This window comes from Pleurodeles waltl, chromosome 4_1, assembly GCF_031143425.1.
Source record: "Pleurodeles waltl isolate 20211129_DDA chromosome 4_1, aPleWal1.hap1.20221129, whole genome shotgun sequence".
NCBI lineage: Eukaryota > Metazoa > Chordata > Amphibia > Caudata > Salamandridae > Pleurodeles > Pleurodeles waltl.
Genome location: NC_090442.1, coordinates 1,005,027,397 through 1,005,282,587, shown reverse-complemented (window position 1 = coordinate 1,005,282,587; position 255,191 = coordinate 1,005,027,397). Strand labels below are relative to the sequence as shown.

Sequence of the window (255,191 nt, the reverse complement as noted above, 5' to 3'; positions counted from 1 at the left end):
ATGGCGTTAGCCGGCGCTAAACTTTTTGACGCTAAACTGCGTTAGCGCAGTTTAGCGTCAAAAAGTATAAATACGGGCCTATGTGTTGTGGTACAATACGCCCACACCATATCAGAGATGACTTCCTTGACATCATAATGGTTAACTATGGCAAGTTGAATGGTCCCCTTAAGTAGCCTAACAGCTCTCTCGGCCATACTATTCACCCTAGAGTTATATAACTAAGTGCCTGGAGAAGCGTTACCATTTCATGTGATGCAAGCTGTGTGCCGTTATCCGTGATGAGCACCACTGGTGCCCCTTCTTTTTTGAAAATGTTTTTCAAAGTTGCAATCGTGCTTCTTGTAGTGATGTCTCTCAAAAACTCCACTATCAACCAGTTGGAGTGCACATCCACCACCACCATAGCAAATTTCATATGAGATGGTAATTCATTTAAAGGTCCAACAAAATCCAGACAAACCGTGTGCCAAGGCTTACCCGGATCCTCTAAATGTCCACCCGCACTCTTTTCAAGAACTAACCTCTTCTCGCTCACTTTACACAATGCACAATTCTGTACCCACTCTCTGATTTGATTGTTCATCCCCGGCCACCAGAAATTTTCCTTCACTCTTCTGGTAGTTAGACCCTGACCCAAAATGACCCTCGTGAGCCAGCTGGAAAATCCGAAATCTCAAATCTGCTGGGGATACAAAGCAATCACCCCTCATAATTACGCCATCATTGCAAATGGACAATTCATCAAGCACCTTTAGATATGGTCTCACTGGTAATGGAAGTGTACTCTCCCTCACCTTTCCATACTGTATCAGTCTAACAAGATCTCTCATGAAACATCCCTGTCCATTGCGTCTCTCCATTGTGGCAACGAAAAGGAACCAGTCCCACTATCTACTGCATCACTAACAGTAGCAACAGCACCCTCCTTGTCAGCATCACTCACCCCAAGACTGTCAACTTCTTGCCAACTTATTGACAACTGTAGGAAGTTGGCTCTGTATGCACTATTTCAAAGTAAGGAATAGTATGCACAGAGTCCAAGGGTTCCCCTTAGAGGTAAGATAGTGGCAAAAAGAGATAATACTAATGCTCTATTTTGTGGTAGTGTGGTCGAGCAGTAGGCTTATCAAAGGAGTAGTGTTAAGCATTTGTTGTACACACACAAGCAATAAATGAGGAACACACACTCAAAGACAATTCCAGGCCAATAGGTTTTTGTATAGAAAAATATATTTTCTTAGTTTATTTTAAGAACCACAGGTTCAAATTTTACATGTAATACTTCAAATGAAAGGTATTGCAGGTAAGTACTTTAGGAACTTTGAATAATCACAATAGCATATATACTTTTCAAATAAATCACATATAGCTATTTTAAAACTAGACACAGTGCAATTTTCAACAGTTCCTGGGGGAGGTAAGTATTTGTTAGTTTTTGTAGGTAAGTAAACCACCTACGGGGTTCAAGTTTGGGTGCAAGGTAGCCCACCGTTGGGGGTTCAGAGCAACCCCAAAGTTACCACACCAGCAGCTCAGGGCTGGTCAGGTGCAGAGTTCAAAGTGGTGCCCAAAACGTATAGGCTTCAATGGAGAAGGGGGTGCCCCGGTTCCAGTCTGCCAGCAGGTAAGTACCCACGTCTTCGGAGGGCAGACCAGGGGGGTTTTGTAGGGCACCAGGGGGGACACAAGTTAGCACAGAAAGTACACCCTCAGCAGCACGGGCGGCCGGGTGCAGTGTGCAAACACAAATCGGGTTTCCAATGGAAATTAATGGGAGACCAAGGGGTCTCTTCAGCGATGCAGGCAAGGGGGGGGGCTCCTCTCGGTAGCCACCACCTGGGCAAGGGAGAGGGCCTCCTGGGGGTCACTCCTGCACTGGAGTTCCGATCCTTAAGGTCCTGGGGGCTGTGGGTGCAGAGTCTTTTCCAGGCGTCGGGATTTTAGAGTCAGTCACGTGTATCTGTGTCATGTCTGCCGCAGTCCGTTCTCCGGATACAGCCGGGGTGAAGCAGGGCTTATATAAACAGGCATAGACAGACGGGAAGTTGCCTGGCATTTTAATTGTGCCCTGTCTGCAACTCCGTACTGTCGGTTTCACTTTCCTTGCTTCTGGGTTCCCTGGGTGCTGCTTCAACGCTTCCCAGTGGCTTCTTGGCTGGTCCCTCTCATGCTGTGAAATCTTTCGTCCGCTTCCTCGGAACCCTCTCTCGGTTTCTTCCGCTGTTCAATCCTGTATGTCCTGAAAAGCAAAGGAAGGAAACTGTTATGTCATCAACACACTCTAGATCAGTGGTTCCCAACCTGTGGTCCGGGGACCCCTGGGGGTCCGCGAAGCCTTCTCAGGGGGTCCGCGAGAGCCTAGAAAATTAAAAAATATTAACAAATATTGACAAATTAGGTCCCCAGCTTCCAGTTTTGACTCAGGCGGGGGTCCCCGGATTCCCATGATGATTCAGTGGGGGGTCCCTGGGTTCCATTAATGTTAAAGTGGGGGTCCACAGAAATCAAAAGGTTGGGAACCACTGCTCTAGATACCAAGCTGGGGTTAACGCGCTCTCTGTGCTCACATATTTAAAGAGTGATAACAGAACTATACTTATCTGAACTTGGATCTTGTCTGTGTATTCTGTATTATTAACTCTAGTCTCTGATGACATACCTAAAAGGACAAAGATACTATGAATATGATGGTTTCCATGGACTGGAAAAGTTACACATTATTTTCATATCTGTGCACTTTTTAAGGCTCTTTATTTTTTGCTTTTTGATGCATGCCTAGAAATGAAATCCATGTAGGAATGTATTTTCTCTCCCTCCTTTTAATTTCTTTCTTTTTCAAAATTTCTAGTCCGTTTTTATGAGCCTTCCTAAATTAGGAACAGTAATATCTGAGGTATTATTTACTAGAGGAAGTACATGTTCTAAATCCTCCTGTTGCTCCTTACCATATATACATGTACCTCTCTCTCTTTTTCCCTTAGATACACACAAACTATCTTTTAGCTGCCATTCATTTTTTACACTGATAAAACAGAAGAGGGTAATTGTTCAGGTATTTAGTTACTCATAGACTTGTATATGTAGATTAACACACCAAAAAGGCGACGTCGCTGACTCCCGCTTTGTCTTTTCTATAAGGAGTCTTGAATAGCCCGAGGGAGACACTAGCACTACAGCACAGTCTCTGTAAGTCACTAGTTTCTTTTCTTTGATTCCTGTCTTCCTGTCCTCCTTGATTAGCTTTGACTATTGTTTGGCTACCTTGGTCGAGGGTGAAGTTGGGAGCCATCATTGTGCCCTCCTCTTGCTCCTGCAGACAACAAGGTGAGATTCTGACAATTGGTTGTTGACTGAAGTTATCTGCCCCTGTGTGTGGGCCTAAAGACATCTGAATCCAGGATGTCATTATGTATACCAGGGATTTGGATTATTGTTATATTCAAGGGAATTAAATTGACCTTACCCCTCATGCACTTGTTTGTTGGAGTAACGTGAACATTCTTGGAATCCTCAGCCGAGAGAGCCTTTGGCACATGTACTCTGTCATTATTGTGGAGCATATAGCCCATAATCACATGACAATACAACCATGTATCAGATAGAGACTTATAGCTGCAAATTCCTTACCTTTCAATTCTCCCCAAGCATCAGACTGGATCCGGGAAGGTTTTTGTGAGCAGTAGCCGCATTGTTAGGTGGTGTTTATTGGCTCTGTGTCCGTTGGCGTCCACGCCGGCTATGGCTTTGTGGATCCTAGATAGGCGCCAGCCAGGCATGCTGACGTTTGTTCTTTTTTTTCCCTCTCCAGCTAAGTGCTGAGCTGCAGAGAGTTTCTGCTCAGTCAGTTTTTGACTGACTTTTCTTTTTTTTTTTACTTTTTGTTAAGTATTTTTCGAGTTTTACTCCAGTGTGTCAAGAGATGTCTTCTAGGAAGACAAGATTCAAGCCATGCGGGTTCTGTCATCAAGCAGTGTCTGTGACAGATCTGCTCCTTGTGTGTTCTTGGTGTCTATAGTGCGATTATAACCCAAAGTCGTGCTCCGAGTGCCGGGCCATGCATCCGAAGGCTTTTAAGGAGCAGTCCCTGAAGCTGATGGTGGCCTGGCGCTCAACACCACGTAAGTCAAGATTGCGGTAGAGAGGAAGGTCCCAGGTTCGATCGCGGAGTCCAAATTCATCGTTGTACCACTTCAAGTTTTTTGAGACGATCGAGTAAGTCGAGGCACAAGAAAAAATCCAATAAATTGAAGAGCTCTTCGACTTCTAATCCATCAGCCGATGAGACTAAGGAGCGTCAACGCTCTGGGCCTCGTTCTGTGGAACCTGTACCTGGGCTGACTCTGCGCCTTCCTGAATTTCCAAGAGCCAGAGTGACCCCTACCCAACTCCAAGGGCTCTATGAGTCCATGTACCTCATTTCTGGGCGGCCCGACCCCACTGGAGTGCCTTCAGGTCCCGCAGAGTCAGGGGTCCTCCTCAGGTTCCATGTCAGCAGCTTTGGTGCTGAGGGGCTCCCAGAGATCCAGTCCTAGATCCAGACCGGCGCCGGTCATGTCACGTCAACCTTCCCCGATGCTGGTCCCGACACCGACTCTTCTGGCACCGTCCACACCCATGAGTAGCACCATCCCCATCATAATAACCAACTCAGACACAGAGCCAGATGGGAGTCATACAACACTGACTCTGGCAGGAACTTTGCTTCCTTGATTGAATCCTGACCCCTTTTCCTATGGGCTAGCCTTCAGGGATGAAGGGGAGGGGTCGCTGTACCTTTTAGAATACCAGCCCTATGAAGAAATGAACTGACGTGGAGGCTTGGATAAGGCCAGCGGACTGGATACTTCTCCAGATGCTTGCATGCTTTCTCCCTCTTCCGTGACTACGTAGGTGGGAGCTTCTTGGACTATGGTGGTGAGGAGGGCAGCTGAGGTCCTGGATCTTCATCTGCCATCGGTGGCCATCAAGACAAATCTCTTGACAGAAGGGCTGCAACGGGGAGCCTCCACCTCAGAACCCCTGTTCCCATTCAGTGAGGCCCTCACTGACATCCTATTGGATACCTGGTCCTAACACACAACAGGGACTCTTGTGAGCAGGGCGATTCCCAGCTGCCTTCGCCCTGCACCTGGGAACACTGGTGTAACAATAACCATGCAGCACCCGCTGTGTGGGGGGGGGACAGAGGTGCAAGCTCCAGAGGGCCTCCTCAGACCAGTACACCATGCACAGGTGGCGGGCCACTGGTGTGAGAGCTCCTGACTAGTCATAGGGGGGTTCTTCATGTACCTTGTAGGGGGGCCCCCCTCACGTTTCCTTATACCCATGTTTTTTAACCCAACACCACACCCCTGAGAGCTTGGTGGTCCAAGCCTTTACCTCCCCGGACCCATTCCCTTCCGCTTCCCTGGATGATGAATCCAAAAGGTTGGACTGACTTGAAAAGAAGATATTTTCTTTCACCAGCATTGCAATGTGGTCCATAAAACACCGCATTCCATATGATTGCGTAAGTGCTGGCACAGGTCCCGGAGGAGACCCAGGCTGTCCTTTCTGAGGCTGTTGCCGATGGGAAAGACGTGACAAAGTTCACAATTTGTTGTTGACTGGACACAACCGAATGGTTAGGCAGAACGGTTTCTTCGACAATGGCCCTGAGGTGCCACGTCTAGCTAAGGACATCTGGCTTTTTGGGGGATCAGCTTCTTTGATGGACATGCCCGTTGATGGTACCCTCTCTTCGGAGACCAGGCAGACTCTGCACTCAAGTGCTTCAAGGATTCTTGGGCTATGGTCAGGTCGTTGGCCCTTGCGGTGGCCCCTCATCCCCCAGTCTGCCTTTCACCCCTTTTGTGGCTATGGAAGGGGTCTCCAACCATGTTCATTCCCAGTCAGCCGCCTTGCCATGCATGCTGCCCATCCTATCGCATGACCATTGGCGTGGGACCCACAGACATTGTGGGTCAGGTGGCCTGCAGTTTGGTCAGTCCACTGACCCCCCTCCTCTGCAGTAGTCTCTAAACCATTCTAGTCTGATTACCCCCCCCCAACCCATGGGCCAGTTGAAAGTAGGATTCACCATCACCTGATCTGCTGGCAATCCATTGCATCAGACAGGTGATTTTGCAGATAGTCCCCTTCCAGACTACCCCTCCATCCATGCCATCATCCTACGATGGCTGTCTTGGACAAGGGAGCAATAGAGAGGGTTCTTGTGCCATAAGTAGGCTGTGATTGCTATTCCCGCTACTTTCTGGTTCCCAAAAAGGACAAGGGTCTTCGCCATATCGTAGACCTTCAGTTCCTCAATCTCTTCCACATGAAGAAGTTCAAGATGCTCACTTTGGCTCAGGTTCTATCTGCCCTACACCCTGAATGGTAGGGCTGCAATGCAGGATGATTATTTTCATATCCCCGCCCTGCCTGCCCACAGATGTTACCTGCGTAGTCCACAAGCACTTTCAGTTCACTATGCTCCCCTTTGGCCTTACCATCACCCCTCGGCTGTTCATCATCATCAAAATAAGCATTATTATATTTTTATATAAAAATCATAAAAGCATAGGTATATAATGCAATATCATATACATTAAAATCAGATGCCAATAAATATATTAATTGGGTGTTCACCAAGGTGATGGTAGTGGTTGCAGCTTATCTGTGGCAATTAGGGGTTTCAGTGTTCCCCTATCTCGACAATTGGCTGTTGAAGGCGAGCTCACCATAGGCTGTCGTCTCCCACCTCCAGACTACCGTGGACCTCATGCATTCACTAGGGTTATCTATAAACGTGCTGAAGTCCCACCTGACTCCTCTCAGATGCTCTCTTTCATCGGAGCTGTTCAGGATACAGTGCAGTTTCAGGCCTATCCTCCTGAGAGGTGAGTCCAGGATATTCAGGCTATGATACCGATGTTTCAGCCTCTTTCTATTATTTCAGAGAGAATGACAATGAGGCTGCTGGGCCTCATGGTTTTCTGCATCTTACTGGTGACACATACCACTTGGCATCTGAGGGCTCTGCAGTGGGACCTGAAGTTATAGTTGGCACAGCTTCCGGGGAATCTCTCCGAGAAGGTCTAGATCTGAGAGCAAACTGTGAAAGATCTGCAGTGTTAGTTAAAAAACTCCCATTAGATCAGAGGCAAATCCTCTCCCTTCCTCAAACAGATCTGACAGTAGTGACAGATGCATCACTTCTGGGATGATGCAACCATTTGGGAGAGGTGGAGGTCAGAGGTATTTGGTCTCTGGGGAAACAGGCCTCCACATCAACCTATTGGAGTTCCATGCAATCCAGTTGACATTGAAAGCCTTGCTTCTTTGTATCAAGGAAAAGGTGCAGGTGTAGACAGACAACACCATTGCCATGTGGTACTGCAACAAGTAGAGCGAGGTGGAGTCGTGGACTCTTTGTCAAGAGGCTTTGAGCATCTGGAACAGCAGGGCATATCCCTAGTTGTTCAACATCTGGCAGGCTCTCTGAATGCCAGAGTGGACAAACTCAGTTGAAAATGCCTAGCAGATCACAAATGGTGTCTCTATTCAGAGATGGTGCAAGATCTTGTTCTGCCTTCCTACTTATCTCGTATCAGAGCTTACAGAACCTCTCTGAAATGCACGTCTGAGTTCAAAGAAGACCTTTATTGTTGTTAATTCTTCCCCACCCACAAGTTCTTGAGAGACGAACTAATAGATTTCAAGCACACGTTCAAAAGAGTAAAAGTAGTCGCAGCAATGAAACCAAAATAGATCACAGTACTTCTCAGTTGCAATGTACACAGCAGATTATATATCTTTATATGATTACATTAGCAAAGTATACAAATTAAATTCATCACCGTTTGAGCAAGGCGGCAGGGCCTAACTCAGCTTCATCTTTCTGGGGTCTGCAAGTTGAATGCTCCGGTCAACTGCGAGAAACAGATTATCTACCCAAACTGGAGACTGGCAACTGGCGCCTAGTTCCAGCCTGAAGTCAAGCAGATTGGAATCTAACTCACTGTAGCCCCGAGTCATCCTTACAAAAGCGTGCCCCCTCCTCTCAGGCTCGGGAAAACTACGCAAGCCTTTGGAGACTGGCCAGATCTCCTAGACTTCTCCTCTTCCCAAGCCTGAGCAGAAAGGAAAACACCAAATGTACTCTCTCTTATCAAGTCTAGTCTGGTGTGAAGAAAACAGGTTGGTTCATCTTGTGGAAAAACATAGCTTGGAAAAATACAGCTTGGATTCTCAACTGCAATGTCTAACTCCACGTTAAAGGCAATAGGCAGCTAACCTAAATATCAAATGTAATGTCTAATATCATGTCAAAGCCGATAGGCAGCTAACCTAAATATAAAATGTAATGTTTAATATCATGTCAAAGCCAATAGGCAGCTGAGCTGAATACAAAATGTAATGTCTAATATCATGTCAAAGCCAATAGGCAACTGAACTGACTACAGAATGTAATGTCTAATATCATGTCAAAGCCAATAGGCAGCTAAACTGAATACAGCATGTCAAAGCCAAAAGGCAGAATACAGAATGTAATGGCTAATGCAATGTCAAAGCCAATAGGCGGAATGGCTAATGCCATGTCAAAGCCAATAGGCAGCTAAACTGAATACAGAAAGTAATGGCTAATGCCATGTCAAAGCCAATAGGCGGCTAGGCTGAACAAAACATACAATGTGCTACTAGTGAGCACTGAGCAACTAATATGCGCAGTGGTGAAACACAAAGTCATTGGTCAAACACAATTAATAGCATCACAGATCTCTTTCAGCAGAGGGGGGAGCCTCGGTTAGATCTGTTTGCTTTCGCAGAGAATGCACAATGTTAGCAGTTTTGTGCGTTGTAGTTTCCAAGGTGGCAATCGCTGGGAGATGCTTTCCATCTTGATTGGAGTTTAGGCCTCCTGCAAAACTTTCCACCCATACTACTCCTGCCCTGTGTTCTCAATAAGATCAAGAACAACCGGACCCAAGTAATCCTTGTGGTACCAGACTGGGCACAGAAAGTCTGGTATCCTGAGGTGCTGAGCATGTCCATCGATCCTCCGATCAGACTGCTCCTTTGGGAGGATCTTCTGTCACAACAAAAGGGAAGGGTTCTGTACCCTAAACTGTCCACTCTCTGCCTTCTTGTGTGGAGCTTGTGCAGCGTCAGTTGACAGCTTTTGGCCTTCCTCTTGAAGTCTGTAGTGTAATCTTGGCAGCCAGGTGTCCCTCTACCAAAACGTTATTCGCCTGTCACTGGAAAAGATTTCTGGCATGGTGCACAGTCAAAGCTGTTGACCCCCTTTCTTTCCCTTTCTCTGAGGTCGTGTTGTTCATCCTTTCCCTTGCCCAGCAGGGCTCTGCTCTGGGCACTTTTAAGGGATATTTCCCTGCTGTTTCTGCTTTTTTTTCAGTTGCCTTATCAACCTTCCTTCTTTAAGTCTCCTATTGTACATAGGTTCCTTAAAGGTTTAACACATATTTTTCCTCCATCCCCATTCATTATCCCCAATGGGATCTGAATTTGGTTCTGACCTTTCGAGCCTCTCCACAAGTGTCCTGTCTGCTTCTCACTTTGAAAACAGCCTTTCCTGTGGCACTTACATCTCCAGCAGTGTGAGTGAGCTGAAGGCATTGCCATCTAAGCCACTCTCCCTTTCTATCTATCCTGACAAAGTGATGATTCGCACTAAGACCTATTTCCTTCCAAAAGCGGTCACACCTTTTCATGTAGGCCAGTCCATCAACTTGCCTACTTTCTATGCACCCAGACATCTTTCTAAGGAAGGGTAGAGACTCCACCGCCTGGACCCAAAAAGTGCATTGGCATTCTACATTGATTGAACAAAAGAGTACCTTAACCAACTCTTTGTAGGGTATGTGGATGCGAAGAAATATCGGGCAGTGCAGAAGCCGGCCATCTCCAAATTGGTTGTACTCTGCATTAGGATCTGCTACGCTCTGGCCAAAAAGCAACAATCTCAGGGGTTTGCGTGCTCATTCTACCCGAGCTAAAGATGCGACCACTGAATTATCACAAGGAATTCCAGTCCTTGCCATCTGTCAGATGGAAATGTTGGCATCTCTGCACATGTTTACCAAACATTAATGCCTGGGCAGTCAGGTCTATAGGGACAGGCACTATGCCCGTTGAGTCCTGAAGCAGTTTCTTGTTTGAACTTGGTTTTCAGACTCACCTCCAGGTATGGTATTGGGCATTTATTCAAAGGCAAGGAATCTGCAGTGTTGATCAGATGGACTAGTAATTTACCTTCGGTAACGCCTTACCTGGTAGAGACTATAAGACTGATTTGCATATGGCTGGGTCCAAACTGGGGTGGCATGGTGAGCAAAACGAGGATGGATTAAACCCAGATCTTTGCGGCTGGGGTTGAGTGTTTGCATTGTTCAGCATTTCGTCCATCATTTGTTCTTTTTGCTTTTGACACCATAAGTGCGCCGGGTATGCCCAGACATGGGTCCCGGGCTCACTATGCCACTGGAATCAAGCTAGCCTGGCTGATGAAGAGTGATACCCTGTAACCGGTCCTAAGATGCTTGTTTCCAGCCCAGGGAGGACCTTGCTTGGCAGTTTGGGCTGGACTGTTCCCATGAGGAACAGGGTCAAGACTGATTTGCATATGGCTGGGTCCAAACTGGGGTGGCATGGTGAGCAAAAAAACTATGGATGTTTGCATTGTTCAGCATTCCGTACATCATTTGTTCTTTTTATTGATTTTGGCACAGCACCGCGCTGCGCCAGTTTCTTGTAAATCTTACCCTTCCTCTTTCTTTGCAGAACTAAACACAGTTGAAATACTGCATCCATATCACTAGACCAAACCAGAACAAGAACTTCAGCCCCACGGAACCTTCAGGCAATCTCAGGATACATCCCATGGAGCTGGAAAGAAGTGGTCAGCGGGAATGTCCCTGAAGAACTGGATCTCAAACCAAGATGAAGAGCAGCATTATCATTTGTCATCTTGTCCTAGGAACAATAAACAAATACGAGCCATAAACCCTGTCTCAAGTTATAAAAATAATAATCAGTGAAGCAAAACTGGGAGGGAGCAATATGAAAAAACATAATTTCATATATATATATATATATATATATATAAATACACACACACACACACACATATATATATATACACACATCACAATAGCAATATAATGTAAAAAATGGGTAGGATGCCTCCGTGTCCTTAAAAGAATTGAAAATTCTTCATGCAAATGCTTGAAAATTTTACATTCCATATGAGGACCTGAGGCTCCAATTATGCTTGTTTAATTATAGGATTGTAATAAAAAATTTAAAAGTAGACACTGATGACCAATCAGCGACTTTCGAAATATCCTCTAGACGTGACCCTAGAGAAAAAGACTTTGATGACATAGTACCTCTAGTAGAATGAGCTCCAAATTTGGAAATGTCTATGCCCACTTCCGATGAAAAACATCTTGCCCATCTTGCTCACGTAGCAGAGGAAATAGGACGGTATGGCTTTTGCTGCACAATCAACAATTGTCCTTGCATGTTTACTCAAAATTCAGCTGTACTTACCTCATAAGCCTCAAGCATTGAACTGCACAAAGTTTGGGATTATCCGGATAAGATGGATAAGAAATTAACCTGGTGTTACACTTTGTTCTTTGGGATACCACAAAAGAAACCCCTTCCAGAGTAAACCAGCGCCCTGCCAGATCCAGTGCCCTCACATCTGAAATTATTTTACATGAAATAAGGTATAACAAAGTAGTCAACTTGGCAGACGCTGTTTCCTAGATAGATAGTTATTACTTGGCCAAGGGTCCACAAATCTAAGGACCACATTAACATCTCACAGATCAGAATATTTGGGAAAAGGGATTCTAATCAGCTTACACACAATGGGTAATTGTACCACTGGTCTCCTGTCTATATGGGAATGACCTGTGGAAATGGCAGAGTGGAAATTACTAATTGATCTGTAAACCATCCCTGCTGCCGCCAAGGAGGAAAGAAAATTCAGGATCATGGTGCAATCTGTGTTAAAGGGATCTACACCCCATGTACTGCACCAAGCACACCAACGTCTCCAGGCTGTAGAATACCTTTTGTGCATGCCTGAGGCCCAAGCTTGAGTAATGTAGTACTGAGCCTTTCTCAAAAGGCCCGAAAGGCTCCATCATTCCCTGAAAGATGCCAGGCTACTAGTGACAACTGAGGAGATTGGATTAATGGATGTGGAAGATGCAAGGGGTCCAGAAGGAGGTTCCAAAGCCAAGGTAGCAAAACCGGAGGCGCACAAGCTAGTTTGAGAACACATGGGGAACTATGCTTGGGACCTCCACCGAGAGGTTACTAATATAATCTCTGCAGTCTCAGTTGAGGCCGCACTCTGGGTATCATCATAAATGGAGGGAATGCATAGAAGTAGAAAGGATTCCAGTGCTGCAGAAATGCATCTATCACTTTCGCCCCAGGATCTAGGCACCAGCTGAAGTACGCTGGAAGTTGGGAATTCAGGCGCACTGCAAACAGATCTATGTCGCAGGGGCCCCATCAGTGCATTAAGTAGCAAAACATCTTCGGATGAAGCCTCCAATCGCTGGCATCCCTGAGGTGGCAAGAGGGCCAGTCTGTTAATACCTTGGGTTGACCCAGCAGGTGTTCCGCCGTCACTGAAATTTGGTTCTGAAGGCAGAAATGCCAAAAATCCTTGGCTATTTCTGACAGAAGTTTGGACCGAATACCCCCGAGTTTGTTCACATGGTAAACTGCTGAGACATTGCCCATGCAGAGTAGAATACAACAATTTGCTTTCCCTGCCATGAAACTCTGGATTGCAAAAGAACCTGCTAGATGTTCCAACCAATTGATATGTAGAGCCAATTCTGTTGCCAGCCACGCACGGACACTTGGCCACAATGAGCTCCCCAGCCCCAACGGCTGGCATCCGACTCTATAATCATTTACGGCGTCGAGCCAAAAATGGCTTTGCTGTTCCATGCCTCCATGTAGCACAACCACCACAAAATCTCCATCCTCGTGTCCTCCGAAAGAATGATCTGCTATGAGTAACACAGGCCCTTATTTAGGTGTTGGATTTTTAAAAGTAGAAGGGCCCTGTGATGGAGAGGGCCTAGAAATATTGCCTGCAGAGAGGACGCTTGGAGACCCACTAACTGGGCTACGGACCTCAAGGATGTAGTCTTCCTGGACAATACTAATCTCAATTCCCTCTTGATATTCTTTATTTTCTGAGAGGGGAGAATCAGTTGAGTTGTCTGAGAGACCACCTGGAAACCCAGATATTCTATGCACTGTGTCAGAGTCAGAATGGATTTCTGTACATTGATCACGAACCCCAGACCTTGCAGATGAGAAACTGTCCACTCCAGATGCTCAATGTATCTCTGAGGGCATTGGGACATAATGATTATCATCTAAATAAATGATGAGGTGAACAACTTAAGCGCTCAGAAATTCCATGACCGGTTTAATGATCTTCGTGAAGCACCAAGGTGCTGATGACTGACCGAATGGAAGGACTTTGAACTCGTAGTATTTTCCTGTCCACAGAAATTGAAGGAATTGTTATTGATGAGAGAAAATGGGGATGGTTAATTCGGCATCCTTCATGTCTAATCGAACCACACAATCCCCTTCTTGGAGGATGTCCCTCAACAAGTGAATCCCCTCCATCTTGAAATTACTTTAAAGGATCCACTGGCTGAAGTCTTGAAGACTGAGAACTAATGTTAAGCCACCTCCTTTCTTTTCGACAAGGAAAATGGAACTTGTAAAACCTCGGGATGATGCTTGGGTTCCTCTATTGCGTCTTTCAACAAAAGTGTTTAGAGTCTATAAAAGTCTTATCTAGTCTGGAAAAACACATCAGATGCAGTGTATTTGATGAAATAGGAGTTTCATAAAACTCCAGTCTGAAACACTGGATGGTTTCAAGAACCCAGGGTCCGGTGAAATCCTTTGCCAATTGTGTACAAACAGCTGGGTTTGTCTCCCCAAAGATAACTCTGAACATGGAATAACTCTCACCTGAAGTATTAGAGTCTTGGAAGGACCTCAAAGAGCCCCTAAACCTTCCTTTCCAGAATTCTCCTCTAGTTGCACGAGATCTGGTGTGGTAGAATGTGACAGCTTGGTCTTGGTAGCCACCTTTGCCTCTTTGAAAATTGTCTCTTGAGGAGCCTTGATATTAACATCGGCTGAACGCTTGTCCCTTGAAGCGCCTGGCCCTTCTAAAAAGTGGCCTGAGAACTTTTTGAATTGAACCTTGGGCCTTATCCAAGTTAGGATAAGTTGAGACAAGTTTGGACAATTCCTTCAGGAATGGAGTCCCAAATAAGAGGCCTTGAGCCACCGGGCCTGACTTTGAAGAGGCTAGGTCTGCAAGTTTGGGGTCTAATTTCATTAGAATGGATCAGCGGAGTTCATTGAATATTGGGCAATTGGTATTACTCAATTGGCCTATGGCTCGTTGGGCCCAACCAGCTAGGATATCAGCATCTATGGGTGTGTTAGACTCCTTGAAGTGGAAAGCCATCTCCAAAATCTTTGTCAGTGGACCCGTCATGTCTAAAAGTTTATCTTGTCCTGATTTCCGTACCCTATCTATGCCCTTCTTCTGACCCTTTGTATATTTCTTGAGGTACGTCACCATGGTGGGGTCCACCTCAGGGGCATCCGGTACCTTGTCAGGCAACTCGGGTCTAGGGCACTCAGACTGCAGGCGAGCTTGAACCTCTTTGTCAAAATCCTGTCGTAGGTGAGTTTTGACATAATCTACCACCTCCAGAGGAGGAATTCATGCGGTCGGTCCGGGGTGCATAATGTCACCCGGTTCAAAAGTCAGGACCATAGGCTGCTTGCTAGTGGTTGTGTGGTGAGATTTGGCTTTGCATTTGCGTGGACCTTGGATATCTTCTTTAGATGAACTCCAAGAGACTACAGAATCTGAGTCATCAGAGATGGTGTCAGCACGGGAGCCAGAAGGGATATACTGTAGGTATGTTCACTAGCCAGGGAAGCGGGCAGACATTCAAACGCCTCCGAATGTGGCTTCTTAATCTGTGAGCACTTAGGTTTGTCATCTTCATTAATCATGCCTGACAGGGGGTAGCCAGCTCTGTTGTGGGGCTAAACCATAGAGATGCTTTTTCAGAGGAGTAATTGCTTTAACCAGTGCCTCATTTACTGTTTGGCATACCCTTGCATCCAGGGTGTAAACCAAATTCTGTTAAAAAAACCTGGACTGATCACCATCATAACTGACTTAACCTTCTTGGTTTCCATCAAACATTATGCAGACTTCAAAGTATATAATTTAAGTAAATAGTACCAGTCACCACCTATAAAAGAGTATAATAGCCCCAAGAGAGGTATCAAGGGGGAGCAGGAGGTCTAAGATACAATGGATCACACCCCAGCACAGGTCAATTAAAAAAAATTCCGAAAGTGGAGGGAGGACCTGTGAAAGATATCTCTGTGCAAAGCCTCTGGAAGTTTTTACTACTCAGAGAAACTCAGTCAAACCAGGGCATCAACAGGAGCAAAGCGGTCGAAGAATGGTTAATTTTCACCCTCAGCTCGCTTCTCCGAAACGGACCCGTGCGGAGATGTACGTCACGTCGCGCATGCCCGTCGCGTCTTTCTGGTTAGAAATAGGGAGAGGACTGTGCAGTTGAAGGCCACAGAGTCCTCACTCCCAAAACTCCTCCTCCACACACCACCTCTTTTGGAGGAGGGAAAACCGCTCCAATGATAATAATTGCTAATTGTCCTACAAGTAAAAATAAAATTTAAATACAAACTACATAGATGAAACAACCTCGTTGGATCAGCCGCAAGCTGTAATAAGCGTAGTTGTCCGACGCTAGCGCAGAAATACACACATGCAGAATCGCAATAATATATATTACAACTGTAGCCTTAATGCAGATATATGATACAACAAAAAGGGGACTTAACTGGCTGCGGAGCAGCAAAGAAAGAGGAAGTGTTTTGTTGTTAACAGGTTTGAGACATTCTCTATGGTTGGTCATGTGACTATAATGGTTCTACTGGGAAATGTAGTGTTTAAATACGTTCACTTTATTGCCTGCTGAGAAAATAAAGCCTAAAAGAGAAGCATAATCGGAGCTCCGGTCCTGACATAGACTAGTTAGTGCATGAGGGAGGATCTGTAACCATGACACTGACTCGAAACTCCATCCTAACATTCCACACTTTTTACCCACTGCCCCTTAAGCGTGGATGTTAACACAGTGGAACAGTGCATACTGCTAGATAGCTAGTGGGAGAGGCATGCGGAAAAGAGGCATCACTTTGGGATGTCAGCTAAAATGTGGAGACAGACATACATACACTGACAATTACTATACTTAAATAGCTTACGAGGCTACCACACTTGCTGTTTTGCAAATAAAAAATAATAGGTGACCTTTGAAAGATAACAGGATGGGTTAGCTCTGTATCTGTAGCTTCTGGTTATGTGAGCAGCAAGTGCTTAGCTCGCTGAGCTAACACCAGCTTAGTTCATCACCTTCTGAAGGGTAAGAAGCGGTGTGAGTGAGCCAGCAATGATTCAAACTTTCGACCTGCATCTGGCGGATCTCTGCAGCAGGCGCTTCAACCTACCCCAGCTGCCTCAGACACTGAAAACATGCCTTGTGACCATTATGCAAGGGCACATTTCTTCCAGGCACAGGGCGGCTCCTTGTACGAGACCAGAGTCTTGGGACATCAGCTTTCAGGAAACCATGGAAAGAAGTGGCTTAAAAAAAAACAGGTTGATCAGAATTTCTCCAAGTTCTCCAAAACCACAGACTTATGGTTGCCTATATATACACCAGCACCAGACGATAAATAAGGAAGTTGACAAATAAATCAGAGGTGCACTCTTTATTACCACTTCTGGGAACATAATTACAGACTTTTAACTTATTTGTAGGTTTGGTTTGTTGCTTACAGCACCCACGGGCACCTTACTGAAAGTTCTGAGAGCTATAGACATAGAAAATCATTATACGCTTGCGTAATGCTTACTTCCACCTTTTATGAAAAAGTCATATATGCAAGGCATTAGTGTAGGAACAAAGAACAGAATGGTGATCTTACCAGTTCGGCGAAACCCCTTCGGAGTAGTCTTTGTACAATAAATTAATTTTACATTTTTTAAAAAATCATTAGACAAAAATAAAACATAGAAAAAAAATTAAACCAATAAAATTCAATGAATAAACTAAAGTATATGAACATGTTATACTTCCTTAAAAAAAAATAGAAAAAACCCTTTGAAATTCACTAAAAAAAATCAAAGGTAACTTGAACGTAATAATTAGGACAACTACATTTAAAAAAGGTTTCAGGGGCGTTATAGTTAGGAAATAGAATTTAAAACAACTTAGAAAGGGGTGTGGCCAACTGACAAAGAAGATGGCCGCTTCTTAGAGTGGCTCCTCTCTCCCAGCCACTGAATCCCCCAACATCCGTCTAATGATCCGGCACTTTCAGCCCCAGCTCACTGGGGGAGATGCCAAGCACTGCGGGGATACCGCTGCCCTAATTAGAGTGCTCCAACTACACAGACAACAGCGGCAGGACAGAAGGGCCCGGGGCTGCGTGGAGTGCCTTGGCTGGTGTGTGAAGGAAGTGGAGGGAGACCCGGGTGTAACAAGCTCGAGTGTGACGGCCGAGACTGCCGCGGGCCGTCCAGTATCGGCGTCCCCCTCTGAAGTGAGACCAGCACAAGAATAGCTAGGATTTGCGAAGCCAGCACAAGTGTGTTACTGTAAGCGGCAGGCTGGTGAAAACTGCAGAGTGAGGCTGCCATGCTCGCTGCCCTGGACGACACACAGATGCTAACGGCCAGAACTTCATGAGGCAAGAGGGGGGGGAAACAGCGAGGTAGGCCTGCTACAGAAGAGCCCACTGGTGACTGCAGCTGAAAGAGAGCATCCCTGGGCACAGGATAGGCCCAGCATCTGTGCTTGTGGTGAAGGCTGCGCCCGGTGTAGACTTGTGTCCTGGAGTGCCGCGCTGATCAGAGTGGTGCTGGTGACCTACTTGGGTGGTGGGCCTTGTGAACAGCAGGTCGAGCTTCTGTAACAGCGCAAGGGCCTCAAATCGTGAGACTAATAAGCACAGTGACCTGCCTTAACTAGAGACCCATCACATTAATTAAGACATAATTCCGGAGACGACAACAGCTTTATAAATGTAAGCTTTTGGCCCCTTCACAACAACTGAAAGCTGCTGCCATTGGAAGAGGGATCAACGAGTTGGCTCACCAGCCCCTTTGAAGCGAGCAGGCTTCAGATAGGAAGAAGATGACCCTGGAGTCATGGTGGGCACACTTTTAAGGATAGACACCCCACCGGAGCTCCCTGCCCCAAAAAAGCACCACAACAGCTCCACTTGGTGACACCGGCCGGAATGTACTGCTAGGTCACGGTAGTCACCCTAACCTCCTGATCCACTTAGTGAAAATACAGCCTGGTGGCTCCACCAGCGTGCACAATCTGCTATTGGCTAAAGAACAGCGGTCGAAGCCCCATTGGCAGAAGGGGACCACAGGCGTCCAGTCTATGCTAACAGTACCAACTGGTCACCTACACATCTTTTCTCATATGTGGAAACACAAGTGGTCCTTGAGGGGGAATCCCGACAGGCCACATGGTGAACTAGACGGACCCTTGGCAGGTGGCGGTGATTACTCTTCTGGGAGGCCCCACCTCCTCGCACACCATCTAAGGGGAAGATGACCTACAACACGCCATCATGACTAGTGGACGGGGACTCAAACTGATGCAGCAGACCAAACTAGACAAGTTTGTTTCCCTCACGGAAAACAGGGCAAGCTTAATACAGTGGATCCGAGAGATGACAACACCCTGGCATTGCAGGAAGATGAAGCACCCACTGTTAAGGACATAATGGCAGCAATCCAGGGAGTCCGTAAAGTCCTAGAACTCAAGACAGATATCGTTTCCAATGAACTCACCCTTGTGCTGGCCGATCTAGGCAACATTAATGTGCGTGTGAAAGAAATTGAGGAGTCATTGGCCTCTGGAAGCTGAAACTGCCCTCCTGAAAAAGCATGTCAAGAAAATGAGTGCCACTACAGATGCACTAAGAACAAAACTGGAAGACTTCGAGGGGTGCTCATGGTGCAATAATATTCACTAGGCCAGAGTTCCTGAACGGCCAGAGGGCCCCACGTTCGATCTTTTTGTGGTATATGTTATCCTTTAAATTACAGATACCGTGATGCCATCCTTCAGGCAGCACGCCGGGCCTCGTCGAGTCAAATTGACAACACAACCATTACATTCTTCCTGGACTACACCCTCAGGGTCCAGCGCCTCCGCTGAAGCTTTGCGGAGGTGAAACGAGTCCTCAGAGAGTGGGAGCGGAAGTTCTCAATGCAGTACCCAGAAAATTTGAGAGTGGTGACAGAAGGGAAGACATGGTACTTCAACACCTCTGAAGCAGCATGGAACTGGCTAGAAGGATGATGGACAAGGCGACCACAGCACAAGTGGAATCGCCATTGCCCACGCGATGCACCTAGCCTATCTGGCAAGCGGAGCAACAAGGAGTCCGACAGAACAAGCAATGGATGGGCATTGCCACAGCGACCGAAACTTGCATCCACAACAGTGCAAGACCACAACCAAGATTGGTTTGAGGGTGAGACTTTAGCCACCTGCGATCAGAATGCTACCTCTCCACCAGTGATGGCAGACTGGCACTACACTATGTTTAGGGAGCAGTCTCTGTGCTCCGAACGACTATCCCATGGCCGACGGCACAGTCATTTGACTATAATGGACAGCTGGTAACTCTCTTTTCCCTTTTTTGGGTGGGGGAGCTGGTTGGGGGGACAGTATTAACAGACCACTGACCATTCTTCACAGTTGGGGTAGGTGGTGGTTCTAGACCGGTTCTGCAGGGAGGAAGGGAGGGGCGAGTTTTGAGGGAGTCTGTTTGTTATTGTTGGCTCTGGGCTGCGGTGTGTGTAAATTCCAGTGCACACCCATCACACCACAAAAGGGATATGCTGAGTCCCTCCCTCCCCCCCACCAAGGTCCTGAGAAGTGGTCTGCTAGACCTCAGGCAGCCTATCCGGTACTCCAGCAATCACCAGGACAAACATAGATAGGATCACTCGGCCTAGAACATTTCTGTCTTGGAACGTCAACGACTTAGGCGATAAAATCAAACGAAGAGTTTTGCTCCAATATCTCAAAGGGCAGGCACCCGACATCGCGCTGCTACAACAGACTCATTTAAAAGGAAATACCTGCAAGACACTTGATAGACGGGGTTATAAACTAGTGGCCCATGCAGGATACATGACAGGTTCCAGGGGCGTAGGAATTCCCCTAAGAAATCACTGTCTTTCGCAACCTAACAGGTCTGGCCTGTTGCGCACAGTTAATTTGTGGCCCTAACTGGGACCTGGGAGGGGCAAACTATCAATATTTGTTCCACCATGCCTACATAACACCACCTTTGCTGGCCTAGGGGCACAGCTCCTTAGTTTGCCAGAATGGAAATTGATCAAAGGGGAGACTTTAACTTGGCTCTTTGTGGCACTTCTGATCGGTGCCCTCCCAGACTGACAACTACACCTATACGCCCATTGGCAGACTTCCTTGGGGCAATGGAATTAAGGGAGGTATTGCAGGCACACCACCCTCATGAGCAACAGTTTACCATCCACTCTGGAGCGCATGGTAGTTTGATTCATATTTATTACATTCTCACACTGGCGGGACATGTCCATGTTTTTACAGAGGTGCACCATCTGGCATGTAACACAACAGATCACTCCCCTGTAGCGGTGAAAATGGACACCAGTAGGGAGTCTCTACAACAACCCACCCCACTTGATCCCTGGTACCCCAAACAGCTCAAGATTAAGAAAGAGCTTCAAAAGGCCATAAAGCACTACTCCTTAGAAAAGTCAGTCGATTCCGCTCAGACTCTGTGGGAGATCTATAAGGCAGTCATTAGAGTCACGCTATAGCCTTAATAGTGGGGTACAAGAAAGAGAAACTAGCATGTCTATAAACACTGGGAAAAGAACTTCAAGTTCTTGAGATGGCTCTGATACAAGGGGCAAGTGCTGATCTTATACATTGGCTCCAACTTAAGCAACGCAAATATAATAATGTGGCATGGCTAAATTACAGAGAAATGCAACACCGCCTATGAGTTCGGGGACAAGGCCAGTAAATTGCTGGTCTAGCTAGACAAAAGAGACCAATCCAGTATTTGGAAGCTGGAGGTGCTGGTGCCGATAGGTGACTTGGTGCATGAGTGTCGACATATTGGTGATGCATTTGCAGCTTATTACGCTAAGCTCTATACCTCTGCTGTGACAACTATTTTGGAGGAAGCGGGAGAATTCCTGGCTGACATACACATACCATCATTATTGCTAGGAGACAGGGCGCTCTTCGAAGAGGAAATCACAGAGCTTGAAACAGCGACTGCAATACAGGACATACCTTCAGGCAAGGCAGCAGGCCCAAATGGGCTCTCACCGAATTTTATAAACCCATGGGCCAAAAACTATCTCCACACCTTCTGAAGATGTCCTTAGAAAGCAGATGACCAGAGATCTTGCCCGAGGACCAGAGCCTAACAACGATCGTAGTCCAGGAAATCATGTTGAGGCTAAGATACTCGCTAAAGTCCTGGCCACCTGCCTCTTGAAAGTTATCTCAACCCTGGTCCAAAGAGACCAATCGAGCTTCATGCCCGCTGCAGTAACACTTTAAATCTGAGACGGCTGCACAATGTACTGAGTACATTGAAAATCTGCCCGTATGGCCTTTGATCCTACTAAGTAGTCCTATATTTTTTAAGTTTTCCTTGAACTGGGCTTCGGCCAGGGGTTTATTAAAAGGGTATGGCTGCTAAACACTGAAACCCTGTCAGCGTGAGGGTGAATGTTGGCTCGTCACATATCTTCTGCCTCCAACGTGGCATGAGGCAGGGTTGCCCTGTCTCCTCTAATATTTGCTCTAATGCTGGAACCCCTGGCGGCCTGGATAAGACAGGACTCCTTGGTCCAGGGACTCTGCTAGATTGAGCAATGGGAGCATAAAATCTCCCTTTATACAGGTTTTATTTGACTATTCAAATCTAAATGGTGCACCACACTCAACAATATTAAGAAGTCCAATTCCTAAAGGTAAGTCCATTTATATCTTCTCTTTATTCTTCGTTTCTTAAAAAATAGAAGACATTCATAAAGAAAACAGCCAATGTGTTTCGTCCTTAGGGCAGGACTTCTTCAGGACTGTAATACAATAAATATAATACCCTTATAGTTAGGACCAACATAAATATCTTACATATATACATCACAACAAAACATTCAAATATTAACATAACGTACAAACAAGGGATACATACACTATAAACAAACAATATAAAAACAAAATACATAATTTACTGAATATTCCATATACTAGTGCAACAAAGATAGAAGCACAATTATAACAAAACAAAAAAGCCACTGTAAACATAACAATAAAAGAATAACATTGAACTTGTGAAGAACACATCTAAAAGGTATATTTTAAAAACTATTATTATGCACCAAACTAACTTCCAATTTTAATGAGGGTGTTGATATTGAATGCATTTGAAACTGTTTTGATTTTATCTATTAATATCCCTGCCTTTACTAATTTGTTCCTACATACTTACCAATAGCTGTTTTTTAATATATTCCTTTATTTACAAAAAGTGTAAATTTCCAAAAAACTGGACAGGATAAGAACAGGTATATAGTAACTAATAACTGTGAACTGATGTGATATTTTTGGGAATATAATTATTTATTTGTGATTACACTCAGAAGAGAATTCATTTAATTTTATCTAACTTCCAACCCTTATCCACACAACAGGACGAGAAACAGAATTCCATTAATGATAATCCTCATTCATTTAAACTATACTTCATGATCTTACTGTCACACTGCATGGATGGCTTCTCATACCTAGTAATTCAAATCAATTCCAAACCGTCATGTTCAAGGAGTTAATTGCATTGTGGACGAAGTGTTAGCTACACTCAAAATCAGCACCTAGTATAGGATAAAAACACCCTATCACACCAGCGAACAGCTAACAATAACAACAAATCCCGCCTCATGTCGGCAGGAGGCAAATATTCACGGTTTATCGGAAGCGCAATCACTATATTTTGAAAACCGATCTTTAAATATAATCATGCTCGTTAATTTCAACAACAGTGCCAACTGGTTATTCTATCAACATTCAGCTGGTCACATCCTCCAAATTTAATGCCATAAACACAATGCCATAAACATCATACAAAGTGGTGCCAAAGCGGGTATACAATATAACAAATGTAATGCTACATTTCCTAACCACATAAATACACTTCCACATTAATTGTCTTACAGTTTATTTGGAACATGATCACCATATTTTGAAAAGCGATCTTTGAACAAAATCATGCTAGTTAATTAAAACAAAAGCACAATTTGGTTATTATATCAACATTCAACTGGTCATATCCTCCACATTCAATGCCATAGATACAATTCCATAGAGACTAAATATCATCCAAAGTGGTGCTGAAGCGGGTATACAATGCCTGGTTTTAGGAATTACTCACCGCATAGGAACCAGATTGCGTTACTGGCCCTTTCTTCATCCTGAAAAGTTATGCTGAGAACATGAATTTATGATGAACATTCAGGGTGTGGGAAGAAGGGGTTTGTATAATTATTATTATTATTAAGTTTTGAATGGGGACGTACCCGTGTTCCTTTTTCCCTATAAGCTCTTTTTTGGAAAGAAACAAATTCTGTTTGCCCCATATCCAGAAGACTGGATGGTGGGTTGGTACTGAAGGACGCCTATTTCGACATCCACGTCCTGCAATCCCACAGATGCTACCTGCGGTTTCCGGTAGACTGCAAGCACTCTCAGTTCTCATGGTCCCCTTCGGCCTTACCCATGCACCTCGGCTGTTCACGAAAGTGATGTTTGTAGTCACTGCCCATCTGCTAAGGTTGGGCATACCAGTCTTCCCATACCTCGACGACTTGTTACTGATGGCGGGTTCACATCACACACTGCGAAACCACCTCCAGATGACAGTCAACCCCCGTTGGCAATGCTGGGATTTTCCATCAATGTGCCAAAGTCACATCTGACTCCTTCACAATAGCTCTCCTTCATTGGAGCCAACCTGGGCACAGTGCTCTTCTGAGCCTTTCCCCTGCCTCAATGTATCCTTGGCATTTGGGTTATGATCCTGATGTTTTGACCCTGACCTGGGTCTCAGTAGGATCAGCTCTGAGGTTTCTTGGCCTCCTGGGTTCCTGCATCCTGCTTCTGGACCATGCCAGGTGGCACATGCAAGCTCTGTAGTGTAATCTGAAGTCTCAGTGGCGCTCAGCACCAAGGGAACCTTGAGGATTCCACCCAGGAGTCAGATGAATTCGCAAAAGGTCTGCAATGGTGGCAGGCATCTGTAATTGGACCAGTGGCAGACCCTCTCCTTGTCCCACTTAGAGCTGTCGGTAGTGATGGATGCATTGTTGTTGGTTTGGCGAGGTCATCTGGGAGAGGAGGAGTTCAGAAATCTCTGGTCTCTGGTGGAAGCCTGCCTCCATATCAACTTGCTGGGGCTGCAGGCTATGCGCTTGGCATGGAACGCACTCATCCCATCCATCAAGAGGAAACTGATGCAGGTTCTCACAGACAACAATACTGTCATGTGATACTGCAGCAAACACGGTGAAGTGGAGTTGTGGCTGCTGTGCAGGATCTAAGCCTTTGGAAGTGGCTGAACTGTCAGGGCATCTCCCAGTCACACAGCACCTGGCAGGATCTTTCAAATTCAGGGCAGACAAACTTAGCCAATCTTGCCTAGCAGGTCATGAATGGCAGCTGCACTCAGAGGTGGCATAGGGTATCTTTCACCAATAGGGAGTACCCTAGCTCAATCTTTTCTCCACACTGAGAGTGTGCAGGGTCCAAGCTTCTGCATTTTGGAGTTCCTAGGGGGGCTCTCACATGGAGAAGCATTTGACTTAGACTCCTGTATGCCCTCCCTCCTCTAACTCTCCGGCACAGAGTTCTGAAGAAGATTGGGAAAGATTGGGCCCAAGTCATATTAGTGGCCCCGGATTGTGGAAGGAGAGTGTGGTACCGGAACTTCTAGTCATGAGCATCTGTCCTCTGACCTGCCCGTCCCTTAAGGAGGATCCCGTCTGACAGCAGCAGGGTAGAGTTCTGCACTAAAAGCTGCACAAACTCCACCCCAATGCGTAGAAATTGAGTGGCGACAAATAATTGCATTTGACCTTTCTCCCAAAGTAGTGGGTGTCATCTTGGCATCCAGGTATCCTTCCACTAAAACAGTTTATACAAGACGGTGGGAGAAATGTTGTTCTCTGGTATTTCTCCGGAAGTATCTACCCTCTACTGGCACAGTTATCTGACATAGTGTTGATTTTTCGTTTTGCAAACCAGCAAGGCCTTGCTGTGGCAACTGTTAAAGGTTATTTGTTGGCCACTCTGCCTTTTTATGTCTGCCTAGTCAGCCATCATTTTTGTTTAAATTACCTGTTGTGATGTGTTTCTTAAAAGGGCTGATTCATATGTTTCTGCCAACATCATTTTTATTGCCACAATGTTACTTTAATTTGGTTCTTACATTCCTCATTTGTGCCCCACTTGAACCAATGCACAACTGTTCCCTACGACTACTGACACTGAAAACAAAGTTTCTGATTGTAATCACCTCTGCCCGTTGCATAAGCGACTTGTAGGCTTTGTCGTTCCAGCAACTGTACATTAATTTATTTCCCAAGACAAATTGGTCCTTCAGACAAAAGCTGTTTTTCTCCCTACAGTTGTCAGGCCCGTCATCTTAACCTAAATAGGGCCCTCAGATTCTACATCAATCATACCAAAAGACATTGGGTGAGCGCTCAGCTCTTTGTGGTTTTCTCTTGGGCAAAAAAGGGGAAAGAACTATCGTAAGATAAATTTTCTTATGCATCAAGACCTGTTTTAGGTTGGCCAAGAAACATTCTTCTTAGGGTTTACGTGCTTGTTGCAAAGCAAAGGCTGCTACCATGGTGCTAGTCAACAGCAAGGCGGCTATGTGGGCGTCACTTCACACATCCACAAAGCACTTCTGTCTGGATAGCCAGTTCCAATGGGAAGCGCATTTCTCCCTGTCTGTTCTGGAAGATTTCCTGGCCTGAGTCATTACACAGACCCACCACCTGGGGTGGTTCGCCTTTGGCATTTATATAAATGGTATAGGTGAGGACTGTGCGGTTAGATATATCTATCAGAAGAAATAGTTACTTACCCTTGGTAACCCTCTTTCTAGTAGATATTCTATCTAGCCACAGGTTCTTTGCCAACAGACTCTCCTCCCCGTTCTGTGGAATGGACTGCACCAGTCCATATTAATAGTATCCCAATCTAGAGATCTGGCAACTGGCATAATCTAATTTCCAAAGGCTTTGCATCCAACGGTACAGACGCTGATTAGAAAGAAACTGAAGTCAGCACACTGAGGTGGTGATTATGTTTGGGTCCAGTCACATCTGGCGCAAAATGGACCTCTTCGGGTGCCGAACGATGCCACATGCTGACCCACATGGGTCTGATCAAGAAAAAAACCTCCTGATCCAGTCTGGCACCAGGGGGTATTCATTAGGTGAGGAGTTTGCAGCTAGATAGAGTATCCACCAGAAAGAGCGTTGCTGAAGGTAAGTAACTTTTTCTTCTTTACCTGATGTGCGCTGGACTGTGCTAGAGATGAGGCCTTAATGACAGCCTTATACAAAGTTGTCTTATGGCATGCTTCATCAATGGCCTGTTCATGCAGAATGATGGTACATCTGAATAGGATCGACCAGTAGTATGGGAGCTTTTGAAATGGCAGGGCTGGGAGAGGATCTAGGGTTTACCATGCATAGGACATTTTAATGAGGGTCACCATGAATAGGTGAAAAACGTCTAAGCACTGTAGTAGTTTGGTTTCAGAGGCTGGACTAAATGGCCTCTGAGTCACAGTCATGGAATACATGTTATGATCCTTGTTGTGTTGCTAATGCATCCAGGAGGCCTTTGTCGGGACCATAGGTCATTGTCATACAAGATACGGCTAGTGAATCACCTTGACTATGAGTCCCCATAGATCTGCAACATGTGGAATATTCTAGGGATAGAAAGCCCAGGTCATTGCAAAAATAAGAGAAGGTCATCCGAATACATACCAATCCTGTTTCTATGGCCCCCAGGCCATCGAAATCCCCACAGACCTACATCACAGGTTTGTTTTTCATTGCTTCTCTTGCCTCATGAATTCGCACTCTTCCTGCCTAATCAGACCACTTGCAAGGTGCCCATAAAATACATGGGCCCGATTGTGAACTGAATGAAGTGGAATTCCATTCTGAACAACTATAAGAAACCCAGTGTTCTTGCAACTGGATTTACTGGGTGCGGGAACAACAAACTCAATTTTACAGGCTGGGAAATCAATGCATGAAAAGGCTGCAATGTAGCCCGGACCTTCCCCTTCTCAAACCTCAGACAACGCCCAAAAGGAGTATTACATGCTCTATGTGCCATCCTCCATTCTCCACTCCTTTCTTCAATCTCCTCATCACCTGTCTTACAACAGCCCCCTGCACATTTCTACTACCTGCTCAGAGCAGGTGGCAAATGTTTGGAGTTAAACCTCATGGAAAAGGGAATACCGTGCAGAATACAAGATGTTAAATCTGGATCTGCGCAGTAATTCCCTTTTCTTCATTGTTCAGTACTGGTGGGTTGTTACTGCACAGCAGTGATATTACTGATGCAGAAATAGCGCCCTGCATGGTTACACACAGACCACTCCATAGATGGCAGATATTGAACTGTGCAGCCATGTCTATGCTTGTGCATCTTCCCTACACCCATGGGTAATTTTAGCTACCTGCCTGGTTATGACAGTTTCAGCAGTATCCATATACTTAAACACTTCAAACATAGGTCAGACTGCAATTCTACACTTCTCCCAATCAATCAATTAGAATTGATTGCTTAAGAAATCTATCACTCATTTTCTCTCCAAACTCATGCAGAGGCTTAGCAACAAACTTATTAAGTGCATAACTGTGGTCCGCATATAAAACGTATAAGGGCATAACTCTGGTCCCAATGCAGTACAGCAAGAAGCTCCACAAATAACATGCACTGTTCCCTCTACAGAACTCCACAGTGGTGTGCTAGTCCTCCACAAAGGCGCTTTTGCACCTGATTGAGAGTATGAAGCACTGTGTAAATACATCTACCATAGAATACAACATACTTGAACCCCACAGCACTGTGAGAGAATACTTATGCAAATAGAGAGCTAAGCAAATCTCGGTTGACATAACCCATCTCTCCCTCCTATAACTATACAGACTTTAATTAGATCCTAATTTACAATTTTGTCCTAATTTCCGATCCATGCACAAAAGGATGGTTGCACACAGATCTGAATTCTCAGTTGTGCATTAATTACCACATTCTGCAATTTTCTCATGACAGATTCAATCAAATAAGGCCTGAGGAAATCTATGATGATAAAATGCTGCAACATAAATGCAAATATGCAGTGATCAGTGTGATAAACAACAATTCCAACAGTTAGGCTTCATTCTGAGGTGGGGAGCTCAGGAAACAATATTTATGTTACCATTCAATACCCCATACCAGAGTAGCATCAAGTACGTTAACAACTAATTATCACCTGATTACTACATAACTGGGAACCACGGTCTTGCTCTTCAAATCTGTGTTTGTGGCTCTACCATATTTATACCCAAAATGGTACATAGCCTACCATATATTAGTCTCGGTTTGGGGTCACCAAGCTAATTTTTATACCTGCTGTAACTTCATAACCTCTAATAACCAAGATGATGTATGCCCGTTCTGCACCAAGATGCCTGAGGGAGTCTGTTGCCCTTTACAACTTATCTCAGCTCCTATCTTGCATGAATACGTTTTCAAATGGTTTCTGCCCTCATGCAGTAAATGTAGGTCCATTGGTAATTCCAAAGGAATCATGCAGAAATTATGTGTTGTGACTCTTGTCTTTAGATGATGAAGCATTGTCGCCTGAGAGATAGCTCAGGTGCCTGATGCCTGACCTATGACTGAGAAATAGGTCACTGTGTGAAGCCAGGCATCTAGTTTGTCTAACCAGAGACATACCTCAGCTGCCTAAAACAACCGCCTCTTGGTTCAATTTCACACAATGCACTGTAAGACATGTAGAATTTGTTTTAACTTAAAGCTTTATCCTAAGCCTTGTGTGTTTTTTCTTTGGTGGTGTTGATGCAGAAGCAGTACACCTGCACCCCTCTTGGGTGGCTCTAGCATTGCTGTATCCTACCTACTTACAGTAGTGATGCTTGGCAGCAAAATGGTAAAGAAACCTTATTCTGTTTTTAAACTAACCATGGGCCTGTGAACAGCAGCATAAATCAGGTAGAGGGAATAATAGGTCAGAAATTCAAAAACACTGCACAACGAAAACATTACTTTGTGTGCTACTTACTCCAGTGCTACAATGACAAACTGGTAACCGTGCTGTCTGCCTGGTGTCTCTCTTGTGCCCCATTCAAGGTTGTCCCTTGCTCTACCCAGGGCAGGCTAATTGTTATAATTAGTGCATACATTTAGGAACAACCATTATGGAGAACATAGTATTTTTTCACAAAGGAATTTTGTAGCAATTTGTGACAAATGTTGCATTTCATAATACACATTAGCTTTCATGATTTAAAAACAACATTGATATTTTAGGGGATTTTACATTTTATTAACTGGAAGGCATCAGAATAGAAAGCATTATTTTTTATTATAACATGCTATTAAGAGGCACTGTTTCTGTTGGCGTGATCTCTTTGCAGGATATTGCCCATCAACCACACAGTCTATGTGTTCTGGAGGTTGAAAGAATACTCATATCCTTTGCATACTATAACTATTCGTGGCAACGTTAATTCAAGGCCATGTTTTTTAGGCATGGTGACTTCCTGAATGGATGCTTGGATGCTGCTCTGCTACAATGCACGCAGAGCAAGGAGGTGGGGAGTGTCCCAGGTGTCGGATCCAGGCCCTGGCAGTGCATCGACATGGTGAGCTGGGTGGAGAAGCCCCTCTTCCTCGCTGTCGGCCCCTTTCTCCTGCCGCTTTCACTTGATTGGCCACCGTGTTCACCTGGCCGAGTTCACGGGCACAGGGTTAGTCGCTTCCCACCACCCCTTGCCTGGAGTTTAGGAGTGGCGCAGAGACTGAAGGAGTGGGTGTGCGTTTGGAAAGAGTGGCCAACCTAGCACTGGTCGGCAAAACTACTATGAGGACAGCTGCGAAACAGCCACGGTGGGCTAGGAGGTCAAGAGAGGGAGTCGAGAGGGGGCTTTACTGGTGCTAGGCACGGGTGGGACATCCCTCCAGAGGAAGCGGCCGGCAGTAGGTCGGTGCAACTCGCTTGGTTGCTGGTAGCCCCGCCATACAACCAGTTACCTCCTCCCTCCCCTGAAGTGGTGCAAAAGTGCTGTCCATGCTAGAACAAGCCCAAAGCTCTATCTTCTCCTGGGATCCAGTTGAACGAACTGTCTATTGCCATCCAGCTGATTCAGAGAAAATCTCTCCTGGCCTGACAGGCGGCTCAAAGCAAGCTACCAGTCATTTAGTCATTAGGAGGTCTCTCGGCTGCTTGACCGCGCGCCCAGCTTAATTAAAGTTTTATTAAAGCATATTCAAAAGGGGATGGTATACAAACAGCGATCCTGTCATTGAAGATGCACACAAGAAGCTCACTGCTCCTAAAAGCACAGCCAACCAGAGTCAATGCACTGCCCAGTTAATTAAAACAGAGGGCATTGCCCTCTCACAAGTTCCACAGCTGTTCATTGTTGGCAAGATCGCCCTCCAAATTGTCTAATATAACCAATTCGACCATGGATAATCAAGTATCCCCCTGCCAGGGAATAATACAATTTTACAAAGCAAAGACAAAGGTTCAATCATCTAAAACTGGGGAATCCTCTTTGGCCTATCAAACTCAGAGGTTAAAACTCAACAAAGCGTGCATAAACAGAAAAATAATACTGCTCCAAATGACCAGTATCGCTTGGAGGAGAACAAGTCATCTGGAGGTAACAATAACAAACGACCTGAGGGCTATCAGATGGACCAACAACCACAAGGTGAGGCTCCAAGAGTTGACATCATCAGAAATTAACTTAGAAGGATGAGCAAGAAGCACCATGACACAGACCCTTTGTGGGACAGCAAGTAAAACTACCATGACCCCTAGTGCAAGCAATTAAAATAGTGCCCATTAAAACGTTTAAGAGCACACAAAAACCCACAAAGGGGGGGAGAGAGGAGTCTCCCGACAAACCAGTTGAAAGCATAACGCTCCATAATGTCAAGAGTGATAAAGTGAGGACTGACTGGGGTGATGATATCATTAGCTCTTTTAGCATCAACAACTGTGAGTCATCTCAATCAGTTAATCAATCAGGGATTTGTAAAGAACTGCTACTCACCTGTGAGGGTCTCAAATCGCTGTGGGAGGTGGGGTGCTGAGCATCAGTCGAAAATCCAGGTATTGAGGTCCTTCCTGAACTGTGACAGGGTGAGGGATTGCTTGAGGTGAATGGGGAGGGTGTTCCAGGTCTTGGCAGCAATGTGGGAGAAGGATCTTCATCCGGCTGTGGTTTTACAGATGCGGGGGACGTTGGTGAGGGCCTGGTTGGTGGAGCGGAGTAGTCTGGCAGGAGTATAGAAGGAGAGTCTGTGGTTGAGGTAGGGTGGTCCGATGTCATGTAGGGCCTTTTAGGCGTGAGTCAGGAGCTAAAAGGTGATTCTCTTGTTGCTAGGCAGCTAGTGTAGGTCTCTTAGAAGGGCAGAGGTGTGGCTGTGTCGTGGGGCATTCTTGATGAGATGGGCAGAGGCGTTCTGGATGAGTTGTAGTCTTTTCTAGGTCTTGGCAGTGGTTCCGGCATAGAGTGCATTGCTGACAAGGGCCTGGGTGACTGTCCTTCTGGCTTCAGTGGGGATCCACTTGTAGATTTTTCGAAGCATGAACAGGGTGTGGAAGCAACCCGATGAGACTGTGCTCACCTGTCGGTCCATTGAGAGCGATGACTCTAAGATGATGCCGAGGTTGAGGGTGTGGTGAGTGGGGGTGTTTCCAAGGGCGGTGGGCCACCAGGACTCCTTCCAGATGGAGGGTGTGGAGCAGAGGATGAGGACTTCTGTCTTGTCCGAGTTCAGTTTGAGGCAACTATCTTTCATCCAGGCGTCGACTGCTTTCATTCCTTTGTGGAAATTGTTCTTGGTGGTGGTCGGGTTGTTGGTGAGGGAGACTATCAGTTGGGTGTTGTCGACGTAGGAGACGAAGTTGAGTGCGTGGCTTCTGAAAATGGTGGCCAGTGGGGTCATGTAGAGGTTGAAGAGGGTGGGACTCAGCAAGGATCGTTGGGGGGTGCTGCAGATGATCTTGTTGGCTTCCAAGAGAAAGAGGGGGAGTCGGACCTTCTGTGTTCTGCTGGTGAGAAACAAGGAGGGCCATTGCAGCGGTGAGTCTCGGATGCCGGTGTCATGGAGAGTGGTGCATAGCGTGTCATATGAGACTGTGTTGAAGGTGGCAGAAAGGTCCAGGAGGATGAGGGTGACGGTCTCACCTCGGTCGAGGGGGGTGCAGATGTCATCTATGGCGGCTAGGAGGGCAGTTGCTTCTGAATCCTGACTGAGAGGGGTCCAGGATGTTGCTTGCTTCCAGGAAGGCGGTGAGTTGGTTGTTGACTGCCTTTTTAATGACATTGGCCAGAAAGGGGAGCAGGGAGATAGGCTGGTAGTTCTTGAGGTCTGTCGGGTCGGCGGTGGGTTTCTTCAGTAGATGTTTGATCTCAGTGTGTTTCCAACTCTCTAGAAAGGTAGCGGTTTCGAAGGAGCAGTTGATGGTATGCTGGAGTTTGGGTGCAATGATGTTGATGGCTTTGTTGAAGATGTGGTGAGGGCAATGGTCGGTAGGTGCTCGTGAGTGGATGGTTGCCATGATGTTGCAGGTCTCGTTGTCGGTGATGTTGTTCCAGCGGAGGAGGGTGGGGGGCCGTGGTGACGCTTCGGTCGACGGACTGGTGGTGAGAGTCACAGGGGGCCCTGGGTGGTGAAGCTGTCGTAAATGTCTGCGATCTTGCGATGGAAGTAGTTGGCGAGGCTTTCGCAGAGATCTTGCGACGGGGGATGTCGGTGGAGTTGGAGTTGGGGTTGGTGAACTCTTTGATGACGGTGAAAAGTTCCTTGCTGTTGTGTGCGTTTTTATTGATGCATTGTTGCAGGGCGAGGTTTTTGTGGTCCTAATGAGCTGGTGGTGATGTGGCGTTTTATTTAAGGTTTTGTGATTTGCGGGGGTCTTGTCAGTGCACCATTTCCTCTCTAGACGTCTGCAGACCTGCTTCGATTCTTTGAGTGCGGGGTGAACCAGTTTGCTTTCTTGGCTGTGCTTCTGCAGTGGGGTGTCTTGAGGGGGGCGAGGGTGTTGGCGCAGTTGGTGATCCATTCGTGGAGGTTGTGTGCGGCAGTGTTGACGCCGTCGTCGGCTTGGGGGAGTGTTGCGTTGAGGCTGGCGGTCAGCTGGGCTTCAGTGACCTTGTTCCAATTTCCGCTGGGAAGTTGGGGAGCGTGGTGTTGACCGATGGGTTTGTTGAAGGTAAAGTGAATGCAGTGGTGGTCGGTCCATTGGAGTTCGCGGTGTGGCTGACGGAGACGTGGTTGCTGGCGGAGAAAATGGGGTCCAGTGTGTGACTGGCTGAGTGAATGGGTGCTGTGACAAGTTGCTTGAGTCCGAGGTTGGCGAGGTTTTCGATCAGGGTGGTGGAGTTGTTGTCTTTTGGGTTTTCCAGGTGGAAGTTGAGGTCCCCCAGTATGATATAGTCCTTGGATGTAAGAGCGTGGGTTGAGGCTAAGTCAGCGATGGTGTTGCAGAATGGGGAGCGGGGGCCTGGCGGCCTGTAGATGAGGGTGCCCTGCAGAGTGGTATTAGGGATGGTTTCAATCTGGAAGTGGAGGAGTTCCATGTTGGTTGTGGAGTCTTCAGTGCTGGTGGATAGGCGAAGGGACTCTTTGTGGACGATGGCGATGCCTCCCCCGGGGCGGTTCGTGCAGTCGTTGCGGATGATCTTGTAGCCGTCTGGGATGGCGATGGCAATGTCTGGAGCCGAGGAGGGGTTAAGCCATGTTTCTGTGCGCAAGGTGACGTCCAGGGATGTGGTGTTGATGAGGTTCCAGAGTTCAATGGCGTGCCTGTGGATGGAGCGAGTGTTGATTAGGATACATCTGAGGCTGTGTTCTGCTTTGTGGGTCCTCGGGGTGGGCTTGAGTGAAGGGGGCTGGTGAATTTCCAGTGGCGACAGGTGAAGGGTCCCTTGGTGTTACTTGGAGATGCCTGCTTAGAGTTGTTGTCGTGTCCTGGGTTGAGTGCGATGAGTGCTGCTGGCGTGTAGCGGTGGTGGGTGAGAGGTCCAGGGGTCCTGGCGCTGGTCGCAGTCGGGTCATCTCTGGTCCTTAACAAGAGTAGGATGCACATATGCCTCCCAGCAGCATGAATGCCTATGAAGATCCCCAGGGAAAGTTGGAAGAACATTACATTGGGGATGAAGAGATCCTAAGTGCAATAGACCTGTTTGATCCCCCAAAGCAAGATCAAATGCTGACATATCCAACTGGAGGGCTACATGAGCCCCTAGTTGAAGGTGGGCTCCAGGGTAATAGTTATCCCAAGGCTCCTGCAGGGAAGATGTCTAAAAGCTCTTTGCCAATCAAAACACTAGCAATTCCTTACCAGAGAAAGAAAGGCATCCATGATTCCCAAACCTATAAGGGAATGGATGCAGTGACAAATGTGTAGAGGTGGTGGGCCGCAATAGACTTTATGCTAGCAGCTATGGGTTGAGCACCCATAATGCATATGGACAAGTTATAAATACCAATACTTATCTTACAATCACGGGAAAGTATATTAGATACATCGATACTTGATTAGACAATTTAAAACCTCTGATCATGAAAGCCCAACAATCCGCAGACAAACCAGCAGAACCATGTTTCTGCTCACTTTTATTAGAGATGTCAGCCCTGCCAGGGATAATGTCAAAATTGGTCAGAGGGCATAAATATAAAGACTATAATTCCAGGCCAGGAGCCAATGGAGAGGAATTGGTTAGCAATGGAAGGGAGAATAAGTAGCTGACTATTAAACGTCTCCTGGTTCCCGCCCCAATGGCTCAATCGGTGACAGAATCAGCATCAAGCACTTCTGGTCATCCACACAAAGAGGGTAGTGTCAATCAAGCAGTTGACGGCCTGCTAAGTCCGCATAGAGTGGAGTTACCAAGCATCCTTGGTCATCCACACAAGGAGGGTGAGGTAAACTGGGCTGTCGACAGCCCGTAAATGTCAAAATAGTGTAGAGTCACCAACAAATTTTCTCAAGGAAAAATAAAAACCGCCTACGGAAATTAAACCAAAAAATAAATCACCAGACAAACATGCCTCAAAAAGTATATTCTATATTTGAGGATCGTCTGTCCGGGTGTAAGAGCATTAGTTAAAACCAGAGAAAAGAAAACGCATTGATAAACTGCAACATCAAACCCAGTGAGCCACAGCTTCCATAAAAGAATCATAGTTCTGACCCTTGTAATGGAACTAATATCCACACAGTGAATACAGGGCTGACAAGGGTGGCAAAATCCCATCAAGGGAGTGCTCCTAAACAGAGGATGACTGCGGCTTTGCAGACAGTGGAAACTAATGCCGGTCTGCGGACGTATATTCCCGGAGTGGTGGATAATCTTACAAGTATTGCAATGGCTAACTATATAAATGGGGCGGGCTGGGCCTACTCCCCTTCCCTCCTTCCTAGTTATAAGCCGCAAATAAAGGATACTGAATTCCCTCCATTCGTCATAAATCTTCATACTAGTACCAACAACCCTAAGCCTAGGAATAACTGTGACTAGTCGGAGAGATCATACTCTGTGGCACTGTTTGGAAATGTCCACCAGCTTTCATGCCAGATTGCAGGTCTAGAGGGAAACCTCGGCCGCCAGTATCTCAGAAGGAGTCCGGTGTAGGAAGGAATAGTTGGATGTAGCCCCCGTGTAATACACACTGACAAATGAGGTTCAGGCAGTAGAAAACTATGAGGTGTCTGTAATAATTCATCCAGAAAGTACCTCTTGAGGGCAAGAAGATATTCTGAATAGACACAATATACTTAAACCTCTAAAGCAGTGTTTCCCAACTTTTTGACTCTTGAGGACCCCCAATGAATCATTACTGGAAACCCAGCAATTTGTACGATTTAAATTTCAAACATTAAAATTATAATTTGCAAAAAATATAACAAGTACACACCAAACAAATACTCAAATTACTAAAGATAAAAATTCAAAATTCAAAACATTTTATTGGGAAGGGTGGCGCTGCATCTCGGCGACTACCTTTTCATTGTTTGGTTTTATTTAGGAAATGTGAATCCTCAGGTCAGATTCTACACTTCCGGAGCGATGTCTGTTTTGATATTTTTTAGGTATGTAAGATCTGAGAAAGCGTTTTCACATAAATGAGTGATGGGGAAAGGAAGTAAACCATAGGGGCCCTCTCATCTCTCCCTAGCCTCTCCGTCACGTGTACTTCATTTGTTTCAAAGCACCTCTCATACCACTGTAGGGTGTCAGGGCACTTTACAGGTGACTACAAGGGGTAGGATTCACATGTCATCCACACTGGTAGGCATTTTCTAAGAGTGCTTGGTCTCGAGAAGCACAAATTTAGGATTCAGAACACAGCACAGTGATTAGCGAGGACGTTAGTAATAAGAGTGTATTTCTACAGACGCAAACCTTTTTTAGCAGCATAAGGAAAATGAAAGACTAGGGAAAAACAACTTTCTAATTTGTGCCATGCGGTTTGCATGTAGATCTTTAACGGCAGTTCATAGCTCACTGTGCTAGATTATTATTATGAACTGCACAGTAATAAAAGAATCCCTGTGACAAAAGCAGTAACCAGCTGTGCCATGCTCATAAAATACTGTCCTTTGCATGATACACGTTCTTTGTAGCAGGCATATTAACAATTTGCGCTACCTTTGAGTCAAAACTGCCACTGCCCAAAACTCTCATTCCTCTCCAGCAGGTACATTAATCAATAGAGGTCTCTTGACACTTTTATTTTTGTTGTACACGAGCTTTGCAGTGCTTTTAAAACTGCTGAACAAAGGAAGTAATAAATATAAAATCAGGACGCACGTGTTTGTCGGATGCCCCACTGGAGAAGTGTTTTTCTCCCAGCCCAGGCCTGCGGACCCCCTGGGAATGTGTCACGGACCCCTGGGGGTCTGCGGACCATAGGTTGGGAACCACTGCTCTAAAGGCTCTCTCAGGCCTGGACATGCACAAGTTTAAAGATCTTGAATACACTACCTTTATACCGGGCACAAAGGAGCAACCAAGAGAGGCCACCAAAGTGAAGTCCCGTGAAGAGGAGATAGCAAGACGTGTGGAGGGCCAGTCCAAAACACTGACCCAATGGGGGATTGTTATTAGTAAATTGATGTAACTGAAATATCCATGGGTCCTGGCCAAAGTCTCCCATCGGCACCAGAAGCCAGAATCTGTCCTGCATTGTTCAAAAGGTCCGGTAAATGCACAGACAGGAATCGAGCCGATCCAGATTAAGAAGGACCTTGCTGACAATAAAAGCGTGTGCTGGTTGACACTCAGCACGAATTGAATGACGACAAACCATCACTGGTAACACAATATCGCTGGTTCTAATAACAACAGCCCTTCAACTCATCAACTTATGTTGCAATTGTGCTCCTGGAATGTTCAAGGCTTAAACAATCTCATTGCAAATGCTGATATAATAGAGGAAATCAGTAAAAATATGACACAGTATTCTTGGCTGCAAAGTTATGGCTGGACTACTTTGAATTCGTCACTTCTGCTGAACCATCCACCAAAGGGGGTCACTCCTTTGGAGGTGTTTCAGTTCTTATACATACATTTCTGGAGCTCGAAGTAAAAGAACTGACAAGTGGCCTTGGTGCGTACAACTTTGTCAAATTAGTTGCAGCTAATAAAACCCAGCATAGAAAAGTAATCCACATTGTCAGGGAAATATTCACATAAACACAAAACAGCCAAAGAAAAGACTATTGTCGTGTTAATTCCTAAAAGTTATTAAAACTTTAAGGCAATAACATCAAGAAGCCATGTGGATGTTAGCAGGGGGTTTCAATATGCACCTACTAGAAACAGAAGACCCTTTAACATTGCAGCAGGAGGAAGGAATTGCATGGAACATCCCAGAGATTTCCCTAGGAAATGCTAAAAATGACAAGGCAGATAAAATAATTGCCACCACTCTTAATCAGCTGGGTTATAGAACTCTAAATGGCAGATGTACTGCGGACCAACCTCCAGCTTGCATGTACATCGCAAAATCTAGCCCCCTCGTGATTGACTACATCTGGGTCTATACTCAGAACTACCTCCAGGTGAGCAACTTTCAAGTACGACCCAGTTTGATTAGTGACCATGCAATGTTAATCTGTTCTCTTTCCACAACTGCTAGCAGGTTGCCACAAGTTAAAACAATCGGTGACCAGGAGAGTGTATGTGGCCTGCGTAGAATAAAATGGTCTCATGCCCTCCACACTAAGAAAAGAGGAATTGAAGAAATCCATATCAACAGAGGCAAGTCAGCAGCTATCAACATCCTTGCACTGATCAACTCTCAAAGAACAACTTCTTAAACTGTTTGCTCAAAAGCCCTGTGACATAAAAAATGTGCAACTTGTTAATTCACTCCCTGAATTCTGAGCTCTTAAGCAAAAACTGAATCATCCTTTGAGAAAGGCCCGCACCAATACTATCCATCCTTCAATAGAAGAGGAGACACAGAAGGCAAGAAAGACCTACAGAGCCAAGCTATGAGAAATCGCCAGACAGAAAGAAGACAATCAGTGGATTAAACTCTACGAAGCCTTGAAAACAAAATATTCTAACAAATTTTGGTTCAGAAACGGTCAAATGGAATCAGTCAAAACGTGACCCCCTACATTTCGGCAACTAAGTGGGCAGAAGACATACCCAGCCTGCATAATTCATCAGCTGAGGGGCCAGGCACGGTCCCTCTGACTGACTTTCAAATGGGACAGCATTGGTAAAATCTTGTGGAATGGGATGAAAACATTTTTACAATAGATAAAATCAAGACAATAATCGCTTCTTTTTATGTGACAGGTGCACTGGGGCCGAATGATCTCCTCACCAGCATATTCAAATCTACAATAGCAGAATGGGCCTCTTAACTAATCGACCTGTTTAAGAACTGTATCGAGACAGTTTAAGTGCCAGACAGGAGGCGAGGTTCCATATTAACTTCTAAACACAAAAAAGGTCAAAACAACCGGCTACTTTAGGCTGATTGCTCTTGTTGATGTTGACGGCAAATGCTTCGCCAAAGCCCTGAATGAACACCTAGATGAATGGGCCTCTTCGAAACCACTAACTCCCATCACTCACGATCATAGCACTGAGGACAGTCTGGTTATTCTTGCCTCCCTGACTGAAGCCACAAAGATCTAAAATGCCCCTCCCCTCCATGCAGCATTTAAAGACTATACTACTACATTTGATAAAGTGCATTGAGGTAGATTTTGGCTGAATCTACAGATCTGGGGCATTCCTGCAAATTTCTTGGCAGCTATAATGAGGCTTTATGTAAAGACCTGCGTGAGAGTTACAATTTCTGCCAATAAAGTTGCATGACAAAAGATCTGGACCAATCAGGGTCTAAAACATTTTAGCCCTCCTCATATTTAACCTCTATGTGGCAGATAAAAACTCTGCATTAACCAATGTGAGAGCATTCCCACCCAAGCTCACGGGGACCCATATTCAATGCCTACAGTATTCAGTTGATATGATTATTTTCGACCACAAGGCGGTGTGCCTACAACAATCTCTGGTTGCCATCTCACTGTATGGCAAGGAAAATAGGTTATTGATTAATCTGAAAAAAACAAAAATCATGGTGTGTGAAACTAGAGTTATTAACAGAGCCAAATTTGTTATGGATCATGTAAAATTAAAGCAAGTCTCAGGTATGAAGTATCTGGGTATTCACTTCAATCAGTGTGGCTCGCATCAAGCTCAGATTTCAGCTCTGAAAGTAATCTCCACCTCTACGATCATCAGCTTTCAAAAATTGTTACAAAAATTGAAAGGCCCAGATCTCACTGGCATTCGTAGAGTCATTGATGCCACGTTTATGCCAACCTTAGCCTATGTATCGCTGACATTCAAGGACCGCCTAGCGATGTGACTGGATAAAGCTCAGACCTGATGTTATACAGGGAGTGCAGAATTATTAGGCAAGTTGTATTTTTGAGGATTAATTTTATTATTGAATAACAACCATGTTCTCAATGAACCCAAAAAACTCATTAATATCAAAGCTGAATATTTTTGGAAGTAGTTTTTAGTTTGTTTTTAGTTTTAGCTATGTTAGGGGGATATCTGTGTGTGCAGGTGACTATTACTGCGCATAATTATTAGGCAACTTAACAAAAAAAATATATATACCCATTTCAATTATTTATTATTACCAGTGAAACCAATATAACATCTCAACATTCACAAATATACATTTCTGACATTCAAAAACAAAACAAAACAAAAACAAATCAGTGACCAATATAGCCACCTTTCTTTGCAAGGACACTCAAAAGCCTGCCATCCATGGATTCTGTCAGTGTTTTGATCTGTTCACCATCAACATTGCGTGCAGCAGCAACCACAGCCTCCCAGACACTGTTCAGAGAGGTGTACTGTTTTCCCTCCTTGTAAATCTCACATTTGATGATGGACCACAGGTTCTCAATGGGGTTCAGATCAGGTGAACAAGGAGGCCATGTCATTAGATTTCCTTCTTTTATACCCTTTCTTGCCAGCCACGCTGTGGAGTACTTGGACGCGTGTGATGGAGCATTGTCCTGCATGAAAATCATGTTTTTCTTGAAGGATGCAGACTTCTTCCTGTACCACTGCTTGAAGAAGGTGTGTTCCAGGAACTGGCAGTAGGACTGGGAGTTGAGCTTGACTCCATCCTCAACCCGAAAAGGCCCCACAAGCTCATCTTTGATGATACCAGCCCAAACCAGTACTCCACCTCCACCTTGCTGGCGTCTGAGTCGGACTGGAGCTCTCTGCCCTTTACCAATCCAGCCACGGGCCCATCCATCTGGCCCATCAAGACTCACTCTCATTTCATCAGTCCATAAAACCTTAGAAAAATCAGTCTTGAGATATTTATTGGCCCAGTCTTGACGTTTCAGCTTGTGTGTCTTGTTCAGTGGTGGTCGTCTTTCAGCCTTTCTTACCTTGGCCATGTCTCTGAGTATTGCACACCTTGTGCTTTTGGGCACTCCAGTGATGTTGCAGCTCTGAAATATGGCCAAACTGGTGGCAAGTGGCATCGTGGCAGCTGCACGCTTGACTTTTCTCAGTTCATGGGCAGTTATTTTGCGCCTTGGTTTTTCCACACGCTTCTTGCGACCCTGTTGACTATTTTGAATGAAACGCTTGATTGTTCGATGATCACGCTTCAGAAGCTTTGCAATTTTAAGAGTGCTGCATCCCTCTGCAAGATATCTCACTATTTTTGACTTTTCTGAGCCTGTCAAGTCCTTCTTTTGACCCATTTTGCCAAAGGAAAGGAAGTTGCCTAATAATTATGCACACCTGATATAGGGTGTTGATGTCATTAGACCACACCCCTTCTCGTTACAGAGATGCACATCACCTAATATGCTTAATTGGTAGTAGGCTTTCGAGCCTATACAGATTGGAGTAAATCAACATGCATAAAGAGGATGATGTGGTCCAAATACTCATTTGCCTAATAATTCTGCACTCCCTGTAGATGACTATTCCAGCTGCCTGACACCACTCTCTCTTCTCAAATACGACTTGAATTTGGCCTTTGGGAGAAATCATTTATGGTCAAAACAAGGTTCTTGGGATATTATCTGAAGCTCAAGAAGGCTCCTATGGGTCCCCTGAAGGAACTGATCAGGGCAAGCATCCACAACAAAAAGTTTCAATGGGAGGCCTACGTGAAGGACTCAATTGAAAGCTTGGGCACCCAGAGTGTTATTGACCAAAATTTGCCACCAAAATTGTGTGCTAAAATCCACAGCACTCAGCCAGGTCTTTGAAGTTCCTCAGGGAAACATATAAGACGATAATTCTGGTTAGAGGTGGAAAACTCTGGGAAGCCTATAAGACGATGAACGTAAGATCTGTTTCTGATTAATGTGGGAAAACTCTGGTGCTTTTTGAGCATTAGGTCAAGATTAGACAACAATAGCCTTTGCTGCTTATTACATAGTATATTTTAGTAATTCCTCTTAGACTTGTTCCAATCCCAGGTCAAGAATTTCCCCTGGTGCTAACTGCACAGCGCAGTTTACTATCTTGTTTTAAGGCTTGCTATTTGCTGATCAAGTTTTTAGTTATAAATGAAATTCAATTGGAGATTATTTATCACTAATTTTTTAGGTGTGTCAAATCTATATGGATGTAGGGTGGCTGGAGCACTGGATTTCCAATGCTTTGTTGATTTTGTGTTTTGAAAAACTCTGCAAATATTTAAACAATAATTTATTTTATCTATTTATTCCAAGCCTAGGTCATGAATTGTCCTTGCTGCTCACAGCATAGGGCACTTTACTAACGTCTCTTAAGGCTTGTTGCTTGCTGATTAAGCTTTCAGTATCAAACTACATTTAGCTGGATAGTTTCTATCACCAATTTTTCGGAAGTGTTGAATCTCAAAGGATGTAGGGTGGCGGAAGCACTGGATAATAAGAATATCACTAATTGGTCAATACTGAAATTTGAAGAACTTTGCAAATATTTAAAGCAAAATGCATTTTATCTAGCTGCTTCCAATTGTCGATGCACAACGGTTGAGTTATTTGAACAACACACTATTCTTCAAATGTATTTTCTACATTGTAATTTTAGAAAAGATCAAATATGCCCAAAACACCATGCATTTTATTTGAATACTTTACGGCATGGTGAAATATTATAACTGTATGCAGTGTCAATAAGTTAACAAATATTTTTGATGAGTATTGACCGAGCCGATTGAATATTTCACCATGCCGTAACTATATTGCTCATGAGGGCTGTAGTAAATGTCAGTAAGAGTAGGTGAAATATAGGGACTGGCCAAATGTGATATTTATGGTTGCTTCTTTCTGCTTATGATGATATTTTATATTGCCTTTCACAATTTGTTGTGGTTTTAAATAACCGTAAACAATAAAAAATGTACTACTTACATGTATGTATGGCAGTCTTCTCTACGAGAACTGCTCAATGTGGGGTGCTAACAACAACTATTTTATTTTGATTTGGAATAGCACAGAGTCCTGAAAGAGTAATTAACCATTGGTAATATTGCCAATTGGCACTTCTTATTCAATCTTAGAAGGAATGAAGGCTACATTAGGAATAAAACCTGAGACTTGGCAGTTACACAACCTGAAATCAGATGTATTGACCTAGTAAACTCAATATTCTCAGACAAGGACATGTCTGCAGCTTCAAAAAAACATATGTTACAATGTCCCAGTGAGCAGACTGCATAACGTACCTTTGGTCAACAGTCGGGGAGAAGCATCTTTCAGAAGGTGGAATTAAACATACTTAATTAGCTTGTAATTTCATAGATGGAATATTTGGAGACTAGTCAGAAAGGGTAATCTCTTGAACTAACTATGCAAAAACTGGTTCTAAAGTACTTTGTATTGAAATATGCCTTTTAGTTGGCAAATCATTCATTGCCCTTTGTAAATATCTCTCCAGAGGACCTAAAAACTTTGACAAAATTAATTTAAACGTGTATCGTAACTATATCGGTTGTGACCACTGTATTTAAAATGCAAAATATATCACTCCATTTTCTTGTATTGGCTGTAAGGATGCATTCGCACCATTCCTTTGAAGTGTTAGCTGTCCACCTCTGGTTGACCTGTTAGCCTACCTGAAGTTTTGAGTCTAGTTACGCCCCTATTTCGAAGCCATTAAGAAATTGTGTCACTAAAGAAATAGATGAGGCACACTTGTTTATGTTATGTAAATCCAATCTGTAGTATGTACAGCGAAAACAATTTTCTTCTAAATTCAAAGAAACCTGACCTGAAAACTGAGCACGCAGCTGCATCTCTACTTGAGCTTTCGTGGGATCATTAGAGGGTCACAGACCACATTCAATTTCACTGTCATCTATAAAGATCTCCATTAAGTTTTTAAGTACATTCCTTTTTTCTTAAACAAAGTGCCTGTGTGGATCCTTTACTATATTGAAAGTTGCTTATGTGACACGGTTTTGAAATAAGAAACGTAGCTAGACAGGGAACTGTTACACTGTGGCGTTATGGTTAGAATACAAATGTGGCCTCACTGGCCTGGGATAAACTGCTATGATTCACAATTGCGATGTACAACGTTGATCTACAGCTGCTTGCACTCAGCGAATAGTGCAATATGTACTTGCTTTGGCTATACTGGACACAATAGAATTTCAGAAAAAGGTACATGATAGTTTTTTTACAGCCATAACCTGCTATAATATACCTTCTTGTAACGCTACCATAATGTGCGCATCTGAAGAGCGACGTGGTATTATATTAAAAATGTTAATGAAGCTCTAGTAAGCGTAAGGGTTTGAAAAGGATATCCGAAATACAGAAACATGTTTATAACAGGGTAAAAAGGGTTTTTTTCCGGGAATCGCGACTTTGGTTTCTCCAATAGAGAGCCGGACAACTCACGCGGTAAATGTTTTCCCTTACAAATTCATTCTGGATCTGCCAGCAGCACAGCACTCAACGCTGCCAATAATACCTAAAGCTAGCGCCTTGATGCTACAACTCAATTCCGTGGCCAAGAATCCGCACACGGGGCCGGAATAGCGGCTCGTGTGCTGCTGGGGCGGTCTCTTCCGGGGTCAGTATCACCAGCTACCCAATTGCAGCCTTCTTTGGGATGATACAGACAACTCAAGCTTCCCCACAGACTGTCTCTGGGGCTGTCATTCTGAATAAACTATCTTTCCAACAGCCATTGTTTTTCCCGGACAGAGTCAATTTGGGGAGTTCGAGACCTTCCACTGAGAGATGAGAAGTGAGTGCTGCGATTAAAAAAGCATTTTGTTTCTTTATGTCTACCTGTGCTCGTAGTATGTCGGTTGTCAAGTGTTTAGGTACACTTTAGTTCAGTTTTTTGTTTCCTCCCACAACGTATATCTCTTGGAGAAAGTGCTGATACTATCACACTTTCTTAACGGGTGTACAGGTGCTGCTGTCATGCGTCTGTGGACTGGATATGATGCCTGGTTCTGTCACAGTATTTCTTTATGACTGGTAGCCGTAGGAGAGCTAGTACGGCAACTGTCACGCTGTGTCTGTGGGCCTGTGAGCTGCTAATGCTGTACCGTCGCTACTGTAACACTGCATGACTGTGGTGCTGCACTATATGAATGACTTTGGAGGAAATACCGTTGCTTTTACACTTTGACAGTGGAGGTAGCAGTGTGACTATTCTTATGTGGTTTAGGTAGTACCGGTGGCAATGCACTTTGTTGCCTTTCTGCAGGGCATGTTGGTACTGTCACGGAGTTTCTAGATTTCCAAAGCAGGCTGTCTTCTTATTGTCGTCCTATGTACTTTCAGTCATCGCACTTTCTGTATATTTACAACCAGACACTCCCAGCTCATAGCGGCAGGGCTCTTACTGTCTTCTTCTTTGTGTATATCTGGAGAAGCCACTGTTTCCGTCACTGTGATTTCCTGAGCAAGTGTGTGCAGTGCTGATTCTATCACAGTTTTTCTTTATGCCCTTTGCCAGAAGATTGTACATGGAATAATGAAAAATTTCCTAGCTAACGAGAAGGAAAGTTTCATTTCTATTAAGGACATGGAGGCGAGGATTATGCATAACTTTCTTCACTTTATTCCAACAGCAGATTCAAAGAAAAAACGTAATAAAGTCCACAAAACACATAAAGACTACAAGTCCCATAAGTCCATCGTGTAAAGTGTGCCACAGTCCTATCACAGTACAGTACATCGTATAAATATGAATGACATCCCTTCCTGTTCCTCTTCTTCACTGGAGGAAGTTAAAGGTGAAAGTAGATTAATCCGATCCTTGAGTATTGCCTGCGTAAGTAAAAATAATTATAAACATGTTATCTGATTCTTCATCACGTTGATAAGTGTCAGAGAAAAACAGAATGTTGTAGGCAAGATAATCAATCATAAGAGAAAGACATGCACCAAATTAAATGTGAGGCATCATTAACAATTTTAAGCATGAATAGGATTGCAGTAACAGTTACTTGTGGTAAAACAAAGCAACAGTAGCCGGGAGGGAAAGGCTACGAAGATGAAAGCCTGGATGGGATAATCCTCGCCTCCGTGTCTTTAATAGAATTGAAACTTTCCTTCTCGTTAGCTAGGAAATGTTTCATTCTATGTCAGGACCGGAGGTGAGGATTATGCATGTTTAAAGCTTACTGACAATTAGAGATGCAGGTTCTAGAATAGGTTTAAAATAGAACATTTTAAAGGTGTATTTGGAAGACTAATCCGCTGCATTCATAATATCTTCAAGCCTACCACCTACCTGAATGGCTTTAGAAGCCATTGCTCCTCTGGTGGAATGAGCTCTGAATCTACGTATGTCAATATCTGCCTCCGCCATGATCCATCTAACCCATCTAGCAATAGTAGGAGAGGAAACAGCTTTAAAGTGTTTCTGCAAGGCAATAAGAAGTTGATTCTCACATGCGGGTCTCACGTCTAAAGTAATGTCCTCATATTCCTTGATACAGTTTACTACACATCATTTTTGATGATCGGGAAAAGCAGGGTAAGAAACCTCTCTGATATTGGTTATGGTTCTTCTAGATATAGTAAGAGTTACACTTTCTGGAGTAGAGGTTCTAGCTGAGAGATCTAGGGCTCTAACATCCGATACTCTTTTACAAGAAATAAGACAGAGAAGGATCGCTAACTTAGCCGAAATTTGCTTACGAGATAGAAGATGGTTGTCATGCCAATGGGAGATGAAATTTAAAATAACATTCACATCCCATAGACCCGAATACCTGGGTTCAGGGGGTTTAGAAAGGCGAATGCCCTTCATAAGTTTGCAAACCCATGGATGTTCACCTACTGGTTTGTTGTTAATTGCAACATGACCTGCTGAAATAGCTGACCTAAAGGTGTTAATAGTATGATATGCGAGGCCAGAGTGGGCAAGTTCTGCTAAGAAATCTAGGATATACGTAAGTTGTGCCCCCACGGGATCAATATGTTTCGCCATTCACCAACGATTCCATCTGTTCCATGCCAGTCTGAATGTTTTGGGGTACTAGAGGACCAGGCCTGTTGGATGAAGTTATTAGCTTCCTTAGAAAGGAGTCTGTTTTTCCAGCGTCCCTGGAAATCCTCCATGCCATGAGCAGAAGATGGCCTTGGAGAACCAACGGGTGAGGAGATCCCTGGTGATCGAGAAGGATTGAAGGGAATGACGGTAAGCGAATTGGAAGATCCCAAGACAGTTCCATGAGAGTCGGAAACCAAGCCTGAGATTTCCAAATCGGAGTCACTAGAATTAAGGACGCCATTTGACGTCTTACCTGAGCTGCTACTCTGGGAATCGTTATGAAGTGGGGAAAGGCATAGGGAAGGTTCTCTGACCAATCTTGGAGAAAAGCATCTATCGCTATTGCTCCCGGATCCGGTCTTCAGCTGACATATCTCGTCAGTTGGTGATTGAGACGGGATGCGAAAAGATCCAGATCGCAAAGACCCCATCTGTCCATCAGGGCTTGAAAAACCTGTGGATTTAATTTCTAATCGGTGCTGTCCGTGAAGTTCCTGGAGTTCCAATCTGCCACTATGTTCTTGGTCCCTGGAAGATATTCTGCCAGTACCAAGATCTGTTTTTGAAGGCATTAATGCCAGAAATCCTTTGCTATTTCGGAGAGGGCCTTGGAACGAGTGCCCCCCAGGCGATTTATATTTTGGACAGCGTATATGTTGTCCATCCTCAGAAGAATGGAACAGCACACTTTGTCCTTTGTGAGGGACTTGATTGCAAAAGATCCCGCCAGGAGTTCGAGACAATTGATATGGAGAGAGAGTTCCTCCTGTGACCATCTGCCTCCCATGGAGACTGTCCCACATCTGGCTCCCCATCCCAAACGACTGTCATCTGATTCTATAGTGATGTCTGGGGCTGTGCCGAAAATCACCGTGCCATTCCAGGCTTCCATGTGGTCTATCCACCATTGAAGTTCTGTTCTGGCCTCTGGAGATAAATAAATCATTTCTGAATAAGTAAGACCCCTTCTGAGATGAGATGCTTTTAATCTCTGCAATGCACAATAGTGAAGAGGACCGGGAAAGATGGCTTGGATTGAAGAGGATAAGAGTCCCACAATCCTGGCCAATTGACAAAGTGAAATTCTGTCCCTTCTGAGGACCTTGTTGAGTTCTTTCCGAATCTTGGAAAGTTTGGATAATGGAAGGCTGAGAGATGCTGCAGCAGAATCTATAAGGAAACCTAGAAATACTATTTTCTGAGTTGGAATTAACTCCGATTTGGATTCGTTGATCACAAACCCTAGATTGTGGAGGAGAGCAATAGTCATGCTCAGATTGGATTTGAGCTGGGTTAGGGATTGATCCATCATCAGAATATCATCCAGGTAAATTATCATCCTTATTCCCCTGGTACGAAGAAATTCTACAACAGGTTTCATAAGTTTGGTGAAACACCAAGGGGCTGAGGAGAGGCCGAAAGGGAGAGTTTGGAATTTGTATATCTGATCTTTCCATGAGAATTGAAGAAATCTCCGATGAGGGGAAAAAATGGGGACTGAAAGGTAAGCATCCTTGAGATCCAGTCTGATCATCCAATCGTTTGGAAGTAGAATGTCCCTCAATAGATGAATACCTTCCATTTTGAAGTGCCGATAAACTAGCCATTCGTTGAAATCTCTCAAGTTGATTACAGGACGAAAACACTTTTCTTTCTTTTCCACCAGAAAAATGTTGCTTAAAAAACCTTTTGGAAGAAGGGTTGATCTGCAAATGGCTTTTTTGTATAGGAGATCCTGTACCTCCAGATCTATGAGGTTCATCTCGTGAGTTGGGAAAACTAAAGGTCTGGGCCGCGAGTGCTGAATTGGAGTACCGTAGAACTCTATATGAAAACCTCGAACCGTTAGAAGGATCCAAGGATCCCTTGTAATCGTGTTCCAATTTTGAGCAAATCTGCAAAGCCGCCCCCCCAGTTCTAGAGGGAAAGAAGGGATAATGCTTACCAGAAGCTCCTCCCGGTGCGTTAGCTCCTCCTCTGATGCGATTGCCTTTGGCTTTGCCAGAACCTCAAGAGGGGTAGAATGTTCCTTGGTGACCATCATTCCAGCGTTGTTCCTCTTTGGGTATCCTCTAGAGGGGCCTTGGTGGTAAAGGTGGCCGGAGGAGCGACCCCTTCCTCGTCCGGTTCAGCAAAAACCTTAGTAGGAAAAACATTTTGATGGAAGTTTGAGCTTTGTCTAAAGCCGAAAAGGTTGCTACAAATTTGCCCAGCTCCTTAACAAAAGGTTCTCCAAAGAGGTTTCCCTGGGCAATAGCTCATGTCTCTGAAGTGGCTACCTCGCCCAACTTAGGATCAATTTTAATAAGCAGGGATCTCCTGCGTTCTGCCGCAAGAGCACAGTTGGCGTTACCTAGGAGACAAATTGCTCTCTGAGCCCAACCTGCAATAATTTCTACTGAGAGAGGGGTATCGGAATGTTTAGCTTGCTCCGCCAGTTGGATAATCTGCGTAAGCGGACCCACTACATCTAGGAGTTTGTCTTGGCAGTTTCTCCAAGATCTTTCTATACCCTTCTTAGAGTCCTTCATATACTTGCTAAAAAAAGGTGCACAGTTTAGGGTCGATATTGGGAGTGAGAGCTACCTTGCCGGGTAAAGAGGGTCTAGGACATTCTGCCCTAAGTTTAGCTCTAACTTCTTTCTCTAATGGCTGACAAATTTTATCTGCCACATAATCGGCCACCTTAGTGTCAGGGACCCATTCAGAAGTAAATTATCTATTCTCTCTTTTTTTTTTTTTTTTTAATTAGGAGATGTTTTTTTTTTTTTTATAATTTAAAAATGTATAAATATATATGCACCCCAAAATATATAAAGGGCAGCCCCCTCGCTGGTGCTCAAAGCAAGTAATAAATATATAAAGAATATATAAAGATTGCCACAAGATGGGGCTAATTGTTTATAACTGCCGAGCAGTCGTGTAAATGCGAGGGTTGGTTCAGGAACAGAGACGCGTGACAGGAATTCAAAGAATTTCCTGTCAGCGTCTGTCCCGAAACACGCGTCGCGGTCAGCTGAGGCACTCCGTGAGAGCCGCCTCAGGGAAACAGCTGACGCGCCTGACAGCTCGGCAGAGAGTGCGCGTACGCGCCTCTGCCAGGCTGCGACAAAGTAAACAAAGGAAAGAGCGCTCGGGCCAGAAGCCTACCGCACGTTTGAGAAGTACAATAAAGAGATATATGTAAAAATATAATATAATATAATATAATAGACAGTTAAGTGAAACGATAATGAGGAAGTACTTAACTGACAAGCAGTGAAGAAAGAGGAACAGGAAGGGACGTCATTCATATTTATACAATGTACTTTTATATTCTAGGGCCCTGGACAAGGAAGGCTGTCAAAAACATGCCCAGCAGGTCAAACCACATTGCAGAGTGATAATTTCTATAGTTAACTTTTTTCTTTTACTTTGCCAAGTATTCTTTTCTCACTTTGCATCCATGTTTTGTTTTTGCTTGTGGGCGCTGTTCTCAAAGGATGATGATTATCTTGTTCTAAATATTGCAGAGTGACATTGTTTCTCTCTTGTGCTTTTAACACATAATTTTGCAGTACACCTCAATCCACCCCTCGCCAATCCAATCTGCCCATTTCCATGCCAATTCACCCCACCTACCCCCAGACCAGTCCACCCCGCTCCAACTCAAACCACTGACCCCAATCAACTCCAATCCTCCCACCCCACTCCAGTTCTAAACAATCTACCCCACTCCTATAAAAAATTAATCTGCCACATTCCAATCCAAGACATTCTGCCTCACTCCAACCACAAATAATCTGCCCCACTCCAATCTGCAACAATCTGTCCCCCTCCAACCTGCTAAACTCCAGACCAAAACAGTTTGCTCCCCTCCATTCTGAAACAACCTGCCTCACTCCATTCTGAAACAACCTGCCTCACTTGAATCTAAAACAATCTGCCCCACTCACTCCAAAATAATCTGCCCCACTCCAACCCCAAACATTCTGCTCAGCTCTTATTTAAAACAATCTGACCCACTCTAATCCATATCAATCTGCCCCACTCCAAAACAATTTGCCCCACTCCAATCCAAACAGTCTTTTCCGCTCCAATCCTGAACATCATACCCCACTACAGTCTGCCTCACTGCAATCCCCCCCAAAAAAATGTGCCCCCTCCAATCCAAAACAATCTGCCCTAGTCCAGTTCCAAACAATCTCCCCCCTCCAATCTAAAACAATCTGCCCTACTTCAATCCAAAATAATCTGTCCGCTCCAATCCTAAACAGTGTGCTGCTCCATTCCAGTCTGCCCCACTGCAATCCAGAACAATCTCCTCCATCCAAAACAATCTGCCCCACTCCAATCTCAAACAAGCTGCCCCTCTCCAATATTCCCCACTCCAATCCACAACAATCTGCCCCACTACTATCTAAAGCAATCTATCCCACTGAATCTGCCACACTCCAGTCTAAAACAATCTGTCCCACTCCAATCTGCCCTACAGCTGTCCAAAACAATCTTACCCAGTCCAATTTTAAAGCAATCTGCCCCACTCCATTCAAAAACCGTCTGCCCCAATCCAAATCAAAACAATCTGCCCCACTCCAAATCAAAACAATCTGCCCCGCCAATCCAAAACAATCTACCCCACTTCATTCTTCCCCACTCTAATCTGCTGCACTCCAATCTGCCCCACTCCAATCCCAAACAATCTGCCCCACTCCAGTCTGCCCCATGCCAGTCCAAAACAATCTGTCCCACTCAAGTCTAGAACAATCTGCCCCACTCCAGTCCACAACAATCTGCCCCACTCCACTTCAAAAGAATATGCCCCACTCCAGTCTGCCCCACTAACTCCAAAACATTATGCTCCTCTGTGATCCCAAACAGCTTGCCCCACTCCAATCTAAAACAATCTGCCCAGCTGCAATCTAAAAAAATATGCCCACTACAGCCTGCCCTACTCAATCCAAAACAAACTGCCCTACTCCAATCTGCTCTACTCCAATCTAAAACAGTCTCCCCCACTCCAATATGTCCCACTCTAATCCAAAACAATCTGCCCCACCGCAATCCTCCCCAGTTCAATCTACCCCAATGCAGTCTACCCCAATTCAGTCTGTCTCACCCCACTCCAGTCCATTCTACCACAATCCATCCCACTCCAATCCAAAACAATGTGCCCCACTCCACTCAGCCCAACTCCAATCCAAAACAGTCTGCCCCCCTCCATTCTAAAACAATCCTCCCCAGTCCAATCCAAAACAATCTGCACCACTCCAATACAAAACAACATGCCCCACTCCAATATACCCCATTCCAATCCAAAACAATCTACCCCACTCCAATATGTCAAACTCCAATCCAAAACAATCTACCCCACTGCAATCCAAAGCAGTATTTCCCACTCCAGTTTGGCCCCCTCCAATCCAAATCAATCTGCCCCCTCCAATCCAAAGCAATCTGCCCACTCCAATCCAAAACAATCTTCCCCACTCCAATTCAAAACGGTCTGCCCTACTGCAGTCCAAAACAATGTGTCCCGTTCCAGTCCGCCCCACTCCAATCCACCCCACTCAAAATCACCTTACTCCACCCCACTCCAATCCCCCACTCATTCAATCCACCTCACCCAAATCCAATCCACCCCACTCCATTCCATTTCACCCGCTCCAATCCACTTCAATCCATCTCACACCAATCTAATACAGCCCAATCCAGTGTACCTCACTCCAATACAATTTACCCCACATCATTCTGATTCACCCTGCCCGACTCCACCCCAATCCACCCCACTCCAGTGCAATTCAGCCAACTCCAGTCCAATCTAACCCATTCAAGACACTCAAATCCATTACAGCTTCTTCTAGTTCTCTCAGCTGACATAGGTTTCTGTACAAAGTAGATTATACACACAAATAAATTAATTGCTGAAGTACTTTCATGAAACCATGCAAACAGTGGCCATGATGCAATAGCCTAGAACTGCAATAACAAATTTATTGTGTCCCAGAGTTTCTGCTGCATGAAATGTGATGCTCGTTTTTAGTGATACTGCAGGCATTTAGTAATAGCACTAACATTGAATGTTCTGTTTTTTGCAAATCCTGAGCTGCTGGGTCCCCTTAAACATGACAACGTCTATTACTATTTGGGACAAAGGGCACATATTACAAACGGAAATACTGAAGCAAAATCTGTCATTTTATTTGATATTTCAAGGTAGTGTTTGTGAATAAAATAAATAGTTGTGCAGAAATTATAAGATGGTACACCTGCACTAAATAAAGATTTACTCATTATTTAATTTCTACTGATAAGATTAAGTCAATGGATCAGTGGTTTATTGCGTATTTCAAGAGTATACATTGTCAGGATTAGAACAGATTAGGCCACTTATGGCCAGTCTTTACTCCGAGACCAACTTGAGTAGAATAAAAAGTTTCAAAGCGATGGAACCTGCAAAGTAAAACACCACAGTTTAGTGGCTACACTATTGTTGTTGGACATGTCGACCTAAGCCTTTCTTTGCTTCACATACGATAAGAATAATCAAACTCAACTTTTCCTTTAAACATAAGACAGATATAGCAAATGTAATATAAGTGCCAGCATCCATTTGCACAAAACCAGTGCAGGAAAAGAAGTAGCAAGAGGAGCTCCACCTCATTGATGGCAAAAGTACACCTGGCGCAGTCAACAACCAATTGACGGGTCCCCAGTCCAAACATGAGCAGGAAACTGCTGGGTGCAGAAGCCTTTCCTGAGACCTGTCTGTTTTTGGCAGAACATTACTACTCCAAGGTCCATCTGCCTCCTGTAGTGGCAACAGGCGAGAGGGAGCAGGCAGAGCCCTTCTGCTGGGACCTGTATCATCCTTCAGAGTACCTTCCCTGGGCACTCAGTTCTGCAGCCGTCACTTGAGTCCTAGATCTCCTCATCAAGTCAGTATGAGTCTCTTAGTCTGTACGTAGTTGCCCTCTGCTGACATGTAAGATGACCCTCAGCTTATCATAACAGATTGTCTGCTAACTTTCAATGCCAACTCTTGTAGTTCCTCATCTGGCTCTTATAAACCTCCGGTCATGCCTTAAAGTGCATCGACCACCCTTTAGGATCCAAGCTGTTTCCCAGTAAAATTGAATCTAAACCTTATTAATTCTGAGATACACCTGCCAGTTCTGAGACACTTCAGCGGGTCCTCAGTCACCAATAATCAACTATCAGAACCCAACAGGTGGGAAATCAAATCCTCCACTGTCCTTCAGTGATCAATATTTGGCAATTAGATCCATTGTGCCAGCACTCAGGCCCTTTTTCCCAGTGATCAGTCTGTCTTATTCTTTTTATTGTGCTTCAGCTTTCCCACAGACACTCCTAACCTTTCGCCTGCCAATGATGACCAATGATAAGCAGCCGTATGCTGATGCTACCAGATGATTGCTCCTTCGTTCAGTCCCCAAAGCCCCTTATACCTCCAGTACTTGCTGATAGAGCCTTTCACCCAACCTTGAAAAATAACTCCCTGCTCTGTGATGGAGACACCCTTCAACAAGTGTTATTTTTCCTTGCCTTTCAGATATTGTAAGAAATAGTATTATTATTAGGGGTAGGTGGTAACCTACCTCAAGAAATAATCACAAGCCTTGTCATGGTGATCCCTCAAAGTCACTAAATTAAATCAAACTAAAATGGCAAAAACCCAATAATGGGAACCAGAGATAAGAATTTTTTAAAGTTTCAAGTAGAAATTGCACCTGGCAGCCTAAAGTGCAGGTGATAGATAATGGTTGTGGTAGACCGAACCTAGGCGCAACTTGAGACTTGCCGCAATGAACCACTAGTCAGATATCACAACCAGGTTCATCCTGGTTAAAGGTTTTACCTTCTGTCTTAGTCCTTTAAGTCCCAGTACACTACCGGCACACACTTTTAAAGCTCCACTAGGATGTCAGGGGTGGCACTGAGAGACTCACGGGGTGTCAGGCAGAGGCCGACAGCAGGGTCCAGTCATTTCAAGTTGATACTGGTCAGCTGTTCAGTTGCAGGGAAGGCCTTTTGTAGCATAGTAGAGAGTCCTGAGCACTCCAGAGTGTAAAAACAATTAAAAACATCCAACAGGGAGGCGCAATGTTTCTGTTGTGTTGCTTATTTGATCCACAAATGCTTTCTTCATTTGACTTTATTCTTTCAGAACAGTATTTCATGTACAAAGGTTATACACTTTACACATCCAACACGTGTTTTGTCTAGGGGTGGGTGGTGAGCTATGCTCCGGTGGCAGAGTTAACTATGTTTTTCACCCTCCGTGCTCTGCCGGAGCGTGGAGTTTGACAAAAAACTCCACTTGCCCCACCAGCAGAGTGTAGGTCACCGGAGAGCCTCCCTGGCTTTTTGCTCTCTGCTGATAACCTCAACCCTACCTCACAAAAGCAGGGGTCCCCCAAGGATCAATCATCTCACCTTTGCTTTTCAACATCTACATGATATCTTTACCAGAACTGATCAATTATTTCCATCTCACATGCTACAACTATGCAGATGACACACAAATACTACTTAAATTAGAATGCCCCAAAAACATGGAAAACTCAGAAATCATCAGTTGCCTCAGAGTCGTTGATCAGTGGATGACCTGGAGGCATCTCAAACTAAATACCTCCAAAACAGAAATACTCATATGTGGTGACTGGAAAAATTATGACCCTCTGTGCGTCTGGCTTGATGATCTCGGACCACCTCCTCAATTATCCAAGGAAGTTAAAAAACCTAGGAATCACCATGGATTCCAAGTTAACTATGAATGCCCAAGTGGACAAATTAGCACAAACAAGCTTCATCACCTTGAAGACTTTACAACGCATCTTCCCCCACTTCGGATTTCCACACAAGGTGCAAGCTACTATCTCGCTTGTACTATCCAAACTGGATTATGCCAATGGCCTCTACCATGGATCATCTCTATCTATTATGAAAAAACTACAACGTATCCAGAATTCCGCAGCCAGGCTACTATTACATGTAAAGCCTCAAGCCCACATCTCCCCTGCCTTGAGAGCACTACACTGGTTACCCGTTGCCAGAAGATGCACTTTCAAGCTGCTTTGTATCACCCACAAAGCTATACATGGAACAGGATCACTTTGTATCAGAAACAAAATAACCAAATACATCCAACAAAGAAACCTCCGCTCAAGATTGGCACCCCGCCTTAGAACACCACCATACAAGAAAAAGACTATAGGTGGTACATCCTTCTCCGTTCAAGCAGCCAAACTATGGAATTCATTACCCCCAACTATAAGAGCCACAGATAACTTTCTTGTCTTAAGAAAACTACTCAAGAGTTGGCTCTTTCCTTCATAACCACCATATTCAAACAACTATGGACCAAATATTTTTTTCAGATTGTGTGTATATTTCTAGTTATGTATAGTTCTTTAGAAAATATGTATTGCTACTGTGTCATAACAATAAAATACACACACACTCTTTAAACCTGTTTGACTAAGTATATTTTACCCATGGTTCTAATTATGTATTGTATATGCATATGTGTGTGTTCATGTGTGTTTGTATGTGTGTGTGTATGTGCGTATGTATATATATACATATGTATGTATGTATGTGTATATGTTGTTTCTGTACTTGGCATGTTCGTGGGTCATTGCATGGCTCCTGGGTGGGTTGTTATACTAGATATCTATGAATTCTTGCTCTCATCTTATCACACTTATCTACCCATCATCATGTGTCATGTCTCTATCAAACTATCCTCCATTCTCACTCTGACTCATCCCAAATCCTTTCTACTACTTTCATCTCCTAAATAACTCTGCCTAAGCTCTGCCCTCCGCTTCCACATCTAACTCACCAAACCTCACTCTACTACCGTGACCTCCCACACAACCCTACTAAATTCTCCCGCATTTATCTCACCCTGGTTCTATGCTCTCCCTAACCCTTCCACATACTCTTCCCTCCTCCATCCCCTTTACTCATCCCAAGCCTTTGGGTTGAGTAAATTAAGGATATACTCCCAATGAACACTTCTGGATTTATTTCCTCCTCCACCCCTCCATTACTCCAGTCAATCTAACTAACAAACTCTCATATCTGCGGCTCAAATTAACTCATAATAATACTAAAACTGTACTCATTATTTCCCGATACTAATCCATCACTAATTCTTGTTGGGTTCAGAGTAGCGTGCTACTCACCAAAAAGCGCTTCGACGCCTCGTCAGGGGTAGTATGCGCTATATAAATACGGTTACAATACAATAGAATACAATACTGTGATTGTGGTGACACAGTGGGTATGGGGGCACAGAGTCGGGGCGAATAGCATTGCCATTTGATGAGCCCATTGAACTGTAGGGAAAGAAATGCTAAGCACAAGGCCGGAAAAAAAAGTCTGTCAGTCCAGTACCCAGTAGGCAATCAACCATTTAGCCTGGTGGAGTGTGAGATGCTGGAGTGATAACCAGCTTCTGTGATGTAAAATATCATGTCATGTTTTAGATCTGCTAATGTGTGCATTTTTTTCCCTGACTTTGGCTAGAAAGTACTGCTTTTGAAATATATGTAACTGGCAATGTTTTCTTGTACCTCTAAGGAAGCAGACATGGCTGCTGTGACTTATCAGAATGACGCAGGTGACACGTGTATGGTCAGCAAAAAGGATATCCCAGTCTGTGTTTCATCCCCAGATGTGGAGAATTGTGACATACCTTCTTATGTTTCTGAATTCATGGAAAGAGAATTGGGTAACGATGTAAAGTCTTTAGGAAGACTTGGTAAACTCATAGAGGAGTTCACAAAAGATAAACAACAATTGGAGGAACAAGTAAGTACATTTCTGTTTCCAGGTCTATAACATAAACTATCCCAGACATATTCAACGAAAGTGCAGACAGTATTTTCCTACGCGATTTGTTGCTGCAGCTGTCTTTTTTTTTCTTTATAATTGATTTATGTGCATATAAAATTGTTTCTTCATTTGTGACTGGTCACTGAAAAACGCAATCACCATCACCAATATTAATGGCCAGTAATAAATGTTCCTATGGAAAGTCACCCATTCTTGATGGCCTAGGTTTTATATCATTCAGGACCATCTCCATGCTGCTCAGGCTTTTACCTTCGATTGAGCTTCTCTGTTTTGTATACCCCCATAATGGCAACCTGCTATAAAATGTCTGCACCATCGTGTCTGTGTATCATTGCCTGGTGAAGTTTTTCCAGCTCTTCCATGTCAGAATTTGCTGTTAATAGTAGGTTCAGTGTTCTCAGATTTAGATTTAGATTTAGATTGTATTGCTAGATTAATAAAAAAAAAGTAGGTTTATTGTTCTCTTTTTGCTTTTGTACTTTATTTTTGTATATTTTTTATCATACAAATATTCATATATGAGATTTAAAAATAGTGATCGTGCCAACCAATCTAGTTTACAAAAAGTCGTTGGTTTGGGGGTCCACCAAAGGAGTGGGAAACATTGTTTTTTTGTCAGCCTTTTCTACTCTCGAAGGTATTTATGCAGTTTCCTTTTCTTACATATATCGCATTTCATTGCTTAGTTCCCGTATTGCATCTTCATGGTGGATATAAACCAGTTTCTCCATATACATTTTTGTGAGTGGTACCGTTTTACAGTATTTCAGATCTTTTTTTTTTTTTAGCTAAGACTTTCATTACAGCTTTGTGATGTAATCAAATTGTGAATGTATACATCTAAAGAATTGATTGACTACTTGTGAAATAGTGCACCCGGACTATGTTTTATTTAATTAATCCCCATTAAAGACTTTTAGGGAGAGGGGAAAAGGTACAATCAGAAGTTATGTTACTTTATGGATTTGTATAGCACACGTCTATAATTCACATGGTGTCATAGTGCTTTAGGAGTTTGGATGTCCTTTGTGGTACAATGACCCAATGCTTCTGGGAAAAGTAAAATTGGTATTTAGTTACCACAAAGTTGCAGCCTTCAGAGAAAATAAGTGGCAGTACATTGCTGTAGACAATGGTATTGCTTATAGATTTTGACTAGGCAAAATCATGTTTACTAGCCTGCCGAGCAGGGTTTCAAAATAAAATTGAAACAATTGATCGTATATTCTGATTTTCTTTCGTGTATTAAAATATGTTTGCCTTAGCCTAAAAAATAGCCTCTTTACGTACACTTAATGGACTTAAAGCCTACTTTTGATAGTGTATTTCATTTAGAGCTGTAGGATATTCTAAGAGACATGTTGGGTACCATGCGATCTTCTATTTATGATGGTTGTGCTTCATGAAGACAACTACACCAATGTGAGATGGAAGAGAGAAGCGAAATATCTAGAGTCTTTCCTGTTAACAAGAGGTCTGTCTCAGTCAAGAGTTTATGCTGACTTCCTCTCTTTTCTGCTTTTTTGTACATGAGGTTGTTGTGCACCCTGCCCCAGTGCATGAATGATAAGTTTGTTACTTGTGGAAAAGATAACGTTGTTCTTTGCAGATTACACTGTTTTAATATCCTTAGATATTAGTCAACCTACAGAACCTTCTTAAAGGATTTGCATTTTTTTGTCACAGAGGGGGATTAACTACCAATGCAGCCAAAGCCAAGGCCATGTATATGACACATAATCTCTTTGATGTTATAGATCAAACAAACACTTAGACAATATATAGCTAGAGAGACTGTATGAATTGTATGTACATGTACAAAGATCCCGTTTTGCGACTCGCAAGCTGCAAGTCTTAGTGTCTTGCAATGTGCGAGTCGTAAAACCAGATGTACAACAGTGTACTTTACACTGTTTGCGATTCCCAATGGTGTCGCAAATGACCTACCTCATGAATATTCATGAGGTAGGTCGCAATTTGGGACCCCATTAGGAATGGCTGCCCTCTCAGGGATGGTGGCCTGCCGGAGACAGCAGACCACCATGTCTGTGACTGCTTTTAAATAAAGCAGTTTTTTAAAAATGCAGCTCGTTTTCCTTAAAGGAAAACAAGATGCATTTCAAAAACAAAAATGAAAAGGTTTCTTTTCAATATTTCAGAGCAGGCAGTGGTCCGCGGGACCACTGCCTGCTCTGAAAAAGTATTTTCGTTGGCGTTCACAAAGGGTAAGGGGTCGCATGTGGCCCCCTTCCCGTTTGCGAATGGGTTAGGACCAGTTTGTAACTGGTGCTAACTGCGATTGTTTTGTGACCGCATGCACGTTCACAAAACAATCCTACATCGCACTGCGACTCGCAATTAGTAAGGGAACGCCCCTTCTTTATTGTGACTCCCAAACCTATTTTGCGAGTCGGTAAATAGATGACCGAATTGCAAAATAGGCTGTACATACCTAGGGGCCACATGTCCAAGTTACCGAATCGCAGTTTGGGCTTTGTACAGCCCAAAAAGCATTTTTCAAGTCGCAAACGGGCCGATTCTGCGAATCCCCTGCTTTAGTAATAATTGCTGTCTGTAGGGGTGCCAGTTTGATCCCTCGCCTGGCCCTTAGCCACCCAGCAGGCGATCAGTAGAAGGATATTAAAAAGGGGTAATGAGGTATGGCTTTATGCTTTTGCTCCCACCCTAGTACATGGTCTAGGCCCCCAACACAATGAGCAGGCAGAGAGCGAGCATCGACTGAGGCTCCAAAGTACCCCCTAACCCACTAGTGGCAGCCAGACTGCTCCTGTCCCAAGGACTACAGGTCCAGGGTCGAGCCCGAAGCTGGGAAGGAGTCACTACTCTGAACTGCTGTGTGAATTCCCGTGTGCTCTGAGATTGTGAGCCCATGCAGTTCATCCTTTGGGAAGGCATGGACTGGTCCAGACTGAAGCTTGTCCAACTGGCTCCATGTCTCCAAGAGTGGGTCTCCTGCAGTGAGATCTGTAGGGCAGGGATTCCTGCCACTGGTGGCAGACCTGTCCGCTGAGTCATCCGCACAAGTTTGGGCTCCGCCTGGCCCCACAGCAGCCCAAAGCATGCTGTGATTTTCTCTGGACTAGGCCTTGGGATGGCAGGAGACAGGTACACCGACCGGAGCCCAGTTAGTTGGCGCTTGCCCTCTTTGCCCCATTGGCCACTTCCCACGCATGGATAGCCTTCAAAGCCCTATATTTCCCAGATAGGGCTTACATACTTCACTCCATCACAGCCACTTCTCGTGAAGATGATGTCTGGCCATCTTCTTTCATCACTGCTCTCAGTCTCTCACTGGGGGACACTCTCTTACCTCTATTTACCATTGCCAGTGCCTCTCTCACTCAAAGTATCCTCCCTGAAGCTCTCAAGGCAGGCCATTTCCTTCCCCTCCTAAAGAAACCTATGCAAGACCCTAAAGATAATTAAGCAGTCCATACTTAACTTCAATGTCACATCAATGCTAACTATCTCCTGCACAATTACAAATCTCTATCAGAGCGTGCTGCAGCACTGAGACCACTAATTTACACATCATAGACAATGCCTTCTTGACTACAAATGAAGATGACTCCTGCCTCTTGATATTGTAAGACCTCTCCGGTGCCTTCTACCTAGTCGACCACTCTACCAGCATTTGTACCCTGCAGTCTCAAATGGGATACACCAGCAGTATCCATGGTTTCCCCTCCTACCTTTCTAACTGACACCAGTTTGTTCACATGGGCACCTCTAGGTCACAAAAGATCCCTACCACCTGTGGAGTCATCTTCATCCTTTACATGGTGACACTTTGTGTTCTACTCACAGATACATTATCAAGATTCACAACTCTTCTTAAAAGTCTCCTCTGCTTCAGACAGCTAACGCCTCAAACACTCCTTGCACATAATCAAGACCTGGTTGTCCAGTGCTCAACCCAGCTAATAGAGAATTCCTGTTATGTGCAAGAACAACAAAGTTACAGTATAAACTTGGCTTGGTGACATGAACCTTGACGACTTTGAACCTACACTTTAACCGAATACCAAGCAAGTCACTTGGATTTGCCCTGGACACCAACCCCAGCCTCAAGGAACACATTGCCAAAAAAACAAAGATTGCCTTGTACAAAATCTGTCTTATAAAGAAGGTCAAACTTTTTTTCTGCTGGACAGCAACTTGAACTGCTGGTCAAGCCCTTGTATTCTTGTATCAGGATTGTGGCAATACCCTACTCGATGGCACACCAGATTCCACGCTAGAATCCTTACACACCACATCTCTTTTCATTCAAAGCCTGAAGAAATGTGATCATACCACCCTCATCCTGATAGAACTCCATTAGCTCCCCTTGCTTTACCGCACCATCTTCAAAACCAGCAGCATTATTTACATATCCATCACAGCCCCCGCTTTTCTTGCAGACACCATCAGACTGCAGAATAAGAAGGGTAGAAAAAGAAAGAGACAGCAGACCTTTCCCTTCAATGCACCCAGGTTCTGATGGATACTTGTAACTGCATATTCCTCACCCTCAGAATATACCTAGGTGCTAGGCTGGAAAAGGAAAAGTTTAGCAGCGTTGCTCCTGCGTGCTGGTAGGTGGCATTGTGCAACTCTGCACCAAGCTCATTTGGCCCTGGAAGTGACAAGTGGACCCGCATACAAGCGCCACCCCTGCATGCTGTTAGTTTCTTTCATTACTTTGTCCGTATCATTGAATGCGGTTCCCAACAGTACCATTGTGCAGACCTCCATATTTGGAACTTTTGATTATAAAAGAGACCAATCCACTGAACGGAGATGGATAATGGTAAAAAATTTGCTGTCAAATAAAGTAACTATCAAGATGAGTATTACCAAAGGTAAATAATGTGTTCTTCTGAGGGATACTTCTTACTGCAGACTCCCCACCGTTAGAATAGATACCAGAGCAGTACTTCCCCGGGGGTGGGTCTGTGGTACTGCTCAGATCAAAAAGTCCTACGGAACTAAATGAGTGAAATGCCCTTCTAGTTTGTTCTTGCCGTCAAGGCAATAGTGCTTTGTGAATGTGTGTTGACGGTCACATCGCTGCATCACAGATGTCAAGTACAGGCACTCTGCTTGCCAGCGCAGTGGAAGCTACGTTAGTCCTAGTGGAATGTGTATTCAACCCACCCAGAGGTTTCTTCTTGGCCAGTGCATAGAAGATCTTGGTGCAGAGGACTAGGCTCCTTCACAAAGTCCTTTTCTGCACTGCCTTGCTGTTCTTTGTCCTAGAAAACCCCACAAAGAGCTAATCGCCCAGCCAATGGTCCTTGGTGCGATCAATGTAAAAGGTTAATGACCAGCAGATGGAGTCGCTCCTCCTTTTTCAAGGGGTGAAGTGGGGGCAAAGGACATTGCAAGAGTGACATATTGTCAGTGACATATTTTCCAATATAAAAAGCAGCTGTAAAAACTTTAGAGCTTATTTGAAAGTACCCCAACTCCCGTTTTCCTTAATGGGTCCTGCCCCAGTTTCTATAAGCACTCTCTTAGATGGCATCTAAGACAGAATATGTACATTACATGGTTGAAAAGGAGATTTCACTTTTCCTGAGGTCCATAATCTGTTCCGCAGGCAGCTGCTGAGCACCAAATGTCTCTAGCATATGTCATTTGTGTTAGTTCTGTTCCATGGAAAATAAAAATGTGTTAGCAAGCGTTTTCTTCTGTTCACTTTCCCGTGTAAAAATTATTTGGAAGATAAACTATGCTGTTTACAAAAACTGAAAATATTAATGTTTGCTTTTCATCCACATTTTTTAAAACCTTTTTTGTAAACTTGATTTCCGAAGATAGTTTGGCAAAGCCAGTAGGTTGGCACTCACGTTATAGACTAGACCATGCTTATACGAATGCTTTTATAAAATCTAATTAACGAGAAACCAAAAGCGTGCACCCGTGGTTCTTTAAGGCAAAATCCATGGCATATTTTCCAGCTAACCATTATGTACATTATTTCTGTTTAGAGTAGTCAAATCTAAGGGCCGAAGTCAGAATTAGACAGATGGATTATTCCGTCGCAAATGTTACAGATATTTAATGCCATATTACAAGTGCATTATATTCAATAGCAATTGTAATTCAGCAGATGGGGTATCCGTCACATTTGTGATCTGCTAGACTCTAAATCGGACTATAAGTATATCCTACATGCTTGCCTTAAAACATTGAAAAGGATCAAGCCTTCATGGATCTATGGTAGATATCCCTACATACATAGTTCAATATTCCTCTGGGTTTCTGAAAATATGTGCCATAACATCTGTCTCTTTATATTATTGTCTGTCTAGGTACTTACGGTTTCCACAGAAGTTCCCAAAAAAATTCAAAATGCTTTACAGAATGCAGAGGACTCGAAAAAGCTACTTAGCCAGCTCATGAAAAAAGAAGCACTTCTGTCTGATTCGATAAGCAGCCACCTTCTGAAGGCCCAGCCCTGGATGGAGGATCTAAGTGTACTAATTGGCCAAGTAGAAGAAATTGAACGGCATCTCTCATATCTAAGATGGCTCTCACAAATAGAGGAGTTAAGGTAAAACTTAAAACGTTGAAACTTTTGTCCTACTAAACATGTCCCTTTTATCCCACAGAAGCCTTAATGGTCATGATTATTATATGTAATGTATTTTCTAAACTATGCAGTTGGTCAATTTTGTAGTTTATATATATTCTGTCTTCTTGCGTGTCATGGCATGTGGCTCGAAGGTTATACAGCAAGGTTGGTGTAGGAAAGTGGCATCTTTCTGGCATAGTTGCCCCCACTTTTTGCCTGGTGTCAGTATGTTTAGACTGTAGTACACAGGAATCCTGCTAACCAGGACCCCAATGTCAGTATTCTCTCCCATAAATTGAGTTGTATGGTAACCTTTACACCCCACAGTTGGCATACTGGTGCACCCATGTAAGCCCTAGTATATGGTACTTGGGTACCAAGGGCATTGGTACACCAGAGGTCCCCCACAGGCTGCAGCATGTATTGTGCCACCCATGGGGGCCCATGCAAACTGTAACTACAGGGCTGCCGTTGCAGCCTGTGTTAAATGGTGCATGCACCTTTCACTCCAGATATAAGGTTTGCCTTATATCATGGTCACTGCTCTTTGACACTGTAAGTCACCCCTAAGGTAGGCCTTTCAGCTCAAGGACAGGGTGCATGCGTCTAAGTGTGAGGGCATCCCTGCATGAGCAGAGGTGCCCCATCAAACTCCAGACTTGATTTTCTTGGCTTTGTAAGTGCAGGGAAGCCATCTTAAAGTATGTAGAGGACACTGGTCAACACGAGTTGTCCAACTATATAATGGCTTAATCAAACATAGGCATGTTTGGTATCAAACATGTTGGAATCATGCACCTACACCGATTCCAGTGCTAGTTGCATGATACCATATACTCTGGGGGTTTCCTGGGGATCCCCCAAGATCTGCCTGTACAGACTTGCAGGGTCTGCATGCCAGCCTGTGCTGCTGCCGACCCCTGACTCTGTCCTGCCCTCCTGCTGCTGAGCATAACTCTGGCAGGGGAAGGCAGAACAAAGGATTTGCGGTAAGACAGAGATGTGACCACCTCTTCTTTAGAAATAAGTGTCTCTGGGCTGGGGTGCGGGTGCCTCTCAGCGCCACCAGACTTCTTTGAAGGGCACATTCGGTGCCCTCCTTGCCTAAACCTGTTTACACCAGTGCAGGAACCTCCGGGTTCCCGCTGTGGCGCAAAACCACACAAAGAACAGAAGAGTGACCACCCCCCTGTCCAGCTCCTCCCTTAGGGAGGTGCACAGAGCACAGCCAGGTGGCCACTTGATTCTGCCATCTTGGAAATAAGATGAGCAGAGCCCCCTTTGAGCATGTGACTAATTAGTTCAGCTGGGTCACGTCCCTGACCCCCTCTGATAAGTGGGTCACTTCAGTGAGTGTCCAACCCCCTTCCTGGGTAACCCAAGGGTGGGACCATAGATTTGACTGCAAGACCTCAGGAACCATCTGCAGGTCTCCTCTGCAAGACTCTTTTGCAATGTGGGCACCGGAACTGCTGCTGTTCTTCGCTGGAACCGAGAGAAAGACTGTAACCAATAGGAGGGCTCCTACTGCAACTTTGTTTTCAAGTTCTGCAAGCCTTCTGCAACCTCCATTGCTGTGCATCTTCCAGAGTCACAGAGACTCTGCCTGCACTTAGGAAAGCAAGAAGGAATTGTCGTGGGTCCATTTTAGTTAGTCGCTTGGGCACAGTGATAGCTTAGCTTAGGCTTGTGGCCTGTACCCTTTTACCCTGTTAATATGCTCTGTATTTCTGTATTCCTTTTTATTAATTTTATTATTGCTTCTTTTAGTGGTATTGTTTTCATTGCATTACCACCTGCTATCCTATGAAAGCATCATTATCAATGCTGTGGATGATATACTTTGCATCATATTCTTTTCCTCTGAATCACAAGAACGTAACGTGAGACACACAGAATAAAACTTTGTATTGCCGGACCTAAGACTGTGTAAACAGTCTACCGATTAGGTACATACATGCATCAGGCTTCTGTACATGAACATAAACATGTCCCCTATAGAAATATCTTGTAGGACAAAGGGCATTACAGGGGGTTCCAGCCAGAATTTCCATCCATCCTGCATGTCGGTTTTCGGTAGACCTCAGCCTTTGTGTCTCCACGGACCCTAATCTGGAGACTGGCAGCCTGACCTTGTACCAAGGTTACAGGAGTGGGGGGTGCTTCTCATGGACACTGCATGGACAGATTTTATCCCACATCGCCATGTTCTCGCTTAGGGGCTAGTGATTAGGCTTTTAGGTAGGATCTGTATGCTTATGCATGACAATATGTTGGGGTTGTTTATATTTACATCTCTAATTTTCACAATACTGATTTTGTTATTCTTCATTATCCTAATCATTGTAGCTCATGCATTTTATCATAGATTGCAGTCTTTTCAATAAATGTATTGAAAACTGTCCTGCATCTCCTTTTGTGCCTCTGTGTGTGTAAGAGACTTGTTTGTGGAGAGAAAGGGGTAAGGTTTGTTTCAATACGATTTTCCCTGAGGGGGTCTTTGGAGTTCCATGCAAGGCTTCCACAAATCACCTTTACCGGTGAGTTGCTGCTAGTGAGCCAGGAGGGTTGGGCCGACAGCTGTCAACTAGTGTGGGGGCGACTCAGTCACCTACAATGCAGAGGTGCTGCGGACCCAAGTCCAGCAGTCTTGTCGAAGTACAAGAGTCCTTATGACAGAATCTACCTTGGAGTGAGAGTCACTCATCTGCTTCTGCAGTCACCTCAACGATGATGACTGGCTTGTGGATCCTTCTGTCCTATGGACACTTCATGGCTCTACAACACAGGTGGTAGTTCTGTGACTTTCCAGAGGTCTGACCTATCTTAAAGTGGTTTGGCTTAAAAGTTGCAGTAAGAGCAGAGCAAAGCCAGAGTATCATAACATGCCCATTTCCTGGCATTCCCAACTCTCTTTCTGCCCTTTTATGCTTTGTCTGACCAGTGAGGATCAGCCCATTCACTCTGAATTATTCCTATCAACAGGGTATGACAAAAATATTTTCTTGTTTCTTTCTCCCCCACTTTTGAAGAAGTCCAGTGGGTTTACACATATCCATCTTTTGCCCACAGCGGTGTGCACAAACCTTCTGAAAAGAGATTCAGGTCAAGTAGAAGCTCACCCACCAAGGAGAAATTCTGGCACCTGCTGTGTGATGGTTGTATTGAAATGGTTGGTGCTTTGTACAAGTGGCATCTTTTAATTGCAGGCTGTACCACTACATTTGCATCCAGTACAATTTGTGTAAGGCCCAGACGTATAACTCCTTGTCTAGTGACGCAGAGTTCTATCAGCAGAGTGGAACATAGACCAGATGTCTGAAGCGCCAAATAAAGCCTGCATAACATGAAGGTGCAGCAGACCTTTTCCAGAGTATGCTCAAAGGCCACATGGGTTCAGGTTCTCTGGAATTCAAGGCCTGGACATTCTTTGCTAAAGATTGACAGAGCATTGTCTCGAGGCTCTCAGTTGCATCATGACTTCATGACCGATTCGCATTGGGTGCTAACATTCCTGCCAACTATTGCAGCAAAGAATCAAGCTTGCCTCTGCTGGGTGCAATAGAAGTGTAAAGATCCCCTGATAGCTTGAGCACTCACCTTTCTCTAGGCTCATTTCTGGGTCCAAGTCTCACCCCAATGCAGTGACTCTGAGGAGGTCAGGAAGAGGTTCCATTGTGTTGAGTTGAGCTCACTTCCTTATATAATCCCACTCAAGTCAGGCCTGTACTGTGCTGTACTCCTCCTCTCTGTGGCTGATTGCGTTCAGGGAGGAGGGGTACAGGCATGCCAGAGACAAGGTCATAGAGTCATGGACGGAGTTCAAACTAATGGCACAGTGCAAGAAGTCTTCTACAGCAGAATGAAATGTGAATATGCTTGTTGTGCTGCCAAGTCTGCACTCTCAGTGATGTCCCTCTCAGCCTGCACCTTCCCTGACATCCAGAAGGCTAGATCAGGGCATTACTGCAGAACACCTGCACCTTCAGTTGTGCATGTGCATCAGGGGACGATAATCTTGAGTGGGATCTATGTAGCCTATTTCTACATCTGTGAGGAACATTTTCAGACAGCCTCTATGAAAAAAGCTCAAACACAATAGTGAGTGTTTTTCAACTGTGAAGGCTTTAGTCTGGTTATGTTTCCTTGTTTTCACAAACCCCATATTGCACTCTTCATTTTTGTTTGACCATAGTTAACTGTATTAAACTTGATGCCAATACTCCTTGCTGATTTCACCTTGATGAAGGATTTCATGTGTACCAGACAATTTCTTCAACTGACCTTTGGATTTTCTTCCTCTGCGACTTGCAGCTTTGCATGTTTCACATCTGCTGCAGAAAAAAACATGATTTAGATGGCTGCTATATCTACCCCTGAATTTGTACTTTCCACCTTTGACATCAGTCTTTGTGTATTCCTTTGTGACTTTCTGTAACACTGTACTCATTTCCTTGTTGTCACGTCCTAAGGTCAAACTTCTTTAGGTTAATTTCTGACTCTTCATTATACAAGGTATTGTTTTTGTCCATCTTATCTAGTCTTCTTCAATCAGAGTGCAAGACTTTGTCCAAAACTTGTTCCTCATGCTCTGACCACTACAATTACTCTCTTGGTCTTCACATTCATTCCTGAGTTTGGAAATTTGCCAGCTATTCTGTGATCTTCTGGTATGTTGAAGACTTACTTTACATTTTATTCTGGTATAAGAGATTCACATTGGAGAATGATAGACGGGCAGGGACATATCCAGGTCCATAAACCAACCATAGACATTTGCTCAGTTGCTATCTGCCCTGAATCTAGGAGACTGGATGATAGTGCTGTTTCCTGCAGGGCGCCTAGCCTATTTTCATATCCCCGACCTGCAGTCCCACAAACATGACCTGCGGTTCAAAGTGGGCCAAGAGCATTTTCAGTTTTCCATGCTTCCCTTTGGCCTCACCAGTGCCCCTTGGATGTTCACTAAAGTGATGGCCTTTGCTGCTGCTCACCGTCAGAGGTTGGGCATATCTGTCTTCCCCCTACCCTAATGACAGGCTGTTGAAAGAGGGTGCTTGACAGTCAGTCGTTGCCCATCTGCAGATGACAACAGACTTCTTAATATCGTTAGGGTTTTCGGTCAACGTGCTGGAATGTCACTGGACTCCTTCGCAAAGGCTCCTGTTCACCAGAGTCACTGTGGATATGGTGCAGTTTCAAGCCTTCTCTTTGGCTCATTAAGTCCAGGACATTCGGGCTACGATCCTGATGTTTCTACCTCGATCTGGGATCGCTGAGAGTGGCTGAGAGATTTCTTGACCTCATGCATCTTCCTGGTGGACTACGCAGATGGCACACATGGGCTCTATAGTGGGACTTGAAGTCTCGGTGGGCGTAGCACCTATAGGACCTGTTGGATTCCATGTAGGTTTCGGAGGAGCCTGCAAAAGACCTGCATTGGTGGCTACTTGACTGCAGTTGGACCAATGGTAGACCTCTCTCCCTACCCTACATAGAGTTGACGGTGGTGACGGATGAATCACTGCTGGATTGGGGAGGCCACGTGGGAGAGGTGGAGATCAGAGGACCCTGGTCTCCAGTAGAGACCTGGCTCTGCATCAACTTGTTGGAAATGTGGGCCATTGGCCTGGCATTGAAGGCATTTCTGTTGACAATCAAAGAGAGTCTGGTTCTTGTTCTGACTGACAAAACAACCACCATCTATTACTGTAACAAGCAGGGTGAGGTGGGATCCTGGGTCCTGTGCCTGGAGGCTCTGCACCTGTTGAGCCTGTTGAGCTGGCAGAACAGTTGGGGTGTTCCCCTGATCATGAACCCTGTGGCAAGATGGAAGAATTCAGCCAGTGAAGGCTAGTGAAACATGAATGGCACTTGCACCCTAAGATGGAGCCCTGGCTTGATCTCTTTGTCACCAGAGAGAATGTGCAATGTCAACACTTTTGCACTCTGGAGTTCCTAGACATCTGTCTCTTGGAGATGCATTCCATCTACAGTGGAGCCAGGACTCTTGTATGCCTTTCCACCTCTACCTCCCCTGCCTGAGGTTCAGAAGAAGATCAGGACCGACCTGGCCCAAGCCATCTTGGTAGTTCTGGATTGGTTAAGGAGTGTTTGGTACCCACACCTTCTGAATGTGAGCATTTGTCCTCTGATCAAGCTATTGCTTCTGGAGGATCATCTGTGCAGTAGCAAGGCATGATCCAGCACCTTGGCCTGCACAACCTACACTTCCAGGTGGAGATTGAGCAGCCAAAGGTGACTGCTTTTAACCTCCCTCCTGAAGTTGTGTATACCATTCGAGCACCTAGGCATCCATGTACAAAATTTTATGTGAGGTGCTGGGCTAAGTTTGTATCCTTGTGTAGTCTAGCTGTATGGACTCATTACAAGCAAAGTTGTAGCATGTTGTGCATTTTGTGCTGTGTTTAGGTCTTACTTGCTATGGGCACTGTTAAAGGTTATTTGTCAGCCCTTTTGACTTTTTTTTTTACATTTGCTGGACCAACCGTTCTTATTTAAATCACCTGTTGTGATGTGTTTTCTTAATGGTCTAGTTCATATGTTTCCACCCAAACCTTTTGTGATGTTACAGTGAGCACACAAATTAAATTGGTTTTCACACTCCTTACTCCTTATCTGTACCCCATATTAGCCTGTGCACCACTTTTGTTTGCATCTCCTGACTCTCAAAACAGACTTTCTTATTGTAATAACGTCACCCTGTTGCATGAGTGAACTTCACACTCTGTCCATTCACCTTCTATATACCACCTTATTCCCGTCAATCTGGAGTTGCGGACCAGAGCAGCATTTTTGCCAAAAGTTGTGACTCATTTTCATGTTAGACAATCTATCACACTTTCGCCTTTCTCTTCTCGGCCTCACCCCATGAGAAAGGAGAGACCCCATTGTTTAGTCCCCAAAATAGCTTTGAGCTTGTACATCTATCATAACCAGGGCCAATGGATGGATGATCAGTTCTTTGTGGGGTTCTCTGTGGCAAAGAAGTGTAGGGCAGTGTGGAAGAGTACAATATAGAAGTGGGCAGTCCTCTGTATTAAAATCTGCTTCGCAGTGGCCAACAAGCAGCCCTCCCCCATGGCCTGAGAGGTAATTAGACCAGAGACAAGGCTGCTACCACTGCGTTTGGCATGTGAGTGCACGTTTTGGACATCTGTCAGGCCACAACAGAGGAATCACCCCTTAGGATCATAAAACACTACTGTCTTGATAGCCAGGTCTGGTGGGAGGGGCACTTTGCCCATTCGGCCCTGCAGGACATTTTGGTTCAAGCCATTACACAGACCCCGCAGCTTGGTAGGTACTGTTTTGGTATGTGTTCACAACGTGAGGAATCTGCAGTAAGAAGAATCTGTCACAACAACAAGTTGCATACCTTCGCTAACACCTTTTCTGGTTGAAATTCTATCTGTTTTTTTTAAGTATGTATTGGCGAATGGCAAACAATTATACACCACTTGTAGTCATGTATTACCATCTGATACAAGGTCTTAATCATTAGAAGACATTATCACAGAGGGTATTTTGGTCCAGCATCAACAGAACTGTGCCCTTTATGGATCCAATGACAGTCCATTTCATGCAATGTCTTCAGCATATGCCAAACCGGCATGTCTATGTGGTTCGTCCATAACTGGTGATCCATTCCTATAAACTCCCTTCCCACCCTCCCTGAGGAACACTGCCAGGTCAATGCAGTTATACTACTCAAACTACCTGTCTAGGACCATGCACCCAATTTATGGGAATACATAAGCAGACAATGGGACCTCTAGGCAGAAGCACAGTGGGAGGTGAACCCCACTGCCTAATCCCAACCACCCTCCTCCAGCCAGAGAGAGCCTAATCTCTCAATGTGTTATATTAGTATCCTCTTAAGTGGTTAGTCAAGGAAGCTCATGGTGGTCTGGTATCATTTTTACCATCCTCCATAAAATCCTCTAATACTGTGTACCAGTAAGTTGCCAAGTGCCACCTCCATGGACCTCTCTTTCCTCCCTCAGGAGAGCCATGCTCTCAGCCTTTTTGCAAGCCATTAATTGTATCCAGGAATGCTGATTTCATGTAACTGAAAGTTTTGGGGGTAGATTTTTGTGGTTGTCATTACTGTTTCCAAGTTATCTAGGTTGAATCTTTTCCATACATGTTAGAGAGTTCTCAAATTAAGTTGCCTTTTTGGAACTGTGATGTTGAAAAGGGTGGCAAGATGATTACTCCACATTAGGGGTAAGTGTTTAGAAGCTGTTATGTTGTTTGTGTTGCAAAACATTATGTCACAAGTGTGTCTTCCAGCGTCATTGAGTTGGTAATGAGCTGCATCTGTTCTCAAGGCCTGCAGTCCAATGTCTGGTAGTATTCCTGTTGTTGAGCCAGTAAAGTTTCTCGAGCCATGTATTCGAATTTCAACAACAATGCGGTTTGGGTGGCTTGGGTTTAAGCTGGCAAACAAATGGCAGAAATTTGTTGCAAAATAGGTGCTTGGCTGTAGATTAGCAAAAAGGAGGTTGCTTAGTGTTGACTAGCAGACATATGCATTCTGGTGGAGGGTAGTTCTGTGTGTACAAGTACCCTCCTTATGCACAATAGTGACTCTTCCTGTCATTTTATTTGGGTGAACATTCATGATAATATTATGCCCTGGCGGCATTGCTTCATGCATGTTGGTGGCTGCATCATCTTCTAGCCATGTTAGGGATTTAATTGCGAGACCAGGTTGTAAGATGATGCACAAGGTTTATTTCTTCATGTGTGTCTTACATTGAGGAGTATGCATTTGTGGTCATTTGTTGTTAATGAGTGGCAGAGTGGGTTTGGTTGATTGGTGGTTTTATGGTAAGTAAGGGCTCCTCATGCAATTACAGTTGTAAGATGATGTCAAGTGTTTCGGTATGGATGTAGCTTTGAGTCCAGGTTTCTTGATTGATATTCTGGATAATGTTTTTTTTGGGATGGAATACCATAACAGGACGTCATCTTACCAGATTTTCTTGGTTACCCAAATTGATTTGTTTAGAAGAAATCTTGATGATTGTTTTGAATATTTTGATGTTTTGCAGTGCTTGGAAGAAGTGTCAGGAGGTTTAGTCTAGATTTGTATAGGCAAGGTTAGTTGCAGTTTAGTCCAGTATGAAAGGTTCACTTTGATGAGTTTTTTTCTGTTTCAGGAAGGTATATACTTTAAATGTCAGAGGATACTCTTTACTGCCCGATGCCTTACTATGCTGGAAAAGGAAGCCAGCAGACATGACCTCTGTATGGCAGATGTTGTTTTTCAGAGTATTACGCTGCCTTCACAGTGTAGTGAAATTTAGCAGGAAGGCTTACTCACACTGGACAGAGGTTGAAGAATTCAGGTTTAGCATGACACAATAAATAGCAGACAATAACATTATTGTTCAGTTTGAAAGAAGATGCGCACAAAAAAATAAAGTTATCAGCATCTTCTGGGCCAAGAGACAACCCCAAATGTTTTATAGCGCCATAGAGCTGTAATCCTATTCAAATAGGTGCTTATGACCAATGTTATCCTATGCGTCTAGATTTGAGACCCCTCAAAGTTTTGGGAGCAGTTGGATCTATTGCTGCAGTCATTGGGATAGACAAAAGTATTACAATGTAAGAATTGTGCTAGGATATGTCAGACAATCTTTCTCACCCAAAAATATGGGTCACAAACCCCCCACCCAAATAAACAGCATTTCAGCCAACTAAGATAGTACTTAGCTGCCCCAATTTTCTGGTTGGGGATACTCTCAAGTTAGTGGACTCCAGGGACCTATTAGGGGCCAAAGAACACCTCAGACATTGACAGGGACCGATGATACAGAATGGGCCTGTTCCCACATTGGTGTCCAATGTGTGCCTTAACTTCAGGTGTACGTATCACAGGATCCACCATTGGTGGTCAAGTGTTCTGGTGGGGGGACACTCATGGGGACAGAGGCAGCCACAACTGGCAATGATGACATCAGTGTTTACTGGTTCAAGTCCTTGGGATTTGGCTTCAGCACATCGTCAACCAATGATATCTCCAGGACCATAGGAGCTACAATTGTTTTCCAAAGAGTTTCCGGAATCAGGACACTGTCCTCTACCTAGCAGAACCAGATCTCACATTGGGAGTGTGAAGACCAGTTGTTTTGGTCCCTCTGGAGCTGAAGCCATGAGAGCAGGGCCATCCAAGATCCAGTGGTTGGTTCGTGATGATGCAGGTTTCACCTTACTTGATATGTGTAGAGGCAAGCAGCTATTCAACCCAACTGTTCTTCTTGCTTTTCTTTGGGCAGTTGGGATGGCGTAAGACTCCTGAGCAATCTGAGTCGATAGAATTGCTCTTGTATAGGTACTTTCAAGCAATCAGAGAACCTGTGAATCAGGACACTTCAGCTGGGAGATGCAGAACAGCTCCTCCACAGGCAGGTAAGTTCTTCCTCCTTCCCCTCATCACACCAGCAATGTGCCTCGCAGGCTTTTCCCAGAGTTAGTTCCTGTCTGGAGGTGAGGCAGCAATCTAGAAGATATGTTGCCCGATCTTCCGTACTACACTGTTATTTAGGCATCCTTGATTAAAATGACGAGGATGAACCCAGTAATCGCTGAAGAGTCTTTTTTTTATATTCCCCTGATAGCCAAAGTGGACTGCCAGTGCCAGTCATAGGAAGTGCTGTGTTCCAAGGTCTGTTGTCTCCTATAGTAATGGAGGAGCATCCTGTTAGCTGACAGTTTATTAGTTTTGGGGTATTTTGTATTTGTGCATTTGTCTCATTCTAGTGGATTACATATTCTAAAGACAATGGCCACAATAAAAGAAGTAAAGATGCATGAGTCCATCTAGGCAACAAAATAAAAACGGGGACAAATGCATGGCTTGGATGCCTCTCTCCAGCTACCAGATCATCAGGTGTCTAGCAAGGAACATAGAATATGTGTGTGAGGTCCACTATCCTAGATAGATATCAACTTCTTATTTCAAAGGGAACCGTCTTTTGTGCAGAAAAGCCATACACACTCTGTCTTTCTCTCACTGTCTGCCTTTTTTTCACTTTCTTCCCCTTCCCCATCCCCAAAGGGCCCTATTTTTCCTGAACCACACAAATATCTTCCACATGTTGTCTCAGACATGATTAAGGCAAATGGGTGACTGAGCAAGTTTTCAAGGAGTGAACTGGCAGGTGGTCTCTGCTTACGGGTACAGGTAGAAATGTCTGTGTAGCTGCATTAGAGTCATGCTGCTACTGCAGTGATTGCACGGTCAGAGATGCAATGACTATATCCATTCTCACACTCACAATGGAGTTTCAGTTTTGGGTGTCCATCAGTTCAAAGCTCTGAGGTTAACAGCAAACAAAGGACTGTCCACAAAAAACATACACAATCGTGGCAGTACAGCTGTCCAAAGCCTTGCAGAGGAGGTTTGACTAAACATACGCCACAATAAAAACAGTACTGTGTGTCTCTTCATTACATTTTTCACTACACCAGTGGCCACACTGTGAAATTTGTACAGAACTGTCATGAAAATAAAATGACAAATAAGAAAATAAATTGTTATGTTTTCTCAAGTCTTGAAACTAATTGTGTTTATGAACATTTAGAAATTGAGCTCCTGTTATATAAGGGCTAATTTTCTTTTGAACATTTGTATGCAGATAAACCGTTCTGGAAAGCCAAGCCTTTTACTGTCAAAAGGAGAAAAAAGAGGCGTTTTCTCCCAACATATCACATTTTTGGGTCTGCCTTACAGCACAACTGTCATTAACCAATTGTTGCCAGTTCTTTAGAGCAAATATAAAGTATGCTTTGGATGTACCCAAAGGAGTATTACTCTCTCACCTCATGCTGTTGACTTTTTGGTGTACAACTTTGCCCTCGTGGAAGTGCTTCCAATAGAATGCATAAAGAATAATTGTACATCATAAAAATACACTCAATCATCATGACACTTGTCAAAATCAATTCTATATCTCATAAATACATTCTACACAGAAAACAAGTCTTTTTTGCTGCTTATTTCTGGCATTGTCAAATCATGTAGGTCTGGCTTTAATGTGATAAACAATATTTTTTCCTGCAACACTGTTAAGCAGCATTTGTGAATGCCTGTATTTACATGTGTTGGTGTATTAGTGCCAGACCTATTGACTTTGCCAGTGCTTGTTTTCATATGCCTTTTTGAGTTTTGAAAGAAACAGCAATAAATAATTATTCATACATTCTTTTCATTTGATATCTTTCACATGCCTTACCATAACCTCTTGGACTTCAAATCTCCTACCCTTAAAACGTATTAGTCTTCGAACATTCTAATTACTAAACACCAGCAAAGCACTGTGCATATGCAAAAAAAAATAAAAAATAAGAACTTGTAGTGCCAGGTCATTAGATTGAATGGTCTTCAGATGCATTGTCTAAACAACTGTTTATGAAACTGTTGAAACCTGTAGTTAAGCCCATTCCCCACCTCAGTCCAGACAGTACTAGAATCATTCTCTCGTATCACACTTTTATAAATATCTACACAAGCAGGTTGTAAATCTTATGCTGCCAGTGGCGAGCCGCTCATCATCCCCAGTGCTATGGATATAAACATGTACATGTTTGTTTCCTACTAGGTAACCATTACTCCCCCTAATCTTACCTTCTGAGAAGAAACTCATTTAGTTGTATTGACCACATGAGAAACCTTTTGCCACTTGATGTCAGCCCCTGGTGTAGAATCCAATCCATCTGCTTAAATACATCTACTGAATAGGTGTGCCTGTGGCAGCTAGGCAAATCTCTTGTATGATAAGCTATTTGAGATTTGCTTGATATATCACTGTAAATTGTGAAACTTTAAATTTTGAGCTTAATAACACATCCTTTGTGTTTCCTCATTTTGATCCCCTTCCATCACTATCCTTTCTCCCAGTTAATTCTGCTCTCCAGAAGCTGCTCAGTTCATGCGGCTCCATCAAAAGTACTCTGGTATCTGACATTTTTATCACAACAAGTGACTTGTTTTGCTGTCATGAAACAGGGTAATAAAGACACTTTACAATTCTAGTCTGTTGGTGAAAGTATACATATTATTGCCTACATATATTTAATGTTATTTAGCGAACAATGCTGAGTAAGTACTGTATAGAAATACACAGTTCTGCATTTGAGGCGGCAAACCAACAGCACAAGTTAAAATATCTTCAATCTGCTGTGATTGTATTATACTAATCATATGACATCAATTTCAATTTATAGTGATAACATACAACAGTATCTGATGACTAACAGTGTTCATGAGGCTGCCAGTATTCTCGGATCCTTGGCAGAGTTGGACATGAAGCTTCAGGATTCTTCCTGCTCTCACCTCCTAGGATTTATAAGGTCTACTGTTAAATTCTGGCACAAAATCCTGAAGGACAAGCTGTCAGGGTGAGTGACATGCACCAAATGGATTTTTGTTTTATGCGTCCCTTCATTTTCTTTCTGTTTATGCAGTGTACACTTTCTGTTGTAGTGACTTTGAAGAGATACTCAATCAGTTTCACTGGCCCTTCATTGGACCACTGCAGTGCCAGTCTCCTGTGCTGTCTTCACCATCCAGTTCTCTGGAATTGTACAGTAACCTGGAAGCACTTTTTTGTCAGCTTCTCAAACTGCAAACCTCGTATCCTTTTCAGTTAACAATTTAATTTGGCAGCCATACTAATTTAGAAATTGTAACAGAAGATATCCTAACAAATGTACACATACTTGTAAGCATAAGAGCATCCACATGACATGTAAGAGGTCATTTATTGAGGCATTTGTTGTTCAGGAATGTCTCTTGATACTAGCTGATTAGAACACACCCTTTTTAATGTTTTTTTTTTTTTTTTTTTTTTACATGAAGAGGCTTAGGTAGGCCACAGCTCTTCTGGGGGCCTTCCCACAGCAAATCCACTTCACAATTAGCCATATTTTGTGCCTTAAAAACCTTTTGAAGAATATGTTTGTGTCCTTGCAATATTCTACTCTGCTCATTATGTATTTCACTACTAATTTACCTTTCAAAACAACAGAGCCTGGCCAAAGCAGTTTAATTTTTTGAACGCGATGGGGTTTCTTTTGTGAACTGGCTTGAGTGTTTATGAAGACAATCTGTTCAAACATTGAAATGCTTGCTTTATTGTGACCATTAAAAAACATTGAATTTGTGCGTTCTATAATTCAGTCATGTGGAAGATAAGTGCATCAACAGTGTATTGTTTAGGAATAGAAAAAATCCAGCTTTGTATTCTCAAATAAAGGCTCTTTCAGCTTCATTTTTGTTCAAGGTGAAAAAGCTTTTAATTTAAAGTACTATTTAGCATCCTTGACTGGAATATTACATGTTATATTTATTTTGCTTTACTTACAGTTTATATTGAATACAGATTTAGCTTCAAGGTAGCAATCAAGGGATATACAAAACTTTTTATGAAGGGCGATGCGGTTGGCAAACAATGCATATTACGGTACCTTGGGTCAGAGGCAGATATTGCTGTAAATTTTTTCAGTTCTCTTTATGAATTGGAGATCACTTCAGGAAACACTAGCAAGTTACTTTGTTGATAAGAAGGGCACTGCCTCCACTCCACTTCTACAGTGGGAGGCTTTTAAGGTTGTGATTAGAGGTGCAAGCATAAGAACTATGGTGGGGGATCAACAAGTATTGGAATCTGAAATGATAAAAGTAGAGGCTGCACTCCAAAAAATAGAATTAGAGGCAATAGCTAATCCTGCCAAATTAGAAAATCTACACCAAGAATGTGACTATCATACTGATCTACTGGAACAATTATGTTGTATAGACAGGGCGGCATGTATGCCAAAGCACATTTATTATCTGACATGGCTGGTAAACAGCTGGCTTGGCTTATCAAGCTACAGTACTCGGGAACCATAACTCCATAACTTTATGCCTGGGGTTACGCTTATCAGAGTGTCTCCTGAATATATAGAGGCGCTGGAAGCTTAAATATTGAAACAGGAAATTAATCAATCCATCCACTCTCTGCCCAAGAGAAAAACACCAGACTCAGATGGCTTGCCTATCAAATTTTGTGCAACATTTGAGACCTGTTTACTCTCTTGTTTAAGGCTCCTAGATGAAAATGCCAAGTCCCGATATGGCCTTCCTCCTACCACAAGTGAGGAAATTGTTCAACCAGTCTTGAAGCCGGAATGCCCCATCTTCTTACTGGCTAATATGAATTCTCAATTTGGAATATAAAGTAAGTATTAAGTAAAATACTTGTGGAACAAATGCCCCCTATTCTCCCATAGCTTCATACCCAGATGTAATACCACTCTAAATATAAGGAAATGTTATCATATTCTTAAGGGGAGGGGACCTGCCTCTGGCAACACTCAGTCTGTCTGCCCTTAGACATAGAACATGCCATTGATACCCTAAATTGGCAATGCATGCTTCATGGCCTGGTCGTATTGGTTTTGCTCCCCGGTTTATACTGTGGATTAGACTTTTACATGGTGAACCTACAGCCAGTGTTAAAACTGGCCGTCACATATCGGAAACCAACTTAGTGGCCAGAGGCATTAGGCGGGTGCCTGCTTTCACCTTTGTCATTTGCTTTGGCTCTTGGGGCCATTGCAATGAAACTCCATACTCGGGGTAATATTTAGAATATACCATTGCGAGGAGAGGTCTATGCCATCTCCTTGTATGCTGATGATATGATAATGTATTTGTGAGATATTCATGCAAATCTTGGCATATATGTCTAATACTTTGCATGATTTTGGGGTGCTGTCTCCCACACTGTCAACTACAATAAGTCGCTAGTGCTGCCCTTTCACAATCTTCTTCCAGAACAAGTGGCCCACCTATGGAAGAAGGTTTTGCCATGATCTCCCCTCACTTTTCGCTATTAGGTGTTAATATGTATCTTACACACACAGACCTCCTTGATTGCAACTTGGAGAAAACCATAGGCTCTCTAAGATTGTCGATTGCATTTTGGAATACCTTTTAGTTATTCTTAATGGGCAGTTGCGGTGGCCATGGTGGCAGTGTTACACTGGCTCCTTTATTATTTTGTTAATTTCCTGTTTAAGAGCCCACTAGACGTTTTTTTGTGAACTAGACTCTCTTATGAGTAACTTAATTTGGGGAATAGGAAGGAAATGAGTTGCATTTTTCAAAGTTAAGCTCCTGACTTCTGGGGGGTGGTTTGGGAGCTCTTGATTTTCTCAGCTACTATTTACTTGCACAATTACAGTGGGCTGCTTATTGGCTGGCTGGATATCATCTTCAATAAATGGGACTCACTGTAGCACAGTTCTGGGAACGAACCCTACATATGTTATTATTCCCAGATGCCAGTAAGACTGGGATTTCCCTCTTTTACTTAATACCACCATAGTATCTCTAAAACATAGCATTACGTATGGTGTCCCTACAGCCCTATGCCCTGGCAACGTCACTTACAGGTCTTACGTACCTGGTGGGGCAACCTTGCGACCAGAGAACTACCACCATTGGATAAAGCATGGGTGATTTATTCTCAGGGTGCTTGGTTTATAGTATTTCAGAACTAAAATTACTAAACGGCCTGCAAAAGTGGTAAATTTTCTTATATGTAGTACAGTCTTGGGGCACTTAGAATGCATTGAAATATTCAGCATACAGAGCCAGTGTTGTATACACTTCTGCAAGCATTGACATTATAGAACACAATAGAAGGCTACATTCCTGACTTGTCAAGGTGTTCCAGCAGTGGACAGGGATGAGTGTACTCCAGATGAGACAAAAATGGGAAATGGCCACAGGGCATCCATTCAGTAATAAATTCTGGAATACTTGCATAAGGTTTCCTCGAACACCCGATTTAAATGCATTAAATTTCATAGAGGATGCCATACCTGGCTAGACTTCATATACCCCAAAATATCAAATGATTGCTCTGTGTGCCATCCCTTTCAAGCTGATATAATTCACATGTTCTGGAGCTGTCCAGTGAAAAGGGCTTCTGGGCAATTGTACTAAATAATGCCACACAAGTTAGGGAAAGCACAGATGTTGAGCACCTAGAAGTCTACATGCTGGGTCTCTTTCCTAGGCCGAAGAGTAAAAAGATGACTACAAAGTTTATTGCTCTCGCCCTATCTCCTGCTGAAAGTGCTATTTCATTGAGTCGGAAGGCTCCCTCCTGACTCCTGCCTCCCTGCCCCACCTGCTTACAACCTGAAGAAGAGAGGTCAGTAGGCGGGTTCAGCCCCAGGGCATGTCTCTCCGTAAAAGAGATTGTGAAAGAGGCAGATTGCTGAGAGCTAGGACGCTCTACTTCAGGAATTCACTGAATACCAAAGATAACAGCAGACCCCCTTTAGTTTCCCGTTTAATTAATTATATTTTCACTTATCTTTTTATTACCCTACTAACATGGTGATGGCAACTACTACAAAAAACCTACATCAGCTATGCCTAGCATATCCCTACTGGCCCATTAAACCTCCCTTCCTCATCGTCTTTTCAATTGGATCCTCAGTTTGTCATTAGTTATAAGGGTCATTATACAGTTTATTGCTTGGACTATTGACCCATCCCAACTACTTACAGGGCTTCATGTATTGGGTTTAGAGGGGTTCAACTGGGGTGTGGCATAGGTTCTGCTCAGAAACCGTTTATCTTCATTGTAAGTAGTACCTCAGTACTTACATAATCCCCTATATGATGATGTGCTGTTTAACAAAACAGAAAAAAAATTGAAGGAGGCAAGGGATATTCTTAGATGCACAAGTATGTGTTTTTAGTGACACCTGTGTCTAGTTGACTGATAGAGTAGCTGTTGAATTCTTTTTACGCACCAACAAGCCTGGTGGTGAGGTAACCTTGTTTTCCAAAGCTTTGTAGATAACAGAGTCTTTTCTGATTCAGCTTAATGTGGATGTGGTGAAAACAAGCCATTGCTGATCACTTACAGGGGTGGCTCCTCCATGGGGGTGGAGGAGCGTTGCCTCCCCACCAGCAGCAACCGCTGAAAATCCCTCCACAAGGAAGGTTTATCATCCCTTCCCTGTGAAGGTGGCAGGGCATTGGGGGTGACGAGCAGAGGGGAGTGCACTGTGCTCTCCCCTCAAAGCGCATGTGGTTTTGGCCAGCCGTCTCGGGCTGGCCAAACACACATACGCTGTAGGGAGAGAGCCTGCATAGGCTCCCAGTCTGCCTGGGAGCTTTCTGGCTGGGCGCTCCCAGCCAATCCTGACGCTGCTGGTGCAAGGCAGGCTGGGAGCCTGTGCCTGCAGCAAGAGTGTTGAGGGAGAGGAGTGGCGCAGAAGCCATGGTAGGTAAAAAAAATATATATATATATATTTATATATATATATATATATATATATATATATATATTATTTGTTTATTCTACACCCTACCTCCCCGCGCCGCCTTGCCCCCGGAACCAGCACGAGCCACGACTGATCACTTAGGACGCTGTGGTGTGGTCAGTTTTTCTATGAAGAGAATACCGACATGGGAGACTTCTTTCAAAGAGGTTATAGTAAAGGCTTATGGAGCAGGAATTCCCTCATAATGGGTGAGCAGAAGGACTTGTAGAATTAAACTTAATATGGTAGACATGTTTCATCTTAAACTGTACGTTCAACTCATACCAGGGCATTTTTGTTTTATTGCTTACAAAGTCATTATGGAGACTTTGAAATTAATGTAAAAGCCAGTAGTATTGGGGAATAGGTGAGGAAATAAATGGGCATTTATTGGTTAATGGTTGACAGTCAGTATGTTATGTGCTTATTGTGTGTTAAAGTTTGCATATTTATTTCGTCCAGTTGACCAGAAGAGCCAACCTCTTGTAGCTCAAATCCTTTGGCTGACAGTTTTCAGGACCCCAATATGGATGTGTGAAAGGACTGCCTGCTACTAAAACAAGATTTGTGTTCATCAGTATGAACCGTTCACAATTGTATACATGATTCATTATTTAAAATCTTTGCTATTAGGGAGAGCACTCTACGAAAATGCAGTGAACTGTAAGTTCAGCTGCCATTACTGACAGTGATTCCGGTATAAAATGTGTACATGTATCTGCAAAATAACTTGAGGTTATTTATAATGATCCCACAATACTCTCTGGTTATATCCAAATACTTGCAGAAGCACGCAAGCAAGATTGGTGATTATTTGCTTTAATGATACACCTACTCTAAAAATTGCAATTTGGAAAAACAGTTTTTCTACATGATTGTGTAACTTTAAGTGCACTTTCTTAATCATAAAAAAGAAAAAATTAATAATGGAGACTCAGTTTAAAACCATCATAGGGACCCTTGTGGAAGCATGAAACTAAATTAGGGGCCCCCATTGGTTTTTTTCTTAAGTCACAAACATGGCCTACAGTTTTATGATATTGCATTGGTGCAGAATTACGACTTTCAGGAAATCACGAGAGCTTGCTGAAGTAGCCAAGGAAAGCATACTCAAAGCAAATGTTTGTGAATTTGGTTTTCACATGAACAAATATGCAACTGTGTATTTGATGATGTCAAAATCTGCTAAGCGATTTTAAGTTCAATTAAAACTTTTTTCTGAAGGTAGAACATATATTTCCCCATTGAGAAACTCCTTTCACCAGATCTCACCTTTTTCCACCATGGAAAATGTTTTACTCCTTCCGTTGCAAGAGTACATTTGCACAGACAGTCCCATGACTGTCTGTGGGAGCAGCACAATGAAGTTCTGGTCACCGTTTTGAAACCTGATGCTGGGCAGAGACGAATCTGTTTTTGACCTTGTTCAATAGGAAGCACAAGGGGTTTGTTTTGCTCAATTTCTCTGTAGGGGATTGTTAGTAGAAGCAGTCAAGGTAAAATGACTATATGCACTTTATGCCTTTCTGCTAGTACCGATAGATCAAAGGGTTCTTCAAAAGAACAAAGCAGACAGGCCGCTTGTGATCCCCTTTGCTCTAATTTGGGTGAGGAAAATTTGGCACCAGAACCATTGATACTGTGTGTCAGCCAACCCTTCATACTATGTGGAGGATTGACGTATCCCAAAAGGAAAGTAATGCTCTACACCAAAATGTGATCTTCAGTACCTGTGTCCTCATGCATGGAGATCGGAGTATGAATCTCTTCATGTCCTTGTTACCCTGTGACGTGACTGATAGCATTTTGGCCCTGGACGCCCTCTACTAAATCATTTGATAGAACCCCCTGGAATTGTTTTGTGGCATGTATTTTAAAGGAGGCTGTGAGTCTGTAAATGGCGAAACTGTCTGATGTCTTAAGGTTTGTCTGACACTAGCAGAGGGTGTTCTTAATCTGAGGATGGTGAATGGTTACTTGGTGGATTTGTCATGTTTAAAATATTAATGTTATAATTCGCTGTTTTATTCAGTTATATTGGCATGCAGCAAAATGACCTGAATTATATGCTGATGGGGGTCACATATTGAGCCTGTGCTCAGCTGTTCTTTGTGGCTGCTCACCTTGAAAATGGTTTTCTTTTTTGGGCAAGCTCCTGTCTTTGTCGGTGAACTCTCTGTGCACATTTTCTCCATGACAAGCTGGGTTTAAAATCAATCCCTATGTTTTAACTGAAGGTACTTTCACCTTCTCATATCTCACAAACAGTAATACTTTCAGACATTTTCCTTCCACTGCATCCTTTGCTAGATGACTAGTGGTTGCAAAGATTACATCCTATAAGATCACTTTGCTTGCACAATGAGAGAACTAAATATCTGTGAGTTGATGGCCAATAGTTTTTCAGATTTGCTAGTGACAAAAAGGGAAGGTGAATCAGAAGCAAACCCTCTCCCGTTAGTTAAATCTCTCGATCAAAATATATTATTCTCTGTTGGAGAAAGAACCATCTGAGGCTATAAGGGCGCATTTCAATAATGGAAATTATGGCTTCCTCCACTGCGACTAAGGCGTGCTGTTACTAGGCATATGACAAGTGGCAACTTCCCTGTGGTCTTTTTATGAGACATTACTATTTAGATTCACAATCTAGATGTGGGACCCACCGCTGTTCCAGTGGATTTTCCCTAAGACCCACTTCCTATTGATGGCACATCTAAGAAACCACTCAAAGCTGAGATATCAGTTAGAAGTAACTATCAGTAAAATATTTACCATTCCTATAATAATGTTCTTTATAGAAAGCCCCTTGCTCTGCATGGCAGTATTAGACAAGGAAACCAATGTCCCAAACACGTCAGTGCATTAGGGACGTTGCATTTTTTATCATCCAAAAACAAACTCCCCTGTTTTAGGGGTCTGTCTTTGGAAAACATAAAAATGCAATAAAACAGTGTCCCACACTAACTACGAAATAACTCTGGGTGCATCAAGGTTATTACTTTAGGTGTCGTCCATAAACAAACTCCCTGTTTCGAGGGGGTTCCGTCTTTGGACAACAAAAAATGGAGAATGATGCACCACGCAACTATGGCATGGAGTGGGTGCATGGTGTGGAAAGATGGCCACTCGGCTGCTCTGAGCTTGAGCTTCGCTTCCACGAGCAAATATCCCAAATAATCCTGGCCGTAAGGAACTGCATATGCCCTTTGACTAACAGCGGGGGGCCTTTGAATGGCGCCCCTCAGTGAAACATCCTTTAGAGGGGCCCCCCGTAGCCCGACTACGATGTAATGCACCTTTGGGAGTTCGACTGCTCCCTGCACATAAAGGCTGCAATGGAGAGGAACCTGCTGGGGTGGGGCCAACCACAGCTTTGTGTCTAGAAGACATCGTGCACTTGGGGGATACCTGCCGGAGACCCTGAGCATCAAAGTGACGGGCCGAGGCATTGAGGGGCTGCATGTTCACCAGGGGCCGCGGCCTACTACTTGGCGGTGCTGCAGTTGTCGACACAGCCTTGCTGTCGGAGGCAGGCGCCTACGTGGCAAAGAGACTGTGAGGACCACAGAGCAGTGTAGACGAAGCCGGCGTGCTCCAGAGGTGTCCTGCTGCGACACGCGATATAACTGCTGTATAACGTAGAGGTGGTGCCGGTGTCCCCCCATTGTAGTATCCAACGAAGGACGACCAAAGCAGAATACTACTTTTTAGGTGTAGTTTATTTGAAGGTAAAGAAGGACCCATGAAGAACCGCTGCTTGCCAGGTGAGGTACAGGGAAAGTCTGAACTCACCTAGCAACCAGGATTCCACATAGGAATGCAATGTCCATCACAGTGACATGTCAAACATTCTGTAAGATAAAGAAACAAGAAACAGACTCAATTAAATACCACGTGGATACTACACCCATCTAAACTAGAAACAGGTGCTTGGTGTAATCCGGCACCTGATAAAGAGTGCGGGATCAGGACAGCACTGACAGGGCCACTGGAAGTGTCTCCAACATCAGAGAACAGACACATGTGACATTGCTCCCCCCTCCCAGAGACCGGCGAAATGGTGTGGGGGGCCCGGTATCACTGACATCAAACCCTCCAGACAGATTGGACTGGGATGGGATTTCTGTCTTCCCCCCACAGAGCGGATCTGACCTGCTTAGATGCCCTGGGGACAAAGGCCTGGAGACACATCGGGCTGATAGCTAGATTCCCCCTATCATGGACACCAGGGGACTAAGTAGAGTGGCATCTCCTCTACCTCGTAAATTGAAATTCTTGCACACTCCTAACCAGGAGCAGTGATATAGAGCCCTCAGAACCCGTGGGGGTTAATAATTGGTGGTGCATGATTGGAATGTACTAGTATACAATAATAATAACAATAATAATAATAATAATAATAATAGTACTTCATTTCGTTTTTCTAAAACCATAAAAGCAATAAATACAAAATCAGCAAAACATTTCAACAAATAAAATATAGTGCACTGAATGTACAAACAATAAAATGAATAAATGAACAGCCCACATAGACAACTGCTATGACTAGGGTAATGCAGCCTTCACCAGGACATAACAGTATGTTAAAGCTATTTGCTTAAAGCCAAAACATTTATTGGTCCCCTCCTCACTCCCTGCCAACTTTTCTGTACGAATTCTGCATGCTCAAATTAAATACCTTGAAAAGTAAACACAAGGGATGCAGTGGTCTCATATTAAAAAAATTCTATTTGCTGCCTCCAGTTGATGTATACTCAATATCTTGCAGACAGGGATGATTCACCTCCTCGGGTTTGGCATAAGTTGGGCAGAATTACAGGAAGTGGGCTTCAGATTCTATAATAGTCAGACAGATAGGGCAGTTTGGTGGTACAGATCCGGTTTGTCTCATTTACTTATGTGGGAGGCCAACAGCAAGATGTCAAATCTAAGCTTCATGTACAATGTTCTCTCCTCTGGGGGGGTTAATCCTGTCCCAGAGAACAATTCAAACCGAAAGTACCATTTATGTGCCAAAATGTTTTCACTAAGACTGCCCCCTTTTAGCTCATTCCAGGTTAGTCACATCTTGTGATTCCAATATGCCTGCCTCCATCTAGGGAGAATACTTTTTGGTAAAGCACTAGGTGTTTCCCACGCTTCTGACATTCCAATTTCTTTACATAGGAGTCTGATTTTTCCTCAGCCAAGGAGTTTGTACATATTTGTCGAGACCAATAAACTCAATCACTGCTTCCCTACAGGGGCCCAATTCCTCTGTGTACCACAAACGCACCCAGTAGGTTAAAGGTTTTAGATGGATAACGTAATCTATTCTTTGTAGGGAAAGATCTGTACAGAGAGGAATAAGAGGAGTGCTCTGAGGGAGGGTGAACAGTGACCTCAAAATGTGTTTTCATCAGTAATGAGTGCAGACACATCAACACATCCCCAGAGCTCAGCACCACAGTGGCCTTGTAAAACCTCAAGGGCAGGTGAAACAGCGCCACTGGAGGAACCCTTATACGTCCTACCTATTACAGAGGATCTTTGTGGAAGAGCTGCCCTGTTCTTTTCAACCTGAGGGGCAGACAGTAAATTTGTGGCAAGTCTGACGCTCAGGTAATCAAAGCATTTGATTTGTCCCAATGGCACTCCATGCAACCACATCCCATCTCTAAAAGACTTGTGAGGGTTCATGTTCATAAACTTGGACTTCGAATGGCTCACCTCTAGTCCTCTAGCAAGGCAAAATTTGGAAAAGCTATCTAGAAGTGCTTGGAGACCTGAAGGTTTTCTTGAGATAAGGAGTATATCATCTGCAAACATGAATGTAGGTGCACTGGTGCCAGCAGATTTAGGAACATATTGTCTACACTGGGTGATCCAATCCACAGCTCTGTTGATATACAGGCTAAAAAGTGTGGGCGCTAATACACAGCCTTGTCGTACCCCATGTTTAATTGGAATCCAGCAAGTGAGGTCCCCCCATAGTATCACCTAACCTGGGCGTATGTGTCAATTCTCAGAAGGTCTACAGGAATGCCATAAGAACCAAGTACTTTCCAGAGGCTTTCCCTAGGTACCAAGTCAAAGGCTGCCCTTAGGTCGATAAAGTCGACATATGGATGTCCCACCTAATGGTTACATATTTCCCACATATCATTGTAAAGCGGAGGACTTGGTCCATGGTGCTGACCCTTGGCCTCAAGCCATCTTGACAGTCTGAAAGTATATTATTATCCGACATGCAAGCTTTGTAATCTTATCAAGACCTGCCTACAGAAGATTTTTTGACTATTGTCTATCAGACTAATTGGTCTATAGTTTGATGATATATCCCTCCTGCCCATTTTATAAATTGGGACTATAATAGCTTCCTTCCATGAGGAGGGGATCACCTCTCTGCTTGAGATGGACTTTCCAAGGCATTCAGATAGGGGATCCAGACCTCAGGTTGGGAAATAAATAAGTCGCCGGGAATGCCATCTGGCCTGGCGCTTTTTCTGCTTTTAACTGTTTCAAAGCCAGAGCTGTTTCCTCCTCACTGAAAACTAATGATTTACCTGTGGTAGCACCTGTTGTGGGTGTTAAGTAGGCCAAGGGACCATCATTATCCCTCCATTCTATGTGTTCCAGATATCCCTCAATTCCCATGCCCATACCTGATAGTAATGGGGCTGCTGGAGAAACTACGCCAACCTTAGTTGCTTTCCTAGACCCGTCCTTATAGAGTTCACTAAAGTGGTCAACCCAACTCACTGGTGTAACCACAGATACCAGGTGATTGTCTATGATATGGCATCCTTCGGCTGCAAGCTTCCAAAAGCCCTTAGTGTTCCTTTTTAGTAGGTCGCTGCCAGATCTTCCCACTGAAATGCTTTCCAGTGTTTTTTTTTAGCTTGTGTCAGGATGGTCCTATAGTTTTTCTTACTACACGGATGACCCCAATTTCTTCCCTTTTGATGGCTTTTAGGAGTTTGGTTTTGGCCGACCTGCACTCGTATACCAGCCCTGAGATTTTTGTGGATAAAATACCCTTCAGATCACTTTTGTGAAAATAGGTTTAAGTGACTCTATGAGATCACAACGAGTGTTCCAATTTTATATTAGCCTTAGGATGTTAATATTAGTTGCAAGCCTTTGCCATTTTATGTATTTCCTATTATTGCTATCCTGTATTGGACTTATGCATTTATAGGTGGGAGAATTTGTACTCAAAAAGGGTTCTCTGCTTAAGAGGGCACTCAATGCATTGTGATCGCTGTCTGGCCTCAAAACTACCTTCATATCTAACATGTAAGGCCATAATACGCAATCTAAGAAAATACAACCTATGTTACTAAAACTTGACCCTCTCTTGAACGTTGATTGGGGTGGTGAATCAGAGAACGCAGACCCGTTCACTACCTTTAGCTCATGTTACACCATGTACCTTTAGCTCATGTGATACTACCTTTAGCTCTAGCCCATGTGACAAGTTGAGCAGAGGTCTTTGACTCCTGAGGGTATTATCAGTAGATACATAAGATGATCTCCTAGGTTCACTCATTATGTCTTCCCCAGACCAGGTCTCTAGCCCTATATGGATGCGGGTATTAGTCTCCTGTAATCATTTTTTGATCATTTGGATTACGTTCCTCAATCAGGACTGTTAAACACTCTGCTGTGCCCTATGACACCTTAGGGGCATCAGACCGTAAATACATTTTAAATATGGCAATATGCCCTACCCCTATCTTGCAGCTAGTGTTTATTGTTATGCCTAAAATGCCTCTACTTCTGTCTGGGATTCATTTGACTCAATTGAAGAGGTCCATCCTTAGCCATTTCAGCAACCCTCCTGATGCCCTTCCTGATCTAGAAGGTTCAGCATTGGACACAGACGTAATATACCCTGATCTAAAAAAAAATTCTGTTGCCCAATTTTTTTTGCAATAAAATGATATGGTGTTGATCAGCGAAAGTTCCCTAGTCATGGTCCCCCAGTTTGACCATAACCCCTGCAGCATTCCAGGACAGTAGCTTCAAATTAGTGTTTCCACAGAAATTTATACTAATTTCCTGCGCTACTGAATTCAACATTTGGGACACCCACACCCCAGGGGATTTGGGTTTTTTAATACCATGCACTCAGATTCCCTGCCTGTGGGCATTTGCCATTGAATGTTTCACCCAACACTTCTGTAGTTGAGGGACTGATTTCCTATCCTAGCAATGCAGCTGACTCCTGCTGTTCCTGTGCCAGTCAGTCAATATTGGATACGTTAGTTGCATGGACCATGGTAGAGTCTGAAGGGAACGGTGGGATCGGAGGGGTCTTAGGTCAGGTTGCTGATGTAATTGGGAGAATATATGGGGCTTTGGCCTGCATTCTTATATCGGAGTCAATAGAGGGCCTAAACCTAAATTCTAGGCCTATTAAGTCTTCTCCAATCTCAGGACTTGTCAACTTTCAAGTCAATATAATCACATGGCAGGCATGTGTTACTAAATCTGGTGGCTACAAGGATGTTCCCTCTAATAACTGATTCTGCACCCCCTCACCTTAAAGAGTCAGTGAATTACCTTATTCGTTAAGGAGTCGAGCAGTTTTTTGGCATCTCTCTGTAGCTTTGGAATCTTGGTTAAAAATATATCATAATCCATTTCACCCGATGGCAACAATTTAGTGTGGGTACGCAAATGGGTGAAAGACACATTGTTGCAGTTGGCCCTTTTTGCAGGGTCATCCCCAGTCTTTTAGCCTCCTTTCCTTCTAATTTTTCTGACCAGTTTTTGTTGGCGTTAGGACTCTGGGCACTTTACCACTGTTAAAACAGTGCTAAAGTGCATTTGCTCTCTGTGTAAATTTTACTGTTGATTTGTCTATCCATGATTGGCATATTTGATTACTGGTAAATCCCTAGTAAAGTGCACTAGAGGACCCCAGGGCCTGTAAATGAAATGCTACTAGTGGGCCTGCAGCACTGGTTATGCCACCCACATTAGTAGCCCTGTAAACATGGCTCAGACCTGCCACTGCAGTGTCTGTGTATGCAGTTTTAAACTGCCAATTCGACTTGGCAAGTGTACCCACTTGCCAAGCCTAAACCTTCCCTTTTACTACATGTCAGGTACCCCTAAGGTAGGCCCTAGGTAGTCCCAGCGGCAGGGTGCTGTGTATGTTTAAGGTAGGACATATACTAGTGTGTTTATATGTCCTAACAGTGAAATACTGCCAAATTCGGTTTTCACTATGTAAGGCCTATTTCTCTCATAGGTTAACATGGGGGCTGCCTTTAAATATCCTTAAAGCGCAGATTCCCTTTGAAAGCAGATAAAAATGTGGAGTTTAGGGTCTCTGAACTCACAATTTAAAAATACATCTTTTAGTGAAGTTGGTTTTTAAATTGTCTGTTTGAAAATGCCACTTTTAAAAAGTAGGCATGTTCTTGCTTAAACCATTCTGTGACTCTGCCTGTTTGTGGATTGTCTGTCTGGGTCAGTTTGACAGTTGGGCTGTTTTGCGCCTCTCTAGACAGTGACACAAAGAGGGCGGGTTGTAGTCTGCATATCCTGAGGAGCCATCTGAGCTAGAGGGGAGGGAGGAGTGGTCGTTCACACCTGAAAGGACTGTGCCTGCCCTCACACAATGCAGTCTTCAACCCCCTAGTGTGTGTCTGGTGCCTGGCGTGGGCAAGGAAGGATCTCACAAACACTTGAGCCTTTGCTTTGAAGTTTGCCAACTTCAAAGGCAGAAAGGGGTATAAGAAGAAGACCCCAAACCCCAGATTTTTAGAATCTTTCTGGAATCAAGAGGAACCTCTGCCCAGGAGAAGAGCTGAAGGAGGAGTACTGTCCCTTTGCTGTGTTACTTTGCTGGGCCAGCCTGTAGTTGCTGCTTCTGCCTGAAAAGAGTGCAAAGGGTGAACTTTGCTGTGTGTCCTGCTTGAGAAAGTTCTACAAGGGCATGGAGTAGAGCCTGCCTCCTGTTGGAAGTCTCAGGAACACCAAAGACTTCAGTTTCCTTGACCTGCAGCACTGGGAACTGTGTGTTTTGTGCTGTTCAAGAGGAGAAACCACTGCGACGACGACACTGGCCTGCACCGTGACCTGCCAATGCTGCTTGGCCCCGCTTCGCACCACGACCCTGGTCTCACCGACGTCATTATCAGATGACTTCACTGAGCCGCTGCTCACACCACGACCTGTGGGCACTCCACTCCAGCATCACCTGCTCCACCACAGCCTGGGCATCCCCGACAATGCTGCTCCTGCTGACACCGGCGCCACTGCCTGCACCGTGGCCTGTGGACAACGCTTGTGAGGTTCACAAAGCACCGTCCCGTCCCCCACCGCTGGCTTGGGTCTACCGACGACAGTGCTTCAGCAACGACAACGTCACTGCCTGCACAGTGACCTGGTGACACTGCACGTCACACCGCCCCGCTTTGCACCGCAGCCCCATGCCATTCACGCCAGCGCTGTTGACTTCATCAGCCCGGAGTTTGATCCGCAAAGTATATGACTTCAAGGGCCCGACAACCCACGCACTGACTCCGGAACTGATACCGCAACGCCGCTCCCCAGAGCTCACTGCGAGGATCACGACGCCCTGCAAATCCAGGGTGCTGTTTGCGGGTCTTCCCGACACTGTAGCTTGCCGGCGACACCACGGCTGTCCTGAACTGTTGGTTTTGTTGATCACAACGCTGTGATAGCCCCAGGTGGAGCTATTGACTTCAAGGATCTGTATTTTTGAGTAAATCTTGCAGAATCCATATATCTATCACTCTATGGTGGATTATTATCGTATTTGGTCTCGTCTTATATAAATAAATATTGGCTATTTTTCTATAACTGGTGTGGTGTCCTTTTGTAGTGTTTTCATTTATTACTGTGTGTTATGTGCAAATGCTTTACATATTGCTCTTAAGATAAGCTTGACTGCTCGTACCAAGCTACCTAGGGGGTGAGCAGGGGTTATCTGAGAAGATATCTCCCTTATCCTGACTAGAGTGAGGGTCCCTACTTGGACAGGGTTCAAACCGACTGCCAACTAGAGACCCATTTCTAACACCCATTATTCTATGGTGGACTAATATATGCCCCCTCTCTGCTTTGCTGTAACGAAGGCTTGCTGCCTTGCCTTTCCAGAGGGACAGATCTACTACTGAGACTTCTAATGAAATTATCAGATGCCTCTGCTGGCTTGCCCGTTTAGGCACTGTGGGCCATATGTACGAAAGCTTTTTCCCGTAGACACAGAATGGGTGAAATCCTTTGGTACATCTGGCCCTATATGCTTGATTAGTATCTTCGTGGATGGGATAGTCCATCACAAATGTACCATTTGATTAAAAAATAAATAAAAGTATTTGTACTATCGACATTTTTTGAGTGGCTCCTATGTTTGCATACTGCCTTGTCTACTGAGGTGTTTAAATTAGAGGTAATGGGAGTTACCAAGATCATCAGACTGTCCAGTTTTTCTTTAAGAACCTTTAACATCCTGGAGATGTAATCTCTTAACGCCTTTATCTCTTTTTTACCTATGTCTAACTGGGAATGGGTGAGGTTTGACCTAGTGTCAGTTACACTGGGAGGGCGTATCGGGAGCAATGGTTCATCTACGATGTGTTCTTCTAGACGCCCTAATGCATCAAACCTATTCGAGCATTCCACTGCAATAATGTGCCCTTCTACGGGATGACTTGAAGGCTAGGAGCCGGTAAGAATTGAAGTTGGGGAATTGTCAGCCGGTAAAGTCTGAGAAACTGCAGGCATATTGCTTTTAATTTAGGGCGCTACAGGAGCAGCGCTAGATCTAAGAAAGGTTAAAATGCCCCCTCGCGCTCCCTTCCCTGCTTTTCACCCCTTGACTTTTGGGGCCAGCAGACCTTCCACTTCCTCAATATGTACATCAGTATCATTAAGCGTGTAGTTTTCCACTGCATGCCATGGTTGCTTCCGTTGCTGTTCGTTCATCAATTGCCAGAAAACAGCATGAAGTAAGAAGATCACAGATCAGAAATGGTTGGCACAGCTCCCCAGGTCCCACACGAAGGAAGGAGGATCCGCAGAAGCCCAACCAAGGGATCCTTACATCTCACACAGGGGAACTCCTTTTCCTACTCACGCCAAGTTTCACATCAATAAGCCGATATCAGTGGAGACAAAACAGTGACAGGGTACAAATGGAAAGGTAACAACTCACATAGCAATACATGTTCTCCGTGCCCGATCTCTGAACAGTAGGGGGGTTGCCCTGCCCTGCCGCCTCCTGGCACTGACAAGAGCAGGATGGGCCTGCCCTTGGCCTGGGCTTCGTAAGGGTACAGTCCGCGCCACAGGGGAGTAAAGCGCTCTGGTTAGTGCTAGATGACAGGAATCAGGTGTGAAGGCTCTGAAGCTGCCTCCTGGGGCCCAGAACCTACTGGGAGCTGAAGCCCCCATATACGGATGATACAAGCGTCCCACGCCTCGGGGGGAGAAGCTCTTTATGTAGCGTTAGATGACAGGAATCAGGTATGAAAGCTCTGGAGCCACCTCCTGGTGCCCAGAGCCTCCTGGTAGCTGAAGTCCCCAAGCACATAAGCCGAGTACGCCAGATGCTGCAGAAGACACACAGAGTAGATGGTGAAACAGTAAGGGGGGTACTGAGCCCCTCACAAGCAGAGAGTGCTAAAGCAGCGGATAGACTGTACGAGATAATACAGCCTGCTTTGGCTTGTCGCTGACAGACACTGCTGGAGTGTGGTGTGTGGCTTGAGGATTGGAGCAAGCCGGGGTTGGCGACGGTGCCTTGGCACACCTAGAAACGGAACACTGCTCAGGCCTGGAATAGCAGTGGACTGGATGAGACAGGACTGTTGGGGGGCTCAGAACTACAGTTTCCTGTTATAATGACGGGGTACGACACATAGGGTGACAACCCGTCCGTAGATTTCACGCACTGTCCGTAATTTCGCCCTGCCGTCCGTTGTCCGTGATGAAAGGCTTAACGGACAGCATTTGTCCATCATTTTAGCCTTTCACCAGAAGGTCAACCGACTACAGTGCGAAATTACGGGCAGATCAATTTCCCCGAGCTGGAGTGAAAGGCAGGGAGTCTCCTGTCCTCTGAGGGAGGGAGGGGCAGAGAGATAAGAAAAGGCCTTCTTGCCAGGGTGTCTCCTTCCCTAAAGAAATGCAAATGTGGGCAACTTTTAAATTTGGAAATGCAAAGGGGCTTGAAAACCTGCATTGACCTTAATCAAAGGAGTCACTTGAGGCTTTCTGATGGCAAATATATTTTCTTTTAGAGCAGTACTGGAAGGGTGTTCCAAGGTGAGCTGTGGAGTGTGTGGTTTTAATGGAGTGTTATAAAAAAAGTTAGTACTAGGTATAAACTGTATATTCAAATCTGTATTTGAGAAGCACTTTTTTTAAATTAAACGAAATGTATTTGCACATTTTGTAGCAGCCTATATTATGATGTAATTGTGTTCCATGTTATACACCAGAGTGGCTGCTGTTCAGCATGGCTAAAAGTTAGTGGCTTAGTGGTGTGGAGTGTAGTAGAGGGGCATAGGAGCAGTGACGTAGAGCCCAGTGGTGCAGAGTACAGTGCAGTGGGGTACAGTGCAGTTGTTTAGAGTGCATTGGCATACAGTGCAGTGGTTTAGAGTGCTGTGGCATGGAGTGGCGAGGGACAGAGAAGAGTGGCATAAAGTGCAGTGGCGTAGAGTGGCATACAATAGAGCAGCAGAGTGTATAGTGCAGAGTAGGCATAGAGTGCAGTGGCGTAGAGTGGTGCAGAGTGGAGTATTGTAGAGTGGTGCAGTGCAGAGTAGAGTATAGTGCCTAGAGTGCAATGGCGTAGAGTGCAGTGGCATAGAATGCAGTAGTACAGAGTAGAGTGGTGTAGAGTGCAGTGTTACAGAGTAGAGTGTCAGTGCAGTGGTGTAGAGTGGTACAGAGAACAGTGGCATAGAGTACAGTGGTGCAGAGTAAAGGGCGGTGGAATACAGTGCAGTAGTCTAGAGTACACTGGCATAGAGTGCAGTGGTACAGAGTGGCAGTGTGTTAAGTAGAGTGGCATAAAGTGCAGTGAAATAGAGTGTTTTGGTGTAGAATATAGTAGTACAGAGTAGAGTGGTGTAGAGTATAGTGGCAGCCAGTGCAGTGTTAGAGTGTCAACATGCAGTGGTGTGAAGTGCATTGAACTAGGGTGCAGTGGTCAGGGTGGCGTAGAGTGCAGTGGCATAGAATAGATTGTTTCAGAGTAGAGTGCAGTTGCATAGAGTGGAGAGGTTCAGGGTAGAGTGCAGTGGCATAGAATGCAGTGGGACAGAGTGCACTGGCGTAAAGTAGTATGTTTCACAGTAGAGTGAAGTGACTTAGGCCCTCATTCTGACCCTGGCGGTTCCCTACCGCCAGGGCCAACGGGGGCGGGAGCACCGCCGACAGGCCGGCGGTGCTCCCTTGGTCATTCTGACCGCGGCGCTTTGGCCGCGGTCAGAACGGGAAAACCGGCGGTCTCCCGCCGGTTTTCCACTGACCCTTAGAATCCTCCAAGGCGGCGCAGCTCGCTGCGCCGCCGAGGGGATTCTGACCCCCCCTACCGCCATCCTGTTCATGGCGGGAAAGCCGCCATGAACAGGATGGCGGTAGGGGGGGTCGCGGGGCCCCTGGGGTCCCCTGCCGTGCCCATGCCCATGGCATGGGCACGGCAGGGGCCCCCTAACAGGGCCCAACTAGGCTTTTCAGTGTCTGCGATGCAGACACTGAAAAGCGCGACGGGTGCTGCTGCACCCGTCGCACGCCTTCCACTCCGCCGGCTCGATTCCGAGCCGGCTTCCTTGTGGAAGGCGCTTTCCCGCTGGGCCGGCGGGCGATCTGAATCAGATCGCCCGCCGGCCCAGCGGGAAAGTCAGAATACCCCTCGCGGTCAATTGACCGCGGGGCGGTATTCAGGCGGATTCCGACGGGCGGGCAGCAACCGCCGCCCGCCTAGGTCGGAATGACCACCTTAGAGTGGAGAGGTGCAGGGTAGAGTGGAGTTGCATAACGTGGCATAGAGTGTGGTGGCATAGAGTAAAGTGTTGTGGAGTGCAGGGGCATAGAGTGCAGAGTAGATTAGAGTGGCGTACAGTGTACTGATGTAGAGTGCAGGGGCATAGAGTTGAGTGTTACAGTGTTGTAGTGTGGTCAGTTTTATGTATCCGTTGCGCGTTAGCTTCAGGCTTTTAGGCCTTTGTGCACTTTGCCCTGTATGTATTTTATTCCTTTGCTCGTAGCTTAGAGCCTCTGTGCACTTTGCTCTAAATTCTTTTTATTCGGCTTCGTACTGTTATTTTTCAAATAACCAGTTCTACGGTCTTGTTTTATTTTTTATATCACACTGTTTAGCCTACTTCAGCACTGGAGTCCTCAATAACACATTCTTGTTCACTCTGTGCTTTAGTCAAGGATACAGTGTGGTACATTGCCGATAGACGTGGTAGGAGTTTAGTCTTTGGCATTCTTGTGATCACACTGACATGTTAGTTATAAAAACACTTCCTTGTCCCAATACACGCAAGAGGGAGATTCCGACCAGGGAACCACAACTAGACGCTGACTGCCTCGTTGCAGACGCTGAACCAGATCACAGGCCTTTGCTCAGGTATGAGGGGTTATGGCTTCCCAGGGAATCTGAAAGGCAAGTTAGAAGCTTAACATGCTGTGCTCGAAATAGAACTAGCTGAGCGAGAGTAGAAATTATTAACACCATGATAGCGTTATTCTTATGTTTCACTCTCCTCGTGACTATTTCAATCCTACTGTGTTGTATGGTTCTGGTTATTGCGGCTCACGCCTTAATATCTAAAATGCAGTCGTTTTATTAAAACAATCTATAAAACTTAAACTGCCTTTGTCATTTGTATATGAGATCGTATTGTAAATGAGAGAGCTGGTTTGGATCCGAGTGACCACGACTTCCCTGAGAAGTTCTAAGATGTCATGCGCTCGGCTGCCAAATCATCCCTTCCCCTTGGGAGAGAAGAGGCACTGCTAGTTACCCGGAGCAAAACCAGATTTAGGGTGACAGAGGTCCTTCCAAGTGGGTCAGACTCAGTCCCCCACACCGTGAACGATCCTGCTACCTAGAAATCCAGTAGTCTCATTTAGGATAATGAGAGCCCACGCGACATGGCGCCGCCAACGATTGTTCTGGCTCTAATTTTCGGGTCCGGCTGACTCTCTCGGTCTCATATATATATTGACTCCTCGGTTCCGTTAACGGAGACGTCCGTGGGGCTGAGGATTTCTGCCACCACGAGATAGGTGCTTCCTATTACTTAGTGGTCGGTTGTTCAAGCTTGAACTTTGAAAGGAAAACCCCGATATTGGTGTGCCTTCTCTGCCCTAGTGCTGTTTTTATAATGGCAAATCCTCAAGTAGTGAACATAGCGCTTAATATGCGCCATCCGCTCACGGGACATCTGATAGCACATGGTCTCACGAACCAGGGGGGTCCGGTCACGTTTGTGGTGGACGCCCATGCAGCTTATAGAACAGAGCTTTTTTATTCTTGGGTTGTATTTCCAGCAGTTGATGGGGGTACAAACACTTTTCACGAATACACTCTTGCTAATGTCCCTGGACAATACAGGGCATATGCATATTTAGAGATACCTCTATCATATCAAGAACATAATAATTGGCTTGATGGCGCCCTACCCCACACTATAGCACCTGTTAGGTTAGGTCCACTGAGTAATGATGGTCCTACCTGGCCTTTATTGGCTACATATACACCACGTCCTGCGGTTGCTCAGTTGGCGGTGGCTGAAGTTCGTCGCTTATATACGGAATTAACGGCTACATATAGACGTTTGGTTCAATTTGTGATGCAGACACTTAACACAAACCCAGCGCGTGCTGCTCTGGCGCAACAACATGCGGTGGTTCCGGGGTAAATCCGACCACTGTACACTCAGTTATGGGTAAAGTACCAGCGAAACGGGAGGAAACTCCATTTTGGCTGGCGCAAAAAATGAATACGCTGGAAGTAGTATTTCTCCACACGGGACCTCAGGATAAACATAGAATATTGACGATGTGTTTACTGTATGGAATGGTTCCTACTGTGGTCCATTGTAATACTTGGGGCACGGTGTTTGCCGCGCTCTACACTACAGCACACGATACACCAACATTGGCTAATCTACCGGAAGTGCTGAAACAAATTCAGGATGAATACGGAGCTGCCCCAGCCTTAGATTTAGGGATGCAGCTGATGGGCAATTTTGCCGCAGTTTCTTCTATGATTTTGAGTAATCTCAAAGGGGAGGCAGTAGCACTAGCAATGCGTATGCGTCTTCGAGACGCCCCGCAAGGAAACCAGGAGCGGGAACTGCCGAGAATAATAGCAGAAACATATTCGAGTATCGGTCATGATAGCCTTGGGGCTAGACCGCAGAAACCCCAGTTACAGGGTAAGAATAGTAAAGATACTACTAAACAACAGCAACCTGAGGGTACTAAAAAGCGCTGGGAGAAAAAACAACAAACACCTAAAAAGGATAGGGGACAATCTCCGCAACTGGAGACCCCTCAGAATAGGTATAATCTCAGGAATAGGGATAATTTAAAGACGCCTGATAGATATCAATATACTGATACACGCCAATCTTGTTCCTTTCAGGACTCCTCGGAGAAGAGAAATGAGAGAGGTGGGCGATCAGAGCGGAGAACAGAGTACGTGAAACCAAGACAGGAGTCACAACGCTCAACGGAGGTTTCTGTCAAACAAGAAGAGAAACCGATCCAACAGAAACAGCAATTTAAAAAGAAGAAAGTGGCAGCAGTCTCAGTTAGACATGCCACTCAAGAAGAGAGTTCTCTTGAAGAACAAGACATGGGCGTTGGCACTGTTAGACAGCGCGGCAGAGGTCAATAGTTCGCCGGAATCTTCAAAAGCATCTGGAAGTGAAAGCAACTGATGACTTCATACAAGTCGAAACAGCAGATATACGTGTCTCTGATCCCGATAGAGTTTATACAATAACTTTACAATTAGAAGGGGACATTGAGCGCACTATAAAAGCCATCTTTTGGGACCGTGTGGTCAAATTGTATGACGTTCTGCTGGCCGAACAGGATTGGCCTCCTGACTTTGTTCGTGACTGTCCAGTTGGGGAGGAGGTTATTACACCTTCTTTCTCACCACTTGTTCCGGAAGAACTGGTAGAGTCCTATAGTACACATTGGGCCCTACCACAGGCTCCCGCCCTATATAGAAATAATGTGGGGTGGGATCGGGATTCACCTTATCATGTAATTCCGATAATGGGCGAGCCTCAGCCGCAACCGCAATATCCTATAAAATTTGAAGCGAGGGCATCGTAAGGAAAATACTTACACAGTTGGAGTACCAGGGGGTAATTGAACCCTGTGTCTCGCCGATTAATAATCCCTTATTTCCAGTTGCTAAACCGGACCATTCATATAGGATAGTGGTGGATTAGAGACATTTAAATGGACATACACGCACATATGCAATAGAAAATTCACACAGCGCAGCGCTCATGAATAATATTGTGCGTAAGAAATACAAAACAACATTAGATATCTCGAATGGATTTTTCTGCCAAAATATAGCGCCTGAAAGTAGGGACTATACGAGCTTTAGTGCGTTTGGCTCTCAGAAAAAGTTTTGTCGTCTGCCTCAGGGGTATAAAAATAGCCCAGGACTATTTTTGGCTCGTGAAACAGAAATTCTGCACGAGTTGGACCCTGAAGCATTATCATATGTTGATGATATATATCTGACGGACGATGAGTTACTGCAACATTTAAGGCGCGTAGCGCGCATTGTTGTGGGATTTGCTGATATTGGCTACAAATTTAATTTAAAAAAAATCAAAAATTGCCTTCCTCAGCGTCATTTTCCTGGGATATGAGTTGTCGAATGAAGGCAAGAGCTTAGCGCCACACTTTTTGGAGAAATGTGCTCAGTTGCAGCCTCCTAATACGGTTCGGAAACTCCAGTCGTTATTGGGGTTTCTAAATTTTGGCAGAACTTACATTCCTGATTACGCTACACGTATAAAACCATTATACGAGTTGATTCGCCCAAATTTTTCATGTAGATTATGGACGAATGAGCATACAAATATTCTTCAAGATTTGCAAACTGATCTCTTAGCAGTAAAACATTTACACACCCGGGACAATAAAACGCATCTGGTTATCAGGGTTATACCTGGTGCCGTGGGATTTACATATGTCACCTTTAACGAGGATGAGACAGTCCCGATAGCATACAAGTCGCACTTGTACTCGGCTGCAGAACAACGTTTTGCATAAACTGAGAAAATTCTCACTGCTGTACAAATGGCTGTTATTAAAGAAAGACCTCTTGCCCAGGGCCAACGCATCATTGTTGTTTCCCCGATTCCAGCCTTGGAGGCTGTTACAAAAGCGAGTGTTCCTAATTCGAAAGCTTTACACCCGCGATCGATACAATGGGCAACGTCTTTGACAGCCACTGATGTAGATTACATATTTGACCCTAAACTGCAGACTCAAGAATTTCTTCAGTATGAAATGGAGTACCCAGTTCCCGCTGGTACATTGCCTATTGACCAATATCAGGTGGTCATGTATACAGATGGCTCTGCGCAGCCAGCGGTTGGGACAAAGCAACAGTATTCTGCTGCATGTGCGGTGGTGAGCGGCAATATGGAGGGGGAAGTTTTCTGTCCCCGACATACTTATACGCAGACCTTGGGAGATTGTATGGCACAGTTGGCTGAGCTGAAAGCTCTATTGTTAGCCTTGGAACATGCGGATCCGGCGATTTTAACATTGCTGGTGTGTGATTCCTATTACTGTGTTCAGCCTTTCAATTAATATTTACACTACTGGAGGTTGAACGGGTTCAGAGATTCAAAAGGCAACACCATTAAACACAAATTGCTGTGGGGGAAGGTTGCGGATCTGAACGAATCGCTTCCTAAAGTCCATGTTGTGCATACACTTGGACACCAGCGCGTTGGAATACACGTTGCTGGAAATACTTTGGCTGATGAAGCCGCAAAATCGGCGGTGGCAGTTGCCACTGTGGCCGCAGTAACTCGTTCGAGTTCCAAACCAGACACAGAGATTTTGGCTGCTATAAAAGCTACGGCTGATGGCACGCCATTTCCTAAAGGATTTCCTTCTAAATATAGTTACTATATGGGTGGTATGCTAAACGCTGTAGTTAACATACCAGGTGTTGGTGTACGTGACATGCCCAGTAAAATTGGGCAACCTCGATTAATAACTGCAGCACATGAGGGGGCGGCTTCTGCCCATGCAGGCGTGGCAGCCACAATTTCACTCTTACAGGCCCGTTACTGGTGGCCTGGTCTCTATAAAGAGACAAAGCAGTATGTCCTTTGTTGTGACATCTGTCAACAAATTAAAGTTTCCGCGGCTAAACGCCCGCAGCAGACGCCCCTCCTCATATCGAATAAACCTTTACAGTGTGTGTACTTGGACCATTGTGGTCCGCTGACACCAGATAGTGCATACAAATATATATTGGTTGCTGTAGATTCGTGCTCTAGATTTGTGTGGGTCTGGCCACAGCGCTCGGCTGACGCTCGAACTGTTATTAAAGATTTGCGCATCTTTGTCGATACATATGCAGTTGCGGCTTTTCATTCGGACCAGGGCCCTGCCTTTGCCTTTAAGGCATTCAGGGACACCACGGCTTCGTTGGGGGTCCAGCTCCAGTTCTCGTCTCCATTTCATCCCAAGGGAAATTCTGTCGTGGAGCGTTTAAATCGCGATTTAAAGCAATCCTTAACGCCCAGGGTTATAGGTACGGGTCGTGGTTGGCTAGCCCACCTGTATGGAGTACAGAGAGCACTTAATAACTTGCCTAGAAGGTCCCTCTGGGGTCGTACTTCATATGAGTGCCTGTTTGGAACACGAATGTATGTTCCTGATCTAGATGGTCCTGGTGTGGAGACGGCGGATACGCCCTTTGACATAAATGATCGTGTCACTGTTTTGCAGGATTTACAACAATTCCGTGAAGATAACTCTTCTGCAAGTGCTGCCTCCACAGGAATTAAGGATGAACCGGTAACGTCTACTGGTTGGATTCCCAAGATTGGGGATCTTGTGCGTGAAAAGGTCGCAGTGAAAAAATAATTTGGTCCTTCTTATCAGGTGCCTGTCCCTGTGGTAGGGATCAGCGGCACAAGAACTGTGATTTTGCCTCCGTTGCGAGGGGCCAAAGGAGATCGCTTTGTTTCCATTGATAATGTCAAGTTACAACATGTGGCCGATTCTGCACAGCAGACCAAGGGGAACACCCAGTAGTTCCAGATTCCCTCTCACTACTGGGGAAGAAGTTCCGCTGCAGGTGATTTGCACCAACGCTATTTCCTCTCCGAGCTTGGGGAGGGTGGAAGCTGATCTTGCGATTGTTCCACAGACAGCGAATGATTTGGAATCCTTTGATCAAGTTGCTATGCGTTCTACTGATGTTGCTGACAATGTGGTTTATAGCGTGCCAAGGTGAGAGCCACCATCTGCATCTTTGTTTACGATTGCACCTTTTGCGAGAACTGCCTCTGGCTGCTTCACTACCAATGATGATACCGTATCGAACTCCTCGTCCTCTTTAACATCAGCCCTGGGTCCACGTAAGCTGCGGTGTTGGCTCAAAAATACATATTTTATTGTTCCTTGGAACTATCTGTGGCTTTTTATGACCGTGATGACTCTTTTTCTGTGGCTGGGGTTTGTGGTTACCTTTTTTCTGGTAATACATGGTCATTTTCTTCCTGAACGATCTGACATTGAGCACGTGGAGACGGTGTTGAAACCGCATTTTTCGTCACATATGGTTCTTAGAGACTTGTCCTTTGTGAACATTTCTGCTGTACCAATTCCGGATGGGATTGTGTGGGATAGAGTGATGTTTGATATATATGGTCCCACTGAGATGATTCAGATACCGTATGTTCTCAAATTGTCAATGAATGATATCGTAATACGAGGCATTGTTTCTGATGATTGGGATGTGAAGACAGTTGATTCTATGTTGACAGAATTGCAGTTTTATACTGTCTATGAAAATGAAGATGCTTACCAGTTTAGAGATAATTATGGTGACATGTTTTGTTACAATTATTATGGACACCACTTTATTCATAAAGCCAGTAACCCTAAATCAATATTTGAGTATATGCAATGGGAACATTGCCCGACTCCTCCACAGGGGAGTTCTAAAACTTATTCTGACAAATTTGCGTATTTTTCTGGGCATCATCAACAAAGTGCTAAGTCTTATTATTTTAGAGTTACTCCGCATGCTAATAAGCAAATGTTATTGACTGATACTAAATTACTGTATTCAAATTTGTTTGTGTCCAAACTATCTGTTGAGGGGTATGAATACTGGTCCAAAACTGTTGATTTGAAAAGTGTTTGGGGAACGAAAAATTGGCAAATGCGGGGTAGGGATACATTGTTTAGGGCATGTATTATTCCTGTCCAGATGATTTTCTTAAATGACACTGTACAACAGACTAGCTGTTTGGGCTTAGCAACAATTAGGGAATTGAATTTGCCTGGCATACCTGTCCCTTCCAAAATGAAAAATTGGCAGCAATATATTAATGCCATGTTTAGTGAGCTTACAGACTGGGTCCAGAATGGTACACTTAACACTTCATTGACACGTCCAGGTGGGTGGTTATTGTGGCCCATAGACACTAATAGGTGTCATCAACGTTTTGTCACCTCTTCGGGGGGATTCAGGACTAGTAGGGCAGACCCTCGCTACATATCACCAGAACATGCTGATATTGTTACTACATACATCGTGGGGAAACTTTGTCAACAATGGTTGAAGTCATCCACGCTGGATGCAGTTAAGACACATCTCACGTTACTGTCTAATGATACTGACTTGCAAGACTTTTTGTCAGGACCAAGAGTACCACGGAAGAGATGTTTTTTGTATGAAGTATATAATGAGATTTGGAAGCTTTCCCAACAAGAGGCAGCGGCCCGGTTGAGGCAAATTGATCAGGAAAATTTGATTCAAGCTTTGTCTGTTGTGGATAATGGGATGCATACCCTGTCAGACCGTGTATACACAATTGATAACGTTGTTTCCTCTGCTATAGACATTATTAAATCGGATATGTCTTCTTTGTATCATGGGCAGAGTCAAACGCGGTCCATCATGCAGTTGGGTTGGACTCTACAGACATTGAAGGCAGGTCGCGTTCTGTGGCAGCACATTCATTCCAGGGAGATATTCATTTCCTTTAATTTGACACGTCAACAACAACTGATGGCTAAGAAGGAAGCGACGTATGTTATGTTAAATATTGAAAAATTGGAGAAATTGCCTTTTACTGTGGCTGAGATTCCGTCAGCAGAGTGGTTGATTCACGAGGTTATTAATTTGCCTATCTCCACTCTGCAATTTACTTCTTGTTTAAAACACATTCCGGTGGGTAGATATGAACGGTTGGGAGACAGTTACATACATGAGGTGTGGGAGCTTCCCTTTCTATACAGATGTCTTAATGGTATGAGGGAGGTTTTTCTTAGCGGTAGCGAATGCGAAACTTCTGTCAGCCATTCGATGGTTTGTAAACAGCTGTCTCTGCACGGGGCGTGCAATGCCTCGATTGCTAACTTAGCTTGTTATCTTAAGGGAGTTCCAGTCCCGGTAATTAAAAACACTTTCCAGGTGCTTTCAAACGGCAGCTACGTCCTTCTTAACGGTGAACCCTGTTGTGGCATGCGTGCCGGAATAGTTTACATGGTCGTTGTCACCAAGGCCGTTACGTGCTGCGGGAATGTGTTGTTTCCCCCCACTCGAATTAAGGAGGTAGCGGACATCTGGCCTCATATTGCTACTTCCAAGGTGAATTTCGACAAGTTGAGTCGACTGAAAGCTCTATTGTTTCAAAAGCATGTGGCCCTTACATCTGCTAGCGAGACCTACACACTTGAACATTTTTTCAAAGCCGTTGGTGTTGGTTTTGCTCATACCTTCTCTTCCATATTCGGTTTAATACCTTCGGCTATTCACTCTATTTTTGGAAGCATTTTTGGGGGATTTCCGATTACTTTGGGTTTGTTGGCTGGTGTTTTGCTGTTGCTGCTGTTCTTCTGCAATGGCTGTCCCACCGCGACGAGATCCCATATTGGCGCTCCCGTCAGCGCAGCTGTGTCTTGAACGCATGATGCAGCATTTTGGAGCAACACTCCTGGGACAATTGGAGTGTGACTGGTCTCTGTCATTCCGACCGGTTTTAGATTGTGTGCAACCCGTGTTTCGGTGCCTTTGTTGCTCATTTGAACATGCACTGGCTCTCTGTCTCTCACTGCAGTGCCCCCCAGTGGTCGATACTGATCTGTTGATGTTCCCGATTAGGGCTCATTCCCAGACTTGTGCACTGCGGTTGTGAGGCTGTTTATGAGATTCCCTTCCTGGAGGAAGATGGTATTGTCTCATTCATAGGCCCTGCATGGGATACCGCCCTGGATGGTTTTGGGGCTTTGGAACACACCTGCTCCATGATAGTTTTTGGCACGGATTTTCCGATGTTGACGTCTGTCGAAGTGGAGGATCTCCTGCTTTCCGTGGCTTCTGTCTAAGAATTGGATTTTTTTTATTGAAATTGACATAGTATCAAATTTGGCTTTAATGTCACATGCTTCCCAAATATAAATTTGTTTTCTACTTTGCTGTCCTCTGAACTTGTCGAAATATATTTGGAGTATTGTTTTGTATCTGGGGCATATTTTTTTTTATTATTAGAACCACTTGCTACCGACAAGGGGAGGGTGTAGTGTGGTCAGTTTTATGTATCCGTTGAGCGTTAGCTTCAGGCTTTTAGGCCTTTGTGCACTTTGCCCTGGATGTATTTTATTCCTTTGCTCGCAGCTTAGAGCCTCTGTGCACTTTGCTCTAAATGCTTTTTATTCGGCTTCGTACTGTTAGTTTTCAAATAACCAGTTCTACGGTCTTGTTTTATTTTTTATATCACACTGTTTAGCCTACTTCAGCACTGGAGTCCTCAATAACTCATTCTTGTTCACTCTGTGCTTTAGTCAAGGATACAGTCTGGTACATTGCCGATAGACGTGGTAGGAGTTTAGTCTTTGGCATTCTTGCGTAGGGACATTTTGTGATCACACTGACATGTTAGTTATAAAAACACTTTCTTGTCCCAATACACGTAAGAGAGAGATTCCGACCAGGGAACCACAACTAGACGCTGACTGCCTTGTTGCAGATGCTGAACCAGATCACAGGCCTTTGCTCAGGTATGAGGGGTTATGGCTTCCCAGGGAATCTGTAAGGCAAGTTAGAAGCTTAACATGCTGTGCTCGAAATAGAACTAGCTGAGAGAGAGTAGAAATTATTAACACCATGATAGCTTTATTCTTATGTTTCACTCTCCTCGTGACTATTTCAATCCTACTGTGTTGTATGGTTCTGGTTATTGCGGCTCTCGCCTTAATATCTAAAATGCAGTCGTTTTATTAAAACAATCTATAAAACTCAAACTGCCTTTGTCATTTGTATATGAGATTGTATTGTAAATGAGAGAGCTGGTTTGGATCTGAGTGACCACGACTTCCCTGAGAAGTTCTAAGATGTCATGCGCTCGGCTGCCAAATCATCCCTTCCCCTTGGGAGAGATGAGGCACTGCTAGTTAGCCGGAGCAAAACCGGATTTAGGGTGACAGAGATCCTTCCAAGTGGGTCAGACTCAGTCCCCACACCGTGAACGATCCTGCTACCTAGAAATCCAGTAGTCTCATTTAGGATAATGAGAGCCCACGCGACAGTGTAAAGTGCACTAGCATAGAGTGTATTAGCTTAGAGTGCAGTGGCATACAGTGCAGTGTTGCAGAGTGGCATAGAGTGGAGTTGTGCAGACTAGATTGGTATTGCCTAGCCTGGAGTGGTATAGCGAACAGAGGCACAGAGCGCAGTGGTGTAGAGAGGCGTAAAGTGCATTGGCATAGAGTAGTGGTACAGATTAGAGTAGAGAGGGATAGTGTGAGGTAGCATAGAGTGCAGTTGCATAATGTGGAGTGGTTCAGAATGGAGAAGAGTGCAGTGCAGTGGCATGGAGTGGTGTAAAGTGGAGTGATACAGAGTAGGGTGCAGTGGTGTGGAGTGGTGAGGGGTGGAGTATGCATGGTGTGGTAACACACTGCCATTACAGACAAGACATTTTTGATTGAAATTACCATTACATTTGCACAGACATACAGTCTTTCAACTCTACCTATACTGTGCACAGACAGTGATGTGTGTAAATTGCATCACCTAATGCAATGATTTGTTTTAATCGTATAAAGGTACTTGTTTCCAGAACAGTTTAGAATTAACAAAAATGTGCTTCATTTGTACGCCTAATTCTGATATATTCTGAAGTTTATTTAAATGTTCTCATGTGATAGAAAAAACTTTCCAAACCCCAGTATCAAGCAAGATTGTCGCATAAAACCTCCCACTTTGAAGTCAGAGAAAGAAAAGTAAGCACTGGTACGTTGTAGAATATACAGTTCAGACAATCCCTGGGGGATAAGATCACGGAATACCTTTCGGGCAACTGGGGATCAATGAGCAGTAGGAGTAATAAATGGAATAACGTAGGTCTCAGGGGAGAGTGCATCGGCAAAGTGTGAGGGATTGTGGAGGCAACTGCAAGGGGAACATGGAGATATAGAAAATAAGCTAGCAGGCAAAGTAGAGAGACGGAGGTCCCAGCCATCGGGGAGACAGTGGCAGCTCTTTGGCAGTAGTTGGGGGGGGGCACCTGGGACAGACTTGACAGGTTCACATGTCAGGAGTATAGACAGCGATTGCATAGAGAGGGGGAAAAATATGGTAAGTTGCTGGTGTGGTAGCTTAGGCAAGAGGTCGAATGGCCCCCTATTGTAGCCCTCCAGAGACTAGATGGGTCAACGACAGTAACTCAACAGGCTATTAATGCCACCGTGGGGAAACATCTACGAGTTTTGTATAGTGGAGGAATAGCGGCAGATGATGTAGAGATTGACAGTTTCCTGAACACCCTTGAACTGTCCAGGCTGCCTCCTACCCTGCAAGACAAACTAGAGGCGGACATCACACTGGAAGAAATGAAAGAGTCATTGGATAACATGAATAGGGGGAAGGTGCTGGGAGGTGACGGATTCCTGGTAGAATTCTACCAGGTTTATGCCGCACATCTGGTGGAACCGCTTCTTGAAGTATACCGGGAATCAAGGGATTTGGGGTTATTACCCTCCACTCTTAGGGAAGGTGGGTTTGCAAGGTCTTAAGCCGGGAAGGTGGGGTGAGGTGATAAGTCCAACCTCTTATAGGCCCCTCGCTAGGCTCATTGTAGATGCCAAAGTGCTGTGTAAGGTCCTCACAGTGTGTTTGAGTGGCGCACTGAGTAAGCTTGTACATGAGGATCAATCTTGCTTCTTGCCCGGCTGCAGCACTGCCTTTAACTTGTATCGGTTAGCACATGTGCTACATGCAGTTGACCAGAGTGGGGAGGACGACCTTGCTATTGCCAAAGCCTTCCACACACTAGAGTGGAGCTACTTTCAGAAGGTACTTCAAATAATGGGTTTTGGCCCTTAGTTCTGCTAGTGGGAGTGCCTACTGTACACGGCCCGCAGGCCAGGGTGAGGTGTTGGGTCATTATATCCAACAATTGGGAGGTGAGGCAGGGAACCAGACAGGGTTGCCTTAATTTGCTGCTCCTCTTTGCGCTGGTGCTGGAGCCCTTCACCTCCAAACTCCAGCGTGAGATGGGTCGGGCACGGTATAGAGGTGGGGGAGTCCATGCACCTTATTTCTTTATATGCTGATTATGTACTAGTCTACCTTGAGTGACCCATGGAGGCAATGCTACTGGCGCACCTAGAAGACTTTGGAAGGGTGGCGGTGTTATGTACAAACATGAAGAAGTTGCTACTGTTCCCATTGGGGGCACTCGGAACATCCCGGAAGGGAATCTGGTATGGTTGGGAATACGCTGGGAGACTCAGGCCTCACTTTATATTGGGGCTATGGTCAGGCACTCATCCCAAAGTCAGAAGCAATACAGCGTTGTCCCACTAGTGGGTGGATTGATGAAATCTGTCCAATTCTGGAATACTCTTCCATTGTCAATGGTAGGCAGAATATCAGTGTTGAAGATGGTGTTGCTTCTCAGGTGCCTCCATGTAGTCAAAACCCTTGAACACCTCTTGATCTTGTTAGTTTGGGCCAGGAAGAGGAGCAGAGTGGCTTTGCCAGTACTTAAGCAGGACCGCTTAGAAGCAGGTATGGGTCTCCCTGACCTGGAGCTGTATTAATATGCCTCCAAGCTACAGCATGCGTCACTCTAGGCGGACCATGAGGATAAGTGGGGAGAACAGGCTTTTGCAAGCCCCCTATAGTGATCAATCGCTGATGACACTGTTGATGCGCAGCTCGCGAACACCGTGGGCCGTGCCCTAATTTACTTGAAAAGTGGCAGGGTTCTGGAAGTGGGCTGTCACTAGAGTCTAGAAGAGGCTGCCATTTGCAAGGGACCTTGTTTTGTGGACTTTGTTGCCTTTTAGCTGCATAAGTGGATCCATGTCGATGGCTCGATTGAGGGAGGGGGGTTGTGAGACACTGGCGGACCTTCACCCAGGTGATCAGTTTGTAACCTTTTTGGAGGAGCAGGGCGTTTGCAATGAGGAACAGACATTTTGAAGTATTCCGAACCACATACTCCATGACTGACACATTGCACCTGTTGTTGATTGCGGGGTCGACAAAACATGTGGTGGTGCACATATGTAAAGCGCCTAAAATTAATAGAATTAGAGCTCAACATGCATGGGAGTAGGAGCTTGAGATGCCTCTGTCAGGAGCAGACTGGACTTAGTAAAAGGGTATTGTGCAGCGCACGTGTTAAGCTAGCACATTTTAACTATGTACATCGCGCATACTTAACACCCATTAAACGTAGTCGAATGTATGCTGGTAGGAATGCAGACTGCCCAAGATGCCCTCCTTACCGCAGTCGGCTTGGGGGTGCCCCAGGGTACGGGGATTCTGGGCAACAGTGATCACGTTACTCTGAGCAGTGACAGGTTCCCGCAGGTGTGCCTACTCACTGGAAGTTTCTCCAACTGGCCTTTGTGTTGGCAAAAAGCAGAGTGCCCATAGGCCGGATGAGCACTAGGTCACCCTTGGCTTTGCATGTGGTATAAAGATGCCACCTAGTGGGGACTGGCAGAGGAGGATCACATGGAGCTAAATCACTGGGATGGCATGTTGCAGGAGGACTTCGAGATTTGAGCGGTACTGCTGGAGTCCTTGCACAGGGAAATGACAGGCGAAGGTGAGCAAGGGTTGTGATCGCAAGATCTGGAGATATGTGCCATACAGGAACAGGAGTGTGTTGTTGGCGGAGAGGTGAACCGACTTGTTGGACGGCATAGGAAAATGGGTGTTTGAGGGGAACACCCACATTGGTCTGTACCATGGGAACTGATGTATCCATGTTATTTGGTTGAGGTTACTTCATAATGACGCTGATCATGAGGGAACCCTGAGGTAAGTAATGAGACATGGGGCTGGTTCGCCTTTGATAACTACAACTGAAAAGGCTGTGTATCTGCACTTACTGAGACTCTGTTTATTGTTATTCCTTTTATGGTATACCATTTACTGTTTTGCAGCCCTTTTTTCTCACTGGTAATGTTGCATGTATCTGATACAGAATTAATGCTTACTGTGGCCCAGATTAAGGTCTTGTTCATACATAAAAGCAAGTAAAGAGAATTAAAAAAAAAAACGTCATGGAGCTTCAGCAGGCATTATTTCTTTACACACGACCTGCTCTACCCATCTTGGCAGGAAGTAGTTATATGAAAAAGACGACTAACCTGGTGGGTAACTGTTAATATGGCTCGCAGACATAGGCAATGCCTCTGGTGCTCCAGCAGTTTTCAGCTGCCCACCAAACTTTGAAGATGGTCCTTATTGTTTTGGGATATTTAGTTTCACACTGTACAGCTGCACACGCAGAAATACTTTGCATAACATTGAAAGGGAATTCACAAATTTCTAGGATTAGTTATGGAAAACTGCGCCTATCTCAGCTTTCAAGAAGTTTGTGAATATCATAAATTTACACACCTGAGCTTGAATATGCATGTGACCCTCCATCTGCAGATTTTTGAGAAGTGAGGCATAGGTTTTGAGCAAATAGCTGGTATTTTGGGTTTCAACCTTGTAGCTGGGGGCAATGTTGTGATGTGGTTTACATAGCCAGAGATCACGAGTTCCCAATCTTTCCTTATCATTTTTTTTTTGCTCAGCTTGTGTTCATATTCACAATTTTTCTGGATATAATGGTTTTCGTATTTGACAGCCGTTTTACCTGCACCTTCACATGTTACCCTTCACTTATCTTGATTTATTTTCTTTTTTGTATGTTATTTGGGCTCCTGCAGGATCGCGTGAGGCAGGTTCATTTTACTTCACTTAATTTATATAGTTTTCCTTAATTCTTTGAAACTAGAGATGAACTACTGACCAAACCAAGACAACTTCCAGAGAAGTATTCGCTCCCTACAGCAACTCCCATCATACTTCCCATGCAGATCATGCTGGCACCTCTGCAGAAGAGATTCCGGTTTCACTTCACAGGCAACAAGCAAACAAATGTCTTAAGCAAGGTGAAGGAAGAATGCTTATTCACGTACTTACAACAGTGATTTTTGTTTCTAATGAAGTGTGTTATTGTTATAGGTTTTCCCATTTCCCAGTAGAAGGCAGAGTTATCTACATGACAAAGAATGAAATAATTTAAAAATCGGAGAGCAAGCATTATGACTTCCAAGCAGTACAGTGTTGTAGTCGTGCTGCAAGTTTTAATTTTTAGGTCGTGCATAGCTGTTGACAAATGATAAATGTATTCTGAAATCTAGTTTTCACAGATTATTGTCAATACATTATATAGTTTTATCAGTAAAGCTGCAAGTTAGTGGGAAGGTTTATGGACATTTCTTGGAAATGTACTGTCTGTAAATGACAGTGCGTTACCACATCATTCTTTAGTAATAAATTTATTAAAAGTGAGTGTTCAAACATAAACTGAGAAACACTTCTGCCCTGATGGCAAAGCTATTAGTAAACTAAGAGGTACTTCATGCATGGATCATGTGTACCCATATGTGGGCTAGATTTATTATACATGGAGCAAACGTTTAGTGTATTTAATCAAACAAAAGAAGATTTTTTACAGCAGAAATACTGAACTCACATAGTTGAAGGTGCACTCGTGAGAATGAAGAAAAAGGTGATTGTAAAATGCAATATTTGCCTAGCATCATACAATTTGAGACCCGTTTCCAGGTCAAGTACACAACAGTTAGGTTGAGTACATTTTTCAAGCTGCTTGACCTGCAGGTCTAGTAAACTTTTTATGATTTTTCGAGGCCTGTACTTCAGGGTCTCTTGCTGAAAACCCATTTTGTTCTGCAAGCATTCTACTCCCACTTAGTGTCACATTTGTACAGCGCTTAGTAGTTTTGTAGGTTTTAACTGTATAACGACCTGCCTACCAAGAACGTTACGTGTGCAGTGGTCCGCAGTACAGGATGTGAGGAGGAGTGGATGGAAAAGTAATTGCAACAGTACAGGGTGCCGTTGATTTTTTTTCCGTATCCGGTGTCGTATTGTTGCTGAGTGACAATGTCATGTTTGAGGACGTCATGTTTGATGCTCCCTTTCTGATGCATCTCATCTGCAGGTGGGAGTATAAGGGAATGGCACAAGGTAGTGTGAAGCTGCAGTAGACCGGAGCAGTCATGGTCTGTGGGATAACAAAAAGGTGACTGTGGCAGATCATTCCAGTCAACTTCCATATTAATTATTCTACTATCTGAATCTGAATCCTTACTGTCTCCCTAATAATCACAAAAGATTTTGGGTATGTGCAAACCAGAACCCTGAACTACTGGTTCTAAGCATAGCATCCCAGCTACTTTCTAGGCAGACAGCCTCCCCTACATACTATAGAGTGAATGAGATGTATCCAGCGAGTAACACAATTAATTTTTCAATGTTTCTATTTTGCTATATTTGTGAAACGGCAAATGCCTGTTACAATTACAAAATAGGGTTTTTGAAACACTTAGCTGCTTATTACAACCCTGGCGGTCTGGGAACCGCCACAGTGGAGGTGGCGGTTCCACCGCTGCGGTCCCTGCGGTGAAGTCCGCCATATTACGAGGAATGCAGTGTGGCCGACGCCAAACAGCCGCACCACCACCAGTCCCGCCAGTGCGGGTGGACCGCTGCAGCCGCTGAGTGCCTTCTCCAGGCAGGCGGCATGCATGACACCGCCGACTGTATTACAAGGGTGCATACCGCCAGGGTTTTCACAGTGGTCGCCCTGCCACGAAAACCCTGGGGGCAACGCACCTCAGGATAGGAAAACTTATTCCTGTCCCACCAAACTGCACCACCACACATGCACACACCCATTCCCATGCACACACATGCCTGCAGTCACACATACACACTCCCCAAACATACACATCACCCAAACACTGCCCCACCATTACAGTTGTCCCACATACCTGGCAGGATTCACTCAGCGGCCCATGTCGTGGAGGTCGACAGGAAGGGGGCAGATGAAGGCGGTACGGCCACCGCACTGCCGGCGTATGCTGTCATGGACCCCAGTCCCCCATAGGCAGCAACGCGACCTCATTGGTCGTTGCACAATGGTGTGAACTGCCAGTGGTTCACCGCCGTGCAGAAATGTGGCTCGTAATATGGCGGGCAGAGTCTTCACATCGTGTCAGTGCTGGTCATGGGACCACCTCTCTCTTGCCGTCGGTTAGCCTAGTGGTGGGTGCGTAATGTGGCCGTATTTAGGCAGTCTCCTGTGCGTGTCCCGTAATACGGCGGTCAAGAGACCGCCATCACTGGTGGTATTTTGGCTGCCAACAGCGCGGTGATCTTGCTAAAATACCGCCAATGTTGTAATGAGGGCCACAATCTGCCCCTGAAAGGTAACATCAGTGCACATATTTAAAAATAAAAGTATCAGAAACCTTCTCAGCTAATTTTTGTTTAAGCATTTCAAGCTATTAAGAAGAGACTGGGAAACCTCAGACAAGCACTCGGAAAAAGTAAACATGAGTAATCTACAAAGTTATAAAAAGATTTCATTTTTTAGAAACTAGAGTGAGCATAAATAATGTTTTAGTGACTTCCCATGAGAGGTTCCCTGGACTCCTGGGTAATGCGTTTCAAAGATATTTCCTGACAGGCCTCATCCACCCATGAAAGTGATATAGGGACCTCCGTTTACGCTTCAGGGACCAAAGTGACGCAGCAGATTGTAAGAAATTCCTCTGTGACAACCACGTGCCACAGCATTAACGTAATACATTAATTGCTATGTTGCGATTACTTTATGCAGATTTGTAGCTTCATTTCTTTCTTTAAACTCAAATACTAGAAAAGTGGTTGAATACAATGATATGTTTTGTACACACACACACACACACACATATCACTTTGCCTAATTTTTTATTGACTTTAGCAAAATTAACTACTTACTAATTGTGATTGATTCATTTAGATTTGTAACTTTGTTTCTTTATTTTTTTAAACTTAAATACTAGGAAAGTGTTTTTTGACAATGAGACAGTATGTATTATTATATATATATATACATATATATATATATATATATATATGTATACACACACACACACACACACTTTACCTTGCTTTGATTGACTTTTAGTAAAATTAACTGCTTACTAGCCCCATTCCAAATAGATGCACTGCCACTTAACTTGACCGTTTTCCTGTACCGTGAGTTATCATGTATTTTTGTACAATATTGCCTTTTCAATTTGTGTATTTCATGTATCAACTATGGTTTCTCACCACTTCTCTAATTAATATGCATATTTCAGAAACAGAAAAGGGAATTTCTCAGCAATTTAAACTGATACAGCAAAACCCGTCAAACTCCCATATGACTCAAGTTCCAAGTAATGCCAACCCCACTGCCGCAGGGAGTAGGCATCCCAGATTGCCTCGGGCCATAGGAGGAGGCCCATCCAAGTGCCTACAAATGCAGAGCACTATATAGTGCAGTCATAACTCCCGCAACCCAGGTCACAGATAATGCCAGCAACCATTGCCACAGGGACTACTCATCTCAGATTGCCACGGGCCATAGAAAGAGGCCCTTTGAAAAGCTGACACCTCCAGAGCACTATGTAGCATGGACATCGCTCCTGCAGGGCGGGTCCTAGATAATGCCAGCAACCATTGCCGCAGGGCCTATGCGTCCCAGAATGCCTCAAGCCATAGGAGGAGACCCTTAGAAGGGCCGACACCTGCAGAGTGCTCTATAGAGCAGGCACCACTCCCACAGAGCAGGTCCTAGATAATGGCAGCAACTGTTGATGCAGGGACTAAGCGCCCCACATTGCCTCGGGATATAGGAGGAGGCCCTTAGAAGTACTGACACCTACAGAGCGCTACATAGTGCGGACATCACTCCTGCAGCGCCAGATGCACCTGGGCAAAGCCAAGGGCAAGAGCTGGACCAACCTGTTCCCGTCATTGTCAGGAAGAACCAGGGCAGGGTTAACCCCCTTGGCATTTGCACCGGGCATTTGCTTGGAGCAGTATTTGTAGAGTTGTCCAGGTCCCTAGTTCGATGCACGAGTCTCTCATTTAGTTATGTGTCAGCTTTGCATTCTGGGACTTCTAGTTTTCTTTTTATGACGTGGTACATGCTGCGAATACAAAGCAGAAACCTGGCTAGATGAGTAATATTTTATAACTAATATTTCAGTTCAAGACTAATTGAGGATCATTAATATCATGTTAGGTGGCTCTCCTCAAGCGTGTGAATTATGTGGCAAATATGGAACAGGGTTGACCAATTCATTTGGCAAAAAAGTCTAGTTATACATTTACAATGCCAGTAGCTCCAACCTAAGTAAATGTGATACCTATTGCATTGCAAATGCTTGTTTATTTTATAACTTAGGTGAAATGACTCTTGCTCCTTTTCAGTCTAACAATGTTTATACTGCCGATATAGCACTCTAGAACTCTAGGTGGCTGCCTAATATTGTCTAAATGTAGCACCACCGGTGGTTGTGATGTAGGAGATCCTATCAAGTATGCTGAGAAGCAAATCTGGCATCATAATCCCTGTGACCTCTGATGATATCAGAGTTGACTTATCTGTCTACCTTTAACCCACTCAAAAAACTGTTCTTTGTTTTCGTAGAATCAGGGAAAGAGTAAGGAGTGGAAACTAAAGAAAGGAAATCATGTCTTTTAGAGTCCTGTTTACTTTCTTTTCCTATAATCCCTAAACTGTAAAGAGTCAGTTACTAAATCTTATGCTGGGAGACACATAAAAACACATTAGAATGGCTAAGCAGCATAGATAACTTTGTGCAAAGTGTTGTCATCAAATTTGTTCCAGCTGCCTAGAAATCAAATTTTTGTTCTGTCAACAGTACTCGTTATCGTTCTGAGAAAATGTCCCATTGACATTGTGGACACTCTCCATGAATGCATTGGCACACACCTACCTTACTATCGTCCTCACATAGCAAAATCTGCAAGTGTGAGTTTCTTCAGTGCTTGCTACAATGCTGCCTTCTTCATCTTCTTCTTTTTTTATTTTTTATTTTTTTATTTTTTATACCAAAGCCACTTTCCCATCTTCTGCAAGAAAAAGCCTTCTAAAATGGTTCACATCATAGTTAGGGCTGGCAAAGTTTGGCTGCTGATTTAGCGGGATTTGTGGTTCTCTTTCCATGCAGACATAAAGGATGCAAATCTCTCTGTCTTTGAAAATCCCACAGAGTTGCTAAGAGACAAGCAAAACACATTTTCTATAAGGGTAATCTAGGCTACTTTAATCAATAAAAAATTGTATGACAAAGGAAATCAGTTCAAACCCAAAATCTTGACAGAAGAAATGCTCCCCAAACAACAGCTTTTCTACTAAAATCATAATCAAGTTGGCATCACCACATGACTGAGCATTCACCTGCTTCGCTTGCCCACTCCCTTGCAAGCTTTTCTCTCACCTTAGTGGAGACTAACAACTTTGTGGACTGCCATTTCAACAATAATGGCAACAGAAGCAAAGTAGTTTGAAGCCCTGAACAAAGTTTAGATGCTTGAGATCTCAGCTGGACCCCAGCATGTGTGCTGTTCAGTTCCTTGTCAGGCACCATGATGTTGCTCTTGGACCAATGCAAAGACCTCAAATCATCATAAAAATCTGTACATCCTTTGAGTTGACACATGAAGGTATGATTCACAAAGGTAAGTTTTGAGTAGGTTTACACTTTGTAGCTAGTTTTTTCCATTTTCGGTAATCACAAACCCTGGTTTTACAGTTACTTAAAAAGTGTCTTCACCCCCAGGCATTACTTCTGTGTGGGTGGGTGAGGTCCCTCTCTAAACCTCTCCCTGGCCCTCCCTAAGCCCTTCTTAGTCCTCCATAATCCAATTCCCTTCAGTAGGAAGTCTGCCCTTTTTCTCACTCACTCCATCCAGTCCCTCTAAACCTGAATAATAAAACGTACACTTACATGTGCTCAGACTTCGCAACTGGGACGGAGAACTCCACACTTATAAATATAGGCAGTGTGCAGTCGTGAAACTCTGCAGATAGTCTGTGATTTGCAGTTTGTAGTACATTTTGTAATACTACAAAATGTACTGCAAAGTGCAGTTTGATAATCAGGCCCCCACTGTCTACACCACTGCTTAATTAATCTTCGCTAAAATATAACATGCTAGTGACCCCAGACAATTCTCAAATAACTAGACCAATTGAATGCTGTCACCATGCAGCTCACTGAACATCTTCAGCTCTTCCTAGAAGGGAGGATGTGCCAGGCAAGTTCTCTGCTGCCTAGAGAGCTGTGCCTCAATTTGGACAATCTTGTTGTCCTTAGAGCATCAGGAACCAGATACAATTGCAAGGTCACTAAATGCCACAACCTGTTTTCTGGCTACTAACTCTGTGAGAAGGAAGTGTAGGCTAGCTGTCAAGACTTAATCATAAAAGCTGATTTAAAGTACAGTGTTCAGTTACAGGTAAAAGTAGATCTGCGCAAAATATATTTAGCTTTCAATCAGTGTTAATGCTTTGTCAAAATTATTAAGGCTTTTTTTTCAAAATGTATGTTTCTGATGGAGACTATTAGGTATGGATTCTTTACTTTAGAATATTCCCCAGGCGTCAGACTGGATTTGTAAAAGTTTGGTGAGCAGTACCCCTGCGCACCAGTAGGTGGCATGTTTGGCTCCGTGTGCCGTCATCTGCGTTGACCACGCCAGAAGTGACAAGCGTGGTGCCTATATCGGCGCCAGCCTAGTGTACTGACAACAGATCTTTTCTTTCCATGCCAGGCAACACAGATCCAGAGAAGAGCTACCCCCAGTCACTTTTGACTGACCTTTTTTGACCTTTTGTTGAAGATTTCTTTAGACTATGTCCCCTGGTATGAAGGATGTCCATCAGAAAAGCAGGTTTTAAATCATGCAGCACCTGTCACAGATTTTTCTCTGATGTCTTGAGCGAGAGCGCAACATCAAGACAGGCGAACACTGCCCCACCATGCTCTCCAATACACTGCGGTACTGCTCCTTCATCCTTCTCATTGCCTGACGTTATTCGACTCTGAGGCATTCCAGGTCTCTGTCATGAGGAAGATCCTGAGATTGTTTGCAAAGTCTATCTGGCGTCCCACTCCAAGTCATTGAGGAAGTTGGATAATTCCCACAAGAAAGAAAAGAAGTTGAAGAGGTCTTCAGCTTCACAGCACAGGTCTTTGGACGAGTTGCAGTGCCATCGGCACTCGAGGTCTAGCTCTGTGATGGAGCCTGCACCTGGCCCGCTTCCGCACATCCCTGAATTTCCAGGAGCTGGATCGACCCCTGTACAACTTAAAGAATCTTATGAAACTATGCACTTCATTTTTGGGTATCCCAACCTCTCTGGATACCTTTGGGCACCTTCTGGTATCCGTCGGCGGGTTCGCCTTCGGTACCAGTCCGGCCCCAAGGATCCATTGATGGATCTGGAGCGGGGCCTGTTGAGCTGACCTTCCCTGGCGCCCATTTCAGGGCTGGCACGACTGATGCCTAATGTTGGCACTGTCACGTAGGTTCTCATTATGCTAATGAGGCTACTGGATTTGGGAGACAGGATCACATGGATTGTGGATACTAAGTATGATTCCACACTACATGACGCCTGTCAGCCTAATCCAGGTTCTCCGACTAACTAGCAGCGCCTCATCTCTGGCTGAGATGATTGTGGCAACCAGGCGCATGCAAGAAGACTCCTCAGGGGAATCGTGGTCGATCAGATCCCATCCCTTTCTCTCAGTTACCCAAAAAGTCTCATACAGGCAAAGACAACAAATGCAGAATATAGTTCAATAAGGATTTATTGCACTAACTGCATCTTAGATAAAAAGGCATGTATGTAATAACTAGGATGATAAAACACAATAAAAGCAAGCAGGTGACTAACAGAGTAAAACACAAGAATAGTCCTACCATACTGTCACTAAGAATGATATACAGGGAGTGCAGAATTATTAGGCAAATGAGTATTTTGACCACATCATCCTCTTTATGCATGTTGTCTTACTCCAAGCTGTATAGGCTCGAAAGCCTACTACCAATTAAGCATATTAGGTGATGTGCATCTCTGTAATGAGAAGGGGTGTGGTCTAATGACATCAACACCCTATATCAGGTGTGCATAATTATTAGGCAACTTCCTTTCCTTTGGCAAAATGGGTCAAAAGAAGGACTTGACAGGCTCAGAAAAGTCAAAAATTGTGAGATATCTTGCAGAGGGATGCAGCACTCTTAAAATTGCAAAGCTTCTGAAGCGTGATCATCGAACAATCAAGCGTTTCATTCAAAATAGTCAACAGGGTCGCAAGAAGCGTGTGGAAAAACCAAGGCGCAAAATAACTGCCCATGAACTGAGAAAAGTAAAGCGTGCAGCTGCCACGATGCCACTTGCCACCAGTTTGGCCATATTTCAGAGCTGCAACATCACTGGAGTGCCCAAAAGCACAAGGTGTGCAATACTCAGAGACATGGCCAAGGTAAGAAAGGCTGAAAGACGACCACCACTGAACAAGACACACAAGCTGAAACGTCAAGACTGGGCCAAGAAATATCTCAAGACTGATTTTTCTAAGGTTTTATGGACTGATGAAATGAGAGTGAGTCTTGATGGGCCAGATGGATGGGCCCGTGGCTGGATTGGTAAAGGGCAGAGAGCTCCAGTCCGACTCAGACGCCAGCAAGGTGGAGGTGGAGTACTGGTTTGGGCTGGTATCATCATAGATGAGCTTGTGGGGCCTTTTCGGGTTGAGGATGGAGTCAAGCTCAACTCCCAGTCCTACTGCCAGTTCCTGGAAGACACCTTCTTCAAGCAGTGGTACAGGAAGAAGTCTGCATCCTTCAGGAAAAACATGATTTTCATGCAGGACAATGCTCCATCACATGCGTCCAAGTACTCCACAGCGTGGCTGGCAAGAAAGGGTATAAAAGAAGGAAATCTAATGACATGGCCTCCTTGTTCACCTGATCTGAACCCCATTGAGAACCTGTGGTCCATCATCAAATGTGAGATTTACAAGGAGGGAAAACAGTACACCTCTCTGAACAGTGTCTGGGAGGCTGTGTTTGCTGCTGCACGCAATGTTGATGGTGAACAGATCAAAACACTGACAGAATCCATGGATGGCAGGCTTTTGAGTGTCCTTGCAAAGTAAGGTGGCTATATTGGTCACTGATTTGTTTTTGTTTTGTTTTTGAATGTCAGAAATGTATATTTGTGAATGTTGAGATGTTATATTGGTTTCACTGGTAATAATAAATAATTGAAATGGGTATATATTTGTTTTTTGTTAAGTTGCCTAATAATTATGCACAGTAATAGTCACCTGCACACACAGATATCCCCCTAACATAGCTAAAACTAAAAACAAACTAAAAACTACTTCCAAAAATATTCAGCTTTGATATTAATGAGTTTTTTGGGTTCATTGAGAACATGGTTGTTGTTCAATAATAAAATTAATCCTCAAAAATACAACTTGCCTAATAATTCTGCACTCCCTGTATATATATATTTCTCCAACTACATTATGTCTTAGCACAGCGTAATAAGCCTGATCTGCCCATGGGTTCCCCCCCTAGAGGAAGAAGCCTGTAGTTTAGAGAGACACCGTCCCCATGTGGATCAAGGGTCCGGCCGTCTAGGCAAGTAGCTGCAGTGAAGCAATCAGCATACAGTTGTGGTCATCTGGCTGGAATTTCCGTCTAACGTGTCTGGGACAAAGGGGTGTTTTTATAATAAAACAGTTGACATTCTACGAAATGGTCCCCACGTGTGAGTGTGTGTTTTCTGTGAATGTTGGAGACACAGCAAACCACGTTTGTCAGCAACCCTATCTGACTGTAGCCATGGAGAAAGCACAGAGTGCAATAAATGTCCTACTAAGAACGTAATACTTTCCTAGGCGAAAGTACAATGAGATAAAGAAAAAAAAAACAACAAAACTCAAATGTTTCTATTGCTAGAATAATAACGCAATGCTAAATAAAATGTAACAGTGTTAAGTTGCAGAGCGGCAGGCCTAGGTAGCATAAAACAACATGTCTAAAAGATGGCTAAAATAGCTATACAACAGCACCGCCCCATCATCATTCCTGACTCCCATAAGGAGCCAGAGGGGCTTTGCTGGCGCCAACTCTGGCATTGAATAGGGGCAGACTCTCCATTTCGGAGCCAATGCCTTGTTCTTATAACAGGCCTGGATTGGGTGATGATTGGGAGGGGGTCTCCGGACCCTTATGGATACCAGATATTAGAAGATCCTTCCGACAACCAGTATGAGGATCTGGCAGAGGCCAATGGACTGGACATCTCCCCAGACACTGGCCTTGTCTCTTCCCATACCTCGGCTAGGAGGGTGCCTTATTCGCACTGATGGTGCTGGACCTTACACTACCCTCAGTGACAGTCAAGACAAACGTCTTGACAGGTGCTTCAGGTGGGAATTGCCCCCTCTGAACCATTACTCCAGTTCAATGAAGGTCTTAACGACGTCCTACTTGGGTCCCGGTCCAAGCCCTACACGGACTCTTGTGCTAAGGGCAATTGCCTGCCACCATTGTCTCACCAAGGGGACTCCAGTTTCCTTACCCAGCACATCATCCCCGGAAAGCTTGATGATCCAGGCCTCCACCTCCAAAATCAACCTTGGCACATTCCCTACCACTCCACCAGATTGGGAATCTAAAAGGCTAGATACCTTCGGGAAGAAGATATTCCCTTCTGCCAGCCTGGCACTGCATTCGGTGAATGCCATGTGCCTCTTCGGCCGATACTCCTATACGATCTGTGACTCAGTTGCACAAGTTCTGCCTTTGGTCTAGGATAAGGCTCAAGCCATTCTTTGTCAAGCAATTGCTGATGGGAGGGTTGCAGCCAAGTTCACAATCAGATGTGGGCTGGATACAACTGACTCACTGGGCAGAAGGATTTCATTGTTGGTGGCCCTTAGGTGCCATGCCTGGTTGAGAACGACTGGCTTTTCTGGGGATGTCTAGGCTTTATTCACAGACATGCCATTTGATGGCTCCTGTCTGTTCAAAGAGACCTACTGTGATCTCCAAGGCATCCAAATAAATTGCCTTTTCCAAATCCAGACTTTGGCTGAATGTGTTGTCTCAGGGAAAGCTTCTTAAGGTTCTGTTATTCTGCTCTTGCAGAATTTACACTAGCTTCCTGTGGAAAGGCTTATCAGATACAAGTTTATTTTTTCATAAATCTCGTTATTAGTTTTCACATTAACAAACACAGAATCAGTATCAGTGACACAGTTTATTTCAAAAGTTCTCATCAATACTCACAGCATAATACCCCACTGTTTCTGCAACAGGAGACATAAACCTGTTTTAATTCATCCCCCATATGAATCATGAATTAAGGACTAAGTGGGAAGTCCATGATCTCCAAATATTGTTGTGTTTGTGGGGGCAACAACGGGCCAAGTATATCAACTTCTCTACAGTAGGGCATTTGTCTATGCCCAAGAACCACACTCTCATCAGTGGAGTTTTGACAGAGGACCAATGATTAGCTACGTTCCACTTGGCCAAAAGGGAGCCCAAGCTAATCCGTAGCCCAGTACCTCTTCAGAAACCCGCATCTTCCATTATGCTCACTGGTACTAGTATTAGTGATGTTACGATAGTGAAATGTAGGTCCTGAAACAGGGTCCGAGCAATAGCGGACCAATATGTCTGAACCACTAAGCAGGTCCAAGTTACATGATAGAAGTCTCTTGTCTTAGTCCCACATTTAAAGCAACATGGAGAGGGAATCCATCTTTCAGAGACTTGAAGTGTGTGATATAGTCTATGCATGTATTTACATTGGATAAGTCTGTGCTTAGTCAGCATTACATGCTGCAATTTGTCTTCCACTATTTACTATCATCCAGGGGACCAAGCCTTCCTCCCAGGCCTCTTTAACGCCTGTCAGTGTGTTTGAAGTGTTATTTACTAGGCAGCGGTAGACCTGTGAGATGTTTGTTCTTCCCAGATAGCCCATGGTTAGTCTTGACTTTAAAGGCGTATGAACCATATGTATCATGCATTTTACCAGGCGCAAACAGCCCGATTCAAAGAATCAGGTCATTAACGACAGTAACATGCATTTTTGTATGTATAAATTCCAAAATGCGATTTGGTAACATGGTACCTAATCGCAATTTGGAATTGCGAATACATACTGATTCGGTGTTAGGAAGGGGCGTGTTCAGGGCGTCCCTTCCTAATACTGAATCACAGCAGCATACAAGAATGTTTTGTGACTGAAATACAGTTGAAAAACATTTGCAAATTACCACCTACTTCAAGTAGGTGGTAACCGATTCACAAATGAGAAGGGGTCCCCAAGGGACTCCTTTCCCTTTGTGAATGTTAGTGAAAATATTTTTTAAGAGCAGGCAATAGTCTCGCTGACCACTGTCTGCTATTAAAAAATGAAAGGTTGCATTTAAAAAAAAGATTGCTTTTTGGTCACAAATTGCGACCTACCTCATTAATGCTAACGAGGTAGGTCGATTTGTGGTCTATTAGGAAATGCAGAACGAAACTCTGATTTTCATACATTAGGAATAGCAATTACCTAATTGCGATTCGCATAGAATCTCCATTAGGTTATCGCTATTTGTAATAATGATAGATTTGACCCTTCATTCTGGTATCTCTTATAGATGTCCTCAGCACATGCTGAAGCTGCAGATGTAATTGAGTTCTATGTAACTCATACATAATTCCTGAAAGCGTGGCTCTTCTTCCAGATTTCCCCCACTCTTTAATTAACAATTTTGTGCAATCCCGAGGACCCAACCTGCTAATTAGCGTTTGCTAGCCTTACCCAATGCCAAGGTGGAGGGTCTTTCTACACTCTTGTCCAAGCAGCGGCTGCTGCAAATAGCAAGTGTAGGGCCTCACACAATTTCGGAGCCACACATGACGGATTACATGACAACTCTACGAGGGTTGTACCCTCCAGTAATCCTGTTGTCTGGCTCCTCTACTACGTGAGATGTAGACCGCACAACCAAGACACCTGTGCGGTCATCCCTACATTAAAAATTCAGTTTACCAGACACTTGCGCTACGCACAGGCTGACGTCACAATGGCACTGCCTAACCTCATAAGCACCCTCAGTGCAACAGAGGGCCATCGGCCATTATAGGATTCATAGGCGAGTGCAGGGTGATCAATGATGAAGCATGACACCCAGGGTCGTGTGTGAGGTCATCCCGTTCATTTTTATAAATACTCCTTATGTCCTTCTGACAATTGGGACACAGAAATATCCAAAAATACAGTGATATCCCATATGCAGGATACAGGGGGTGTGCTTTTTGAGCCTTACCTTTGAAACTTTGAAATGAAATATATTACAACATCTTTATGTTTTTGCTGTGAACCCAAAGCCTGGTTCTCTGCCTAACTCATTAACCATTTATTTGTTCTTTGTCACTCAAACCCAGTGCAAGGAAGAGTGAAAGGAGTCTTTAGATGTTTCTTCACGTTCCAGTTGGCTGCTAGCCTCTGCCAGGATATTGAGGCTAATGTTATCGGATAGCAGACTTGCAAACTCAACATAAAAAGACCATTGTCATCATTAATGGTGTATTCAGCTAGCAGGGAGTCTGATTGACTGGCTTTGTCTGCATTCTCAGGAGCCCCACAATTCTCTTTAGTTACACCAGTATTCTAACCCACTTCCTCTCCTAAGGGAAGACTTCAGTATAATGACTATTTAATTTAGCTAGATAGTTTTCTGATTCTAGGTTAGATCCTTCCTCTCTTCTACTCTGTTTGTAAAAAATACATTTCCATTGATCCCAAGGCGTATTTGGTTGCAGGCTCTCTACCTAATTCTGGTATGCTTAAAATACCTCAAAGTAATCTAGACTCTTGTCTACATGCAGTAAATCAGTAGGCTGACCACTCTAGCTGTCCCTGACTCACCATAGCTAGCTAATGCCTTACAGCAGCGACTGCAGGATTTCCTCGTGTGTTCTGCCTAGGTATGTTTTGCTGCCTTGTATTCTGAGCTGCTGGGAACATTTGACTGGTTATTAAAATGCACAGTGCACTGTAAATCCCCCCTCTTAAGGTATGACTAGAATTGAGTATGAGTTGCAAACCAGAAGCAGGTGGCACTCTAGTGTCTTTTGAAGAAAGAAAAATATGTGCCTTTGAAAAACCACTAGATTTGGATTAGGGCTCTTTGAGGAGATGGTCAACATGAGTGATCAGTTATACTTGCTTAATGTTTTGCACTTGGAATTAATAATTATCTCCTCCGTGGGCCTTTAAATCTTGAATTATGTGTCCAGAAGAGGCCAGTGGGACATTTTGAATGATTTAATGTATTTATTTATTAATTTATTTGTTTTACACAGGAGTTTCTCTTCTTAGGCTGTGTTGTTCTGGTTTATAGCTATATGGTACATCTTTTAATTGAGCTTACATTCTGCTTCCAGGGACTTTATGCACACTAAACAAACCAGTCACATAATTCAGAAGCTACAGAAATTCTTATGTGAATGACATGAATAAAGGAAATGATCTAATTCTTTGCATCATGGTCTCCTATCATGTTTTTTAAATTTATATAGATTCTTATATCCCCACGTAAGAAATTGGAGTGTTAGTTGAGCAGGATAGATACTCACCTCAGAAAATACCCAAAATCCTTGTTAGGGCAAACAACCAAATTCACTAAATTGACATGAGGTCAACCTCTTTGCAGCTATGACGCAAAGCACACAGGCTTAAATTGAAGGCAAGGTGTAAAGCTGTGGTTCTCAACCTTTTGACTCCTGTGGACCCCCACATAAACATTACTGAAACCTAAGGACCCCCAATGAATCACTATTGGAATCCGGGGATCGCTACTGAGTCATTACTTGAAGCAGGACACCCCAGCCTAAGCATTTTTGATGTTTTGAACTGTAAAACAGTACACAAAAATATATAAAAGCAAACATTTCTCAAACAAATATGCAAAATAGGTAATCATTTATTTAACTCACAAACACATTTTCCAAAAATCTAAATTGTAATGGGAAGGTATGACCTTTTTTTTAATTAAGTTGCGGCCACTATTTGTCCATTCTACATTCTGTTTGATGCGCTTGCACTACTTCCATGAATCAAAATCAGGACATAATCTTAATTTTTAGCGTTTAATCTTGAATTCCCTCACACTTAAAGAACATTTTAAAATGTTCTGATTTACATTTTGCTTTTTAAAATATATATACCCTTTATTAATCTGCTAATATTATTTAAATTTTCTAAGCAGTCTCTGACCCTCTGAGTAGGCTTCGTGGACCCCCAGGGGCTCCCAGACCACAGGTTAGGAACAACTGATGTCGAGTATTTATGAAGGACTGTTTTAGTAGTTCATAAATACGCTACAAGTTTGCAATAAAATTGACATGCAAAACCATAAAAATCCCAAAATGAATATAAAATTTCCTAGCAATCGCTAAGGAAAGATTACATTCTATTAAGGACACAGAGGTCAGGAGTATGCTAAAGTTCTTTATTTTTTCCACTCAGCAGCCTCAAAAGACACAACAATGGAAAGACTACAAATCCCATGAGTGTTTGCAGTAGTCTATAACAACAGCCATAGAGAACATCCCAATAAATGCAGCATCAAAGAACAGCACTTCCTCTTTTGGGCGAGCATCCAGAATTCTCCTGCATTATCAAAATTTGTGTACCTGGTCTGAACCTAAAGAAGTTAAATAATACAGAAAAGAATGATTTCTCACCGTTGAACAACTCCTTCAAATCCAAATCAATATCAGTACATAGCCACAGACAGTAAATGCAATACATATGAACAATATAGCAAAACAGTGAAAGATATTTTGCACAGAACAATATTTGTACTCGTACTTAACCCATTCAAGGTCAAAGTAAATTCATAATATATTTATTCAACACCGATGTCCTCCATAGTCACCCGGAAGGTGATTCGTTTGCCCTGACAGATGGGATAATCCTCGCCTCTGTGTCCTTAATACAATTGAAACTTCACTTCTTGATTGCTTACAAATTCTACGTTCTATGTCAGGACATGAGGCTTGGATTATGCTAGTTTAAAGATGGTGGACAACCAGAGAAGCCATACTAGTGATCAGATTGGTTTAAAATAAAAGGTCTTAAAGGTGGAGTCCAAAGACTCATTAGCAGCTCTAAGGATATCTTCCAGTCTGCCACCGAGAGAGAGAAGGCTTCAGACGCCATGGCCCCCCTAGTAGAATGGGCCCCAAAGGAAGACGTGCCGATACCTGCTTCTTGTAAGACTCATCTCACCTATCGTGCAATCATTGAAAACTGGTTTAAAGGGCTTCTTGAGGGAAAGTAAAAGTTGCGCGGTGGCATGCAGTTTGTATTCCTCTGTCATACTTTCATAATCCCGAAGGCAACGGACTTCACATGACTTGGGATGTGAAGGAAACGCAGGGTAGTGCACTCCTCTAGTATTGGATTTTGTGTGACGTGAAATAGAAAAGTATACCCCCTGGGAGTAAACATATGAGCTGTAACATCCAACGCGCTTACATCGTACAGTCATTCACACTAAATGAGGCATAACAAGATTGACAACTTACCTGTTGCCACCTTTTGTGATAAATATTGATTGCCTGGTCAGGCATTAAGCAACCGGAGTATCACACTAACATCCCAAAAGGAGGAATACTTGGGCTCCGTAGGAAAAGATAAGCAATTGACTCTCAAAAATCTGTAGACTAGGGGGTGTTTGCTGATCGGAATACCATGAATAGGGATATGACCCACTGAAATGACTGATCAATGTGAGTAAATTAGAGGTATGCTAAACCCTTGTCCCATAACCCAGACAAGAAATTGACCACATAAACTACATCCATCTCCACGGGATCAAGCTCCCGTAGCAGACACCATCGTTTCCATCTTCTCCATGCCAAGCTGTATCTCTTAATAGTAGAGTTTGGAACCGATGAGAGAGGCACTCTGCTCCAAAAGGCAAGGGTCTGCCTAACATCCCCTGTAATCTTCCAAGCCATGAGGAGAAGAGTTCCATCCTAAACTAGAGGGTGTAAGTTGCCATGAGGAGCAGTCAGTAGAAAAGGAGTCATGGGAAGTGGGATTGGAAAATCCACGGAAAGTTCCAGAAGAACTGAATACTAAACTTGCAACTTCCAGAGCGGCGTCACCGGTATCAACTCCGCCTTGTGTCATCTGATTAATGCTGTGATCCTCGCTGTCATCAAAAAAGGGGGAAATGCGAGCCCCCGAAATTGTCTCTAGGCCTGTAGGAAGGCATCCATTGTCTCCGCCAGAGGAACTGTACTCTAACTGAAGAAACTTGGAAGTTGATGGTTAAGTCTCGAGGCAAAAAGCATGGACCCCAGTTATCCATTATTTTCAGAAAAAGAAAAGTATCTAGTTTCCACGTACTGTCGTCCTTCAGATGTCTGGAGTGCCAGTCTGCTGACTGAGCTTTCCTGGAAGGTATTCTGTCATCACAGTCAAACGATGATCCAGACAGTGGTTCCAAAATTCTCTTGCCAGCTTTGCTAGTACTTTTGACTGTGTGCCCCCCAGTTGATTGATGTATCGGACTGCAGAGATGCTGTCCATCTTCAGGAGAATGGCGCACAACACCTTGTTGGCCGCTAAGCTCTTCACTGCGAAGGAACCTGTGAGGAGTTCCAGACAATTGATGTGAATTTTCCCTTCTTGTTCTGCCCACAGTCCTCCTTTGGTAATATCCTCACAGCGAGTGTCCCATCCTAGGCTTCTGGCATGGGATTCTGTTATGAGGCTGAACCAAAATGGCTCTGCGGCTCCATGCGTATATTTGGTCGGGCTACCACTGGCATTCTGTCTGAGCCTCTGGGGAAAGGGAAACCTCATGCACATATGTCAACCCTCTCCTGAGGTGTTGAGCCTTCAGATGTTGTAGCGCTCAATAGTCAGGAGGCCAGGGGAAATCGCCTGGATCGATGGGGACAATAGACCAATGAACTTGGCAAGGTGACAGAGTGAGAACTTCTTATCCAGTGTCTTCTAAATTTCCTGACACATCAGAAGCATCTTCTTCTGTGGTAATCAAAGGGAATGATGTATCATGTCCACCTCACACCCAGATCCTGTAGGAGATCCTTTGTCATCTAGAGGTGGGATGGCCTTGTTCTAGTGCAATAAGAGAATGGCGTCCGTGTACACTATCAACTGGACTCCTAATGCCCAGAGTCATTCATTAGCCAGTCTCAGAACCTTGGTGAAACACCAAGGTGCAGTAGACAGTCCGAATAGTAGACAAGTCAATTTGTAAATCTGGCTGTATCACTCGAACTGCAGGAAGCGTCTGAGAGGGAAATATCGGTATGGTAAGATAGGCGTCTTTTAGATCGAGTCTTTCTAGCCAATCATTGGGTAGCAATATGTTCCTGAGGAGGGGAATATCCTCTATTTTGAAGTGGTGATATACCACCCACTGGTTGATTCTCTCCGGTTTATAACTGGTCAGATACCGTTGTCCTTTTCAACCAGAAAAATGGTGCTTAAAAAACCTCTGGGGTAAAGGAGTAAATGGATGAGAACTCTCACTTCTTGCTTTACCACCTGTGTTCCTTCTTGTGAGAAAACCAAGGAATTGGGTCAACAGAGTTGACGGGGTGTGCCGTAGAAATCTTTGTGAAACCCTTTCACCATTTGCAGAACCCACGCATCCCCAGTTTTGGATGTCCAGTTGTAAATAAATCATTGCAACCTGCCTCCCACCCATGGTAGGAAAGAAGTGGTGTTGCTTACCAGTTGTTCCATCCGGAGCATTGCTGGTCCCTCTGAAGGTTCCTTGCTTCACATCCTCTGCCACAACCTCTAGAGGGGTAGACCCCTCCAAATGTTTTGTGGTTGTGCTACTGGATTGAGTGCCTGGTCTGCTTAGGGGGGTTGGAATTGTTAGAACAGCCAGAGGAGCACCTCTTCCAGCCCACTCCAGAAACCTGCTGGTTGAAAAATTTCTTGGTAGATTGCTGGGCTTTATCTGAAGATGAAAAGGTATTCACGAAACGTAACAGTTCCTTTATGAAAAGGTCCCCAAAAAAGCCCTCCTTCGCTTCTGGTCCGGCTTCGGTTGTACCCAACTCTCACAATCTGGGTTCGATTTTTATGAGCAAAGAGAGTCTACACTCAGTGGACAAGGTGCAGGTGGCATTCCCCAGAAAATAAAGGGCCTGTTGGGCCCAGCCTGATAATATGGCAGGATCAGCCATATGATCAGACTCCCTGGCGTCTTCAGCCAAATCCAGGATTTTGGTAAGTGGCCTCAGGAGAACCTTGTCTTGGCAAGAGCCCCAGGGAGTGGTCTAGACCCTACTTAGGGTATTTTACAAACTTGCCAATGAATGTAGCCATCCTGGCATGAATGTCTGGAGTGTGTGCCACTTTGCTGGCCAGAGAAGGTCTTGGACATTCTGCTCTTCAGCCCCCCGCCTCCCCCACCGGACCTCCTGGTCTATGGGTTTCCTGATCCTGCTCACAACATAGCTTGCCTGTTTTGGCACAGGGACCCAAACCGCTGAGCGAGGGGGGTAGATGTCCAGTGGGTTCAACATTCCCGCAACCCCTGCAGAGTCTGTATCGCTGTTGTGCTCCAGCTTGGGCTTCTTGGCTCCACCTGCTGGCCACCACGGTCTGCCCTGGCCTGGTTTGTCACCCAAATCCCCACTAGGGAAGTCAGGGTCGTCCTCCGGTGTGCTCATCTGTTCCCTGAGGGGAGCAGGAATTGTCTATGGCAGTCTTCGCAGGCTGGGAATCATCAGGAGACTTCTAAGCATCCAGGTGCCTTTCAGGAAGGCCTGATGAAGCCTCTCAAAAGCATCCAAGTAGGTAGAGGCTGGAAGGACATTAGGAGATGGTCTTGCAAATTTAGATATGGATTTACCCCTAGGCACTCCCCTGAAGTCAGAAGGAGGAGTGTGCCTCTGATCTTCCCAAGCTGTGGGTAAAATGGTACTACGGAACACCAGATTAATGTTTTTGTGAATTATGGGTTGCAGTGTTGATGAGACCGCCCTTTCCAAGGAGGCATCAGTTGCATTCACAAGCTCCTCATCAATGTGAAGCAGGGTCAGTTCCTCCTAAACAGACTTCTGGAAATCATTAGAAGCACCAGTTGTTGTTCCTGTGCATATATCTATGTCAAGGGAGGAAAAAACTAAAAAACTAAGTGGACAATGAAGGAGAATACAAAACATTCCCAGCAAAAATGTGGATGTCCTACTGCTTCATGGGACTCAAGGTCTGCCTAATTCAAAGCCCTATGTAATGAAGCACAGTAAATAAACGCTCTGCGGTGAAAAAACGCTTATCTGGAGCCTAAATATTATGTAGGTAATGGGACACCGCCAGCAACGTCGTGCTCTGCCAGTCAGTCACCCTTCACTGTTAATGGAAGGAAACTGATAGCCGACCTGACGTGCTAAGGAATCGAAGGAATGTGGGAGGGAGGGGAACTTTCTTCTATCAGGCGAGCGCAGGCTTGCACACGCCCTCTAGGGAGTTCCCAATGCCACTGTGTGTCACGTGAAGCACGAGTTGTGTCAGAGGTACCCTCAGATGAAAAACTCCCAATGCTTGCCAGCGTTCCTCCCGGCCGACAGCAGAAGCGTCGGAAGGAGGAAACAGGCCAAAAGCAGCGTCCGAAGCCTCCCCGATTTAAGAACACATTCTATTCCCTGCAGTAAGGAGAATGGCACACCGCAGCAAAGACAAGACAGGTAAATATTCTCAGTGCAATGCTGCAGTCATGTGCAGAACAACAAGGCCATAATAATCAAAGTACAGCGCGATCATGGATAGAAAATACCACACTAAATGCAGTATCAAGGAAAAGCACTTTTCTGGCGGCTAAGCAGCAAAGAAAGAGGAAGTGCCTTGATGCTGCATTTACTGGGATGTTCTGTATGGTTGCTGGTATAGACTACTGCAAACACTCATGGGATTTGTAGTTTTTTCATTGTTGTGTCTTTTAAGCCTGCTGAGTGGAATAAATAAAGGAGTTTAGCATAATCCGAGCATCCTGTCCTGACATGGAATTTGAAAAATAGAGTAACATTTAATAAACAACATGACATCAAAATGACAAAAATCCAATAAGGGGAACAGGAGATATGATTTATTTTAAGATGAAAGGGAAAATAGCTTTAAAAAGCACAATGTGCCAATGACAGTCAGTGGTCAGAGTGGAGCAAGACCTAAACGCAATTTGATACTGAGCACGATGGAGTGTGACCAGATACACTAAAATGTTTTGTCATTATCAAAGGTTTTACCTTCTGACTTTAGTCGTTTCCATCTCAGCCCAGTACAGGAGTCTACAGAGTACACTTCTGAAGTCTCCTAGGACCTAAGGGAAGGCACTTAGGGACTCACAGGGTGGCCAACCGAGGCCAGCAGAGGAGTCCAGTTGAGGTCCAGTTGCCATTGGGCAGTTGCAGGAAAAGACCTCTAGTGTTTTTATTTCCCCTGTAGCTTTAACAGGAGGTCAGTCTCATGGCGTCCATGTCTTTGTCCTAGGTACGAGAGAGAGAGAGAGAGAGAGCACTTCCAGTCCTCTAGGGCTCTTCTCAGGTTGCAGACAGCAGGTTCCGTCCTCTGCTGATCTTCCTCGGGTCCGGGTGTGTTCTGTTGTGAGTGCCTGGAGATGCCACGTTTATGCCTGGCACGAGCTAGTGGGTAGTAGTGACCCCTGGGATGCCCTAACTAGTGGGGTAAAGGTTCTCGGGGATAACCCTACCCACTTTGGGAATCTTCAGGATGGCTGAGTCCTCCTAAAACCTAAAAAATAAAGTTGTAAAAAAATGTCTGAAGTCTTCGGCCACACTTACCTTGGGCTCTAAGGGTTGGGAGTGCACTATGGTAATAATCCTATTATCCTCCCACATGCAACACTACAATTCACTTTGAGGCACGTTGTGTACCCACATCAACTTCTGAGTTGGAAGTCTGGTAGAACAAAGCTTACTTTTCAGCAACCAGATAATGGTTACAGACACATTGTTATGGCAGCCTGTTTTCCTCACTTGAATTGCACTCTAGATGTTATATGTAAACACAGAAGACCTGTCAAATAGGCTTTGACACTGTAATGTCAAAAAGTGGCCTACTGTGATTGTGGTCTTTATATCTGGGGGGACAAAAGAAGTGCCCAGCCCAAGCGTCAGCTAGCATTTACATGTGACCGAGCAGGCATTTTTAAAATGTGTCCGAAGTGTTGTGTGGAAAACTCCAGCATACTTGTCAAGCAGCATTTGATGCCCTAATGTCAAAAAGGATCCTCACAACCCCACACTGCATACTCTGTCAGGTTCAGATGGACGATCTCTACCAATTTAGGTCAGCATGTTCATACCTCATACACACGTATGTAAGTGCTAATTAATGGTTAATAGATGTAGGAGAGAAAAATGCAGATTTAGCTTCCAGGGACTTTAGCTGGGGGAAAGACAACTTTCAAAAAGTCATCTTTAAAAAATATTTCTTACAAATCTGACTTCACCATCAAATTGGCCATGTAATAAATAGTTAAACAAGTCCAAAAATGAAAATTGGAGTTGTTTTCTAGCCGGTAATAACATTGATTAAATGTGAGATTATACCTCAGTGTAAACACCTGTTTAAAATTAAATTATTGCGTGCCCTACTTTTACAAACCACACTCCCTGCTTTTTTGGTATTAAGGTCTCTTTAGTGGTGCCTTCTTAATGTTTAAAAGGAAGGTTTGGGTCTAGGCACAATGTGTGCTGCAGACCACTGGTGACATTTAACTTACAGACCCTGGGCACACTTTGCACCATATACTAGATCTTGCAGCCAATTAGGGGGTATGCCATATTCATCACCTTGAAACGGGTATTATGGGCTCTTTACCACTGGTTAGCAGGGGTAACGTGCACAGAATTCTACAGCCAGAAAAATAAAGTTCTGCAACAAGGCAAAACATCCAGAGTAAGCCTGCAGAAAGGACACATTTCCACCACCCCATTTATCTGCCATATTTCCTTCTTGTATGTTCAGAAGCAAACCTGAAAATCCTTTTAATGGAATGTTGGTAGTGAAGTGCCTCTAACAGAGTATGGGCAACTATACTCTATTCTCCATTGATAAAGACTTTTGGGACAACTTCCCTGGAGGGGTAGCGGGCCAGGGCACAAAAAGCAAGCAATTTGGCAGCCAAAATGCATGCTTTTCAGGCTGTTATATATTTTATAGCACTTGTCACCAAAAAGACTGGGTATTTTTTACTACAAATATGGAGCTGATAGACCTATGATCTATTGCATAGATTACTTGTAGTCTGAATCGGTAGTGGTCAGTGAAGGTCCATCAGGGTCAGGACCATGTTGGAGTTTCATGGTAACCATTGACTATATAATTGTAGTCCATTTAGACTGATCACTTGTACGTTTTTTCTGTGTAGTCATGTTCAATATCTAGCCTTGATCTGTGTTTATACTGGACCCCCCTGCTGTAATTCAGTCGCTGAGGATCTGATTCTAAAGACATTCTGGAGTGCACGAAAACAAGTGGTAGAGTTCTTGAAAGCTATCATGTGGGAATGAATGAGTTAAAAATGTATAAAAATGAGCTGTTCATTGTACCTAATTGCTTGCTGTAACATTCTTTTTATTGTTTGGGATTGACGGACACAGTTGCGGATCAAATTTGATGCTGAGTAGAGGACAAACTTGGAGACAGCATACCAACAAGAGCAGAACTATACCTCCTGCTTGATACTATCTGCTGCATTAAAGTCCTCCAGCACATAAGATTATGGCTGATCTCATCCATTCTTGAGATGAGATAAGTGTATTTGGCTACCTGCGGACATTCTACAGAACCATTTCTTAATGGTATCTTGCAAAAACGTCAAACTTGCCTCTATATGCATATTCTAAACGACCAGGAAGTTTCTTTTCCATAGGATCTGTAGTAGCGTTTTCAATGCACCACAATATAGGTTCCAAGTGGAAGATTATGGTCACTGGAATTGAACTGCCCTAATATTTTATTCATGTTAATTGAAATGTAACATATTTTTGAGTTCTGGGAACTCTGAGGCAAATTGGTAGTACATTTCTGAAAGTTGCAATTAGAAGAGCAGAATTGTGTGCCTTCTGCCCCTTGGACCTTTTAAATTGGTTTGAAAAAAATGTACATTTTTGCCAAACCACATATGTACTCCATATTCAAGTTTTATAACTACAAAGTCTACTGTAGATCTTTAAATGCTTGTGTGTTATACCTTTCAGCCAGAGTGGTACCTGACACAGATACTCATGTGGATCAAAAACCATTCGAAGTTCCTGGATGAGAGAATACAACCTGTCCTGGACAAAGCTGGATCAACAGTAAATGCTAGGGTAAAGTCTTCAGTGTCAATTATATATAGGTTAATTTGATTTCAAAATTGTTGGCAAGCTGTAAGACTCTTACTCCCATTGTGTAGTCTTTGAGATAGACATGTCAGAGTAACACAGAGCTTAGTCTACAACCATTTTATAAGCTCGGACTGGGCATTGAGTTTCAAATGAGTGGATTAAGCTTTATTTGCAAATATTTTAGGATATGCTTATAGCGCCTGTTGTATGTTTCAGTTTCAGTTTCTTCAGATTTACTGGCTATACGACTGTAATGCGTTTGAAGAATTTTAAGGAAGCATGGTTTTGTTATAAGAGTTTGGGTCATGTTAAAATATCGGAACTATTCGAACAATATGCTATGTCTGTTGCATTCTGTTTTGCTGTGCAGACTGAGATGTGCCACGCCCAACCTGGATGAGAAAAAAGAAGGAAGTATACGATGGATGAGAGTGGTCTGTGATGTATAAAACATATTACTGGGAGAAGAGTGGCACAGGATGTGTGATAGGATTGAGACACCGTCATGATGAGAGAGGAATGAGAGAGGAGGGCGGCCCAAACTGAATGAGAAGGTGAGCAAGGTGCACAATAGATGAGAAAGATGTCCTTGGGTGAAGGTGAATAAGAGAGAGGAGAGAGGGGAAGAAGGCACAAGTCAAATGAGAGAGTTGGCGGGTCACAGAGCAGATGATGGATGAAAAAGTGGAGACCGGCACCATTTGTATTAGAGAGTTGAGTGCAGTATAAATAAGAAAAAAGTGGAGTGAAGTGTTGACTGGCCCTAGGTATGGGAATGAGGTGCAGCACAGAGAAGATAGTGTGAAGAAGGACAGGCTGGATGAATGAGAAACATGAAGGACAAATCATGGATGAGACTGGTGCCTGCAGTACAAAACCGATGAGAGAAGAATAAGAGTCATGGTAGTGTAGAACAAGACTAATGAAGGATGGTAGAGAAGTGTAAGACTGATAAGACTAATAAGTAAGAGTACTAGTGCTTGTTGGGGATAAGTGAAGAGACCAGGGCTTATTAGGGTTAGGAGAGGAGCCCAAGGCACAGGATAGTTGAGAGCAGTGGCAAAAGCTGAATGAGTGAGGAGAGGTTAAAGAGATACCATACTGATGAGAGAGGGGGTTGAGGGGTGAGAGAGGAACAAGATGGGCTATAGAGGGTACCAAGACACAAGATGGATTAGAAAGCAAAACATGATGTTCTGGATGAGAGAGGGGACTATGTTCCAAGAAGGATGAGACCAGGACCAAGGCATATGAAGGAAGATGAGAGGGAGACCAAGGCAAACAACTGAAGTCAGAGGGCCTAGAACACAGTGGATGAAAAAGGTTACAGAGGTTCAATGTGGATGATTTAAAGGACCAGGAAACAAGATTGCTTTGAGCAGAGATCAAGGCACATGATAGATGAGAGAAGAAGTGACAGAGGGGAGTGAGATGTTGAACATATGGGTATGGAAACAAAAGAGCACAATACGGAAGAGAAAGTAGAGTGAAACAAAAGTCAGAGGTAAGTGAGGTGCAATCTGGATGAGAGAGAGGAACAGGGTATTATGAATATGAGAGGGTGCACAGCACAAGCCATATGTGCAAGAATGCTGATGCGCAGAACTGATGGATATTGTATAAGAATAAGATGGATGAGAATGGGGAACCTAGGAACAAAATGCATGAGCAGGATGACAAGCTGAATGAGAAAGAGAAACATAGCTCACTTTGTATGAGAGAAGGAGCCAAAAAATAGAACTTAACAGAATGAAAACCTGAATTCAAGAAAGAAGAGTGAGGTGGAGCACAAAACAGATGAGAGGAATGCCAGACACAAGAAAGATGAGAGGAGCGTGTTACACAGGGTGGTTAATAGATGATGGATGGAGCGAATGATCAATAAGCGAGAAGACCAAGGCACACCGTGGAGGAGGGTGGTGATCAAAGCATATGATCAATGAGAAAGGGGCTGTGGCACAAGGCAGATGACAGAGAAGGCTAATGCATATGAAAAGTGACAGAGGAAAGCGAGAGGCAAGATGGATAAGAGATAAGAGAGGGGGATTAAAGAGGAGACAAATGATTGCGACAAAATAGAGGGACACAGCAGGGACACAACAGGGGAGGGAGTGGAGTGAAGTGTCACTGTTGCTTTAAGCCTAGCCATAACTACTTCAAAACTCTATAACTTAGATGGGTCCCTTTATTAAAAAAATGTTTGGAACTCCCTCTTATTTATGATGGTGGAACAGATGCACTTTGGTAAAGTGGTGATACTCCCTCAGTGCCATTTTCTCTCCTATTTCTGTTGTTTGTCAGCTACATTCTTCTTTAGGGCAGGATGCACAGAACAGGTGGGAAAAGGATATGAATGTAGCCAGCGAAAAATAGATGAGCTGTATCCAATAGATGAGACTATGATTATGGGCAGTCTAAAACTTTTCAACCCTGAGTTTGAGTCAGTAGTTGATGGGTTTTTAAGGAACAAGTTCTGATGTATCTCCATGATTCGAAACAATATTTGTTCAATTTTGGTCATCCTAAATATTTTTAAATAAGAAAATCTGCACAATAAGAAATTCTGGATGATGGAGATTGCATAACATGCATTATTATGGGGGTCAAAAGTGTTACAGATCCTCAGGAGAAGATGTAAGCCCTACTGCAGCATCTCTCTGACAAGAGCAGAAAGGGGGGGTAAATCGTAGAGGGGAGTAAAGTTATTTTTAATGCCACCATACAGTGCACTTTAGACATAACTGACAAAGTCAACAGGGGGATAAACACCTCCATAATCCCATGCCACCACTCCTGGCTGCATATTTCCGGCTTCGAACTGGAAGTCCAACAACACTTTGTCAACCTGCCCTTTGATGGAAAGCACTTCTGTGGCCCTGCAGGTTGATGACATGTTGGAGAAAATGAAGAAGAACATGGACAAGGTCATGGGCACCATCAGGAGTGGACAACCAGAGCCCCCCTTTTTTTTATATTTCTTTATTGCTTTTATATGTTAACACAACATATTGCAAAGTAATAATACATATGACCCATCTGGCCATAATCAATAACAAGTTGTAACAACAATCATGGGTGGGGGATCACTGACAACATGAATCTGAGCACCCACATTGTGAATTCAGTACAATTGTTGTGAAGTTTATAAGCATTCAGCATGTCACCCCCGCACATCTATGCAATGCAGCCCTCAATCAGCCCAGAATCCCCACATCTGAAGGGGGTGTGTATTTATTTTAGTCACATATACAGGTCTGTAGCATGCTGAACTGAGTGTGGACGCTATCAATACTCCATCACCAATATCGGGGAATCAAAGTGAAGTAAGCACCGGTGTCAGCTGCGTGCACAGGTCTGTTAACAATTAGCTCCCACATTTTCGCAGTCCCAAAGCTTCCTCGCACTGGAGAGCCATGCATTCTGCTCTCGCCCAGTTAGCCAGTGAACGTATCCATGCTTCATAGGCTGGTGGCTCAGGAAATTGCCATTAACGAGTTATAAGGCGTTTGGCCACCAACAACCCCAGATCCAAAAAATGGGACGTTGCTTTCAATTTTTTACCCCTAGGACACAATCCTAGGACACATGCCTCCCATGTCAATAATAAGGGCTGGCCCACACAATGCATCAAGCGTGCATCGATTGGGGTCCAATACTGACTCAGCGCGGGACATGACCACATCATGTGTAGAAAGTCCGCTCCTAAGCACTGACACCGCTGACAAGCCACATCCACACCGTTAAAATATCTATTGATCTTATTGGGGGTAAGGTATGCCCTTTGTGTGAAATAATATTGAATGAGGCGAAATCGCATATTGCGAGGTACATATGTGGGGTCTCTCATATTGTCACCCATTCCTTGTCTGTGAAAGGTTCCCCCCTGTATCCTTCCCACTTCCTTCGGAGAGGCACATGCGGGCCAGTTATATGGAGACGTAGGGAGTCTGCTATCCAGTGTATTAAATGCCCCCCTTCCCCAAAGACATGTAGGTACTGTAGTGTGTAGTGCATACGAGGTTCTTCTGTGAGGTCTCCCCACGCTTGTTGCAAGGATTGTCTAAGTGACTTTTACAACATAAAGGTACCTAGATGTCGTCCGGTGGCCTCCATCAGTGTGTCATGAGTGATGAGATTGCCATCAGTGTATAGGTCTCCTATACTGCGTGCCAAGCTGTCAGGTCTGCAGTCGACGTGTCACATGTGCCACGCGGCGTTCCCAACAATGGTATGGCTGGTGCATAGGGTATGGTGTCTCTGGAGAGGTAGCAGCATCTGCGGAAACAATGGTATGCTAGATTCAGTAATATAGGAGCTGGTGCTGCGGATTTAGCACAGGGATGAAATAAGCGTAGCAACTTACTCCGTGGCCGTGTCCGCCAACTGCTTCGATGAGAGCCAACGGGCCACCCATTGCAACTGCGCAGCTATATAGTAGTTTTCTAGATTCGGCAGCGCTAAACCACCCTGTTTCAATGGACAATAAAGCCAGAAACTCTTGCATGCTTGTTGAGCAGAGGCATTATGTCACTAGGGAAATTTGGCAGGTCTCTTATATACACCAGAAGGTCATCTGTGTAAGGAGAGACCACATGTGTCCCATCACCCAGTGGTATTCCCCCAATTGCATCCCGCCTCACTGCAAGAGCAAAAAGGAGGGGAGACAGTTGGCATCCCTGCCGTGTGCCTCTCCCAACATGTATGGGGGACAACACCAAGCGTCCCATTCTGCTACGGGCCAATGGATACGTGTAGAATAGCCTCACCAATTGTATAAAGTGAGGGCCAGATCCCTATTTCGGTAGGACTGCAAAAAGGAAAGGCCACTCCAACAAGTCAAATGCCTTTTCCAGGTCAATCACCAAGCAACCCACCCGTGGCCTATGGTGGGGAGCATACCGTAGTACGCGAAAAAATACAAGTAGATTGAGAGACGTTGTGTGACCCGGCACAAAGCCATTCTGATCCTCATGTACCAAGGAGGGCACTAGTGGGGCTAGGCGTGTTGCAATCACCTTGGCAAATATTTTATAATATGTGTTTAAAAGCGCCAACGATATATAGGAGTGTAGATCAGTGGGGTCCTTATGCGGCTTAAGAAGGGAGACTAACATGGCCTCTCGTAACGTATTAGGCAAACATGCTAGTGCCAAGGACTCCTCGTATAGAGCGACCAGCCGAGGGGCCAGTTGGACTGCGTAGGCTTGATAAAATTCAGCCGGCAGCCAATCCGGGCCAGGCACCTTGCCATTTGCAAGTGACTTAATGGCCTCCCGTATCTCAGACAATAATAAAGGATCATCTAGTTCCAGACACTGCTCAGCCGTGATCCGAGGCAGAGATACTCCTGCGAGGAACTGCTCAACAACTTGTAGGGGAGGAGGAGAAATAGAGGCATATAGAGATTCATAATGAGTATGCATTTATAATAAATCACCAGACAACGTCCGAATAGATAGCACGGAGCTAGGGGTGGTCTCCTGTCTTATTAAGCGGGCAAGTAGAGCACCGGCTCTATCCGCCCGCGTGTGTACATTAACAGAGTGTGCCGCGTAATTGAGGTATCGCAAATGTTCAAGGAGCTGCATGGGTTTTCCGCATGCCTAGTAATTGGGAAAGGACACTGGGTTTCTGCACGACTTCCGACTTGTGCCGCAAGAGCTGTCGCTCTACCGCGAACACCTCCCGGTCCAGCGGCCTGCGTGCTCCAATTCTGAACCCTATACAGTAACCCCACAACGCAGCCTTAAATGCGTCCCATTCTATCGAACGGGAGGATGCTGTGTCAGCAGTTAGCTCAAAGTAACTAATGATCTGTTGGCCAGTTGGCTCGCGGAATGCAGAGTCCTCCAACACAGTTGTTTGCATTTTTCACGTAGGAACAGGGGATTGCTCAGGCCCACCCCAGTCGAGTTGAAGGTATTGAGGATTGTGGTCCAAATGGATACAGCCTAAGTAATCCGTCTCCACAACCGCCTGAAGCAGAGCGGCCGTGCAGAGTAATCTATCGAGCCGAACATGCAGATCATGTGATGCTGAGTAGAAGGAGTACTCTATGGCATCCACATTGTAATTCCGCCAAAGGTCCGTCAATTGCCAGTGATGCAGCCAGGTTGCAAGAGAGCGGGCATTGAATATGGCAGTGGTGCGCGCTAATGGTGGGAAGGATCTGTCCAGGTATGTATCCAACATGCAATTGAAATCTCCCCCAATCAGCCAAGGAATGCCACTCCACTGCGCCAGCAGTTGACTGAGTTTGTTTAGATAAATAGCCTGATCTACATTGGAAGCGTATACATTGCCAAGGAGAACTTGACAGCCACTCAGTCGGCCGTGGACGAACACATAACGGCCATCAGTGTCCGTGACCTGTTCTAAAAGATGGAATGGAACCCCTGGGCGGATCCATGTCAGTACTCCCCGCGCATAGCATTAGTAGTTCGTGCAGTACACTTGGCCGCGCCATTTTCTTCTGAGTGTGTCTGCGCCTGAACTCATTAGATGTGTTTCCTACTATAGTGAGATATGGGCACCATGTCGCTTCAAATAGGAGTAGACCGCGTATCTGCGCGCAGGAGTGTGCATGCCACATACATAACATGTAACTACATTAATGCGTGCCATCTTTCATATTACCAATAAACGATGGTGCTGGTCATAGTTGCCACACATCCGACTTTGGCCATGTGATGTGCAAAGGAGCTGAACAATGTGTGGTGAGTGCCTTCATGTGTCGCCTAGTGCTGAACTGGGATATGAGCAAACAACAACAATCAACATATTGAGACCATGTCATAATGAATACCAAAAGAGCAGTACACCGGAACCTGTGACTGCCCAAACCAATTGATAACAACTAAATCAATATAAAGGTATCCTCATGGTAGGGACAACCAGCAGAGGGCCTACCAAACTCAGTAGCACGGGGAGTCAAACATATGCCACCTTGTAAATGGTACAGTACGTTTGGCTACAGAAGAAGTATTATACATTAATGACAATTGTATTCGTAGGGAGAGATGGGTCATAGGCTGGTGGGCAGTTGAGCTCAAAGGAGAATGTCTGTCGTCTGCAGGGTGACATCTGGGGGATTATGAGAGCTCTGCATCGAGGGGCACGTAACAGCAGAACCTTCCCCATATGAGGAGTGGGAGCTCTGTGCTTCCGGCTAGTGCACTGCTCTACATTCTAAAGTGCGGGCGCCTGTTGCATTGAACTACGCCGTTCCTGTATTCTTTGTTCTAGGTCGGGGACTGCAGGTAGATTCCCCTCTTCTCGTGCTCTCATCCTGCCCTGTCCCCTGCTACGCCTTCGTGCGGCACCGCCTCCCGGTAGCTCCGGCCTTAGTGAAGATTCGGCACCACCATCAGAACTCTCAATCCAGTGCTATGCCTCCTCAGGGGAGACAAAAACCTGTGTGGTGTCAGCAGTCACCACACGGAGCTTAGCCGGGAAGAGGAGAGAATAAGTGTATCCCAACTAACGGAGGTTCTGCTTCACTGCCAGGAAATTATTACGTTGCTTCTGCACAGCAGCTGTGTAGTCGGGGAAGAACATCACTTTGGTGCTCTGCACCTCTGTCATTGAACGACTCTCCTTCAATACTACGTCTCTATCTCAGTAGTGGAGAAATCTCACCACCAGTGGTCTTGGATTAGCGCCCACTGGAGGTCGCTTGGTCGGCACTCTGTACGCTCGCCCAATGGAAAAAAAGCAGGAGAGCGTGACTGGCAGAAGTGCAGTTCACAGCCAGTTCTCCATATACTGCACAGGATCATGTCCCTCGGCTCCCTCTGGCAGACCCACCAGTTGGACATTGTTTCTATGTGATCTGCTCTCTGCATCCTCCTCACGTTGCTCAAGTACTCACACTCTGTTAGCGCCTTCAGCGAGGTTTCCAGGCTATGTGTGCTATTTGGTAACATCTGGGTGTCTTGTTCCATCAATGTCACTCTATCTGCCAATTTCCTATGGTCCGCATGCAGGAGACTCAAATCAGAGGAGACCGTGGGGATCCCCTACGGTGAGGCACAGGCGGCAGTCCGCCAGTTCGCTAGTGGCCCATGGCTGGTCGCCTGAAGCAATCCGCGAGGTAACAAGACCTATCTGCTACGGCTTGCACTTGCCTCCTGCAGTGAGCACCCCCAACAGAGAGCCAGTCGCACAAAGGTCAGGTCAGAGCCTGCGTGACGCGAGCATAACATCAGTGATAAGAGGCAACTGAGGTTACCTTGCAGTATCTAGCTCCCCCAGTGTAGTACATCCGCTGCTATAGGGCGTTCTGCAGCTTGGGATTAGTATTAGTCAGGGATAATATCTGTTCCGTACAGTCCGTTCTACTGTTTCATCTCACACCCGTCACTAGATCCCCTCATCCAGGCAATAGTGTTTTGGTGTAGTTATGGGCTCAGGCAGCATCTGCAGCATCCAATATCAGCATCTCAACCTTTGCACGCACGAGGCTCGCACTGCAGCACTGTCCCCAGAGAGCTGTCACAGCACATCCAGTCACTACTGCATCTGCCCCTCTTTCAGCCAATGCAGCCTCTGGGGACCCCTATGCCATCAAGGGGTCCCGCTTTTAGTCCTCCCAGCAGCAGCAGTATCCCCGTTCCAGGTTACCCTTATTGGCCAGGGCTCACACCCCAGGCGGGTGCTGCTCACCTCACCTGAGGATGGCCACACAGAGCACCCTCCATTCGGCCCTCGCGGCACAGCTTCCAACACTCCGCACCGCCTCTGGTGCTCACCGCTCTTGTCAGCCGTATGGCCTCAAGGCCGTTGCTGGCACTCTGCTGCGTGATCCACTCCTCTGTGCGCCATTTTGCCCCAGAAGCTGTGCTGCTGCCGCTGAACCTCTCGGTCACCCGCGGGTTCCGAGAAGGAGGCTTGCGGCGATATTTAACTCTCTCACTCCACAGGGCCCCCGCCGCGTCTCTGCCGGCCCTCCTCTCCCTGCACTGGAACTTAATTAAACAGGATAAATGGGTGGCATAGCAGAGTTCCACTAATACATGTCTGCCGTGTTAGCTCTTCAAGCCACGCCCCCAACCAGAGGCCCCTTTCAGAGGCAGCAAGTCACTGATGGACCAAAACTACCTCCCCTGACCAAGCATTGTCATACCAGCGACATCAGCAGTACAGGATGCACTCAGGGTACACTTCAGGGCTACAACTCCAAGGGATGAGACAGAGGAACTGCTGGCAAGGGAGCCTTTTCCTCCAAACATTGACTTGCCCCATATCAACCTAATCACACAGGACCATTCAGAGGAAGGGGATGGGATTAAAGGATTTCTTACCTGCTGGGAGAAAATCATCTCAGATCAGTGGGTTCTCTCTATCATTGAGCACAGCTACTGCTTCATGCTCACCTCATCTCCACCAAACATCCAACCTCGCATACACACACACTCAGCCCAGAACACCTGGTCCTACTATAAAAGGAAGTTTGTGCGCTCATTCTCTAGGGGGCAATTGAACCTGTTTCTCCTCAGCACCAAGGCAAAGGGGTCTACTCTCTATACTTCCTTATCCCCAAAAAGAACGTCTCCATCCTTCTTCTATGTACTACTCCATCCGTACGCTCAACAGCTGTGTGAAAATAAATCCAGCATTGGACATGTACATTACTAACTAAAGGACCAGTCACGCCATACCTTATGACTGGAAAGACGACTGAAGAAAAATAATCTACCGCACTAAAAAGTAAAAAAATATGCTTACAGGGATTGTAACCTATTCCTATCTTTTTCAGCTGGAATTCTCACGTGGTTTGGTGATGCTGGTGTTGGAGAAGCTGGCGGCTGACATTCCTTGTCTGTTGTATGATGACACACTGTTTTGTCATTTGGTGGATGAGGTGCTGCTCTTCGAAAGAGAACTACACAGTTTGCATGGCTACCTTAGGAGCTTACCAGGCTGTATGCACATCCTGTCAGAGGAAACCTGCTTCCAAAGGTGGATAACGGTGGAAAGGAAATGTAAGAGCCTTGAGAGTTGTTTGATGCTTTTTTAACACTAAAGGATGAGTATTGATTACATTGTGTTTTGGCCAATATCTGCTCATGTGTGTGGTGTCGCTTGTGAAGCACTGCCTACAGAATGTCTAGGTCGAAGCCTCCGGTTTGCAAAGACATCTTGGGGACATTTTGAAAGCTTTTCTGTGAATGCATTCCGCCCATGGCTTACTGTTGGCTTTGTGGTTTGTAAGTCAAAATTGTTTGCTTCATATTTTCTGGCTTTATGTGTTTTAGGCTGGCCAGCATTACTTTGTCCCTCCCATGGAGCACAGCTGTTCACCATCACTCGGTGTATTCTTCGACAAGGTTTCCCTTTCTGTAAACACGCCTTTAAATTTTGTTCTTATCTGGTCACCTTTGCTGTTCATTCAGAGACAGAGTTAGATGTCAGGCTTTCTTTTTAAGCGAGCTTTATATTCACTTTTTTTCCCTGACTTCAAAGAGAGAGGATTTATGTGATAATCCTGCTGTGTACCCATGTGAGAGGAAAGGCTGTAGGGTTTTCTAGTACACAACAAAATTTAAATGTCTGTAAATGAACTGTGCATTACTCAGAATTAGGAAAGCACAAATGAAGCACAATTTTTTGTAATTCTGAAGCCTGGTGGAAATAAATATTGTAATATTATCAAAACAAATCAATACACTTTGCGATGCCATTTCCACACATTATTGTTTGTGCGCTGTATAGTTGTATCAGTAAAACTGAGTGTCTTTGCAAATGTAATGGTCATCACAATTGAAAATGTGTTTCTGTAATGGCAGTGCTCTTCCACACCATGCATACTTCACTCTACGCAATTCCATACTATGCCGCTCTACTCCACTGACATCAGTTCACTCTGCAAAACTCTACTCCAAGACACACTACGACACTCTACTCCCCTCTACTCTATGCCACTCCACTCCTCAATACTGTATACAACTTCACTCTACGATACTCCACTCTAATACTCTGACACTCTACTTCACCAGTTTACAATACACCACTCTACAACACTCTACTCCACAACACACTGCAACGCTCTGCTCCCCTCTACGCTATGCACTCCATTCTAGGACACTCCACACCACCCCACTCTGCGTCATGCGACTCCATGCCACTCCATTCCATTCTTCAACACTCTACACAACTTCACTCTGCGCCACTCCACTCTATGCCACACCACTCTAGTCAGTTTCAATTTAGGCCACTCTACACCACTCTGCACTACTCCAGTCTACAACACTCCACTTTACGCTGCTCACTCTTACTCTCCACTCCATTTCCACTTTACTCCACTTTGTAGCACTCTACTCCATTCCACCTTACTTCACTCTTTGATACTACTCCACTCTACGCCACTCCACTGTACAATACTCCACACCCCTCTGCAACACACTTTGACACTTCATGCCACTTGACTCCACTCTTCACTACTCCGTGCTGTGCCACTCCATGCTATACTACTTCACTCTGACACCTTACTCCACTCTGCACTACATCACTCCACTCCACTCCACGGCACTCCACTGTATGACACTTTACTCCACTCCATGCCCCTCCACTCTGACACTCCACTCAATGACACTCCTCTCTGCATCACTCAACTCCACTCTATGTCACTCAGAGGCACTCCACTGTATGACACACCACTCCACAACATTCCACTCCACTCTAGTCCACAACACTCTGGCCTTCATTACGAGTGAGGGAGTCTTAAGACCGCCCCTCTTGTGGTGGCGGTTGGACTGCCGCCAAATTGATGGTCCATCCTCCACAATAGGACCGTGGTAAAAGTGCCATGGTCAGACTGCCGACACTGTCACTTTTAGGCCGTCCGACAGCCTGGCGGTGCCATGGCACTGCTGCTAGGTGCTGTCATGGGGGCCCTTGCACTGCTTAAGTGCATGGGCAGTGCAGAGGCCCCAAGGAAAGCCCCGTAGCACTTTTCACAGCCTGAATTACGAGCCGTTGTCAAAGTTGTGGTGAGTTTCCCGCTGAGACAGTGGATAGAAACGCCTGCAAGCTCATAATGAGGCCCTCAATGTCCCTCCACTCTATGTCCCTCCAATCTCCGATCCTCCACTCTATGACACTCTACTCCTTGGCACTTTATGCCACTCTTCTCTGTGACATTTTATGCCACACCACTCTACAACACTCTGCTCCACTCCACTTTGGCACTCTACTCCACTGTACTAAACTCTACTCCACTCTGCCACTGTACTCCACACTATGCCACTCTAATCCACTTTACACTGCACTCCACTCTGTGCCACTCCACTCTGTGATAAGCCACTGTATGAAACTCTACTCCACTCCTGTCCACTGTATGCCACTTCAATCTGTGCCACTCCATTCTACTCCTCTCTATGCCACTCCACACTACTCCACTCTGTGCCACTCCACTCTATGCAACTCAGGCACTCTACCAACTCTGTGCTACTTCACTCTAGGCCACTCTACTGTAATCTGTGACAACCCCACTCTACGCAACTCCACTCTATGTGACTCTATTCCACACCACTCCACGCTAGGCCACTCCACTCTGTGCCACTGTACTCTGAAACTCCTCTCTGACACTCCACGGACACTCCACTCTGACACCCTGTGCCACCCAACAGCACTCTATGCCATTCTTCACCACTCCACTCTAATCCATGCTGTGCTACTGCACTGCACTCTACTTCACCTTACGCCACTCAGTGCCACTTCACTCTAGGCTACTCTACTCCACACTACGAAACTCAACTCTGTGCCACTCTATGCAAATCTACACCATTCAACTCGTTGACACTCTTCACCATTTTACACTATTCTACGCCTCTCCACTTGATGCTGTGCAGCACCACTCTGACACTTTACTCCATTCTAGTGCACTCCACTCTGCTCCACTATGCAAGACTTTACTCCACTCTACTCCATTCTACGGCACTCTACTCCACTCTACATCATCCCACACAATGACCCTCAACCCTTCTCAACCCTTCTCAGCTCCATGCCCTTCATGCTCCCAACACTCTATGCCACTCCACTCTACACAACCCTTTCCAACTCCACTCTGCAACACTCCACTCCATGATACTCCACTCTGTGACACTCTACTCTATGGGACTCCACTCTACAACACTTCACTCTAGGCCACTCCACTCTACACCACTGTATGACTCTCTGCTCCACTCAATGGCAGTCTACTCTGACACTACACTCTATGATAAACTTTGCCACTCTATGCCAAAGCACAACACTCTACACCACTTTACTCCACTGTACTGCACTCTACGGCACTCCACTCTGTGACACTTTTCCTCACTCTGACACTTTACTCCAATCTGTGCTACGCCACTGAGTGCCCCTCCGTGCTACCTCACTCCACTCTATAATATTCTACTCTACTGTACTCCATTCCACTCTACTCTGCCCCACTCTACACCCCTCCACTCTCCACCTCTCCACTCTACAATACAGTCTACAATGTTCCACTCTAAGCCACTTCACTCTATGACCCTCCACTCTACGGCCCTCTATGGCATTCCATAACACTGTACTCTACAACACCCCACTGTACGCCACTCCACACTGCACCACTCAACTCTAACACTCCACTCTGCTCCACTCCACATCACTCCATTCTGCTCCACTGTATGCCACTCCACTGACTATTTGCTCCACTCTACAACACTTTACTCAACTCTATGCCAGTCTACCTCTTCCACTCTACACCCTCCATTCTACACCCCTCCACTCTATGCCACTCTGCGCAACTCTACACCACTCCACTCTACTTCACAACACTGCACTCTAATGCACAACCCTACACTGTACTCCAGTGATATTCCTCTCTGACACTACAATCTACTACACTCTGTGCCACTGCACTCCACTCCATGCCATGCCACTCTCCTCTGTGTCACAAACCTTTAGCCATGCTGAGCAGCAGCCACACTGGTTTACAACATGGCTACTACACATTGGCAAAACCAATAGCTCTTGCATAGGCGAGACCTACTGGCTTAGCCAATGCTAGATTTTTTATTGCTCTTTTTCCTGGGTTCTGCAACTGACGTCTTCGAACATTCCCGAAGTTGCACAAGGCAGCCTTTTGTACTGCGAAAAATAAAATTGTCTTTACTCACATTAGCTTTGAAAAGAGGTACCATCTTCTCCTAGTTCTCTGCCAATGCATTTAGGGGGCCACCTGTTTATTCTGGAAGTGCCCTCCCAGAATCAGACTGCTCATGTGTCTATCATGGCAGACACTAAGGATTCTACTAGAGGATAAACACTGTGGAGACTATTCACAGACTGCATTTTGCAGTATGTTTAGTAGTACTACAGTAGTATTACTAATGTACTACAAAACGCTATTCACAGTGTAAAGGTTCCAACTACACCTCTCCTATATTTCATGTGTGATGATCTCCATCCTGTCTGTAGAGTCTCCGCACATAAGTATACATTTTAGTAGTAAAGGTGGGAGGGATAATGAGGAGGGGCTGGAAAATGGGAAACACTACTACAGTGGGGTTAACAGAGAAGGAAGGAGGGGTTAATGAAGGTTTTGGGAGGGGTTTAGGAAGGGATGTTCACCAACCACAAAAGAGCAATCCCATTCTTATTCACAAGCTGCAGTTCTAAAGTTTAATTGAAACTTCAGAAAAAAATATTTTAATATAATATATTCATTCCTGGGAAGATTTATTGTTGGTAAAGGCTAGCACTCACTGCTCTCTAAATTGATGCAACAGCGACTAATTGCTGCAGGGCAGGCTTTTCTGAGAAATTATTACAGAGGTCACCATTACCAATGACCCCTTTTTGGGTTACTGACAACTGCTGGCTATTCACCTACATTTAAATCCTTCTTCCAGGTTTTTTGAGGGAAGGTAGTGCTCATCAAGGCAGACAACATGAACAACATGTACTATCTACAGAAATAGGGCAGAAGGCATTCTCCCAAGCTCTGTGTTAGTACAGGAGATCTTGCATTGGGTGGATCCCCACAACATACAACTCTTAGTGGAATTTCTTCTGGGGATGGACTTTGACTCTGCTCAGCTGAAGGCTTCACCAAATCCGCAAGTGGCAACTACACGCACCCAGCAAATAGACCAGTTCACCATCCATAACCAAAGCCCCTTGGCAATGAACTATGGATGGACTGGTCATGGATCTTTCCATACTCTTTTCCTCCTCTCCTACTCCTCCCGGACGTAGTGAAGAAGATGACTCAAGCATTTCTGATTCTAATGCTGGTGTCTCCCATGTAGGCTACACAGCCCTGGTAATCTGAGGCCTAACCTTCTCACACTGAGACAAGGCCAGATCAGACACCAGACCCCAGATAGTTCAACCTAGTAATCTGTCTCCTGAGGTTCTAGAACTTTTCGTCTGAATCTCCCCAGCAAATGCATGACTATTCTTTATTAAGCACGTAGGTCCACTACCACTTTACTTACCTGTTACGTAGCAAAGTAGAAGAGGTTTCCAACAACTGCATTCCCAAAAACATGGAACCCTAAAGGCTAATGTCCAGGACATCTTCTGCTCTCCCTTTCATCTGCAGGAGTCAAGCCTCCTCCACACCTCAGTTCGTCTGTACCTATCTCCATGGCAGCTTATATGTGAAATAGGGAACATTCATCCCACGTTAGGATCCCTGGAGTGAAGGATTTCATGGATAGTTTTTAGAGGGTCATACTACCCAGAATACCCCATGCCTCCATGTGGAACCTTAACGTAGTCCTCACAAGGCCCATGGGACCACCTTTTGAGCCTTATAATTCCTTTCCTGGAAGGTGGCCTTCCTAGGGCCATAATGTCTCTCAGATACAGGTGATCTGCAAGCATTCACCAGTTGTTCTTAGGACCAATCCTCAGTTTCTCCCCCAGGTGGTTTCACCTTTTCACCTCCAAGAAACTTTAGAGGTACTGTAGTGTGGTCAGTTTTACGTATATTTTGCGCATTAGCTTCAGGCCTTAGGCCTCTGTGCACTTTGCCCTAAATATATTTTATTCATTTGCTAACAGCTTAGAGCCTCTGTGCACTTTGCTCTAAATGCTTTCTATTAGGCTTCGTACTGTTATTTTACAGAATAGCCAGTTTTACGGTGTTGTTTTTTATTCATATCACACTGTTTTGCCTACTTCAGCACTGGAGTTCTTCATAACATATTCACTCTGTGCTTTAGTCAAGGATACAGTCTGGTACATTGCCGATAGACGTGGTAGGAGTCTAGACTTGCCATTCCTGCGTAGGAACATTTTGTGATCACGATGACATGTTAGTTATAAAATCACTTCCTTGTCCCAATACATGCAAGAGGGAGATTCCGACCAGGGAACCACAACTAGACGCTGACTGCCTCGTTGCAGATGCTGAACCAGATCACAGGCCTTTGCTCAGGTATGAGTGTGTCCGTCTCCCTAGTGATACAGAAAGGCAAGCTGAAAGCTTAACATGCTGTGCTCTAAATAGAACAAGCAGAGGGAGAGTAGAAACGGTTAGGAATTATGATAGCTTTATTTCTATGTTTTACTCTCCTGGTTACTATATCAATCCTACTATGTTGTATTGTTCTGGTTATTGCGGCTCACGCCTTAATATCTAAAATACAGTCGTTTTATTAAAACATTATATAAAACTTATACTGTCTTTGTCATTTGTATATGAGACCATATTGTGAATGAGAGAGTTGGTTTGGATCTGAGTGACCACGACTTCCCTGAGAAGTTCCAAAGATGTCATGCGCTCGGCTGCCCAATCATTTCTTCCCCGTGGGAGAAATGAGGCACTGCTAGTTAGCCGGAGCAACAACCGGATTTAGGGTGACAGAGTTCCTTACACGTGGGTCAGACTCAGTCCCCCACACCGTTATCGATCCTGCTGCCTAGAAATCCAGTAGTCTCATTTAGGATAATGAGAGCCCATGCGACATGGCGCCGCCAACGTTTGGTCTGGCTCTAATGTTTGGGTCCAACTGACTCTCTCGGTCTCGTATATATTTTGACTCCTCAGTTCCGTATGCGGAGACGTCCGTGGGGCTGAGGGTTTCTGCCACCACAGGTTGGGTACATCCTATTACTTAGTGGTTGGTTGTTCAAGCTTGAACTTTGAAAGGAAATACCCCGATATTGGTGTGCCTTCTCTGTCCTAGAGCTATTATTGTTATACTAATGGCGAATCCAGTTGTAGTAGATATACCGCTTAATATGCGATTTCCGCTCACGGGTCATCTGATAGCACATGGACTGACGATCCAGGGGGGTCCGGTCACTTTTGTGGTTGACGCCCATGCAGCCTATAGATCAGAACTTTTTTATTCTTGGGTCGTATTTCCAGCAGCTGATGGGGGTACAAATACTTTTCACGAATATACTGTTGCGAATGTCCCTGGACAATACAGGGCTTATGCATACTTAGAAATACCTTTATCTTATCAAGAACACCATAATTGGCTTGATGGCGCCCTCCCACATTCAGTAACACCAGTACGGTTAGGTCCGTTGAGTAATGATGGTCCGACCTGGCCTTTATTGGCTACATATACACCATATCCTGGAGTGGCAAATGTGGCAGTGGCTGAAGTGCGTCGTTTATATGTGGAATTAACTGCAAAGTACAGACGATTAGTTCAGTTTGTGATGCAGACATTAAATACTAATGCAGCGCGTGCTGCTCCAGCTCATCCACATGCGGTGGTGCCGGGAATAAATCCGGCCACTGTACACTCTGTAATGGGCAAGGTACCGGCTAAACGTGAGGAGACTCCATTTTGGCTGGCGCAAAAAATTAATACGCTGGAAGCAGTATTTCCCCATACGGGACCTCAGGATAAGCATAGAATTTTGACGATGTGTTTGCCGTATGGGATGGTTCCTACGGTGGATCTTTGTAATACTTGGGGCACGGTGTTTGCCGCTCTCTATACTACAGCACACGGTACACCGACTTTGGCTAATTTGCCGGAGGTGCTTAAACAAATTCAGGATGAATATGGGGCTGCCCCTGCCTTGGATTTAGGCATGCAATTGATGGGTAATTTTGACGCGGTTTCTTCTATTATTTTGAGTAATCTCAAGGGGGAGGCTGTAGCACTAGCAGTGCGAATGCGTCTTCGGGACGTTCCGCAGATTAATCAGGAGCGGGAACTTCCGAGAATAATAGCTGAAACATATTCTAGTATTGGTCGTGATAGCCTAGGGGCTCGACCGCAGAAACCACAATTGCAGGGTAAAAATAATAAGGATAATTCTAAGCAACAGCAACCTGAGGGTGCGAAAAAGCGCTGGGATAAGAAACAGCAAACACCTAAGAAAGATGGTGGGCAGTCTCCGCAACCGGAGACCCCACAAAATAAGTATAATCTCAGGAATAGGGATACTTTGAAGACGCCTGCTAGATATCAATATACTGATACGCGCCAATCTCGTTCCTTTCAGGACTCCTCAGAGAAAAGAAGTGAGAGAGGTGGGCGGTCAGAGCGGAGGACGGAGTACGTGAAACCGAGACAGGATTCACAACGCTCAGCGGAGGTTTCTATTAAACAAGAAGAGAAACCGCTGCAACAAAAACAGCAGTTTAAAAAGAAGAAAGTGGCAGCAGTCTCAGTTAGACATGCCGCTCAAGAAGAGAGTTCTCTTGACGAACAAGACATGGGCGTTAGCGCTGTTAGACAGCGCGGCAGAGGTCACAATAGTTCGCCGGAGTCTTCTAGAGCATCTGGAGGCGAAAGCAACTGATGACTTCATACAAGTCGAGACGGCGGATATGCGAGTCTCTGATCCTGATCAAGTATATCTTGTGACTCTACGATTAGAAGGGGACATTGACCGCGTTGTACACTCCATCTTTTGGGACCATATGGTGAAATCATATGATGTCCTGTTGGCCGAACAAGATTGGCCACCTGACTTTGTTCGCGACTGTCCAGTTGGGGAGGAGGTTATTGCGCCTTCCTTTTCACCACTTGTTCCGAGAGAACTAGCGGAGTCATATGGTAAAGCATGGGCTCTAGCACAAGCGCCCGCCCTATATAGAAATAATGTGGGGTGGGATAAACAATCACCTTATCATGTAATTCCCATTAAAGGAGAACCTCAGCCACAGCCGCAATATCCTATTAAATTTTAAGCAAGGGCATCGGTTCGGAAAATTCTTACACAATTGGAGTACCAAGGTGTGATTGAGCCTTTTGTCTCGCCGATGAATAATCCCTTATTTCCGGTTGCTAAACCGGACCATTCCTATAGGATAGTGGTGGATTACAGACATTTGAATAGTCATACACGCACATATGCTATACAGAATTCACATAGCGCTGCGCTTATGAATAATATAGTGCGTAAAAAATACAAAACAACCTTGGATATCTCGAATGGATTTTTCTGCCAGAATATAGCACCCGAAAGTCGGGACTATACCGGTTTCAGTGCGTTTGGCTCTCAGAAAAGTTTTGTCGTTTACCTCAGGGGTATAAGAATAGCCCAGGACTGTTCTCGGCTCGTGTGACTGAACTTCTGCGCGAGTTGGACCCTGAGGCGTTATCATATGTTGATGACATTTATTTGACGGACGATGAGATTCTACAACATCTCAGTCGCGTATCGCGCATTGTTGTGGGTTTTGCTGATATTGGTTATAAGTTTAATTTTAAGAAATCGAAGATTGCCTTCCTCAGTGTTATTTTCCTGGGATATGAGTTATCGAGTGAGGGCAAGAGCCTGGCGGCACATTTTTTGGAGAAATGTGCTTTACTGCAGCCTCCTAACACGGTTCGGAAGCTCCAGTCTTTATTGGGGTTTCTGAATTATGGCGGAACTTACATTCCTGATTATGCTACACGTATAAAACCCTTATATGAACTGATTCGCCCGAATTTTTCAAGTAGATTTTGGACGATTGAGCATACACACATACTGCGAGAGCTGCAGAATGATCTCTTAGCAGTTAAACATTTACACACGCGGGACAATAAAACTCATTTGGTCATCAGGGTGATTCCTGGGGCTCTTGGATTTACGTATGTCACCTTTAATGAAGGGGAGACAGTCCCGATAGCATACAAGTCCCACTTGTATTCTGCTGCAGAACAACGTTTTGCACAGACTGAGAAAATTCTCACTGCAGTACAGATGGCTGTGATCAAAGAAAGACCGCTAGCCCAGGGCCAACGCATTATTGTTGTTTCCCCAATTCCAGCCTTGGAGGCTGTTACAAAAGCGAGTGTTCCTAATTCGAAAGCTTTACACCCGCGGTGGATACAATGGGCTACGTCTTTGACGGCCACTGATGTGGATTACATATTTGACCCTAAGCTGCAGACTCAAGAATTTCTTCAATATGAAATAGAGTACCCGGTTCCTGCTGGCACATTACCTATTGACCAATATGAAGTGGTCATGTATACCGATGGCTCTGCGCAACCGGCGGTTGGGACTAAACAACAGTATTCTGCTGCTTGTGCGGTGGTGAGCGGGACTATGGAGGGGGGAGTTTTCTGCCCCCGACATACTTATACTAAAACATTGGGAGATTGCACGGCACAGCTGGCTGAGCTCAAAGCTCTTTTGTTAGCGTTGGAGCATGCAGAGCCGGCGATATTGACCTTGCTGGTCTGTGACTCCTACTACTGTGTGCAATCCTTCAATGAATATCTGCATTATTGGAAAATGAATGGGTTCAGAGATTCTAAAGGCAACACCATTAAACATAAATTGTTGTGGGGTAAGGTTGCGGGTCTGAAAGAGACGCTTCCTAAAGTCCATGTTGTACATACACTTGGACACCAGCGCGTTGCAATACACGTTGCTGGGAATACTTTGGCTGATGAGGCTGCAAAGGCGGCAGTGACTATCGCCACTGTAGCCGCGGTAACTCGTTCGAGTTCAAAACCAGACATAGAGATTTCGGCTGCCATAAAAGCTACGGCTGATGGCACGCCATTTCCTAAAGGATTCCCTTCTAAACATAGTTACTGCTTGAGTGGTGCACTAAATGCTGTTGTTAATATTCCAGGCGTTGGTGTACGTGAGTTACCGAATAAGATTGAGAGAGCTCGATTAATGTCTGCAGCGCATGAAGGGGTGGCATCTGCGCATGCTGGTGTGGCTGCCACGATTTCGCTTTTACAGGCCCGTTATTGGTGGCCTGGTCTCTATAAGGAGACATAGCAGTATGTCCTTTGTTGTGACTTCTGTCAACAAATTAAAGCATCGTCGGCTAGACGCCCGCAGCAGACTCCTCTTCTGATATCAAATAGACCATTACAGTGTGTGTACTTGGACCATTGTGGTCCACTGACACCAGATAGTGCATACAAATACATATTGGTTGCTGTAGATTCGTGCTCCAGATTTGTGTGGGTCTGGCCACAGCGCTCGGCTGACGCTCGGTCTGTTATTAAAGATTTGCGTATCTTTGTCGATACATTTGCAGTTGCGGCTTTTCATTCGAACCAGGGCCCTGCTTTTGCCTCTAAGGCATTCAGGGACACCATGGCTTCGTTGGGGGTCCAACTCCAATTCTCGTCTCCATTTCATCCCGAGGGAAATTCTGTCGTGGAGCGTTTAAATCGTGATTTAAAGCAATCTTTAACAGCCAGGGTTATAGGTACGGGTCGTAGTTGGCTAGCCCACCTGTATGGAGTACAGAGAGCACTTAATAACTTGCCTAGAAGGTCACTGGGGGGTCGTACTTCATATGAGTGCCTGTTCGGAACACGAATGTATGTTCCTGATCTGGATGGTCCTGGTGTGGAGGCGGCAGATACGCCCTTTGACATAAATGATTGTGTCACTGTTTTGCAGGATTTACAACAATTCCGTGAAGATAACTCTTTTGCAAGTGCTGCCTCCTCTGGAATTAAGGATGAGCCAGTAACACCTACTGGTTGGATACCCAGGATTGGGGATCTAGTGCGTGAAAAGGTCGCAGTAAAGAAAGAATTTGGTCCTTCTTATCGAGCACCTGTCCCGGTGTTGGGGGTGAGCGGCACGAGAACTGTGATTTTGCCGCCGCTGCAAGGGGCCAAAGGGAATCGTTTTGTTTCCATTGATAATGTCAAGTTACAACATGTGGCCGATTCTGCACAGCAGACCAAGAGGGACACCCAGTAGTTCCGGCATCCCTCTCACTACTGGGGAAGAAGTCCCGCTGCAGGTGATTTGCACCGACCCTGTTTCCTCTCCGAGCTTGGGGAGGGTGGAAGATGATCTTGCGATTGTTCCACAGTCAACGATTGATATCGATTCTTTTGCTCAAGTTGCTGTACGTTCTACTGATGTTTCTGAACATGTGATTTATAGCGTACCTAGGAGAGAACCTCCATCAGCTTCCTTGTTCACTGTTGCACCTTTTGCAAGAACTGCCTCTGGCTGCTTCAACAACGCGGATGCGGCTGTATCCAGCTCTTCGTCTTCGCTGTCTTCAATCCGAGGTCCACGTAAGCTACTCAGTTGGCTTAAACGTACATATTTTGTTATTCCTTGGAACTATTTGTGGCTTTTTATGGCTGTAATGACTCTTTTTTTTATGGTTGGGTTTTGTGGTTACTTTTTTTCTAGTAATACATGGTCATTTTCTTCCTGATCGATCAGACATTGAGCACGTGGAGACTGTGTTGAGACCACATTTTTCGTCTCATATGGTTCGAAGAGACTTATCCAATGTGAACATTTCTGCAATACCAATTCCGGATGGGATTGTGTGGGATAAAGTAATGTTTGATATATATGGTCCCACTGAATTGATTCAAATACCGTATGTCCTTAAGTTATCAATGAATTATATTGTTATTCCAGGCATTGTTTCTGATGATTGGGATGTGAAGACAGTAGATGCTATGCTAAAAGATTTGCAATATTATACTGTCTATGACGATGAAGATGCTTACCAATTTAAAGATAATCATGGTGATCTGTTTTGCTACACCTATTATGGACACCACTTTATTCACAAAGCGAGTAGCCCTAAGTCCATCTTTAATTATGTACAATGGGAACATTGCTCGACTCCTCCACAAGGGAGTTCGAAAACGTGTAATGATAAATTTGCATATTTTTCTGGGCATGATCAGCGAAACGCTAAGTCTTACTATTTTAAAGTGACACCGTATTCTAATAAGCAAATTTTGTTGACCGATACTAAATTACTGTATTCTAATTCGTTTGTATCTAAACTTTCGGTCGAAGGATATGAATACTGGTTAAAGACTGTTGACTTGAAAAGTGTTCCTTTCCTGGAAGGTGGCCTTCCTAGGGCCATAATGTCTCTCAGATACAGGTGATCTGCAAGCATTCACCAGTTGTTCTTAGAACCAATCCTCAGTTTCTCCCCCTGGAGTGAAGGATTTCATGGATAGTTTTTAGAGGGTCATACTACCCAGAATACCCCATGCCTCCATGTGGAACCTTAACGTAGTCCTCACAAGGCTCATGGGACCATCTTTTGAGCCTTATAATTCCTTTCCTGGAAGGTGGCCTTCCTAGGGCCATAATGTCTCTCAGATACAGGTGATCTGCAAGCATTCACCAGTTGTTCTTAGGACCAATCCTCAGTTTCTCCCCCAGGTGGTTTCACCTTTTCACCTCCAAGAAACTTTAGAGGTACCAGTCTTCTTTCGGCAGCCAGGTTCAGTAGCAGAAAGAGTTAGCTTTTGAAATAGCTCTTATGTATTACATTGACAGGTCCAAGCCCTTAGCATGGCAGTAGGCTATAACTAGCTACCCATTTCAAGGGACTTTGTTCCAGACATCTGCCTCATCTACTAGCTAGCCACTGTTTATGAATGGGACTGCTTTACAGTTGATGTAGAGCATGTATTTCTTATAGAGACTTCTAACTGAAGATTCCTCACCTTAGACTATCCCCCAGGCGTCAGACTGGATCCAGAAAATCTTGAGCTATATACCTCTGCACAGCGGTAGGTGGCATTGATCACCTCTACGTTGAGGCTGTCTGCGTCTGAAGTGACATCTCAGGGCCTTCATAAACGCCACCACAGCGCAGCATGGATCTAGAGAGCTACCTCAACCACTTTTTAGTCAACCTTTTCCACTTTTTATGGACCATTGCATTATTTAACTTACTTCCAGTGTGCTAAGGACATGTGGGGCTCATCACCATGAGATGTTGGTATCTGATCCCCTCCTGGTCTGTCTCTGTTGTGCTTGGATTCTGGGCACGATCGCAGGGCTTGCTCTGAGGACAACTCCATGCACACAAAGATGATCCACGAGTGGGCACTGAAGCTCCTGGTGGCGCTGCAGAAGAAGGCTCCACCTCATCTCGTTCCTGTTGAAGCTTTGTGTGCCGGTCCAAGAGTCATTCCTCCAGGCAGTAGTCTTCAAGACCCAAGACCTCCTTGTCGAAGTCAGTTAAGTCCAAGAAGCACAAAAAGAAGTTGAAGTGTTCTTTGGCTTCACCTGTCCGACTGCATGTTTCTAGGTCCCTCTCCTGCACCCACTTTGGAGCTAGTGTCAGGGTCCACCACACGCTACCCTTAGTTTCCTGGTGCCAGGGTGACACCTGCAAAGTGACAGGAATTTTACGACACCATGCATGCCATATTTGTGGCCCCCAACTCCTTCTGGCATGCCTTTGGGCCCCATGGAGCTGTGAGGTGCCCCAGCTTTGTGATAGCCAGCGGGTTCACCCTCAATGCCACTTAGGTCCTCATCATCCATTCCTGGATCAGAAATGGCACCATCGAAGGTACCACCACCTACCCTGGCTTTGTTCTGTCCTGCGCCTGTGATGGCACCATTTGACAACAAGCCCATCATCATCCCTGACATCAACTTGGAGCCGCCCCAAGACCACTCAGCACAAAGCCCTATGCCACCCTACCATTATGAACCCCTGGGCATTTTTCCATTAGAGTCACCATATGATCCCCCCCCACCCCCCCCGGGGTGATGAGAAGGAGGTGTATGGTCCTTTGGAGGAGGACCCTGCTGATGACGACAACTGATATGAGGACCTGGGTGTTTCCAGTAACTTGGACACCTCACCAGCCACTGGCATGTTGCCCCTTAGGGCCAGGCTTCGGAGGAAGGTGAGTCATTTACCACATGATGCGGGGGGATGCAGAGGCCCTTGACATTCAGTTCCTCACTGTCAAAGTCAAGTCAGATGACTTGGCTGTGGCGCTTAGGTGAGGGGCAGGCACCGAGAGCCATTGCTGCCATTTAACAAAGCCTCGCTGATACTCTCCGGGGGTCTGGGCTAAACACTACTCAGGCACTGTGCACTGTATGATTGCCTGACTGCATCGTACCACCCCAGTTGACCCAGCTTTCCTTTCCCAGCACCCCTCCCTGAGAGCCCAAATCAACTCAGGTGTGTTCCCTACCACACCACCAGATAGGGAATCCAAGAGATTGAATACCTTCTGTAAGCACATTTTTCTTCCCCCAGCCTTGCATTGTGGTTGGTGAGCAACACATTCCCCTTGGACCGCTATTCTCGTGCTTTGTGAGATTCTGTTGCACTGCTTCTTCCCAAGCTGCCCCAGGAGGTGCATGGCATCGCCACCCAGGCTTTCCTGGACAGCAGGGATGCAGTGAAGTTTGCCATACAATGTGGGATGGACACCACAGACTCCCATGGTTGGCTTCTACAGCAGCACTCTGCTACAGTGCACTGTGTTCACTAGGGACGTTCGGTCGTCACTGATTGATATGCCCTTCGATGGGTCGCACCAGTTCGGTGAGAAGGCTGATGCAGCGCTTGATTGCTTTCGTGAGAGCAGGGTCACCTCCCAATCTTTGGGCCTCTTCCTTTGACCTGTTTGCAGCAGCACTCCATTTGACATGGCAGTGGCCATTTTTGACATCCACGGTACCAGCCCTATCCGGTACAACAGCAGTCCCAGTCCTTTCTGGAAAGGGGCCGCGGAGTCCAATGAGGATGTGACAACCATGTCCAGGAGCTGCCAAGTTCCCAACCCCTCCGGTTGCTGCAGCATCCATACCTCTTTAGTGTGCTGTCCAAAAGGCACACACACTCTCTAGGGGGCAGGATAAGAGATCACCTGTCCCAGTGGTCCAGCATCACATTGGATTGGTGGATGATCCAGAATTTGCAGAAGGGGTATGCCCTGCCATTTGTGGACTACCCCTAACGCTTACCATCATTCCAGGAATGGCTGAGGACCATCTCACGTTACTCTGCAGGAAGTGCAGGCCCTCTTGGCCAAAGAAGCCATTGAGAGGGTACCTGTGCTAGAGAGAGGCTGTGGTTGTTATTCCCATTACTTTTTGGTACCAAAGAAAGATGGCGGTATCCGCCCCACCTTAGACATGTGCCTGTTCAATCACTTCTTCCCGAAAGAGAAGTTCAAAATGCTCATCTTGGCTCAGGTTCTGTTTGCCCTGGATCTCTAAGACTGGCTAGTGGTGTTGGTCTTGAAGGATGCCTATTTTCATATACCCATCCTGCCTGCCCATAGATGTTAACCTGTGGTTCGTAGATGGCCATGAGCACTTTGTTTGCTGTGTTCCCCTTTGGCCTCACCAGCACTGCTCAGATGTTCACCAAAGTGATGGTGGTGGTTGTAGCACATCTGTGTATTCCAGTGGTCCCCTACCTTGACTACTGGCTGTTGAAGGTGGGCCCGCCCCAGCAAGTTGTCTCCTACCTTCAGACTACAGTGGACCTCCTGCATTTGCTAGGGTTTTCAATTAACATGCTGAAGTTCCACCTAATTTCCATACAGATGCTCCCTTTCATCAGACCCTTTCTGAACACGGTACAGTTTTGGGCCTGTCCTCCAGAAGGGCAAGTCCTGAATATTCAGGTTATGGTACCAATGTTTCAGCCTCTGTCCTGGATGTCAATGAGGTTGACTCTGCGGCTGCTGGGCCCCATGGCCTCCTTCATCTTGCTGGTAAGGCATGGCCGCTGGCATATCCGGGCTCTGCAGTGGGATCTGAAGTCCCAGTGGGTGCAGTACCCCAGAAATCTCTCTGACGTAGTCCAGATCTTGGAAGGCACTGCAAAAGACTTGCAGTGGTGGCTGATGAACTGCGATTGGGTCAGCGGCAGACCCCTCTTACTTCCCCAACACAGTGAGGACACACGCTTCATTTCCAAACTGGGGTGACCATCATGGTAAGGTGGGCTCGATCTCTTCACCACCGCTCAGAACACACAGGGGGTCATTCTGACCCCGGCGGTCTAAGACCGCCGGGGCCAGGGTCGGCGGGAGCACCGCCGACAGGCCGGCGGTGCCCCGCAGGGCATTCTGACCGCGGCGGTTCGCCCGCGGTCAGAAGAGGCAAACCGGCGGTCTCCCGCCGGTTTACCGCTGCCCTTAGAATCCCCCATGGCGGCGCAGCTTGCTGCGCCGCCATGGGGGATTCTGACACCCCCTACCGCCATCCTGTTCCTGGCGGTTCGCCCGCCAGGAACAGGATGGCGGTAGGGGGTGCCGCGGGGCCCCTGGGGGCCCCTGCCGTGCCCATGCCAATGGCATGGGCACGGCAGGGGCCCCCGTAAGAGGCCCCCGAAAATTATTTCAGTGTCTGCTAAGCAGAAACTGAAATACGCGACGGGTGCAACTGCACCCGTCGCACCCCTGCAACTACGCCGGCTCAATTCTGAGCCGGCGTCCTCGTTGCAGGGGCATTTCCTCTGGGCCGGCGGGCGCTCTTTTGGAGAGCGCCCGCCGGCCCAGAGGAAATGTCTGAATGGCCGCCGCGGTCTTTTGACCGTGGTGCGGTCATTCAGCGGCGGTACCCTGGCGGACGGCCTCCGCCGTCCGCCAAGGTCAGAATGAGGCCCACAATGTCAACGCTTCCAGAGTTGGAAATTTCAAGACAGCTCTCTCTCAAGGACAAGCTTTTGTCTGGAGTGGAGTTCAGGATTGTGGTACGCCTTTCCGCAGAAGTTACTACTGCTCAGAGTTCTCAACAAGATTTGGACTGAGTAGGCCCTAGTGGCCCCAGTGTGGGCTCTTAGAATGTGGTATCCAGGTCTCCTGAGCTTGAGCATTGCTCCTCTGATCAGGTTGCCCTTTGGGAGGACCTCTTGTCTTAGCAACAGGGCAGGGTGCTGCACCCAAACCTGCACACCCGTGCTTCCTCTCAAGGTCTATGTTGTTATTCTGGCAGCCAAGCGTCCTTCTTCCAAATCCATGTACACCTACCTATCGGATAGGTTTGTGGCATGGTGCTCCACATACCACGTGGGTGCCCTTTCTGCACCTATGTCAGAGGTTTTGTTAAATGTTATTGTCCTTGCCCGGCAAAGCCTTCCCCTGGTTACTGTCAAAAGTTATTTGTCAACCATTTTGGCTTTCCTGCGTCTCCCAGATCAACCTTCTCTTTTTAAGTCCTAAAAGGTTTACTACATATTTTTCCTCCTGCCCTATTTGTCATGTCCCAATGGGCTCGAACCTTCTTCTTACTTTCCTGATGTGCACTCCTTTCTAGCTACTCCATTCGTGATCCTTACAGCTCCTTACCATTAAGACTGCTTTTCCGGTGCCATTACATTGTCCAGGAGGGTCAGGGAGCTTCAAACTCCTTCCGCGAACCCTCCATTCACCACTGTTTTCTAGATTTTCCAGACAGGCTGGTCCTTAGAACATGTGCCTCTTTCCTCTCAAAAGTGGTCACCCTCTTCCATGTTGGCCAGAGCATCACTCTGCTTGCTTTCTATATCCTGCCTCACCCTTCCAAGAAAGACCAGAGATTCCATTGGCTCGATCCAAAACAAGCTCTCCTCTTTTATATTGATCGCACCAGACCCCACCAGATGGACAATCCACTTTTTGTGGGGTTTGCTGGGGTTAAGAAGGGCAAGACTGTCCAGAAATGCACCATATCCTGCTGGATTGTGCTGTGTATCAAATTCTGCTACGGACCGGTGAAGAAACAACCACCTGAAGGGCTGCATGCCTATCCCACCATGGGCAAAGCTGCCACCACTGCGTTAGCACATAGAGTCCCCGTCTTGAACATCTGTCAGGCAGCCACATGGGCATCTCTGCACATTCTCGCAAAACATTACTGCCTTGTATCTAGGTCTGGCAGGACGGGCAATTTGCCCTTTCGGTCGTCCAGGACTGTTTAACTAGCTAGTTCACAGTTGAAGCTATGGGGAGGTATTGCTCAGGTAGCTACTCTAAGGTGAGGGATCTGTGGTTAGAGGTCTACATCAGATGAACAAGTTACGTACCTTCAGTACCGCCTTACCTGGTAAAGACTCTATCTAACTGCGGATTCCTCACTGCACCACCCTGCTCTAACTGGGATCTTCCACAAAAGATCCCGCTAGATTTTGCACATTAGCTAACACTAACTGGTACATCAATTTTAACGTTGCGCTGCATTTTTCACGTGGAAACTGTCATGAAAGAAACAGATGCCAGCACGCTGGTGTGGCACTTATTAAGGCACCACAGAGTCACTTCTGATGCAAATGGTGTTGACACTGAGCTAATCAACACCATCTACAGGCATGCAGAGGAGCTGCTCAAGATTTTGACTTCTGGGGGACATACTTAGGTGAGGAATCTGTGGTTAGCTAGAGTCTCTACCAGATAAGGCATTACAGATAGTAAGTAACTTGTTCATCTCCAGCCATACATGTTATAAACTGAAAATGCTACCCTCTCTGTAAGCATCTGTTTGTAGCATGTAATGCTGTAGATTCACATGCACCCACCCTCCTCCCCTGAAGCTTGCAGCAATCATTGATCTCTTCTTTTATTACCCAGTTCACACTTCACACTATGGATTGTGCACCTAGCTATGCTCACTTGACACTCTTGAACACTTACCACTTTCCTACCGACTGGTGCTGAAACTTCAGAACTGGAAGGAGAAGTGATCTGTCCATCTTCTTTTTGACTGACAAAGTGGAATCCTGAAAACCTCCAAAAATAGTCCAGGAGCCTAAAGGCATGAGCAAATACTTAAAATGTCAGAACTGGGCCCGCTATGCTTCCACACATAATTAGGATGTATCCACGCCAGGTTGCATGCATGTTTTAGTTTTAGCTAGTTGCAAATAGTAGAACTCTTGATCTACTCTTTCTAGGAAGACATTGATTAGGGCAAAGGGTATCTAATCTTCATATTCATGTCATTCATTTGCTATATTCTGTGCATGGCATGGGTTTATTCTCATTCTTTCTAAATAAAACCAAAGGTTCTCTGGCTGGAGAAAGAGTATATCTGAGAAATGGTTTGGCTTTGTAGTCAGTGTAGTTATTTGTTTTCTGTTTGGACATACATCTTCCTTTATGGATGACATATCCTCCACTTCCTAGGGTTGGATAAATGCAACAATCATTAGCCACTGAGGGCGTAACATATCAGCTTCATTGGCATTAAAGGGACTATCCAGCGAGAGATTTCACAAAAGGTATCAATCCCCATGAAGACATCATCAAACAAAGAAACTTTCTGGATTGCTTATTATTGGTGATTGTTATCAATGCAGAGCTGTTTTTTTCTCTATATTGAAAGCCCCCCTTTAAACATATTCTTGGATTCCATTTATTCATCTGGAATTTCATTTATAACTACAACCTGCAACAGCAGTTCAATAAATGGTAGGACAGTAGACTGATGATACTTTGTATTTCAAAAGACGGTGTTATTTAAAACAACTTTGAGGTTGTGTTTTGCCAGTATGTTGGCTGGATTGTGATATTTACGCCATTCACAAGCTCAAAGCGATGACAGGTGTAAAAATTCCATCAAAGCTAATGGCGCTATGGGTGTCAGTCAGAGCAAGTTGCCTGCAGCGATATTATCAGATGAGATAGGAGCCCATGAGGTTAAGTCAGAGCCCCATACAGCCAAAATGAGCCCTCCTTGTTCTTTCAAAGGGAGAGTACTATTTTACTGCCAATTATAGGGAAGGTCAGTGAAATTGCCTGCAGCTAGACGGTCAATTGAAGCAGCAGTTTTTAATGACACTCTGCTTACGATTTGGATGTGCATGTGAGGCACATTTGGTATTTTGGGTAGTAAACAGGTTGTGTGGTTAGTATGGACTCATCCACCTGGTAATCCCTTATTGCCGGCAGATTTGTTTTTTCCATTCTGGCCCGTCACAAGACTTGTTCCAGCTACAGGTATAGACAAAGTAGCCTCTTTCTACACAGAAGAAACCTAAAATTTGCCTGAGGTTTGTCTTTTTTTCTGGAATTAGTCTCTCTAGGACTACCTAATTGCCTTAAATGAGACGTGAAAAAGCTGGATGAATTTTCATGGTAATCAAAAAAACTGTTTTCAAAGTTCTAAGCACTGCCTTTTACCCATCTTCCTGCTTTGATTCAGATCCAGTTGGATAAAAAGATTTATGAGGTCATTATGGTTTCTAGCGATTATACCCTTTGAGCGAGAGTGTCATTGAGCTTGTCCAATAACTCCCTGCAGAATACATTAACTTCAATGTCCTCAGCCAAATGATTGATCACAGCCTTGAATTGGGTTCCTTCGGTGATTAGCTCATAGCTTCTAGCTCATAGCTCCTTTGCTTGACATCCAGGAGTTTATTTTAGAGAGACTGTTTATCATTCCATCTTTTAAACATGGATTTGATCTTGGGTGAAAACAGTTCATGCCATCAAGAAGGGGATCATTGAGACCATTGAATTGGGTTATGTAAGCCAGAGGTTTAACCCCAAGATTCATGAGTTGAAAGGCCACCTTAGTTTTCTTGAAATTTTAGACATTGGACAATTCATAAAATGTAGTGACCACTGGGTCAGGAAGACAGGAAATCTTTGGGTGCACCTAAGTGTTTGGTAGACAATCGAAGTGGGGTTAGCTAAACTCCAAGGCTTAGCTGGGCATGAGTTCCATCATAGGTGAAAGGGGAAACAGGAGTTTGAGTCCTCTCAAAAGATGCTCTTGATCTTCCACTTTCTTCTGTAAAGGACCATCCACTTCACTGCAGTTCGTTTGGAAGATCTGCAAAATTCAAGGGTGGTTGGGCTCTGTAGGCACCTGCTATAGGAGAATGAGTTGATGCTAAATGGGGAAGTACTTACAAAATATTTGCATCTTGGGGAACTTCTAATCTAGACTTGTTTTCCACATAATAAATTGCAAGGTTCTGAGTCTGTGCATCTAAACATCTAGGGCCCTGCTCCAAGTGGAATGACTGTTTGATAGACTGCATGAGGATATTTCTGTAGGCTTTTCCCATGATCCCACCCCTATCAAAAGTTATCACCATGCTAAAGCAATGCACTATGATAGGTGAATATTGTATTTATTTTTTATGTAGTATTTATTCCAATTTAAACATTTTTCTCAACCAAAATACTACTAATAAGACATTAGGGGTGAGGCAGATATACAGTTCAATGTGTACATCAGTGCCTTGGAATCTACAAAGGAACCTCTGGCTTCTCTAGTGCTTTCAGTGACATTTCATGAAGATGTCATGTAAGATGTTGGCAGTGAAAGGGTATGGAGATGTTATACTGAAGTGTTTTCACATGGGTCTCCAAATTTTACAATGTTTGCTCTGACACCCTTTCTGTAAGGAAATCAATGTTTCAATCATAGAACAGTGGTACATGTTCCTCAGCAATTCCTCTAATTGTGTGTGTCCTCCAGAGTCTAGCTATGTCATGCTTTGCTTAGAGAAATCACAGATTAATCAGTAGCGTGGTACCACTGGCCAAAACCAAACAGACCAAGCCCAGCAGGGCCACCTTGGGATCCACTTCAATGGGAAAACTCATCCTACCTAAGAGAAAGCAGCCTCCTCCCAATGATTCTTGATAATCTGCCATTTCCATGCCACAGTTGGGAATGCACCAAACCTGTCACTAAATAGGTAACTCAAAAGGGTTGTTCTTTAAGGAATATAGGAGACTGGCCAGGGCCTCCTTTTTAAAGAGTAGGAGTGTATCCTATGTATCCTAAGTATGTCTATCCAAAGGGAATCCAAAACTGGCTTGACACCGAGAACCCCAGGCCACTGTCATATAAGGGGTCACTGTGACACCTAGGTATTAAAGGTGGAGAGGTCTTGCATCTCAGGGTACCTTGCCAGTCTGTTGTCACTGTCCCACTTTGTAAAGAGTAATGTGCATTAACCCAAGTTGACTTTAAAGCCTGATACTTTCAGAAAGGGTCTGTATTCAGAATCGGACCCTTATTCCCAAATACTAGGTGTCCGTAACACCTTAGAAGGTCATCTGCGTATGGCGACACTTTTCTTGTAGTTCCCGGCGTATAAATCTATGAACCACAAAATCTCTTTGGATCGGTCTGGCAAAGGGCTCAGTGGCTGGTGAAAACAGGAGGGACGATAATGATCAACCTTGGGGTGTGCCTCTCACTCACCCTTGCTGTAAAGTGATCTGACTGCTTGAAGGAACACAAAGCCGATGTTAGCTTTTTTCTAGGACTTGGGCTAGAAAGTTGCAGTCAACTATTTCAAATGCATTTTCAAAGTCCCTGGCAAAATGCGCATAGGCCAGATAATTGGCCCATACATGCCGATGTGTTTTGTACTCTATTTTATGTCGAATTGCTCTCCTCAGCTTTAAACCCTTTTGGTCTGAGTGAATTAGAGATCAGATTACATCGCATTGCCAGTGCCCTAAGCAGAATTTTAGTTTCTGTACTTATTAGTGAGATTGGCCGGTAGGAAGCACACTGATCCAGCGGGTGTCCATGTTTCATTACTGGAATTGTAGTGGTGTGGGGGTCTTCTGGAAGGATTTCAACGGACAATGCCATGTGTGTGATGGGTAGGGGGAGGCAAAGACAGTTGCTAGTAGTAATCTGCGAAAGCACTAGCTATCTGTGGGTCTCCTGGACCACCAACCCTTGGTTCTTTCGGATCCCTGCTACTTCACGATTTTGTAGTGTCTCTTGTAGACAGTCAAAATAGGAGCGTGTCCAACTTATTGCCAGCTTAATTTGACCAATGAAGAGACACCAACAAGGTTTATTCAGCTGCTTGTTCAGTGGTGTGTTTCAGAGCAGTACGCTTAGTAAGACGCATCGAGTAAGCAGAGCCCAACTTTGTATACTTCTGTTGTAATTCGAGGAGAGCTGCCTCCAACTCAGACCTTTTGATGGCACTAAATCCGTATTCAGTTAGCAGCACTCCTCAGTTTCAATGTACATTTATTTATTTAACTGTTTAATATAGTGCTACTGCCACAGAGGGTATTAAGGCACACCACTGATAGCTCAGATCAACACATTACAAGTAACTGGAGAGAACATTTCAAACAATGGCATGTACTGTTGGAGAAACCTGGATCTTACATTAAACGTTTAAAGAACATCATTGGTGAGATGAATAGGTAGATCAGAAGGTTTTAGGATGGGACAAAATATTAGCTTTGGAAGAGGCAGAGAAGGTTTGTTTAAGTGCTTCTGAAAATGAAACGGGTGGGTTTTGTTTGAATGTTGCTGGGCATCGAGCTCTGGGGCATAGTTGAAGCTTCAGTTGAGGCATGCTTCTTAGCAAAAGAGATTATGAATCTGGTTACTTTGGAGTTGTAGGGAGCTTCAGGTTCTGAGGTTCATATCAAGGGAGGGGTGTCAGGAAACTAAGACAGCACTTGCAAAGTTCAGTCTAGAGACAACAAGAGCTAGATCAATTTTGTTTCTACTGATTTGCCGGGATTAGGTGGTTATGTTTGGAGTGATTTAATGTAGAAATTTGCCAATGCTGCCTCCTGGTAGATAGGTGGGAAGATGGTGGAATTTCTGGTGACGTATAGTACTTTAACAGTGTAGACAAGTGTTCGCAATGGATGGAATTTATTTCTGTGAGATGATGATTTTCAGTATCTTATGTGTTCCCTGTCCTTGCTGAGTGTTCTGGTGCATGGAATGTTTTCTGTTTGTAGAATATTTATTTCCATTAGTATCTACTGGAAGATGAGAGAAGACCTGAGCTGAAAACACCAATTCCCTTTGCTGTAGTTTAATATTACCTAAGTGCTTGAACATTATGTTTGACCTATAACTGTAAATAAAAGGATCTATGATGAACCTGAACACATTGTGAAGACTTTATATTACAATGCAGCATTCAAAAGGAGCTGAAGGAACTTGGATGGATAGATAATTTTATTGTGCTTTTCATAGGCGGAGAGGGTGCTAAGAGTAGAGGATGACGAGACTGATGGATGTTGCCATGTTTATCTTGCCTTTTCTTGACATTTTGTTTTATGAGCATAAATCATTTGTATCAAATAGTTCATTTTTTACTAAAATAATTTAGGTTTTCCTTATTGGATGGAATGTTAGCCCTTTAAAACCTATAAATGCAGCGGTTCCTTAGAGCTGCTGTACTATGAGTGCAGTGACAAGTATTTGGATCGCAGATACACAGCAAGGTCCAGGCAGCATTCCCAAGAACGGAAACGTGTCTGTGCTGGGAATATACCACACCACAGAACTCATTTAGGAAATTGAAGCACAGTAGAATCAAAATCCCATTCCCAAATTGAAATTATGAAAATACTCTATCTTTCTCACTTTCTTTCTTTGTATTTGTTACCCTCGTCTTCTCAATGGCTTTTTGAACTTCTGGTGCCTTAGTTTTAGAAAGAAAGTGTCTGTGAGTTTTCATTCTTGAAAATACCACTGCGTCCTTGCTGAGTTTCAGCTTCTCCAGTTTACATGTATGAGTATTGAGCCACTGGAAGCTAAAGTTGCGGTCTAAAGAATGACAATGCGTGTGGGGACACAGTCTTACCCAGGACACACACGCATTGAGGCACTCAACAAGGTAAATGTAGCATTCACCTTCCTCCACACCTGGAAACTGAACAGCTCTTAGAATGACGGATTCCTGTGAGCAGTGCAGTTCTAACTGAGTGTTTTGTGATTTGTGCTTCTCAGTTGCACTTCAGAAGATGGATTCAATGCTTTCGTCTGAAGCAGCCTGGATTTCCCAGTACAAGGATATCACTGATGTGGATGAAATGAAGGTCCCGGATTGTGCTGAGACCTTTATGACTCTATTACTGGTCATAACAGGTAAATAGAGATATTGGGTCAAATAAAATCCAATTGCTTGCACATGTCATTTTGCTGTTGTATGTGACATATGTCACACAGTTTCTGCTGCGTCTTTTTCTAAGTTCTGGCCACTGTTGCAAACTGTTTTAACCAGAATTCCACAGAACCAGAGATCATTTGTGGTTTATCACGAACACTTTTTTGTCTACCCCAATGCTGTGAAATATTTAATCGTTGCTATAAAGCCCAGAATGTTGCGCTGGAGGAAAGTTTGCAAATTCCTAAGTCCACATTCCCACTGTTGCCATACTTGATCTAAGGCTTGCTGGGTCGATCGTGTATGTAGAAATACTATTCTGTTCCAGGTTTTCACACTGGTGTAATTAGAGAGAGACAGCAGTTTTATAAGGCTTTATTTTTTGTGCCTTGCCCACACTTTTTTATGACTTGGATAATGGCTTGAAAGCACTACAGCTTATTCGTAGTTTGGTGACAATACTGAACATTTATTTTTCTAATTCCTGACTCGTGTACAAGTGCAAGGTACTCTTTGGAGTGACCTATCTTGTTTTTGCTTCACTTTGGCAGGTGCTGCTGTTCCACAACTGCAAGGAAACCCAGTAGTCAATATGGAACCTCTGTCCCAGACATTCACAAACAGGTTCCCAATGAAGTCACTTGTCTATTTAAAAAAAATGATTATTGTGACAAAAATCCTTCTGGATGTCATTAAATGATACAAATACAGGCCTAACTGTATAGGAAAAGCTGGTTTAATTTTCCTGCCTAGCCATTAGTTTGAAGACATTATAGAATAACAATTGTGACAATCATTACGTCAAGGAACAAAGGTGGAGAACAGCGCAGTGACCTGTGTAAGAACTGAATGAAGTGACTAAATAACAAATAAAAAAACACAATCCAGTGGAATAGTAGTGTTGATATTTTGAACCCTCTTCCCAGCCGGGTGCAGTGATATTGCACACACTCAAGGTGCAGAGGTCACTTTTAAAGGTTGCATTAATTCTGAAAGGTCTGATGTAAACACCAGCAAAGATTGTTGGATTCAGATTGATATGTGGCGGTCACCCAAGGAAGACGAAGGTTTTGTTCTGCATTGCGTTTTGCAATTTATTACTGTAATTTAGTAGAAAGTGCTCAAACTCTGTTGTCATCCATTGTGACAGGAGTGTATGGAGCGAGACTGATGAAATGATAATGTAAGTATTGTGAGCAGTTAGTATAAACCTTCTGCTGAATGAAGATTGCACACACATTGCAGCAATCCTCTAAAGGTGAAAGGTAACACTTTCACTGTTGAGTGTTTGATTGACAAAAGTTGTACACATGCTGCTGAGAGGTCCTATGGAACGAAGGCAGCATACTTGTTGCACAGAGCGACAGAGAACAAACTAACATGCTCACTGCATAGAGTCAGTCAAAGAAAAAGGTAGCACATTTTCTGCAGCGAACCACTCAGGAAAGAATGGGGTCCTCTCATTCCACAAGCACTCATGGAAGAAGGCAATAGAAAGTACCTGCAGATTCTCAATTTAGGACAGAGATGGTGCAACCATTGCAAAGAGGCAAAGGGAAAATGTAGCATAGTCTCTGAAGAGAGCCACTGTTAGAAGAAGTTAGACTGTTCTTTATTTCTAGGAGGCCAGAAGTAAACACCAGGAAACATTCTTTAATTTACACTCCTAGCCCACTGACGAGAACAGGTAGCATGCTCATTGCAGCATGTCACTAAGGGAGGAAGTTACATGCTCACTACTGAGAGAAATGGGGGCATGATAACTTCAAAGTGCTATTGAGCGAATAATTTGACATACTCATTGCAGATGGCCAGTTTAGAAAGGGAGCAAGATGCTCCAAAAACTCCTGATAGAAGAAGATAAGACACTTACTCCAGTGAACTGCGTATTGGGGATGGCATCACGTTTCTTACAACCTTGAACAAAAGAGGGTAGTACACTTGCTGCAGAGAGGCACTGGTGGAAGATGGTAGCACATTTACTGCAGAGGGCGCAGAGCCTCTGAGGTAAGACTTCCCTGAACCAATCTGGTAGTGTTGACCCAAGTGAAATGACCAAGATCGACGCACACCCTATTCCCTGAGTCGGTGGACCTACTAGGTTCTGCCTGCTTCTCGAGTACCTTTGATCTCACAAGTGGCTATTAGCACAATGCATTGGCGCCTAGTGCCAAGGATAAGACCATATTCGGAATGCTAGCGGGCTGGAACAGTTTAGGTTCTTGCCTTTTGGTGTTAGGAATGCTGGCATGTTTTGGCATATGGTGAATAATGTCTATCATAGACAGAAGGATTTTGTGTTGCCTTCTTTGACAACATTGCCATCTTTACCAGTTCGTGAGAGGGACACTTGAGGCACTTAGAACAGGTATTAGTCAGGATACAGAGAGAAAAACTGACCATCAAGGCAACCAAGTGAAAGGTGGTAGTGGCAGCCTGTGTTGCAGTGGGAGTTTCTCATCAACCAAATACCCACATAAGAGCCTTTCTAGAAATGACAAGATATTACAGTAACCTCTAGGACAACCAGTCCAATGATGCACCGTTACCAACCCTGACATCAAGGTATGAGCCTAAGAAACTTTCTTTCACTGCAGTGTGTCAGAAGACCTTCAAGACCTGGAAGGCAGCTTGATGCAGTACTCTTGTACTGAAGGATCTTACTACAGCCATTTGTTCATTGTGCAGACTTAAACCATCCAACAAGGTAGTTGGAACAGTCTCAAGGAGAGAAAAAGGTTAGAGAGTGCCAGTTGTTTCCATCAATCATAGATTAATTCCTAAGGAGAAGAATAGGGCTGCTTTTGAAAAGTAATGTTTGCAATAGTGGAGACTCTGAGGAGGTTTCAGCCTTACCTGTTTGGTATCAGTTTTGCAGTCCAGACATTCAACAAATCAGTCAACTGGTTAAAGATAATAAAGAATTCCAAGTTATTTCAGATAATCTGTCTCATTACAAGACCTAGATGGCACAAAGATGGAGGATAGACTATACCCTCTCCAGTCAGTGGAAGTGCATTGCTGGTATTCCTAGAGCTGAAGGGAGGACTGAATTCAATAAGGATATCAAGGATATCACTTGTCCCAAGGAATGTCCATCAGTGTTGGAATCCCATAGTCCTGACACAAGGCATCACGTTTTTGCCTGAAGCCCTGAGATTATGGGCCTTGTACGAATGTACAAAAAGACAGAAAATTTGAATCCTCTACTAAAATTACCAGAAATGAACATTGTATTATTTACAGATTGTAATTTAAGATATTGGCTACTGGACGGCTACCAGAAATTTGAAGAGCGGTTTGGAGAGTACAACTACTAAAGGCAAGGTGACGAAAAAGGTTGTCATTAAGTGAAGTAGAGTAATGTGTATACCTTCTGTTGCAGAGTTAATATTTTTTAGTTAACACTGAACCCTGATTTGATATATTTGTACTTTCTTTGCAGACCGGTATAAAAATCTTCCGACTGCTTCTAGGCAGTTGCAGTTTTTGGAGTTACAAAAGGACTTGGTGGATGACTTCAGGATACGGCTAACTCAGGTTATGAAAGAAGAATCCAGAGCTCCACTGGGGTTTCGATACTGTGCAATTCTTAATGCGGTCAACTACATTGCAGCAGTGTTAGCAGACTGGGCTGACAATGTTGTAAGTACTCTAGGTCACTGTCATTGTGTTGTACGGCTGATACCAAAGAGCATTTAGAACCAGGACTAATCCTATATGTTTGGTAAGCGGGTAGCATCTTAACATCTCAAGTGTAACATTTAAATAGCATTGTGTGTTGGACTGTTCGGTTGAAAGTCCTTGGCACAGTGATCTTGTATCATCCTGCTCCTCATTTCAACATTCCAACATTATGTTTCCTAGGAAAGATATCTTATGTCACAGGTATTTATGTTAATTGTGCCATTTGACTCACTATGGATACATACAACAAAAGTGCATGCAAATTCCCTATAAGAATTAAGATACATACTGATTTTTTAACAGTTTTTTAGTTTAAAATTACTGGATTTGTGTAGCTCTATCTTCATTGAGAGTACACAATAATACTCCTTCACCTTCCTCAGAATGAATAAAGTCCAAAAATCCAATTCAACTTGTAACAGGAAATGCACATTTCAACTTCGTGATTAATGAACATCCTTTATTGTTTCATATTTACATTTGTGCAATTGTTGTAGCCAACACATTTCATTCACCGACAACATCTTCTGGATTAGTGTACACAAACTACTTGTCTGAGAGTAAGTTGAGGACCTTACATATGAGAAGAAGCCCCTGGGCAGACATTGATACTAGCTCTTCTGAATGCCCTGACGAAGTTCATGGTGAACCAAAGGGATTGGCTGTGAGCAAATCTATGGTTGCAGGACTGATGAGCATTGGTCTGATGTGCATTGCTTGTAACAAGTTGAATTGGATTGTTGGACTTTTTAGTATTATTGTGTAATTTAGTCGATGAGGACAGCTCTGTATGGTTGGCTTGGAGTGGGTAGTGAGATAATTGGTCCCCCGTGCACCTCGAGAAAGATAAGATTCATTGTACACTGATAAAATATTGATATGGAAGGCATAAGCTTTTTGCCCCAGTCACCAATTGAGATGTATTTATTGCGAGTACAAACTGCATTGTGCACTCTTTAGAAGCAACGGTTTTCAATAAGCTCAACATTCCTTCTAGTATACCAATATGTTGAACAGGTACACCCTAGCAGGTGGCATGCCATAGGCGTATCCTCCCACGTATAGAAATGCAATTGTACACACAAACTGTAATGACATATAAAGTGCAGTACGTTTTGGTGCACCCATCTATCTCAACAAATATCTGCCTTTTGCAAAAAGGAGTGAAGATGAGGCCAGCCTCGCGTTGCAGTTCCACGCTACATAACAGGAGCAGTGCACCCACACAATGACAAAAAACAGAAGGAAACCAGGGCTGCTAAGAGGGAATCTGCGTTAGAAGAAATTGGTTTCTTGCTCTAGATTGTGTAGAGCGTTGACAACTTGTTCTTTGCCACCATATTGGTGGTCACCATATGTTGCACTGTTAGAGATCGCCTACCTCGATGTGCTTTCAGTTGGGGAGATGCGAGATGGTTTTTGGTTATTTTATCTCTTTCAGCCTGCGGGGCTTCCAAGTTTTTATGTATTCTTTTGACATCATGCAACGTTTGTGTAACACTGTAGAACGCATGGCTACTTTATCTTTAATCAAAGAGCATTAACATGCGGGAGCTACAATTTTAGATTATTCTTTGCAGATAAATAAAAGGGTGCTCAATTCCCTAATTTAGCACTGACAGAGGTGACAAATGCCACCAAAGTTTGTATATTGTAAAAAAGGCAACTCAGGCTGTAAAGAGTACCTTCTAATCCAGAGCTGCAGTGTGGCAGTGTTCCCGCCAGATACCACAGTGGTGACACAGTTTGCACACTCTGTGCAACGTGTGCCTCTTTACCATAGTTTAGGGGACTCTGGCAAATTAGAATCTTTAGAAAGGGTAAATTGGAACGTTTCTCAGTCGATTTATTAAGGAACTGGAGAGCAACTCTGTCGCTATCAATGACCTAGTCGCTGACATCTTAGTACAGCCTCTTTGTCCAGTCAAGGCTTATGAATGTGATCTGCACTCACTGCGTGCCCTGTAGAGTTGCTTGCTCCAAAAGTACAATCCACGCAACATTTAGCTGCTCCACTCAAGCCCAGTGCTACTGTCCATGGTTTTCTACAGAACTGCGAACATTTAGAAATGCCATCAATAAGGAGGTTAAAAAGTGGAAACTTCAGTGTTACTTTTCCATCCAACACACTGAAATTAAGGCGTTGCCGAGCTCCTGCACTAATCAAATTTGGGAATCAAAAATGGGATTTCTTGAGAAGCAATGGTTAGAGATACATCCATTATGTAAATCAGGGGACAACAGGAAATGTTTGGGATTTATTAATGGCTTAGACAGCCCTTGGTCTACAGTATTTGGTAATCCAATTGCTGACACAACTTGGATCATCCACATTGAGTGTCTTTCTGTGAACCCATTGCTGCCACTTGATTGCGCACTGCACAGGTGTTGTCGGATTCAATGAGGAGTGCGTGTCTGTGTTAGTGAAAGGGTTTAACTTTGATGGGCCTCCAACTCAAATGTGGTTTCTAAAAGTGACATATTTTCTATTCTACAATACGGTTCCCGCTTTTCATGGCCTCCAGTATTGTTCCTCCCTTGACACGTGGGTTCGCCTTAAGGCCAGTTTCAATTAAAGGTGACCCTAGAATTCCTTCTTTCATTTGATTGCTTTGCTTGACAATAAGGCTAAACGTTTTTGACAAATGATTGTTGAAAGACTTGGAAACCCGGACAACTGAAAGGAATCTTGGATTGTAACAATGGGACCAAAACTGAATGATTACACAATGCGATTTTTACAATAGGTTCGGGACAACTTCCTGTTGTATTATATCCCCATTTGGCTTCAGTGATCACTTTATGCCGCTCATACTTATAATCTTTCCAGATGTGGTCGGTGCCTCTAAGTCTGCAATTGTGGCTTTCTGCTGTGGCCATTGCTGCAGGACAAATTGGATGTTGATGGATCTGGTCATAGAACGTATGTTCCGTTATAATTGCCTAAGGGTGTTCTTTAATGCACTGTGGGGGCACAAATGCAACATAAATAACATCAGACTAAAACGTAACTCACTGATAATTAAGTTTAGGAGGTTTTATGATTGCCTTGGAGCTCCAAGATTATCCCATCATAACAGTTGTCTTATCTGAAATAATCCCCACCACATAGCTTCGCTATCAAGATTCGCCCCTTGGTTGGACTGAAGACAGTTCTTAGGCTCAAGGGCTATTTTTAAACTTATGCAATCGACTTCCTATGTCCAGTTACAACTAGAGTTTAGCCTATCTATCTAACATTCTAACATGATGAGAAACTTTCTAGTAGCCATATTTTGTTTTACAGCTGCCCAGATGGAACCCTCTAATCACTCTTGTGGAAGTCACCAGGGTTTTCTGTGGTGATGTCCTCCCCATAGTTCATCTATTTCACAGGTTTTTGCTTGCATTGAAAATGGAGGACGTCTGGTCCACTTTGAGGCGTATTCAGACTTTCAGAATGATTGTCGAGAAATCCCTGGAGCTCTTCCCTCATGCTGCCGATTTAGAAACTTGTAGCCTAAAGAAATATGCTAGCTATCTAGAGGTGTCCTTCACCTCCTGCATTTTAACCCTATATTTATACTCTTTTTATTAAACATCCTATTGCTACCTATTTGGGAATTTAGATCTTGCTGGTCATCATCTCTAATGTCTTCTAATTGTAGGTTATGCAAACAATTTACTGAAAATTTGATTCATATGCTATGTGTTTGTATTTTGTTAAAAGATTACACGAAAAGGCATTTGAAACCCTTTGTATACATAATATCAGCTTCTGTAGAGACAATGCATTATATGCTAAATGTCAGGAGTTGATCATGAACTATAAAGTGCTGACATTTGTAAGCATTGTGTTCAAACACTTAGCTGAAATCAACTGATGTTTTCAATCTCATACTGTTATGATTTAAAATATTGTAATTTGGATTGTGGTGCATATTTTGTATTGATATTTCTTATTGCCAGCAGCATTAATCAGCTCCTTGATTAACACACTTTTTCGCTTCTGTATTTAGGCCGTTTATTGACACATGTTAAAAATTTTAAGTAACCATTTAGTAAATGTTTACTTTATACATCCTTGCTGTAATTCTCCCATCTCTTAGTTGGTATATGTCTACCCTGCAAATGTTCTCCTTCCCACACAGGGCTCACTAGGGACTCAGTGGGGTTCACTCAGCAGCCCAAGCTTCAGGGTCCTTCACTTATACAGTGTTGCATCATCAACTCTCTACTGTTAACAGGGCCTCGCTGTCCAAGGCAGGTATGCCTTCCTAAGCCCGCCACAAATTCTCTTGTTAGGGGATGGGACATATGGGATAGCAAGCCATTAATCCCAGCCCTTGAGCTACACTTCTGCTACTGAAACAGTTCAGCACTGCTGCTGCCACGGCTCCTGGCAGTTGCGTGGTTTCTCCTCTCTGAGCTCTTCTGGAACATTACTCTCTGCCCATTGAGGATTCCTGTCGCCGGTGATCGATCCGGTGGCTGAATGAATTAATGCATCCACTCTAGTGTTAGTCCGCATTTTCACAGGTTTGAATAACAGTGGGCCCACTGAGCTTTTTATCCTTCCGAGGTTGATAAAATGAGTTACATTGAGGGGTAAAAATAAATATTTTTGGCACTGCTTCAAAACGTCCCATTGGGTGAACAAGAGTTTTCCAAGTACCCTTGATATGCATAGAGTTATGATGGAGGTCGGCATGCCGATGAAATTGCAAACAAGCCTGCTTCATCGGGACAAGTGGAAATGCCTCTGTGGTTCCAGTCTCAGTTCCTGGGCAACAAGACAAAGAAATTAGGCTGTTTCCACTTCTTGTAGAGATGCGTTTGACCCAGATCGTGAAAGTTATGCCACCCCAAACTACTGATTTATTGAACATATAAAGGAAATCAGGGAAAACCAGTGATGATTACATTTCCACGTCACAAAAAAGGGCAGTGCGTGCCCTTTCCCCCTGCCTTACATTTCTTCTGGGGGCGTTGAGTGTGAAGCAGGCAGGACGAGGCGGCGACCCTCGATTGAGGTCCCCGATCCTGCTGGCATGATTGGGCAAGTACTGCCATACTGCACAGGAGCTCCTGCGATCGGCATGTGAGTCTCGGGAATTACCACCCATCGTATAATATATGTCCAGGTGAGCGGTATTCATGCACTAAGTTTAAGTGTGTGTGGGGGGGGAGGGGAGCGGGCAGGGGTTATCAGGTGATTCCCAGGTCCTTCTATTTAGGTGCTGCAAATCCGCGTGCCAACATGGATGTATGGCGTGCTTCTTCAGTAATGTTTCATTGGTGATGTTTTTATCCTGACGTGCAAGATGGAGATGATTCTCGTTATGGTGCATTGGTGGTGATGATCTGACAACTTCTTGCTTAGCAGGGATTTACAGATTTTTGCTCCTTTTTCATCTAATGTCCTATGCAATACAGTTTATTTTGATATAGCTTGTTGTGAAGTTTCTTTTGTGATGTATTTATTGTGTCACTGGGTTGTGTGTGTTGTGCAAATGCTTTACACATTACCTTTGGGATAAACCTGACTGCTCGTGCCGACGTGCTGTAGGGGGGAGCAGGGGTTATCTTGGGTGTGTAGCTCCTTTGGCCTGACTAGAGAGGTGGTTACTGCCTGGCTGAGGTGTCCACCTTAGCCAACCAGAAACCCCATTTCTAACACTTCCCCCCAAAAAAACCTTTGGACATGCAAGGGATTGAATTGTAAGGAGAAATTGAAAGAGAGCCAGGATGTTCATACTTCTGAGAAAGGTAGGAGCGTAATATTGGACCGTAAATAGGGGCAAAATGTTCCAGAGGTTGGGTTCAGCAACGAAAAAGACCTGGCTACCTGCCGGTTGGCTGCGTAAAGCAGAATTTCTAATAATTCTGGCAGTGGCGATCTGAGAGCATGGTAGGGATGATAATGAAGACATTTGAGTTGGACATAATGGGAGGCAAAACCATGAAAATCTTGAAACACCATGCAGGGGTATTAAAAAATGATCCGTGCTTGAATAGGAAGCCAGTGATATGAATGCTGCAGACGAAGAAGAATAGATGGGAAGATTCAAAGCAAGGTGAGCTGGGGCATTCTGGATGCGCTGAAGCCCTGAAGGAATGTGCATAGGGGATCCTAAAAAGAAAGTGTTATAGTAGTCCAGGCTTCTGAGAACTGTTTCCTGAACCACTAGGTGCAGAGATTAGAATGGGATGAATGAAATAGCTTTGCAATGTAGTTTAAGAGGAAGCTGGAAAAAGAGGGTTTGATGATATGGACATAGAAAACAAGATCTTGATGAAGAATGAATGCTAGGCCACATCATATGATGGACCGGATTTGAACCTAAGTTAATTACTTTGAGCAAGCCAAACCTGGCTAAATTGAGTTTTGGAGAATTGCAGCCAAAATAAGGAAAAATCAAGGTCTCAGACTTGTCCTTAATCAGTTTGGGAGTTTTCTAGTCCGCACCATTAGACTGAACAAGCAACTCTAAAATATGGAAATTAAATCAGTGAAGTTGTCATTAAGAGAGAAATTTATCTGAACATCGAGAGCTTAGCACATACACCTAAGGCTGAATGAACACATTAACTGTGCAAGTGAAAGAGCATACAGTTTGAAAGGTATGAGGCTTATGGGTAAGGCCTGTTGTACTCCATAAGAGAGGGGTTTGAACTCAGACTCAAAGCAAGATAGACTGTGTTCTCGGTTTGTCAGATATAACTTGAGCCACTGTAAATCCCAACCGAGTATTCCAATGTTTTACTAAACTCCCCAGAAGAAGCTGATGGGAGGACTCAGAAGAAACTAATGGGAGGTAGAATCAAATCTGCCAAAGAAGTCTAACAAAACAAGTGCTTAAATAGAGAGATTGAGAGGTGAGGTGAAAGGGAAAAGGGAGAGTTAAGGTAGGCAGAGGGAGATAAGATGGAGAGTAAGTGAGGGAGTTAGAACTAGAGAGATAAATAAAGGGGGTGAGGTCAAGTAGAGAGAGAGATGATAGGACATTGAGAACAGAAAATTGAAAATAAAGTAACAACAGGTAAGTAAGTTTACATTTCCCATATCTAACTCCATATATCATATATATGTACCTAATAATTGGTACATAAATCTTCAAGGTACTTGAATGTGGAGTTAGGAATAGTAAATCTATACTTCCCTACTTGTATTTACATTTTGCTATTTTGTTCCTCAATATTTTGTCCTTGATGTTCTTTTACTAAGGTATTGTTAGTTCTGATATGTAGTAGTACAGTCTGACAAACCATGGACCGGAAGATTGTAGTCTCACCATCTCGCAGAGGCCTACATAGCACCAAGCAAGACAAACGTTCTTAAAGGCTCCACTCAGTGCGATGAGTAACGGAAAAGAGACTGCTTCTATCTCGGCTCTTGTGGGGACGGAATGATGGCCAGCTTATACAGCCCACCACTAGGCTCCAGTAGAGGCTCTTAGGTCCAAAGGCCTCGTGTTCTCGCATCCTTGCAGTGCCACTGAAACATTTTGTTTAAAATTAAGGTTGATTGTGATTTATATAATAAACATTCTGAGTAGAATAGCAGAGGGGCAAGTGTTGTAAGATTGCTGAATAAACTGGGCAGTTAAGTGCTGCTGCAGGCTTACGATTAGGGTCCCACACTACATTACAGTAACAAGAATGCAGGTTGAACATTTTCTCTGCAAGAATGGATGAGCACACTTCACAAAACTAGGGTGTTGCAACCATGTGTCCTTGTGGCTTAAGCTGCTGACAGCGTGCATTTCTAATGTTATTTGGAAGAGACTTGTAGCTGCAGATTCCTTACCTTTGATTTTCCCAGGCATCAGCGCATCTGGAAACTTTTGCTGAGTAATACCCCTTGCGCATCATGGATTTTGGTGAGAACGACTCTGAGCCTCATGGCTGACTTCCTCCTGTTGGTAAAACATGCCAGATGGCATACGTGACCTCTGCAGTGGGACCTGAAGTTCCAGTGGGTGCGGTATCAGGGAAATCTCTCTGACATGGTCCAGATCTCAGAGGAAACTGCAAAAGACCTGCGATGGTGGTTAATGAACTGCGATTGGGTCAGAGGCAGACTCCTTTCCCTTCCCCAACCAGATCTCACAATAGTGAGAGATGTGTCCCAGATGGGGTGGTCATCTGGGAGAGGTGGAGATCAGAGGGCTCTGGTCTCCGGCAGAATCGAGGCTCCACAGCAACATGTTGGAGCTCAGGGCGATCCGATTAGCATTGAAGGCATTTCTTCCCTCTATCAAGAGGAAGTTGGTGCAGGTGTTCACAGACAATACCACCGCCATGTGGTACTGCAACATGCAGGGCGGGATGGGGTTGTGAACCCTTTGTCAAGAGACCCTGTGTCTCTGTACATGGCTGGAACAGAAGGGCATAGACCTAGTGGTTCAACACCTGGCAGGTTATCTCTACTCCAGAGTGGGCGAACTCAGCCAACCATGCCTAATGGATCATGAGTGGTGTCTCCACTCAGAGCTATTTGTCTCCAAAGAGAACATGCAATGTTAGAAGTATTGCGGTTTGAGTTTCCAAGGCGGCACTCGCTCGGCAAAGCCTTTCGTCACAGCTGGAGCTTAGGCCTCCTATAAGCCTTTCCGCATATACCACTCCTGCTCAGAGTTCTCAAAAAAGGTCAAGGACGACTGGGCCCAAGTCATCCTTGTGGCTCCAGATTGGGCATGGAGAGTCTGGCATCCCAAGCTTTGGAAAATGAGCATCAATCCTCCGATCAAGCTGCCCCTCCGGGAGGATCTTCTGTCACAGCAGCAGGGAAGGGTTCTCCACCCGAACCCTTCAACTCTGCGCCTTAATGCTTGGCGACTTATCGGTGGCAGTTGTCAGCTTTTGACCTTCCTCCCAAAGTCTGTAACGTTATCGTAGCTGCCTAGTGTTCCTCCACAAAGATGGTATACGTCTGCCGTTGGCAAAATTTATAAAATATTGTACAGAGAAGTCTATAGATCCTCTTTCTGCATCTCTCTCTGATATTCTTCTGTTCATTCTTTCTTTTGCCCAACAGGGTTCTTCTCTGGGGACACTGAAGGGCTATCTTTCTGCTCTATCTCCTCTATCTGTCTATCTACACTCTCTTTTCAAATCCTCTATTCTTAATAGGTTTCTTAAAGAGCTTGCAAATATGTTCCCTCCTACGCCCTTTGTAATGCCTCACAGTGGGATCTGAATTTGGTCCTAACATACCTCGGGTGTGCTCCCTTTGAGCCATGATCCAATTGTCCCCTCCGGCTGCTCACCATCAAGACAGCCTTCTTAGTGGCTATAACATCTGTCTGGAGGGTGAGTGTGGTACAGATCTCATCATCTTAACCACCACATCTCACTGTATTTTTGGATTAAGTGGTGTTACACACCGGTCCCTCTTTCCTTCTCAAGGTGTGACCCCTTTCCATATGGGAGAAACTATCACCTTGCTCACCGTCTTTGCTCCCCTGCATCCCTCTAAGGAAGAGAAGCGACTCCACCGGCTGGACCAAAAAAGAGCATTGTCATTCTGACTTGATTGCACAAAAGATTTCTGGGTAGGGGACCAACTCTTTGTGGGGTATATGGGAGCAAAGAAGGAACGGGCAGTACAGAAGCAGACCTTTTTGCCCCGGGTCGTTCCCTGTATCAGTATCTGCTACATGCTGGCTAAGAAGCAGCCTCCCGAGGGCTTAAGGGCCCATTCCACTAGGAGAAAGGCTGCAACCATGGCGCTTGCGTATGGATTCCCAGTTCTGTACATCTGCCAGGCAGCAATGTGGGCGTCACTGCACACGTTTGCCTAGACAGGCAGGTACGCACTGACAGGCATTTCTCTTGTTCGTCCTGCAGGACTTCTTGGTCTGAAAACACTGTCTGCAGCCCACCACCAGGAGGATTTGGCTTTGATATCTCATCAAAGGTAAGGAATCTGCAGCTAGAAGTCTCTATCAGATGAACAAGTTACTTACCTTCGGAAATGCAATATCTGGTAGTCACTCAATCTAGCTGTAGATTCCTTACACCCACCTATGCCTCACCACTCTATAGACTTGTTGCTAGGGTAAGGGCGATCCCTTTTTCAGGGCCCTAGTTATGAGAAACTTTTGCACAAGTTCTTATCATGGCTCTGCGCTTCTGCCGTGGAAAGTTGAGGTAAAAGCTAGTGCCTCTGGGTGGCTCCTATATAGGTGGCCGCGACTTCCCTTCTGGCACCAATGACACTCACGCTTATGACGGCGCACACAAGGGGTATTTCTCAGCAGAAGTTTGGGGATCCAGCCTGATACCTGGAAAAATCAAAGGTAATGAATCTGCAGCTAGAGCTTCTATCGGATAATGTGTTACCAAAGGTAAGTAACTTGTTCATTAGATCTTGTAGCTCCTTTTGACACTAGCTCTCATGCCTTACTTGCCGGTTGGGATGGTGGCAATGTCTTTAAATGCCTTTCTGTTGCTGTACAGGATGGAGTGCAAGCAATTTAATTAGGCACTTTCAAAACGCCAGCCAAACAGTTCAGTGGGGTTCATTTTTGAGCCCCATGTTACTTAACATTTATTTCATACCCTTGATCATGCTTATGCGCTTATTTAGTTTTGATTTTTTATGGTTTTGCTGATGCCACTCGGCAAATCATTAAAGTAGAAGGCAGCTTGGAAGTGACCAAGGAAAAGTTCAGAGTGCCTTAGTAGAATTGCGAAAAGGATGACAGAGCATAAGGTGCAGTTAATATCAACAAAACAAAGATTCTAGCAGTAGGTGGAAGTAGAAAGCTCTGGTCGAGTTCTTGGCGGCCCACAAATATGGGTCCACCTCCTACAAGTGTGGAGGAGGTTAAAAAAAATCTTAGTTTTACTATAGACCAGGACCTGTCACTGACACCACAGGCTAACAAATCTGTGTCCCCCTGCTTTGATCTTTGAAACTGATGGGGTTGATTCTTTGTATCCTTCTTATAGGTTATTGAAGATCTGTTATTCAAACGACTGTCACCTCTTGCTTGGATTATGGCAACTCTCTATATATTGATAACATACAACACTGTCTCAGCAGTTATCAATATAATGATTCAAGCAACAAATCAATTGGAAAAGAAGCACTGGAAGCCACTATTGAAGTTACTGCGGTTTTATGAATAAGGTTAAGACAAAAGCATCAACATTATTTAACTCATGTGGAATGACTAAGAAGTGAACACATTGTGCTTGTGAATTAAAACGATGAACGGCACTTGTGAAGCACGTGAAAAGAAAATATAAAGACAGCGAGTAGGCAATGGGTACAAAAGATATTAAACATGAAATAAAGATGCACATTTTTACAATATCATGTTATAAATCAGAAAGCCGTAAATCTGCTGATTAATGTCTATGGCGTTTTGACCTTCATTACTTGAGGTCATCATCAGGACAGAAATGCACATGGAGTTAAGATTGCTGTTTGAAAAAAAAACAGGAGAAAGGAATTAGAAAAGGAGGGAGAATAAAAAAAGGAGGAAACATGCCCTGGTAAGAATTGATGGAACACCAGTGGCGTCCCGTCCTTTAGGGCGGAGGGGCCACGCCCCCCCACCCCATGAAGAGTGTCTGTCAGGCTGAACAAAGGTCAGCCTGACAGACACTCTTCATGCTCAGGTCAGGCAGCCAGGAGCAGACATGCACGATTTGCGCAGACTCCTGGCTGCCTGAGCTGAACTTTGCTGGGCTGAGGAGATCACAGCTCCTATGGGCGTGACCTCCTCGGCCCAGCAAAGGTGCCTCGAGGCCCTCCCCTGGGTGACGAGGAAAGCATCACCAATTGACGCTCTCCCTGGGCGCTTCAGGTTTAAGCCCTGAAGTGCCCAGGGTGAGTGTCAATCAGTGACACTTCGTCACAGAGTGGGGTGGGGTCAGCAGTCTCACTGACCCCATCCCACTCTGTGACGAGGCTTGGACTGCTGAGGGAAGGCAGCAGTCCCAACCCTCCTGGGACCTGGAGGCTAAAGGTAAGTGTGTGTGTATGTATGTGTTATGTTTTACATTGAATGTTTGGTGCGCGTGTGCATGTTTGAGTGTTATGAGTGTTGTTAATGGATGTGCGTGCGTGCATGTGTGTGTGAAAGAATGAATGTGTGTGATCTTGTAAAATGAATGTTTGGTGCGCGCGTGCATGTTTGAATGGAATGAGTGTTGTTAATGGATGAGCGTGCGTGCGTGCGTGTCTGTGTGTGAAAGAATGAGTCTCTGTGTGTGTGTGTGTGTGTGTGTGTGTGTGCCCCGCCCGCCCCCCTCCCAAAGCTGCCGGCCACCACTGTGGAACACCTCTTAAAAATACCTGGTATATATCTTGTAACTTGTAAAACATATTTAGCTCCGAGAGCCAGGTATCAAGTAAGGAGAGTGCGTGTGTGAAGTCCACTTCAGCCATCTGGGGAAAGTGTAAATGGTCAACCACGTAATATATAGGGTGTGTGCCAGCCAGGCGCACTTGTAAAGTACCTAAAATACAGAATAGGGGGGTCAACCAACTGTCAGTGACAATAAGGCTTACTAGCGTGGGTCCAAAGTTATGAATAACTCACCAGCATTTCAAAATAAACCCCCTGTAGTTTCAGGTCCGAATAGGATACCAGCATTAAGAAATGTGCTTCATCTTTGCATCTTTGAGACGCACCCCCTATACATTACGTGGTTGACTTTCCACACTTCATCCAGACACTTTAAGTTGACTTCATCCCCTGCCCCATCGATACCTGGCTCTCTGGGCTAAACAAGTTTTACAAGTTACGAGATAGATGCCAGGTATTTATAAGTAGTGTGCCATCAATTCTTACTAGGCCATGCTTTCCCTTTTTATCTTACCCCTCCTTTTCTAATTACTTTCTTCTGTTTTTTTCAGACAACAAACTTAATTCCATGTACTTTTCTGTCCTGATGATGACCTCAAGTAATGAAGGTTGAAACACCATTGATTCTCCAGTGGTGTTTTACTATAACTCTTCATATATTGGCATTACCCAGTACCTAATTAAAAACCTGCAGGTAATTTAAAATGCTGCCCCTTGGCTGGACCTCGCTCTTGAAAGAAAACATTTGTCAGTTGATACATCTGCACTGGCTAGCAGTATACAAGAGGACTGGCTTCATATTCTTGTGGATTGAGCAAAGGGCTATTTCCTTTTCCAGTCCTTCTTTCATGCTTTCCAAATTCCAAACATATGTCCCAGAGAGACAACAGAGATCTTCTTAGACTCACCTTTTTAAAAGTTGCAAAATTAAAATAGAGCGGTCAACACTGCCTTTTTGGTTTAGACTGCCAAGATCTGGAATCAGTGTGCACGCTCAATTCATGAGGAGGGTCCTACATCTTAAATGTAGGAATCTTACCAAAACCTGAAAATGTTAACATACTCCAGACTTTTTTTTTTTTCTAGGGCAATCCTGTTTCAGATTAAACAGGAGTGAGGCTATTCATTTTAGCACCAAAATACTTGACAAGCTCACAGTTCAAGGGCTCTATATTTTTTCTAATAGTGAATCTGCGTAACACAATTCTACCCATGTCCAAAGTAGTTCTTACATAAGTTCCTGTTATGGCAATAACTTTGGAATACCTTTCTAGCCAACAAGCAAGTATTGACCCTTGATCAGTTTCAAATCCGTTCAAAATTGTTCTATGAGCCCATCATAAGATTCAAAAAATGCAGTTGGAACTAGCTCATTTGAACCAGCTATCCACCTATATCGCAATCTCCAGCAAGGTCCTGGATGGATTCTTTTCTTGTCCCCAGGTGAAAAACCTCCTAGTGAACTTCACCTTCTTTAATCTTCAACAGCATGAGACCCTTTTTATTGTCTCCTCAGCATATGGATGGGGAAGTAGTTTTGAGCCACCTACAAGTAGAGGCATTTTGGTCTCTGTACAGTTCTGAACTCCACACCAACATGTTTGAGTAATGGGTCATTTTTCTGACCTTTATTTGAATCTTTCTTGCATTTCCTGTACGAAGATGTATTGTACGTAAACTAGCAAGGGGCTCTCACTTGCATCAGTTGTGCCACCTTACCAACAACTTCTGGAACTGAACTCTCACCAAAGACATGTTGGCTCACCATCTGGCATTGTTCATCAGACTTTTGCAGTAAACTCCTTATGAGTGAGAGCTTAAACAGCTTTTGCATCAGTGAAAGGTTCCAAGGGTAACCATTTTTTCATTTAGGCAGAACTCCAACTACTTGGTCTTGCCCGTCGCTGGGAAAGTGCCCTTGTAAAGTCGAGACCCCGTGGGAGCCCATGGATGCCTCCAGGACGGCGGGGATGGAACTGGGGAGCATGGACAGTTATCAGCGCCAGTTAGTTGTGTTTCTAAGGCTTCCAAATAGAGTTTGTTCCATGGTCGGAGATGGAAGTATGTAAGGTGGTCATGGGTGTGTTGGTTTGTGGTGTTTTATGTTGGAAAGTTACCAAATGGTGGACTGACCATGTGATTGGTGTGATGTTTTGAACGGTAACTAGTTCTGGGTTTACAAAAATTACATCTAGGATGTGTCCAGCGATGAGTGTGGGATTGTGTACAATCTGATTTAGGTTCAATGTGAGGAGGCCAGTGGTGATAGTTTTTGAATGTGGCATACTGGGTTTGTCAAACCAAATGTTAAAGTCCCAAGAATGCAGAGGTTGGAGTATAACGTAATAAGGTTTGAAACTGTGTCTAGAAATGTGTCTGGGAATGTTGAATTGTTAGGTGGAGTTCTGTAAAGGAAGAGGAAGTTACAGGAGGAAGTTGGTGTCTGGTTGTATCTGGTGATATGGGCCTCACCATCTTGGATGGAAATGTTTTCTGTTCTGCTGAGGATTATTACTTGTTTGAATATAATTGCTAGTCCACCTCCTCTTTTGCCTATACGGTTTTGAGTGATGGTTTGATAGCCTGGAGGAATGGCTTCCTACAATACTGGGGCCTTGACATCTCCTAACCATGAATCTGTTATGAATAATAAGTCTGGTTGTGTGTCAGTGAGCAGTTCGTAGATGTGGTGCTTGTGTTTTTTAGAGTGATTGAGCATTTATGAGCAGGCAGTTTAGAAAATGTCTTTTGGTAGTAGTGTCATTTTGTTTTGGAGAAGGGCGAGCAGTATATTTTGAGCTTGTAGCAGGTGTGTTATTAGTTGTGATAACTGTATGAGGGTCACAATAGTGTTTTTCTATATTGTGTTCCTCGTCCAGCAGGCTTAGGAGGCATTTTGCTGGGTCTGTGTGTGTTGGTGGTGGCGTTTGGTGGCTGAGAGTGACATGATGACAGTTCTTTTGGTAGAGTAGCCTTGTGTAATAATCAGGGGGATACGAAGTTAAGAGTGGCATGTTGTTTATTTTGTTTGCGTCTGTTTAGGGTGGAAGGATTATGGGTTGGGGTAGTGGAGGAGCATGTGGATCATAATCTAAGGCTCTAAATTGTGCAGTGGATGAGAGATAGGTGAATAAATGTTTCTGTGTTGGGGTGTATGTGGTAGATGTTTGTGAAGGGTGCAAATTTTGGAGTAAAGGGTCAGGATTTGTATTATTCGTATAGTCATGAAGGTAGGAGTGGTTGTGATGGAAAGTATTATACATGTTTGTGTTATTTTGATTTGGTGATGTGTGTGGTTTGTTTTGTTTTTGCAGAGTAGTGAGAGGAGATGTTGATGTAGTGGTTTCTTTTGAAGAATTTGCATGCAAGTTACTGCTGGTGAGTGTTGTTTGAATAGTACAGGGGGGCTCATAGGACTCTGACTTACTGGGCTGTATTAGGACTCAGGTAAAGCTGGGCTCACAAAATGAAGATGGCTGTATTGGGATTCCCTCCACAAAGTTAAAGGCCACTGCAGGTGTGAGGGGAGGGCTCATGTTGCCTGGGAGATAGGGAGCCAATCACCAGGCCCAAGCCCTTGTAGAAGGGATGAGGGAGGTGCCCCTCTATTCAGAATCTCTTTGGATACAGACAGGCAGAATCCACACTTCCAAGCTAGCAGAGTCTACTTTCCAGGTAAGGGACAGATTAGAAAGCACTGAAATACTGCCTGTCGTACACTCAAATATATGGCTTTTTTCTAGACAAAAACAAATGGTGCATACACTTTCCAAACAAAGTGTAAATCACAGAGCAGATCAAGCAGTCTCCTTAACACACTCTAGTTAGTCACTGAGGTGTATTCAGCCTTGGGTAAAAAAAATAAAAATAGGAGGCACAGTACTGCGAGTGTCCCCCCAGCAAGGGATCAAGCAGGCACTGGCGGTTGGGATATGGCTTACATGGATGACAAATTTGAGAAACTTCTGGTCGCCATTAACCATTTGTGGAGGGCTAAATTCACTCTCTCCGTAGAACTGGGCCTTGTCCTGGGGTACTCAAGGAAAATCTCAGGGAGGGTCACTACCTTAGAGGGCATGGTGCAGACTCTAGCACCAACTGTTCAGTCTGCGGGCCATCACATCACATCTCTTAAAGTGCAGACCCTGTGCCTGGCTGCTTGCCTGCATTATCAAGAGGGGCGAGCCTGTCGAAATAAAGTCCACATTGTAGGACTGCCTGAACGTATTGAGGGTGTCTCTCTGTTGGCTTATCTGGAGGATGGGTTTAACTGTGTGGTACACCTGACTCGGGATAGGTCGCACCTGCCCCTACATGGTGCATCAGCAGGCAGGCTGGCAGACGCCACCTACTCTTGGGCTGGACAATGGGAACTGGTAGACTGTCGAAGGGTGCGAAACCCGAAGGCTCGAGTATATTCATATCACTCTGGACTGTATGACTCTGAGGTTCGGCTTGCTAGACTTTATACTTGCAAGGTGCAGTACTGTAGGGTGGTGGGACCAGAGTGTCTGGAAAAGACATACTCTGACCGTTCTACTGTATTGTGTACCTTAAAGTGGTCTTTGCCTAGGACTGGTGTTCCTACCTGTCGCTTCGATCCTGTGCTGCTCGAAGACCAGGAGTTTCAGATCTTAGTGGATTCACTCATTTCACAATACTGCCACAACAATGCTGGCTTGCCGTCATTGGTGGGGGTGGAGTGTGAGGCTATGAAGATGGTGATCCAAGGATATCGCATCTCCTGTAAGGTAGGACTTCAGTCCCAACTGCTCTTGGATATCCAGCAGCAGGAGGAGGTGTAGAAAGGTCTGACCCAGGGGTTGGAGAGGGCGTGTGCTGAAGGAACAGGAGAAACTACTTTAACTGATTGAATGCCTGCAACACTTTGATCCTAAAACATATGTAGCAAAGGCCCATGCTGAGAGAGATAAATCTGGTAGGATGCTTGCATGGATTTTACAGGGCAAAAGGAGCAGCCACACCATTTTCCAGCTGCAAGATACCTCGGGACAAGATATTTTTACGCAGGAGGGTAAAAAACAACACTGTCAAAATCTGTACTCTGCAGCTACTGAGTGTTGTGAAGTGGATATGTTGAATTACATTGCAGATGCTTCCCCGGTGTTCCTTGAGCCCGCAGTGCCAAATCAACTGGATGCAGATGTGACCGAGCAAGAGGTATGGGATGCAATTAAAGAAATGGTGAGGGATAAGGTGCCTGGCCTTGATGGCTTACTGATAGTGGCCTATGCAGCGTATGGTTCTGACTTCTTCCCTAGGCTGATGCACCCTTCAACGATTCTCTGCAGTGTGGTCTGCTTCCCTCCTCACTGCAAGAGGCCGCTATTATGTCGCTTCTGGAGAAGGAGAAAGACCCTCTCCTCCTTGAGACTTACCACCCCCTCTCTAAGCTCAGTGCAGATTACAAAATAATTTTGAGCAAGATATTATCGACCCGCTTGCTCCCACTTATGTGCTCCACGGTCCACTCTGACCAAGCTGGCTTTATCCTCACACGTAGAACTATTCCTAATAGTCGTCATTTATTCCTGGCCTTAGACTAGCGGGAGCGATTGCCCGCAAAGGCACTGTCATTTCAGTGGCTATTAGGAAGGTGTTTGACTCACATCAATGGGATTTTTTATAAGCTACTCTGTTTGGCATGGGTCTTGGATTATTCTTTGTCAAGTGGACAAAGCTTCTTTACACTAACCCCTTAGCTAGGATCCATACTGGCGCCCTGATCTCTGAGACCTTTGTGGTTGAATGGGGCACTCATCACAGTTGCCCCCTATCGCTGCTGCTGTTTGTGCTGGCCAGGGAACCATATGCCTGCACGGTCCGCCTGGGCCTTCACTACCATGGGTTACACCTTGCAGCTGATTGCATACATCTTTCTCTGTATGCGGATGATATGTTGCTCTATTTGATGGGGGAGGGCATTGAGCTTGGGGGAGCAGTGCCGGCGTTGTTGGAGTTCAGGGGTTACTCGGGACTGGAGGTCAACTGGGATAAATTGTGTGTCTATCCCCTTCAAGGTGATTTGGCTTAGCATGGACCTGCCCCCACAGCCCTGACATTGCGGTGGGGGCATCACACTGTTCGGTATCTAGGGGTGGCTGTCTACCACTCGCTGAAATTGTTGTACGAGGGGAACTTCCTTCGAGCACTCACTGGATTGCGGCTCTCGGTTGCCTTCTGCACTATGTTATCAATTGATGAGTGGCCGGGTGGCTGCTTCGAAAGTGGTTAATCTACCCCATCTCCTTTATTTGTTCACAACCCTCCCACTGGAGCTGTCCTGGAAATATTTTCAGGAACTGAACGGCTTGTTATTAGCCGTGTACTGGGGCACCTCACATTGCTGTGTGGCATTTTGGAAATTGCGCTTAGCAGTAACAAAAGGGGGCAGAGCGGCAGTGGATGTCAAATTGTATCACTTGGTGGCATAGCTCCAGTGGGTAGCTCAATGGTGGGCCTATGAGTGGGATGGCATGCGTACCTGTGAGGGGGGCTCTCCGTCTAAGGATCTATTAACTGGTGTCCTGTTGAAGCTGACGCCTGTTTCCAGGGTGCGGACCTCGAATGCCTTTATTAGAACTGCATGCTGTGTCTGGGCCAGAGCCCGGCGGCAGACCCGTGCTCAGATTCCATATACCTGTGAGCTCCCGCTTCTGGTGGCCTGATGCTGGGGGCGTCTCCAGGGGATGGGGGACCTCTGTGAGTGACTGTCAGCCAGGATTACTGTCATGGAAGATCTCTTCACAGGAGGTAAATTATTTCCTTTCATGGAGCTCTGGAAGTCCTATGAACTCCAGTTAGGTCATTTCTTTACTTAATGGTGCCCACTCGCAAAATACCTGAATGGTAGGGTTCCAGAGTTGCAGAGCCTCCGGAACATGAGAGTTTAGGCCATCTTTTCCTCATCACGAGGTGGATGAAAGTGGTCACATTGTTATATAGGACCTTACAGGAGTGATCACAAACTGCTCTAACAGTCCTCTGTTTGCAATGGGAGGAGGATCTAGGGATGCCTATAAATGACTCGTCCTGGATGAAGGTCCTGGAATCTGACCCTAGAGTGTCCAGAAACACCAGCTTCGAACTTATCCAATTTTACTATCTACACAGGCCATATCTGAGTCACATACACGCCATATTCCCTGCTGCGACCTCGGAGTGTCCTCAGTGTGCTGCGGAGGATGCTGGCTTGACAGCGATCCTCCAGGTGGTTCATGGGGCCACATACAGAAAATCCCCAACTATGCCTTCAGGGCCTACATGAGCGAACTGCGGCTAAGAAAACTACTGACAGGTTTCTGGATCTGGCTTTGATTCTTGCCTAGTGGACAATTAACCATGAGTTGGAAGTCCGTCTGGGGTCCAGATGTGTACAGATGATGGTTGGAACTAGTAAAATGGGCAGGCTGAGAAAGAGAAGCAATTTTGAGGGAGGAGGCTAGGGGAGTAAAGAGGTTGCTGATTCTGCCTGCATAGGATTCTATACTGTTAGCCTGTCCCTGTGTGGACTGCAAGGGCCATATCATTGTGGACCAACCCCTTTCGGGTGTCTCTTTGCCCCCGCTTCCGAGTCGTGGGCAAACAACCTGGAAGATCCCTTTTAAGTGCTCTTGGGTTTTGCTGTATCTTTGCCCGGATTGTCTCCATTGAGGTGGGTCTAATAATTCCACTCCTGTTTCTTCAGATTAGAATGTAGCGCTTAGAATCTACTGTTACCCATGAGGACCCTCCTGCTCTCTTTACTTTGCTAATGTTACCTTTGTTAGACGTGCTGCCACTGATACCACTGAAAGTTGTACTTATTACTTTCCCTATATGCTTTGCCCACCGGCTTTTGTTCCTTTGCACTATGTTTTGTTCTGTTTATTCAAAATGCGAATAAAATATTTGTAAAAAACAAAAACTTAGAAACGTATGACTTTCACACGGTCTCGCACAACCAGATAACTCTGAGTGGCGCTTTGTGCTTTTAGTCACTCTACTTACCTTAAATCTTTGAAATTGCATATCTTCTGATCCATCTATTTACTGACAGGATTTTTGTTGTTTTGGTGTCAAATAATTTATTACATTTCACTCAATTTTTCTAAGTTGGTGTGGGATTTTTCTTGTATTGCTTTTCGCTTTATAACTGTTTGAGTGCTGCATAAATACTTGACACATTGGTTGTAAGTTAAGTCTGGCTACTTTTGTGTCAAGCTACAAGAGGGTTAAGCACAGATTAATTTGGTAACTTTTGTGGTTTACCCTGACAGGGATTGTGGCTGTTGCTTGAGAAGGGCTCATATCCCCCCTCAACCAACAACTTGATTTTTCATACATACAATATTATTAACTGTTACAAGTAGGTTTCCTCAAAAATTTCAAAATAGATTTCAAAATAAACGTTTTCATCAGCCTGTCATGCGTACAGTCAAATAATTCTAAATACATCGTAATATAGACCTATTAATGATGAAAAGCACACATCATACCCGTGTGCTAATTACTCGATCCTGCACTCAAGAGCACGTATACCCTAACTTGCATCTTTGTCATAGGCATTAAAAAAATAATCAGTGACAAAATTAAGAATTAATCAATGTTCACTTTAGAGTAATTATATGAAATCTCAGAGTATTGTGAAGATTAGAAGGAAAATCATGTCGTTAGACTTACATGTCCAAGGACTGTGGCTGTTACTTGAGAAGGGCTCAGACCTCCCTCAGCTTACAACCAAATTTCTCACAGACCATAAATGCATTTTTCAGTCTTTGTGTTTTTAATAGAATGTATGCTGTTACACAGACTGGGGTTATAAGATGGCTCAGGTACTTTACGCCTGGGCGATAAGATGACCCTCATTGCAGTTACATAGAGTTGGGTGATAACATAATCCCAGGAGCATACAGTTTGGCATGATGAAAGCCTTGACCCTCAGTATGTGGGATGGGGCAGTTGCCACTGGTTGGGAATGGTTTTTAAGTGTGTAAGATTGCTTGTGATGAGGGTTTTACTGCCATACAGTCTACTATGATGTAGCAGTCTTCTGGCTCAGTTTTTAGTTTTAGATTTTCATAATGTTAAGTATGTTAAGTGCTTTTGAGGTTCCGTGTTCGGGCGCTCCACTGTCTCCTTTTCTAATTCTGCTTGCTGAAGGTAGTGTGAATTGTGACTTTAGGTTTAGAACAATCAGAAACTGTTTCATACCTGACGCTTTTCCTCATCAAAAACAGACCAAAATGACCAGTTTATATTCATGGATGATACCTATAATCCACCTCCAATTATATTACCCACTGGACTTTATTGCAGTTGTAAAACGTTGCTTGCCCTACGGTGGAATGTCCTACGTTGAATGCTGTTTCATCTACTCTCCTGTCCAACAATTACCGATTCTTTCTTAATATCTGAACAGGCTGAGGGAGTTCCCTTGTCTTTTTTGGAGTCTAGTCTGGTTAACATACTTTTTAACACTGAGAGTTACTAATTAAAAAAAAAACATGGCTGCTTCATTACGACTCGGCCCTGCACATAGGAGAGTGGGTCCTTTTGGACAGGTGCTAATCAGCGTAGGTTCTCACACCAAGGACGTACATCCACGAGGGCATCATACCAAAATTAGGCAGGGCTCACTCACCCTGCCCCACCCCATAACTTAAACGTAAGTGCATATGGCACTGACCCAAGTGCGAATATCTGTTCACAATGTCTTGTGGTGGAAAGGCATGAATGTGAGCCTTAGTCATCTATCCTGGTGCTTAGCCAGAAAGGATTGTCTGGGTTCAGTGTTCTGAAGGGTTGCTTGCTTCTCCAGATGGACGACCTTTTGCAAAATGAGGACCATGAGAATGTTTAGATTAGGCTGGGAGATAAAAACATTAAAAAAGCCTGTATCAAAATGATCTTTTGTCTGTTGGCCATTAGGAATACTTCTGATTTCCCATGGTCGAGCTAATTGCAGCAATACTTGAATTAAAGACTAGGTGCATTTGGAAGGATGTGCCACCATCACTATAAACGTTTTGTTAATGTTATGGCTAGAATATGGCTCTGCTTGCTACATATTTCCTATGAAGAATTTCCAGCAGACATTTTATATGGATCGACACAATATCTTTCTTGGTGCCCAAGGGGAGATATTTAATTTTGCTTTTATTTATTTAGTTATTTTTTTGCCCTGAAGATTTTTCTGCCCTGGCTGCTATATTGTGCAGGTGTGACATATCATTCATACCTGAAGATGCCTCACACATTATTCAGTATTTACTAGGTGCTGGTCGCAGAGGTGATCACAGTGCAATCTGGTATATGTAGTTTACTTTGTTTTTACAATTTTACTTCTGATTTTCTTTATCCTGAGAAGTCTCTTGACAACCATTTTTTAATGTGTCCGCATGCTTCATTGTCAATTTAGGCGGTTTAAAAGCTGAAAAATACCTGTTCACATCTAAGTGAGATTTAGGCGGCTACCGTAATTACATTTCTTTCTGTAGTGATTTGTTTTGCAATTGTATATCATATTAGGAACAGGTTTTAAAACACTGTGTACAGAGGTGCACGAGTTATAGAAATGTAAAGGTGGTGCATAAATTAAAAATGTAATCTATAACTATAACTTTACAATTCCTAACAATTGTGTAGTTCAAGTTTGGTTTGTACAGAAATAATAAAAGTTATAGTAATTTAAAGGTGGTGTGTAAATTATACACTTAAGGTATAACTATAACTTTAAAATTTCTAATATTTGTGTAGTTGGTTTGTATAGAAAGACTAAAGGTTCCCTAACTATAACTAATCTTTAACCTTTATTTTTTTCATTGAATTTCACATTTTCTTTATACAAAAAGTGGTTCAAATCGTAAAGTGGAGTTTCATTAAGTGGACTGTGGTAGAGTACAGCAGAGTAGAGTGGAGTGGTGTACAGTGAAGTGGCGAAGAGTGAAATACAGTAGAGTGGAATTGCCTTGCACATAGTCATGTCATGTATAGTGGAGTGACATAGAGTGGAGTAGCGTACCGTAGAGTGGAGTGGTGTAGAGTGCAGTGGTGTACAGTGCAATAGCATGGAGGGACGTAGAGTGAAGTGGCATAGACTGGAAGAGCTGAATGTGGTACACTACAGTGGTGTAGAGTGGAGTGGAAGAGAGTTGAATAGCGTAGAATTGAGTGGTGAAGAGTGGAGTTGCATAGAGTAGAGTAGCGTACAGTGTAATGGCACAGAGTGGAGTGGCGTAGAGTGGAATACCGTAGAGTTGCATAGAGTGGAATAGCATACAGTGGACTGGAGTGGAGTGGGGTGGACTTGCGTAGAGTGGAATATCTTAAAGTGCAGTGGCATACAGTGGAGTGGAATAGCATAGAGTGGAGTGGGTTGGCTTAGAGCAGAATAGCGTATAGTCGTGTAGAGAGTTGCGGCGTACAGTGGAGTGGCATACACTGTAGTGGCATGCAATGGAGTGATGTACAGTTCAGTGGCCTGTTGTAGAGTGGAATTGGCGTGGGGTGTCTTGAGTGGAGTGTTTTGCCAGTAGAGTCGCATATAGTCGAGTGAAGTGGCGTGTTGCACAGTGGAGTGGTATGTCATAGAGTCGAGTAGAAAATTGTACAGTGTAGGGGCATAGAGTGGAATAGAGCGCTGTAGAGTGGGGTAAAGTGGACTGAAGTGTTGGACAGTGTGTTAAAGTGAAGTGGCCTAGAGTGTCGTACCTTGGAGTGGTATACAGTGGTGTAGAGTGTTGTGGCATAGAGTGGATTAGTGTAGTAGAGTGGAGTATTATGCAGTACTGTGTCATAGAGTAGAGTGGAGTAAAGTGGCCTAAGTAGCGTGGAGGCAGTTGCGTAGAGTGTTCTACAGTGGAATAGACTGCCCTTGAGTAGCATAGAGTGGAGTAGAGTGCTGCACAGTGTCATAGAGTGGAGTACAGTGTCATAGAGTGGAGGAGCGTAGAGTATTAAAGAGTGTCGTACAGTGGAGTGGTGTAGAATGGAGTAGTGTGTAGTAAAGTGGAGTGGTATGTTGTAGTGTGGAGTGTCATAGAGGGGAGTGGGGTGTCGTAAAGTAGAGTGGCATGTCATAGAGTGGAGTGCAGTGGGGGAGCATACAGTGGAGTAGAGTTTTGAGGTTTGGTGTAGAGTGTAATGGTGTGTCGTAAAGTGGAGTGGCATATTGTACAGTGTCTTAGAGTGGAGAAAAATGGAGTGGCATAGACTGAAGTGGGATGTCACAGAATGGAGTGGCGAAGAGTGAAGTGACTTGTGATAGACTGGAGTGGTATGGTGTAGAGTGGATTGGCGTGTTGTGAAGTGGCATGCAGTGTCATACAGTGTTGTGGATTGTTGTGGAGTGTTGTATTGTACAGCAGAGTGGAGTGGCATGTGGAGTAGTGTCTGTGAGAGGAGGGGCACTTTTTTCTTGACACCCCCTTAACTAATCACCATCAAACTTTGCATTATCTGCTAATGTAGAAGAAGGAATAGGTGTGCAAAGTTTTGTGGAGATTCGTCAAACAGGCCAAAGTTATTACAGATCAAAAATCTATGGAAGTCCCATCTCTGGGAATCCAAAACGTAAGTTATTTATATATATATATATATATATATATATATATATATATATATATATATATATATATATATATGAAAAACTAATAACTGCGCAAAAATAGATTTTGCGCAAGGTTTGGAATTGTCTGGACCATTTGTAATCAGGGCCTAAATACAGTGTGGCATAAAATATATTGTGTGTGTAAATTCTAGGCGTAAATTGACATTTAAGTGGCATCTGTGACGTAACCGTTGTTGTTTTGTAGTTCTTCTTGCAGCTGCAGCAGGCAGCGTTGGAAGTGTGTGCGGAGAGCAGTGCAGTGAGCAAGCTGCAGCTGGGGCAGTTGGCATCCATGGAAAGCTCTGTGTTTGATGACATGATTACTCTTCTGGAGCGCCTGAAGCTTGACATGTTGACACGTCAAGTCGAACATGTATTTCGAGAGGTCCAAGAAACTGCAAAGCCTTATAGACGGGAAAGGTAAGTTGTGATTTCTGTGCTTTTATGTTTAAGTATATAAAATGGACCCTCCCCCCGAATTTAGAAAACGTTTAACATTGTTTGTGGTCCATTTTCAAGCACACAAAAAAGTATTTTGGGTGGACACAAAACAGCCTGAGCCCCGCACGTAAATACCTGTGTCCAGTCAAATATCTGTCATCAGGACCAGTACCTCACCCTCATGAACTAGACCCAACATGTTTAATATTCATAATCTAGTTTTAGCAATTTGAACTTAACAGGTAAGAGGGATCACAACTATCTAACAGTTCTGACAGTATGATGGGTGTAATATTTTTTATGATCTATTGATACACCATGTTTAAAGTCCATCAACCTTTGAACCTCCAAGTTTAAGCCATTTGCTGGAGCACTTCACTGTGCTTAGTTTGACATCCACTCCTGACACCCTGCTATTCATTTTCTCCATCCTCGTTTCTGTTGCAGACAGTGCCTTCACCTTTTCAAGTCATACTCGCCTGTGTTGACCACAAATCCTTTTGCGTTAAAAGGAGTTCTCCATTTTCCTGAATCAAATGCCTTGTGTTCAATAATACCCTTTCTGGTTGCCTACCTGGGGGCAAAAATATCACATTTGTTTCCCATTCATTTCTGTTGCTTCTCTCCTACATACTGTTTTCACACAGGGACGTACACTTCTGCTACTTTGATGATCCCACTTTCTCTGGCAAATGCCATCATATGCTGGCTCTTCGCTCTAACCAGGCATCATGGGCAGAAATAGAACTAGGTGTCCCTAGGCATGCCATCCTCCCCCACAAATCCCAGGAGGTCCAACCATCATAGTCTGAAAGCCTGATTCGCCTTCTCCAAAGTGACAGCTGGATACAGACACTTCCCCTTGGCCAACAGGCAGCACCTTCCCCAAATCAAGTGTCCAGGCCAAAAACTTTCTCTGTCACCTAATGTTTTGGACAAAAGACAAAGCTGTGAGATGATGGTTCTAGCTGTCACTCCACTGCTTATCGTCGAAGGTGCTCTGTGCCCCTCCCATAAAAAAAGCCCTGGATCTGAGATGCGCATTGAGAGCACCAAATAATGCAGCTGCTAAGGTCAACTCCTGGCTCCTCAGCAAATATATAATTTACTGCATGGGGAAATGCAACCCCTCACCACAACCTGTCGCATTTAATCTTGCATTTGGGCATTCTTTAAAAAATATGTCTAGACACATGGATAAAAGAACTTTGGTCAGTCGTTCTGCCACTCACCATCAAGGTGATGTGTCACAACTAATCACTTGCTCACCTCTTATACTGCTGACTGCCATCTGTCTTGAATCATACTTCATTTTCTTCTAAATGATACATCAACAATGTCCCCTGCACATTACACAATTCAATGGGTTAAACAATCCCAAGAATCCCAGCAGCCCATTGGCGAATTATGTAACATCCAGGGACATTTGTTGATGTGTCATTTTGACTGGTTATCTCAGCCCTTTCCAACATTAAGCAGGGTACACCCTTCTTTGTAAATCTGTATTTTCTTCTAAAGCACCTCCAGCCTCTTTCTCTTTGGCGCTGGTTTCAAACATTAGCATCTATCACTTGTGGTAAGTTAGCCATTATGCAAAGCAGTACAGATTTGGTATCCATAACGGCCTAAAACCGTCGTTGGAAAGGATAGAGAGCACAGTTGGCCTCACCACAGTGGTGTGACACAAACACTCTCTCAAAAAGCCTGATTTGGTTCACTAGGACTTTTTGAGAGGTCGATTTACCAGAAAATTCTTTAAAATCCCACTTTTTTTTCTTAAAGCTAGGTGAAAGACGGTAGTCCATTGAGGCTTCTTCACATAATTCAGTGCACTCCATTATCACATGTACTAAACCCTTTTTCAGTCTTCCACAAAAACAAGGGGGTCCTGAGAACACACCCTACTTTAGTTGCAATGCTTTATTGGGTTTTTAGATGGCTACACCTCGCTCCTTGTCAGCTGAGAGGATTATACATAATGTCAATTTAGTGCTGCATTTAGGTTTGTCTTGGACAGCACTTCCCCTGTCAAATGTGTTATTCCTTTTCAACCCATGTGGTGAGTGTGATGCAGACCTGTCTAGTACAACTGTTACTGAAAGAAGGAAATTCAGTTTCATTGCTAAGTGGTACAAACCTCATAGTTCTATGTGTTCTAGAGAGATGTGTGCTTTTTCTAAGAGAGCTACATTGGTTTTGGCTGCATACTTCTCAACATGTGTTTGTTAAGAAACATCAGCAGGGCAACTTCTGTACAAATTTCCCCTTGAATGCATTTTCAAAGACTGATGACCATTTTTAAGCTCTCAGGAATGTGATTGCATGAAGCCTTTCTGTTTAATGACAGCTTTCTTCATCCCTTTACTTTCGGAGGACAGAACCCAGTTACAACAGTAGGACAAAGATGATTTTATGGACAAGGTTCTCTCCTTTCACCAAAATCTACCACCTTCCTCTTCTCATCATTGATCATGTATGGCCCACCCAAAGGCTTCTGCATAGGTGGCTGAGCGGGGTGTCATTGGCATGCAGGAGGAATGGAACTACTACTCTTTGACAGGCATGTGGGTAATGACAACACAATCTGCATTTCAACTATTTTAGAAACTCCATGTTCAATGGCATGTGTGGCTGTAGAAACACATGCTTTGCATAAGTCCGCCATCTAGGGTTGCGCTCGGAGTATTACAAGTTGTTTTTCTTTGAAGAATCTTTTTGAGTCACAAGATGGAGTGACTCCTTCTCTCGGTTATAGTGCGCATGAGCATCGAGTACTTTGTTAGATTGTTTTTTCTCCGCCGTCGGGTTCGGATGTTTATTCGAATTTCCTTGTCGGGGTTGGTTTAACGGTTTAACTGCCCTTTGGGGCTCTGTGGTGTTGAGAAATACAGGGCTAACGTAACGCATTCTATTTTGATTTTGCCTTCAATCCCATTCGAAATTCCCGCACACTGATCATCACCATGTGTGTAACCTCTGCTTATCCCCAGACCACAGGGAAGAAACTTACGACGCCTGTTGGTCTTTCTACTCCAAGAAGATCCTACGAGATTGAAGAGCGCGTTGGTTGGAGATGTCGTCGAAGATCATGTGCAGGAGCAGATCCACTAAGAAGAGGCTTTTTCCATAGGAGATTCGGGCTCAGATGTTCAATCAGACATCGAAAGCCAGCCTCTTACCTCGGCGCAACCTGCAAGTACTACCCTGAGCCCCTATGTAAAGACTTTAAAGAAGCCACATAAGACGGTCTTCGGTCCACCACAGCCTTCATGCCATGGTCGGATCCGAAAATTACATTTGGATGCCCCACCTTCGAGCATGGCACCGAAAATAGCCAAGACTAAAACGTCTTTGGCATCGACCTCTGGCTTGACACCTCATTCAGCCTCGGGATCGAGTCAAACCCTTGACTTGTGTGTTTCGGCTCCAACCAAAAACACATCTACCTCTGTTGACGGGTCCATTCGACAAAAGACTCAGAGAGTTTCGGAATCAAAAATCCCTCCTTCAAAAGACTCAAGTCTTTCCTTGGACTTAACAGTGGAGCCTATCCTTGAAACAATGGGCGCTCGTCAGCGGCAGCTCAATATACAAAAAGGGACAGGACAAATTAATGCTTCTTCTCCTCCAGTTCCAATTAAGAGGAAACTTACTTTCCTGAAAACTTTGGACACAGCTCCTCCACCTAAGAAGCTCTCCAAAGACAATGACAAGGCTCCAGTACATCCTAAGCCTTCTCCTCCAAACTCTCCTGTACTTGCTCTTACTCCTCCTCCACCTCCACAATCTCCTCCACCTATTATGGAGCCACAATTTTCTCCACAAGGTTCACCAACACCTCAGGGAAATGACATTGAAAACATTCCACAGGCCAAAGACCCTTGGGATTCTTTGACCCTGATTTATATCCTGCACTGCCTTCACCTCCTGAAGAGGCAACATCTTATCAGCAGATCATAGCACAGGCAGCTGCCTATTATAATGTCCAAGTGCACTCTGTCCCAATCGAGGAAGATTTTCTATTTGACATACTAATTTCCACCCACAAGGAAAGACAATTTCTTCCCATTTAACCAGGCATGCTTAGACATGCTACTGACATTTTTAAATTGCCCCGGATTCCATTGTGGTTAGTGTGGCACGTAGGCCCACAGTCAGTCAACTGGAGATGCACCTCCTCCTGATAAGGAAAGTAAGAAATTAGATGCTGCAGGTAAGCGGGTAGAAGGACAAGCACCCAATAATTGACGTATCGCAAAATTCCCAAGCATCTTCTAGCATGATATGATAGGGCCCACTGGGACAAGATGAAAGACCTTCTCCAGTATTTCCCAGAAGTAAAACATAAAAGGGTACGTTTCGTCACCCACAATTTAGGGGAGGCTTGAAGACAACATCTACTGAGCCTTCCACCTCCCAAACGAAACAAGGGACACACTTTTACAATAGAGGTTCCTAGAAAGGTGCCAATAATAGAGGTAGAGGGAAGGCGTCCACCTCTAGAGGTTCTGCCTCAAACACAAGCCAGTGACTGGCTACACCTTCCACCTGTGCACACTTCTCCAGTAGGGGTAAGACTACTGGATTTCTATCCCCAATGGTCCAATGTCACCATTTGTTAATGGGTTCTATCAATTATCCAACATGGTTACTGTCTAGAACTCATTTCCATTCCACCAAATATTCCCCCTAGCACTCACAAATGTTCACACTTCCATCTTACTCTCTTAAAGGAAGAGGTACAATCCCTTCTTCCCAAAGGGGATATAGAACCTGTTCCCCTATCACAGCAAGGGTTAGGAATATATTCCCTATACTTCCTTATACCAAAAAAAGACAGCTCATTAAGACCAATTCTGGACCTCGGACCTCTCAACTTTTACATTCTTTCGGAGCTTTTTCATATGGTCACTCTGCAAGATGTTATTCCCCTGTTACATCTTAAAAGGATTACACAACAGCATTTGATCTCAAAGATTCTTATTTCCACACTCCTATACATCCAACACATCATAAATATCTCAGTTTTGTAATTGCTGTAAAACATTATCAATTCAAGATTCTACCATTCGGGGTAACAACCGCTCCCAGGGTATTCACAAAATGCTTAGCGGTAGTTGCTGCATTCCTTAGAAGACAACATATCATGTGTTCCCATACTTGGGCGATTGGTTTATCAAAGCCAATACCATCCAACAATGTCAGAAACATACTCAGTACACAGTAAGCCTTCTAAACACTCTGGAATTTGCAATCAACTTTCTCAAATCCCATCTCCACCCCCCACAGATGCAGCCTTATCCCTGAGCAATTCTCAATACACGCTCAGGGTTGGCATATCCAAACCCAGCACGGATTCAAGCTTTCCAAACTCTTCTCTCTCAATTATAGGAGAACCATACTTACACAGTCAGACTAGTGATGCAGCTATTATGGATGATGGGGTCCTGCATTGCCATAGTTCCTCATGCCAGATTACACATGCATCCATTACAGTAGTGTTTGTCTCGTCAGTGGTCTCAATCACAGTGTCAGTTGGATCGCCAGACTCACCACTCTTTGCAATGGTGGAATCCCACCAACCGTTAAAAAGGGTGGCCCTTTCAAGACCTTGTGCCTCATATCACTCTCCCTACAGATGCATCACAGATAGGTTAGGGAGCTCACCTCAACAACCTCACAACACAAGGCAGATGGGATCACATTCAACAAACTTATCACATCAACTACTTGGAGTTACTAGCAGTCTTTCTACCGCTCAAAGCATTTCTGCCACCACTCTCCCACAAAGTGGTTCTAGTCTGTACAGACAACATGACATCTACGTATTATCTGCAGAAACATGGGGGGAGGAGGCACTCATCTCACTTGTCCCTTCAATCGTAATTTGGAAGTGGGTGATTCACAATCACCTTCACTTACTGGCAGAATATCTCCCAGGAATGGACAATCAGTTTGCAGACCTCCTAAGCAGGATACAGCAACAAGTACACACGTGGGAACTTCACCCACAAGTACTTCACCAATACTTTCACTTCTCGGGAACACCAGAAATAAATCTCTTTGCCACTGCAGAAAACTCAAAATGCCAAAACTTTGCGTCCAGATACCCACACCCTCAGTCCAAGGGCAATGCTGTATGGATGAATTGGTCAGGGATATTTGCATACGCTTTTCCGCCTCTCCCACTCATTCCATTTCTGGTTTGCAAACAGACAGACCTCACTCACCATGATTCTTGTAGCCCCCACATGGCCATGTCAACCTTGGTACACAACACTATTGGATCTGTCAGTGACTTCCCACCACAAACTTCCCAACAGACAAGACCTTCTGACTCAAAGCAAGGTCAATTCAGACATCCAACCCCAAAACACTCAATCTTGCAATATGGCTCCTAAAGTCATAGAGTTTGGATATTCTCAACTTCCATCTGAATGTATGGACATTCTTAGAGAGGCATGTAAACCTACAACTAGACAGCGTTATTTTGCAAATTGGACACGGTTTATATGCTACTGTCAACCTAAACACATTGATCCCCTCAAATCATCAGTGCAAGACATTATTTGTTATCTGCTACATTTACAAAAGGCTAATTTAGCATACTCATCTATCAGACTTCACTTAGCAGCTTTAGCTGCTTACCTCCAAAACAGACAACAATTCTCAGTTCAGAATCCCTGTAATTAAAGCATTTATGGAAGGGCTTAAGAGGGTTATTCCTCCCACGGTTCCTCCATTTCCAGTATGGAAAATTAATAATGTTCTTACTAGACTTATGGGTCCACCATTTGAACCATTGCATTCCTGTTCTTTGCAATTTCTTTAATGAAAAGTTGCCTTTTTAGTGGCTACCACTTCTCTACAACGTGTAGGTGAATTACAAGTTTTCATTCACGAAGAACCCTTTTTCCAAGTAGATAGAGCTAGTGTAGTCCTTAGGACACACCCTAAAGTTCTCCCAAAAGTAGTTTCACCATTTCACAGTAATCAGTTGAGTTAGCTGCCTGTCCTGAGTTACCCACAGCCAGACTCAGTCGCTGAAAGAGCTTTACACACACTTGATGTTAAACGAGCTCTTACATATTACATCGACAGGATTAAAAGTTTTAGAAAATCTAAACAGCTTTTTGTAGCATTTTCAAAGCCTCACAAAGGCAATCCAATTTCAAAAAATGGAATAGCAAGATGGATAGTCAAGTGTATTCAAACTTGTTATCTCAAAGCTAAAAGACAATTGCTTATAGCTCCTAGAGCACACTCTACGAGGACAAAAAGGTTCTTCTATGGCCTTTTAGGGAACATTCCAATAGCAGATATTTGTAAGGTTGCTACTTGGTATTCACCACACACATTTACTAACCACAAGTGTGTAGATGTTTTATCTCGCCAACAAGCAAATCTTGACCAAGCGGTGCTTGGGACACTTTTTCAAGCTACTCTAACTCCTACAGGCTAGCCACCGCTTACTTGGAGGGGACTGCTTTACAGTCTATGCAAAACATGTCTATCTACAGCCACATATGCATTCGATTGAAAAATGTTACTTTCCCAGTAGGCATCTGTTTGTGGCATGTTGTGCTGTAGTCTCACATGCACCCTCCCTCCTCCCTGGATGCCTGTATTCATTGTAGTAAAATTCTTCTACAAATATTGTACATATGTATATACACTGCATGGACATTATATACTCCTTACCTCACCCGCCTGGGGAAAACAATCTAACAAAGGACTTGATGCCCATGCGCACTATCACCGAGAGGAGGAGTCACTCCACCTTGTGACGCAATAAGATTCTTCAAAGAAAAACAACTTGTAACACTCCGAGCCCAACACTAGATGGCGGACTTATGCAAAGCATGTGAATGTACAGCACTACATGCCCCTAATAGATGTCTACTGGGTAAGTAACATTTTCCTTACAGTACATGATAGCTGCTCTTCCTTTTATTGGTGACATGTAAGAATCTAGCTCTTTTTCTATGTATTTTGTATGATGAACTATCAAACTGTTGTTGTGGAAAACAAATATACACTCTCTTGCTTGTGCAATAGTTGTGTCCTCCAAAATGTAGAAGTTAAGCTTAATTAATAAAAGTTGTTGTGCTGCAAGCACTGTGTTGCAGCTGCATTGGAATATTCAAAAATGTTGAGGATCTGTAGATCTTATTGATCCTTTGAAGATTAGGATTCTCTGTAATAGTGACCAAATCCCTAATTTCTGTTTCTTGTTCATTATTTTAGATGGTTAGCATTGCCATCCCAAGCAGAACAAGCTGTGATGTCCTTGTCCAGTAGCGCTTGTCCAATGCTGCTGATGTTAAGAGACCACCTGTTGCAGCTCGAGCAGCAACTCTGTCACTCCATGTTTCAGATCTTCTGGCAGATGCTTGCTGAGAAACTCGACATGTTCATATATCAAGAAGTATGTGCACATTGACTTACTGGATTCTGTGACTTTGAATGGTGCTCTTAGATCATAAGTGTCTCACAGAATCTTTTTCGTTCTGTAGATAATTCTTGCTAATCATTTCAATGAAGGTGGAGCCGTGCAATTGCAGTTTGATATGACACGAAATTTGTTTCCACTTTTTTCCCACTACTGCAAGAGACCAGAAAATTACTTCAAACAGTGAGTAAACACATTGTGTATTATCTTTTGGGTGCGGTTTTTCATTTGGTAGCAGGCCAGTTTCTTAGTGGAGCAATTTTATTTGCAAATCGGCTATTAAAAATGCATTTTTTTTCTATGGCCATGGTTCTTTTACAGGCAGAGAAGTAAAATGCGCAGAAAGAAGTTGCATACATAAGCTACGTTATCTTTGCCCTTGTAACTGGTCGTATTGTGGGTTTATTTAGATCTGCCTTATTTGGGGACTGTTTGCTGAGAATACCTAAATGCCTTTCTTTAGATGAGGATACTCATTAGAAGATCAAGTTACTTACCTTTGCCACACTTTTCATGCAGATTAATCCGCCCTCTCTCTTTCTGTTGCTTGGTAGCGGTTAGTCTCTCTTTGCTTGCCACATATGGATCATCGAATTTAAGTGAGGCTAACATCATGGATGCCGAGCAACACCTGTCTGGAGCTGACATGTCAAATTGAATGACTAGCTAACTCAGTTGCAGAAACTGATCTGATTTTATCTAGCCCTTACTCTTGGAATTAAAGTTTTCTGGCTCCAATTGGATGTCTGAAGATTTACTTAAAAAGATGAATCTGTGAAAAAATAGAATATACTCCTGAAAGGAATTCTAAGTAACTTGTTATTTTGTGCAATGGACCTCATCCCAGACACAGGGGAGCATTTAAGACAAACTAAAAGCAATGTGTGAACATTCTTCAAGTTCCTGTGAGTCTGGATGTGGAGGGAGTGACAAGAGGCAAGACGTAGTAATTGGGGAGCAAAATGGAGAAAACAAAGATCTTGAGAGCCTTACAGAAGCCTGGATATGTGGGGACCTGGAGGATTTATTCACGAAGAATGTGCCACACTCTTAGAGAGGCACAAGGAAAAAAAATTAAGGGCAGCAGTCTTCTTGACACCTTGAACACCCAGGTTAAGAACCAACTTTCATCTTGTGTTAAGGGATGCCCATGATGATCTTGTCTTTCAGGTGGGCAGGCTATCCAAGAATATAATGCTTTGAATTTCAAACAGTGTATATTAAAGGTGATCAAATACCCTGAGAGCGGCACTGGAGGCTGATGAGCAACAGGGTGATGTGTTCAGACTTATTACCACAAATAACAGGCTTTACTTATACGCAGATGATGTGACAATTTTAATGGGGCGCCAACCTTGTGATGCACTGCAGTGGCTTGGGATGGGTTGAGGTGCAGAGTGTCATTGGAATTGCTCTACCCGCCTCCGTGCCCCTTGTGGGACTCTCTGGCATACAATTAACTGGGAATGGGAAACAACAGGCACAATTAGATAAATGGAACCTTATGAAATGAGGAGACCTATACCAGGGTAGCAACTTCCTTGATATAAGTACAGACAGGAATCAACCAAATTGCACACCACTAGATCAATTTCCTTACTACCGTTTGAGGGCCACAGTCTAATTGATTTCCCCATTCTTTTCTTTCCCCATCACCACTAAATTCCCTGGAGCAAATGAGAACTAAAGAACCTCTAAACAACCCTCTATAATGCAGTGGATACTCAGCGAAACACTACATTCAAGGCTTAAAATGGGAAGAGGAGCTCCAGGCTCCCCTATCAGATTTGGATTGGGAATTTTGCTGCTCAGACAGCTGCCCTGTCACCTAGCAGTAGACTTCGGCCTCATACATTTCCACAGTTTCCACAGACTATACCACACACTGCTGTCACTTTATGGAAGCAAGGATTGAGGCTCACCTGAGACTGTGCGAAATGCTGAGCTCCTGGCTCCGGCTTCCTCCATTTGGCCTGGGGCTGCATGGAAATGTTTCAGTCACGGGTGTGGGTGAAGAGTGGTCAGGGGGAAGGACTTCTCCAGGACTTTGCCAAGCAAAGTCATGTATGAAGAATTGAGTACTATGGTCAACCGGTTTTAAGGTACTGAGAGGTCAAAGGGAACAACAGGCAAACATTAGAAAGAAAGGCTTGATTGAAATGATGAATTAACCCTTTTCCAAGTTTTGTCCAGTGGACCCTTGGCATTCGATTTTTGCCAAGAAGATTATGGTGATTCAGTGTGTCCTCTATGCTGGCATGAATCCATCCTTTCATGAGAGGAGCCATGCCTCCCTTCGTTCTGATCAGAGATTGCCAAACTGCACTACTCAGCAAACAGGATCTACACAGCTCTTTGTGGCTCTGGACTACCATTCACTGGACCCTGCAGCTGACCTCCTCCTTTGAGTGCATGATCAAACATCTGAATCTTTTTGAGAGGCACTGGCTCAGAGCTGTGGACAACAAAGAAAGCTCAGACGTTTTGGAAGACTGTGGCCCAGATTTACAAGAATCTGTCGCATCAGTACTGATGCTCCAGATTTCTTGCGCCACCGCCACCTAACGACACCATGCGTGCGCCGAATTTACAATATGGCGCACCATGGCAGACTTTAGGCCAATAGCAACAACACTTTTGACGCTATTGTGATGCTTTGCTGCACTAGCGTAAAAATTTTTGAGGCTAGAGCAGTAATGTGCAAGGAGGCCCATTGACTTCAATTGGTGCGTCCTTTTAACGCCTGCTTAAAGCAGGCATTAAAAATGACGCCAAAAATGTCGCAATAAAATCTTGTAGATTTCATTATGCCATTTTTCCGGGCCTTTCTACCGCCAGAACGCCCCTCTTACATATATTATGCCAGGTGCAGGCATAATGTGGGGAAAGGGTCGCAAAGTGATGCAATGCATGCATTGCGCCACTTTGTAAATATGGTGCAGCAATTTTTGCCTCGTTGAGCCACATTAGCGTAAACAAAAATGATGCTAGTGTGGCGTAAGGTGGCACAAGGGCCTTGTAAATCTGGCCCTATCTTTCTTCATTGTATTTGCTGATTGAATTGATGCAGATACAAGTCCGTAAGGTAACATGCATTTTGGGAAGACAGTATGGACTGAATTGAGGGGGGTTGAAAGAGGTCCTTGTAGTTTCAACCTTCTGATAACCTCACACGTCTTTTGAATGTTTCAATGTTACAAAAGGTTTACTTATTCAGTAGGCTAAGCATTCGGCCCACTGAGTTAGGCAAGTCAATGCTGTATGGATCCAGCATCAATGTTTTAACTTTACATTAGTCCAAGTTAATAAACAGAGTAGCATTGAGTTGCATATTATAACTACCATTGAGTAGCCCCAATTCAGTGTGTGGTGTGCTTTATATACATATTAGTAGTAGGAGCAATATTGATGTAATAAAAATGCCTTCCCTCACTGTAAGGATCAAGCAGCAGTAGAAGGTAGGCAGTGTATCTTTCTGATGGCTGTGCAGGCTCATAGAGGTGCCTAAATCAAGCGCACACACATTGTCCACAGCCAGTGAAGTTCCAGCCCTGCCCTCGTTTGCCTGCCATGCCACAGTACCTGCCCTTTAGTGATGAGTGTCAGTGTCATCTATGCACATAGCCTCAGACACTTTAATCTTAAGCCATGCAGTGTCTGTAACTATCAATCACCCTAGCACCTCACCCTTTCCTGCATAGGTGAAAGAGTGATGTGGAGTGGGCTTGGAAGCCTCCTTGAGGCCATCCCACCCTATGATGAGATTGGGGGGAACGGGGTAAGGTTCTACACCGTGAATAAAATATTCACTGCACAGGCATCAGCTCTGTTTCCTTCTTCGGTGCCAGAGGCTGGAAGGAGCTCTGAGCCTCTCCGAGGGTCCAAGCATGAGTAGCAGAGGAGCTTAAGCGAACCAGCGCAGGCAGCTTGAACCAGGTATGTGAAACAAAAATCTGCTAAATGTGTAAATGCAAATGAGAGAGGATGTGGGTAACAGCATATTTATATATGTATGTGTGATTGAAAGTGAGTGTCGCAAGTGATAAGGAAGTGAGTATGAGGTTATGAGTGAGTTAGAGTGAGAATAAGAGAGGAAGAGTGATTGCAAGTGAGAGAGAATGAATGAGTGTGAGTGAATGTATGTGAGCATGAGTGTGTTACACTCACAGCTGTGCTGCTGGCACACAGGAGGTAATTCTTGCCTTATCTTTCTTTTTATCTTTATAGGTAAAGGTAATTCTTGCCAAACAGAGTATCTATAGCAAAATGCAGGTGCTGGCATATTGAAGGTAATTCTTAGCTTAACGGACATTGTGGGTTCCGTGTCTGCGTCGTCATCCTCGCCGGAAGGGATGTGTGCAGTGCCCATATAGGCTCCTCCCCAGGGTGCTGAAATCAGTTAATTTATTTCCTCTACATCACTGCAGATCCAAAGAGAGCTATCTCTGTCTACTTTTTGGAAATCTTTTTTCAACGTTTTGTCAACTTTTTGAGACATTGTCTCCCAGTATGTTAGGGATATCCCCCCAAAAATGGTGGGGTTTAAACCATGTGGTTCCTGTCAAACAGATGTCTATGACAGACCCCCATCTGGATTGTCTCTGGTGCCTGGAACTGGACCACAACTCCAAGGCCTGTGAGGACTGTCGTGCCAAGAACCCTAAGGCACTGCAGGAGCATATCTTGAAGCTCCTTGTTGCTGGTCGCCTCCACTACTTTTCTTGTCTGATTGCGAGGAAGATCCAGGGACCCTTCGCAGACCTATTCTAGGTGCTCGTCATTGCACTCAAAGTCATCAGGTAAGTCCCACAAGAAGTAAAAGAAGTGGAAGCGCTCTTCGATTTCACTGCACCGGTTCAAGTCATCGGACAAAGAACGCTTCCAAATGGAGCCTGCCTCTGGGTCCACTCCCCACGATTTCTGGAGCTGGAGTCAACCCCCACCCAACTACCTGAAATTTCAGGGCCCATGGGTCCGGCAGTTGCCCCACTGGATTCCCGCTGGTGGGTCTACCCTCTGCACTAGTATGACCCCCCTGGACCTGGTTCTGGATCGGGAACAGCTCCAATTATGAGACTGCGACCTTCTTCAAAACATGTTTCTAGTGACGTAATTCCTGGTTTCGCCGAATCCATAATCATACCCTCGGGCCTTTTTTCTTCAACTGGCCCTGTGATGTGTATGATTGGGGTGGATGTGAGGATCCTCATGATTACCAGAGTCCCGAGAAAAATTGGTACGAGGAACAAGCGGATGCCAGTGGTCTGGACACCACACCAGGCACTGGCTTAGTCTCTTCTGTGGCTACGTAGAAAGGGGCTTCCTTTGCCATGGTGGTGAGGAGAGCAGCTCAGGTCCTGGACCTTACACTGCCCACAGTGGCAGTCAAGACAAACGTCTTGACAGAGGTGCTTCAGCAGGGAGTAACCCCCTCAGAACCTCTCCTCCCCTTTGATGAAGATCTCAAAGATGCCCTGCTCAGGACATGGGCCAACCACGCACACAGGCTCCTGTGCAAAGGACACCTGCCCGTCTCCTGTCTTTCCTTACCCAGCACCTCATCCCGAAGAGTCTGCCTGCCTAGGCCTCCACCTCCAAAGTTAAACCTGGTGCATTCCCTACCACACCATCGGATAGAGAATCCAGGAGGTTTGGATACCTTTGGCAAGAGGATTTTCTTTTCTGTCAGCCTAGCACTGTGGGCGTTGAGTAACACTGCATGCCTTTTTGGGCCCATACATACACACAGTTAGGAATTTGGTTGCTTAAGTGCTGCCCATGGTCTCGGAGGAGGGCTGAGCCATACTGACCCAGGCTGTTGCAAACAGCAGAGACACAGCAAAGTTCACAAGTCACTGCAGACTGGATATTGCTGACTTGCTAGGTAGAGCGATTGCATTGTCAGTGGCACTCAGACACCATGCATGGCTGAAATCTACTGGCTCAGGGATGTCTAAGCATCCTTTATCGACATGCTGTTTGATGGCACCTGCCTCTTCAGTGATAAGGCAGATTCCGCACTGGATCGCTTTAAGGACAGAGGGATCACTGCCTAGTGCCTGGGTCTCTCCATGACCCCATATCCACCCCATTCTGCATTTGGCCCCTTCCATGACTACAGAAGGGGCTACCAACCACTTCCAATCCTGCCCAGCCACCAAGGCCAACAGACTCCTCAGTCCTTTTGTGGCTGTGGATGCAGCTCCCACAAATCTCATGGTACACACAGCCCAAGGTCCACCCGGTCCGCCACGCCTCCAGCAGTTGCAGCCTCAAAACCCTTTTGATTTGCCCTCTTACCATCCTGAGCACTTTTCAGGTGGCAGGATCAGACATGCTGGCAGTCCAGAACATTGGACAAGTGGGTACTTAAAATTGTTCAGTGGGGTTACTCCATCAATTTTTTTTTTTTTTTTTAGAAACCCCACCACCCATGCCACCATCTCAGACAAACTGGCTGCCTGAGGACCACCTTTATGTGATCCTTCAGGCAGTACAGGCTGTTTTGGCCAAAGGAGCCCTCAAGAGGGTGCCAGTATCAGAAGTAGGTCATGGTTGCTATTCCTACTACTTACTGGTGCCCAGGAAGGATGGAGGCCTCCACCCTATTTGAGACCTGTTCCTTCTCAACTTCTTCCTGAAGAAGTAGAAATTCCAGATGCTCATGTTAGCTCAGGTTCTGTCTGCACTTGATCCTGGAGACTGATGGTAGCGCTCGGCTTTGCAGAGCACCTATTTCCACTCCCCCCATCCTGCCTACCCGCAGGCATTACCTGCAGTTCATGGTAGGCCACAAACATTTTAAGGTTGCTGTACTCTCTGTTGGCTTTACCAGTGTCCCTCGGGTGTTCATGAAGGTGATGGAGGTGGTTGCAGCATATCTGCAGAGATCAGGGTTTCCAGTTTTCCCCTGCATTGACATCTGACTGTTGAAAGCGGGCTCGTCCCAGGCAGTTGTTTCCCACTTCCAGACTACAACAGATCTTCTGCATTCAATGGGGTTCACTACCAAAGTACTGAAGTCACATCTGATTCCCTCTCAGTTTCTCCCTTCCGTCAGAGCCATTCTGGTCCACCAATAAGGCTGCCCCTTCGGGAAGGTCTACTGTCACAGCAACAGGCCAGGATTCTGCACCCAAACCTGCACATGCTCTGCCTTCATGCATTTTGATTGAGCTGCAGCAGGTGACAGTTTTTGACCTCCCTACAGAAGTCTGTGATGTCATTCTGACTTTAACCAATGCGTTAGCTCATGGATCACTGTCCTGGGAATCTGTTAGGCTGCAACATGGGCATCTCTGCCCACATTCAGCAAGCACTACTGTCTGGACAGTGAGGTCAGTTGTGATGGACACTTTGCCCGTTCTATCCCCCAGGACTTCCTGGTCTAAATCTGTATGCAGACCCACCTCTGGAGAGGTATTGCTTGGTATCTATTATAAGGTAAGGAATTAAAGCCTAGAAACCACTATCAGATGAACAAGTTTCTTATGTTCAGTAACGCCTTATCTGGTAGAGACTCTATCTAGTTCAGATTCCTTACCAACCCCCCCCCCATTCTCCATACAGTGTAATCTAGTTTCTGTATATATGGTGACCTCAGTGAGGTCCTTAGTGTCTGCATACTGGTACATCAGCATTCTTTGTCGCTCTGTGCTTCTGGTGCGGAAATGTAAAATTAACCGATCTCAGGTCGCTGGGGTGGCACCTATATAGCACAATGCACATCACTTCTGGCTTGGAAGATCCAAAGTGGACCTGATCGGTGCCACCTACCAGTGTGGAGAGGTACTGCTTGGTACGTTTCTGGATCCATTCTGACCCCTGGGGAATATTCTAAGCTAAGGAATCTGCGGCTAGATAAAGCCTCAGTCAGAAAAGACATACCATTTCCAACTTTTTATACGTCACCAAATTGCTTGAACATGCTGAAGCATCATGTAGGGAAATGCCTCCCTTGGCAAGTTTACCCCCTAACTTTTTGCCTTTTGTTGATGCTAGTTATGATTGAAAGCGTGCTGGGATCCTGCTAACCAGGCCCCAGCACCAGTGTTCTTTCCCTAAACTGTACCTTTGTTCCCACAATTGGCACAGCCCTGGCACACAGATAAGACCCTTGTAACTGGTACCCCTGGTACCAAGGGCCCTGTGGCCAGGGAAGGTCTCTAAGGGCTGCAGCATGTATTATGCCACCCTGGGGACCCCTCACTCAGCACATGCACACTGCCACACAGCTTGTGTGTGCTGGTGGGGAGAAAATGACTAAGTCGACATGGCACTCCCCTCAGAGTGCCATGCCCTTAACCCACTGCCTGTGGCATAGGTAAGTCACCCCTCTAGCAGGCCTTACAGCCCTAAGGCAGGGTGCACTATACCACAGGTGAGGGCATAGTTGCATGAGCACTATGGCCCCTACAGTGTCTAAGTCAAACCTTAGACATTGTAAGTGCAGGGTAGCCATAAAGAGTATATGGTCTACACTGAAATCTGGGAAGTTTGGTATCAAACTTCTCAGCAAAATAAATCCACACTGATGCCAGTGTGGGATGTATTAAACAATGCACAGAGAGGGCATCTTAGAGATGCCCCCTGTATACCAGTCAAACTCCTAGTGTTAGGCTGACCAGTTCCTGCCACAACCAGACGGGTTACTGGCCACATTGGGTGAGTGCCTTTGTCACTCTGTGGCCAGGAACTAAGCCTGCACTGGGTGGAGGTGCTTCTCACCTCCCCCTGCAGGAATTGTAACACCTGGAGGTGAGCCTCAAAGGCTCATGCCTGTTGTTATAGCGCCCCAGGGCATCCCAGCTAGTGGAGATGCCCGTCCCTCCGGACACAGCCCTCACTTTTGGCGGCAAGTCCGGAGGAGATAATGAGAAAAACAAGGAGGAGTCACCCACCAGTCAGGACAGCCCCTAAGGTGTCCTGAGCTGAGGTGACCCCTGCCTCAAGAACTCCTCCATCTTGGTTTTGGAGGATTCCCCCACTAGGTATAGGGATGTGCCCCCTCCCCTCAGGGAGGAGGCACAAAGAGGCTGTGGCCACCCTCCAGGACAGTAGCCATTGGCTATTGCCCCCAGACCTAAACACACCCCTAAATTCAGTATTTAGGGGTGACCCCGAACCCAGGAAATCAGAATACTGCAACCTACAACAAGAAGAAGGAGTGCTGAACTGAAAGCCCCGCAGAGACGATGGAGAGGATAACTGACTTAGCCCCAGCCCTACCGGCCTGTCTCCAGACTCAAAGAACCTGCGCAGCTTCGCATCCAGCGGGACCAGCGACCTCTGAGTACTCAGAGTACAGACCTGCACCTAAAGGACCAAGAACCTCCTGAGGACAGCAGCTCTGTCCAGAAACAACTGCAAAACAGCAACAAGAAAGCAACTTTAAAGTGACTCCAACTTCCCGCCAGAAGCGTGAGTCTTCACACTCTGCACCCGATGCCCCGGGCTCAAGTTTGGAGAAACCAACAATGCAGAGAGGACTCACAGGCGACTCAACGACGTGGACACCCTGAGTCGACCTCCCTGCACCCCTACAGCTACGCCTGCAGAGAGGATCCAGAGGCTCCCCCTGACCGCAACTACCTGGTAACAAAGGAACCGGACGCCTGGACCAAGCACTTCACCCGCAGCCCCCAGGACCGAGAGGAGCCACCTACCAGTACAGGAGTGACCTGCAGGCGGACCTCATCCTAGCCCATTCGGTGACTGGCGCGAAAAGCCCCCCTGTGCCCTGCCTGCATCGCCAGAGTGACCCTGGGTCCCTCCATTGTCTTCTAAGGCAAACTAGACACCTACTTTGCACACTGCACCCGGCCGCCCCTGTGCTGCTGAGGGTGTGTTTTGTGTGCCTGTGTGTCCCCCCCCCCAGTGCTCTACAAAACCCCCCTGGTCTGCTCCCCGAGGACGCAGGTACTCACCTGCTAGCAGACTGGAACCGGAGCACCCCTGTTCTCCATAGGCATCTATGTGTTTTGGGCCCTCCTTTGACCTCTGCACCTTTTGACCGGCCTTTTGTTGCTGGTGCTGTGGCTTTGGGGTTGCCTTGAACCCCCAACGGTGGGCTGCCTATGCCCAGGAGACTGACTGTGTAAGTGCTTTACTTACCTGAGAAACTAACTGTTACTAACCTCCCCCAGAAACTGTTGATTTTTGCAGTGTCCACTTTTAAAATAGCTTATTGCCATTTTAACCAAAACTGTGTGTACTACTGTTTTAAATCAAAGTTCGATACTTCCCTGTGTGAAGTACCTTACAATTTTTGTACTTACCTAAAATTTTAATCTTGTGGTTCTAAAAATAAATTAAGAAAATATATTTTTCTATATAAAAACCTATTGGCCTGGAGTTAAGTCTTTGAGTATGCGTTCCTCATTTATTGCCTGTGTGTAAAACAAAAACTTAACACTATCCTCTGATAAGCTTACTGCTCAACCACACTACCACAAAATAGAGCATTATTATTATCTAATTTTGCCACAATCAACCTCTTAGGGTAACCCTTGGACTCTGTGCACACTATCTCTCACTTTGAGATAGTATATACAGAGCCAACTTCCCACACTTCATAACTCAGATTTTTTTGCTAATAAAATCTTATATTCAAGACAAAAAAAAAAGACTCAGCCCTTTTCAAGCAGGTTATGGCAGGGCATGCATATCTCATTAACCGTTGCATGACCCAATGTCAAAACTAACCATAGTGTCAAAGGATTCTACAGGAGCAAAAGAATAACTCCCAGTGCTCATCTATTTTCTCATGCTCTTGAAAATTGTCTAGACATTCTCAGAGGTAGGGCAAGAGCAGATGGAAAAGGGGATGGGGAAAGGAAGACACTGCCTCCGATGTCTGTCTGTGGTACTTCGCCCTTGGATGTTCAGTGCTTTGCTCTCATCACTCTCAATTAGATCATCAGTGGATAGTGGGTGTTTGCATATGATGGCTAATTCTGCATATACAGAGTAAAACATAAGACCACAACCAATATCAAACTCTACAGTTCTTTCTATACTTATAAACATACTGATATACATACATTTATGTTAACATATATCTCTTCTAACTGTAACTTCCTGAGTATTATTTCGACAGCTATAACCTCTGAGGCATTAGCTCATCTCCTGTTGCTGAAAACAATAGCAACAGGTGTTTTTAAAGCTTGAAAGATCTTTTCAGTTCATGTGAGAATTGTTTTCCACTGTATACAACATAGTTCCAGTGTCTGTTCTTTTTTCTGAAGACTGTCTTATTTAATTTGCCCAGAAGGTAATAGTAAAATAGTGGAAAAAATGCCACCAAGCACCAGAAATAAAAGTTACCAGTTATGTCCAGATAGTTCACTTTCTTGACTGCCTTTTAATTTTTTTCTTCCTGACAATTAAAAAAAAAGCTCAAACCAAATTCAAATATGAGGTAAAAATTATTGGGGAATTCCTCATAGCGCGCACACCAAAACAAAAGATCGCTGGATTGGAAACAAAAATTAACATTGGATTTTTATATCCAAGAGGGAATGTGCCATGAAGGCGTACTTGCCCACTCGGGAAAAGGGTTGAAGTGTGCAGCACACATAGTCAAAGACTCCTCAGTTTAGGCTTGTGTTACCATCTGACAGACTGACCAGATTCTTATATAATCAAGCTTGTCACCTTCTGTAGTTTTTGATTTTCTATGAGGAATATTTTTGACTTTTCCTTCTTAGCTACAGAAAAATTAATTATTAATTCAGTTGGTGGCTACTGAGTTTAGATGTGTCTGGAAGGCATTTGCAGATTTTGCTAAGATTACCGAGACATTTGGGTACAACAGAATATTTGTTCTTGTGTTGCTGATCTTTGGCACAATTAGTGTCATCTAGTGTAGGTAACCTCGGGGTTGATAATGTAGATATTAAAACAGGGGGAGCATAAGGGTTAACTGTAAGAAAGTGGGTTGCTGGTTGACTGGGGTGTGTACCCTGGTCAGGTAGCAAAGACAATTCTTGTCTGCCACAAGCCAACCCTAAATTAACCTGTGCTGAACATTCTGGTAGCTTGGCACAGAGCAGTCAATCTTAAATTAGAGGAACTGTGTAAAATATTTGTGCAAAACCTCAAACAGTAATAAAGTGAAAATACCACACAAACAAATTCCATGCCTGAAGCCACTTCCAAGGGTCCAGGACTAGGGTGGCACCTCTTGGCAGGGCAGACTCACAAATGGCAGAGTCCAGGTGCAAGGTTGCTGGAAGCCTGTGTCCCTGAGGCTTCAGAGCAGAAGGCCAGCCAACTAGCCCTTAGAGTCACTCTGCGTTCTGAGTTCAAGAGCAGGTTCAGTCCTTCTCACACAGGCAAGAGGGCAGCAGACCCACACAGCAGGGCAGCAGTCCTTTAGAGGAGCAGTCTAGCAGAGTGGCACTCCTTTCAGCAGCACAGAAATCCTCCTTCCTGGCAGAGTAGCCAGAGGATCAGATGTGTACTGAAGAGTTGGTGTCTGTAGTCCAGTATTTATACCCATTTGTGCCTTTGATGTGGGGAGAAGCTTCAAGAGACAGACCTTTGAAGTGCACAGGTGCCCTGCCCTACTGGCTTCCAACTAATCACGGGGTATGCAGCCCTTTGTGTGGAGACAGGACAGACTCTATTCAAGTGTAAATGGGGCTGGGCCCAGATCCTCTCTCTCATTCTGCCAGTGATGGCCCATCCAGTCACATCTAAGCAGTCCATTGTGTGTGGCTGTCAATGGAGGAATGCACAAAGCCTGTCAACTACTCCCAGTAATGTGTCCCAGAGACAGACCAAGGCAGGAAAATGTCATCTTTCTAAAAGTGGCATTTTCAAAATTAGAATTGTAACGAAAAATCTTAACGTATGGGGAACTGGGATTTTAAATTACAGACACCAAACATGAGCTGGTTGCTGGGTCCCATTTGGAAATTACATTTATTAAATGTAATAAGGTAGCTCCATTGTTATCCTATATATGAGAGGTAGGCCTTGCAGTAGTGAAAAACAAATGTAAGGGGTTTTCACTACCAGGACACATCCTACCTTTTAAATACATTGCACCCTGCCATCTGGGATGTCCATGCATTTTATTATAGGGGTGTCCAGGGATGACTTATATGCATTAAAAAGGAAGGAGTAGGGCTGGCAAAAGGTTTACTTTACCAGGTCGAAATAGCAGTTTAAAACTTCACACACAGGCTGCATTGGCAGGCCAGAGACGTGTTTAAAGCGCTATTTAAGTGGATGGCACAAGCAGTGCTGCAGGCCCACTAACAACATTTAATTTACAGACCCTAGTCACAGGTATTGCCACTTTACTAGGTACTAGCATGTATTAAGGAGAGAGCACAAGCACTTTAGCACTGGTTAGCGGTGGTAAAGTATGCAGCTTTGTAAGGCCAGCAAAAACGAAGTCTTCAAAAACAGGAGGTCTAAAGGCAAAACATTATGGGGAGGTCTAACATTAACCAAGGATTTAAGGCAAGGGCAGACAATATTAGATTTCTGCTTCTTCTTTTAATAGCAGTAGGTCATTCCGCTCCTCTCTTTTTTCGGACTCTTCCTTTTTGGCTAACCAGTGTGTCTGTTGTAGTCTTCTAATATAACGTTTTGGTTATGTTTTTTCCCTTTTTTGTCGTGCATTTCGCGGACTGGAGAATGGAAAGGCTGCTGCGCAAATTTACAGCAGGTTTGATGGTCTTTTGGATTTGAGAATTGGAACATTTCCTGGTTGGAGAAGGATAAATGAGGGTTAGGCTGGGGATAACACTAGAAAGGGTGGTTTGGGAGAAGTAAAAGAAGATGTTTCGTTTACATGGTCAGTATGGATTGCAGAACACATGATCTGGATTAAATGCTGTTTATGAAATGGAACACACTCTTTCAGAATTTATTTTAATGACCAGGCTGATCAGTTTTTTTAGTTGAAACACTGGCTTTGACTTCATGATATGTAATAGGAACTCATTTTACATTTGAAGAATTTCACATGAGACACCTTATGCCTCCAGGAATCTTTTCTGTCTTATGGCAAGAGAATGCTATTCAAGCAGTTTTGAGGTAAACATTACTTGGTTACTTTTCGGTTCTCAAACACTCAGAAGCATGTGATACTTCTGTTCAATCAACAGGTCTTTATAGCTCTGCATACAGAAGATCTGTCTGGAAGCTGGATAATCCCCTTCATGACGATATTTGTGGTGTAGACTTCTGAGTTTACTCAGTTTATAGTCCTAATTTGCAGGGCTGTTCAATTACAGCTATTTTCTTCCTTCAGAGCTGGTGTCTTACAAGTAATGCATTATTGTTCAATTATGGCTACTCTATTCAAAGCTGACATTCTACAAGTATGAATTAGTCTTCAAGATGGACCCCCCTCTAAAATGTCAGAGGGAAACCAATCTCAAGCAGACTACCTTCAACACCTTGGTGATTTTAGATCTAGTCAATATCTGGCAGAACCATATTCTGAGTGGTCATATTTTACATACCTTTCACCCCCTCACAAAACAAATTCTTAATTTGTTTTATCTTACTCACAAGAATTCTTGTTAACAAGTGCTGAATAGAAATATATCCTATCACTATCATTATTCTTGCAGTAATGGTGCTCTCAGTATCTTTTGCAGGATTCAGCTTCAATCCTAGCAAGTTAACTTTCAACCTTCACTTGCTGCAAGAGCCTGAATATTATGTGTGTATCAGAAATGAATCAATTCATCTTGATCAGTCATGACAGCACTAAAATATGTTTTTCTGGGATTCTCCTGTAGCCCTGATCTGAAGTTTTTATATGTAACTCACTGCAAGCCATGTATTATTCAGACTTTGTGTTCAAGTCCATATCTTACACGAAACCCAAAATGGCAGTCAGTTATCTCCAGCTTTGTTTGGGCTCTACATCAAACCTCTGATTGTAGCTATTAAAGCCTCATCATGCATAGTCATTTAGTCATCCTGGATTGGATTGCTGCTAACGTTCTTACCAGTGTTGACATTGAAGTGCTTCTGATTGAAGACCCATCAGATGATTTTGGGATTCATTCAGGGTACAAATTAAATGTCAGCAAACTCAGAGTAGTGAATTTAATGCTGCTGTCTCTGGTTCACCTTTAAAATCCACTCAATATGCCTATCAATTAAAGCTTAATATGCATTATACCTACAAGCAAATTTGTGCTATCAATTGTGACCTTTTTTATACAGGAGTAAATGTTTCTTTAAGAAGTTGCATAATTTACCCCTGTGTCATCTTGGATACATCATCCTAATAAAGATGTCTATTATACCTGTGTCTGTTTATTTGCATTAGGCTACTACTTATTCTTTACTGAAAGGGCTAAAATCTACTATCACTTTTTAGGGTCGTGCCTGCAAGAGCATGCGTTAACGCATTCGTCTCGCTTGCAAGACACTGTTGTATACATAAAAGGACTTGGAGCCCGCCCGTTGCTTACCATTTTTTACCTTGCATGGCACTCTTCTTTACAGCCTCATAATTCATCAAGGCAAGCCTAAGATCATTTCCCTTTCCTCTCTGTGGAGCAGGAACCAAGCACTAATTGATTCAACTTAATCAGGGCCCGTCTACTGCTTCTGACGTGAGTGAGATACTATTTTGACCTGTTTAATTTTTAGTGCCCTGCAAACTGATGGCAGTGCAACTGGCACAAACGTTCCCAGCAGGACAAACAAAATTACAAAGGTTTTTATTCTCTAGTTAACTTTTATTTTGCAAAGTCTTCTTTTCTCAATTTGCACTGATGTTTTCTTTTGTTTTTGCTTGTGGGCGCTGTTCTAAAAAAATTAGGATTATCTTATTGCAAAGCAACATTGTTTCATTTCTGAAATGATGCTGTAATACATAATCGTGCAGTACACTCCAATCCAATCAATAACAATCTGCCCTACTCCAATCTAAAACAATCTGCGCCACTCAATCTAAATTAGTCTGCCCCACTCCGATCAATCCTACTCCAATCAAAAACAATCTGCCCCACTGAATCCAAAACAGTCTGCTCCACTCTGATCAGCCCCACTACAATCCAAAACAATCTTCCCCACTCCAATCTGCCCCACATCAATCCAAAACAGTTTGCCCCACTCCACTTTGCCCCACTCCAATCCAAAACAATCTGCCCTAATCTATTGAAATCGGTCTGCCACACTCCAATCCAAAACAATCTGTCCAACTTCAATCTGCCCAAATCTACTCCAGTCCCGTGCACCTCACCCCAATCCACCCACACCACCTCAATTCACCCCACTCCAGTCCACCACACGCCATCTCACACAAAATCCAATCCACACCAATCCAGGCCAATCCAGTCTACCCCACCCCAATCCAATCCACCTCACCCCAAAGCAGTACACCTCGCTCCCTCCCAATCCACCCCTCTCCAATCCACCCCACTCTCATCCTAAACAATCTGCCCTCAACATTCTGCTCCACTCCAATCCAAATCAATCTTTCCCACTGCATTCCAAAACAATCAGCCGCACTCCAATCTAAGACAATGGCCCTCATTCGGACCTTGGCGGGCGGCGGAGGCCACCCGCCAAAGTCCCGCCGTCAAAATACTGTACCGCGGTCGCAAGACCGCGGCGGGTATTTTGACTTTTCCCCTGGGCTGGCGGGCGGTCGCCAAAAGACCGCCCGCCAGCCCAGGGAAAAACTCCCTTCCCACGAGGATGCCGGCTCGTAATCGAGCCGGCGGAGTGGGAAGGTGCGACGGGTGCTGTTGCACCCGTCGCGTATTTCACTGTCTGCCAAGCAGACAGTGAAATACTTGTAGGGGCCCTCTTACGGGGGCCCCTGCAGTGCCCATGCCAGTGGCATGGGCACTGCAGGGGCCCCCAGGGGCCCCGCGACCCCCCCTACCGCCATCCGGTTCCCGGCGGGCGGACCGCCGGGAACTGGATGGCGGTAGGGGGGGTCGGAATCCCCTCGGCGGCGCAGCTAGCTGCGCCGCCTTGGAGGATTCAAAAGGGCGGCGGTACACTGGCGGGAGACCGCCAGTGTTGCCGGTCCGACCGCGGCTTTACCGCCGCGGTCGGAATGCCCTTGGGAGCACCGCCGGCTTGTCGGCGGTGCTCCCGCGGTCCTCCAACCCGGCGGTCATTGACCGCCAGGGTTGGAATGACCACCAATGTGCCCCACTTCAGTCAACCCCACTCTAACCAAAACAATCTCCCCCAATCCAGTCAGCTCCAGTCCAAAACAATCTGCCCCATTCCATTCCAAGGCAATGTGCCCCACTCCAATAGACCCCATTCCAATCCAAAACAATCTGCTCCACTCCAATCTGCTCCAATCCAAAACAATCTGCCCCACTCCAATCCAAAGCAATCTGCCCCTCTTCAATTCAAAACCATCTGCCCCACTCCAATCAGCCCTACTCCAGTCCACCTCACCCCACTCCAATCAACTCCAGTCCACGTCACCCCACTCAACCCCAGTCCATCTCACCCCAATTCAATCCACCCCACTGCAATCCAATCCACCTCACCCCAATCCAGTGAAATCCAGTCTATCCAACCCCACCCCACTCCAATTGGCTCCACCCCACTCCAGTCCATTTTAGTCCAATCCACTTTACCCGATCCTGTTCACCCCACCACACCTCAATCCAATCCACCCCAATCAATTCAATTCACCTCACCCCCGTCCAATTCACCCGACTCCATTCCACCCATTCCACCCCACTCCAATGCACCCCACTCCAATCCTCGCCACCCCACTCCAACCTAATCTACCCCATTTAGTCCATCCGACTCCTATACACCCCACTCCACTGCAGTCCAATACACCCCACTCTACACTAATCCAATCCACCCACCTAAATCCAGTCTATCTGGCCTATTGCACTCCAGTCCACCCCACTCCAGCCCAATCCACCCCACTAAAATCCACCCCATCCAGACTAGTCTAATCCAAATCCACCCCTCCACTGCACTCTAATTCACCCCACTCCAAACCACCCTACCCTAATCCAATCCATCCCAATCCAATCTTGTCCACCCCCACCTCAAACTAATCTAATCCACCCCACCCCAATCCACCCCAATCCAATCCACCTCACCACATTTAAGTCCACCCACTCCAATCCAACCCATCCCATCCAGTTTACCCAATCCAATTCACCCCACTCCATCCAACCCACTATACCTCATTCCAGTCCACCCCAATCTGCTCCAATCCACCCCACTACTTCATCCCACTCCAACCAACTGTATCCTATTCCACCCCGCTCCGCTCCACTTCACTCCACTCTAAAACACTCCACTCTACGGCACTCCACTCCACTCTACGGCGATGCACTCTACAACACTCTCTGCCACTGAACAATTGAACTCTACTCAACTGTAGAACACTCTCTACTCCCCCCACTCTTCTGTATGGCACTCTACTCCAACAAATCCAGTCTACAACACTCTTCTCCCCCACTCCACACTACTAACTTTTAGCCATGCTGAACAGCACCCACACTGGTGTACGACATGGCAAAAACACATTGTGAAAGCCAGTAGGTCTTGTATAGGTGAGATTTATTGGCTTTGCTAATGCTTGTGTCATGTGAAAGTAGAAACAAGCCTACAGAGTTTGTCATCAGGTTAGATTGCCTAAGTGAACAGAGATCTAGCTCTATCTGACTTCAGGTGGTGCTTCAAGGCTCCCATGGTGAGCCATACAGGTCAAGAAATGTATTTGAAATATTCTGGCAGTCTTATTCCTTTATTTCTCTGCTATTTCAAAATTATTTAGATTACAGGAACCATCTATGTAAATGTAACCACTACATATTGCACAAGTAGATCAAGCTAAAGACTACTCGTGCCCTAACAAGTGACAGGAATGATATATCCCACTCTTTTGGAATATCTGCTACATAATATAAAACTCCTGTTTGGCATAATACGCTATTCTCTTCTGATATCACACACACACACTAGCTTGGCCAAGGCAACAACAGGGTATTGAGTATATGGCTCCATTCACTTGCTTTAATTTCTTTATAACATTTCAGACATTTTGGCAGTTACAGGGTCTCCCTAGCACTTCCATGTTTAAATATAGACAATTGAAAACATGATTTGAATCCCATTTTCCAGGGCCCTTTTATGTAGAACCCCATCAAGTTGTTGCAGTTTACATAAGTTCACTCTTTGTATCTGGGTACTATTTGATATTTTAGGATAACGGCCTGTCGGACCTGGTGGACGAACTTGCATTTTCACCCACTGAGGAAATATATAGGAAAGGCTTTCCTGGACCTTGTGTGGTACATCATACTGAGCTAATTAACATTTACATATGTTATGCACCCTCTCTAGAGCATGTTGTACCCTAAGGTGGTTATTTAGGCATGGCTTGTGGACCTCATCTCTTGCCCTGTAAGTTGATTTCCTGATGCAAATCTGTTGAAGAGGCGTACAGAGTACCTCTGGGAGGAGATATTTCAGAGAGATGAATTTGATTTGCGGAACAAATGTTGTCAAATATCTACAAAAAAAAAGGCCAGATAAATCCACCGTAATAGTGTACACCGACCCAGTGACTGCCATACAAAAGAATAGAAATATTGAGGGCGCTAGGTCAAATATGCCCTATCATTTGATACCATTTATCAAAACACAAGAGTTCACAGTCCGGGTCTGTAACACATTCTAAATCACGCAGCAGGCAAAAGTAACTGTCAAGCCAGGAAATAAACCAAAATAACCATACCTAATCCTCACTGTTGTAGCAAACTAAGTTAAATGTGCGAAACAGGAACCTTCCTCAAATTAAAGGATGGGCCCCAAAGTTCAGGGAACGCGAAGCAGGGATGGGTGCCGGGTGACGCCACGATCCACAATCAAACTTGCTGATTATTACACTGGCTGGATCACTAATGCTTGCCGCTATTCCCTTTGTCAATGAACACTTCATGTATACTGCATAAGCCCCTCAAAAAATCCCGAAGTCCGTAAGTTATTTATAAGAGGGGATTCTTGAAACGAAGTGACTGGGGACCAAACTTGTGACATAATGCTGCCAAGACTCGCTGCTGCCTCGACCACACTCCTCACATAATGATGAGAAAGGTTTGAGGAAACTATTCACCAATAGCTGATCAACTAAGTGATTCGCTCTTGCTTGCAACTGGAACCAAGAAATTCACTTACCACATATCGTGATGCCTATATTATGCTAAAGGGTGCTGAGAAAGAGAGGAAGGATCGAACCTAAGCATCGTGTGTTCAGCCTTCCACACTTGCGGCATGGATGCATTTCAAAGAGGTGGGCTTGTGGGCAGGCCGCCTATACGATTCACATGTTTAAAACCTTCAGTTTCAGAAAGGTTTTCTAGACTTTTGTCTGTAGATTATCAAGTGGAAGAGGCAGCACACTTCTAGCAAGTCAGAACAAGCTGTCCTACTGTGCTCTGGTATATGTAGCTCATGGTGTTTTTGGAGTGGTACTTTACCTAATGAGAAACATGCAGCATATCAAGCACCCCCACACATACCTGCTACTCTCTGTGGAAGACTGACAAGAACCCAGAAACATGTTCAGAAATGCAATCACCAGCTTTGCCTACATTGGTGGCAAGAACATTTCCACTTGTGAGTACGTCAAGAATACCAGGAACTGCATCTGCTTTAATGTAGTGGGAGAACTGATGCTGACTTCTTGCTAATGTGCACCTTCCGTCCTTGTTGTTTTGTCGGTAGTCTATCTGCCTTTCAGCTGCATAATGCTAAGTTTGAACTAACAAACTTTATTGAGCAAATTGACAAAGTAAACCTTAGCAAAATCCACACTTGTACAATAAGGTTTTGGTTAGTTGTAAAACTGATAAAGTTTATTTTTTTCTAAGTTCTCAATATGGTGCATTATTGCCCAAGTAGAACTTGTGTGTTGATCCCTAATATGCACACCCTGTTGTAAGTGATGTATTAGATTTGTTATGTTTAATCTGCTATGTATGTTCCTTGTAAACATCTTTCTGTGTGGTACAGGGAGCAATACGGGAAAAGGTTTGTGTCAGATAATGCTATACAGATACAATGCAAATTTGCCTGCTGTGTGTCCACTGCGCATAGCCTTGCAGCTCTAGGGTTTCTGTAAGAGTGCTTTATGAAATACTTTTTGCAAATCCATTAGAACCCTATTGCTTAAAAATTCATCAAGTTTTTGCTTGAAAAAATATTTTCTTAAAAACAATCTACCTTGAGGCAGCCTGTATGGTAGTTAACTAATGCTTTATTTTACCACTCTCCTATAAAATCAAAATGTTCAATGAGTGTTTGGACAACAACTGTACATTGAAATATCTAACCCATTATTTTATGCACACACATTGAAAGTTCATTACTGTGTCTTACTGCAAATTGAATGTTCATGGTGGTTGTTGAGCCAATGTGACTAGTTTGGAGTTTTGGGAGATGCTGCTTGTGATCCCTTTTCTCTGTCAGTGCAGGTTATGTGCTTCAGAAGTAGGGTCATTGGCTTAAAACCTATTTGCTACTCGGTTTCTGCAGGAAGCCTGAGTGGATATTCGGTTTACCCTGTCCGGGTTAGCCTAGCAAAAAAAAGCCTAGTACATCGATCGAAGTCAGAAAGAGCATTCTGTATTACAACATCATACCGACATAAATCTAGCAAGTTGTCTTGAAGTTGTCTTGAACTTATAAGATCATTTATGGATCATGGTATGATCAGTTATGGAGTGATTGAAAAACTGGCATTATAGTGAGCTTTGAACTGTAACTATTCCTTCCATTCAAATAAAAAATCCTTAGATCACTCTGTTGGATGTGTATGGTTAATTTAAAGCATTGTGCAAATATACATACTTAATTTGTAAAATGAAAAACCTTTGCACAGGGGTTAAATCAGTGTAAAACCTTAAAAGACAAAACATTTTGTCGGTCAAACACCATACTTACTAATGGGATGTATCCTATATCCTTTGAAATAAAAATAATTGTATACATAATATCTACAATTACTAATGAATGGTACTGACAATGACAATATTTTCATAAGACACAACTGTAATCTATACAATCATTTAGTCCCTGGGGCTCTTGGGTCTCAAGTTTCATTTCCAAATATATCATGTCGTGCCCCCTTAAAATTCCCTTACTTATTTCTCAAGTATTTTAAATTTCAGTTGTGCTGCTGTATCTCTCAATGAACTTACTTGTGCATTTGCAGAAGATTTTTGGAGTGTTGGATTTGTGTTCATTGAGCATTGTCTTAATTTTCCTGTACGGTGTACCAAGGTGTAATTTGCTGCACAGGCATTTCAGGCAGTAAGTACAGTTATTTGCGTCACAGATGGAAAAGCACTTTATTGTGGTCATAGCAGTACAAGACAGCCATGATTCTGCAGTTCCAAACCGGTACCGTGAATAGAGTTTGTCTTCTGCTGACACTTGGGATTGTTATTTTCCGCCCTCCTTTGTCTGGCACACCCCACCAGCACCGGGATCTTGCTACATCTATCTCCTCCTGGACAGTCATTCTTCCTGTGAAGCTTCCAGGCTTCTTCCCTCTACCAGCAGGCAGACTGGCTTCTGGGCACCTATGGTATGATGAACAGCTTCTTCCAGCAAGGCAAGTCTCAGGTGATGTCTCCTCACCTTTGGGAAGCTGGCTGTCAGGCAGACATCACCTCTGGTTGCACAGCACCCCCCTGAGTACTCTGCGGACAACTCCCTTCCTTGATCATAAAGAACTTGGAATTTGAACAAGAAGTGGGTTAGTGAGTGCTACTTTTACACAATCAAAGCAGGCAGGATCCACTGTCTGCACTGTCAGAACAGGTGGGTTTGGGGTGATTCTCCTTTCCAGTGTCATTTTCAGACTGCTGTCCATATACAGCCTTTGTATAGAGTGATGCTCCTAACAGCAGTATAGTCTCCAGCTTCGAGCCCTGACGACAGAGGCAGAAAGAGATGTGAGCGTTCTGCTCCTGGCCGTCCTCAGCAACATTGAAGAATGACCATGGAAAAGACAAAAGGCTGCCCCCCCAAGGGGTCCATTTCACCTTGAACAGCAGAGATTGCAGTCCTACTTCAATCCCACCATCTATCAAATGGTAGTAATACAGGAAGACTAAGGAGCAGCCCCTCTCAGCCAAGGGCCTAATCAAAATACTAAAGAAGCATTGTCTCCTCTTTTGCCACTCCAGTATTCAAGTTTCACCCTTCTAGATTCTTGCAATACGCTTCCACCATCTAAGAAAAAAAAAGTCCACCTCAAACTTATGCACAAGGCCAGGACAGGGACATCCTAAATGGATGCCAGGAAGCCTTCATTACTGTAGCCTGTACTATGCTGGCCGGATGCACAAACATGTACATTATACACTTATGATGTTAGCGCTAAGATCTGGGTTAGTACATAGAAACAGAACTTTAGTGGGCCTGTAGACCTCTATTCCAGAGACATACATAAAAATATCTGGTCACAACTATGGATTTACAAAACACAGTAGACTGCCCCCACTGCTCTGTACATTAAACCCTTGACAGGACAGTATTCCACTCTCAATGCAATGAGGGAAAGCTTGGTGCACCCCTGAAGGTCAAAGGACAGGTCCAGTACTTTACGAATGTCAAAGGACAGGCCTAGGCCTATGCGTACACACTAGATTAGTGTGAGGGTAGAGCCGAAACTCAAAAACCAGGATATTAGATGCTTGCAATCTGGTAGTCTGAGCAGGAGAACACAATTGTATACCATTCAAGGAACATTGCCATCCCTGCACTGTTTGTCAGTGTCTTTGTAGACTTCGATTTGCCTCTTCACTTAACCACAATCTACTTTTAACAAAGTAATGAGTTCCTTTTTTATGTTGCTGATAAATGTTATCCTTATGTGTTTTTTATTCAACTCAATTATTTTTGGTTTTTAGTGCCTTTGCTCAAAGTAGGAAAATGTAATTGATAAATCTCACACAAGTTAAGGCATTTCGCCCCATTTAATATCGGCATGTATGTGTCCTCTTCAGGTTTTGTCATATAAATATTGGTGTAGCTAGGTGCTTAAGAAAATCCAATTTCTGTACCGCTTATTTCCAATTAGTCTTTGTTGTCATGATCAAAAAAGTTGTCATACAAAGAAAAAAATTAAGAGTTCAAATAAAAATACATTGCTAGCTCCTGTTGTACCCACATTTTATAATCCCCATTCACTAGCTTTCATTACTTCATTGGGGGTATGGATGTCTATAACCTTGCCATATTATTATTTGGTTGGCATTCGTAAGTATCCTTAATGTATGCTCTGCTGTTCTTGACTATCTCTTGTAAACAAAAAAAAAAAGTACTGTCAAATTGCTTGTAGTATGGCATTGGTGTCAGTGGTGATCAGGCAGAAAGGTGGATTAAACCAGTCTTTGTGGACTTTAGGAAACATACAAACCTTGGATGGCTTTGTGTGAGAAAAGTTTTTTTTTTTTTTTAGATCTATCTATCACCCATGGCTTCTTATAGATTTTTTTCCTCAAAGTGTAATTTGAATTATAAGGTCATATTGCTCTCCAGCATGTTTGTGATAGATACTTCCCACCTCAGCTTCTTCATGATCCCCTCGATGCCAGACTGTACCCAGAAAGTTTTTGCAGTAGTGCTCCTGCTCACCATTAGGTGGTGTTGTGCAACTCCGCGCAGAGTCCATAACAAATCAGTGCCACGTATAAGCACCACTCTTGCAAGCTGATGCAAGTTCCTTTATTTCAGCGCCTTCTGACAGAATTTGGAAGGCCACTACAGACTTTATTAGTTTTCCAATGACAACCAAATGGTTCCACAGTATGCTAGGGCCGTCGTCCCCACTGAAAATGACAGAATTCAAACCGTGCTGTGACTGCAAGATGCAAATGTTGGTCACGGAACCATACGAGGAGTCCCTTTCATCAGGGCTGACATGAGATAAGTGTCCTCATGCTCCCAAAGGCATTTCCAGACCAGGATGCGTAGTTGTATGTTGCCAAACTCAAACAGAATTGCTTCCTTTGCGGAGATCACACTCCGTTCCACTTCCTGCTAAAAGTCGGCCAGAGGGTCGAAGCCAAGTCCAAATGCAAGCATACAAAAGCAAAACGGGACTTGTCCCTATCCTGTCTGTTGTACTCCAAAGAGTAAGATGAAGGTCTTAAAGATGTCAGCCACACTTATCAAGGTCCCTTGGTGTTCAAGGAGGTCATGCTGCAACTTTTAAGGGTACTTCCAGCTTTCTCTGGCACCTTTATATACCCCATGAAACTGCATGGTCCTCAGATCATGTTATCCATCACGGGTCCCTCTGTGGCCTTTTCTGGCTCATTACTGGTCCTGTACCGACGCTGGCACAGACTTCCATGCTGAGTTCTACCTCCTAGCACAAGTAGATGATCTGGTGCGGACACCAGTGATGGATCCTGAACCGACATTGGCTCGAGCTCAACCGATGCTGCAACATGGAATTGCAAAAGCACAATCTGTTGTCTAAGCTGATGCCTCTTTTGTTTTGCAACTATCAGAGGAGGCTTCATTCTCTTTTTGGCTGTGATTCTGACCATGTGCCAGAGCTGGGTACACCCCAAGATATTGATGTGGATGACGGGGAAAAGGATGGCTTGCTCCCTCTCATCACACTGATCATGCCTTATACTTTGATTTAGAAAACGCCACTGGACTTGATATCTCCCTTGAGACAAAGCTTGGGTCACCAATGGATGAAAGTAGTGTGCTTTAAGTGGTGGTTTGGAAAGCAGCCGATGAACTAGAACATGGGTACTCGCAAACATTTCCCCAGAGGCCACAAATTACTGTCTGTGACATGCCCGAGGGCCACCCCTATGCCAACAGGACAAGGGTTGGGTTGATGAAAGATGGGCGCAAAGCAGATGCTGACAACAAACAGAGCCTTCTTGTGATTTCTGTCTGCCACCAACTCTATATCACCATTACTTTAGTTAATGGGTAAATAATGTATGCCTGTTTTAAAGCTTTCTGAATGCTCTTGCTCTGTCAAGTGAACAGCAGCCCAGTACTGCTGTTCACCAGGGGTCGCAATTAAAGTTCAGGAGGCTGCATGCGCCCTCCCCGGCCATACTTTGAGTGTCTCTGAACTAGAATTACAGCTACCCTCCAAATAGAAATCTGTATGGAGCATGCATGACCCATACAAGGGGCATGTGCTGGCAAGGTCTGAATCCTTGCTTCCATTTATTAATGCCTTCACAGATATTCTGATGGCCGCTTCGTCAAAACCATGTTCTTGCCCACCTTTGATCAGACACTTAGTTGGATGTCGTAGACAGGTGCCTGTGCGCCAGATTTTCTCACCAAGCACCCCAATCCAGAGGGTCTTACTTTACAGGCTTGAAATAGTAAGTTGACGCCCTATGTAATTTCTGCCCAGTCCTCTGGATGGAGAATCTAAAAGGACTGATGCTTTTGGCAAACATATGTCTTTCTGCCAGCTGGTAAACTGTAAATGCTGTCTATCTGTTGAGTTGATGCACTCATACCCTTTGGGGCATGGCCAGAAATATCTTGCCAGCAGTCCGAGAGGATGTTGCGTTGCCTCTACCTCAGGCGATACATGACAGGCATGGTGGTCAGCACCAGTGTTGTTCTTCATACACATACCTGGGTGAAGTCTACTGGGTTTGCCAGCGATGTACAGTCTTTGCTACTGGACATGCCCTTTGATGGGTTTTACATCTCCAGAGAGAAGACAGACTCCATTTTGTGGATACTTCAAGGATAGTGCATTCTTTGAGGCTGTTAACTCCTGACAAACAATTGTCACACCAGTTCTGAAAATTTAGGTGCTATTCCAGAGGCCTTGTTTATCGGCCGAGGCAGCCTTCTCAGCCAGTGATGCAGCAGAAACCCTCTGGCCGCAGAGGCGCATTCTGCAGGCAACATGTGTACCAGGAGAGGTGCCAGTCCTTCAACTCCTGCTCCCCTTCTACTGGGGGCACTAAGCCACTTTAGTTTCTCATGGGCTGCACATGCCCAACTAGTGAGGGACAGAATCTGCACTTCCTCCCAGGTTGTTTAATCTGTCAGATCCGACAGATAGGTTTGGGAAATTGTCCCTACAGGCTATACCGTATGTTTTCTCTCCTACGCACTCAATATGCCTCCCGCACCAGAATGAATTTCAGCATAGCAGCTACCCAATCTGCTACATGTGGTACTTTGGTTGCTCTCCTTGTGTACCATAGGAAGGGTACTGGACTCGTAGAAAGACTGTGGTTGTTACTCTAGCTTTTTTCTCATCCTAAAAAGGAAGGGGGCATATGCGTAACTTGGCTCTCCAACCCATAGACACCTTCTTACAAAAGGACAAATTCAAAATGTTCACACTGGCTCAGCTTCTGTACACTTCTATATGCTTATTTTCATATACTCGTCCTGCCGGTCCTTAGGATTTACCTTAGGTTCAAGGTGGGCCAGAAGCTGTCTCAGTTTGCTGTGCTTCCTTTTTGATGTATCAGCACCCCTTGGGGGCTCTCGAAAGTGAAGGTCATGGTCAGTGTTCATCTTCGAAGGTCAGGAGTTCCTGTTTTCATAAGCCTTAACGAATAGCTGCTGAAGTTGCTCTCCGCAGTCAGTTGTGGACCACCTGATCACTGAATGACAGTGGAATTTTAGATATTGTTGGGTTTCAACATAAACAAATCAAAGACCCCTTCTGTTCCCTGGGACAAACCTGGACACCATGGAGTTCAGGTCTTTTACTCCACAGAAACGAGTTCAGGATTTTCAGGCTGTGATTCCTATGCTTCCAATTGGAATCAGAGGGTTCTGGTCTCCAGTGGATGAATGAGTCCTCCTCAACCTACTCGAGTTATGGGCCATTTGTCTTGTCTTGTCCAGGCGAGGCTGGTGCAGGTTCCTATAGACAACTCCACTGCCATGTGGTACTGCAATAAGCAGGGCAGAGTGTGGTCCTGTGCCAGAAAGCTACTGGTCAGAGCATCAGGGCATTTTTCTGGTCACCACCCCCTGGCAGTGTCCCTGAATGCCACAGCAGAGGAACTGAACACACGTCTGGCAGATGACAAGTGGCATCTTCATCTCTGGTGGTGCAAGCACTGGAAAGAACCCTGGCTAGATGTTTTCACCACCGTCGATAATGCACAGTGTCAACAATTCTGACCGTTGGAGTTCCTGCAAGAACAAAGGTTAGGAGATGCAATCTGAATGTAATGGAACAAGGAACTCCTCTTTGGTTTCCCACCACTATCTCTCCTGCCCCAAATTCTAAAGAAGATCAAGTGCAACCAGGCCATAGTTATCCTGCTGGTTCCAGTTTGGGCGGGAGATCTTGCAGTAGTAGCTGTCCTCCAGTCAGTCTACCACTTCAGGAGGACTACGTGTCTGAGCAACAGTGCTGAGTCCTCCACCTGAAACTGCACAACTACCCCTCCATGTGTGGAAATTGAGTTGTGGCTGTTAACTACTTTCAGTCTACCTCCTGAGGTGGTAGATGGCATCCTCGTCGCCAGACACCCCTACACAAAATCCATCTGTGCATCAAAGACTTAAAGAGCAATCTTGTAATGTAAAATAAGAAAAATCATGTTAAAAGAGCTTAGAACCAGAAACTCCAGAGGTAAGAAACAATTTGTACCTAAATTAGAACGTCAAGGAAGAAATTGCAATAAGGCAGTCATAAATCCATCCAGTACCTATCTTCAGCAAAAAGAAGATAAACCAACAGAAGACCTTAAAGGCTCCCCCACCTCCCCCCACCTCACCTCACCATACCTCCCCATACCCCCCACCAATCCCCGGTGATTTCTAGAGAGAATAAGAAACGGTTGAAAAAACGTAATAAATAGGGCAAAAACCCTGCCAACAAAGTAAGTGTTTTTTCCCTTTGTTTAAGCAGCCTGATCCACAGATGGCTCCACCTGATGAATTGGAGCAAGAAGAGGATGTCAATGCTGGTAACACAGGAGCAATAACAACAGAGAGAAAAATCATATAAGCCTGACACACTTTGATGCTGCCCGACCGCCCTATCGGATTTAGCAAGTCTTGCACGGACAAGATTGTGATACTGTCAGAGTACCCAAAGGGATGCACAAAGAAATTAGAAGGCACGCAACATAGTAATACAGTACTCCGACTGAAAATTTAACATCAATTATTGAAGAAAGCATATGTAATAACAATGAACAGAATGATGCTCAAACGTGTTTAAGTAAGTCTCTTATGTTGGAGCCTACAATATTTGTAATACCTATAGTGACATATGCAACTGCTAGTGGGAGTGTGATCAATAAAGAGGTATCAGACTGGAACAAGACAGAGAAGAAACTAAGAGAAACAGGAAGTTCTGTCAAAGGAAACTGGAACCTAACGAGAACGCCTCAAAGCACAGTGACAATCTTAGGAGGTCAGGCTCGCTACAGTTACTTGAACAACATCAAACAGCTCGCCAACTACTGAAAGAAGAATCTGGTTTCCTAATTTTGTATCCCGAGTATCCAGCGCAAGGAAAACATGATATATTAAATAGGGGGTATTTGTTACAACTATTTTATACACAACCAGGCCTGGAGAAAATCTCATCATCCGATATTTGTAGGGAAGTATTTAGCAGGTGGGGCTGGAAATATCAACGAATTTACGAATCTTGTACTATCTAGCAGTGATATTAAAGCCAAAATACTATCCCATAAAGCAGCCCTTAAACCATGGGGCATTCAGATAAGTGTCCCTCCTGTTTATTCAGTATGTAGACGTGTCCGCCCGACTGTCCCAAAAACTATTGTATCCTGGAATGTCAGTGGCTTTAACAACTTGCTTAAAAGACTGGATCTATTAGAGGAACAGCAACAAAATGAAATAATATGTCTTCAAGAGACCTGGCAGTGATCATCGTGCATGTAGCAAAATCATAACTGGTACTATGCGCTAGAGAGTCATTGGGAAAAGGGAGTCATCCATCAGGTGAAGTGGCTATATATATATACATATATATATATATATATATATATATCAAATTACATTCCTCTGTTATTGGCCCTTCGTGCCATCAACCTTAATTATCTGAAATGTCTATATAAACCTGCACCTGCAAAGACAAAAATCTCTAGTTGAGGTTCTAAAAATACTTTATTTTCCTATATTGATGCGCTATGGCTCCTCACAGGAGACTTCAACTCTAACTTGTTGGTGCAAGCACTTATATCGATGTGGCAACAAGTTGAGAACTCTGAGATGGGGATTCCTCCCAACAGTTAAGAACAATACTAGGGAAGTACGGAATGACTTCCAGTTGTCCAACACTTTCAATAACTTAGGTTTCTCAGCTATGAGTGTCAGATTTACAACTGACTTGCCTGCTTCATACACCCTCGGGAACCAAAGAATCAATATTGGACTATAATTGGATCACAGCAGCTGACTTCCAGGGAGTAAAAAACATTCACTTTGACTATACTGTAGACAGTGACCATGCAATGCTTTGGTGCCAATTATTGGTGATTCCGTGTTAGAGCTATCCCATTCCTCTACTGGCCAATCAAATGGACGTCATGACTAATAAGAAAATCAGATGGCAACTAGAGCCTAGGGACGAAGACATTACTATACTGATAAATTCCTTAACTAGCCTGAGCAAAGAAAATTGAGTCTCGACAGCTACTTGGCCCATCTTCATAACATCATAAATGGCATACAAGAAAGTTTTGAAAGCAAGGGCACTCCAGCTGACCAAGTCATGCCGGAAGTCCAATATTCCCACAATGACATCGGGAAATTACTCAATTAAAAAGAAGACTGAATCGTAGTGCAAGATTTTTGGCAAGAAATAAACTGAAAGAGTCGGCACAGATTACTCTAAGGTGGCATGGAAGAAATACAGAAGAGATGGGAATCTGACCGATTTGAGAAGTAAAACAGTGGATACAGCTACATAAACCAGCAAAATCTACCAATTCTTGCTCTTTCTGGATGCTGATACATGGGATAATGAACTCCAAGAACTGACAAGAAGCATGGTAACTTCACAGCAGCATCCTGGTCGACCCTTGTTGCTAAATTGTATGGGACCAATCAACAAGTGGAACCAGTAAGCCTTTTTGACACAGCGGAGCACTCTGGCACCCCTGCTCCAGATTTACAATGTTCTACTCTTGAAGAAGTCCACAAGAGCCCAAGATCCATGCGGCTGGGAGGTGCACCGGGCCCAAATGGCCTTCCAGCTAGCATTTTCAAAGTAGCAAGTATGAAATGGGCAGCGATGATACACTCATTATTTATTCAATGCCGGGTGCATAATACCATTCCAGAGAGCTGGTGAGACTTGGTCCTGGTTCCGATACATAAAAAGGCGCCTTGTGATAATCCCGTCAACAGCTTTGTTGGATGTAGATAGCAAGGCATATGCTACGTTATTACTTCAAGAGCTGGAACAATAGGCCATGGAAAAAAGGATAATACCCCTGATCCAGACAGAATTCCGTGGTGGATGTGGAACAAAAGAAAATTTAATGACACTGGCCTGTCTATCGGACATGGCCATGAAGAACTCCCCCCATGTTTGCTGCATTTATTGTTTTTACTACAGCTTTCCATTGCATGAACATGGGAAGGCTGTGGAATAAACATCATAAGTGGGGGAGGGCTACCAGCTTCCCTATTAAATTAGTGCATATCACAACCAACTGGGTAACGTCTGATAAAATTCCAATCTTGAAAGGGGTCAAATAAGGGTGTTTCCTGACCCCGCTTCTATTTAACTTGTACCTTGCAGACATTAATAATCATCTAGCCAGCATTCGAAAATTTCCACCAAAACTTGAAGGGGCCAAGACCCATCTTCTTCAGTATGCTGACAATACCATTATTTTCGATCAAACCCAAAAAGGCTTGCAACGTTCTCTTAATGCTTTGAATGAGTATGTTAGGAATGGGGTATCTAGTTGGCAGTGGCTTGCACCCTGTCTAAGTAGGGATCCTCAATCTAGTCAGGGTAAGGGAGCCCCACAGCTAAGATAACCCCTGCTCACCCCCCTGGTAGCTTGCCACGAGCAGTAAGGCTTATCTCAGAGGCAATGTGTAAAGTATTTGTACTCACAGTAACACAGTGAAAACACAACAAAGAGACCCCACACAAGTTTAGACAAATAGCCAATATTTATCTGAATAAAACAAGACCTAAACAACAAAAAACAACATACACCAGCAAAGATAGCACTTTTAAAAAGTTGGATAGAGTCTTAATCCAGAGAAATCAATGGTTGTCTCTTTTTAACACACTGTTACCTGGGATGCGTCAAAAACAAAGACGATACGGGCCGCAGAGGAGGTGAGGTGCCGGAAAACAAAGCAATGCGTCTGTTCCCTACTGGGCAGGGGAGGTAATGCGTCAGTTCCTTACTGACAGGGGAGGTAATACGTTGATTCTCTCCCTGCAGGACAGATGATGCGTTGTTTTCTGGTTCACGATCCTCAGCGCCTTGCTGCAGTGTGGTGTTGATGCAAAAAGGGCCCCCAGGGATGATGTGTGGGAAAATCCTGACACATGTTGATGATAGAGTCGTGGTGAAAAAGAGGCGCTGCACCGGTCCTACAGGCGCTGCATTGATCCTTCCACAGCAAGGCAGGCACTGCGTCGATTCTTCAGCCACAAGGCCGGTGCTGCAATGATTTTTCTGCCGCAAGCCCAGTAGTGTGTAGATTTTCAGCTTCAGCGATCCGGTGCATCGATTTTCTTCCTCAGGCCATCAATTTCCACTTCCAAGGGCCCAGGGACTAGATTGGGCACCACTTGGCAAGTCAGGACTCTCAGCAAAAGAGTCCAGGCACTGGCAGACGGAGTCTTTGATGTCCCTGAGACTTCCGACAGGAGGCAAGCTCAGTTCAAGCCCTTAGGGAACCTTGGAAAGCAGGATGTAGAAAGGAAAGTCCAGTTCTTTCACTCCCAGGACAGAAGCAGCAAGCAGCAGGCCAGCACAACAAAGCAACAGGCAGAGTGGCAGTTGCCACTACAGCATCCAGCTCCTCTTTCTGGCAGAATGTCCTCAGTCCAGAAGTGGCCTGAAGTTGTGGTCTCAGAGGCCAAATACTTATACTCATTTCTGCCTTTCAAGTAGGCAAACTTCAAAGGAAAGTCTTTGTAGTGCACAAGACCCTGCCTTTCCTGCCCTGGCCCCAGACACACTCCAGGGGGTTGGAGACAGCTTTGTGTTAGGACACGCGAGACTGCTTTGTTGAGGACAGGCACAGCACTATTCAGTTGCAAGGGTCAGCTCCTCCCACCACTCTAGCCCAGGAAGACCCATCAGGATATGCAGGGCACACCTCAGCTCTCTTTGTGTGATTGTCTAGAGTGAATTTACAAGCAGCCCAACTGTCATCCTTACCCAAAAGTGTATTCCACAGCCAGGCAGAGGCACAGAATGGTTAAGAAACAAAATGTCCACTTTCTAAAAGTGGCATTTTCAAACTTAAATTTAAAAACAACTTCACCAAAAGATGTATTTTTAAATTGTGAGTTCAGAGACTCCAAACTCCACATCTCTATCTGTATCCTATGGGAAATGACACTTGAAAGATATTTCAAGGCATCCCCATTTTAATCTATGGGAGAGATAGGCCTTGCAATAGTGAAAACCGCATTTAGCAGTATTTCACTATCAGGACATGTAAAACACACCTGCACATGTCCTACCTTTTAAATACAGTGCACCCTGCCCATGGGGCTGCCTTAGGGTCTGGTTTAGGGGTGACTTACATGTAGTATAAGGGAAGGTTTGGGCCTGGGAAGTAGGTGCACTTGCCAGGTCGAACTGGCAGTTAAAACCGCCCACATAGACACTGCAGTGGCAGGTCAGAGACATGTTTACAGGGCTACTCATGTGGGTGTCACAATCAGTGCTGCAAGCCCACTAGTTGCATTTGATTTACAGCCCCTGGGCACACACTGTGCACTGTACTAGGGACTTACTAGTAAATCAAATATACCAATCATCGATAAACCAGTTACCAATACAATTTAGACCTACAGCTCTTTCACTTTAGCACTGGGCAGCAGTGGTAAAGAGCCCAAACTCCTAAATCCAACAAAAACAAAATTCAGCACTGGATCAAAACAGGAGGTCAGAAGCCAAAAAGATACAGGAAATAACGCCAAGAGCTAAGAAGTCGAACAATTGTCAAATGAATAATATTGAAATCAATGGCAGGAAAATAAATATATAAGTGATCTGTAGGAATACCACCAGAAAAGGATCACAGCACCTGGGCAACAGTTCCATCAGTCAAGTACCTCGGAGAACATTTCAACAGCCGAGGCAGCCATAAAGACCATCTAGCCTCTCAAAAGCAAGTTGGCTTAGCATTAATGGTCTCGTTTTCAACATTGATATGCTAGATAAATGGGCCTATGCACCATGTTGAGTGACAAACTCCAAATAAATGCCAACTTTAATGTACAGAGCCTTCACCTTAGCCAAACCTTAGAGGTTTGGCTAGATCCTGCCCAGAATCATTGTTATTATTGTGCTGTCTTCTCACTGCCTAACTGTGCACCTGCAGAGTGCTTCCGCCTTGAATTCAACTTGCCCAGACAAAGCCTATTATTAAAATCTTGTTTCATTGCCTACTGTGCAAAGGCATGGAATGCTGAGCGTGGCACATTGAGACATCTGATTTGGCAATCTGTTTCAAGATAGGATCTGAAGTGGCATAATTATCTTGTATCAGCTGTAAATGCCCTAGCAGCAGAAGAAATTCGGGCCAGTAACATCCCATCAAACCTCATGTCTAGAGTTTTGTCTAAGCAAGCCAGATTAACTTGTAGATCAATGTGCATTGGAGCTGTCTCTGCTACGTAGAGACCAGGGGGGTGATTCTAAGCTTGGCGGGTGGCAGGAGCCGCCCGCCAAGCGGGAACCGCCAGAAGACCGTACCGCGGTCAAAAGACCGCGGCGGTCATTCTGGGTTTCCCACTGGGCTGGCGGGCGACCGCCAAAAGGCCGCCCGCCAGCCCAGTGGGAAACACCCTTCCACGAGGAAGCCGGCTCCGAATGGAGCCGGCGGACTGGAAGGGGTGCGACGGGTGCAGTAGCACCCGTCGCGAATTTCAGTGTCTGCTAAGCAGACACTGAAATTCTAAGTGGGGCCCTGTTAGGGGGCCCCTGCAGTGCCCATGCCATTGGCATGGGCACTGCAGGGGCCCCCAGGGGCCCCACGACACCCGTTCCCGCCAGCCTGGTTCTGGCGGTCAAAACCGCCAGAACCAGGCTGGCGGGAAGGGGGTCAGAATCCCCATGGGAGGATTCTGCAGCCCAGGGGAAAACCGGCGGGAAACCGCCGGTTTCCCTTTTCTGACCGCGGCTCTACCGCCGCGGTCAGAATGGGCCTGGATGCACCGCCAGCCTGTTGGCGGTGCATCCGCGGTCCCCTACCCTGGCGGTCTCGGACCGCCAGGGTAGGAATGACCCCCCAGGTGTCCTACTGTCCCAATACAAGGACACCGGAGTCTCAGGGTTTTGCATTTGTCCTGGAAGAAGTAAATAAAGCAGAGTTTATTACGACTAAGGTGTGGGGTGATTCCACTAAAAGAATATAATTTCAGGTGAATTAAAGGCATAACAAAATGGACATTCCAACTTTGCGGAGTGCAGTTGGAGGCTCTAATGCACATAACTTGTATCTGTGCTCCTCTAATGTTACTTAGAAGGTACTGACTTTGGCCGGTTTTCTTGCAATTGTACTTCAGAACCTATAAAGATACAGCTCCATGCCTATCTGGGGAAAGTCCTGCAATTGTCAGCATGCTACTTGAAATGTACGTGTCAGGCAGTCAAGCAACTGAATGATAAAATCTTTGTAAGCAGTAATGCCCAGCTTAAGACTCAGTATGTGTGTGGATATCGCAAGTGCAAATGAAATGACCAATGCTGAAATTACTAATTCGTTACTGATTGTATTCCATGCATTAGAATGATTATTGTTTTTAGAATTTGTTAGTATTTATGGAGTTGTAGGTTATAAGAACTGAACATTCAAGCTAAAAACAGATGCCTCAGTTGGACTGCTATGACTTCTGGCTAATACTCAGAAATGAGGGATATTACTCTACTATCAAGGCGAACACAAAAGATTCCTTTCTGATCTACTGACCAGATGGATTTATGTGTTATGTGCTGCTGCTCCACTGTGTCATTTCCAGGGTGGAATGGAGTCTGTTTGGAGCCACACAATGCCACCTAGCCAACCTCGAGTGCACAGTTACAATAATTCTCTAGATCCAGTTTGGTGTCTGGGGGATATTCTAAGGCGAGGACTGTACAGTTGGAGTATCCATAAGAAAGAACATTACTGAAGATAAGTAACTTGCTCCTTTCTTTATCAGTGAGATGTTCTTAAGCTTTCCCTCTGGAAAGTTTAGTTTCTAAAATACCAACACAACAACAATCTGTGGAGGTATTATTCACTAAATAGGGCCTGTGTTACAAGTAATATTGGAACACTATCGCCAGTTGTGTGTTTTGGCAGGTAAGCTTTTGCCTCAACAACACAGTTGTGCACGGCGCAGTGTGGCATGCTGAACTGAAAAACTGTTGTGCCTAAGGGGGACAAGAGACTCCCTTCCCATTTCCATTTCTAGACTGTGTATCCTGCAGCCCCTTCAGCTCTCGCTCCACTGCCCAGCCAGCCGAAGCGATTTAGAGAAGGGATAAGCATGGTGGCAACTGTGAAGGGCACAAAGGAAATGAAAAGCAACAGAAGTAGGAAGGTGGTGACAATAGGAACTGCAATGGGGTAAAAATTGGCACCCTTCATGTTCAGCAATATAAAAAAAGCTCATGCAATAAAAAATCTTAAGTAAAAAACATCCTTTGCCAGAACAACAGCGTTGAAACAGGGTGCTGCTCCATGGGTCACAGTCAGCCATACTCGGTCGGACTGCATCAAGTGATCTGTTACCTTGACCTATTTTATCAAATGTGTTATTAGTTATTCATTGCAATTGTTTATTTAAACATTGTGTAAGTAACACCCAAAGCTTTGTGTGTATATAATGTACGGTTTTTCCATGATTTTCAATAACACAGATCACTTATCATTGTGTGAATGCCTTTTTCCTTTCTTGCAGTGTTAAAGAGGCCTGCATTATCCTGAATCTTAAAGTTGGCTCTGCCCTGCTCCTGAAAGACGTGCTGCAGTCAGCTTCAGAGAGTGGAAATGGGATTGGCACAAACACAAAGCAGTCTCCAGCGACAGCTGCATTAAATGAAGTTGGAGTTTACAAACTAGCCCAACAGGATGTGGAGATTCTTTTTAATCTGAGGACAAACTGGCCAAATACTGGAAAATAAAAATCAACACACTATGCCTTGGGTCCGTCCATGAACATAGGTGATGGTGCCATTTTATACTGACGTATAGCCTAACATAGGTTTAAACACTACAGGCTTCGTTTTGACAAGTCAAAGAAAAACATTATTTAAAGAGGATGCAGTTTGACAGTTTTCACACTTCAAATACATTGCCTTTCGATCTCATTGTGAAATAACTTGAAGCCTGTATATATCACGTTAAGTTTAGCGACCTATAAAAGAGTTGTACTGTCAGAATTGTCTCTTCAAATGTGTTTAAACAAGAAATTCCTTCCATCATAATGAAATGCTTAGTTAGTATCACACCGTGGACGTCTCATCCAAAAGTGATGAACACCTCCTGTCAGACCTATGTCACACAAAGCACAATTGTCTTTGTTGCAAAATATGCAGTGTGGTTGCAAATGTTTAATTTGGCTACCTGCAGCCATTATTGATTGGCATACAAACACCATATGCCCAGACGATTCCCTTGTAACGTTTGCCCAACATCAAGTGGAAGCCCTGTACCTTTTTCCATCTACATTAGGAGATCTTGAGCATAATACAGTGGCTAAGTGTACAGATAGACTAGAGGATATCTTGAGCATCAGATCGTGTAGTCAGAATGAAAAAAGGTTACTGCCACATTTCAGTGCACCTGCCCCAATCCGTTGTCCATGTGAGAGTCAAAGTGTGCCCAGCACACATCATGTCTTTTAACTAGCCGACGGGGAGAAGAACTAGGGCAGCGGTTCTCAGCCTGTGGTCAGGGGACCTCCGGGAGTCCGGGACTGCTTACAAAAATGAAATATTATGAACAGATTAATAAAGTGTATATAAAGTGGCTAAATGAATACCTGACATTTTTAAAACGTACTGTAAATGTCAAGTAATTTGAAATTGGAGGCAAAAAATTAAAATAGTATCCTCAGATTGATTTGTGGGAGCAGTGCAGGTGCATCAAACAGAATAAAGTATAGACGATATGTGGCTTCAATTTAATTTAAGAAAAGCTCCAACCTTCCTATTAAAATTATTTTTAAAATAATTGTTTGGAAATTAAATAATATGTGTTATTGTGTATGTGTTCGATGAATGCTTGTTTCTGTATTTTTGTGTATCGTTTTGTGGTTCAAATTATTGACAATATTTAGGCCAGGTACCCCAGCTTCCAGTAATGACTATGTGGGGGGTCCCCGGATTCCAATAATAATTTAGGGAGGGGGGGTCCCCATGTACCAGTAATGATAAAGTGGGGTTCCACAGACATCAAAAGGTTGAGAACCGCTGGCCTAGGGTACACCGTGGCATGGACTGGGCTATAGGGGCGATGCATGGTCCATAACATGTTAAACTGTCTCTGAATTACATTTGGGAAGTAATCTCTTCCCAGTATATCTGGCAAGGGATTCAGCCTCCTGGGATCAGTGGCCAGATTATGACATTTGCATGACCTCCAGTAGGAAGGCAAAGTAGGGCCCTCATGAGAGGGAAACCCCCCACAGTAACATCATTAACGACCACATTTCAGGAAGGACACCTCTGGCTACCCACAAGAAGAGTAATGCTTTGTTCTAGAGACTTAAGGAGGTTTCCTCAGTGGTCTTAGACCCGGGAGTAAGCGCGGTTAGAAAGAATTCTCCTAATTGGGGGGATCTATTGAAAGTCGCACAGAGTCAATCTTCACTGGCATACATTTCATCTTGGTGGCAAGACAACGGCACTCCAGACTCCTCACTCAGAGGGGCATCACAACCAGATAGCAGATGGGTCTAACGGTTTCCAACTGTGAGCTCAGGGTATTCTCCAAGCTTAACAGCCCACCACCTTATCATTCTCTCAGAAGAACAGCAGGCTGCTGTGCAGTCCTGGAGTCTGTTGCTAGGTCGCATGGGCGGTGGCGATGTAGTGTCATGCCTCTGGTTCTGTCTTTCCTTCATGCAAGTGCACAGTTTCACTGAATTCAAAAGTAAACTGATATGCTGGCCTCAAGTCCTGGCTTAACCTCTCAAGTTGCCAGTTGCTGTGAAGCCTACTCTCTACTGAGATGTCGAGCAACATTATTTGTTTATTTAATATTTGAAGAGAACCAACCAATTCAAGGGCGTCCCTCTAGTTCTTGGCTGATGACATTGCATAATATTTGGGTGTCAGTTGGTGTTTTAGATTTCATGGTAAGGGGAGGCATCCCTAATGCTCTCTGCAAGTTGTAGATTCTGCCCATACAGCCAATCAGAAGACATTGCCAGCACTGTAGCTCTTCTTACTAAGCTTAACATAGGATACAGTAGATGGCAAAGGACACATCTATTCATTTCAGGTACACTTAGGACTCCTGAACAAACAAGTTACTTACCTTTGGTAACTTATTATCTGGTAGAGGCACTATCTAGCTGCAGATTCCTTACCTTTGATTTTCCCAGGAGTCAGACTGGATCTGGAAACTTTTGCTGAGCAATACCCCTTGGGATATGGATTGGGATATGAAAGTATGCATACTGCAAGTCTAGCGCTACCAGACAGTCTAGGGCAGAGAAGACCTGAGCCATGGTGAGCATCTTGAATTTTTACTTCTTGAGGAAGATTCATGGTCCGTAAGTCTACAATAGGGTGAAGACTCTTGTTCGTTTTGGGTATCAGAATGTAGCGGGACATTCTGACATTCTGACATTGCAACCTTTTCTATGGCTCTCTTGGTCAAGAGAGCCAAAACTTCCTCTTGGGGTAGATTTAAATGGTCCTTTGCCAGTCGTTCTAACGTAGGGGGGATAAGAGGAGAAAAGGATTGAAAAGGCTGGATACAGCCCTTCCTGATAACCGCCAGTACCCATGCACCTGATGTTATTGACTTCCATTGGAGCAGGTAATGGTATATTCTCCTTCCAACTGGGCAAGCATGGTCCTGCACATAAAAAATAGGAAAGCTTAGAGGATGCAGTTGCCAGGGACTATATGGTAGACAACTTCTGGCCAGCAGATTCTCTAGATCTGAAGACGCCACACCCACATCCGCGCATACCCTGAGTTGGTTGCATGGGATGGTGGCTGGCATAGTGCTGGCACGGTGCCATGCCCCTTCCATTGCCACGAATGGGGGAAAAGGCAGGTGCTTGAAAAGGGGTCGCCAAGAGGCCCATGGACTTGGCCGTAGCCCAAGAGTCCTTAAAGCGTTCTAGCGTAGAGTCTGCCTTCTCGCCACAAAAACGAGTGCCATTGAAGGGCATGTCCATTAAATGTGCTTGGAGATCTCCAGAAAAGCGAGATGTCCTCAGCCAGGCGTGGAGCCTTAAGGCCACTGTCGATGCAATAGCTCTTCCCAGCGAGTCAGTCTTGTCTAGTCCACACCACATAGTAAACTTAGCTGCATCTCTCCCGTCTCTCACCATTTGAGAGAGTATGGCCCGGGCCTCCTCCGGGACCTGAGGCAGCACTTGCGCAACTGGGTTCCAAATGGTATGGGAGAAACGGCTCAATAAGCATGAGGTGTTTACCGACCTCAGTGCCAGGCTGGTGGAAGAAAACAACATCTTCCACAAGAGGTCCAGCCTCTCTATCCAGGGGAGCGGAAGGGAATGTTCCATGGAATGTGGAGGCTTGGACAACCAAGCTCTCAGGGGTGGGGTGCTGGCTGAGAAAGCTAGGGTGACCCAGAGCAGTTTGATGGCAGAGGGCCATTGTCCTAGTAACAGGAGCCCCTGTGCTGGACTTGGACCAAGTTTCCAGCAGGATGTCTGTAAGTGCCTTAGTAAAGGCCAAACGGTGTTCAGTTGTGGAAGCCCCAGGCTGAAACAGCTCCTGCAAGATGTTTGTCTTGATCGCCACTAAAGGAAATTTTAGGTCGAGTACCTTCGCTGCTCTACGCATCACCCTCTCATAGGATGCTACCTTCTCCGTAGCCACAGAAGGGAGAGAGAGTAACCCAGTGTCTGTAGAGGTGTCCAGACCACTGGCCTCTCCTAGCTCCTCATACCAGTCCATGAACTGTTCCAGCTGGTGTTCCAGAGGGTCCAGCGACCCCTCCCACTATTCTCCCATGCCTGAATATGAAAAAGTAAGGCAATGATCTGGCACCTGTGGACAGTGTCAGTGCCGGAATCAGTGATGTGTGACGCCGTTCCAGTGCATCCAGGATAATAATGGGGCTGGCGCCGCCGGTGGGTGCCAGCGTCACTGGGAGCAACATTGTGACTGGCACAGGGGAATGCCACCTGGGTTAAGACCAGTGCTGGTCCAGATCCAGACTCTGAACTATGAAACTCTGCTAGTGCTGAGGCTGAAGCAGTTGGCATGTATCCAGTAGGAGTCTCACCCAACCCTGCTGGGCCCGAAGACGCGTCAGAGGGGTCGGCCTGCTCAACTACGTGGTTATGGCCTTGTAAATTTCCCTTATTTGAGCGGGTGTCGATCTGGTTCCCTGAAAAAGCGGGAGACTCTGAGTCGAACTGGCTAATGGCTCCACAGAACCTCGCCAGGAACACCGACAGACGAGGCAAAGTCCTCCTGGACTACTTCTTCTTCTTGTGCCTCTCTCCTGAGTGTCCTGAGGACCTCTAACGGGAAGAAGAGGATGTGGGGCTCAGAGATCGGTCCTGTGACTTCCTCCTTGACCGAGACCTTCTCAGATTCACGTGCACCGGTGTTGTCGACTGCCTGGTCGCAAGCAGCTTTAGGGACCACTCCCTCAGAGCCTTAGGCGCCGTGGCCCATCAGTCTGAGCACAACTTGGAGTCGTAGTTGCGCTAGAGCCACCACAGTCAAACAAGATGGGGGTCAGTGACTGACATGGCGTGGTGACAGGTGCCACATGGTCTGAACCTAACCTTTTTCAAAGACATCCTCAACACACACCAATAAATCTTGATAAAATGTTGAAAAAAAGCCTGTCAAAAAGCGACAGAGGGGTAGCTCTCTACGGATCTGCACTAAGTGGCGCGGACAGATGAGAACTGATGCCCGCGCACCTGGGTGATGCCTATATTGGTGGCCGCAATGCCACTTATGGTGCCAGTGACGCCACCTAGAGCTGGATGGAGCCAACCAATGGCACCTGCAAGGGGAATTTGTTCAGCAAAAGTTTCCGGAACCACTCTGACGCCTGGGAAAATCAAAGGTAAGGAATCTGCAGCTAGATGTCTCCATCAGATAATTATAAATTATGCAATACATGACAAATGCGCACACACTTAGTCTGATATATGTACACCTCTGCCCAAACTGGCATAGAGCCTACTTCACCATTATCATTCTGTCTAAGTTAAAGTGCTCCGTTTCGAAAGGAAGTACCACCCCAAAAATATGGCAGTATTAAATGTACAGACTGCTATGGCTTTGTATTAATCCAGCATTTTTTAGGTTACCACTGGACCTGCCTACCCGTATGCAGATTTCATTTGTGTCACTTACCTCACCCCTATGGTAGGCCCTTCTAGTCCAGAGAGTAGGGTGCAGGTCTCTGTGTGTGAGGGCACCCCGGCATGAGCAGAGGTGCCCCTACAAACTCCAGTTCCATTGCACTGGACTTCGTAAGTGCAGGGAAGCCATTTTACCAGTGTACTGGACCTGTGTCAAGCAACATATTGGTAACTCCTAACCTGGGTATGTTTGGTATCAAACATGTCAGAATCATACCCCAATACTGTTGCCAGTATTGGTTCTATGATTCCATGCACTTTGGGGGCTCCTTAGAGGACTCTCAGTATTGCTCCTACCAGTCTTCTGTGGTTTTCCGGGCAGCCCGTGCTGCTGCCATCACTCATATAGGTTTCTGCCCTCCTGCTGCTTGACTAGCTCAAGCAGGGGA

General features: G+C 44.6%; 1 protein-coding gene across 1 annotated transcript; it reads left to right on the top strand.

Moving 5' to 3' along the window:
* Positions 1 to 45,157: 45,157 nt before the first annotated feature.
* RINT1 (RAD50 interactor 1) lies at positions 45,158 to 250,439 on the top strand. Its single transcript, XM_069229853.1, has 14 exons — positions 45,158 to 45,352; positions 58,208 to 58,438; positions 64,804 to 65,045; positions 78,327 to 78,500; positions 78,586 to 78,735; positions 113,975 to 114,131; positions 138,424 to 138,534; positions 148,310 to 148,535; positions 174,406 to 174,543; positions 178,008 to 178,207; positions 203,370 to 203,584; positions 211,853 to 212,033; positions 212,122 to 212,240; positions 249,166 to 250,439. The coding sequence occupies exons 2-14, from the start codon at positions 58,217 to 58,219 to the stop codon at positions 249,386 to 249,388; spliced, it is 2,358 nt and encodes a 785-aa protein (XP_069085954.1). The 5' UTR covers positions 45,158 to 45,352; positions 58,208 to 58,216; the 3' UTR covers positions 249,389 to 250,439.
* Positions 250,440 to 255,191: the final 4,752 nt, after the last annotated feature.

Excerpts from the sequence above, each read along its gene's own strand:
- RINT1 (XM_069229853.1), top strand. The coding sequence starts at position 58,217 with ATGGCTGCTGTGACTTATCAGAATGACGCAGGTGACACGTGTATGGTC. Across the intron at positions 65,046-78,326 it reads TCACAAATAGAGGAGTTAAG|TGATAACATACAACAGTATC; the intron begins GTAAAACTTAAA and ends TTCAATTTATAG. Across the intron at positions 178,208-203,369 it reads CAGACTGGGCTGACAATGTT|TTCTTCTTGCAGCTGCAGCA; the intron begins GTAAGTACTCTA and ends GTTGTTTTGTAG.